The sequence below is a fragment of the Hemiscyllium ocellatum genome, chromosome 1 (assembly GCF_020745735.1).
Source record: "Hemiscyllium ocellatum isolate sHemOce1 chromosome 1, sHemOce1.pat.X.cur, whole genome shotgun sequence".
Lineage (NCBI taxonomy): Eukaryota > Metazoa > Chordata > Chondrichthyes > Orectolobiformes > Hemiscylliidae > Hemiscyllium > Hemiscyllium ocellatum.
The window spans coordinates 47,936,617-48,224,974 of NC_083401.1; the positions used below are offsets into that span (position 1 = coordinate 47,936,617).

At 41.5% G+C, this 288,358-nt stretch overlaps 1 protein-coding gene across 2 annotated transcripts; it reads right to left on the reverse strand.

The window, feature by feature from the left end:
* Positions 1-4,906: 4,906 nt before the first annotated feature.
* Positions 4,907-150,941, reverse strand: atp8b1 (ATPase phospholipid transporting 8B1). Of its 2 annotated transcripts, none has more exons than XM_060852221.1 (28): positions 150,753-150,941; positions 74,421-74,647; positions 71,281-71,372; positions 70,980-71,093; positions 67,700-67,798; positions 64,735-64,796; positions 62,996-63,068; positions 62,838-62,908; positions 60,299-60,381; positions 56,369-56,527; positions 55,724-55,812; positions 55,429-55,625; positions 52,315-52,523; positions 50,204-50,247; positions 47,686-47,842; positions 40,758-40,946; positions 39,246-39,358; positions 31,711-31,875; positions 30,643-30,754; positions 25,833-25,908; positions 21,932-22,061; positions 19,742-20,024; positions 18,694-18,917; positions 17,115-17,198; positions 14,588-14,833; positions 9,845-9,983; positions 7,882-8,012; positions 4,907-5,884 (listed from the first exon to the last, which is right to left on the reverse strand). In XM_060852221.1, the coding sequence occupies exons 2-28, from the start codon at positions 74,599-74,601 to the stop codon at positions 5,654-5,656; spliced, it is 3,753 nt and encodes a 1,250-aa protein (XP_060708204.1). In that variant the 5' UTR covers positions 74,602-74,647; positions 150,753-150,941; the 3' UTR covers positions 4,907-5,653. The 2 variants fall into 2 exon arrangements, with proteins under 2 accessions (XP_060708204.1, XP_060708282.1); XM_060852299.1 differs by lacking the exon at positions 150,753-150,941 and adding an exon at positions 150,648-150,718.
* Positions 150,942-288,358: the final 137,417 nt, after the last annotated feature.

The following is a 288,358-nucleotide window of genomic DNA, read 5'->3' on the forward strand; positions in this document are numbered from 1 at the left end:
ATCCACATGAACCAACGGTTTACCTATGACTTTATAGCAGTGTCACTTCCATTCAATGACAAGAGGTATCACAGCATCAGCCTTTGCTCCATGAGAACACTGTCATGGGGCCACTGTTTAAAATGCAGAGACTTGTGCACATTATGTAAAATGTTATTCCTATCACATTAAGTAATCACATTGGACTCCCAGTCACAGTTATTGCAGCATTGAAAAAAGTCCTTCGGCCCACCTCACCCACGCTGTTCATCAAGCATCTATTATTTTAACCTCTTTATCTAACACATGACCCGTAGCCTTGTTTACTGTGATGTTTCAAATGCTGAAACATTTGCTCCAGTTCTATTTCCACAGATGATGGTGAACCAGCTGAGTTTTGTTTTAACAGCACTTTCATTGTTAATTCAAGTGGGATGAGGATTATTGGAAAGGATATTGTGACACGGTGGCTCAGTGTTTAGTGCTGCTGCCTCACAGTGCAAGGAACGCGGGTTCGATTCTAGCCTCGGACAATTGTCTTTTGGGGAGTTTGCACTTTCTCCCTGTGTCTGTGTGGGTTTCCTTTGGGTGCTCCAGTTTCCTCCTGCAGTCCAAAGATGTGCAGACTAGGTGAATTGGCCATGCAAAATTGCTCATAGTGTTCAGGGATGTGTAGGTTAGGTCCATTAGTCAGGGGTAAATATAGGATAATAGGGGAAGGGAATAGGTTTGGGTGGGTTACTTTTCAGAGGGTTGGTGTGGACTTGTTGGGCCAAAGGGCCTGTTTCCACACTGTAGGGATTGTATGATATAGAAACATCTATCAAGCTAGATGGGAGTAAGTGGTCAGGGGAGGGGAGGTGGAAGTATCAATGCCAGGTTAATTATACTTATGGGGAGAAAGTGAGGACTGCATATGCTGGAGGTCAGTTGAAAGATGTGGTGCTGGGAAAGTATAGCAGGTCAGGGAGCATCTGAGGAGCAGGAGAATTGAAGTTTCAGGCATAAGCCCTCCTCACTGGGAATGTGGGAGAAGGGGGGATGAGAGAATTAGGAGGGGGGTGGTGGTGAGCTGGGGGAATGTAGCTGGGAAGGCCATAGGTGGGTGCAGGTTGGGGTGGGGGGGATGATGGTGATAGGTTGGAGCGGAGGGTGGAGCGGATCAGTGGGAAGGAAGATGGACAGGTGGGAAAGTTCAAGATCGCTGTGCTGAGTTGGAGGGTTGAATCTGGGATGAGGTGGGGGGGCGGGGAATGTAGATGAGGAAATTGGTGAAATTGACATTGATGCTGAGGTTGGAGGGTCCCAAAACGGAAGATAAGGCATTCTTCCTCCAGGTGTTGGGTGGCTTGGACTTGGCGGTGAGGCTCAAGATTTGCATGTCCTTTGTGGGTGGGAGGGGCCGACTTGAAGTGGCCAGCCACAGGGTGGTGGGGTTGTTTGGTGTGCATCTCCCAGAGATATTACCTGAAACATTCCACGAGTCTCCTCAGTGTAGAGAAGACCACATGAGGTGTTTGGATGTTCAGGAAAGTCTCTACTGGATTTGGGGCCTTGGATGGAAAGATGGGCACAGGTTTTACACCTCTTTCAGTGGTAAAGGAAGGTGCCAGGAGTGGAGGGTGGGTTGATGGGGGACGTGGACCTAACAAGGGTGTCGCAGAGGAATGGTCTTTGCAGAACACAGATAGGGATGGAGAGGGAAATATATCTCTGGCGTTGGTGTCTGTTCGTAGGTGGCAGAAATGGCAGACAATAATGTGCTGTACAGAGAAATTGGTGGGGTGGAAGGTCAGAGGGATTCTGTCCTTGTTTTGGCTGGAGGGGTGGGGTTCAAGGGCAGAGGTGCAGGAGGTGGAGGTGGTGCGCTGGAGGGCATTGTTAACCACATGGGACAGGAAATTGCAGTCCTTGAAGTAGAATGTTCTGGAGTGGAATTGATCCTCCTGTGAATAGATACAGTGGAGGCAGAGAAATTAGGACTAAAGGATAGTGTTTTTACATGAGGGTGGGTGGGAGTCACTGGGTTTGAAGTAGATGTTCGTGTTCATGGTTATGGAGGAGGGGGGTATCCTAGATGGTCCAGGTGAACTTGAGGTTAGGGCGCAAGGTGTTTGTGAAGTTGAAGAACTGTTCGACACCTTCATGGGAGCATGGGGTGGTGCTGATACATTCATTGATATAGCAGAGGAAAGGTTAGGGAATTGTGTCAGTTTAACAACAGAAGATGGACTATTCCACATAGCCAATGAAGAGATAGGCATAGCTGGGGTCCATGTGTCCCAATGGCTACCCCTTTGGTCTGAAGGATGTGGGAGGATTCAAAGACGACGTTGTTGAGCGTGAGGACCAATTCGACCAATCAAATGAGTGTGTTGGTGAAGGGGTACTGTTTGGGTCGGCGGGAGAGGAAGAAATGGGGGGCTTGGAGGCTTTTGCAATATCAGATGGACATGTTCAGGTTGTCCACGGTGAAGAGGAGGCATTGGGGGCTGTGGAAACAAAAGTCATGCAGAAGGTGAAGGGCGTGGGTGGTGTCCCGAGTGTATGTAGGGGAATTCCTGGACCAAGGGAGGAAGGACAGTGTCACAATATGAGGAGGTAAGTTCAGTGGGTCAGTAGGTGGAGACAATGGGTTGATTGGGGCAGTCTGGTTTGTGGATTTTGAGCAAGAGGTAGAACCAGGTAGTGTGGGATTCTGGGACTATGAGGTTGGAGGCTGTGGATGGGAGATCCCCGAAGGTGATGAGGTTGTGGATGATCTGAGAGATGATGGTTTGGTGATGGGAGGTGAGGTCATGGTCGAGGGGGCAGTAGGAGGTGGTATCCATGAGTTGGCCCCTGGCTTCAGCGGTGTATACTACTTTCATCATTTGCGACTTTGCTGTGTTTCCACAGATATGAAATACCTTTTGCAGATATTCAGATCCAAGATGGTGGTGGGTAGGACTCCTTAGCCAGAACTTGGCTGCTCAGTCTGTTTCTACGTTTTCTTTTTTTTTTCCTCGTTTCTTCTCAGCGATGTCCTGAACTCCCAGCCTCAGTGCAGACTTGGACTCCTGACCTCAGCACATGGCAGTCTCTCAGTGGCCTGGCATGGCCTCAGTGTGGACTCCTGCCCTCGAGATGGTTCCAGAGTGGTCTCCCAGCCTCAATGTGAAGCCCAGGGTGGTCTGGAGGCAAGGTTCAGTGTGGACTGGGTTGGAAGCACTAACATTCTTAATTTTGTATTTCTTGATTTTCTAATTTATTCCTATGATCTGTAACACTAGACTTTATATTTATTTTTCCACCTACCCCACCCCCCCCCCAAATAATTTGTACTTCAGGTGCCTTTGTACCTAAGATGGAACTGGAAATGTTGACTTATAAACTGGTCACTGTACTCATTTGAATACATGTGACAATAAAACCAATTCTAAGATTCTACCTTGAGGAATAACTTTTTGCAATAATCTTTGTGAATTGCATCTTTAAGTTTTGTTTTTCACAGTGTGCTCAAAGTTTTAATGATCCTAACTGCTTCCAACCACTACCTCTTCAGTCGTGGGTTAGGGTGATGGTGAATTTAGAGGCGATGGTGAATTTAGAGGCTTATAATCAGGCATTTCAGTTATAGAACAGTTATAGTTCACTACCTTATTTGGTTGTTCACCTGAGATTGATGACTAGGACAGAGGTTCCTAAACCTAACATTTTATACTCACTGTCAGGAGTGCCAACTGCTGCTACTGGGGTACAAGTTTCATAATTCCTAATGTCTTTTCCTTAGGGTAGGGAATTTCAAGACTAGGGGGCATATTTTTAATGTGAGAAGAGGAAGATGGAGAAAAGACAGGAGAAGCTTTTTTTTGTTCAAACAGAGTGATGTGTGTGTGGAATGAACTTACAGACGAAGTGGTGGATTGGAGTACAGTTATGACATTTAAAAGACATTTAGATAAGGACATGAATAGGAAATGTTTGGAGGGATATGAGCCTTGTGCAAGCATTTAGGGGCATGGTTAGTTTGGGATTATGGTTGGCATAGACTGATTGGATGAAAGGGTCTGTTTCAGTGGTGTATAACTCTACACGGTGGGCGGCACGGTGGCACAGTGGTTAGCACTGCTGCCTCACAGCACCTGAGACCCGGGTTCAATTCCCGACTCAGGTGACTGACTGTGTGGAGTTTGCACGTTCTCCCCGTGTCTGCGTGGGTTTCCTCCGGGTGCTCCGGTTTCCTCCCACAGTCCAAAGATGTGCGGGTCAGGTGAATTGGCCATGCTAAATTGCCCGTAGTGTTAGGTAAGGGGTAAATGTAGGGGTATGGGTGGGTTTCGCTTCGGCGGGTCGGTGTGGACTTGTTGGGCCGAAGGGCCTGTTTCCACACTGTAAGTCTAATCTAATCTAAACTCTATAACCCTACTAATGATAACATAAACACATTTGACTCTCTGCTACTTTCTCCCCACTCCCACCCCCCTCTCATTTATCTCCACTCTGCAGGCGCCCTGCCTCTATTCCTGATGAAGGTCTTTTGTCTGAAACGTCGATTTCCTGCTCCTCGGATGCTGCCTGACCTGCAGTGCTTTTCCAGCACCGCTCTAATCTTGACATTCAGGACTGAGATGAAGAAATATTTCTTCATCCAGAGAGGACGAGCCTGTGGAAGTTCTTGCCACAGAATGGAGTTAAGGACAAAATATTGAATGTTTTCAATAAGGAGATAGATACTGTTCTTGTGGCTAAAGGAATCAAAAGAGAGAAAGCAGGAATACGGTAATGAGTTGAATGGTAAACCATGATCATATTGAATGGCAGAGCAAACTCAAAAGATAAACAGCCCATTCCTGCTCCTGTTTTCTATGATTCTATTTACACTTCTGGAATAATTAAACACAAATTGATACATTTTAAATGTTTGTTTAATCATCCTCTTATGGTACAGAAAAAAGTTCCTAGAAATATCACTATATACACACATATTCTTTAATTTATGACAAAGGAGAAGTAAGAAATCATTTTTAAAAAGTGAGCAAGAAAATTTAAGCTAATCTCCAATTATTTCTGAAAAAATATATTTAAGAACTTCAGATCTGAACATAAAAATGGCAGTGCAGATTGGTAATGCTCTTTTTTGGAATGTATATTTAAAAGCCCGAATAACAGAGCAGAAAATATAAAAGGGAAAGAATGTTTTCATATCTTGGAAAGTATCAAATAAAAGGAACAAGGATTTCATATTCTCAAAAGTTAATAAAAATTGGTTAATGTAAATCTTCAATGTAAACATTAAAAACACCTCATCTGCTCAGGTATTCACTGCAAGTCAATAAAACAAAATTCAATTTTCTTTATTGCAGTTCTGTGGACAAAGGCCTTAATTGCAGGTCCATAAAATGGAGTCCATTTTGCAGCATAGTAACGGAGGGATGGTGCTGGTGAAGCAAGTCATTCCACCTTCAGGTTTAAAGGTAATGATGGTTGGCCCCTGCAAACCGAACAGTCCTCATCTTAGTTGTGCAAATTGGAAGCAGTCCAAATCTCGCAGTGTACATATGAGGAAACACATTCCAATCTTCCTCCATATTATCCTGAGAATTACGTATTTTTTTTATAAATCACGATTTTTCTGCCAAGTTGTTTATAAATACAAAGTAAGTCTTAAGCAGGTAACTGCACATTGATGGTTTCAGCTTGCATTTGCACCCTCTGTTTCATGTGTCCTACTACTGCTGACACCCGGCTCAGAGTGAATGCCTTTCTTTCTGATACTACGACCTGAAGAAATTAGATCAGCATATCCTTGCTGGTGTGAAAATGCATAGCCTGATCGACGAACAGATGCATTCCGTTGGAAAGACCTTGGTCTACTTCGCTTGGGCCGCAGTTCAATCTCATACTTTTTGCGGTTCATTTGAATCTGTCATGGAAATAAAAGAAATTGTTTAAAGCATTGCAGTCAATTAATAGAAGAGCACGCTGAGAGGTTCTGGTCTGCCAAGCAAACAAACTACAATAGATGTTTGTTGTAAAGTCTGAGTGTTGTCACTGCAGCAATGCAACATAAACAACAGAGACAACTATAGTAACATAGCTTGACACATTACAAGTTTGTTTTCATTTATGTATGGGAATAGGCATCATAGGTTGAGTAAGCATTTATTGCTCATTCCTCAAGGCTCTTGAGGAGGTGACGTTGATATGCTTTTGCCAACTTCTGCAGTCCATATGGTTTAGTTCCACACACAATGCCGGTAGAGAGAGTTCTAGAATTTCTTGATTCTTTTTCTAGTTGTCTCCAGTGTTAATGAGTATAGTAATATTGAGTGGACAAAGTGCACAATGCACTTTGAATGCACAACAAAACCCACCTCCTTGGCCCTTGACATACCTTATATGCCTTGTTACCCTAATTTATTGATTACACAAAAGGCCATCTGATTTGCGTCCACCCTTCATTCCCTCATCCCCAGTAAAACAATTATTTTATCTGGCTACTGCCATGGTCCTAGTATGGCACTCCCATTGTCACTCCCATGAAAGCTGTGACACACTATTAGGTTGGCCACCCATCACTAGATTTGCTGAACCACTTCAATCAGTATCTGGTCCTACTTTTGTTTGCTAAAATTGCTTATGATTTCAAGATTGTCCTTGAATTCAAAGACAACATCCAAATTATTTTCTATACTATAAACAGTTACCTTAAACCCCTATTCTCATGTCCCCTTCACCTTCCCCACCAACAATAAGTTCAAGGGGCAATCAGCTGACTCAGCCATGGCTTGGTGTGACTTCACACTGAACACTGCTGTGAACATGCATCTTTCTCCACTTTTTCCTCTTTATCCCCCCTCATGCCATCTCTCAGCTCACTTTGTGAATGTATTTTTTTCCCATGTCCTATTCCCACCACAGTTCTGACCACCTAACTTTCTGTCCTAGTTCCGTATTATTTTAGTTGAGAGAGTTCTGTCCAGATATTTGTTCCCTCCCCTTTAACTCCACCATCATGATGCACATCTTTGAAAAGCCATCACTTGACACAATTATCCATGAAAACTACCATTCCATTTCTAAATGACTTTCCTTAGTCCTGCAACTTGAAAATTCATGTTTGCTGAAACTACCTTTAAAACCCTCCAAACTTGTTTCTGCCTCTGTTCCAATGTTGAAATTTTCTTCTTCATGTCACAAATAGAAAAACAGAATCCATACAGCGTGGAAACATTTGACCCAACAAGTCCACATCGAACCTCTGATGAGCATCCCATCCAGATCCATTCTCTTACCCTTACCCTGTAACCCTATAAATCCCATGGCTAACACATCTAACCTACACATCTCTGAACAATATGGCCAATCCACAACCTGCACATCTTTGGACTGTGGGAGGAAACCGGAGCACCTGATGGAAACCCACACAGGCAAGGGGAGAACATGCGAACTCTACACAGACAGTTGATCAAGGGTGGATTTGAACCTGGATCCCTGGTGCTGTGAGGCAGCAGTGCTAACCACTGAGCCAGCGTACCTCCCTGCTTGACAGTGAGAAAGGTCAATTTTAAAACCTCATCCTTCTCAGCTTGTCCAAAGCCTTTGATACAATGAACACCATTCTTTCCCAACACCTCTCCACTTATGTCCAGCTGGATGGGATTGCTCTCACCTCGTTCTCGTCTTATCCAACTAATTACTGACGATGCTTTCTCTGGTTCCCCTAACACAGTGTCAACTTAAAAATGTCTATTGCACAAATGAAATCAAGTAGTTACAAACAACTTCTCTGCAAGGAAGTGAAATTGAGGAAAAATAATGAATATCCAAAATGTTACTTTGTGAAAGTGGATTGAAACAAACCTTTCCAAAATGGATTGACAGATTAAACATGATTTTGACAACCAGCTTGTCACTTACTTTGTCAGTCTCTGTGGGGTTGACAACCTGAATCAGAAAACGAACCGCAACAACTGGGAGGAGACTGACTGCCACAGTTAGTATAATGGTCAGCCATAGGTATGGCTGTCGAAGAGCATTGGGAGCAGCTCCTAAGTAAAGAATACAGTGTACATTATTGCACAGTTAAAAGACCAAAGATCAAAACTGAATTTGAAACGGTTTTTCTGACGCTAATTACATTGAATAAATGAAATGATGGACCATTTGGAACACAATTTAACACTACAGATGCAACTGTAAAGTACCATTAGTACCATTCCAAAATGGCTCCAAATACACATTTGCAGATGACATGCTGCAGTTTATTTTGTCAACGTTAGAATACTTTTTACGCATCCCATATCTTTGCAGCAACAAATTTGTTGGCATTCCTGCACGCAGAATCAATGATACATGGCAAAAAAGTAGTTTCTGTTTGATTCTGTGACCAAGTTAATTTCATTCTTACTTTATTTCAGCACTCCTGGGCTAGGGTTGTTGGAGGGGGTAAAAACAAGGACGGCAGATGCTGGAAACCGGAGTCTAGATTAGAGTGGTGCTGGAAAAGCACTGCAGGTCAGGCAGCATTCTGCATAATTCTGCAGGCACCCTGCCTCTATTCCTGAAGGACTTTTGCCCGAAATGTCGATTTTCCTGCTCCTCGGATGCTGCCTGATCTGCTGTGCTTTTCCAGCACCACTCTAATCTAGACTCTTGTTGGAGGGGGTGATATCATACAATGATTTTATTCCTCATGACTGACTGTCATGTGCTCAAGTCTTTGGAGCATAGTGTAAACCCATCACCACCTAGTTCAGCAGGATTAATTCACCATTGAATGGATGCTGAATCCAAGTTATCTTCGTGGATCATTGAATACTTAAAATTTAAGGGTCAAAAATTGTAAACCTTGGTCCACGAGAGACTGTTTTTGATGAAGGAAGCCAACTTCTTCCTGAATATCTTGCATGAACTGGTGTGGTACGTAATGTTTTCACAACTAAAAGCAAAACAGCTCATCAACATTTGGTCGTGATGTTTGCTCCAAATCCAATTATTTAGATGTGATAGATACTGGCCTTAAGTCATTTCAACAAAGGAATGAGCATCAAAAACAATTTGGACCAAGCTGCATAAGTCAAATCACATACAGAAACATCTTTCCTGGACAATAATGTGAAACATACACAACAAGTACTCATTCACATGAAAACATGTTCTCACTTGTTTTTCTCTACAGGCTGAAGTGCAAGGGCACAATTATCAGGAGACAATGACATGGGTCAGTACTTGTTTGGCTCTATATTAAACAACTTTCACCAACATTAAGTTTTGTTAGTCATTTATGTCTCTGAGAATATTTGTGGCTCAAATGATTTATTACACATCAATGTAATAGATGTCAGTGCTGTGAAATGAGCACTTTTTGACATTGACTATTTGTCAGTGCCAGAACACAAACCAACTACTGAATAAAAACCTCTTCAGTCTGTCCAATAATGCATCTAACCTATGCACACAAAAAAAATGCTCCCAATTTTACATTAAGTCTACATTAGTGTGCCATTTCCCACACTAATAACCCACACCTTTGGTCCGTGCATTTTAAAAAATTGATTTGAGCCATCTATCAAGTTGAGCTAAACTTCAGGAGTCAAAATTTAAAATTAATTTAATACCAACAAAACAAACTTTTTCTCATCACTTTGAATAGAAGTTTTGGAAGAGACTTTTCTGGATGAGAAGTGAAGAGCAGCTCTGTATTTCATTGCATCTCATTAACCATTGGTCTTTAAACATTCCGGTTCAATGAACAAATTTAAATGACTGATTTATTTATTCAAACATAGATGGTAGTCAGCTTAAATGAAGTATAAACTAATTAAACTATAGACCCAAGAGACCTATTTCTGAGCTATAAATACATGGCAACATAACTGACCAGTAAAGGTAAAAACCGATGGAAATAGGATGTGGATTCCCGCACTGTGGAGGTCAAACATGATTGCAAAATATAGAACAATACTTCCGAAGACTGAAAACGCATTGACAAACGTCCAGTAGGAGGTGTCTAGAGCAATCTGCAAGAAAAAAAAATTAAGATTGTGAACATAAATATATAACCCTTCTCATTTAAATATCATCAAATTTCTACAAAATGTAGTCAAAAAAATCAGCTTCACATTTGTCCATTTTGTTTTGTCAGTTTTACAACTGAAGAGATAACCATTTGACAGTGACACCACAGATTCACTCTGTAGCTCACTTAATTAAAATCTAGATCAACTACAGGATGAAATTTGCTTAGCTTGCTGGAAAACCAAGACGAGAATTTGAGGCAGAAGTAATGCTCAGGTTATATCAGAACTTGCTGTTATTAATGAGCAACTTGGTTGTTGCACAGAGTTAAATATAACAATCAGGAGGTTGCTATACAGGTTGCTCTCGGAGACAGGGAGGACTGCAGAGGCTGCATCATACTGGTATCTCACCCAGAGACTGCTCTGAAATATATTACATAATGTCAAGTTGCAGTTCTTTTTCAGATAGGACAGAGATTGGGCACTCAGGGGTTAGGTTCACAGAAGTTAATACTACTGCTTTCCTTGACCTATATTAATAACTTGGGTGTTGGGGCATAATTTGAAAAATTGCAGGTGGCACAAAACTTGAAATGGTCAATCTCGAAAAGGGCAGCGATAACTTTTGACAACACTTGACCAGGCTGGTGGAACAGATGGAATAGACGCAGAAGTGTGAAGTGATGCATTTTGGTCGGAAAACCGTAAAACATAGGAATGGAAGTAAGGCTATTCGGCCCATTGAGTCCACTTTGCCATTTAATCATGGCTGGTGGGCATTTCAACTCCACTTACTCACACTCTCCCCGTAGCCCTTAATTCCTTGAATACATTTAACATCCCAGCCTCCACTGCACCCCATGGGCAATGAATTCCACAGGTCCACCACTGTCTAGCTGAAAAAATGTCTCCTCATTTCCATTCCAAATTGACCCCCTCTAATTCTAAGGCTGTGCCAATGGGTCCTGGTCTCCTCGCCTAACGGAAACAACTTTCCTGCGTCCACCCTTTCTAAACCATGCATTATCTTCTAAGTTTCTATTAAATCTCCCCTCAACCTTCTAAATTCTAATGAATACAATTCCAGGACACTCAGCCATTCATCGTATGTTAGGCCTACTGCTCCAGAGATCATCCACGTGAATCTCTGCTGAACACACTCCAGTGCCACTATGACCTTCCTGAGGTGTGGGGCCCAAAATTGGACACAGTCTTCCAAATGGGGCCTAATCAAAGCTTTATAAAGTCTCAGAAGCACATCGCTGCTTTTACATTCCAACCCTCTTGAGATAAATGACAACATTACATTCGCTTTCTTAATCGTGGACTCAACCTGCAAGTTAACCTTTAGAGAATCCTGGACTAGCACACCCAGATCCCTTTGTACTTTAGCTTTATGAATTTTCTCACTGTTTGGAAAATAGCCCATGCCTGTATTTTGTTTGCCAAAGTGCAAGACTTCGCATTTGCTTACGTTGAATTTCATCAGCCATTTCCTGGACCACTCTCTGAAACAATCTAAATCTTTTTGCAGTCTCCCCACCTCCTCAGTACTACCTGCCTGTCCACCTAACTTTGTATCATCAGCAAACTTCACCAGAATGCACCTAATCCCTTCATCCAGATCATTAGTATATAAAGTAAACAGCTGTTGTCCCAACATTGAACCTTGCGGAATATCACTTGTCACCGGCTGCCATTATGAAAAAGAACCTCTTATCCCAACTCTCTGCTTTCTGTCAGACAGCCAATCGTCAATCCATGCCAGTAGCTCACTCGAATACCATGGGTCCTTACCTTACTCAGCAGCATTACGTGAGGCACCTTATCAAAGAAGGTGATAGATAAGTCTAGATAAGGCTAGCTAAATAACATCACTGGGTTTCCCTGGTCTAACCTACTTGTTAGCTCTTCAAAGAATTCTAACAGGTTTGTCAGGCACGACCTCCCCTTACCAAGTCCATGCTGACTTGTTCTAATCTGACCCTGCACTTGCAAGAATTTAGAAATCTCATCCTTAATGATGGATTCAAGAATTTTGCCAATAACCAAGGTTAGGCTAATCAGCCTATAATTGTCCACCTATTGTCGTGATCCTTTCTTGAACAAGGGGGTTATAACAGCAATTTTCCAATCATTTGGGACTTTCCCCGACTCCAGTGCGTTTTGAAAGATCACAATTAATGGCTCCACTATTTTTTCAGCCACCTCCCTCAGAACTCTAGAATGTAGCCCATCGAGGCCAGGAGATTTATCAATTTTTAGACCTTTTAAGTTTTCTAGCACCCTCTCTTTTGTCATGGCTCCCGTACTCAACTCTGCCCCCCAACTCTCCTTAATTGTTGGCATATTACACATGTCTTCCACTGTGAAGACTGACGTAAAGTACTTATTAAGTTCTTCAGCTATTTCCTTGTCTCCCATCACTAACCTTCCAGCAACAATATGAAATGGCCCAATGTATACTTTTGCTTCTTTGTTTCTTATGTATTGAAAGAAACTTTTACCATCATTTCTAATATTACTGGTGAACCTACCTTTATGTTTGATCCTCTCCTTCCTTATTTCTCTCTTGGTTATCCTCCGTTTGTTTTTATAGTTTTCCTAATCTTCTGATGCCCAGTGCTCTTGGCCACTTTATAGGCTCTTTCTTTCTTTTTGATACATTTCCTGACGTCCTTTGTCAGTCATAGCTGTCTAATCAACCCTCTCTCCCCGATGGATAATCTCTCTTTTCTTTGGGATGAACCTCTGTACCGTGGCCTCAATTACACCCATTGTTGCTCTATTGTCTTCCCCACTAGGCTCTACTTCCAGTCGATTTTCATCAGTTCCCCTCTCATGCCCTTGTAATTACCTTTATTTAACTGTAACTCCATTACATCTGATTTTGCCTTCTCTTTTTCAAACTGCAGACTCAACTTTACCATATTATTATCATTGCCTCCTAAGTGTTCCCTTACTTTAAGGTCTTTTACAAAGTCTAGCTCATTATATAGCACTAAGTCCTGAATAGCCTGCTCCTTGTGGACTCAGTGACCTTGCCTTTCTGACATGCCCTATTTCCCGGGACATCCTGACCACTGTTAGGAGGTCTGTACATAACTCCATTATGGTTGTTTTTGCCTTTGTGGTTCCTCAACTCCACCCACATAGACTCCACATCATTTGACCCTATGTCATTCAGTGCCATAGATTTAATTCCATTCTTAACTAACAAGGCCACCCCCTCCTCCCCCCAGGAGAGGTAATAGAAATTGAAGGGCACAACTATAAGTGGGTGAGGGGTTGCCCACAGCAAGCTCCCAAAAACAACAACGTCACAATGATGCTATGACCAAATTCTCTGGTTTTGATAAAGGGATAAATGTTGGCCCGAACACCATGATTACTCCATTTAAAATAGTGTCATGGGATCTTTTACATCCATCTCATCAAGCAGAGGTACACTTATTTAAATGTTTCATCCAAAAGATGGCACATCTCAGACTGCAGCACTTCCTTAGTATTACACTGGAACATTAGCCTTGATTTTTATGCAGTAAGTGGAGCAAAATGTTAAAATAACCCATAGGTCAATGTGCTCTCTGGTGATCCATTGCATAAATTCAAGATCAGGTTACAAGACTATCTCCAGGGATAAAGGAACTTCAGTGACCTGGATTGGAGAAGCTGATATACTTTTTTGAAAAGGTGAAAAATAATCTAAAATCGTGATAGAACATGGAGAAAAATGGTTTCCACCCACAGAGAGATCAAGGATTAGAGGACTCCAGTACAGGTGAATGACAAAATAATCAATGGAAACTTGGACAGTGGTTAAGATTTGGTGTGCATTGCTTAAAAAAAACATGGTGGATTAAGATTCAACAGTCTTCACAAGGGATCAGGATAAGTACCTAAAGAGAAAGAATTTGCAGGACTATCATTAAGGGCATGAGAGGACTAGAGGAGTTGTGGTTGCAAAAAGCAGATATGGAGACCACACATCCTCTCCTGTGTTGTAATTATTTGTATGTTCTACTTACACATGAAATATCCTTAAAAACTCAATCTTGTCTAAATATGATAATTCTTAAGTACTGCTAATCAAACTCTCCAAAACAGAAAAAATAGCATTTTCAGATTTGATTGTAAGTTTTAAAGATTATAATTAGGTTTGGAGAATTAAAAAAGACAGTAAAAGTTAAATAAACCTTATAATGTTACTTTATCTCCTTTCCTCCAATTTGATGTCGCAACAATTTCTCAGTTGATATTTTATACATTGGTTTTAAGGAAACTACACCTTATTCACATGACCTATTACCTTCAGGAAGAAGTGAACATGCATTCGAAGGTCCCTCAATTTTGCTACACTTCTCAGTAAACTACATTTACCATGTATTCCCTTACCTTAGTTACCAATACCTAACCATATGACTTCATACTTGTATGAATAATGCTCCCAGCCTCTAATATGTGGTTGACAAGAAGTGCCAAATTACTTGAGGTAGTGGAGTCCAGTGGTGCATAGATAAAATCTTAAACGAGCAGACGTTCCCATCTTTGGAAGATGAGAAAAATGGAAATAGCATTGGGTAGCCCACAAAACATTTGCTTACCTGAAAATTAACAGTTATGGTGAGAGATGAGGCTGTAGTGACTGCAAACGACTGGTAATCTGTTGGTGCCTCACCATCTTGGCCCATTGTTTGAAGGAATGCTCCGTAAGGTATGAAGAAAATGATTAGGGATACAATAATGCCGTGAAGCAAGCTGAGAAAAAACTTCTTAAAATTGAAGTAAGAACCTTTCTGCCCAGGTATATAAAGCGTTGGAAACCCAAGACTCAGTTTATCAGTGACATCCTATAGACAAAGGAACATAAGAAAGAAATTTTCAACAAAGAGATACGGTGCAACATTACAAAAATACAAAACAAACTATAAGAGCATGACAGGTGTGGCGTATTTTAATCTCCACATTGAAAAAATTGACACTTCAGTCTATTGGTTCGGACAGGGATTTAGTTTAGGTGGTATTATGCAGGAGTCAAAAAAATGTGTTGCTGGAAATGTGCAGCAGGTCAGGCAGCATCCAAGGAGCAGGAGAATAGACGTTTCTTCAGGAAGGGTCCCACAGAAGGAATCGACAGAATTATAGTCCATCAGCTTCAGTAAAGTCGCCATAGTCCCAGAGACCACACGCTGCTCTTTCAGTAGAGAGAGACAACTGATGATAGTTTGACATAAAGATCACCATGCCTTAGATGATCAGTTAGGTTGAGAAAGAGAGGTATTTATGGTAACCTCAGATGGTGTGAGAACTGAATCTATGCCACTGGCATTACTCTGGATTGCAAAGCAGCCATGCAACCAACTGAGTTTATCAGTACCAGTGTAACATTTTCAAACAACCTGGGGAGGAGATTTCGGAGGATGTTGCCTGGGTTAGAGTACTTTACCTATGAAGAGAGGCAGATGTTTTAGATAGATCAGAGAAGGTTGAGCGGGTAACCTAATATAATGTATACGATTGGTGGGGCATGATCAAGGTGCATAGAAAGCAACTGCTCCCCTTAGTTTAAGGGTCAGTAACAAGGGGAGCACCCTTTTCAGATGAAAGGCCGGAGGTTTACAAGAGAGTTGAGGCGAAGGTTTTCAGAGTGGGAATGCAGGTAAAGGCAGGTAACCTCACAACCTTTAAGTATTAGAATTAGCAATTAAAATGGCATGATATTTGAAGTTATGGGCCAAATGTTGCAAGAGCGTAGAGTTAGCATAGCGTTTGATTAGATTACTTACAGTGTGGAAACAGGCCCTTCAGCCCAACAAGTCCACACCGACCCGCCGAAGCGTAAACCACCCAGACCCATACTCCTACATTTACCCCTTCACCTTACACAATGGGCAATTTAGCATGGCCAATTCACCTAACCTGTACATCTTTGGACTGTGGGAGGAAACCGGAGCACCCGGAGGAAACCCACGCAGACACAGGGAGAATGTGCAAACTCCACACAGACAGTCGCCTGAGGCGGGAATTGAACCCGGGTCTCTGGCGCTGCGAGGCAGCAGTGCTAACCACTGTGCTGCCATTGATTTGAAACAATACTGGATAAGCCAAAGGAATTCTTCTATACTGTATAATTCTATGATTCATTTTTATCAAACACAATTCCAACCTCAGGCGACTAACTGTGTAGAGTTTGCACATTCTCTCCGTGTCTGCGTGGGTTTCCTCCGGGTGCTCTGGTTTCCTCCCACAGTCCAAAAATGTGCAGGTTAGGTGAATTGGCCATGCTAAATTGCCCATAGTGTTAGAGACGGGGTAAATGTAGGGGAATGGGTCTGGGTGGGTTGCGCTTCGGCAGGTCGGTGTGGACTTGTTGGGCCAAAGGGCCTGTTTCCACATTAAGTAATCTAATCTAATTTAATCTAAACAATGGAACTTCTCAGCAGAAAGGAACAAGTATGGAGAAGGTATTTCAGAAATTGAGGTCGAGGTAACTGAGGTGGAGTGGATGCAAAGGAGATTAGAATTAGAAACATACATATCAGAGGGTTACAGTCAGTCAGTCAGTCAGTCATTATGGCACAGGAAAAGGTCATTATGGCACAGGAAAAGACCATTATGCCCACCAATGCTATTCCCATTCTCTGTGGAGTCAGCCTATGCCTCTCTGTTATATCCCACAGCTCTTCAGAGCTTCATACTAGACTCAAAACATTAAATTCTATTTTCCTCCATACAGATGCTGCCAGATCTGCTAAGTTTCTACAGCATTCACTGTGTTTGTTTCTGATTTCCAACATTCATAATATTTTGCATTTATTTATATATGATACCATGGTTGTGGATAGACCGGTTCAATTTCAAGATGGATGTCAGGGAGAGGAATTCAGTGGTACATTGGGAAGAAGGTTTGGAACAGTTACTGAGAACAATGGCTTTAATCTTGATCATATTTCAAGATAGCAAAGTTGCAACCATCCAGTACTCGATGCTGAACAAGCATTCAAATAATTTAGTAACTCTAGCAGTATCACGAGAGATGATGGTGAGATTGAGTGGAGTGTGGTTAGCCTCTGGTACATACACATTCACATATTATCTCGCCATTGAACATATGAATAAGTTGAACAATACCTGGTCAAGCACCCCAACGACCAATACTGGAAGGCTGCTGTACAGAACATTGTATAGTGTGATAAACCAATTCTCGTATGCAGTCTGTACACAAAGAGAAACAGCAAGCTTTTTGTTTAATTCTTCAAATCATGATTGGTTCATGAAAATAATGGAATGCATGTTTATCAGGATGGAAACAAACTACTTTAAAATGATAAAACGTAATTGCTACTCAGAAGAGTAATGGAGTAAACTTCAAAACAACTGACATGTAACAAGAAAAGGCAGACAAGACTAATAATCCTGACAAACAGGACATAAAACAAGACAGGTGCTCTGTTCATGACAGCCTTTGAATTTGACAATTAAGTCAATTTATGTTGCCAGTGCCCAATTCCTTGCGACTTGTTATTCCAAATAATTTGAGCATCTTGAATGCCCTCAAAGCATCCTTGAAGTGGTCCAACATATTAAACAGTTCATGGGAGACCCTGGTTTGTGGCCAAGCAAAATGGAGAAGGCACCAAGTACATTTCGGGACTTCATTAGGGACATGTCAAGGTGAAGTCAAACCATGGAGCAGAAAGTGAAACAATGAAACTTTCCAGCAAATTATCTACCCACTTTTTCAAGCATCAATCCTCCCACATGTCAAACAGAACACAACAAACTTGAGTGGAAGAAAGTCATTCTTGACTCTGGGGACAGCTGCCAAAGGAGGATTGGCAAACCTTGGAGCCTATTATCTTTCATGTTGTACCATTCTTCAGTGATACCCAGGTCAGATTCCTTTCTGCAGGTCCACCAGCCACATTGCATCTTCCTTTTAAGACATGCAGATTTCCTTTAAGCATTGCTGTCAAGTGTTAAATGTTAGCCATTCACAACATTCTCTCTCTGTTCAGGAGAGAGATTGCAGGTTAGAAGCTCAAAATATTTTGAGGACAAGTAGCAAGGAATTGTACACAAGCACAGTTTAAAATCATTGACTACGATCTCATGGATGTTTCAAAACAAATTTAGCCCACCTAAAGTTCAGGGTGCCACCACAAGTATAGACAAACAGAAAAATGGCTTCACACAAAATGGTTAAGTCAATATGCATTACTCAAAAATCAAAATTAGGAAACACAATTGAATTGAAGAATTTAAACATATAAAAAAAAATGACTCCAACTCTGTAAAAAGAAAAATCAATATTTCTTTGGGACTAGTAACTTCTGAAATATTTCAATGTAATGGAATTATTATTAACTTGAACTCTAATTCTCCTATTTCTCTATTAATTGCAAATAATTAGCCAATTAAAGTTTAGTAGTAACAAACCTAATTGTCATAACTTAAAGTCTTTGATGCCATATATTCATCAGTAGCAATAATGCAACTTGCTTCTTTCAAAAGCTTAATAAAATTTGTCTTTTATGCCATGCTTTTCTTACTCATTTTGTCCTCTTTTTCATTCTGATGTTCTCCTTCTGTGGAGTGTTATTATTTTAACCACACTATAAAGCAGCATGTTATATATTATTGCTACCATTTGTCATTTACTTATAAGTTATAACATTTACTTTGCATCAGTCTCAATAATTGTCTTTACCTGTGCAGAAAATCCATTGAAAAAGGAGTACCAAAAGTGAACCAGTGTAAAGGCAAAGTTCTTGTAGAAGAAGTATGTTAAAAACTTGCACATTCGGATGTATGACCACCTCCCATGGACCAGGAGTAATCGCTTCAGAAAACGAAACTGCCCAAAAGCATAGTCACTTGACATGACAGCCTGCATGCCTTCCTGACCACTGATTCCCACACCAATATGAGCAGCTGTAGCATGGAGGAGTAAAGACAAGACTGCCGGTCATTAAAGTTAAACACTGGATTTTTCTTCAAAGCAGATTGAGAAGTTCAACTACCATGATTTGACACATTATTTTCACACAAACGCCCTCCTTTGTCCTTGAGTGGGCCTATTCTTTTCCTAGTTACCCTGTTGCTTCTAATATTCATATAAAATGCCTTGGGATTTTCCTTAATTCTACTTGTCAATGACATTTCAATACCCCCCTTTATGCCTCCTGCTTTCTTTATATTCTTCAAGGGCCTTAAGAGTGTACACCATTGCTGCCAACAGTCAGAGACTGAGAGGTCTTACAAATATATCCCAATATCTTCAGATAGTTCGTGAATGCCCAACTCATCAATTTGTCTTTGGCTACGCTTGGAACTTTGATGGTAGCCTGCAGCACAGTACTGATCAACATTGCTTTTTAAAAGAATAACAAAATAAATTTCCTTCTAAAGTAGATCATAATTAGTAGAATCAGTAATGATCATCATGCACTTCAGAATGTCTTGGACAACAGTATTGCTAAAATAAGGATGCAAGTGCAGGACAACATTAAAAGAAAGCATGTGGTTGTGTGTTCCAAACTGCGATTGTTCCTCAAGGAGATTTGTACCAAGCCTTTAAAAGGACCAGTTCAAAGTTGAATTTTTGTTACATAAAACTTCAAAAATTCCTTCTTTTGCAAAAATTCCATCTAACAGTACAGATGGGCCCTGTTTCCTTTCTTCAGAACATAGACACCAAAGGAAAACAGTAATGCAAGAGACTTTATGCTGCCTGTCACTGTTAACCTGCCACTTACTTTTAATCATGTTAACATCATTAGCACCATCTCCAATTGCCAGTGTAATGGCTTTCTTGTATTTTTTTACCAAGTTCACTACCATGGCTTTCTGTTTAGGGGTTACCCGACAGCAGACCACAGCAGTGCACAGGCAGGCTAAATCCACAAAGTCTTTCTGTCGCTTTTCTTTGGCAGCTTCATCTTTCTGATCCTTTTCAATCTGCATCTTCTTCTCATCCTCGGTTTTTGGACGCCGAAACCATTTGTTTTTCCTTCTTTTCTTCTCTCTGAGAATTTCGTTCTGGAAAACAGGTTTACCATTGAAATAAAGGAAATGTTGTAGGTATTTATCCTCTTAAATTGGATCTGCTATTTAATTGGATCATGGCTGATCTGTGATCTAGCTAAAATTCATCTTTGCACTGTTCCCTGTAATATTTCTGGTTAACAAATCTATCAATCTCAGATTTGATCTCAACAATTGACCATTGCCAAGATGACAGACTAAGAGACTTCCAAAAGTCCTACTATTGTATGCATATGTTACCTAACTCCATTCCTGAAATCTACTGATGTGAAGTTCCTTGGTTCTGAACTCCCTAATAAGTACAAGTAGTTTCTCAACATTTACTCCACTTCATTGATATCTGGAAAACTCCAAACAAAATCAATCCTTAGCTTTCTGAACCCCACTGAATAAGTCCACAAAATAAGAACAGAAAATGCTGGAGAAACTCTAAGTTTTGCAATATTTGTGGACAGAGAAACAGACTTAACTATTCTAAAGATAAAAGCACTGAAAAATTGTTGTTTTTATGCTGGTAACAGAGGGAGAGGAGAAGCAAGAGAAACAGATGATGAGGGTGCCCAGAGCGAAAGACTAAGTGCTGATGATGGTAAAGATGAGATGGAGATGTTAAATAGCTATAACAATTAACGGATCAGCTCTGCTTAAACATGATTTATGTGTGTACATGTATGAAATGGAGGACAGGCTGAAGTTGTTGATCCTGAAGGCTGTCATGTGCCAAAGTGGAAAATGAGATGCTGGACCACCAGTTAGCATTGAAGTTTGTTAGAATACTGTAGGCCCAGGATGGAAACATTTGCATGGGTGCATTTTGCTATAATGAAACAGCCAGTACCAGCAAGGTTGGTGTCCACTCTTTCGGACAGAGCAGACATGTTTTACAAAGTGGTCACCTAGACCCTGGCGTTGGATTTGGTTGAAGATACCAAAAAGATAACCAGCAAATGATAAGAGGCCTGACATTGGGCTGCTATGTGAGTGGAATTACACTGAGGTCAAACAGATCTGCTAAGAGTTAAAACTGCAGGAAATCAGGAACTGCCATCTCTACTTGTTATGACATACATTTGGACAAAACATCTGGGATTGCTTGCATGCACTTGGACAAAATGTTCAGGTTAGTCCAGTGCGCATATAATTCCAAATAAGACACATAGCATAAAAAGTCTGAAGAAATCCCTTTGTTCAACAACACTTTGAAGATTAACTTTGTGTTAGAAGGTATCCTACGTCAGGAGATGTGGTGAAGATGTCAAGCAGAACTTTCAGCCTGGCGAGTTGGAAATTCTCCCAGGTAATAAAGTTTGGGTTTAGTTACTGAAATTAGGTAGTGAAAGACAGTGACTGAGATATCTCTAGTAGTTAAAAGTGTGTGTTATTCATTTAAGTACTTAATAAATAAATGGTGGTTTTATAGAGCGCTAAGTGTCTATGTGTTTCTTCATCTGTGTGTGCACTGTTGTCTCTCAGAGATAGACAACACTGGAATAAAACCCTAGTTTGTCTAATCTCAGTTTGTAACTGAGGAATCCTTATATTATTCAGTTTAATCCACCCTCCAAACCCAACAGGCAAAACCAGCTGATTTCTAGAGATAATCTGCTAAATGAGAGAACTCAAGCTTAGTTTAAAGCTTGATCCATTTTCCAGCACCAAGGAAAACACGTCTGGGCAAACTAATCTTGTTGGGCCAAATGGCCTGCTCCCATACTATAGGGATTCTATGTTCTTTGAAGTGTAAAACCAGCACTGCATCTGATCTAGTGAATTTCACACACAGATTTGATTGCTACCGCACCATCCCTCCCATACATGTCAATTTGTGCTAGAAATCAGTTCAGATATATGTTCCATACATTTTGCAATTGCAATTGTTGAGTTTGTAAAATATTACTTACCAGCCAGGAACCGGTGATGACCATTGCAGGTTTTACATCATGAGGAAAAATGGTGTTTGCATTGAGGGTTGTGTTGGTTTTCCCTTCTGCCATGTTTGCCCTGTTTCTTTGCATGGTGTTTAACATATCACTGAAACGTCAATTTAACAAACTTTAAGAACCTCATCACATCTTACATTTGATAGTTAGTCATGCAAAGAAGCAAAACATACAAGATGGTCATGATTTGGAATGCACTTTTTACTAAAAGTAGAACAAAGAACACATCCACTCGGGTATATCTACGATATCAGGCTACCATGGGGAGGGAAACTCAAACTCAAATACTGCATACAGAAAAGGTCTCTAAGACAAATGTCGTTAGTTAACACAAAATTCAGTGGTTAGCACTCTGCCTCATAGAGCCAGAGACCTGGGTTTGACTCCAGCCTCGGGCGACTGACTGTGTGGAGTTTGCACATTCTCCCTGTGTCTGCGTGGGTTTCCTCCAGGTGCTCCAGTTTCCTCTCACAGTCTAAAGATGTGCAAGTTAGGTGAATTGACCATGCTAAATTGTCCATACTGTTCAGTAACATGTAGGTTAAGTGGGAGAGATGACAAATGAGATTCAAAAGGACTGACATGTTGTTGTTGTAATAAAAAAAGAACACACGAAGACTGTTGTGTTCTATACCTTTAAGGGAGCTGAAATTTCTGGTTAGCACAGTGTGCTAAACAAGGTGACAATATAACATTTACTCAAACAGCTGCACGGTGGCACAGTGGTTAGCACTGCTGACTCACAGCGCCAGCGCCTGAGACCCGGGTTCAATTCCCACCTCAGGCGACTGACCGTGTGGAGTTTGCACATTCTCCCCGTGTCTGCGTGGGTTTCCTCGGGAGGGGGGGGGGGGTGCTCCAGTTTCCTTCCACAGTCCTAAAATGTGCAGGTTAGGTGAATTGGCCAAGCTAAATTGCCCGTAGCGTTAGGTGAAGGGGTAAATGTAGGGGAATGGGTCTGGGTGGGTGGCGGATCGGTGTGGACTTGTTGGGCTGAGGGCTTGTTTCCATACTAAATAATCTAGTATCTAGCTAGCTCAGAGCTGTGTTGCTTGGGTACAAAAACAAATTCAAAGTCGGCCAATCATTTAAATTGTGCCCCAAGACACCAAACTCCAATCAAGTTTGAATTTAATATTTTGACAATATTAAAAACAACAAAATGATCAATGCTTTGGGGTATAAATATCATACATTTCAAACAGTTACCCAGAATGGCAAAGAGCACCAATAAAAACAGAACCATGCAGACTGCTCTTTTATAAGGTACCTTTATCTATCAAAGATCTGTGAAGCAGAATCCCTAAGAAGAAAAGACGACAGAGGAAAATCCAAGCTGCCTAGTTTTGAAGTGTGATTGTAAATCGTAATCAGGATTTTTATCCAACCAGTATCGTACAAGGGAAGGTAAAAAATAGGTTTAGAGAATGGAGTGTAAATAGTTGTTTGTTAATTATTCTGTTAGACTGAAAAAAATTTTTTAATTTTTACTTTACGCAGTGACTTATAGTTCTTTCCTCTCAAATTTCAACAGATTACAGCACGGCGTGAATCTTTTCTGTGTTGCTGGTTTAAATTAGCAGCGGGGTTTATCTTGTGATGTAATATGATGAAATGCTGTAAATTGAAAAGCTAATTTGCACAGTTCTCCAAAAATACTGTCCTGAGGAAAACTTACAAGTTGATGAGGATACAGAAAATTATGCAAGTTCTTTCTGAAAGGTTTCCTGAGGCAAGAAAGCTTGTTGTTATTCCTAGAGATGCAGGAAGAGGCCAGCCAAAAGCAACAAGAAGAGTACTATCTTCTGATCTAAGAGGGAGAGACCTTACAAACTATGTAACATGCAAAGTTTTTTTTGCAGTAATTGATTAAAAAGTTAAATGAAAATAAAATAAATCGTTATTTGCAAGCAAGATGAAACTCCAAGAACTTGTGTAACTGAACTCTAAACCTTAAGAGTTGTATACTGTTGGCTTTTACTGGTTAAGCCTTCTATTGTTTCTAAGATGGAATCTTCTGTGGTGAATTATGACAAAAGGGGAAAATGTTGCTCGTCTTGTGTGTATACGTTAGTTGTTAAAACGTTTACAATGTTGAAATTTGATGTCTTTGATAGTGTTCAGGGAAAAAAAAATCAATGCCGTTCTAAGCGGTTTTCATATGAGTGGTGTCATTCTGTGGTCAGTTCTGAGTCACTTCAACTTCCCAGAGCCTATCATCGACAAGGCACAGGTTAGGAATGTGAAGGAATACTTTCTGCTTGCCTCGATGAGTGTAACTCCTACAATATTCAAAAAGGTTGACATCATCCAGGGCAAAGCAACCTGCTTGATTGGTACCTCATTTCACCATCTTGAACATTCATATCTCTTCACCACAAGTAATAGCACAGTGTAATACCTATAAGATGTATTGCAGCAACTTACCAAGGCTCTTCACCAGTATTTGGTGCCTGGAAAGGACAAAGGTAGTAGATGTATGGAAACATCACCTACAGGCTCCCCTCCAAATCACATAATGGATCAACTTGGAACTACATTGCAGCTCCTTCATTCGTGCTTGGTCAAAAACCTGGATCTCTCACTCCAAAAGGGCAGATGAACTCTAGTGGTTCAAGAAAAGGACTCACCAACACAGGGACAATTAGAAATGGGCACTAAGTGTTGGTCTTACTAATAATGCGCAAATCCCAAGACTTAATTCAAAGAAAAGAGCCAATAATTTTCTTTTTCTCGATACCACTGCTTAGGGCGGTTCTTTTGTTCACGTTAATGTTCACACCACGATGTGAACAAACTTGGAACTATCCGAAAAGCTAATATCTTTAGCCATTGCCTGTTTTCTTTTGAACTAGCTCCGCATCATTGGAAAACTGTTGATTAGAAAGCTACAGTACTGGATATCTGCAACTGAATTTCATATAAATCTGCAACCAGAAGATAAATTACATAGTTCAGTGGCCACAGATGCTGGACCGTTAATTCATTTTTTCAAAAATAGTAAGTTACAATTTCCAAAGTAAAGCGGCATAAAATTGAGGAATCTAAAATTGGTCATCGCGAGTTCTGCTTTGAGGTGGAAAGAAGCTATTTTGAAGGTGAATATAAGAGCGTCAATGAGCAGATACTAAATTGAAATTAAGTTTGGACTCAATCCTTCCAAGGTAAATTCAGATTATCTTAGTTTAAAATTTGAAAAATATATTGCTGGAAAAGCACAGCAGGTCAGGCAGCATCCAAGGAGCAAGAGAATCGACATTTCGACATAAGCCCTTCTTCAGCTTATGCCTGAAATGTTAATCCTCCTGCTCCTTGGATGCTGCCTGACCTGCTGCGCTTTTCCAGCAATATATTTTTCAGCTCTGATCTCCAGCATCTGCAGTCCTCACTTTCTCTTAGTTTAAAATTTCCCAAGTTCTTTTTTTCTACATGTTCATTATATAGAAACTAAGGTGACAGCCCTTGCCTCTCAATTAGAAAGTCATTGATGCAAGACCCATTCCAGACAACTGACTAAACAAATGACCTAGGCTGAGACTTCAGCACAGTTCTGAGGGTGCAGCACCATTGCCTGGTCTATCTGAAAGTAGTCACAAAGATCAAGGCTCCTTCTACTTTCTAAAGTGGCTGTAAAATTCTGACTGCATGATTAGAACACCCAAATGGCGGCTATTTATTACTCAAGCAACACTGCAGAGAACCTTGTTGTTTGCAAACTGGTTGCATTGTTTTCTACAATATAATGGTGCCTCCATTTCAAGTGTACATCACAGGATGTAAAGTTCACTGGAGGTAATGAAAGATGCATTAGAATTACACATTCATTAAGTTTTAAGTTTTATTAAGTTTTAAAAATACTCACTTGATAGCCTCTCCACTATAAATAGTCATGTCAGCGGTTAGTAAATTACAGGAATAGCCAATGTTTTCAGCAGTTTCTATTTGAAGATAGAAATACCTTTTATTAGATCAAAGTTAAGAAACCCAAGAACAGTCTTTATTCATAATGTTCACCAAAAGGAATGCAAGTGATGTGAAATTGAACAATTCCTGTGTGTGCTGTCAGTTGTCATTTGTAAACAATCCAGATTTAAATCTAGTGCAGATTCAAGGCAGGAAAACCATCCCCAAAATACTACCCTCAAAAAGGCTCTATTTAAAAATTTAAACGTTGAAGATGACCCATTAAATCATTTCCAAGGGCATTACATGAACTGCGTTTCAATTCCTTCCAGGACAAATTAAAAAATTACGAGGAAATTATGCTCAAATCTGTGTTGTATACAGAGCTAAAATTATACAAACATTTTTCATTGAAACCAAAAGAAGCCAGCCAACAAAGACTTGACATTAGTGTTTATTCAAAGTCCACAGATGAAAGTAATATTCATTTCAATTGTGATGGATTGAATGCAGTGGTAATCAAACCTCACCACTCCACCAGTCACACCACTATCAAGGTTTTAATTCAATTATCAGAACAGCCAATGGTTTTCCCTAATGGTGTTACTATCCCAAATAAAAGAGATTTTCATTAGACTTCATTTGTGAATCTAAAATAATCAATTAATTCCAAAACAAAACTTCCTCTTAAAAACAAGAGGCAAAACTGGTTAACATCTAAATGTAACCCCCACAAGACAAGACAAGACACAAGGACAATGCAGAGAAACTTTATAGTGGGCAAGAGAAGAGCAGCCTTATTGGTCAACAGTTTAAAAACAAAGGATCAAATTTGATGAATTTGCACAGTCCACTAGATTTCTCAAACAAAAATCAAACCACCAAGAGTTGTTGACAAATGGAAGATCTTTGAAAAAAAGGCATCAGATATCCATGTTTTTGGATTGTAGTGACAGATCAGCTTTTCAGTATTTACAAAGTAATCAAAATACTGAGATAAGGAAATTTCATTAGGCTTCCAAGTACTTCTACCAAGGATGGAAGTTGTGCAGCCGCACTATCTCTTCTTTCCTTTCTGCTATGATCCCAGTGATTCATAATGAAAAACAAGTCAAGAAAGGGATGTTAGTCAACCATCAGTACAAGCCATTATTTCTTCCAAAGTAAGCTTTTTCAGCAGTTAAGAGCAATAATTCCATCTCGTATCTTCTTCAAAGTTTTGCTTGCCAATTTGGACAAGTTATTTGACTTATTCTCATCAGTAGGTTCTAGCCCACATTCTACAGTTGACCACATTTCGAACAAACGACAGCAGTTCTCTTCAAACACTTGGTAAAAAAAAATCTAATTCACCAAGTATCCAAACAGTTCAATATCTTCCAATTCTCCATGTTGTCCAGAAACGTAGAGACACATTCTTAACATTTCACTATGTAAATCCCAGAAATAAGCAAATAGCTCATTTTGTGACAGGCCAGTTACCTTTCCTTGTAATCCTTCACAATGTTATCACAAATCAAGAAGACCATCCCACATATCTTTATTCAGTACTTCATAGCACTATTAAAGCCAATTGTTCCCAATTTCTAATAACTGCAGCTTCTAATTGGCTCTTAAATGGTTCTGTGACTGTTTTGAGTACTATTTTGGAGTTCATTCCACGTTTAAATTACTTTGTGGATTAATTGATGAATTTTGTCATTTTCAATTTGAAATGATTTACTCATTTTATTCAGCCACATGGTTACATTGCGACAAGTCATTTGGCACATCTTTAATTTCATTTTGTGATTGCTGAACTGCATTGTGTGCTTGTCAAGCACTGATTCTTACTCCATTGAATGCTTTTCAGTTTTGTCTTTAGCTCATAATATTTTCTTGACTTAATTATTTTATATTCTAAAGGGAAGTCCACTGACCTCTACAACGAGAGATCATAAGTTGTTCGCACAATTTTGTCCCTTTTTAAAAATATTCTTTTGACATTTCTATCAACAAAACACCTGAAAGCAGCATCTTGACAAAGACAACCATTCAGCTTTGTCTTCACCTTTCCCATCTTATGAACATAAAGATGCACTAGCACTTCTCCAAAGCAGCTGTATGACAACTACCACTCCAAGCAGGCTCAATGGGTTACATGATCTGCTGTATTCCTATTTCACACGTAGAGTTTCAGCTGGTTTGTGTATTATTCTGTGATTTCTTTTTGAGAGAAAAGATATATTTCATCAAATTTGGGCTCATTAAGATGAGGATTTCTAGCAGTGGGAAGTAAAATATGATGACTCGTCTCAATATCAAAGATTACCAGATCGAGAACAAACAGATTTCAGAGTAGAATAAAACTTTCTGCACTGAACTGACCAAGTGCCTCAGCCCAACACAGAAGAACACAGGGTAGCATGAAAATTAGTCTGCATTATCAGCAATGGTGATCTGTCTAAATTCAATTGCCAGTTGAGTGAATTATTGCCATGATGAAACATGATAAAGCAGTCAAAAAGAATAGTCACATCAAGATCTTCCAGCCAGGAAGAGAAAATTTAGATTCATTAAATGGAAGCCAATTTTAACCCAGATCCCACAGATAAACTTCACTTCCAAGTCACTTAATCACTCGAGTCCTCCAAAGTTTTAGATCATAATGGAATGCACCAAGGAAGTTATAACTCATGGTTAATCATTTGGCTTTGTTCAAGTTCTAAACCAGTCAGGTTGACTTTGATGGGTGAAGAGTCGAGTGTGTGTTGCTGGAAAAGCACAGCAGGTCAGGCAGCATCCAAGGAGCAGGAAAATCGAAATTTCAGGCAAAAGCCCTTCATCAGGAATGAGGCTGTGAGCCGAGGAGGTGGGCCTTGGGTTGGGGGGGGGGGGGGGGGGGGGGGGGGGGGGGTGGGGGGGGGGGGTGGGTAGCTGAGAGTGCAATAGGTAGATGAAGGTTGGGGTGATGGTGATAAGTTGGAGAGGAGTGTGGAATGAATAGATAGGAAGGATGATGAACAGGTTGAACCAGTCATGAGGGTGGTGCCGAGTTGGAACTGGGAATAAGGTGGAGGAGGGGAAATGAGGAAACTGGTGAAATCCACATTGATGCCCTGGGGTTGAGGCAGAGGAGGAGTCGTTGTTCCTCCAGACATCGATGGTTAGAGAGTGGCGATGGAGGCAGCCCAGGACCTGCATGTCCTTGGCCGTGTGGGAGGGGGAGTTGAAGCGTTCAGCCATGGGGCGGTGGGGCTGGTTGGTATGGGTGTCCCGGAGATGTCCTTGGAAGCGCTGTGCAAATAGGCACCCTGTCTCTCCAATATAGAGGAGACCACATTGGGAGCAATAGATACGGTAAATGACATGTTGGGAACTACAGGTAAAACACTGATGAATGTGGAAAGCTCCTTTGGGGACTTGGACGGAGGTGAGGAGAAGGTGTGGGCGCAAGTCTTGCAATTCCTGCGGTGGCAGGGGAAGGTGCTGAGAGGGGAGGGTGGGTTGGTGGGGGGCGCGTACCTGACAAGGGAGTCACAGAGGGAACTGTCGTTACGGAAAGTGGACAGAGAGGTGGGGAGGGAAATATATCCCTGGTGGTGGGGTCTGTTTGTAGGTGGCTGAAATGGCGAAGGATGATGCAATGTGTCTGCAGGTTGGTGGAGCGGAAGGTGAGGACTGGCTGGGGGGTTCTGTCCCTGTTGCAGTTGGAGGCAGGGGGTTCAAGAGCGGAGATGTGGGAAGTGGATGAGAGGCACTTGAGGGCATCCTCAACCATGTGGGAGGGCAAGTTGAGGCCATCTGGTGTGTTCTGAGGTGGAACTGGTCCTCCTGGGAGCAGATGCGACGGAGGCGGAGGCAGATACAGTGCCCTGAGAAATGAACCCCAGGATGGCTGTCACCTATTTTCTTGATTGAAAGATGTGCAGTGTGTGTAGATACTCTTCCTGTCAGTCTTAGAATATGTGGAAAATGTGGGAATTCCAATATGAAGATTGAGTGCGGGTTGAATCATTGTAGAGAATAGTGAGGAATCCCTTGGCTGATTTCTCAACAAGAAAGGGAGTTCATTTGACTGCTCAGTTTCAAAAGGTGAATTTTAGTGTAAGATGGAACGTGTAAAGAAGTACCTACCCACAACTGTAGATGCAAACCTAACAGATGCATGATCTACATTTTGGAGTATTTACAGGCTAGGATGTCAGGTCTAATTCAATTAAAAACACATTTTTCATTGAACTAAACAAAAAATATTTGCAAGATCTGGGCCTAGCCTGGATTGAATGATAATACCAAATACTTGAGCATATATGCCACTATTAAAACTAAACTCAAGCAGGTAACTTGCTGCATAAGTTCAATGAATTTTGAATCTCAATTTAGATCGCACACAATGAGTGCAAGATGAAAAACTTTGACAAATTGCTTTTTAACAACACAGAAGTGATGCACTAATAAATGATGATTTGGACACCTGGACAACATAGTTGGAATTATCAACTGATTGAGGACAGTCATTATCCAAGTAGGATATTCTCCATGGCAATGCTTCTACCAACCAGAATTCACTTGCCAATTTGCTCTCTCCTCTCATGCCATATAAATGTTCAGTTCTCTTTATATTGATGATTACTCATGAATTGCCTGATGATTGCAAGACAAAGCTTCAACAATTGTTTTTTCAGCAACACGCAATTCTGCAATACCAAACAATAAGCTTAATTTTAAAATTGATATAGAATTCCTTTGAATGGAATTTAGATAAGAAATTAATTAGAATTAGTTACCTTTTTTGTCCCCTGTTAACACCCAGATTTTAATATCGCCTTTTTTAAGGGTTTCAATTGTCTCTGAAACACCGTCCTGCAGTTTATCCTCTATAGCAGTTGCTCCAATAAGCTGGAATAGATAACAAATATGGATGTCATTTTGGAAAAAATAATAAGCAAAAAAAAAGAAACTATGAAATTACAAAACAAGACACCAACAAACATTCTTAAGACACAGTCCATTGATGTTGAAGTTTTCTGATACAATCTGCAAAGTCCTTCCCAGGCTACCTTATTCTATCTTTTTGGAAATATTTTTATTTCTTTGTCCCTTAAGTCACTGAAAGTACATGCTTCAGGCTAAGCAATCTCTGGTTAAAGAAATTTTTCTTCGTGTTATCAAATTTAAGAGCACCTATATAAAAATTGAGGTCCTTACAAAACTTGATGCATTTCTATTTGAAAGCAAAACAACTGTGTTGAGAAAACCCCAATTAAAAATGAGCAAGTTGTCCAGTGATAATGAGAAAGTTTTTAAAAAACTCTTCCACTCCTCGTTTCCTCAGTGAGGAGACTTCGACATACCAAGTACTGTTAACACATCAAGCTGTGGTTTTACTAAGTGACTGTGGAATAAATCAACCATTTACTGGCCTCATTGTTTAGATTTAAGGAGAAAGGTTCTATACATCTGCTAATCTTCAACCCCAAATATCAGAATATCATCCTATTCTACCTACAATACTGCCTAATTTACACCATTAATGGGGCCAATATAATCAGAATAAATCAAGTATCAGCTATTCTCTTCCCTGCCTGAATAACAAGTATTCAAATTATTTTGTGTTAAGCCTTGACAAGTGCAAAAGAAATCCTCTATATATCTAACATTATAGCTTAATCATATAAACTGCCCTTTGCTTCAACTTACTGAAAATGTTTGAAGCAGCAGAACTGGACTGTTAATTGTGAAGCACACTATAACAGACTGAATGTTCTACCTTTCAAATGGACTAATCAAACCATGACAAACCAAAGTGTCAAATAGATAAACAGAACAAATTTTATGAAATAAACTATATGTACCAACAAATTTGTTTCAATTTCTTCATAGACTCGACTAAGTGCTTCATCACGATTGCTTGTGGAAACGCTGGCTGCTTGAAATCTTTTATTCCACACTGCAAACTCTGCTTCACTAATATCCTTGTACGCTAGACACAAAGTTCTAAGTGTTTCATCTGCAAATTCCTGTAAAACAAAGAGATACACATTCATTTCTGTTCATTCTGTTTTACTTTAAACTCCAATGCTGCATCTTCAGGTGTAATGAGAAAGGGAAGAACATTTGCAAACCTTCACAACTAATGTATCCAATCAAGGTGACCAGAGTAGGGTTGCCCTTCCCCAACACTGACTGGTCACAAGACTAAAAGATTGCTTTAACTTTGTAATAGCTCACTCCATCCAAATAGCAGAAACACTGACAAGAAAGAAGTTTACTTTTCCCAATTTTCTTCCCATAACAAGGCTATGGCTTAAGTTAAAGCGCAGTTCACGTGGGTTAGTGGTGTTTGTCAGCTAACAACTCTGAAGAGGAGAGGTTAAATTACAATTCATCACATCCAAGTCAGATACAATTCTTTTCTGACATCTTAGAGTCAGATAGCACAGCAACAGGCCTAAGTCTTTGATCTGTACTGACCACATCTCTTGATGGGGGACTTTCTACAATTATCACCAAAAGCATCTCAATAGTGCTACTGTTGACCAAGCTGACTAAGTGCTTAAGGATGTAGGGACTACTTGACTGACCTGAAGCAGGTGGTGAGGAAACCAACCAGAAGGAGAAATGTAATCCAGAACCAGGGCTCAGTGTAAGAATACGGGATAGGCTATTTATGAATGAGATGAATAAAAACTCTTTCACTCACAGTCGTGAGCCTACGGAATTCTCTGCCACAGTAAGCAGTTGAGACAAAAACATGAAATGTTTTAGGGGGAAGGAGTTAAATATAGTTCTTGGTACTAAAGGGATGAAAAGGTATGGGGACAAAGTGGGACCAGATCACTAAGTTGGATGATCAGCTATGATCACACTGAATTGTGGAGCAGATTTGAAGGGCTGAGTAGCCTATTTCAGCTCCTATTTTACAGATTTCCAAGTAATCAACATCATTGTAACAACTCTTCCTGTAGCACCTGTCATTGGTCTATTAGAAAGAGTAACCTACCAAATGAAACTATACTTGCATATCGAGAATACCCTCTCTACCGTGAAGGATACTGGTCTAAAACAAATGGGTTTGCTACAGTCAACAATAGTTTACTCCAAATGCGGCCGCACAGAGTTTTGTACAGCTGCAGCATGACCTAGTGGCTCCGAAACTTAATCCTTCTACCAACAAAAGGTAACACACCATATGCCTTCTTAACAACCCTGTCAACCTGGATGGCAACTTTCAGGGATCTATGCACATGGACACTGAGATCTCTCTGCTCATCTATAGTACCAAGAATCTTCCCATTAGTCCAGTACTCTGCATTCCTGTTACTCCTTCCAAAGTGAATCACCTCACACTTTTCTGCATTAAACTCCATTTTCCACCTCCCAGCCCAGCTCTGCAGTTTACTTAATGTCGCTCTGTAACCAACACATCCTTCGGCACTATCCACAACTCTGCCTACCTTAGTGTCATCTGCAAATGTACTTACCATCCTTCTATGACCTCATCCATTTATAAAAAAATAAAACAGCAATGGCCCCAAAACAGAACTTTGCAGTAAACCGCTAGTAACTGAACTCTAGGATGATCACTTCCTACTAACCACCACCCTCATCTTCTTTCAGTTAGCTGATTTCTGATCCAAACCATTAAATCACCCTCAATCCCATGCCTCTATATTTTCAGTAATAGTCTACTGTGGGGAACCTTATCAAATGCCTTACTGAAATCCATATACACCACATCAACCACTTTATGCACCGCTTCATGTTTTGTCACCGTCTCAAAGAACTCAATAAAAGTTTGTGAGGCATGACCTACTCTTCACAAAAAACTGTCTTGACTATCCCTAATCAACTTATTCCTTTCTGATTATTATAAATCCTTTCTTTCATAACCTTTTCCAACACTTTACCTACAACTGAAGTAAGGCTTACTAGCCTAGAATTACCAGGGTTGTCTCTACTCCCCTTCTTGAACAAGGGGACAACATTTGTTATCCTCCAGACTTCTGGTTCTATTCCTATAGACAATGATGTCAGTAGGTCAGTATCAGCATCGAAACAAAATTAGCTCCAGAATATAAAACAGGTGAGACTGTGATGTAGTGTGAGCATTACTGGTCAAGTAATCCGGAGTCAGGCTAATCCCACAATGACAGATGGTGAAATTTGAATTCAATTTTAAAAAAAAAGGAATTATAAACTAATCCAATGACAACTATCTAACAATTGTTGAACCAATTGGTTGTTTCACATCCTTCGGGGAAGGAAATCTGCTATCTTTACCTGGTCTAGTCTGCATGCAACTCCAAATCTACAGCAATGTGGTTGACTCCTAATGTTCACAAGAGGTTGTGCCACAGTCATATACAGTCATGAAGAAGCTACCTTGGATGTCCTCAAAATGGACACCATGAAGTTTTCCTCCATTAGGTTAGAAGTGAGAGATTCACTGAAGATTGCACAATGGTCAGCATCATTCATGACTCTTCACTTATAAAGCAGTCCATATCCAAATGCAGTACAGCCTGGACAAAATCCGTGCTTGAGCTGATAAGTGGCAAGAAACATATGTGCTCACATGTGCTAGCCAATGACCAACCCTAATGTCAGAACCTAACGATCACTCTTTGATGTTCACTGCAGTCACTGAATTCCCCACTAACAACATTCTGGGCATTATCATTGACCAAGTAGCGATCCTAGGTAAAAACAATGACTGCAGATGCTGGAAACCAGATTCTGGATCAGTGGTGCTGGAAGAGCACAGCAGTTCAGGCAGCATCCGAGGAGCAGCGAAATCAACGTTTTGGGCAAAAGCCCTTCATCAGGAATAAAGGCAGTGAGCTGGAAGCTTCATGCTTCCAGCTCACTGCCTTTATTCCTGATGAAGGGCTTTTGCCCGAAACATCGATTTCGCTGCTCCTCGGATGCTGCCTGAACTGCTGTGCTCTTCCAGCACCACTGATCAAGTAGCGATCCTGACCATTCATTAGTATATTGAGGCTAAAGAGAGCAGGTGAGAGGCTGGGAACCTGATGGCGAGCAGTTCACCTTCTGAACCTCCAAAGCCTATCTATAAATCTACAAAGCACAAGTTAGGGGAGTGATGGAACACTTGCAACTTTCCTGCATGTACACAACTCCAACATCAATCAAAACGATTGACACGATCTAGGACATAACAGCCCACTTGATCGACATCACACCATCTTCAACATTCACTCCGTTCACCATCGACACACTGTGTTCTACTTACAAGAGTCAGTGCAATAACTCACCAGGACTCTTGACAAATTCCATATCTGTCACCTACAGCAGCTCGATGGACCAGGGCAACAGATACACGAGTACACAACTAACTGAACAATCCCCTTCAAACTACATGACGTTCAGAGTTGTTGCTGTATGTGGGCGGCACGGTGGCACAGTGGTTAGCACTGCTGCCTCACAGCGCCAGCGCCTGAGAACCGGGTTCAATTCCCACCTCAGGCAACTGACTGTGTGGAGTTTGCACGTTCTCCCAGTGTCTGCGTGGGTTTCCTCCAGGTGCTCCGGTTTCCTCCCACAGTCCAAAGATGTGCGGGTCAGGTGAATTGGCCACGCTAAATTTCCCGTAGTGTTAGGTAAGGGCTAAATGTAGGGGTATGGGTGGGTTGCACTTTGGCGGGTCGGTGTGGACTTGTTGGGCCGAAGGGCTTGTTTCCACACTAAGTAATCTAATCTAATCTGTATCATTATTCTTTTAATGTTGCCAATCAAAATTGTGGAACTCCCTCCCTCACAGTATTGTATCTACCAGAAGGACTGCAGCAGTTCAAGTAGGCAGCTCACCATCTCCATAAAAACTGGCCTCAGAGACACCCCCATCATTAACAAATAAAATAGTTAATTGTCTAAGTCCATGTTGCTTCTTCTAACAGAGAGATGATACCGATTGGTATCCTCAATGGATCAGAGCTGGGTCCAGTTCTTTTCAATAAATTACACATAAACTTACAATAAACTACAAAGACTTGAATATTGAAATAATTTCAAATTAATGTTGCCAAAATTGGAAAAGTGGAAGTGTGGATGATTTTAATCAACTAGAACAGAACAAAAAAGGCCAATTGAATGAGCACACAACGGCAGATGGGATTTAATAGAGGGAAATGTGAGGTGATGCATTATGGCAAAGGTGTGTGTTACAGCACAGCGGTGAACCTTTCTGCTAATTAAACCAAACACCCAGAAAAGCTCACCTCGCCTCATAATCTGTTAAAGTACGAGTGGGAGAGAACTCCCAAATGCTACTTTTTAAAGAAAAAATATCAATTTATTCTTTAACTCTAAAAGTGAACATCAAACAACAATTATTTACAACTCTAATAAGCCCCCTTTCTCTTAACTACGCCTGCCTTCAACTCTTTAAACTGTTCCAATAAACACGTATTAAAATTATATCAACTTAATTTCAAAACCACACAGTGGCTGTCATTGTCGGTGTCTGTCTTCCTCTGGCTTAAGATTTCCCTGGGTAGCCTTCTGTCTTTTACTGCAAAATATTTCACATGAAAAAGGTACTTTGGATAGAGGGCGTTTTGAATGGCAGTCTCTCTTTAGACAGCAGTTTGCTCGTAATGGCAGTTACTCTAACTTTCAAAATGCCTGCTTCTTTATCCCCCAAACATCAGATCGTCCCATTGATTAGAGGTTGGTAAAAACAATAAATTCAAACTCAGTTGGGTTTTCATATCCTGGGGCATAACTGAAACTGATTGACAGCAGTTCAAATTTAACCAATGTAGCAACTAAAAGTCAAGGTATCTGTTTCACAGCTAAATGTTACATATTTTCCCTTTTCCAATACACTCAGACTGCTAGCTAGTCATATGACAGATGTTTATAAGCTCTCACTGCAAAACACTATTCCCTCTCAATTAAAAGGTACAGTACACACCTTCATAACACAGAATACAAAATTATTGATACAATGATGAAACTGTATAAGACATCGTTGAGATAGCAACTGGAGTACTGTTTACAGCTCTGGTCACCACATTATAGGAAGGACGAAATCGCTCTGAAGAGATGACAGAGACGATTTACTGGAATGTAATTTACAAGGAGAGATTGAGAGGCTGGGGTTGTTTTCCTCAGAACAGAGACGGCTGAGGGCTGACATGATTAAGGTATACAAAATTGTGAGGGGTACAGATAGAGTAAATGGGAGGTACTTGTTTCCCCTGGCAGACAGTTCAAAAGCAGGGGTCATAGATTCAAGTAAAGTGGCAGAAGGATTAGAGGGGACGAGAGATTTTTTTAAAAAACACAGAGCCTGGTGGGTGTCTGCAATCATTGCTTGATTTGATGATGGAGGCAAAGACCCCAAACATTTGCAAAAAGTATTTGGATCTGCACCCTAGCTGCAGGGCTATGGCCTGTCTGCAGGATGATGGGATTAGTAAGAATATTGGGTGTCTTTGGGTAGGCATGGACAAAATGGGCCAAATGGTCCCCTTATCTGTGTTGTATCATTTCTATGGTTCCTTTGGGTAAGGGATTGGAAATGATACATTTCTAAAAACAGTGCATTCGCAGAGGGACTTTGGTTTCATGCGCATAAACCTTTGCTGAGTACTGTCTCAAGTGCCATCTTCAAAGTATTTGGAACTTTAGACTTCATAAATAGAGGTCTTGAGCACAAAGCAAGGTAACTATTGTGAACCTGTCTAAAGCTCTAGTGAGGTCCCACTTGCAGTTGAGTTCTGATCGCCCTGTTTAATAAGACTTTGAGAGTTCTTGAATGGTATCAAAGAAACTTATCATAAAGGTTCCAAGGACGGGAACTTGGAGAATCTATGGTTCTTCTTCAGGTAACAAAAATTGGTGTGAGATTTGTTAGAGGTGTACCAAATTTTTACAGGGACAGGCAAGGTAGACTATATTCTTCAGCTGCTGAAGATACAAGCACTGGGGGCACAGAGCAAGAAGTGCAGGGAATAGGAGTGAGTATGTCATTCACTGTGTAAAGATAATCACCTGCAACTTGCTGTCCAAGTGGGTGGTATAAGCAGATGATCAAGGATTAGAAAGTAAATTGAAATGACCACTTGAAGGAAATAAATTTGAAAGGCAATGGACATACAGAATGGTAGAATAGAAATGGTTTGACTGTTCAACAGGAGTTAGCATGGACTCAGTGGACCTAAAGCTTCCTGGAGCTCCCTCATCTCGGGGACAAATCACTTGGCAGAGCTATTAATTCATGTCCTCATACCAATGAAGGCATCACATTGCCTGAATATCACCAGTCAGATCAAACAGTGTTTCTGTCTAATTTCAGGGCAGAATGCCTCCTCTGAGTATCTGAAAGGAGATGCTGACCTTTTATGATGCCAACTTGTTAGCAACAGGTTCAATAATTGTGGATGCTTCAGATGAAGTTAGAAGGTATTCCCCAGTGATCAATCCACCGGATTAGTAATCCAGAAATGCAGATTAATATTCTAAAGACATGGGTTTTGGATCCCACCATTGCTGATAATGAAATCTGAATTCTATAAAAATCTGGAATAAAAAAGCTAGTCTGGTGATAACCAGGTTTCCATTACTGATGTAAAAACCCATCTGGTTCACTAATATTCTTTATGGGAGGAAATCTGCCATCCTTACCTGGTCTGGCTTACATGTGACTCCAGACCTATAGCAATGTGTAGGTTAGAGTGGTTGGTGTTGGAAAAGCACAACAGCTGAAAATGTGTTGCTGGTCAAAGCACAGCAGGCCAGGCAGCATCTCAGGAATACAGAATACAATGTTTCAAGCATAAGCCCTTCATCAGGAAAAGCACAACAGGTCAGGCAGCATCCAAGGAGCAGGAAAATCAACGTTTCGGGCAAAAGCCCTTCATCAGGGCTTTACTCTATTCCTGATGAAGGGCTTTTGCCCGAAACGTTGATTTTCCTGCTCCTTGGATGCTGCCTGACCTGCTGTGCTTTTCCAGCACCACTCTAATCTAGACTCGGGTTTCCAGCATCTGCAGTCCTTATTTTTACCTACAGCAATGTGGCTGACTTTTAACTCTAGGCAATTCAGAATAGACAATAAATACTGGTCTGGTCCACAACCCACTCATAAAAACTAAGTAATAACCAAATAGCCTCCTTCACTCCAAAAAATCCATGCAAGACTGCAAGTTTACAAATGAAAAGCAATGTCGCAAAATACAGAATCTTTACATACAAATCCTGAACTAGAAAAAAAAAGAGAAATCAAGGAAATTTCTATAAGATTCATTGGACAACCTTGGAATTTCAAACTTTCAACAGTTAATCAGGGTGGAGAAAAATATCAATGCTCCGTTCATGATCAGCACGCAAAATGACAAAATGACTGAAGTTTCTCTCTTACCGTTAAAGCTTCTTCAGTAACCTCACGATTTAGAGTGTTGGGATCTAATCTCTCATAGATCACAACATCAGCACCTTTACAATAGAGTTTGATTTGACCCTCTGGTGTCCTCACTGTAAACACAAGAAAATGATTGTAGCAATCTGTAGGTTTTAGTTTGCTTAAAAAGGACAAAGTCCAAAATTATAATGCAGTTTTTCAAGCAATTCAACATAATGTAATTAACTTTTCAGTATGAAAATGAATATGATGCTCTAATTGTACTTGCTACTTTAACAAGGAGTTAGGTATCCCGTCTTTTCTCTCCATCTTGAAGTATTTAAAGTCTTCAGTGCAGAGCTCAAATTTTGCTAACTTTACATTTACTTCCTGCAACTCTGACCTTACTGTGTTTGGTAGATAACCACCTCCTTAGTATAATAGAATCCTCTAAATCACAATGAGCAAAACAGCCAGCCTGCTAGTAGAATTTTAAAGCTGACACCAAGTTTACACTTTATTCAAATTGAAACTTCAGATTTACTTCCAGTTAAATTTCAGGAGTTAGTTATAGTTTAGAACACCAGACTCTGAGAATAGCACTACAACAGATCTGCTAACCTAATTTGAAAAGCTAAGAGGAAAAAAAAATATTAAATTTCACAACCTCCTGTTTCACAGAAGGAATTCAATGTTTTCATTGGAAGATTGCCTCAGGAATCACTCTCTTTCTCCTCCACCTCCTGAGGTACCATGCCCAAAAAGGGAATTGAATTTGTTAGCATGCACCTCTGTGGCAAGGTACTGCTTTTGTTTATTGTTACCTTCTGCAAATGACTGAGTAGGTATACGCTGGAAGGACTGATACAACCTGTATGGTCATATTACAAACACACTTTCTTTGGCTATCATATCTGCTCAGAGTTATTGGCTCAATGCAGAGACACGGCGCATTGCACCCATTGCTCAATTCATTAAAATGCTACAAAAACTGGATTCTTCAAAAATAGGTTTTCAATTGTTACACAGGAGAGGTAGTGGGTGGAATTTAATGCACCTCTGTGGCAAGTTTGGAGGTGGAGAGGCATTTCACCAGGGAGGAGTTTATGGGATCCCTCCACTTTTGTGTGGCGTAAAGCACAGGCAGTGGTGGGTACAGATACCATTGATGAGACAGAAGTCATCATATTCTGGTGAGATCTGAGAAACGTTGTTTAAACATTGCTGAAACAAGATATGAAGTTGAAGTCTTTCTTCTTAAACTGTTCAGAACAAGGACACAAGAAACAATTATGAACAGTGGATACAATTTTATGTAGCTTCAGGAAATGATACCATATATGTATGAAATGATGTTCCTTCATTCAAATCTTTCTTATGCCCTAAGTCTGATGACTGGAAGACAAGCTGGAGCTTCAAAAGTCCTTTTTGCAATGTTAAGTTCTATATGGTCAAACAATTATGAAGGTTATGAAGTTCATTGCTGAACAGTTTTCAAATTAAGAACAGTGCCAAATAAATATTTTTACTTACAAATGATGGACATTCGTTTCCGGTCACTGTTGAAGTCTAAAATGGCGAGCACTTCGTAAGTCCTTGTTACACCAAGTTCACTTATTGTGATGGCATTTTGAGTACGTGAAAGAAAGACAAACCCAAAATTCCGGGCTGCAGTAACAAGGGCTCCTTCATCTGGGGAGGCTGCTTGATACACAATTTGCCCTGTTACAAATTTAAAAAGAAAACATGACACAATTACAACACAAATTGTGCAATGACAAACTTCAAAGCTAATTCTCCTCACCAATGCAGATCAAAGTAAACCCAGGCTTGTCAAAATAGTTATCCTTGCTTCAGCAACTGTCAGAAAGCTAATCAAAAGCAAAATAGATCCCAGTGCCAATTTATTTCCTTATAATGCCCCTGCAAGTTTTTTTTTTATTAAACTCACCAATCTAACAGATTATAATAACTGAACATTTCAGAAAGTATTGCTGGCAGGAAAAAAAGAAATGTCATTTAAGCTTTTCAACTTGCATTCATTAAAGATAATTCATAAGAAACACCAATGTAAAAACAAGACAACATTAATATAGTATGGAAAGAGTCTGATTGGTTGGCAAGTTGACACATCTTGGTCAAAGCATTGCAATGTAAAGTGCATCAGCGAGCGAGGACTGACAGCTAACTACCAAGTATTGCTTAAATATTTAACCAAGCAGATTGATTGTGATAGGATAAATCATTGCTTAGTAAGGTGCACAGTTCAAGGGAAATTACTGGTGAATAACAAATGTTGGCTTTGCTTGCAACACCCACAACCTCTGAAAATATAAAGAAAATAAGAAGTGAACCAGAGAATGGCTAATGCTTATTCTGCTGAGGCAGAGGGTTGATCCAACTAAATGGATCTAAGCCATTAAGAGTCAACTTATTTCTGTGGGACTGAATTTATATATAGACCAAACTAGGTACGGTTAGCAGTTTTTCTCCCCTAAACAATATTAGTGAACCAGCGAGGTTATTACAACCATGGTTTCATGATCATCATTAGAACTTAAATTCCAGAATTTTACTGAGTTTGAATTCCACCATGATTCGATCCGCAAAACATTGAGGAAGAGTCGCCGGATCCAAAATGTTAACTGATTTCTCTTCATGGATGCTACCAGACCTGCTGAGCTCTTCCAGCAATTTCTATTTTTGTACCCAAAATATTACCTGGGTCTCTGGATTACTCATCCAGTGACAATACCAATAGGCCATTTCTGACAGAAGTGGGACAATAGCTTCATAAGCAGTAAGTGGGGCCAAGGGTAGCAGCTGCTTCTTAACAAGAAGAGTGGATCTGCATGAGAAGGCCAGCAGCAGTGGTGGCAGATAGTAACTGATACAGGGGAACAGCCCTTCAAAGAGTTCCTCCCATCAGAGCAAAAGTGCAACATCAAAGGAAAACAGGTAGGCAACTGGTGATGAAAGACTTATGCCCAAAACATCGAATTTCCTACTCCTCAGATGCTGCCTGACCTGCTGTGCTTTTCCAGCACCATACTTTCAACTCTGACCTGCAGTCCTCACTTTCGCCTAGGTCACTGGCGGGCCTTCCTTCCATACTCTTTTGATTGAGCAAATAGTTTAAATCAAGAGAAGTTATTCCATTTAAGAGGGCAGTTAGGAATGGAAACATAAAATGCTGGAGAAACTCAGCATGTCTGGTAGAGAGAGTTAATGTTTTGTATCCAGTATGACTTGCCTTCAGAAGTGGTTGAAAATAAGGAAAAGCAAGGCAAAGAAGTCATGGGTGGAGGTCATCTATGGGCTCCCAAAGAAATGCTTCACTGCCAGACAAAGTATAAGTTAGGAAAACAATGGAGGTGCACAGGAAGGGCTTCCCAATTACCCTGGGTGATTTTACCCCGCAGTGACTGGACAAATCAGTTTGCCAACTTATAGTGTTAAAGTTAAAGTTATGTCAAATGTGAATTATGTTAAAGTAAACTAAAGTGTAGTTAAATGAAGTCAGTAAAAGTTGAAATGAAGTTTGATGAAGTAAATGTTACAACAAATGTATGTTTTATATTTATTATTGGTACGTAAAGAGTTGAATCAATACGGGCTTATTTAAGTAAAGTCTGAGTCAGTTTCCTGCCTTTTGTCTGTTAAATGAGAGAAGAACACCAGAGTGAAAGAGTTGAGCGCTCCTTTCAGGAAACATGCCCTTGAGAGAGTCTGGAAACAGAAGGCACAGTATCAGAATAAGGGCTTGCACACTGAAAACGAGGAGGAACTGCTTCTCAGAGAGAGTAATGCAATTCCTTATTCTAAAGGGTTGTTGAGACAGTTTCATTAAGTGCTAAGCTAAACAGATTTTTAAACAATCCAATTTTTAAAGATTTTGTTTCAACCAACATTCATCCCTCGAACAACACCATCTTCAGTAACTGAAGAGGTCATGGTTGTTTATCTATTTCTAAACAATTTGTCACATTCGCTCCCACTGTCACGGAAACGTGAGAGAGAGCAGTGATCTGTCACTGCTGTCCCAAACAGGACATCACATTTTGATAGCATGGATATTGAGCTTTGGGTTGACAATGTTTCAGGTTGGCATTGTGGCTCAGTGGTTAGCACTGCTGCCTCACAGTGCTTGGAACCTGGGTTTAATTTGGGCTTTGGGCAACTGGCTTTGCATATTTTCCCCATGTCTGCTTGGGTTTCCTCCAGACGTTCCAGTTTCTTCCCACAGTCCAAAGATATGGTTAGGTGGATTGGCCATGCTAAATTGCCCATAGTGTCCAGAGATGTACAAACTAGATGGACTGACTATGGGAAATGCAGAGTTACTGGGGGCGGGGCAGTTTGGGCCTGGGTGGGAGGCTCTTAGAGGGTTGGTGTGGACTCGATGGCTCAAATAGGCTGCTTTCACACTTTAGGGCTATGATTCTAAGTTCTATCACCATGATCTACCAGTGGAATCATGGCTTCCTTAACTGCAGTCTGGATTGCGAAATTCTGAGTGAGATTTATTTTTAGAATGTAAACATGACTCTAAAACAGAGATAAAGGATTAGCTACATTAAATTAAACACGGAAAAAAGAATCCAATGGTGAAAGGATCAGCCACAAAGATCAGGATACACAATATGTGCTAATTCTTCCACAAGGAGACGATAGCCAGGGATATTATCTCCAGACTATTAATCCAGAAGCTCAAAAAATATTCTGGGGATCTGGTAGAATTTGAATTCAATGAAAATATCAAGAATTAAGAATCTGCTGATCAAGAAAAGATGATTGGTTGCCAGAAAAACCCACCTGGTTCTGTAATGTCTTTCAGGGAAGAAAACTGGCTATCCTCATGTGGTATGGCTTGTGTGTGACTACACATCTACAGTAATGTGGTTAATTGTTAACAGGCCATTGAAATGGCAATAGCGTGCCATTCAGTTGTATTAATCGTTAAAAAGTCCCAACAAAGAAATAAAACTGGATGGACCATCTTGCATCGACTTAGGTACCAGAAATGACAATGATAGGGCTGTTTTTGCCAACCCTGTGATATCCTCCTTACAAATAAGGACTGTAGTGCCAAAGTTGGGAGAACTGTCTCACAGACGAGTCAAACAACAGCCTGATATAGATATACTCATGGAATCAAACCCCAACCCCCAGACAATGTGCCAAACACCTCCAGCATCATCCTTGGAAATGCCCTGTCACACCAGCAGGACTGATGCAACGGAGGCGGCAATACAGCGGTCTACAGTACGGGGTAATTGCCCTGCGAGTCCTCAACGTTAATTCCAGACCTCGTGAACTCTCATACCATCAAGTTAAATATGAGCAAGGAAACCTCCTAATTACCACAAACCATCCTCCCTTGATGAATCCTCTATGTTGAACAATATTTGATGGAAACACTGACAGTGGAAAGAGCACAAATTGTATTCTGAGGTTTCAAAGTCCACCACCAAGAGTGGCTCAGGAGCAACACTACTGAATGAGCTGGTCTGAAAGGACATAGCTGCTAGATTGGGTCTACGGCAGGTAGTGAGGGAATCAACAAGACAGAAAAATATACATACTCCATCCCTATCGATCTGCCAGCTGCAGATGCATCTGTCCATGGCAGTCTCCATGAGAGTGACCATTGCACAGCCCTTGCGGAGCCAAAGTCCCACCTTCACATTGAGAATGACCTCCAAAATATTGTGTGGCATTATCACACTGCTAAATGGGACAAATTTCAAATAGATCTAGCAACACTAGGCAACGCTGAAGCACTATAGACCATCAACAGTAGCAGAACACGAACTGCAACCTCATGACCTGACATGTCCCACACTCAGCCATTATCACCAGGCCAGGGGATCAAACCTGGTTCAACGGAGAGTGCAGGACAGCATGCAGCAAACCTAAAAATGAAGCGTCAACCTGGTGAAACTACTAAACATATCCGCTTGCATGCCAAACAGGATAAGCAACAAGTGATAGACTGGGCTAGGTGATCCCACAACTAATGGAAAAGATTTAAGCTCTGCAGTCCTGCCACATCCAAACATGAATATGGTTGGACAATTAAACAACTCATTGGAGGAAGAGGATCCACAAATATTGCCTTCCTCAAAATGATAGAAAAACCATCAGTGCAAAAGATGAAGTATTTGCAAATATCTTCAGCCGCAAGTGCTGAGTGGATGATCCATCTCAGCCTTCGCCAGTGGTACCCAACATTATAGAAACCAGTCTTCAGTCAATTTGATTCACTCTACACGATATCAAGAAGTGACCGAAGTCAGTGGATATTGCAAAGACTATGGGCTGTGACAGTATCCCTGGCAATATTATTGGGCACTTTTGCTCCAGAACTTGCTACTCCCTGAGATAAACTGTTCCAGGACAGTTATAACACTGCCATCATCATAACAATGTGGAAAATTGCCCACCTGTATCCTGTTCACACAAAGCAGGACAAATCCAACCCAGCCATTTACCATCCCATCAGTAAAGTGATGGTAGGTGTCATCGACAGTGCTATCAAGCAGCACCTGCTCAGCAATAACTCGCTTATTGACACCCAGATTGGGTTCTGCCAGGACCACTCGGCTTCTGACCTCATTACAGCCTTGGTTCAAACATGGACAAAAGAGCAGAAGTCCCGAAGTAAGGCAAGAATGAGAGTCATTGACATCAAGGCCACATTCGATCATGTGTGACATCAAGAAGCCCTAGCAAAACTGAAATCATTGGATATCAGTGGTCAAACTCTTCACTGATAGAGTCATACTTGACACATAGGAAGGTGACAGTGTTTGCTGCAGGTCAGTCACCTCAGGAGGACATCTGGGCAAGAGCTCCTCAGGATAGTGTCGTAGGCCCCATCTTAAGTTGTTTCATCAATGATCTTTTTTCCATTTTCAGTTCAGAAGTTAGGGTGTTCACTGATGATAATGTTCAACACCATTCACAACTATTTAGATACAAGTCATCAGCTGTAATGCACATTTTGTGAACACAAATTCATGATAACATGATTGACGAATTGGGGACACTGTTTCTAAAGCGCCAAGTTTCAAAGCATGCACCGGTTATAACTCGATTCCAGTCCCATTAGTTTAAATGGTGCTGTATTATACGATTTTTGTACAATACGGGATTGCACGAGAACAAACTACTGCGTTATAGCAGAGCTGAAAATGTGTTGTTTGAAAAGCGCAGCAGGTCAGGCAGCATCCAAGGAACAGGAAATTCGACGTTTCGGGCATAAGCCCTTCTTATGCCCGAAACGTCGAATTTCCTGTTCCTTGGATGCTGCCTGACCTGCTGCGCTTTTCCAGCAACACATTTTCAGCTCTGATCTCCAGCATCTGCAATCCTCACTTTCTCCTGCGTTATAGCAGAACTGACTGTACTGAAGCAGGCAATGTTCAAATATAACAATATCTGGACAATATCAAGGCTTGGGCTGACAAGTGGCAAGTAGCATCTGCACCTTACAAATGCTAAGCAATGATCATAACTCAGAGACAATGCAGCCAATGTCCCTTGACATTTAATGGCATTATCACTGAATCCTGCACTATTAATATTCTGGGAGTTACCATTGACCACAATTTCAACCAGACTCATCATATAAATATAGTAGCCATAAGAACAGTTCAGAGGCTAAGAATACTGCAGTGAGTAACTCTCCTCCTGACTCCCAAAACCTGTCCACCATCCACAAAGCACGAGTGTCATGGATACTCCCTACTTGCCTGGATGAGGGCACCTCCAACAACACTCACGAAGCTTGACACAGGGGAACACCATCAATTGCAAATTCCCCTCCAAGTCACTCAACATCTGACTTGGAAATATATCGCCTTCCTTTCAGCATCGCTGAATCAAAATCCTAGTATTTCCTTCCTAATGTCATCATGGGTCTACCTACTGCACATGGGCTGTAGCAGTTCAGGAAGGCAACTCACCATCACCTCAACAGCAACTAGGGATGAACAATAAATGCTGTCCACCTAGCAACACCCATGACCCACCAATTTGAAAAAATCTTAAAATTATCCTATGTATTTCTTAGTACTGGTAACAAGTTAACATTAAGGGCAGCACAGTGGCTCAGTGGTTAGCACTGCTGCCTCACAGCACCAGGGTCTCAGGTTCGATTCCAGCCTTAGGTGACAGTCTGTGTGGAGTTTGCACATTCCCTCACTGTCTGCGTGGATTTCCTCTAGGTGCTCCAGTTTCCTCCCACAAGTCCAAAGATGTGCAGGTCAGGTGAACTGGCCATGCTAAATTGTCCATAGCGTCAGGTGCATTAACCAGAGGGAAATGGGACTGGATGGGTTACTCTTTGGAGGGTCGGTGTGGACTTGTTAGGTTGAAGGGCCTGTTTCCACACTGTAGGGAATCTAATCTAATCTAATCTAAATGGAAAATGACACTTTTTTATATATATACTTACCACTGTTATCTTCCACCATCACAGTATGACAGAGTGCAAGAATTTTAAAGAATTCTCTTGTTGCAGGATCTTTTCCTGAGCGAATAAGTTGAGGTAAGTAATGGTCATAAAATTTGAGGTTCCCATCAGCATAGCTGTTCCATCTGAAGTCAACAAGCTGCAAAACATAGATTATTTGTCAAGTGAATGAAGCAATGAGAAAAACCCTGTATACAACATTTTTGGTCAGTGCAATCTTTAACCAGTGAAAGTTATAGTCCATCACAAGACAGAACTGATAAAGAGGCTGCAAGATCTGAAGGAAAATTCGAACTTGGGTATTATGCATTCACATTAAAGAACCATCAAAAGATACATGTAACAGAGTCAGGCCATTTGGCCCAACCAGTTGATGTGCCACTTTGTCTAGTCCATGTTGCTGCTCCACTTGAAGCCTCCTTCTAGCTTTCCACACATGAGTATACCATCCTAACCATTCCACTTGTCCAGTTAATAGGGCCCATAGTCAGGTTTAACACTCAGTTTTCACTTCACACTATTTAGTCCAGTTCTTAGATAGGATCCTACAACCTGACTGGATGTAGGCCATTCAGCTCATCAAGTCTGCTCTGCCATTCAGCTCTCAATGAAGAGCTTATGCTCAAAACATCAACACTCCTGCTCCTCGGATGCTGTCTGACCCGCTGTGCTTTTCCAGCACCACACTTTTAGACTCTGAACTCCAGCACCAGCAGTCCTCACTTTCTCCTCCTGATAATCCTCAACTTCATCTTCCTGCCAGCTCTCGATTCCGTTGCTAATTAAAACTTTATCCATCTCAGCTTTGAGTATTCTTACCAACCCAGCTCCAACAGCCCTCTGTGGGAAGGAATTCCACACATTCACTATCCTCAAGAAATTCCTTCTCTGTTTGAAATGTGCAATCACTTATACTGAAAGTCTGGGCATGGACTCTCCCACAAAAAGGAAAAACAATGGCTCAGTTGACCCATGCAGTTTATGGTTTAGAATGATCTTCTAAACTGTTCAGTTCACCCATTTAATAATTATTGCTTATGTTTGTTTTGTTCAAGTTTGTAGACTAAGGATTCTTCCTTTTAGCATCAATCAATCCTGGAATCCTGCCACTTAATTTCTTACCCTTGGACCTTCCACATAGTCTACCCTTTCAAAAGTTGTCTGCCAATGCAGGTTACAACAAAGACTGGGACCATAGCAATATCATGGTCTCCACTGGGATCATAACACCAACCTATGACTCTCCAGCTGACTACATCTCTTGTTGATGCACGCTCTCACTGCCTCTCCAGCTTGCAGCTGTCTACAATTCAAAGTGTCTCTTCCTGTCTCACACTCAACTTCATAAGCTCATGAATAACAAAGCCTCTGGAGTGCAAAGCAGTGAACAGGACTGTCAGAGAATCATGAAGTCAGCAAGCACGAAGAAAGAGAAAAAACACATTTCTTTCATTTCCAAATTTAAAAGTAATTTCATTAATAAATATTAGACTTTTACATTATGAAATATTCCAACTTTCAAGAAGGTAGGTCATATTATACTGGTTTGAATTAGAGATGAAGGAATTTAATGGGTAGTCTTTTTTATTGCTCTTTAATGCTAAAAGAAAGCAAACACATTTTCTCCAAGCTTTTCATCTTGCACCCATAAGAACATTTTGCAAGAAAATAAATTTGAGAGGAAAACCAACAGTTTTACAGCACGAGAGCAGAGTGCTGATTGGTTATCAGTGGACTCTGATTGGTGGAAACCTTGTCATGCTGAGTGAAATCATTAATGCTGATTGACAATTAAGAGTCAGGATACATTTAAATTGTAAACCAGGCAGGTTCACTCTAATTTCTCAGGGCAATGCCCTCAGTTGAAAATTTCTATTTTGTTGAGCTGAAGCAGACTCAGTATGTTCTGTCTACAAAAATCAGGACCTGTGTACTGATAATAACTTCCAGTACATGCAATGCAGCCTGACTGATGATACTAATGAGGTTGTCAGTGTAATTCCTGTTTTTGTCCCAGTCCTTCAGAGCCATTCTTGTATGACTCTATCCTAAAATAGATTATACTTTTTAAGCAGAGGGAAGATGGTTGGACTGCTCTCAATTTTTGGATCGTTTTCAAGTTGGAAAATCAAGTACCTGTTAATTGAGTGCTGATTATAAAAGAGACATGCTGTCAAAATATTGTCCTTTTGTCCTCTTTAGGATACTTAGGTATTGATTGCATTTACTTACACAATATTTATAATGACGTTATTAACCTATTCAAAACAGCTTTAATGCTGCAGAAAGAAAAGGAAATCTCTCACCAGTTGTTAACGGCTCCAGAGAGATATTTCAGGCTTGATGTTACTGCTGTTCAGTAAATATCCTGTACAAGTGCATGTCATCACAAAAGCTAAGAATCAACTTCAAAAGAAGAATACATCAAAGTAGGCTTCAAGTGTTTGCAGCATGATTTCAGCATGTGATTTACTAAAGTTAAGGACGCAATTAGTTTTACCTCTACTCTGTCTGTCTTGTCTCCCACAGCGTTGCACAATTCGCCTGAAGAAGAAATAAAAAGTGATATTTAGAACGGCTTTGAACCTAAAACCTAGTACATTTATGGATTACTGGGCTGGTATGGCAGAATCCCAGTGGTTTAGCATCAGCTGGTGGCATTTAAAATCATTTGACATGTGTTCAGTTGATAAAAAAAATTTCAAATTGAAAATACGTCTTCACTACAATAGCTATGAAACCATTGGTTTTTCACAGCAATCAGCAATCAGGTTCAGATATATATTTTACAGAAAGAAATTTCCATCCTTAGCTGGTCTGACTGACATACATGTCTTCACACCTGCAGCGATGTGGTTTCTGCCCTCTTAAGTGGATGAGCAAGCCATTCCATTTTAATAAAATGCAACATTGTTCAACCAAATCGTGCTTCAAAAACATAGCTCAACAACGTCTCAAGGACAATTAGGGATAGGAAACAAATGCTGGCGTTGTCTGCATTGCCATGTCTTATGAAAGGATTTTAAAAAATGCAAGAAGGTTTCAATTGAGAGAAATAGTGCCAGGATGAGAAAAAGTTGGGAAGAGGTTTGTGTGGAGTATGAACAATGTCATACTTAAATCTAACCATATAAATATCTTGTCACCAGGAGCAGGTCAGAGGCTAATATTCATACAAGTAACCCACCTCCTCACTCACCAAAGCACGTCCAACTATAAGGCCCAAGTCAGAAAGGTGATGGAATGCCCCCCCACTTACACCATGGAGTGCTGCTTCAACACTACACAAGAAGCTGATCTCCATCCACAATAAAGCAGCCCACTTGATTGGCACCACATCCACAGTCACTTACCCTAGACACGAATTCACAGTAACAGCACTTAAGCCAGAATGTATAACATCCATAAATTACACTGCAAAAATTCACTTCAAGATCCTTTGAAACTCATATCCATGATCATCCAGAATGATAAGGGAAGTAGATACATAGAAACACCGTCACCGTCAACTTCTTCTCCAAGCCACCTACCATCCTGACTTGGAACTGTATCACTATTTCTTTAGAGTCACTGAGTCAAAGTCCTGGAATTCATTCCTTAATAGCTAACCTACACCAAATGGAGTGCAGCCATTCAAGTAGGCTTCTCACTACCAACTTCTCGAGGGCAACTCAAGCTAAACAATAAATGCTTGCCTGATCAGTGATGCCTACTTATCATGAATTAATTTTTAAATGACTTATTTGTATATTACAAACATATGCAAAGCCTAAGTCATTAGTCTGTCACTTTAATCATTCTTTCCTTCACTTATCATCAATGAGGCAATTGGGCACTGAGAAAGTTTTACCTGTAGGATGAAGGCTGCAAAGAGCCACATTTTCAGAACCCAACATGCATCAAACTCAGAAACTCAGCTTCTTGCGTTTGCTTCTGTTGCAAAAAGTCAAGGTCTAGGACTGACCTCAGGGCAGAGTGGTGTTAACACATTACAGAAGGTAATATTCACTTTCCTCACATGGATGGTAAATTGAGAGAGCAAATTTCTGGTAAGACGTGAATTAAAGGAAACGATGTGACTTCATGTATATTAATATGTTAAATCTATATTCGGTCCATCTCCTGTTGCCATTCTGCAATATAAGTGCAATATTTGCCAAGAAATGGTCAACATTTAACAAAAATTATGGACATTGCTAGTAACTCCAGCATTTATTGTCAACGTATGAATTAATCGCAGGGGTATATCACTGGGCCCCCTCAGTCTGCTCTGACATCGACTGCTACTTTCCCTTGAGATGATGATGTAGGAACAGTTCTTAAATCACTGCAGTTAATGTGGTGTGGGTACACCTGCTGTGTTGTTCATGTGGAGGAGTTGCAGGAATTCGAATGCAATGAAGAAACAATGATACATTTCGAAATCAGGAGAATTTTTGACCTAGACTGGTACTTGTAGGTGGTACTGTTTCCACACATCTGCTGCTCTCGTTCTTTTAGATGGTAGAAATTGTGTTTACAAAGTGCAGTCAGACAATCCCTGGCATATTTAGGCAAATTTGAGATGAACAGGTTATGATCTAGTTTTCTATCATAAGGAAGCAAACATACCATATGTAGTGCCACTGATGCTGCACTTCTTAAATGCCATGATATTCTGTGTAAGAGTTCCTGTCTTGTCAGAGAAGATGTACTCTATCTGTCCAAGTTGCTCAGTCAGTGTCGTTGTGCGTGCTTTGGCTGGAGTGTCCTTTTCAGCATAATACATTTGGAGATCCCAGTTAATGAAGTAGCTTTGACCCATGCGAATCACTTCCACACTAAAGGGTGAGATGACAGAGACTGTTACGGTAATTAAAGCAAAGGATGGCGGATGCCGGAGATCTGAAATAGAAACATAGATTGCTGGAGGAACTCAGTAGTCTAGTAGCATTTGTGAGGAGCAACTGCTTTCTGCCAAACCAGCTAAGATTCTTCAGCAATTTCTGTTTTTGTTTCTGTTACGGTAATTGTCTCTTTCAACAATCATCAAGAGCACAAGAAACTGATCAAGCCTATTCTTGCTTCAAATGCAATAAATTCAACATTGCAATATGCAATAAGTTTTGATCTGGAGATGCCGGTGTTGGACTGGGATGTACAAAGTTAAAAATCACACAACACCAGGTTATTGTCCAACAGGTTTAATTGGAAGCACACTAGCTTTCAGAACATCACTCCTTCATCAGGTGATAGTGGAGGGCTCAATCCTAACACACAGAATTTATAGCAAACATTTACCGAGTGATGTAACTGAAATTATACATTGAAAAATTAATTGTCTGTTAAGTCTTTCATCTGTTTGAATGCCATGATTGTTTCACTTTTTTCATGTGTAAATCACAAAACTTTTTTTAAAAAGATTGCATTCAGGTTAGCTGTTAACAATGGTGATAGCATAATGGTGACAATATGTTGAAGGTGTTAGCCCCCTGTGTTCTCTGTCTATGCCATGATGTTGAGATTGATTCTAATCTAAAAAGTGAGATAACAGAGTTTTACATAAACTCATGCAGTTTTTGAGCAAGGTACAATGTAACTCTGCAAGTACAAATTCACCCCACAATATATATGTGTGAGTGTGTGAGTGAGTGTGTGAGTGTGTGAGTGTGTGAGTGTGTGAGTGTGTGTGTGAGTGTGTGAGTGTGTGAGTGTGTGAGTGTGTGAGTGTGTGAGAGTGTGTGAGTGTGTGAGTGTGTGAGTGTGTGAGTGTGTGAGTGTGTGAGTGTGTGAGTGTGTGAGTGTGTGAGTGTGTGAGTGAGAAGAGAAGAGAAGAGAGAAGAGAAGAGAAGAGAGGGGAGAGGAGAGGGGAGAGAGAGAGAAGAGAAGAGAGGGGAGAGAGAGAAGAGAAGAGAGGGGAGAGAGAGAAAAGAGAGAGAAAAAAAAGAGAGGAAGGAGGGTCTGTGTGTGTGTGTGTCTGTGTGTGGTGCAATGGTGGTCCCCTGTAATGTGACATGAACCCAAGGTCCCGGTTGAGGCCCTCCCTATGGGTACTGAACTTAGCTATCAGCCTCTGCTCGGCCACTTTTTGCTGCTGCCTGTCCCGAAGTCCACCTTGGAGGATGGTCACCCGAACGTCCGAGGTCGAATGTCCTGGACTGCTGAAGTGTTCCCCAACTGGGAGGAAACACTTCTGTCTGTTGATTGTTGTATGGTGCCCATGACCACACTCGTGGCCCCCAACCCAGACAGACAGACAGACAGACACGTATACATATATTTTGTGGGGTGAATTTGTACTTGCAGCGTTACATTGTACTTTGCTCAAAACTGCATGCATTCATGTAGAACTCCGTTATCTCACTTTTTAGATTAGAATCAACCTGAACATCATGGCATAGACAGAGAACACAGGGGGCTAACACCTTCAACATATTGTCTAGCTATCACTATTGTTAACAGCTAACCTGAGAATGCAACTTTTTAAAAAAGGTTTTGTGATTTACACATGAAAAAAAAGTGAAACAATCATGGCATTCAAACAGATGAAAGACTTAAGAGACAATTAATTTTTCAGTTACATCACACTGTAAATGTTTGCTATAAATTCTGTGTATTATAAATTCTCTCCAGCCCTCCACTATCACCTGATGAAGGAGCGATGCTCCGAAAGCTAGTGTGCTTTCCAATTAAACCTGTTGGACTATAACCTGGTGTTGTGTGATTTTTAACTTTGCAATAAGTTTGGCTTCTTTTCTCCTGAATAGACTGATTTATTATAAAGGTTGTCAGCAGAAAGGAAGGTATGTTTCAAACTTAGGGATCTGCAGAATTAGGCATGACAGCAAAGGAGGTGACTTGGAGGAACTTGAACTCCAGTTGAAAGATCATTTATCCAAGCCTTCGTATTACAAAACTGGTAATATAGCCATTACCCTTCCATTCCTAATTTTGTCATACCAGGTAAGGTTCCATCAGACAACACCTGGTGTTCTGTCTGCAAAAATGACCTTGAACATCTAGCAGCCTCCAAGATGAGCACACACCTGTGTTCCCCAGCCAACATCTGGGTCTCAGGCTTACTGCAGTGCTAACTGGAAAACAAGCACTTGATTTTCCACTTGGGAATTCTCCAGCCTTCTGAAATCAATACCGAGTTAAAGAATTTTAGGGCTTGACGCACCATGTCATTATCCCCACATACCAGGTTTTGTTATCACATGGTCTGCTATCAGACACAACTCATGGTTAGCCAATAATAGTCCCAATTAGTAGCTTTTCATTATCCACTCCTTTGTCTGTCCAACTGTGCTTTTCTCTCCTAGGGCTTGATCTCCACCTATTGTTTACTCCTTCACTCCTTTCACCACCCTAGCTTCTGCATTAAGAAAAAAATTTCCTAGCCACCATCAGTTCTGAAGAAGGGTCATTAGACCCAAAACATGAACTCAGATTTCTTGCCACAGATGTTGCAAAACCTGCTGACCTTTTCTAGCAATTCCTGCTTTTGTTTCAGATTTCCAGCATCCATAGTTCTAATCAGTTTTTAATAAGAAGAACATTTTCATTGTAATGGGAGAGCAAGTCGCTCAATTAAAGACAATTAGGAATGGGCAATAAATACTGACCTCGTCATTCCTTTAAAGAATTTAACCACCAATTTCAGGCACTCAACCCGCGTACTATTGGGATGCCTTACTTTCGTGGAGCCACACAAAACAGGAGAACAGAATGAGATATATTTACCTTACATAAAGTGATATGGGGACCAGTGTGTTCATAACAATGATATAACCCCAAAAGGCAATGAAACCTCTGTAGGAAGGTGGATCGTCTTCTCCGTCATAAAGGTACCAGGATCGGGTGGCATTGCCAATTTCACTTTCCCAGAATGTGTGTCCAATAGCAAGACCAGCTGACAGAAGAATGAGGAACAGAAAGATCTAGAAGGAAGTACAATTGCACATATGGATCACTCATTGCATGAAAATCTAAAAACACAATTGTGTAACTGTCCTGCAGGTGATGGTATTTCTATTACCAGATAAACGATGTAGTTCATGAGTTGGTCAATTTTAGTCCTTTTGAAGTTGGTTTTTCCACCATTCCTCATAATTTTTGTATCAGCACCTGTAAACAGATTATATAGTGTAACAGGAATACCAGTATTCTGGTGGAGTCATTATCCTAATGGCATATTCTATCAAAACAACTTTACCATGTGAAATGCTAAAAATGTACAATCAGGATAAAAGCTCAGATAAAATAATTAGTGCCTTCCTTGAATATTAGAGCACAGGGAGGGAATGGTTTAAAGCAGTCATTATAAGTCATGCACAACTGTATTTTCAAGACGTCAAAAATTTCCAAGGTGGTTTTATGTTCATTGCCAAATAAATAGGTGTATTTGAGATGTTTTATTCAACTTCTCCTGAATATCACAGGATATTAATGAAAGACTTTAAGACGTAGGAGCAGAAGTAGGCCATTCAGCCCATCAATTATGCGCTGCCATTCAATAAGATTATGGATGATTTGATGATCATTAACTCATTATGATAGCTTTAAAAATCCAGACAGACTGTGAGTAAGTGGAGTAATCCCAATTCCCATTCAATTCAAAACTTCTCAAATCATCATATGATGCATTAAGCCAGGATGTGATGAAATAAAATTGGTTGAATACCTGCAAATATGACAATTCCATGGGTAATGTCTGTATTACGGACTGTGCAGCCACGCAGTAAGATATTGTTCACATCGAGAGGATAACTCTGGTTTCTCCAGTACAAGGTCCCGGTAAATTTGTCCAGTCGATTGTTTGGCTCCTCACATTCTACTAAACCTGATGCAACATGTTTGCTTTAGTTCAGTGAAGGACTAAACATCCTCCATAAAGATCATTTTTTTAAAACAATGTTACTCCTTTTGTACAGCAATTTTTTTTTAAAAACTATGCCATTGGTCAATCCAGTACAATGCCTTTTAGATTTTGTAGCAGCTTGGTAGGACTGAATAGTTTTCTGGGCCGTTCATTTATCTCCTACTTCTAATCTTCTTTCTCTCATTTTCTGCACATGAATTAAGTATTCTAACCAATGCTTCCTGGTTTAATTCCTGCAAATCAAATTTTACTGTTGCTTGTCTTTTCACTGCTCAAAATCAGATCTGAAGCAGTGACACATTCCAAATGAAAAACCTGGGGTAAGGCAAAGGTGTAGTGGCAAATTCACTGGATGTGTAATTCAGAGCTCAAGACTAATATTCTGGTGTCACTGGTTCGATTCTCTCCATGGCAAAAGGTAAATTTTGAATTCTAAAAGCTCTGGAACCAAAAGCTTGCCTCACAGTGACTGTGTAACCACTGTCGATTATTGTAAAAACTCTGTTTCACTATTTGACTTTAATGAAGGAAATCTGCCAAACCACACGGCATCAATGTCGATCTTACCAATTTCCTCAACTCCCCTCCCCCTCAACCCACGTCATCCCAGATCCAACCCTCCAATTCGGCACTGCCCTCTTGAACTGTCCCATCTGATGATCTTCCTTCCCACCTATCCACTTCACCTCATCACCACCCCTGCATCTATTGTCTTCCCAGCTTCCTTCCCCAAATCCTACACACCCTCTTTCCTTCCCCCCACCCCCCCAACCCCCACGCTATTTATCTCTCAGCCCCATTCACCACATCCTACAATCCTGAGGGACTTATGCCCAAAATGTAAACACTCCTGCTCCTCGGATGCAGCCTGACCAGCTCTGCTTTTCCAGCGCCACACTTTTCAACACTGATCTGCATATGACTCCAGGCCCACAATAGTGTGGTTGTCTTAACTGCCTTCTTGGCAATTAGGAATTAAATGGCAAATGCTGACTACTAGCCATCAATACCAGCAATTTATGACCAATTTTTTTTAAAAGGCATAAGACAAGGCTAGTGCTGAGCCTTTATTCTTGCCTGCAAACCTGGGCGTTTATTACAAGATCGGTGCTGGGTCCACTGCTTTTTGTCATTTATATAAATGATTTGGATGTGAACATAGGAGATATGGTTAGCAAGTTTGCAGATGACACTGGAATTGGAGGTGAACGGTGAAGGCTACCTCGGAGTACAATGGGATATTGATCAGATGGGCTAACAGGCCAAGGAGGGGCAGATGAAGTTTAATTTAGCCAAGTATGAGCTGCTGCATTTTGGAAAGGCAAATCAGGACAGGACTTATACACCTTAATGATAAGGTCCTGGGGAGTGTAGCTGAACAAAGAGACCTTGCAGTGCAGGTTCATAGCTCCTTGAAAGTGAAGTCACAGGTAAATAGGATAGTGAAGGCAACCTTTTGTATGCTTTCTGTTATCGATCAATGAGTTGAGCATCAGAGTTGCAAGGTCATGCTGTGATTGTACAGGTTAATGGTTAGGCTACTATTGGAATACTGCATGCAAGTCTGGTCTCACTGTTATAGAAAGGACGTTGTGAAACTTGAAAGGGTTCAGAAAAGATTTACAAATATGTTGTCAATGTTAGAGGGTTTGAGCTAGAGGGAGAGGTTGAATAGGCTGGGGTTGTTTTCCCTGGAGCATTGGAGGCTGAAGGGTGACCTTATAGGCGGTTTACAAAATCATGAAGGGGAATAGACAGGGTAAATAGGCAAGGTCTTTTCCTTAGGTTGAGGGTGGGGCGGGGGGTGGGGAGTCCAAAACAAGAGAGAGATTTAGGGTGAGAGGGAAAGATTTAAAAGGGATCCAAGGGGCAACGTTTTTATGCAGAGGGTGGTGTGTGTTTGCAATGAGCTGCCCGAGAAAGTGATGCAGTCTGGTGCAATTACAATATTTAAAAAAGCATCTGGATGGGTATATGAATAGGACGGGTTTAGAGGGATATTAGGCCAAATGCTGGCAAATGGAGCTATGTTAATTTAGAGTATCTGGTTGGCATGGAGTTGGACTGAAAGGTCTGTTTCTGTGCTGGAGATCTCTGTGACGCTATGAATCTATGACAGTAAATGCATTTCTTGGCAGGAGCCCTCCTTTTAAAATCTGAGCTGTGCAAACAGCCAGTCTGACATTTCGAACAGTGTGTTATACATAGTTCTGGAAGGACCTGAAAGGATTAATACTTGAATGAGCTAATAAGTGTCACCTAATACAAACAGGTCATGAGGACTTAGTTGAAGACTAGAGCTAGATCTTCTAGCCTGTAAATAATTGCAAAGATACAATAAACTACATCTTGTTTACTCGACAAGACTCTTCTCATTAGACTATAATCTTCAAGGAGCTCCTCAGGCTCATGTCCTACACCCAAACATATTCAGCTGCTTCATAAATGGCTTTCCCTCTTTCGTAAGGTCAGAAGTGGGGATGTTCACTGATGATTGCACAAGGTTCAGCATTATTCCTGACTCCTCAGACACTGAAGGAGTCCATGCTCAACTGCGACAAGATCTGGGCAATACCGAGACCTGGGTTGACAAGTGGCAAGTAATATTGATGCCACACAAATACCAGCGAACAATAAACCCCAATAAGAGACAATATAACCACAGCACCTTGATATTTAATAGTGTAACTACCACTGAAGCACCACCTCCACCCCCACCCCCCCCCCACCCCCAACACAATCAACATTCTGGGGGTTACCATTGAGCAGAAATTGAACTCGACTAGCCATATAAATAGAGGAACAGAAGAATTGATGTTTCGGGCATAAGCTCTTCATCAGGAATGATGAAGGGCTTATGCCCGAAACTTTGATTCTCCTGCTCCTCAGATGCTTCCTGACCTGCTGTGCTTTTTCAGCACCACAGTCTTGACTCTAATCTCCAGCATGTGTGGTCCTCACTTTCTCCTTACCATATAAATACAGTGGCTACAAGGGACCAAAGGACCTGTTCTTGTGTTGTGCTGTTGTAAAAAGTAGGTGACAGGCTAGGAATACTACATTGAATAACACCTCCCAACTCTCCAAAGCCTGTCCATCAATGACAAGGCACAAGTCAGGAGTGTGATAGAACACTTCCCACTTGCCTGGATAAGGGCAGATCCAACAACATTCATGAAACTTCACAGCTTCCAGGACAAAACAACCTACTTAATTGGCACCAAATCCACAAACATCTACACTCTCCTTATTGACGCTGAGTAATAGCAGTGTTTTCCATCCAAACATGAACTGCAGAAACTCAATCCTTAGACAGTATCTTCCAACCCCATGACCATTTCCATCTGGGAGGACATATGCAGCAGATAAATGAGAACACCGTAACTGGTACGTTCCTCTCCAAACCACTCACCATCCTGACTTAGAAATATATCATCATCCCTTCAATATTGCTGGGACATAATCCTAGAATTTTCTCCCTAATGGCATTGTGGGTCTACTTATATTATGTGAACTGCAGCAATTCATCATCACCTTCACAAGTGCAATTCTGGAAGGACAATGATGCTGGCACAGTGAATGACTGGCAGGCCCCCTCATCCCCGAGTGAAGTTTGTAAAGATAGCTGCCCCCGCAAATCTAATGCCAAGTATTTTAATTCTACAACATGAGCCCAAAAAGAACCTAAACACTTACAAACTATAGATGGCAATAAGGCACACAAAAACTCACCATCAAAAGATTCCAGATCCTTTTCTTTCTTCAGCAGTCTATCTGTAACTTCTAATGACATTTTAAACTTCAGGTTAGTCTCTCTGAAAACACAAATAATTCAGCAGGGTGTTAATTTTCTGTTTTGCAACAACAATTGTTCATGTTTTCTCGTTGTCCATACCTAGCATATGGACAAATTCCCAGGCTTGCACTTGAATCCTTCAGCTAATAGAGACAATATGACTTATAAACTGTTTTGCAAAGATAACAAGCATAATCCATACAAATTTGATACAAAGCAACGCTATATTGGCAATCTGACTAATTAAGAATGTCTACATTTCTTACATAAAGTAAATGCAATACGTTAGTCTGTGGCCTAATGTTTATGTTTTAAAAAGTAGACAGATTAACTGTTGTATTTGCTGAAAGCAGATGCATTCTTGATTTTTTCTAAGAACATTGAAAAGTATCCAGTGTATTTGGAATGACGACCTCAAGAGCCAGCTGAATGTTCAGGTCACATTCAAAATCAGGAAAGCCCCTCATCTCATGCTCAGAAATGCCAAATACAGGATGGAATGTTAAGTGTAAAGATAAAAAGATAAAAGCTCATTAAAGCAGCTTCAAAATATAGTCTCAACTAATTTGGTCTGATCAATCTGAAGAGAGAGAGAGAGAAACATGAAGCTAAAAATAACTACAGTACTTCACAGAATATAAGATCATAAGACATAGGAGTGGAAGTAAGGCCATTCAGCCCATTGAGTCCACTCCGCCATTCAATCATGGCTGATGGGCATTTCAACTCCACTTACCTGCATTCTCCCTGTAGCCCTTAATTCCTTGTGACATCAAGAATTTATCAATCTCTGCCTTGAAGACATTTAGCGTCCCGGCCTCCACTGCACTCTGCGGCAATGAATTCCACAGGCCCACCACTCTCTGGCTCAAGAAATGTCTCCGCAATTCTGTTCTGAATTGACCCCCTTTAATTCTAAGGCTGTGTCCACGGGTCCTAGTCTCCTCGCCTAACGGAAACAATTTCCTAGCGTCCACCCTTTCCAAGCCATGTATTATCTTGTAAGTTTCTATTAAATCTCCCCTTAATCTTCTAAACTCCAATGAATACAATCCCAGGATCCTCAGCCGTTCCTGAGGATATTGTTAAGATTGCAACAAAATTTGATTTGATTCCTCATTAACAGCAAACATTATTCATCTCCAGGTGGTAATCCAGATTGAGAGGCAAAAGTGAAAAATAACACAGAAACCTTCTTTTTCTTTGCCATTCTGAACGAGCTTTCCCGGAATGATTAGCCAGCACTGGGTGCACATCTGAAACAAACAGACCCTCTGTGCACAGGTACAAAGTTAAAAATCACACAACATCAGGCTATAGTCCAACAGGTTTATTTGGAATCACTAGCTTTTGGTGCGCTGTTCTTTCATCAAGTGGTTGCGGAGTATAAGATCGTAAGACACAGAATTTATAGCAAAAGTTTACAGAGTGATGCAAATGAAATGATATATTGAAAGAGATCTGGATTATTTGTTAAGTCTCTCATCTTTTAGAATGACCAAGACTTAACAAACAATCTAGGTTTTTTACAGTATGTAATTTCAGTTATATGACACTAAAACCTTTTGCTATAAATTCTGTGTCTTATGATCTTATATGCCACAACCATCTGATGAAGGAGCAGCGCTCCAAAAGCTAGTGCTTCCAAATAAACCATTGAATAGTAACCTGGTGTTGTGTGATTTTTAACTTTGTATACCCCAGTCCAACACCGGCACTTCCAAATCATGTACACAGGTAGAACAGCTGACAATTTGTGTGTGAAATGCTTCATGCCTTGGAATGCAGAAATACACTAACTCAAAGTATTCACGTATTCAAGAGTCTATCTAGGGTTACTCAGGAAAAAAAAACATTGTAGAAGTGGTAATTGGACAAACATTGCCAAGGTTCATGGTAATAACATGGCAGTTTGTGTGAAACAAAAGCCTTGCTATTGTTCTAGTGATTCGAGCAGAATGGGATAGATCACATGGCATTAGTGCAGGAGAATCAGCAAACTGTTCTGGAATCTTTGACAGTTCTTGTTAAACAATATCACTACAAACAGATTACCCAATCCTTTCATCTTTTTGCTCCTTTGGTCTAATTTTTGTAAATAATTACCATAACTATTACTGCACTTGATTTATCGCATGCAAAAAGATATTTCAGAGAGAACTGTACTAGAACTGTTTTTATTTTTACAAAACTGAAATTACTATAGTACCTCAATCCAGCAAATCCACATCGTATGATCAGTACAGCAATTACGGCAAAAATTAAAATGCAAATGACAAAGCGAAGTAAATATGCCACATTGCTTCCAAAGGTCAGAAGTGGATGATTATGGCACCAATGAAGCAATTTCTTAGAAACCACACTTTAGTTTCATCATGTCTATTGCAGTGCATGCTGTGAAAGAAAGTAACTTCTGTTTGCAAAGAATATTGTCCACCTTGGAGTTAAAAGCTCATTGTAAACGCAAGTTCTTACCCATCAAGTTCAGCTGTTTCCACGTAACAAAGGCTGTTGGGCTCGGAACTGGATAACAGTAGTATATCAGCCTAAATAATTACAAAGAGTATGCACATGTAATCCAAACAACATAAAAAAATTCCCAACTTTTTTTTTAAACCAAAGATGAAACTTACTGGAATAAAATCATCTTTGTGTAGGCGTACAATATCTCCAACTTTTATGTCCTTCCACTTTGCTGTTTGAAACCTAAAAATGGTGAAAATAACATGCGTCAGAGTACAGAAGAGGCCCTTTGGCTCAACGAGTCTGCACCAACAAGAGAGGAAAAAATACAACCAACGACAATGACCTCACTTTCTTGCACTAGGCCCATAGCTGTGAATGTTAAAACATTTCAAATGCTCCTCAACATACTTTTTAAAAGCTTGTGACTCTTCTGCCTCTATCCTCCCGGGGCAGGGACTTCCAAATTTCCACCACTCCTTCGGGGAAAAGATTTTTCCTCAAATCCCCTCTAAACCTCCTACCCTTCATTTTGAAATTATGACCCCTTGTTAATGATTCTACTACTCATGGAAACAGCTACTTTCTTTCCAACCTGTATGCCCCTTATAAACTTACACGCCTCGATTAGGTTTAGAGGTGTTCCGACCTCTGAAATAGGAGGCCAGGATTCATGTGCCACTTGCTCCAGAAGCTGGTAATAGCATTTCTGAATAGATGTCTGTAGTAAAGAACTACACTTCTATTAGGTCCACACATTCACTGCTCCAAAGAAAACAACCTGAACCTGTCCAGCCTTTCTTTGCAGTCAAAATGATCCAACCCAAGCATTGAGTGGGATATCTCCTCTGTACCCCCTGTAGTACAATCACATCCTTCTGGTCAAGTGGCAACATTCTTAACTACCTTATTAACCAATCCGGCTGCCTTAGAGATCTATGGACAAGATCCCTCCCTTGCACTCAGCTTTTTGGTGTCCTGTCATTCACCAAGTACCCCCCTTGGCTTGTTACCTCTTCCAAAGTGCATCATTTTGTACTTAAATGGAGTTAAATTCCAAGAACGGTGGTACAGTGGTTAGCACTGCTGCCTCACAGCACCAGAGACCCGGGTTCAATTCCCGCCTTGGGCAACTGTGTGGAGTTTGCACATTCTTCCTAGGTCTGCGTGGGTTTCCTCCGGATGCTCCGGTTTCCTCCCACAGTCCAAAAATGTGCAGGTTAGGTGAATTGGCCACGCTAAATTGCCCATAGTGTGAGATGAAGGGGTAAATGTAGGGGAATGGGTCTGGATGGGTTGCTCTTCAGAGGATCGGTGTGGACTTGTTGGGCCGAAGGACCTGTTTTCATACTGTAAGTAATCTAGTCTAATCTAATAAACATAAAATGTAGTTATAGTCCGATGTTACTTCAGATTGGAATTTTGATTTGCTATTAAACTGCAAGCTCCATATACATACATGAAACTTGTTCCAAGGTTGTGAAATAACATTGGATGATCAAAATCATTAAAATTAAGACTGATACACATTTATTTCCTCAAGAAAACAATTGGAAGGGACAAATACAAACATGAACTTTAATAACATTTTCTTCCTGCAGAGGCATAAGACATAAGACATAACCACTGGACCAGGTGCTGCTCCTATTTGGCAGCAGAGGGCAGCAAATTGCTCACTTTCATATTTGGTTCAAAATTTAAGACAATATTTGAACTATGGGTGTGTGTGCTCTCACCTCATTGACTGTACTGAATGCGACAAAAAAAACTGTCCTGGGCTGCCACGCCCTCATGATGCAAGAAGCTGGAAACTTTCTAGAGGTTTTCGACAGCAACATTTAAGAGATGATAAGGATGTATTAGCTTGTATTTTAAGACTATGATAAAGATAAAAAAAATCTCATAATACCTGCCATCCTGCAGGGCTTCACATTTCCGATTATTAACAATTCTGTCCATCTTGTGTCTTGCCTGTACAAGACAAAATGGAAATTATTCAATGTCGACGATCATGACTTGATCAATCATGACTTTTATATGCTCTAGCACCATCCAACAGAAATATCTTACCATAAACCTGGTAACTCAGTTAAGGCGTTGCCTGCTATCAAATTAAGCTGTGGGTTCATCATTATTATGTTTTAAATTAGAAGAGCAGACAAATAGCACCTTCAGCTAACAAATGTATTGCTATGTCTACATTCAAATGCACATGTGGCAGATGTCATAAAACTTGCCAATTTTCCATTCTTCTGGCAAGCGTAAAATGTGATCCATAAGTGAGCCCCTGATGGAATGATAACCAACAGAAAATGGAGAAAAGAAGAGAAGAATTAATGACTCCAATTCCATGAAACACAGTAACAAGGTTTTCTTAATTGGTTGGTAAAGTTGCATTCATCAGGCATTTGGAGAGCATTCCATGGACTTGTGCCTTGTTGATGGTAGATAAGCCCTGGGGAGTCAGAAGGTGAGCTACTTGCTACAGTGTTCCTAGCCTCTGACCTGCTCTTGTAGCCACTGTACTCCTATGTCTAGTCCAGTTCAGTTTCTGGTCAGTGGTAAATCAGAGGATATTGATAAGAGGGCATTAAGGTGATGGCAACATCATTGAATGTGAAGGGGTGAAGGCAGATTGTCTCTTATTGGAGATAGTTGACACCTAACCATTTTTCAAAGGATTGTCTTCCTGCCTTTTATTTTAAGGCCTATTTGTAAAGTCCAGAATCCTGTATGCTTCATAATCCACTTTCTCAATTCATCCTGACACCTTCAATACATGCAGACATATCCTCAGATCCCCTATATCAGTTTTCCTAGAGCTACACAGTCTTATCACTTATAATAAATACCGATTCTTGTTAAGTAGTCTTTGCTAGGGTCTGAAAATCAGATAAGTGAAAAATTGTGTATTCATTCTAAAATTATTGTGACAACTCTGGAATGAATGGGACTTCATTCCCACCACATTACCCTAGTGAGTCTTCACATCTGAGCTTAACCTTAAACCTTCAGCTGCCAACTCCTGTTGAATACATTCCTCACAATTTCATCAGATGACCATCCAGCTTCACCTGTCTGGCCTGTTATCATCTCCAAGAACAATACTGTTCAAATAAAATTAAAGAAAAGCACAATCTTTTATTATAGCCCAAAAGTTTTAATTGGTTGCAGAACTATCCAGTTAGTCATTAATTTGTCAAGACTTCAAGGGTCCTTGAGGACCCACCAGCCTTCCATGAATCCAGAGACACTGCATCAGCAAGATCACCTACTTCCATCTTGACTACATTACAATGAGGCTTGCTGCAAGTGAAGGTAGGCCAGAGATGGGTAATCATCTCGTTGTGCAGACTTTACTCTCTCCTGGATATTCTCTTTGTTGACATCATCAAACTCCAGTTCATCTCGCACACTGCAGTTTGTATTCTCTGATAAAATATATATTCCCTAGTCATTGCTTTTCTTGCTAGTTCTTTTCCTCACCAAAGATATTAGACTTAAAATCCTCATCCACTCCATTAGAAGTTGCTCCTTGTCTTGTTTTGAAAATGGTAATCTCAATTATCAGTGAGGGATCCTTTAGAATTTGGCTGGCATCTAAGAAGTGTGTAAACCTTTCAAAGGCAAGGCAGTTGTTAGAGCCATTAGACTTAGCCAAATTAAATTGTAAAATATCCACTATACATAGGCTTCCATTCTGGAATCCATTCTCTTGACAGAACACAATGAAGGACAATGTAAAGCTGCCATTCACCATGGGCCACACCAGGGGCAATACGGTGGCTCAGTGTTTAGCACTACTGCCTCACAGCGCCAGAGACCCAGGTTCAATTCTTGTCTGGGTGAGTTTGCATGTTCTCCCCTTGTCTGTATGTGTTTCCTCCAGGTGTCCTGGTTTCCTCCCACGATCCAAAGATGTGCAGGCCATGATAAATTGTCCATAGTGTTAGGTGCGTTAGTTAGGGGTGAATATAGGGTAGGGGAATGGGTTTGGATGGATTACCCTTTGGAGGGTTGCTGTGGACTTGTTGGGCCAAAGGGCCTGTTTCCACACTGTAGGGAATCTAATCTAAATCATCAGATGGGAAAGGGTTGTATATCAAACCTTTAAAATTACCTGTGCTGCTAACAGTGAGTGTTTATAATTGGGATGTTCATAAATCAGGACTCCATGTACCATATTTTGAAACTGATTCTTCTTTCCCCTATCTACTTCATTTTAAAACTCATTTCACTCCACTCCTCATCTCTACTTGTGCCAAAATGTCAGACCTCCCATCACCTCATGCTAATGCAAACTGTGTGCCAAGAACCCATGTTTCCAACTAAATTATTTAAATATTACATTTCAAGTGTCAAATGAACCCAAATCTACTTCAGGACCACCTGTCTTTGTTCTTTACTCAACTCCAATTTGTCACTCTACTTGGCAACCATTCAGTCCTGGTGGGGACCAAAGAGAATGGCTCGGGTCTTCCCAATATTGACTCGCCTAAATAAGTATGGGCAAGTCTAAGGCCACTATCTTTGGTCCCACCCACCAACATTGCTCTCCATCTCACTTGTTGATGGCCTGAGAGCAAAACTACCGGGTCCCAACCTTCTCTTATCTGACACAGATGAGCTCCTGACGTGATCATGTACTTCCACCTCCATTGCAGAATTGATTACAGAGTCTAGATTCTTGTCCAGCTGAATTCCTCACACATGCCCTTGTGACATAGAGAGTGACCTATTGCAAGTTGAATAGCTTCTCCAACATTGAGAACATATTCATACAGCTTTACTGTGTTCACACAGTAAAGAATGTTCAACATTAGTAGCTCATGTTTTCGATTGTTTGGTAAGACAAAAGTAGAATAAATGCTCACAATATCATCAAAGGCATCCTTGATTGCTGTTATTCCCAGCACCACCACTAAAGGCACGAATGTGGTGTACCATGCCAGGGTTGAGATCTGAGGAATGGCCTAAAAAGAAAAACAACAACAATAATTGCTTATACAAACTGATATTTCATTGAGAAGATAAAATCATTCAATATTCAGGTAGTTCTTGTTGTTATTATTTATATACCACAGAGGTGCAGAGGACTCTCATGGTATTGTAGTACTGACCCTACATCTGAGCTAGGAGATCCACGTTGAAGTCCCATCTACTCAAGAGCTATGTACTAACATCTCTGAACAGCTTAATTAGAAAATACCTATCACATAGGAACACAAATCATTCAAAATGTTAAACAGACAAAAATTTTCCATTGTTGCATCACTGCAACTTGTTGTGGACTAGATTAAACCCCCTCAAAACACATCAAAGACCCCAGACCCGAACATTTATCTTAAAGGTAAGTGTAAAGCACTGCATTCCAGATGTGATTCAATTAGTGAAACTACTACACTTTAAGCAAAACACACACTATTCTGACAGCTTGAAATTGTTCAGGAACGATTTACACTGAAGTTGTCAAGGTTTGAGGATTTGAGCTACAGGGAGAGGCTGAATAGGCCAATGCTGTTTTCGCTGGAGCGCTGGAGGCTGAGGGGTGATCATATAGAGATTTATAAAATCATGTTGGGCATGGATCGGGTAAATAGACAAGCTCTTTTCCCAGAACTAGAGGGCATAGGTTTAGGGTGAAAGGGGAAAAGATATAAAAGGGACCTAAGGGGCAATCTTTTCACACAGAGGGTGGTGGGTGTATGGAATGAGCTGCCAGAGGAAATGGTGGAGGCTAGTACAATGACAACAGGATATTGGCCAAATGCTCACAAATGGGACTAGATTAGGTTAGGACATCTGGTCAGCATGGAAGTTGAACCAAAGGGTCTGTTTTTATGCTATACATCTCTATGTCTCTGTGACCACACAGTTAAAATACAAACTAAAGAATTGGTATAACCTAAACTCAATTGTAATACTTAAAATAATATCTTTTAACTATTACACATCAACGGTTCCAATAAACCAGCATCACAAACACACCCTTGGCAAAGGCAAACTCAGCAAACAGATTTCCCTCTCTTGCAATCTTCTCCAGTCTAGAAGAAGGAACATGACAGAAGCTAGCAGCAGGGAAAGATAAGTTTGCAGCAGCAGAGACACCTGCATTGAGCAGCTTCAACTCTAACAACTGAAAGCCAAACTAACACCCTGGTTCTGTGTGAACTTGACTCCACCCACTCGTGCTTTCTTTTCCTAAAACAAAACTTCTTTCCATGGAGTAGACACCTAGGTACCAGATTTACAACACTCCTCTAAGAGAAACAGGAGGAAACAAAACCCTCTTAAAGGCACATTTCATCACAAGCTAAAAGGCCTCTAATCTAAAGCGACAAATTCAGACCTCCCACAACCTCTATTAAAAATACTCCCTCTTTAAGGAATCAAATGAGAAAGATGCAATGTTCATAAAGCTTATAAAGACAAGTAGAACAACCACCACAGGGATCCCGAAATGCACATGCAATGTCAGTAAGTTGACATTGCCAGATATACACAGCCTCGCAAATCTTCATTGTGCCTGTGAAGGTGTTGTTTAAGTAAACATCTCTCATCGGGACTCTGTTGACAGTCACCTAATTTTCCCTTTCAGGCACTGATGGACGTGTCTGGATTTTCACTTGAAGGTCAATTGCACAGAGACAGAAAAGTTCCTAGTTTTGCAAACTGAGCCATTGAGAACATTTCTCTTTCATTTATCACAGAATGAGGGCTTCATTGGCTATTGTCAATGCCCAATTGTTAAGAGTCAACCACGTTGCCAGACCAGGTGAGGATAGCAGTTGCCTTCCCTAAAGTACATTAATACCAAATAGGTTTTTCCTGACCATAGGCAATGGATTCATGGTCATCATGAGGCTCTTAATTCCAGATGTTCATTCAATTCAATTTCACCATTTACCATAGCGAGATTCAAATCTGGGTCTCCAGAACATTTCCCTGAGTTTCTGGTCTAATAGTCCAATGATAATACCATTGCCACCCCTGTGTGCTTAGTCATCAGATTTATAATCTGCGGCTTCAGGTTGTATTAGAAGTCACGGTGGGCTACCCTTGAGGGATTGAGGCAGCTCCTGGTTGCAGAGGACTATGCAGGATTTAGAAATCAAGAATAAAGCAGAAAACATTGCTCCAGCCTTCACCCTCCCCTCCAGTCCCCAACAACCATCCTTTCCAACCACACCACTTTGTGCCTCCCCATCCATCCAGAATAGTCTCTCATGCTTCCCCCTTCCAAACTATGCCTGCTCAACAATACCAATTGATCCTATGCCAGGTTATCCCCACAGACAATCCTATATCCTCTCATACCTTCCATGCAATAGTACGCCCATCCAACAATTCACCCCATCCCTGGTCCTTTATAGCACAAGTGCAATATTAGTGCCAACTCATCCTAACCCATGCATCCTCATATCTGACTCTTCAAATCTTCTAACTCATTAGTATCCAACAGAGTCAGGCACAATTTTATAGAATTTGAGATGAAATACATGTTTAAGTGTCTATTGCAGATTTCACTTCATTGCAATCAAAAGAAACACTTCCTACAATTACACTCTTTCACTGAAATAAAACCTCATAACAAGAGACATTTAATTCAAATGCATGATCATTTTCAAGACGGAACAAGTGAGTCAACAAATTGCACCTGCCATTGAAACGGGAAATGGTGGGCAACTGCTGTGATAATGGGTGATTGTGAAATCACTAAAGTAGTATTAATCATGTAATGAAAGCCCTTCAAGCTGACCTCAGCTCATTGAAATAGCACATGGTGTTATTTCGGTATAACACTCCAGATATTATTTTCGAAGATTTAGAAGGCAGAACTTTTAAATGCATGGACAATTTTCTTAGCGTTCCCCCTGACAATTTAACAGGGGATTTTTTTCAGCTCTCTGATAGGTCTTCTTGACTATCTAATACTGAATTTTGACAAGTTTGTTGCAGATTCCAATTAGCTTGACAATAATGAGCTTAAGTACTTTTGATACAAAATTGCACTGACTTGAAATTATTCAAAAGAACACCTTAACTTTGCAATAAGTGCACAAATTTAGTTTCTAATGTTACAAAAAGCACCAGAAGGAGAGATTATATAATAAGTTATTTCAAAATGTTCAATATTTTTTCAAAACCACCTACTTGAAGGATGAGAAGAATCAAAAAGTACGCATTGGCTGCTCTTTTAAATTGTTCCATCAGATTCTTTGGTAAAAAAGTTAAAATATTGTACTTATACGTCCGGATTGCATTCCCCTGAAAGTAAAATTGGACAAGCGCTGTTATGGTTCAGAAAATGTTTGAACATACAGAGAGATGAAATGGTGTACCCAGATAACAAACAGAATGCATGATGAAAATAATAGTTTTGGAAAGATTGAACTTTCCAGAGTGCAAAAGTTACTGCTAGGTAGAAAGTAAGTAAAAACAAATTTATACTTACTGAATATTTGCTTGTTTTAATGCAACCATACTTTGTAACTGTGAACTGATTGTTAAAGTTTCTGTCATTTGCTTTGACTTTCCAGGTGTACTCTGGAAACAAAGCAGAGTGAAACATTTTTTAAATCAATAATCTGAACAATAATCAAAGTAAGGAGATGGATTAGAGTGTGGCATTAACACTTTGCTTTTCAAATTAAAACGGTTGGATTATTTAACAACACCAGTTGGACATTCAGTTTTCATGTTTGGACTGGCAACATCTTACTAGAAATGTGACTCACCAAACAGTGTGCTCTTCCAGTTTTACAGCAAGGAACTTTATGGCTTCAATATTTATGTAACAGCCTTAAATTGAAGTAGAAACCTAAAATCCCCAGGTTTCTGATAGAGGGTGGTTAATCAGATTGCCTAGTTGTGACATCAATCTCTACATTAAAACACAGCAAGTAGGAGTACGAGTAGGTTACTTGCTCCCTTGAGTCCACTCCTGCATTAAAACTAAATGGCAGATCCCTACTTCGATGGCATTTTGCTGCTTTCTCCCCAAACCTCTTGATAACTTTAAAACATAATTATTCATTGATCTCATCAGTGAGTTTGCCTCCACAGTCTTCCGTTGAGAATTCTACAGGTTCATTCCCCTTTGAGTGAGGAAAGTTTTCTACATCTTTGTTCTGAATGGTCTACCCCGCACCCTGAATCCATGGCCTCCATTTCTAGATTCCCCAATCTGGGAAAACACCCTCCCGCTCCATTTAATCTGTCCAGCCCTGTCAGAATTTTATACATTTTCAATCAAATCCCCTTTTACCCTTCTCAACTCTTGTGAGTTGAGAACCAGTTAAACCAATCTCACCTCACAGGACAGTCCCAACATCTCACATCAACCTAGACAACTTGTCCTGCATTTATGACAAGTACAGCCTTTCTTAGGCAGAAAGACCAAAAATGTACACAACACCTCAGGATTGTGGTCTCACCAAGGCTATGTATAACTACAGCAAGACATCCCTTCTTCAGAATTCAAATCTTCTTGCAATAAAAGCATTTTTGCCTTTCTAATTGCTTGCTGGACTTGTCTACTTTCATCAACTGGTGTATAAAACCTTTTGTACATCTACATTTCCTAACATGTCAATTTTAAGTAATACTCTACCTTCCTGTTTAGTCACACTAACTGCAACTGCCACGTGTTTTCCCATTTGTCCAACTTTCCTAAATTGCACCCCGGCCAAAGCCTTCTTGCATCCTCCCCTGAACCCCACAAAGTTGTCATCAGCAAACCTGGAAATGTTACAAATGGCCCGGATGCAGGAATAAAATGTATTGATCATGCCTGTGGATTTCAATACGTCAGAGTGGTCGAGGCCAAAACATGATGCATTTCTAGAAGAAACTAGGTTAAAAGGGTCAAGGGATATGGGGCTGGAAGGAAGTTGAGGAGGGGGAGTTGGATATTGTTGCCTTGAGCTCAATGATCAGCCATGATTATAATGAATACTGGAGCACTTTTGAGAGGTCAAAAGGTCTACTCCCATCTTGTATATTTCTTTGAACAGCTAGGGTCCAAGCACCATCCTTGCAGCAGTCCACTAGTCACTACCTGTCACCTGAAGAAAAATACCCATTTATTCTCACTCTTATCTGTCAACCAATTCTCAATCCAACCGATATATTACTCCCATCTATGCACTTAATTTTTTTTCCACTAATGCCATGTATGGAATGCTAAGTAAAGGCTTCCAAATACACCACATCCACTGGCTCTCTCCCTTATCTATTCCATCAGTTAAATCCTCAAAAGAACTTCCATTTTATTGTCATGCCTTTTTAATGTCACATTAGGTTATTTCTAAACTGGTGGCAGGTCTTCCTGCATACTGGGATTTCATCCCTATGATATTCAGCAATATTACTGACTGCATCCCTCTTTTCTAACTGCAAACCTGGTTATACACCCTCTTTCCTCAGAAAACAATTGATTGTTAGCTCTTTCCGATGAAAGAATCTATACATTAGATATTTGGAGTCAGTCTCTTTCATTGGAAAGTTCCTCACCATAATAATGAAATGACTTTTAACAAATGGTGGCTTATACAAATATTTCATTTGTTTGACTATCTAGCCTCTTGTCATTAGCTTAGTAGTGTTTCTCAGCAACATAGCATGAACATATACAAGTGTCTGAACAGCCTGACGTTGCCATGTGCTTTTCACTGCTTCCGGGTTTCATACTTATGCATCTAAATAATCTAAAAACATTAGATCTTTATCTTGCAACACTTTCTTTACTCGATCTATCTTGTACTGATAATCATTTCTTGTTGGTAAACTTTCCTTCAACTATGTCAGACAGCCAATCTAAATGTCAATAGTTTAACTATTTAATCTAACCATTTCCAACAAAACAGAAGCTCAACATTGTCACTTCAAGTTTATTGGCATTAACATTGCTGAAATCAACAGTGTGGGTTACACTGAGCAAAAACTGAACTGGACCAATCTTTGTGGGTATAAGAACAGGTCAGAGACTAGGAATTCTGCAGCAAACTCACGTCCTTGCTCACAAATGCTCATCCAATATTTACAAGATGTCAAGAGTGTGATAAAACATTCTCCATTTATTTAGATGGTCACAGCTCTAACATCATTCAAGAAGCTTGCCACCATCCAGGACAAAGCAAGCTGCTTGACAGTTACCCCATCCAATATTCACTGCACCACCAGACACACACTTAACAGTATGCACCAACCACAAGGTAACTCACCAAGGCTTCTCCGATAGGACTTTTCAAACCTGCATCCTCCATCACCCCCTTAGCAGGGCAAGAGCAGTAGATGCATAGGAACACCTGCAAGTTTTCCTCCAAGCCACTCACCATTCAAATTTGGAAATAGATCACAGCTTCTTCACTGCTACTGTGTCCCTAACAGCACTGTGGGTGTCTCTACATCCGCTAAGGACTCGAGTGGTTCAACAAGGCAGCTCAAGACTATATTTTCTCAAGTAAACAAGGATGGGCAATAAATGCTGGCTGAGCTAGTAACACTCACATCTCAGTAATGAATGAAAATTAATCACAAAGTTCATCAATTGTAACTTGTCGTGCAAAATCAGTGATTGCAAATGAACTTTACCACTTTTTGGTTGCCATCTCTCCTCGGTCTGTTGGTTGACACGGTTTTGCTCTGTATCATCCAACCTTTCAGTGGAACTATCTAATTCATTGTCTGTCTCATCATCACTATATGGCACCACATCATCAAATCTTCTTTCACTGGCATCATCATCAAGGCTAGAGATTCTGTCAGTACTCATCACCTTAGTGGTTCCTGTTACCGACTTCAGGCTCTTTCAAAGAAACCTAAAACAAAATTTGGAAAATGAAGTGAGACATTAAGAAAACTTCAAATTAGAAACATTTACGAGAACATTAATATACCAGTGACACCCTCCAAAGCATTGCAGGATTTCCATTTCTTACATAAAGATATATTGCTGTCGGCTCTGTTTGCCCTCCCCTCCAAATTCACTTATTTCCTGACCTTCTTGAACTTCTCCCTCCTATATAAACTCAAACACACATTCAAGCCAAGATCATGGAATAAAATGGGGCAGTACAGGGCACCAGTTTGTCACTGCTCTCCATACAGAGTCCAACAGAGACAGAACCTGTCACTGCTCAGATTCTCTCCAACACTCAACCTCTTTACAACACTAATTCCACTTCAAATCCCCAATTTGATTTTCATTCAGTTGTGAAAGAAATCTTCACACAAGGATGTTTAAAATGTATCAAAATCCTTACTACCTTACTTTGAGCTACCATTCACGGATCATCTACATGGCAAACGATTGCTCATATTTGCCTTAGATGTTCTCATCTTCAAGGCAATTTTTACCTGCTCCAGAACCAATTGAGCTATCTGATATGATCGGCATATTTGCCTCAATGCAAAAGCTGCATACATAACAGATTAGCTACCACCAGTCTGCCCACACCATTTAAGTGCGGTCAGGTGTTGTATATTCTAACAAAATGGTCCCTTAGTCCAGAAACATGATGAGCAAAAATAATCCTTAGTTTAATTTTCCCATTACAAACTGTCGTGTTAAACCTGCTCTTTTCTGTCACGTTCAAGTTTGGAAATCTCACAGACTACTTTGCAACTATGATTGAGACTATCCATGTAGCTGCAAATGTGTTGCTGGTCAAAGCACAGCAGGTCAGGCAGCATCTCAGGAATAGAGAATTCGACGTTTCGAGCATAAGCCCTCTATTCCTGAGATGCTGCCTGACCTGCTGTGCTTTGACCAGCAACACATTTGCAGCTGTGATCTCCAGCATCTGCAGACCTCATTTTTTACTCGAAGATTACTATCCATGTAGCTGCCAGTGTTGTCCATTTCTATCAAAGTACATATGTACCCTCACTTACACATTAAAGTCACATGATTATCTAGTTTTTTTCATAACTCTCAATGTGTTCTCACTCATCTGTCATCAGGAACCCACTTTCTGCCCCTTAACCCATTAAAAAGGTTTCTGCTTTCTTTCCTTCCCACCCAGCCCTACGTAAGCGGACATTATAAATTTGGTTGGTTGGGATGAACATACCCCCAACACCCTTGACTAATTGTAAGTTTCATCTCAAGCACTTTCACAATCATATCCTGCTCTTTTCATCACCCTTGTTGCTGCTGTCATGCAGCCTTCCTGGACATGAAATGTCAAGCTTCTTCCACAATTTAATCTTTCCTTGGCCTTGTCTATCCCAGTGCAGTATCTCCTCCTCCAACCTTATGTATATGTGTCTCCAACTTTGGCCTCCAGTCCATTTGGGCTTCCCTTTACTATATCAGTAGCTCTGTCTTCAGCTACCTGAGCACTACTGTCTGGAATTCACTTCGGAACTCTGCTTCTCTGTCTCCTCCTTGGCGATCCACTCACTGGACAAAGTTTTGAATTACACATATTATTCTTGGTTTGAGGTGCATCGTTGCCTGATTAAACTTAAGTCAATGGAAATTGTTCTTGCTTCCGTGGACATCATCTAACCATCACAACATCAACAATAACCAAGAGTGATTCCTTGGTCTGGAGTGGCTGCGGCATTGACTGTTTTGTAATTATCCCTGTAGTATGACTGAGCTAGAGAGCTCAGAAATGCCTCGTGCTGAATAGCAAAAGGTATTAAAAAACATAATAAAGGCAGCATTAAAATTGGGCTAACGCAGGGAAAAATAGAGTTGGTCCTTATACAGCAAAGTCAGGAAAAAAGTTTGAGGCTCTGAGAAATTATGTTGTGGTTCTGCAGGATTGGAATCATGTAAACGACATATAGAATTGCTTCAAGTGGGTTAGGAGAGCCAAGTGCAGTGATCAGAGTACCTGACAGTACAGCACAGACACCAGAGTATCAGAATAGTAGGATGAATGTGCCAGAGTGTCACGCTTCAATGTGACAAGGTAAGGAAGTGATACTGTGTAATTCTACCCAGTGTCCTCAGGAGGTACCAGACAGGGTGCAACGGTAAAGTAATGGCCACTAGTGATTTATAGGCTTCGAGGATAATAAGTCCAATGGATATTGTCAAACTGGTAAGACAAGTGAGTCACAATCACCAGAAGAGAAATTTGAGCTCCCAAAGTGGAGTGCCACTCAAAAAATAAAATTTAGTCTGATATCGCATTTAGCTAACCAGACAAAATACCCCAGAGGTTTGTATTCACTTTTGGGATCTCAGTGACAGTGACCTGGCTTGATTTGGTAGTGTAGATGTAATAGTGGGTTTATAGATATTACTGTCCCGGACCTGGGGAAAAAAAAATTATTGCCAAGGATTATATTCGGAATTGTAATTCAGTGCTCATGTTGGAAAGTGTACCCAATACATATAGAAAAGAACTGACAAAAACTGAAATTTTCACAATTATAATACATTGCATGACATAATATGAGTGATTGTCTTGCACAATTGGTTTTTGACAGTTAAGCTTTTGTCAAGATATCATGTGTACAGCAACCATACTTATGTAAATTGATCCTTGCAAGGAGTTATTATTTACTTGGTAATTAATTTGATGATATTTATGAATTATAGTTGCTCCATTCATCAACTTTTAAAATGACTAATTCAACATCAATCCCAAATATGACAGCTGCTAGTTTGTATATTGGAATGCATCCTGGGACTAGAAATGGAAAATGACATCAATTATTTACATGAATGTTCATCACCTATATATTAAAACACAATTGAAACATCCTTTTGTTTGGCATGTATCTATGACAATCAGACACAAGGGTATAATGTTCCAAGTGTTGAAATATTTGGGAACAATTCATGCAGACCTTCTTGCAATACCAGGGACTTAGATTACCACGATCACCCCATGACCACATACACTATGCCAAGAATGAACAGCTAGGTTACAATGGCTTACAACACTGCTCTGAGGACAGAATTCATGAAAACAGCATGAACGGGGGGAGCCAGATGTTCAATTTGGGATTGCAACCTGCAGTTCATTTTTGACTTCTACAGAAAGTCTTTATAAGAATAAAAGAATATTTTGTAAATCCACACACTTAATGCCAAATCGATCCATGTCAGGTGGTAAGGGACATAATGGAAAAGATCAGGGAAGAGTACTCCAGCACACTGCAAAAGACCAGGCTGAAACATTTTCATCCACCGACAGCCAGAAGTGCTGAGTGAGTGATCAATTCTGACCACTCCCTGAGGTCTCCACCATCACAACTGAATTTGAAGCATACCATGCAATATCAAGATAATGATGAAAGCATTGGGGGCTATGTATGCTTTGGGCCCTAATATTGAAGACTTGCACTCCAGAAAAGCATCACATATGCTAAGTAAGGCCCATCTCCAACAAGAGAGAATCTAACCATTGACATGACCATCACTGAACCCCTTTGTATCAACATCCTGGAGGTTACCATGAAGCAGAAACAGAAATGAAAGGCCATACAAACACTGTGGTGACCAAAGCAACTCAGAGATCAGGAATTCTGCAGTGACTAACTCACCTCCTATCTGCCAAATTATGATGTATCATCTACAAGTTAATGGAATATTCCCACACTTGAGAGGAGTACAGCTTAAAAACATTCAAAAAGCTTTGGACCGTCCAGGTAAAAGCAGCCCATTCTACTGGCACCACATTCACCACCTTCAAAGATTTATTCTCTTTACCACCGCACAGTGGCAGCAGTGTGTACTCTCCATGAGATGCAATAACTGAGCAAGGCTCATTCAACAACATCTGTCAAACCCAAGTCCTCTTCGATATAGAGGGACAAGAACAACAGATGCATGGGAACCCCACTAATTGCAAGTTCCCCTCAAATTACCAGCATCTTGACTTGGAACTATTTCATTTTTTTCATGCTGGGTTGAAATCCTGGTTCTGCCTTCCTCTCCCTTACGATGTAGGTGTCCTTACATAAAGGACTGCAGCAGTTCAAGTACACAGCTCAATACCTGCACTGTACCATATGTCGTAAGTACACTTCTGAACTGCACTGCACATACACTGGATGTACTGTGATACTCTAAGAAAGTGAGCCATCATCTTCTCAACAGTAATTAGAGATAAGCTGACAGAACTCTTTGTTGGGGTGGAGTGAGGAAGAGACTTCCAGGTCATTGAAAAGAAAGGCAAATTGTTGTAGCTTTTCATCTTGCATCAGGACAAATTAAAGGATGCAAAATTTCAAAATGCTCACACATTATACTACAGGAGAATAGAGGTCCTCCTTTTCTCTTGGCCAGATGTTCCAACAACCAGCCCAAACTTTCAAAATCCAAAACAAAATCTGTGGCTAGATGCGATTCCATGATTTAGTAACACATGCTGCGCAATCAATAGTTGATTGCACAAGATAACAGTTGAACTCCTATTGTCCCACTCATGCTTGCTAGAAGGAACATGCCGGAGCCTGTTCTGTGCAAAACAAGTTTGTTCAAATGTAATGGATTTTCAATTTATCTGGGGGAATGGGGGTGGGTGGGTGGAGAGCCTGTAGTTCCTTCTAAGTTTCTTCATACCAATGCTTTGAATAATATTGAAGACTTGCACTCCAGGAAAGCACCACATATGCTAAGTAAGGCCCATCTCCAGCAAGAAAGAATCTAACCATTGACATGACCATCACTGAACCTCTGTCAACTGGGCAACTAATAAGTACTCTTTATTTTTGCTGTTCCATATTACAATTGTTTGCAATTTGGTAAGCTTGTATTTGTCCTGATGACTGCAAGATCAAATATTCAATGAGATTGCTCTCCTTTCAGCAATGTACAAAAACCTTGACATCAACCTAAATGTCATCTCAGCTAGCATAAGGGACATGCAAACATTCTATTTTCGGGTCTTGGAGCCAATTACAGGCAATTTCAGCATCTCATATGGGGGCCTACATGTTGGGCAGTGCTTAATTCTGCTGATTTCCAAATGCAGTCAGTCAGTCTGTGGACAGAATTTCATGACAATCAGAGGTCCTCGTGTTCAAATAAAAAAACCTTTCAAATGTACTATTTACAAAAATACACAGTCATCTGCAAAAGAAAAATGTAGCCATGTCCCATACAGAATGAATAGAAGCAATGCAGTTCAGTTGTTCTAATCCAATAGTCAAATAAACCTGCAGCACACTTGGCAAAACCTCCAGATAAGCAAACACCAGAGATTTACTTCAAAAAGAAAGTAACTCTTCCATGTACACTTGAATATTTGAGTGCCTTACATGGTCTTTAAGAATGTGATACTGGCATGTAATAAGGCAGGTTGGCCACACCTGTCCATGATTCCTGCATTCACACACTGTACATTGTTATATTCCTGGCAACGACAGCTCCAGGAAAGCAGCTGTATGGATGGACATTGGGTGTTGCCACCTCTCCCAGTCAGACCTCATACATTAATAGCTGGTTGGCATTCAACACCAGGGATGAATTCAACAACGAAGAGCTACTTAATTGGTCAATGCAAAAACATGCCATTGCTGTACAATATTAGAAATCAGTATCTCTAGATCAATGGGTACAATAACATAACCAAATGCTATCAGATAATTTAAATTAAAAAGATTTTAAATAGAACAAACAAAATCGTAATGTCACTGTACCAGCCATCCAGCACTTAGGTTTTCACAATGATTAGATATTTTATAGTCACCTTTTTTACTCATTCACATCCCAAGTTTGAGTTTAATTTCAACTCCCCAGTTTTGGTAGAATTTAAACTCTGGTTCACCAACACCCTTAGCTGTGACGGGAAGATGCTATCCTTCCACTCCCTGGCTGACGTAATGCCAAACCCAAGCAGAGTTACGAACCTTTAAAAGGTCTTTGGAAGTGCATTGCAGGCCACTAAACTGTAGTTACAAAGGACACTCACCATCAATTTTGAGGGAAAAATATATTGATTTTACCTTTAACATCCACATCCACTGAATAAATACTGAAGTCATTCAAACATGAATGATGGTGGCCGCATCCCCATTACTCAGACTGGCCTCTGAGTGGTTAGCACTGCTGCCTCTCAGCACCAGGGACCCAGGTTCAATTCCAGCCTTGACGACTGTCTGTGTGGAGTTTGCACATTCTCCCCGTGTCCGCGTGGGTTTCCTCAGAGCGCTCTGGTTTCCTCCCACAATCCAAAGATGTGCAAGTCAGGTGAATTGGCCATGCTAAATTGCCCATTGTGTTAGGTGCATTAGTCAGAAGGAAACAGGTCTGGGTGGGTTACTCTTTGGAGGGTCGGTGTGGACTTGTTGGGCCGAAAGGCCTGTTTCCACACTGTAGGGAATCTAATCTAAAGAGCGATGAAATTTCATCTCCTCTAATTACCACAGTTGGATTTGAACTCATGCCTCAGAGCATTTGCCTCATTATTACTAAAGCAGTAACATCTCAACACCACCATCGCTCCATTTTCAAGCAAAGAAATCCACCATGTTTACCCACTCTGGCTTACATACAACTCCAGATTCTCAATAATACCCTGTATAGCTAACTCAAGTGCATTCTGAAATTACCTTGCAAGGCAATGAGTTCAAGGGCAATTAGCATTCGTTGACCATCCGTACCTTTCCCAGTGATGCTCAGGATGAATAAACAAAACGCAAAAAAAGTGGGGAGTGATAAAACTAATTTCTTTAAATTATTAAAGGCGATTGGCTAATGGTGGATGCAGCCAAATCACTGGGCACAAAGCATATCCTGTTACTTCATATGTAGAATTTTAATGAAAAACACTTGTCAAAAATCAGAGAATGACAAGTTCAGAGCTCTCACTAATAAAGGAATTGCTGGAGCATGAACACATCATTGTACTAGTTACTTGTGCACAGATTTCTTCAAGACCCTTCTGTGAACTCACGAGTTGTTGACAACCGGTTTAAAAATTCAAGAATGGCAAACCAACCTTACAACAAGCATTTCGCTTGCAGAAGGCTATTGAGGACAAAGACTCAAACCAAATTCAAGAATGCTGCAACATAAAACATGGCAGCGATGGGTTAGGAAATGTTCAGGCTCTGTGCTTGTCTGCTCCTGCTCTCCTGGCCACATTTTTAATTCTTCGGTTTTTTTTTTGTTTCTTCATTTCACCTTTCCTTCTTTTCTGTGGCTGTAGAGGAGGAAGACGGCTTTGAGGGCTGCACGGGCGGCAACGTGGTGGATCTTCATGGCCAAAGGAGCCACAGCTTTATCGAAGGCTTCATCAGCAATGAGTCTGGTGGTTCATTCCTCATGACTATGGTGGCAATGTGACTGCATCGGGCGACAACTGAAGTGACAGCGACCTGGTGGGTCCAGTCTGCCCTTCTTTGCTATAACAGTAATGCAATGGTTTCAGAGGTGGCAGCAGGGAGGAGATTCACAAGGATGTTGCCTGGGCTGGAAAGTTTTAGTCATGAAGAGAGATTGGGCAGACTGGGGGGTATTTTCCTGAGAGCGGAGCAGAAGAAGAGATTGTGGGGTCAGCTGGCAGGAGAACATGGTTAAGATATACCAAATTGAGGTTGGATAGGAAGAAACTTCTCCATTTGATGGAGGGATCAATGGCCAGGGCATGGATTTATGGTCACCAGCAGAAGGTTGAGGAAATGTGGAGAAAAAAAGCTTCTCACCCACAGCATATTGGGTACCAGGAATTCACTACCTGGGAAGAGGGGTAGAGGTAGAAACCCTCCGAACATTCTAGTATTTAGTTACACACTTTTGGGTACCAAGTTGTCCAAGGCTATGGGCCAAGTGCTGGAAAATAGGGTTACAAGTTAACAATTTGGAAAACATTATCAGTCAGAATCAGAAAATAAATTAAAATCAAATACACACTGACATAATGTGCAGTGATCAAAAACAGGAGGTTTCTTGCCTCAACTACCCTCTCAGATAGTACATTCTAGATTCTCACCAGCCTCTGGATGAAAAAGATTTCCTCAAATCCCCTCTAAATCTTCTGTTTTTCACCTTGAAATTATGCCCATCATTAATGACCCTTCAACTAAGGGAAATAGCTGCTTTCTAGCCATTCTGTCCATGCCCCTCACTATCTTGTACTTGTCTGTCAGGTCCCTCCTCAACCTTCTCAGCTCCAAAGAAAACAGCCTATACTTATCCAGCTTTTCTTCATAGTTAAATTGCTCCATCGCAACATTTTGGTGAATTTTTTTGCACCCAGTAGTGCAAACAGATCATCCCTGTAGTGTAGTGACCAGGTCACACATAATACCCTAGCTGTGGTATAACCAAAGTTCTGTACAGCTCCAACATACCCACCCTGCTCTTATAACCTACGCCTCGACAAATAAAAGTATCTTGTATGTCTGTTTAACTACCATATTAACCGAGCTGCTGCCTTTAGGCTTCTGTGAATAAGCACACCACGATCCCCCTGTTCCTCTGAGCTTCCAAGTGTCCTGCCATCCACTGAGTACTCCTTTGACTTATTACCTATAGCAAAGTGCATCACATCACCTCTTTCAGAGTTAGATTCCACCTACTGCTAATCAGCCCATCTGACCCAGCATCTACATCCTTCTGTAAGCTCAGGACTTTCTTCCGTCAAACTATCCAGTTAATGTTTGCATTATCTGCAAACTTAGCACTCATGCCTCCCCAGCATCAATGTCATAAACAATGAAAGAGACCTAGCACTGATCCTTGCAATGTGCCACTGAACACCAGTTTCCAGTCAGACAAAACCTTCTACCACTCTCTACTTCTTACCACTATATCAATTTTGGATCCATCTTATCATGTTTCCCTGGATTCTACATAGTTTTACCTTCGTTATCAATTCTCCCACGTGGGACCTTGTCAAAGGCTTGATGGAAATCCAATAATTTCCATTCCACTGATGTCAGGCTCACTGGTCTAGAATTTGCTGGTCTACCTCCAACCCATTTCTTGAAAACTGGAACCACATTAACTCTCCTCCAGTTGTCTGACACTTCCTCAGTGGCCAGAACAAAATTAAAAAGTTCAGTCGTATAATAATCTTTTGCATCAACAACAGGGATACAATTCATCAGGATCTAGGGATCTGTACACTTGAAGCCTGCCAAAATCCAACACCTCCTCACTCCTTATGTCAATCTGCTCAGTCTCTCTTCCCAAATTCTGTACCTTCATCTTCCTCCTCTCAAGTGAAGACAGACATGAAGTAATCATTTAACACCCTATCCATGCTCCATGCACAGATTGCCTCCTTGTTCCTCAATTGGCCTTACTCTTTCCCTGGTTATCCTCCTCCCTTCTTGTATTTGTAGAATATCTTTCCTGCTCATGTTCCCCTTTCCTTTCCTCATTGCTTTCTTCGGTTACCCCTGCACTTTCTATACTCCACAAAAGGACTTGGTTGACTTATTTCCTTTATACTTATTAAAAGCCTCTTTTTTTTCCCTTCTTAACCAGTCCTGAATGTTCCTGGATATCTGGGGTTCTCTAGATTTGTTGACCCTACATTTCACCCTTAAGGGTACATGCTCGGCCTGTAGTCTTCCCATTTTCTTTTAGAATGCCCCTACTGTTCTGCTGCCACTTCCCTTGTTTACTTTGGCCATATCCCACCTTAATTTAATGAAATCAGTCTTCCTCCACTCCAAATCCCTTTGGCAGACCATTTTGTTCCTTTTCCAGAAGGCAACTTAAATGCACACTGTTGTAGTCACTGTCAAGAAAATACTCTCCCAATACCACGTTGGTCGTTTAGATTCTCTGACGGATCCTCTATATGCTGCCATAAAGCTCCATCAAATACATTCTACAAAATTAGTTCCCTATAAACCCCATTAGGGTTTATAGGGAACTATAACTATGACTAACCCAATTAATATTGGGAAAGTTGACATTCCCTGAAATAACTACTCGAATATTGTTTTACACACCTCAGTAAATTGTATACATAATCTGCTCCTCTATTGCCTGCTGACAGTTTGGTGGAGGGGGTGCTTTTTAATGCACTACCAGCAGTATGAACTGTTACCATTTTATTCTTAAACTCTACCATAAAGTTTCATTTGAAGATCATCCCTCCTTAGTACAATAACTTATGCCTTAATGCGATACCAGCTTCTCAGTTATGCACACACATCTTGCCCGAAGATCTAGACACCCTGGAGTGTGGAGATGCCAGTCCTGCCACTCCCTTAATTACGTCTGTATCATGGAGATGACCTCAATTCCATGCATCAGTCAATGCCCTTAACCTCATCTGTCTGACGTATAATACTCCTAAGCATTACAGCCATGCTGCCTCACCTTTCTCCCTTTAAACCAACACCTGATCGTATCAGTACCATTGCACAACCCTTGGAGACCAAGTCACCTATTCACATTCTGCCCTTGTGCAGAGTGTCTGAGGAATACAGTCATCATAATAAATATTTTGCAAGATGATGGCCTCATAAAGTCTCTCATTTGGGAGTTGCATTCAGCAACCTCAGCCCATTTGCTCCAAAGCTTTCTCAGGTTTAAATCCTTTATATTGAATTTTCCAATTTAAGTCCAGTATCTTATACATACATGAAGTTTCTCCTCAAAAACACCTGAGAATGGATACTCTTAGATAATAAAACCAGCAACACAAAATGGTGTTTTCACATATATTCCCTGGCTGCTGTCAATAAAAGCAATATTGGTTTGCAAAGTTTTTTTTAAAAAAAAAGACTTGGGAGAAATGAATTTCTGCAAGAATTAAGTGGAGCTGCCTCTCAGGCACATGAACAAGGAGCATGAGTAGGCCATTCAGCCCTTTTGAGTCTGCTCTACCACGGCTGATCTAATTTTAACTTCACGTTTATACTCCTAGATTCTGCATCCACTGTCTTTTATTTAGGAAGGGAATTCCCAAGACATTCAACTCTCCAATTTTATTCGCCCTGTTTTAAATTGGCAATCCCTTATTTTTAAAACGATTATCCCTTGTTCCAGATTCTTCCACAAGATGAGACATCCTTTCCATATTCTCATGGCCAAGTCCCCTCAGGAGCTGCTATGTTTCAATTAAGTCACCTCATTCTTCTCAACTCCAGAGGATACAAGCCTAGCCTTTTTCACCTTTCCTCATAAGGCAAACACTCACGCCGGGTGTCACGCCAGATGTTTCCATCGGAAGAAAAAAAATGGCTGACACTCAGTATCACATTCTAAAGAAGTCTCGCAAAACTTCTCCGAGCAGCTTCTAACGAATTCATATTTTTCTTAAAGTATGGTGACCAATATGGTGTCAAATACTCCAGATTCAGTCTCGGGAACTGGACACCATACCCTCGGAAAATTTCTGCGGGGCAGCGTGAAGATGAAAACAATACAAGAGGATCGGGGATAGATTATGGATGGCTGGAACACATTAGCCATGATCTTGTTGAATCGTGGGGCAGCTTTGATAGACTAAATGACCTCAATGTTCTTACAATTCCAGTTATGGTATGAGGACTGTATGATTACATGCTCATGTCGATGGGATTGGGTTTGAACCAGCCATGTTCTGACAGAGCTCTGGATATTTGGCTTACTCTTTCCATTTAATCTGATGCTGCATACAGAAATTCTCCTAGTGGTAGTAGTTAATTTAGTTTAACTTGAAACAGTGTGAAACATTTTTTTTTCATTACTGTCATCTGTTTGTCAATTGAATTTTATTGAAAAATACATACTTTTATATCAGTGGTCCATGAATTCAAGCTTGAGGTGAACAAGCATGCAGGATATGAATTTACCAGCCTTCCGAGTTCTATTTTATATTCTCTGATATTTATTAGGTATTTTTAATAAGCCTATTTAGATGTGTTATGAACAGACCTCCAAAGCCAGTGGGACTTGAAAACAGGCCTTCTGAAATAGCTCTAGTTGAGTGATGTTTCCATCTGATGAAAAAATTGGCTGACACTCAGTATCACATTCTAAAGCATTGCTTTTCAGGCTCATAATAGTCATGACAATAGTACTCAGTCATCATCTCTCACAATCACAATCTATTCAAATAGAGTTTATTATAGTAAGTAATAGGTTTCTTAGCACTGACAATGGCAATGAATGACTTGGTCAAATTTACTGCAGGACACCAAGTGCATGAACAGTGTGCTATAGTCAGACTGGATAGAGAAACACAAGAAAAGTGCTTCAAATACAGAGCTGTCAGCACCTGACAAGACAAAAGATCAGACTGCATCCTTCAGAATATAATCTCTTACTTTGAGTGTGTTTTAGGTCAGCTGCATGCTTCCAAAATGTATTATAAATGCTTGAAATTAAAACAAAGATAAGAATCTATTTCAAAATAGAAGGGTGAATTTGTTTGTATGCACAATCCTCTTGTGGCTAGCCTCTGTTTTCTGTGCTTATTACTATTCTTTGAAACATTAAAAGCAATATTGATAGATACAAACATGGAAATAGAATGATGCTGTTACTACACAGAAACAGATACCCAAACCAAATCAGCCTATCCCTGTATTCACAACACAGTAAAATTAAAACGTTTAATAGTTACTCCAGTCATAGAGTCATAGAGGTGTACAACATAATATGGTAGAGTTCAGTCTGCAGTTTGAAAGAGAGAAGGCAAAATCGGATGTAATGGTGTTACAGTTAAATAAAAAGGTAATTATGAGGGCATGAGAGAGGAACTGACAAAAATAGACTGGAAGCAGAGCCTAGCGGGGAAGACAGTAGAACAAAAATGGCAGGAGTTTGTGGGTATAATTGAGGACACTGTACAGAGATTCATCCCCAAGGAAATAAAGATTATCCGGGGAGGGATTAGACAGCCATGGCTGACAAAGGCAGTCAGGAAATGTATTAAAGAGAAAGAGAGATCCTATAAAGTGGCCAAGAGCAGTGGGAAATCAGAAGATTGGGAAGGCTACAAAAGCAAACAGAAGATAACAAAGAGAGTAATAAGAAAGGAGAAGATCAAATATGAAGGTAGGCTAGCCAGTAATATTAGAAATGAAAGAAACTTTTACTATCAATACATAAGAAACAAACGACAGCCAAAAGTAGACATTGGGCCACTTCAAACTGATGCTGGAAGATAAGGAAATAGCAGGAGAACTTAACAAATACTTTGCATCAGTCTTCACAGTGGAAGACATGAGTAATATCCCAACAATTAAAGGGAGTCAGGGGGCTGAGTTGAGTATGGTTGCCATTACAAAAGAGAAAGTTGTTAGAAAAGTTAAAAGGTCTTAAAATTGATAAATCTCCTGGCCCCAATGGGATATATCCTAGAGTTCTGAGAGAGGTGGCTGAGGAAATAGCAGAGGCATTGGTTGAGATCTTTCAAAAGTCACTGGAGTCAGGGAAAGTCCCGGATGATTGGAAGATCGTTGTTGTAACCACCTTGTTCAAGAAAGGATCAAGACAAAGATGGAAAATTATAGGCCAATTAGCCTAACCTCGGTTGTTGGTAAAATTCTAGATTCCATCATTAAGGATGAGGTTTCTAAATTCTTGGAACAGCAGAGTCTGATTAGAACAAGTCATGGATTTAGTAAGGGGAGGTCGTGTCTGACAAACCTGTTGGAATTCTTTGAAGGAGGTGACAAGTAGGTTAGACCAGGGAAACCCAGTGGATGTGGTCTATCTAGACTTTCAAAAGGCCTTTGATAAGGTGCCACACGGGAGGCTGCTGAGCAAGGTGAGGGCCCATGGTGTTCGAGGTGAGCTCCTGGTGTGGATTCAGCATTGGCTGTCTGACAGAAAGCAGAGAGTTGGGATAAAAAGGTTCTTTTTCGGAATGGCAGCCGGTGACAAGCGGTGTCCCGCAGGGTTCAGTGTTGGGGCCGCAGCTGTTCACATTATATATTAATGATCTGGATGAAGGGACTGGGGACATTCTAGCGAACTTTGCCAATGATACGAAGTTAGGTGGACAGGCAGGTAGTACTGAGGAAGTGGGGAGGCTGCAGAAGGATCTAGACAGTTTGGGAGAGTGGTCCAGGAAATGGCTAATGGAATTCAACGTGAGCAAATGCGAGGTCTTGCACTTTGGAAAAAAGAATACAAGCGTAGACTACTTTCTAAACGGTGAGAAAATTCGTAAAGCCAAAGTACAAAGGGATCTGGGAGTGCTAGTCGAGGATTCTCTAAAGGTAAACATGCAGATTGAGTCCGTGTTTAAGAAAGCGACTGCAATGTTGTCATTTATCTCAAGAGGGTTGGAATATAAAAGCACCGTTGTGCTACTGAGACTTTATAAAGCTCTGGTTAGGCCCCATAAGGAGTACTGTGTCCAGCTTTGGTTCCCACACCTCAGGAAGGACATACTGGCACTGGAGCGTGTCCAGTGGAGATTCACATGGATGATCCCTGGAATGGTAGGTCTAACATACGAGGAACAGCTAAGGATCCTGGGATTGTATTCATTGGAGTTTAAAAGATTAAGGGGAGATTTAATAGATACTTACAAGGTAATACATGGTTTGGAAAAGTTGGATGCTAGGAAATTGTTTCCGTTAGGCGAGGAGACTAGGACCTGTGGACACAGCCTTAGAATTAGAGGGGATCAATTCAGGACAGAAATGCGGAGACATTTCTTCAGCCAGAGTGGTGGGCCTGTGGAATTCATTGCCGCAGAGTGCAGTGGAGGCCGGGACGCTAAATGTCTTCAAGGCAGAGATTGATAAATTCTTGATGTCACAAGGAATTAAAGGCTACGGGGAGAATGCTGGTAAGTGGAGTTGAAATGCCCATCAGCCATCATTGAATGGCGGAGTGGACTCGATGGGCCGAATGGCCTTACTTCCACTCCTATGTCTTTGGTCTTAAGCAGACCCTTTCGGTCCAACCTGTCCATTCGACCAGATATCCCAACCCAACCTAGTCCCAACTGCCAGCACCCAGCCCATATCCCTCCAAACCCTTCCTATTCATATACCAATCTAATTGCCTCTTAAATGTTGCAATTGTACCAGCCTCCACCACATCCTCTGGCAGCTCATTCCATACCACCCTCTGCGTGAAAAAGTCCCTTAGGTCTCTTTTGTATCTTTCCCCTCTCACCCTAAATCAACACCCTCTCGTTCTGGTCTCCCCGACCCCAGGGAAAAGACTTGGTCTATTTATCCTATCCATGCCCCTCATAAATTTTGTAAACCTCTATAATGTGACCCCTCAGCCCCTGACGCTCCAGGGAAAACGGCCACAGCCTATTCAGTCTCTCCCTATAGCTCAAATCCTCCAACCTTGGCAACATCCTTGTAAATATTTTCTGAACCCTTTCAGGTTTCACAACATCTTTCCAATAGGAAGGAGACCAGACTTGCATGCAATATTCACAAAGTGGCTGAACCAATGTCCTGTACAGCCACAACATGACCTCCCAACTCCTGTAATCAATACTCTGACCAATAAAAGAAAGCATACCAAACGCCTGCTTCACTATCCTATCTACCTCTGACTCCACTTTCAAGGAGCTATGAACCTGCACTCCAAGGTCTCTTTGTTCAGTAACATTCCCTAGGACCTTACCATTAAGTGTGTAAGTCCTGCTAAGATTTGCTTTCCCAAAATGCAGCACCTTGCATTTATCTGAATGAAACTCCATCTGCCACTTCTCAGCCCATTGGCCCATCTGGTCAAGAGCCTGTTGTAATCTGAGGTAACCTTCTTCGCTATCCATGACACCTCCAGTTTTGGTGTCATCTGCAAATTTACTAACTGTACCTCGCATCCAAATCATTTATGTAAATGACAAAAAGTAGAGAACCTAGCACCAGTCCTTGTGGCACTCCACTGGTCACAGGCCTCCAATCTGAAAAACAACCCTCCAACATTATCCTCTGTCTTCTACCTTTGAGCCAGTTCTATATCCAAATGGCCATCTCCAGTCAGATTTTTGAATTACCAGTCACAGAACTGGTTGGACAATTAATTCCAGACACCAATTTTGGATCTCAAAAAACACTGAAGTTATAAGATACACTTCAGCACAAAGAAAATTTAACAAGGTAAAATGATGAATATCTTAGCTTTAAAACTGAAACTTTTTGTTTTTAGCCGCCATTCACACAAATTGCAGACGTACAAAGATGTTTAAGAGATAAATAAACACAATTAACAAAACTTGCCAGATTATTTAAATAGTTTTCACGACAACCGTGAGGAAGGGTTACTTGAGTCTGATTTCTCTCCACAGATACTGCCAGACCTGCTGAGCTTTTCCAGCAATATGTATTTTTGTTTCTGAATAACAGCACATTCGACTCCATGGTGGCTTTTCTGAAACCTGTTCAGGGTCACCTCCTTAGTTCAATCAAGTAATAATCTTTCGAAGTGGGCTTTCTCCGCTCGGGAGTTTTGGAAGCTCGATTACACAGGGAGCTTTCAAATCTTCATGCGGTGGTGTCAGCAATCAAGCTCACCCTTCCTGAAAAGGCAGTTCAATAATATTTCAAACTGTTTCTGCCCCAAGAGACTGTCTGTCCTTCACGGAGGTCACAATTACCACTCAACATCTGATATTTATTTGAGTTTAGGGTCTCTTCCAGAAGTGCTGGAACTAATACCGACCTCATTAACTTCTGCTTAAACATAATGCTCCTCCTGGGGTCATTGTGTCTGTCAGAACACTTTTGATCAAGGCTCAGCCTATGATTAACTTCCACACCCTGCCTCTCCAACACACAAGAAAAAGCTCATTTGGTCTGTCCTTTTCCTTTTGCCAAATGCAGTAGCAGTTTAGATTTTAGGTATTTTTCTACTTATTAGTTCCTCTGTTCTACATAGCTTTTATTTTCCACATTTCTACACATATTTAAAAATACCATGTCCACTAAGCACAACAAAAATGTTCAGAATAATTTTTTTAATGATGGAGACAGCCAGGCAAGGCCTCAAGCAGCCAGATGTAACAACACTAAATTTGAGGACAGGTAGAGAAACAAGATAAAATATATTTTTAATCATTCAAACATGCCAAAGTTCAGATTAAAAATTGCATAAAAATGAACATAAATACTATACATACACCAAATTTGGTGATTTCATGTAGAACGGTGGGTAAAATAGCTTCAAATTTCAGAGGAATGAGACCAAACTTTAGTTTTTAATATTGGATTTATTTCATAAATGTAACCCATACCCAGTTGCTAAAATGCAATGAACTACTTCTTCAATACAGATTAGGTCTAGAACAACTAGCAAGTGGATTTCCCTCCCTACCTGTGGATCCCTACACTTAAAGGATGGTACTGACAAACCCACTACCCGAAGGTCCAGCCTCAGTTTTGTAGCACATATAACAAAAAGAAAGTTCAATTAAGGCTGAAGCTTTATTTCAAAATATTTTCTGAGGAATTGAAATTATCATGAAATAGCCTGCTGGGTGGGCATCTCATTGCATAATGTTTTGATTTTGGAGTCCACAACTATTTGGAATGACTACCTTACAAGTTTGTTAACAGTGGGCAAAGTTAAAGTCACCATCATCATCCTAGCAGACCACAGGCCACGCTCTCATTAGACAGAGGTTACTTGTGGTGGTGTAAATCACCATATCTCAGGCGAGGTACAGGGGTTGAGGTGGTGGGGATTCACCTCAGCCGGTACAGGGATTGAACTTGCACTTTACATCACAAACTGAACCAACTGACTCCCTGTAACAGCAGAAAGTAACAACACAAGCTTTGAAGTCTGGAGTAATGTGAAGTAAACTGGGAAAGTATTTACAGAAAACATGGCTGAAGTGTGAGTGAGTGAGTGAGTGAGTGAGTGAGTGAGTGAGTGAGTGTGTGTGAGAGAGAGAGAGAGAGAGAGTTAAAAATTAGCTAACACACAACAGGAAACACTCAGTGTTCAAAATTCAATGTGGAATCCAAGTATTTTAAGTAAACATTAAAACACAGTTCCCTGAGCAATCCCTCAAAGGAGTGAATGAACCCCTACCATATTTGCACTTAGATTTGTGATAACACAGTAAACAATATTAGCTGAAGTAACAGAGAAATGAAATGGCTACATGATTTAATCTATAGTTCGGGGGGAGCATGTCATTACATTTAAATATTGATTCAGCTATGCTGACTGCAAAATGAATCATAAAGGCACTTACCTTTTTTAATTAAACCAACAGAGGAATAAAATACTGACAACTAAAAGATCTGCTTCAACACCATCTTCCATCTATACACGATGAGGCAACAGCACACCTCAGACTCCACTTAATTCAGTTGGATAGTTTCACTTCCTTTACCCACTCCTGAGAACAAACACACCTTTGTACCTTCTGAAGGTACTTCACTCAAGTGGTTTCATGTACATAAACATAATTCAAAATCCAAACTTTTTTTGATTTTAGTCTCTATAATAATCAGAGCTTTGCTGTCATTTTGCAGTCATAAATACGTGCTTGCCTGACGCAAAAGGTTCATATTCTGACAAAGGTTCCTGGTCAGTCTTGGGCAAGGCAGTATCTTATTGGTTTCTGGTGGCTGCAATGTCCAGTCTCTGGTTAATGAACACATTGAGATAACACTGCCCAACGTCTGCAATTTGTATCAGTCCAAACTAAGTCCCAACATCAGCACACTGTTAAATATATATTCAATCAAGCTGTTCAAAAGCACTTCCGGAGCAGGTGGAATTTAAACGTAGGACTTCAGGACCAGAGATAGAGATACTACCAATGCATAAGCGCTGACTTCCCAGGTAAGACCATAAACCATGCACCTGCCCAATGGATGGAGCAGTACTAAAGCATAACCCGATGCAATTTTTCAGGCCAATTGTCAAAAAGCAGAATTTGAATCCTTGTCTGAAGGTATGCACCAGAAACCTGTTGGTTTGTACTCTAATTCAGAAGGGGTATAAAAGTAATACACTTAGTAAAATACTAGTTATGGATATCAGGACAATTTTCTGTGATAAGTGACTGCAATATTGGAGGTGAAACATTGACCTATTTGTCAGTCAGCTGCGACACATGATTACATTCATTATTGGCAAATGCTAGGTGTTTTCAGTTTCCCTGTGTGCAGAATGGATTTTTTTTAAAGAAAACATTGAATTGTGAACAGTGACATTAAATATCAATCAGTAAAATCAAGTGGTGAATCCAACTGGTAAGACTGCCAGGCACAACTCAGAGCATAACATTTGGCTCATTTCCACAGTGTGCATCCTTAAACAGTTTCTTGGAGAACAGAATTTATATCCTGCAGTACAAGAAATAAATTACTGCAGCATCTTCCTGAAATTACAGTTGAGTTTAACATGAAGGAAAATTCCTCAATCCACCAGCAAGCAGTGGGTTCATACCTTTATGGTGGAGAAAATGAGGACTGCTGATGCTGGAGATCAGAGCTGAAAATGTGTTGCTGGAAAAGCGCAGGTCAGGCAGCATCCAAAGAACAGGAGAATCAACGTTTTAGGCATGAGCCCTGATTCTCCTGCTCCTTGGATGCTGCCTGACCTGCTGCGCTTTTCCAGCAACACATTTTCAGCTCATACCTTTATGGTGCCATGTCCAAGACAGCCTATGATGGACCAGTTGTTTCCACCAGTGGGAATCAGTTTAGCTCAGTTGTCTGGATTGTTGGTTTACAGCGTGGTTTACAGCGATGCCAACAGCGTGGTTCAATTCCCATCACCAGTTTGAGGTTACCACGAAGGACTCCACCTCTCAACCTCTTCCTTCACGTTATATCTGGTGGCCCTCAGGCTAAATCACCACCAGCTGATTCGCTCTAATGAAAGAGCAGCCGCTGTGGTCTGATAAGACTATAGTGACACAATACAATTTCAACAGCAATTTTTCTAAAATCCTTATTTTTTGAAGAAGTTTTAAAAACCAACAAGTCAAACACAACACAAAGCACAAGTTTCAAGAATAATTTTTTTTGCACTTTGTAATCATGTTATCTCAATAATGTGACTCACTTAGAATTCTTTAACAAAATAATAAGCAAAATTGAAAATCAATAGCTGCAAAATTTTCAGATATATCCTGAACCGTGGAATTTTGCAATAACAGCCACTCCCCTAAGTAAATGTTGCATCTTTATAAATCACCTTCACTAGCCAATATCTAAACAAATAAAACCAAGAGGTTGGGAAAAGGAACAAAACGCTTTTGTATAGTTACTGTCAGGTTTATTTTCTCAGGGTGGTGGCAGAGGCTGGGCCATTATTGACAATGTATAAATGAAATGTTCTTCAAAAAAAAAGCTTGTTCCAAACAAGACTTTCATACAAAGGTTCAAATAGAGTATTCACCTGAAAATTCCAAAATAAAGTAAATGAAAGAAAATAAAAAGTCCTGCCCAAATAAAATCTCAAAAGCACAAAGCCCAGAAAATGTTATGGCTCCAAAGATGTTGAAGGAACAGGACCTCATATTTCAGTTAGGGACTTGACAGCTATCCAGGCGCACAGCAACGTATTTTACTGTTGGTCTCGAGGTACCAACATTGTGATAAAGTGAATGCCTGGACTTGCTGGGAACAGAAGCAGCTTACCATTTCTCCCTAGGAGTGGTCTGTCAACTCTGCTGGCCGAGAGGGTAGCTGCTGCAAAGGCAGGTAGGAAAGTGCCCTTAGCACAGTTACATGCGATTGACAATTTGTGCTGGCTGAGGCATAGACCACACCAGAGAGCAAAGCCCTCCAGAAGGTTGCTACAGAAGGTCCCTTCTCTGACAATGACTGTGATAATGAGCCTTAAACATGTGTCTTGCTCCAGGCTGCCAAATAATTGCAGCAACACATTACAGCCACTTCGAATTTATGTGGATCAGCTTCCCACCTCGGTTCATTCAGCTGCTGATCCAGTCTCTAGCGCACCACTGGGATCACACTCCTGCAGCAAGGGAGCCATACCAATGTGGCTTTCTACTACTTCACTAGCCATCCCCACCTCTGTCTCCCTCACCTCAAATTGGGAAAAAAAAATCAACTTTCTTAGTTCAAAACTTGAGGTTTCTTGGAGCGTAGCTACTGATCGTAATCCTGTTTGTTTTCCTTTGTTTACGCGATGAGGAAGTCACTGGCTAGGCCAGCATTTATTGTCCATCCCTACTTGCCCAGAGAATGGTTAAGAGTCACCACATTGCAGTGGGTCTGGAGTCACATTTAGGCTGGAAGGCAGTTTCCTTCCCTAAAGGACATTAGTGAACAAGATGTTTTTTCTGACAATCAACAATGGTTTCGTGGACATCATTGGATTCTTCATTCCAGATATTTATTGAATTCACATTCCACCATCTACCATGGTAAGAATCAAACCCAGGACCCATAATGTTATCCGGGGATCTGGATTAACAGTCCAGTAATAATACGCCTGGGCCACTGCATCCCCATTTTATCCCCATTTACATCCACTCTTATCTTATATTCCTCTGCTCATCCAATTAAAATTAATTGTGCAAGGCTAAAGAAGATTGTGATATCTAACCTCTCCTATCTTCAATCAGATTGCATAATCTCCCTTTGACTCAGCCTCTCAGTTTTTCCATTACTCAACACATGTTCAAAACCTACTAAACTCCTGAAGTTTTCATTGTTCTGATTGAAGATCATGGACCTTCAACATCAAGGGTTTTTCCTCTCCCTTTCGAAATTCCAATACTGTTTGACCCAAATCTTTACAGCATTTGCCCTTTAGCTGAGACTGCATGTCCAGGTCTTTCTACTATAACACAGGGAATTGAGGTTAAGATCTACGAGGTCATCCTGCAGCTCTGTAGAGTCCTGGTCAGACCACACTTGGCATATTGCGTTCAATTCTAGTCGCTTCATTATAGAAAGGATGTGGAACCTTTAGAAAGGATGCAGTGGAGATTTACCAGGATGTTGCCTGGACTGGAGGGCATGTCTTATGAAGAAAGGTTGAGGGAGCTAGGGCTTTTCTCAGTGGAGTGAAGAAAGATGAGTGGTGATTCGATTGAGGTGTACAAGATGTTGAGAGGCATAGATACAGTGGATAGCCAGAGACATTTTACCCAAGGTAGAAATGTCTATTATGAGGGCGCATCATTTTAAGGTGATTGGAAGAAGGTTTGGGGAGATGTCAGAGGTAGGTTCTTTACACAGAGTGGTGGGTGTGTGTGGGAATGCATTGCCAGCAGTGGTAGAACAGTCAGATACATAAAGGGACATTTAAATGACTCTTGGCAAGGCACATGAAGATAGTACAATGAAGGATATGTAGGTTAGTCTGATCTTAAAGTAAGTTAAAGGTGGCACAGAGGGCCAAAAAGCCTATACTGTGCTAAACTGTTCTATGTTCTAACATGCGTTTCATTTAGCGAATTTGCTATGACGCGATTGACAAATTGGGGACACTGTTTCTAAAACTTGAACTTTTCAAATATGTGTTGGCTGTAACATGATTACATTGCCAACTCTTCAAGTGCTGTTTGTAAAAAGTGTGACTTTTCTAGAATATGGGGTTGCATGAGACAAAACCATTGTGTTTCAGAAAAACTACTTGTATTTTGCTTTTCATCAGCTTATGATTTGCCAATCTGCAGTAACTTCGAAGCTCTTCATGCAATCTGCTGTGAAATATCTCATTTCAAATGAAGTAACCCACTTTGTCTGATCAAACTGCAGCACCGTCTTGGGTCTGGGAAATCAGTTCCTCCTGCATTCTAACAAATGATCAGGGACACATGCTTTCAAAGTAAGAAAGACATCCAGGCACAGAGGCGCACAGAAAAGTTGGTACTAATCAGCAAACATTACATGTCACCTTACACGGACCAAGGTTGATCTCCTATCTAGTGGATGTTAAGTGGGGCCATAAGTTTACAGATTATGGTCCAATATATATACACATGGTTGAATTATAGTCTGTCCACAGCACCTCAATGCCCACCTAAGTTACATGATCTATTCACAATTGATCAGTGTGTTAATCAGAACAGTTTCTCCCAATCTACTCAGTCCAGTCACCTCAATTTGAAGCACCCCTCCATCACATCTCCATCAATCTTCTCTTCTCCAAGGGAAACAAACAATCAAAAGCTGTCCAATCTATCAACATAATTGAAGTACTCACCTCAGAACCATCTTAGTGATCTTTCGTTGCATTTTTACAATCAGAATCTGCGGTGCCCAGAATTCGACACAAAATTCCAATGGAGGCTCCACAGGTTTACAACCTTCTCAGTTTTGTAATCTATGATCCCATTTAGAGGGGCCCTTGAATCTCTCATGATTTCTTTTTAAATTGCACAATCAACCAGTTTGTCCACTTCCAATAAATGGTGGTCACTTTGAATAGGTGGTCAATTGGAAGCCATTTTTATTTTATTTACTCATTTGTGGGATGTTGGCCTTACCAGCTGGCCAGCAATTATTGTCCATCCCTAGTTGCTCTTGAGCATTTAATTTACGTGGCTTTGACATTGGGAGGAAGTGAGGACTGCAGATGCTGGAGATAATCTTTGAAGAGGCTTTGACATTGGTACCCCTGGGATAGACAATGGACCACATACTGGTTGACAGCAGCTTTAATTTACATTTCACATGCAGATTTAGCGAAGAGTTGCTCCTCCAATTCTGGCTCTCCCTCTCCCTTGTGCTGCTGCTGCTTAAATCATAGCAAATACAAGGGAGAACCAGCCTGTGACCAGAGGAACCATGGCAGCAACTATGCAGACCAGCTCTGGAAACAAGAGGCCTTCAGCTTTCATTGCAGATCTCTGGCATCAGCAGAAGGGAAGGTTCTTGGCCAAGGATTGGTAGATCTGGTTGAGGGTCAGTTGTGTCAGGTTACTCGTTGCAAATCAGGGCTAAGGAGAAGTTCAGGGGCCTGGAGCAGCTTTGCTGTGCTGGTCAGGCACAGCAGACCAGATCACTGCCAAAGATTGAGCAAATGGACAGGGTCTGCTTCAGGTTGCTATGGGAAGGGACGGAAGCTCCAGCCATACAGTTAAAGCACCAGCCTCAGCCCCACTGAGCCACTGGTTTGGTATCTCTCAGGGATTCCATAGCAGGAAGTCAGACTGGTAGGCCACATTAAAGGTGGATTCAGAGTCCTATGGCAATCCCTCAGCAGAGAGCTAGGGTAGCATTGCATTTTCAACAGCTTTCTGAAGTAGTTTTGCTGCTCATGGCTATTTATTCCCTGGTGAAATTTATTTTCTTCTTTTTTAGATTCCTTATTTTCAAGTATGGAGACTACTTCATGCACAAAGCCTCACGCACTGTTTTCTTCAACGAGAAGGGAGCAGATTAAGACGAAGGATAGGAGTGCGGAGAGAGGGAAGGTGAGAGAAAAAGATGGAAAGAGCTAGAGAGAAAGATGGGGTAAAGCAGGCTGCAAGAGGAGGATACCCCAGACTGAAAGTCAACTCACTTCCGACTCCCACATTCATGAGAGTTCTGGCTTCATTTGGTTCCAGTTGCCTCCTTTGTAGAGAGAAGGAAGAGAGGTGACCTGACAGAGGTGCACAAGGTAATGAGAGGCACGGATAGAGTCAATAGTCAAAGACATTTCCCCAGGCAAGGGATTGACTGGCACGAGGGGTCGTAGTTTTAAGGTGTTAGGAGGAGGATATAGAGGAGACGTCAGATGTAGGTTCTTTATATAGAGAGTTATGAGCACATGGAATGCATTGCCAGCAATAGTGGTGGAAGCAGAGTCATTAGGGACAGTTAAGCAACTGCTAGACATGTACATGGACGGCATTGAATGAGGGGAGCATAGGTTAGGTTATTTTATTTTATATTAGGATTAATCCTCAGCACAACATAGTGGGTCGAATACTATGCTGTATTTTCTAGGTTTTTTATGTTCCCTTGTCTGGTGGATTTGGATTTATGCTTTTTCAGTCTCTTTCTCCTCTTTAAAAAGAAAGGCAAAAGTTGGCAAAGCTTTGACACTGTTTAATGTTTAAATTTACATTTCAATTGATTACTGGTTGAACTAATGATTTATTATTTTTGAATTTTTAATGCAATTCAAGTATATATTGTTTCCCTACCCCAAAGGTTTCATCCTGGAAGATAAATGAACCTGAAAATATCCCCCTGATGATGGTGCCGCATTTAAGTACCACTGCTGTATCCTGCTGCATAGCGGAGTCTTTGGTATCAAGAGAATTAAGATATTTGGTCAAAGAGTAGAGTTGAGGCAAAAGATCATTCATTATCTTAGCTAACCATTGAACAAATTTGAAGGCCATATTTCAACTCTATGGCTCAGAGCTTAGGACTCCCCCTCTGACTTAACAATGTTCTGGCTCCAAGTCCAATTCCAAGACTTCAGCACAAGAATGAATTCTGATTATTCACTGCAGCAAATGGAGTGTGATGCCACTATGGTACACTCTTCAGTAAGATATTGAAACCAAGACCCCAGTTTGCCTTCTGAAGTGGACAAAGGAAGAACATTGAAAATTACAAGAAAAAGACAGGAAAATGAATTTTCTAGTTGAATATGTGGGCAGCATGCGTGCCCAGTGGTTAGCACTGCTGTCTCACCGCACCAGGGACCTTGGTTTGATTCCACCTTCAGATGACTGTCAGGGTGGAGTTTGCACATTTTCCTTGTGTCTGCACGAGCTCCTCTTGGTGCTCCAGTTTTCTCTCTCAGTCCAAAGCTTTGCAGGTTAGGTGGATTAGCCATGCTACATTGCCCATAGTTTCTGGGAATGCATAAAATTCGGTGGGTTGGTCATAGGAAATACAGGGTTACAGGGCTTGGGTCTGGGTGGGATGCTCTTCACAAGGATGGTGTGGACTCAAATGGGCTGCTTCCATACTGTAGGGATTCTATGGTTCTACAGTACCTGCTGACAAGATGGGCTAAATAGCCTCCTTTAGCACCATGATTTGATACAAGATCTCAGAGCAGCATTTTGAAGAACAAAAGTGTTATCTACAATGCCCTGGGTAATATTATTTAACCTTCAAATCAACATGACAAAAGAAACAGATCTATTGCAGTTTGTGAGAAGTTGCATGTAAATCAGTTTCCTCATTTCCTTCATTACAGAAAGGCACCATTGCTCAAATGCACTCCATTGAACATAAGGCACTCTGGGAAATCCAAAAGGTTGTGAAAAGCACAAAACACAAAAGTTTTTGAAAAACAATACTGCATGCATGATAGCTCTGATGTTTCCCCTTTTGTTAACAGACTAAATGATTGCATCACCTATTGCAACATGAACAAAAGGATGAACTAACCATCACACGCTAAAGAATAAATATAACACCAATACCAGATGACAATACACCATTTTTAAAAACAAATATATAGTCACTTCCTCCGATGCACAAGATAATTTCAGCTTGGGTATCTCCCAACGTGGTTATGCAACTCAGACAGAGGAGGAAGCCATGACAGATGATCAAATTCCAAACTTTCGATTCCTGTAGGAAGGGCAGAAAATGCAAATCTGGTGCAAGCCTCATGATTTGTACGGAGAGGTTTTGGGTGACGCAGTTGAAAAATGCTTCTGACTGTATTTACAGAACTTTTTTTGTTTTTTTAAAAAAAAGTTCACATGTGATTAAAGGCATGACATGAGTATAACTTCCAAGGTGAACAGAACATGAACAGAATGGCAAAAAGAACATGTAGGTCTACTAAAGATGAAAGCTCAAGAAACAATCGTGCAGAATCAGGAAATGACAGTTTTCTTTTAACAACATTACTCCATCTGTGAGCTAACACCATCAATTTCCATAACAGACAAATAGAATCCCAGCTTTGACAAAGGGTCAATTGGACTCGAAACGTCAGCTCTTTTCTCTCCTTACAGATGCTGCCAGACCTGCAGAGATTTTTCAGCATTTCCTCTTTTGGTGGGAAATAGAATCCCTTCCGCATACAAGTCAAAAATCGATGGAACGTTGAATTTCATGAAGCAAAGAAAAAGGAAAATAAGGGGACTCAAGATCGGCTAGTATGCAAAACCTGACTATTTCCACACCAGGATATAAGCATAAATAAGGAAAGAAATTTAATCTGTTTATAACTTTGCCCATGTCTCTTGAGCAGTGACTTCAGAATTCAGAAGGGCAGCTGTTGTTATTAAAGAAGGGAGGAATGAACAAGTTACAGACCTATCAGCGAGCATTAATTGTGGACAAGTTGCTAAAATTCAGAGACAGATATGTTTACTCTTGCCCAACTGTTGAATATTTCAAGACAGCAGGCGTTCCTCAAAGATTGAGACCGATAAGATGTGACCAACAGATTGGTGAATCACGATCATCGTGTACAGGAGACCATGTTGTGTATATGAACTTCAAGAAGAAATCTAAGCATGAGGAGCAAACGTCCAAGTGTCCAGCATTGTGACAGAATTTGGTAATGGGAAATAGCCAAGGTCCCCTATTGGCTAGATGGGATTGCTCAAGTTGTGCTGGGACCTCAGTTACATTTCAAAGGCAGATGACACCATTTCAGGAAACTCAAGCAACAGAATCTCAGTAAAACTGTCGAAAAGGACAAGGCGATACATTTTCAATTTACTGACCAAGAGAAATGCAAATCTGGCAGCCACGAGAAAATCATGAGAAATACCTTGTAGATTTGGGAATTTCTGTAGTCCTCAGTGAGGTTATAAACTAAACATCATAGACATTAAATATTGATCACATTATGAGACATGAATAACTGTCCAAAATAAAGGAATATTAGAAACACTGACTTAGTCAGTCAGTCAGTCAGTCAGTCATGGTTACTATATTAGAATTGGTTCTAGCTTCCTCAGTCAGAAACTTGCAACCTGCAGTTTTAAAGCCACATGCAAGGACTCGTGCGGCTCTGAACATTGATCGACTGAACCCATTTTAAATGGATTTACAACACTTCTTAACACACTTGAGAAAATTTCAAACCCTGCTGTGGAGAGTTCCCACCAGAGGTGGTCAACATGGTTTCTCTTTATTCCCCCCACACTGTCAATGATCTTCTTCTCCCATTTTGACCGCATGTGAGACAGATCTAATTTTAAGATAATTCCCAAAATCCCCGGAGAGCTGTCAGAGCTCCTTACGTGCCCCATATCTTCTCCTAGTCATTTCGGAGACCAAGGAAAGACTTCAACTCCATTGTGTTCTTTGGAGTTGTGGACTTCACCTTCTCTTCGATAGGGTATAGTCCGTCCTCATCAACTCTACCTGAGATACATTATCTTGTTTACCTGGAACACAGATTTTTCCCTTTTTAGCTGGGTGACCTTTTCCAAACTCTTCACATGTTCCTTTGCAGTAGCTCCAAAGATTAAAACATCAAAAAGCTTTAGCAGGTAAAATTAAGGAAAACGAAGACATTCTACACTTACATGAAGAATAAGAGGATGATAGGGCTGATCAACGGTAGTGGAGGGAACTTGCACCTGGATTGGGAGGAGGTAGGGGAGGTCCTTAATCAATACATTGGTTAGGTGAATTGGCCATGCTAAATTGCCCATAGTGTTAGGTGAAGGGGTAAATGCAGGAGTATGGGTTTGGGTGGTATACGCTTCGGCGGGTCGGTGTGGACTTGTTGGGCCGAAGAGCCAGTTTCAATACTGGAAGTAATCTAATCTAATCTTTACATTGTCTCAGTATTCACAATTGAGAAGGACCTTGATATTTCGGAGGACAGCATGAAACAAACTGATATGCTAGAACAGCTGGATGTTAGGAAGGAGGACGTGCTGAAAATTTAAAAAAACAAAAAGATAGATAAATCCCTTGGGCCGGACAGGATATACCCTAGGTTACTACAGGAAGCAAGGGAAGAGATTGATGCACCCTTGGCAACGATCTTTGCATCCTCACTGTCTACTGGGGTAGTGCCACATGATTGAAGAGCAGTTCTTCCCTTGTTCAAGAAAGAGACTAGTGATAATCCTGGGAATTATAAACCAGTCAGTCTTAAGAGGGCAATTTATTGGAGAGGATTCGGAGAGACAGGATTTATGAAAACTTAGAAAAATATAGTTTGATTAGAGATAGTCAATATGGCTTTGAGGGGAGGTCATGCTTCACAAGCCTTATTGAATTTTTTGAGGATGTGACAAAATACATTGAAGAAGATAGAGTAGATAATGTGGTGTACATGGATTTTAGCAAGGTGTTTGACAAGGTTCCCCGTGGTAGGCTCATTCAAAAAAGGTAAGGAGGTATGGGATACAGGGAAATCTGGCCGTCTGGTTACAGAATTAGCTGGCCCATAGAAGACAGAGGGTGGTGGTAGATGGAAAGTATTCAGCCTGGAGCTTGGTGACCAGTGATGTTCCACCACGATCGGTTCTGGGACCTCTGCTTTTTGTGATTTTTATACATGACGGATAAGAAAGTGAAACAGTGGGTTAGCAAGTTTGCTGATGACACAAAGGTTGGTGGAATTGTGGATAGTGTTGAGGGATGTTGTAGGTTGCAACAAGACATTGACAAGATGCAGAACTGGGCTGAGAAGTGGCAGATGGAATTCAACCTTGAAAAGTATGAAGTGATTTACATTGTAAGGTTGAATTTAAATACAGAATACATGGTTAAAGACAGGATTCACGATAATGTGGAGGCATAGAGGGATCTTGGGATCCATGTCCATAGATCCCTCCAAGTTGCCACCCAGGTTGATAGGGTTGTTAAGGAGGCATGGGGTGCATTGGCTTTCGTTAGCTGGGGGATTAAGTTTAAGAGCCACAAGGTTATGCTGTAGCTCTATGGAGTCCTTGTGAGACCACACTTGAAATATTGTGTTCAGTTCTGGTCACCACATTATAGGAAGGATGTGGAAGCTTTAGAATGGGTACAGAGGAGATTGACCAGGATGCTGCCTGGACTGGAGGGCATGTCTTATGAAGAATGTTTGAGGGAGCTAGGGCTTTTCTCAGTGGAGCAAAAAAGGATGAGAGGTGATTTGATAGAGGTGTACAAGATGATGAGAGGCACAGATAGAGTGGATAGCCAGAGACTTTTTCCCAGGGTGGAAATATCTATCATGAGGGGGCTTAATTTTAAAAGGTAATTGGAAGAAGATTCTTTACTCAGAGTGTGGCGGGTGGATGGAATATACTGCCAGCATTGGTAGCGGAGTCAGATACATTAGGGACATTTAAGAAACTCTTGGATAGGCACATGGATGATAGTAAAATGTAGATTAGTTTGTTCTTCGAGTACGATAAAAGACCGGCACAACGTAGAGGGCCGAAGGTCCTGTACTGTCCGATGTTTTGAAACAGAGATAAATGGCCACTCTGGGCACTCCTTGGTGGATGTTCTCCATTATCTTTTGAAAGATGGCGCAAGCCAAAAACAACCAGAAACAACCAACTGACTGTGCTCATACACTCCTTTGAGTATGTATTTATTGGTATACTTCCTGGATAACCCCTTAAGCTCCAGTTGGAAGTAGATGTGGTTCATATTCAATTTAGAAAATGTGACCCCTCCAACCAACTCTTCATGCAAGTCTTTGATGCATGTCAACTATCAGTCATCCAATCACTCTTCCTTGGCAACCAGAGGGAACAATGTATTGTCCACTAGGGACTTGGCTCAGCAGTATGGGTTAGCCCAGGGCTGGAGATGGTACTGCTAACTAACACCTGAGTCTTATTTTGCACATTTTCACGGGAAAGGGCCAGTTCCATGGCTTTCTCGAGGTCCAGATTTGGTTCAGTCAGTAGCTTCCTTTGGTTCACAATGTTATTAATTCCACAAACTCCACAATCTCTTATTATTTCCTGAAGCATTAACACATACTTGCCAGTATCTGCAGTCTTGTCAAGAATTCCAGTTTCTCAGGATGTCTATTTGCCATGTTAAATCCCATAGACTCCTGGTCCCAGAGTTAGCAACACTACCACTGCGCCACAAGAGCCAATGGGTCTGCTTTTTTCCTTCTATACCCTGAAGTGCAAATACGCACAATTCATCAAGTTTCCTACCACCAAAAATCACCATGAATTTTCTCTTTTGTATCTTAATAAAAACTACTAACCACCACCAGTTAAAAACATGCATGTAGCTAATTTAGCATTAGTATGGAAAGCCAATTATGTACAACGTAAATCATCAAAACATATTGGGGGGGGGGGGGGGGAATGTAAACATTGGGTTGGCTTAATCTTCTTTTTACTCTAAAAGCCCTCCTGGGTCTGCGATTTTTAAAAAAATAAACCTTCTTTCTAATTAACCTGCTCAACAATGTTATAATACATCTCTGGAGCAGGTGTAACTTGAACCTTGGGCCTCTTGGCTTAGAAGGTAGGGATACCATTGCATCACAACAGCCTTCCTGGGTCTACTTGATTTTTTAGCCCCACCCACACCCCCACCAACTGGACAGGCCATTTCCTGTTACCCATGGAACTCATAACCAAAGAGAGTAATTCGTAATTTCTATGATAACACAAAGGCCGTAGAAAAGACCGACAGGATCCTGGGTACAGGGGAAACAGCCAAGGTTAACCATCTTTTTCAAGCTTTAATTTTAGAACCCTTCTTTGTGAGCAGAGAAAAACAGCTGACATTGACATTCAATGTGGGTGGGGCATTGTTTGCTCAACAATGGTAACAAAATTTCCATTCGCTTTGGTTGGGATGACTGTAGTATTTTAGTGATAATTGAAGTCATTTTATCTCCTAAAACAATGTCCGAAAAATCATAGAATCACAGAAATGCTACAATGCAGGAGGAGGCCAGTTAGCCCATCATACCTGCCCCAGCCATTAAATGAGCATCATAACCTAATGCCCATACCTTTATATCATATCTATCCAAACCCTCTTCAATATCTTAATTGGACCTGTTTCCACCATATTTCCAGGGAAAGCAGTTTATACTCCAAATATTTGCTGAGTGAAAAAAGGTTTTCCCCACTTCATCCCTGCTTCTTTTGCAGATCATTTTAAAAACTTGCTCTCTCATCCTTGCTTCTTTAATGCTTGGGAACAGTTTCTTTCCATCTACCACATCCAGCCCACTCGATTTTGAAAATGAGATCGCCTTCAAAATTCAATTGTTTATCAAGCAACTAAAGCAGCAAAAACTTCAATCTTGGGGGATAATAATGGGTGGAGAGAGAATGTTTATTCCAAACAAAAAAAAACACAAAACGTTGAAGAAAACTCAGTAATTCTTTGTACATCTGTGGTGAGTAAAACAGAGATAAACTCTGTCCAAACATTAGCAGTGTTTCCCTCTCCATAGATGCTGCCAGCCCTGTTGAATTTATCCACCTCTTTTTATTGAGGAGCTCCAGTAATTACATTTATTTGGTTTGCAGGAATATAAATGAAAGCAAGTTGGATAACCAGCCAAGGAGATGAGCATTTACTAGCTTCGGCTTCTTTAATAGAAGTAGAAATAGATGCTAAAACATATATTGGGTAATTTGTACCAATCTCATTGTCTGATTGTTTTCGACTGCGAAATAAAAACAGATTATATAAATTTTACACAACCCACTGTTTGCCTAATTGATTCAAGAGATCAAAGCAGTTCACCAGTATAATACCTGAAAGTCTTGCCCAGAACAAAAGAGATGAGAGTGTGGTGCTGGTAAAGCACAGGTCAGTCAGCATCCATGGTGCAGGAGAATCAACGTTTTAGGCAAAAGCCCTTCATCAGGAATGAGGCTTGTGAGACAAGGGTGAACCATTGATAATAATTGCCATTAGACTCATTTTTAGTCCAGAATTTTATTTAATTCAGATTTTACCATCTCCTTTTGTAGGATTTGAAACCTTGTCCCCAAAACAAATCGATCGGCTGATACGTTGGGTAGAGCAACGGCAGATGGATTTAATTCCAATAAATGTGAAGTGTTCCATTTGGGAGGTCTAATAAGGGAAGGATACATACCATGTAAGGTAGGTCCCCAGGGAGCACTGAGGAACAAGGAGACCTTAATATACAAATCCACAGACCCCTGATTCCTGAAGAAGGGCTTATGCCCGAAACGTCGAATCTCCTGTTCCTTGGATGCTGCCTGACCTGCTGCGCTTTTCCAGCAACACATTTTCAGACCCCTGAAGTTGTCAACATAGATTGACATGGTGGTGAAGGAGCCACATGGGATGCTTACTTTCTTTAGCTGGGGGTGTAGAACCTAGGTTAGAGAAAAAAATATCTGCATATGTTGGAACTCAAAATAGACTGGCAGGAGGCTAGAAGAACACAGCAAGCCAGGCTGCATCAGGAAGTGAAGAAGTCAACTTTTCAACTGTAACCGTTCTTCAGGACTGGGGGTAGGTGTAGGGAGAGTTGCAGATAAAGCGCATGGCGGAGGCAGGGTGGTGAAGTGGGGATGGGTGAAAACAGGTAGAGGATACGACCAGGTTGGTCAATTTGAGGAATGGATCCAGTCAGCCCCTGACTTCCCAGTCACCACCCATTTTAATTCTTCTACCCACTCCCTTTCAGACATGACCATCCTTGGCTTCCTCCAGTGCCACAATGAACCAAACCACAAATTGGAGGAACAATACCTCATCTTCTACCTGGGCAGCCTACAGCCCAGAGGAGAGTTGAAAATGTGTTGCTGGTTAAAGCACAGCAGGTCAGGCAGCATCCAAGGAATAGGAAATTCGACGTTTCGGGCATAAGCCCACAGCCCAGAGGACTCAACACGGAGTTCTCCAATTTCAAATAATCTCCTTTCCTAGCCCATCTCATTCCCTTCCATTATTCCCTCTCACTAATCGGATTCATTCTTTTCATTCACCAACCTAGTTGTACCCTCTACCTGTCTTCGCCTACCTCCACTTCACCATATGGCCCTTGCCATTTATCCCCAGCTCCCCCTACACCTGCACCCAGTTTTGAAGAAGGGTTACACTTCTCCACCTCCTGATGATGCCTGGTTTGCTGTGTACTTCCAGCCTCCAGCCTGCCTACTAGTGTAGATTATAGGAGAAAGGAAGTCTTAATACAACTTTATAAAACATTGGTTAAGTCACAGATGGAATATTGTGTGCACATTATTATAAAGACATGATTGCACTGGAGGTTCTACCCTGCCAGTAATTATGATTTTGTGCATATAAGGTTTGGAAGCATTATAAAGTTTGATCCTGGCCCACTGCCAAATGATACTGCTGAGTAGTTTCAAGCAACCCAAGGTTCTTGAAGTAATCATGTGGTTTGTCTTTAATGCCCAGCTCCACTATCATTCAAAATCTATATAACAATAAAATTAGTTAAAAATTAATCTATCCTTCATCTGTTTCTACTCTGGGATTTACTTCTTAAACACCAGTGGCCCGCCCACCTTTTCCTCTCACAAAAAATACCCTTAATCCTTTCTGACCACATTTCTGTGACCCTCCTAATATTACCTTGCTGCAATACAGTCAGATTTAATCATTGGGATAATTTTCAATGTTAAAACGTGTCAAGGCAAAGGCATTGGTACGACCAAACTGCAGTCTCCAACTTTTGCAGCAAGCAAAACGTTGTTACCCCTGATAAGAGAACTGAAAATCTTTTTGTCGACTATTCGCTGAATTTGTATTTTATCTTTATTGGTTCTATAGTTGGAAACTTCATTGCACACAGTCCCTTCCTGAAAGCAACCCATTTTCAAGTGCCATCTTCTGATAGGGATTATTTTCCGACCTCACTGGGAATATGTTTAGACCACATGGAATGCAGCAATTCAATGACACCATGCCACTACCTTCAAGACAATAAATCTAGGCATAACCAGAGCTGGGGTACTAAGCTTACTGTTCACATATACCTTGTATATTTAATCTTGGAGCAAAACCCATGACCAACTTCTGTTCTTGTATATTGCTTTGCTGTAATTCAGAAGGGTGTGACTTTTAAAAGATTTTGCCTTTCATTGGCATTGAGGGGGAGTTGGAGGTTTGGATTAGGAATTGGCTGGCTGGAAGAAGACAGAGGGTAGTAGTTGATGGTAAAGGTTCATCTTGGAGTGCAGTTACCAGCGGTGTTCCGCAAGAATCTGTTTTGGGACCATTGCTGTTTGTCATTTTTATAAATGACCTGGAGGAGGGGCTAGAAGGTTGGGTGAGCAAGTTTGCGGATGATACGAAAGTTGGTGCAGTTGTTGACAGTGAGGAAGGATGTGGCAGGTTACAGCGGGATATAGATAAGCTGCAGACCTGGGCAGAAAGGTGGCAAATGGAGTTCAATGTCGCTAAGTGTGAAGTGATTCACTTTGGTAAGAGTAACAAGAAGATGGAATACTGGGCTAATGGTCGGATACTTGGTAGTGTGGATGAGCAGAGGGATCTTGGTGTCCATGTACACAGATCTCTGAAAGTGGCCACCCAGGTAAATAGTGCTGAGAAGGCGGCATATGGTGTACTGGCTTTTATTGGTAGAGGGATTGAGTTCCAGAGTCCTGAGGTCATGTTGCAGTTGTACAAGACTCTGGTGCAGCCACATCTTGAGTATTGTGTGCTGTTTTGGTCGCCATACTATAGGAAGGATGTGGAGGCACTGGAATGGGTGCAGAGGAGATTTACCAGGATGTTGCCTGGTATGGTAGGAAGTTTGTATGAGGAAAGGCTGAGACACTTGGGGCTGTTTTCATTGGAGAAAAGGAGGTTTGGGGTGACTTGATAGAGATGTACAAAATGATTAGGGGTTTAGATAGGGTTGACCATGAGAACCTTTTTCCATGTATGGAGTCAGATATTACGAGGGGGCATAGCTTTAAATGAAGGGGTGGTAGGTATAGGACAGATGTTAGGGGTAGATTCTTTACTCAGCGAGTTGTGTGTTCATGGAATGCCCTGCCAGTAACAGTGGTGGACTCTCCCTCTTTATGGGCATTTAAACGGGCATTGGATAGGCATATGGAGGAAAGTGGGCTAGTGTAGGTTAGGTGGACTTGGATCGGCGCAACATTGAGGGCCGAAAGGCCTGTACTGCACTGTATTTTTCTATGTTCTATGTTCTATTTCATGTGATACTTTTTTTAACTAAATTACAGAATATGCATGTCTCATTTGCCACTCTTTTTAGAATTTAAGCAGTTCATTTGTTTTCCACTTGGGTCTCATGCTAATGGTAGAATTATGCAGATTTGGCATGAATGTATTGTGTTCAGAATTATCCAAAAATAAAAATCTCCTTTCATTTTGCTTCTTTTGAAACTGTTGCATGTCTCAGAAGTGTTTCTAATCACCTTTCATTTGTGGATTCCTGGAATTTTAAATTTCTACCTCATTTCTGATTTAGCTTTCTTCTACTGCATTCAGGTTTGCAATTCTAGCACAATTTGTCAGTTACTTGGCCCACATTGTCAAATGCAGACAAAAATCAGCGTTCTCTGCTCATTTCTTTTCTCCCCATAGACAAGCACAAGTCTGGAAGAACACAGCCAGCCAGGCAGCCTCAGGAAGTGGAGAAGTCAATGTTTTGGGTGTAATCCTTCTTCAGGACTGGGGCTGGGTGTTAGGGAGCTGCAGCTCCCCTTACAGCCACTGCCAGTCCTAAAGGGCTACACCTGAAACGTTGACTTCGCCACCTCCTGAGGCTGCCTGTGTTCTTCCAGACTTGTGCTTGTTTACCTGCGATTCCAACATTTGCAGTGTTTTTGGTCAATAACCAAGTTACTTTTCCCACCAGTTACTAGCAATATGACAGCTGCTGAATCGAAAGGTGCAAAAAAAAAGTCTTTTTCTTTCATGATGTGGAGACATCATTGGCAAGATCAACAGCCATTACCAATTCCTAACTGCCTTCAAAACATATGGTGGTGATGTGTTCTTAAAATTACTACACTACATGCAATGTGGTTACACCCACAGTGCTGACAGGAAGGGAGCTCCAGGTTTCTGACCAAGCAGCATGAAGGAATGCCAATGCAATTCCATGTTTGGGGCTTGGAATTGAACCTTTAGCTAATTAATTCCCATGCATTTTCCTTCTGTGCAATAGAGGATATGGACTTGGAAGGTGCTGTCGTTCTTTGATCTATTTTTCCAAGACATCCTGACTGACCTATTTTTAAAAAAAAAGAAATAAAATCAGAAACTGCTGGAGAAATGCAGCAAGTCTGACAGAAACTGAGCAGAGAGAAACAGGAGTCCAATGGTAATCATTGTAAAAATAACAGATGTTGCTTGAGCTACTGAATTGTTTCAGCACTTCCTTTGTATTTCAGGTTTCCATCATTCAATATACTCCGCTCTTCTTTGAAAGCATGTGTCCAGCTTCATAAACTCTTCACTTGGACGCTGCGAGAATGTTAAACCAGCTGGTGATTAATAGCAATGAAGCATTTAAAAAAGGTGGAAGCTGGAGTGCTACATGAAAGAGAAAGGAACAAGAAATTATACTGATGCCCAACTTCATTGAACTGGGTGACGCACAAGTGTTGGTGTCAATCAGTTTGGTAAAGTAGTCCACTTGTGCTGTAAACTGACTTGTTTAATGCTGCCTCTTGTACGGAGGATCTGGACAAATATATCATTTGCATTTACCATTGGCAATTTTGCATATTCACTTTTAACAAGCTTATGATTTTTCAAGAGGCACTCTATCCAATTCATTTCATGCCATTAGTTAATTTCAACTCACAAACAAAATTTTTATTCAACCTCAGGTTTTAGCACTCTTCATACTAGATTCTCAATCAGTAAACTAAAACCTGCAGCAGTCGAGAATGAGTCATGTATCTCAACTTAAGCACAGAGTCTCGTATCATTATACTTCTTTGAAAGACAAGGTTTACACATACCCTAATGGCTTGGCAAGTTTATCCACAAATTCAAAAAATGGTCTTCAGTTTTTATTTTCAATCTTTGTTGAGTGAGCTCCCATGATGGATGGCAAGATTGTCAATATCTTCGAAAAACAGTTTGAGCATTTCTCTCACTGACTCCATCTTGTGTTCCTGATAAGTTTCAAGCTAGACGCTCTTCAAATTAAGCACATCATCAGGGATTACACATTATTGTGTACTTATTGAGTGTAACATAGTCAAAGATCCTACCTTTTGTACTATTTTAAGAGGAGCAGGGAGTTATCCCTAGTGTAACTAAAATTCTTGTACCTACCACAATTAACAGATTTTCACTAAAAGGGAACTGTAAAAGTTGCAGAGATATTTTATAAATAATGACTATTAAGCTCAAATCATTATATGTTTATTGGAGGTGCTGAAATATAAATCAACCCCATCAAATTGGTAGTGAGCAAGATATAACTATTTAACACTATGTTGAAAACAAGAACTCAAATATGCTAAACTATTTCTGACTAAATTAAAAACTGAGTCACACACGATTGGCTGCTATCACATTGCATAAGTGAGAAGCACAATAAGAACAATACTTCCTGTGGAGAGGCACAAGTTTTGTTGAAAGCTTAGCCTCACAATATTACTGATACGTCATCCCCTTCTTTCCTTCTTAAAAATTCATGTTATACCATATTATTAGGGATGATGTTTGAGAACTTGAAAAAAATTGCCCTCCATTCTCCTGTGGTCAGATCTTATCACGTGAAAAACATTGCATAAACGTGGTTTTTTTTGTGAAAAAAAGGAGTTTAACTCTTAAATTAATTGACACATTCAAATTTAACTGCACCATCAGAATGCCTGAGGGAAATGCATATTCATGTATAAATCATTGATTAGTAAATTAAAGGAATAATTTATTCAAGTTAGTGTACTCAGGATTAGCCACACTGAAACAAACACTTGTACAAAGAGAGTGTTTAGACTTGGATAAACAACCAACAGATAAAGCAGAGTTTAGAAAGGTACAACACTTGAAGAGAACAGCTAAAATATAGAAAGGATACAGTAGGGAAAGAGAAGAAAAAGGAGATTGTGGCAACATGAAAGAAACAGTCCCATTTCCCACATAATACTGTGACTCCAATTTAAACTGAGTAAAGTGTTTTAATACCAGAGGTTGAATAAGATGCCAAAGAAACTGAAATCTATCGTCTCTTTCCTAATCCAGAAGGTTAATGGCCAGGGAAGGGATAGAAATATGGGCATTATGGACTGAAATACAGCGATCTCTGAGGTAAAGTCAAGGGCAATGGGATAATTTGCAGAAAGTGAATTTAAACAATATGCTGACTTGGACATGAGGGGGAAGACGCAACTCAATTATTCAATACAGACGTTGTAAAGTGCAGAGGATGTGGAGTGGTTTGTTGGGACGTAAAGGACTTAAGTGCAAAGTGAATGCAGAAAAAGATAATGGAAGAGAAGGGACAATGACCGAATCAGATGACCACAAAAGGAATTGTAAGGATGGGCAGTGATCCAAGTGTCACCTTGGGAAGGAAGATATCCTACAGCAATGGCACGGACTGGATTGTAATGTGTTTAGAAACACTTATCAGGTGTTCAGGAAGTACAGGACATTGGCAAGGCTTCTTCCGGAGTACTGTGTGCAGTTCTGGTCACCCTGTTGTAGAAAGAATATTATTAAACTGGAGAAGCTTCAGGTAAGATTTACCAAGTGGTACTGGGAACAGAAGGTTTGAGTTATTAAAATAGGTGGGGTCCTTTTTCACTGGAGCATAGGAGGTTGAGGGCTAACCTTGTTGAGGCTTATAAAAATCATGAGGGACATAAATAAGGTGAATAGCAAGGGTCTTTTCCTTAGGGTAAGGGTGTTCAAAATTAGGAGGCATAATTTTTAAGGTGAGAGAAGATAGATTAAATAAAGGACAGGAAGGGCAAGTTTTGTACACAGAGTGGTTCATACATGGAATGAACTGCAAGAGGAAGGTGGGTGCAGGTGCAGTTACAACATTGAAAAGATATTTGGATAAGTAAATGTGCAGAAAAAGGTTTGGAGGAATATGGACCAAATGCAGGCAAGTGGGACTGGTTTAGTTTGGGAATATGGTTGGCGTGAACTAGTTGGACTGAAGGGTCTGATTCCTTGCTGTATGACTGTGATTCTATAATTTAAAATACCACAAGTGAAGAAAGCAATAAATAAATCTCATTATATTGACCATACACACAAAGTCAACAGCTTTGACATCAAGTTCATCCCATTTCGTTTCCACAATGATCAGACAGACTGTAGATGGAATAAGCTGTGTGCGGAATACAATTTTGATGCTGCAAAGGTCATGTCATTATGATACAACACCTGAAGGTAAGTGTTAAATTAAGACCCTGAAAGAAGATTTTAATTACACATAATGGTTAATTTAAAATAATCTCCTTGTTCTTGCAGCTGACTCAAGGGGACAAAGCAGCAAGAGCAAGAATGTCCGAGAAGTGCTTCAACAGCTTCTTCTCAAAGGCCTGAGCTTCAGTGGCTTCAAGTCATTCAGTGTAAATGGTAACTTGATTCATGTGTAACATTTCAGATTAGAAAGTCATGTTGACAACCTCCACTCTACAAAACAAAATATGGCCTAACCTGTAGTGCAATACGAAGGGGAGTTTTTGGAGGTATTAAGATCATTTATCTGTTAAACTGGATAATAAAGATCCAAGACACTTCTTGATGCAAGAGCAGAGAGTTCTAATGATTAATAATACTTCCCTACAAATTAGGACCAACAAAAAAAAATGTTATGAATTTTACTTTTTCTTCACAGGATTTTATGCTCGTAGAGGTAGCATTTGGAACTTGAGAAATGATTCTCTGCCTGTGAAACACAGATGTTTTGGCACTGCGAAAGATACTAGACAAATGCAGGTTTTTGCTTCATTAAAGTATTTGATAAAGGAAGGATGTTTTCCGGGGAATTTCCAAGGAATGACTCAATACTGACTAGACATAGTCTGCTACCAACGCTAATGTGATCGCGTTAATTAGTTTCAGATTGAAAACATCCCTTGTGGTTTAGATAAAATAAAAAGCAAAATACTGTGGATGCTGGAGGTCTGAAATAAAAACAGCACTGCAGAAACTCAACAAATCTGGCAGCATCTGTGGAGAGAGCAATAGAGATATGCTTCATGTCCAATATGACTCTTCTTCAGAACTGAAAAGGTCTGGGAAATGATGGTTTTTACAAATGTTAACAAAAGGGATAAACAGTGAGTGGAACAAATGGTAAGAGTGCACAGCATGAGACAAAGGAAGCACTATTGGTCATAAAAGAATATTTGACTAGATGCTGTTAGGAGGTGCAAACAGTTGTAAATCAGCCAGCCTTTTTCTCTCATGCTAACATTTAAATCCAAGGCTGTTGCAGGGTTCCCACAAAGCCCAACACAAGCCGGAGAAACAGCACCGAATATTCTGCTTAGGTACTTTACAAACAGTAACCCACACGGTCAACAGCACAAAACCCATCATCATTTTCTAGAATAGTCACACTGAACTTGAAACACGAACTCTTATTTCTCTCTCAGACACTGAGACTTACAGTCTTTCTGTTTATGATTTGGAGTTTGCAGGACACCTGAAAATTGTAGTCTTTTTTTTATCCTTAATTTTTCACTCTTGCAGCTGTATATAGTTCAAAAGGCATTATTAGCCCTTCAGCAGCTCAGAGATAGATCGTCAAAGGGCTGTTCAACAGTGGGGCAGGCTGCCCGAGGACAAGCTGCTCATTAAAGCAGAGTCCAAAGTGGCCCCTGAAACATGCACTTTCCAACAGCAAGTAATATTTGACTAAATTTCTTTTGACCAGGATGTGGGCAAGTTGCTTTATTTGCAGGCTGGGAAATGTAAAGATAATAAATCTATAATAAAATCTTCCACAACCATTTTATTATTACAATGTTGAAATGATTCACATGTAGAAAATCAGTTACTTGCATGGACTTTTGAAAAAGAATTTTTATTTTTAAAATGTATCTGTAGTGCAAGTTGAAGATCACTGCCATAAGATGGAGAAAGTAAAACTTTTCTCCAACAAGCAACTTCTATACCAAACTGCTTTAATTTTTCTCCTCACAATTCTTTGTTCCTGGAGGAAGTTGCCATAAGTTGGCTTGAAAAGTGGGGAGATGAGTCTGCACAGAGCATTGGAGACTTCTATAAAATAGATAGTTTCACATTATTTTCTCTGCAGGAAGAAAAATGCAATCAAGAGGAAGCTAAGCAAGCAGCAGTGTCAAATTTAACTCCCCCTCCCACTCCACCAAGGACATGCAGGTCCTTGGACTCCTCCATTGCCAGACCATAACAACACGACGGTTGGAGGAAGAGCGCCTCATCTTCCGCCTAGGAACCCTCCAACCACAAGGGATGAACTCAGATTTCTCCAGTTTCCTCATTTCCCCTCCCCCCACCTTGTCTCAGTCAAATCCCTCGAACTCAGCACCGCCTTCCTCACCTGCAATCTTCTTCCTGACCTCTCCGCCCCCACCCCACTACAGCCTATCACCCTCACCTCGACTTCCTTCCACCTATCGCATCTCCATCGCCCTTCCCCCAAGTCCCTCCTCCCTACCTTTTATCTTAGCCTGCTGGACATACTTCCCTCATTCCTGAAGAAGGGCTTATGCCCGAAACGTCGAATCTCCTGTTCCTTGGATGCTGCCTGACCTGCTGCGCTTTTCCAGCAACACATTTTCAGCAATGTATATAGTTCAAAAGGCATTATTAGCCCTTCAGCAGCTCAGAGATAGATCGTCAAAGGGCTGTTCAACAATGGGGCAGGCTGCCAGAGGACAAGCTGCCCACCTCTATGTTATAAATATTGAGGAGAAAAGTTGATTGGCTTGCTAGCTTATTACAGTAGGGACATTTAATTTGATTTTTAGATTAGATTACTTAGTGTGGAAACAGGCCCTTCAGCCCAACAAATCCACACCGACCCGCCGAAGCGCAAACCACCCATACCCCTACATTGACCCCTTACCTAACACTACGGGCAATTTAGCATGGCCAATTCACCTGACCCGCACATCTTTGGACTGTGGGAGGAAACTGGAGCACCCGGAGGAAACCCACGCAGACACGGGGAGAACGTGCAAACTCCACACAGTCAGTCGCCTGAGGCGGGAAGTGAACCCGGGCCTCTGACGCTGTGAGGCAGCAGTGCTAACCACTGTGCCACCGTGCCACCCACTTGGAACTTGGAACAAAGGTACATTGTAACGTGTTTTCACTTCCTTTTCTGTGAGCAGGAAAGTGAAGGATGAAGGTCCAGGGGAAAAGCAGAAAAACAGATGTACTACAAATAGGTTTAGGCAACATTAAGAACATGAATATAATACAGAAATTGTACAATTAGTTTTTTCCTTCCTGATGAAGGGCTTATGCTTGAAACGTCGAATTCCCTATTCCTGAGATGCTGCCTGGCCTGCTGTGCTTTGACCAGCAACACATTTTCAGCAATTAGTTTTTTCCAGCAACATTCACTCAAACCATTCTCAATGCTATATTCCTAATGAAGAGCTTTTGCCCGAAATGTTGATTTTCCTGCTTCTTGGATGCTGCCTGACCTGCTGTGCTTTTCCAGCACCACTCTAATCTAGACTCTGGTTTCCAGCATCTGCAGTCCTTGTTTTTACCTAAATGCTATAACAGCTGGTTCTTTCTTCCATGTTGAATCATTTCACTAAGTAAATCTGACCAAATATTTACCTGCAATCAAATTACACCTCATTATTGGCTAGCTCCTGGACTGAGTTTTCCTATTAAGTCAGCCAACTTAACTAGTGATTGAATTATCACTTTCAAAAAGGTCTCGAGGAGGGTTTCTTAAGGTCAATCTGGTCTCTGAAGAAAGAAATGACCAGAAGTCTAGGGAAAGTCGTGAGAAAGGGAAATTGTAATCAAGCTTCCTCAACAACAGTATAATTGTGTTAAAGCAGAAAGAACAACATTTTCTGGTAAATAAAATAAATTATTCCTTTGCACCATGTCATTGGCCTCCCTTTTGCCCAATTTTGACCCTGGTGAAAGGCAACTTTATTTTGCCCCTAAAGGATGTAAAACTAAAAATGTAGCACAAATAATGGAGCTTAAAATCTGTAAACGGAAATTTAAATGTTCAAAAGTAATCTATTTTTTAAAAAATTGTACATCTCTATGACCCTATACATGGACTAAAGTGATACATTTGAAGATTTTCAACGAGACAAACTTTTCCAAGAACACCAAATGCCTACACTACTCAATTATCTGTTTTTTAAAAAAAACCAAACAATCATTGTTGACAGTATGAAGAGGATTCATTCAGCATACCTCTACTGAGAAATCAAAGAGTTCAAAGAGATGGGCTCCTTTATTTTAGAATTGTCAATATTTGAAGAACTAATTAATTAGACTGAAAAATTATGTAAAGGGATGTGTTAGGTACCTGCTGACAAATTATAGAGGATCAGAGGTTATGTATTTTAATCGTGAGAAAGTAGGTTTAAGCAGCTCTTTAACCAGGAAGAATGGTAAGCCTTTGGAGTACGTTGCCAACTAGCATGGTAAAGGATGACACCCTGAACACCTTCAGCAAGGTAGGAGACTGGCTCCTAGTTAAGGCAGAAGTCATGTCCTATAAACAGCAGGTGAACTAGCAGTTAAATTATGAATGGTTAACATGATCTCCTCAGCTGGCTTCATGCTAGTCATGCTGCCTAGCAGATATTTTCATTGCCTTCCCGCTTTCTGCTCAAAAAGAGTGCAGAAATGGGGAAAGGGCAGCTGAACTGCTCATAAAAATTTGAATATAGATAATTTTTGAAAAATCATTAAGGATTCTATTGTATCAATACTTTCATGCAGTATGAAATACCTCAATAAATGCCTCAATAAAAGTTAGGCAAAACTAAAAAACTTTCCAAGATCCGATCTGATAAATTTCAGCTAAATAAGCGCGAAGCGGTGAAAACAGTGACTCTCTATTTACAAGTTTCAAAATATTTCTTATATACCTTAATTCAAATTTTGCTTTACATTCTCAGCACACAGCAATTGTTGTTCATCAAAAACTCAAATCGAAATATTTGACATAATGTCTCCGATGTTTGAATTCAGATCTCAATCATGGTTTGGGTACCATCATGAATGTAATAACTGGATTTTGTGCAAACATGTGGTGGAAGTGGATAGTACATTTGGGTGGGGCACACACCAGGCAGCTGTTAAATTTTAAATGCAAAGTTTTCATCTGAAAATGGAAGGCCTCTAAAAGATTATTTCCTTTCGGAAAGGGCATAGTTTATCCACATACACTGCAATTATTGAAAAATAATTAACTGTGATCAAGAGATAAAACATTAAAAGGACATGACAGCCGAGTGGTATTATTGCTGGAGACCCAGGTAATGTTCTGGGGACCCGGGTTCAAATCCCACTAGAGCAGATGGTGGAATTTGAACTCAAAAATCTGGAATTATGGGTCCAGAATTGACTATGAAACCATTGCCAGAAAAACCCATCTGGCTCACTAACATCCTTTATGGAGAGACATTGCCATCGTCACCTGGTCTAGTCTACATGTGACTCCAGACACACAGCAGTATGATTGTCCTTAGGGCAGTTAAGAGTCAATTAGGGATGGGCAATAAATGCAGGGCTAGCTAATGACATCCTCATCCTGTGAATGAATGAAAAAAATCCTTTCTCCATTTTTTTAATTAAAGTTAAGTACAAAATATTTCAACTTAAAAAAAATTAAGTTATGGGATCTCAAATAATCCACTGCTTTTGAAGGATTATACACCAATTTTGACCTGGAGAGCTAAGACTGAATATCTGCCAGGTCAGGCAAGGTGCACAGATAATGGCGTCTTCTCTTCAATTCCTGCATGTTCACAGCTTCATTTCACAAACTAATATCCTTTGAATCTCAGCAAGGACAAAGCAGACCCAACATGAACTCAGTAAAGTAGTTTGAAAAGTCACCATTTTAGACTTCTTTGGAGCATGTGTGTTTTAGTCCTGGTGTTAATACATTCTAAATTTGCAATTAAGCATTCATTTTCCTGTTAAGTTTGAATTCAATGTTAGCATGAACATGGTCTTAAAATTGCATGCAAATTAAATAAATAAAGCTGAGATTGTGTTAATGTATAAAATTTATTAAATAAAGAGTAATGTTCTTCGATGCCAGTTAAAAAGCTTGAATTTAACCATTCACAATTCACTCTGGTTTTGCTGGCTGCTTAATTGCCCATTCTTAGTTGCCATTGAGAGGGTGACGGTGAGCTGCTTTCTTGAACCATTGCAGTCCATTTTGTTCAGATATACTCACTGTGTTATTAGGCAGAGTTTTTGAGGATCTTTTCCTAATGACATTGAGGAAATAAGGATGCATTTCCACATCAGGATGGTAACGGCTTGGAGAGAACTTGCAAATGGTGGTGTTCCTCTGGATCTGCTGCCCTTACACTTTTCGGCGGTAGGGTTTGTATGTTTGGAAGTTGCTGTCTGAAGAACCTTTGTGAATGTTTGAGGCGACCCTTTTAACAGGGGTAAATAATTGTTGATTGACACCAATCAAGCAAGCTGCTTACCCTCAATGGTGTCAAGCTTCTTGTTTGCTGAATGTATGGTAGCCAATTTAGATAATTTATTTTTCTTATCAATAGGAAAGAATGTCTGCAATGAAAGACAAGACAGGTTCAGGGAGTGGGGAATAAACTGGCCGATTGAGTATAATGTGCCAAGGTAAGCTTGCCCACTATGTCAGAAGGAATAGAGAAACAGTATATTGTTGAAATGCAGTGAAATTATAGAACTTGGGTGGTCCTCTTGGAGGGTTCTGAGTATCATGACGCCCGAATCACAAAGTTAGTACACAGGGAAGCAAGTGTTTCAGGAGGTAAATAGAATGTTATTGTTTATTGCAAAAGGGAACAGGGTATAATTGTACATAAAAGTTTTACTGCAGCTGTGAAGGGTATAGTCGCCCTAGTCCCATATGACCGTAGAGCTGCTCTCTCCTTGGAGAGAGGCAACTGGTTATGAGTTTAACCTGAGGGTTACAATGCCTGAGGCAAGCAGTTGTACAGTGTTGTTGAGATAAGATGTGGAGTAGAGCTTTGCAGTGAAATCACATCAGACTAGACATTTCAAACATGTATTAAAGAAAGCAAAGTTTTCAAAGACTTTATCACAATCTCACATTTCCATCTCTTTCTACACAATGAAGCCCAGCAAATAAAAACAGAATTCTTTCATTTAAAGGGGAAAGAATTCTATTCAAAACTTTTAACTGCAAGGCAAATCACTATTTGTAAAGCGTATGCATGTGTCACCATCAGATTGTGAGAGATTCAGCCATTTTTAATTTTAAATGCTGTGATCAGTTGGATTACAGACATTTGCTGTCAGATTACTATTAAAGTTAATACACCATGAAAGAACAGTCTGTACCAAAACTAAATTCACACAGTTAGACGTTTTCCCACTCCAGAGATTTTAGCACAATCTCAGTTGGCAATCTACTCTTGTGAAAGGATAAAAAGGGTGGGAAAGTGGTTGTGAATTTACAATCAGATCAGTTGTGATCTTATTAAATGGGGGAACAGGTTTAAGAATGGCCCACTCCTGCTCCTTACCTCCTCGTAGTACTGGAACAAAGATGCTGTCTTTCTGGTATGGTGTAAAACCAGGGTTCAATCTGCTCACTCACCGAGATCTGATGAGATTATTTGAAGGGAATGGAATTTTTCTGCTGTACATTTATCCATCAACCAACATCCAAGGGGAATGATTGAGTCATTTCTTTCATTGCTATTTGTTTTTTTACTGCTGCATCCAAGGTAGTAAATAGCTTTGAGATGTCTTGAAGTTAGGAATGGTTTTGTTAGAAATAAAAAATATTAGTTGTTACAATGAGGTATGGAATAGGAGACTGTGTGCTTAAAAAGTTATAGAATTCCAGGGAAAGGGGAAATCCTCAGACTTCTCACTAGTCAAGATGATGATGATGACGACTTGAGGAGTAAAAGAGATGGTCACCAGTGGATCACTCCTGGCCACCATGTGAATACATGGCTGAGAGAGGATACAGAGACATTTCACAATCTGGCAGAAAATTAATTCTGGCTAAGGACTTTTCAGACCAAATGTTCACAAACATAGATCGATAATATTACATAATATTATAAAGAAAGGTAATCTGCTGTTTAAAATGGACAAAGATCCAAATGTTTGTTTCCACATCAGGAGAAATTCTGGTTCTCTGAAGCACACTTTTAAAATCACCACCCATTCTTTCAGATTTTAGGCTGGATGGGGGTTAGAGCTGGGTACCCCAAGAAGAACAGGGAAGGCAGCCAGCTCCTCACACTATGATCAAAAGTAAAGATTAAAACTAGAAACCATTCATCCTACTCTCTCCTGCTCCATCTGTTCCCAATTTATGCTCATATACCTTCCCCAATTAGCTGTTCCCACTATCCATGGCCTCTCAGAGTCATAGAGATGTATAGCAAGGAAACAGACCCTTCGGTCCAACCCGTCCATGCTGACCAGATATCCCAGCCCAATCTAGTCCCACCTGCCAGCACACAGCCCATATCCCTCCAAACCCTTCCTACTCATACACCCATCCAAATGCCTTTTAAATGCAATTGTAGCAGCCTCCACCACTTCCTCTGGCAGCTCATTCCATACATGTACCAACTTCGGCATGAAAAAGTTGCCCCTTATTTCTCTTTTATATCTTTCCCCGGTCAACCTCAACCTATGCCCTCTAGTTCTGGACTCCCTGACCCCATTTTGTCTATTTATCCTATCCATGCCCCTCAATTTGAAAACCTCTCATATCCCACAAACCTCCCAGTCAGACCCATTGCCCTGATTACCCTTTATACCAATTCAGTGCCAACTCTTATCTTCACCAATTGCCTCCTCTCTCCATGCTCATTATTCGGCATGATCCTGAATTACAAATATCCTGACAGATAATATAGCAGCCATTCTACTGATTACGCATTTTACTTCAATGATCTCATTTTTATTGGACAGGTTGGGTGAGTGGTGTGGGGTGTGGAAGGCTCATGGAGGGGGCAAGACACAAACCATGGAAATTGCTTCACCTCATCCTTGATTAAAAAGAACAAATATTACATGCTTCATCCCTTATGTTAACAAACATTTCCATTCAATGAGCAGTTGCAGCTGCTTATGAACAGCACCTCATTGTGAAAATTGTATTTTAGGAGATCAGTCACAGCATGGTTGTTTTCAAATACATGCGAATATTTCTTCATTCAGTTTTTTTTCAGTTGACAGTTTCTTGACAACTTTGTCATTCCCAGTGAGTTCATGCACTTTCAACCCAAAATGCCTTTTTATAATCCCAAAGGACACCTATTTCCTCCAAAAGGTACCCCAAAATTAGATCCAAAAGAGTGAATTAACTCTCCAAAAATAGGGGAAATTTGAATCATTGCACTTAGTTCTCAATGCTGCTTCACTCTGAAATCAGCATATACAAAATAATGCAGACTTATCTTCCCGAGATGTCCATACCCATATGCCAACTTATTTCTATCCACTCTTGCCTCATTATCCTACCATGCCATTGAATATGCAGAAACTACCAATAAGGGTTGAAATATAAATTACACACACAGTCATTTATTGGGGACCACATTCTGTGAGAAAAGCAGTCATTATTTTTTAAAAAACTCAGACACTTGCTAGCAGGTCTTGGCAAGTTCAAGATTTCCAAGTGCTAAAGCACAGTTTTTGCCCCACTTAACAGTCACAACACCAGAGTGACTCTCATCAAAAGCTCCCTGAACCCATAATTAAGTTGTCCTGGAACCATATCTACAAGGGGTACCTCAGCTCTCCAAAGAGGTGTCCTGGTAATCTAGGCATTACCCTGCCATTAATGGTCTAATCTAAATTAATCTAGTTTAATCTAATAGTATCAAATTATAGACTCCAAGAACTCCAAAATTGGATTCCAATGGAGGCCACTGGTCACTTAAATGGCTAGCTGCTCTGGAAACCATGTGTGAGCAAACTGGATCACCCCCAACTTGTCCCCCTTAAAGCAAGAGAAAAGCTGGATTTGGGGCAGGTCTTCAGACTCTCAGCTCCTTCATCACTTGTCCTTCATCAGAGTAGCAATCAGGGACAAAGAGTTTCACAATTTATAGTCACATCACTTTGCTTCTGGATTCAAAAGTCAAGGGTGGGTGGGCAGTCAGTCTGCATTATCTTTAGAGTCAGTGTTAGTTATAAAGGCTAATTGAAATACTTCAACAATTCCAAGATCACCCATTAAACTTTCAGAAAACATGAAACTGCAAAGCCTCAGTTGGGTCAAAGAGACAGAAGCATCACAAAGATTTCCAGGAAAACCAACAACATCTTGTGGAATAGTAACTTATCAACATTAATGAGGCCAGTTTGTGTGGTAATACAAACATTATGGGAGACATCTGGAACCAGCAACTGCAGGAAGTCAGAGCTATCCAAAGCAAACAAACTGGGGACTGTTGTGTTGAACTGAGCTCCCAAGAGCCAGAGTTTACAATGTTGTTCAATGGCAGCAAGACAGGCTCTACTCACCCCACCAAACCTGTAACACTTAGGCCACCTGCAGGAACAGCCAGCATCTATTTGATGACAAAAGCTAACACAGCCATCAAATCAGACTCTGACCTTTCACCCCTTCGGTTCAGAAATGGAATCTTCTGACAACTCTACAACAGTAGTACACATTAGTCTCATTTTCATCTCCATGCGCTGCTTTTACCCTGATTTACCCTAAACATTTTTGTACCTTTTACTTATTAACTGAACTAATTTCCAATCTACTAACTTTCAGCAATATTGGTATCATGAACTAACCATTCACATTGTAGAAAGCAACAAGTTCATCACTTTTCACTTCACTATACGAACTTATACACATTCCTAGTTCACAAACCACTCTTGGGATCTGCATACTCTGTGCTTGTGACACAATTTTCAATTGTTTCACTAAATGTTACTGAAAAAGCCACTCTTTACAATGCTGGAAGAGGAAAATCATTTGGCCATTCCAGTGACTAAGGCTTTCAACACAAAGTCAAAACCAAAACAGAAAAAAAACTTGCAATCATACTGTGCTTTTTGAACTGGCACATTGTGTTCAAGACCAAACAGCAGTTTGTGAGGGATCTACCCCCACTACCAGCCTGGATCCCTTCTGCTGTCTAGCGGTCACCCATTCCCTCTCTGCCTATACTTCATTAAGATGCAGGGTGACCATGGCCTGACACGTGCACTCCACAAACCTCTCAGCTTCGTGAATCCACCTTAGTGCCTCCACTGTCCCTAAAAATCCTGAAGCTCCAGATGTTCAAGCTGGATGCAGATTGCTAGGAGTATCTCAGATTTTCCACTTGGTGCAAGATTTGGGAATAACTGACCTGAGCTTCCCAGACATGTCTTAACTAAATGGATGTGGACCGGTGCTTTTATTTTATTCTTACAGTTACATAGGATGTATGTGAGAAAAATCTAGTTCTCATTTACATCTAGAATCCAATCCGGGTCTACTACCAGTCTGCCTGCTTCTGGCCGAGGTTCTTCAACTCACCCGCTCCTCTCCTTGAAGGTCAGCATTTCCAACAGTGATATAATCTTGAGCTCAAGCCAAGTCAGGTGAAATTTGAACTCATGGACCTTCAGACCAAGAGAAGCAAGTGCCACAGCTGATGTAACTATCAAACTATTTTGGGACACAATATTTAAATTTCACGCTGATTTGAACAGCAGTTTTAAATTCTCTTGTACAGGAAGATTTCCAAGTTGGAATCGCCAAGTCACCCAAAGATTAAGATGATACCTAGCCAACACAGATTGAACACATGGTTAGAATCTTAAATGTTAATTAAAAAAATAAGCAGCTTGCCTAACTGGATACTCCTGATAACTTCACAGCTGCAATTAACTATTCTTACCAAGAATTGACGACAATATCTGCTAATTGCCGCGTGAAGCTTGGAGGACAATAGCGTGGATAGATTCCAATAATCTACTCTAGTACACTCATTAAACATGCTTCACTAAATCACAGATGAAGTGTACACAGCTCTCAGCCATAAGCTGGTAAAAACAAATTATGTACACGCGGCAGCATTTACCAGGTAAACGGAAAGGAGTCAATTTGGCGGTACTTTTGTAGCGTAACATTACGTAAACACAACATCGCCTTCGAGACACACAACCACACTTTATTATGCGCAAAGGTTAACCGACATGGGTGGTTAATCATTATGAGATTTATGACACTGTTAATTTTGCGTGGTCAGAAAATTATGGCAACAAGGGATAGAAATCTTTGGAGATGCGACCTGATGCAGACGTAACGGGCAATTTGAGATTTCAAGAGACTTTAGAAAAATTTCCAGAGCCCAGGGCTGAAACATCTAGAAATTCTGCCACCAATTTTTATTCAGTTATTTTCATACATCTTTATGACCCTAGAACTGGTCTGATGCAATATAACAAAAGGCAGCTTGCACTATTTCAAACATAGCTAGAGCACACACCACTGAGGCTACAGTGTTATCCTTATGCAAATTAGGCAGGGCACAGCCGGGAGTACATTAGAACGAGGGTGGGGAATAAAGTTTCCTTCATTCTTTTCTTGAGGGTCACTCCTACTCTAACCAGCTCCACATTCAACTGATTCTTTAACGAATTGTATTATTGGTTGTAATGCAGTCATAATGCTTTAAAAGGCAAAGTATTAAAAACAATAAACCAGAATAGTTTAAAAATAAGAATCATTCATTAGAGGAGATGGTCAGGGCTGGCTGGGATATAGTTTATTGCTTGGCCCTAGCTGCCTTTCGAAAGGTGGTGAGCTGTCTGTTTGTGTGACTGCAGTCCATTTGGGGGTGGTAGACTTCCCATGCTATTTGAGAGGCAGTTCCAGGATATGGACACAGTGACAGTACATTTCCAAGTCAGGATGGCGAGTGGCTTGGAGGGAATTTTCATATGGTGGTATTCCCAGATATCTGCTTTCCTAGTCCTTCCAGGTGGTAGTGGGCATAGCTTTAGAAGGTGCTGTCTAAGGAACCTTGGTGAATTTCTGCAGTGCATCGTGTCGATAGTACATAATGTTGCTTACATTCGGTAGTGGAGGGAATGGATGTGGTATCAAATCCCCTAGATTGCTTTGTCCTGGACAGTGTCAAGCTCTTTAGTGTTGTTGAAGCTGAACCCATCCAGGCGGATGGGAAGTATGCAATCATACTCTGACTTGTGCCTTACGGACAGAGGACAGAATTTGTAGTGTCGGGAAATGGATTACTCACTGCAGCATTCCTAGCCTCTCATCTGGTCTTATAGCCACTGCATTTATCTGATGGTTCAGTTCTGTTTGTCAATGTTAACCCCAATGTGGTGGGGAATTCAGTGATTGGAACGCCATTAAATGTTAAGTGGTGATGGTTTGATTCTGTCTTGTAGAACATAGTCATTGCTTATCACTAGTGATGGAATTTCACTTGCCTCTTCTCAGCTCAAACCTGATGCTGCCCATGTCTCTCTGCATTTGGACATGCATTTACTGCTTCAGTATCTGAGGAGTCAAATATATTTCAGCATTTTGCAGTGAACACCCTCAGCTCTAACCTTAATGATGGAGGATACTAATCCATTGCAAACAGTACATAAAAGGAAATTAACGTGATAACAATATAGTCCACTTGCCTTTTTAGGTAAGTTGGGGGAAAAAAAAATGAATGATTCAAGTTAGACTTGAATGTGATACAGAGTTTTAATGGCAAATAAGCTGAATCCCAAAGATTCGTTTGAGAAAGCCTGAAGTTCTTGAACTCCAATATTGCGTAAAGTATAGAAGGAAATCCTTGACCAATCTAAGCATTGAAAATACTCAGATCAATCAGCGACTTTTCAGGTTGCTGAGCTGTCATTAGAACCTGTTAAAATATCCCACAGGTCTGAACTGTTAATAGTATTTCTCTATTCACAGCTGCTGTCAGCTATGCTGAGTATTTCCCATTTCAGTTACCACGGTACTTTGATGTTATATTGAACAATTTTGCATTTGGAGTGGTGAACGTGTGTAACAGAATGATAAGGATGATGAGACATTGTTGAAAGTTGAGGAAACATTAGACATTTCAGGCAGTTATCAGCTGGAATCTTTTCAAAATAAAGTTAAGACTAAAGGAATCTTCTAGTCCACTTATTGTCCTTATAGTGACTTTTGCTGATTATTCATTTCATTGTTGTTCAAGAAATGTTTCAGATACAGAACAGCTTGCATATTTGTCAGGTCAAAAAAAACCCAGTAAATTTACAAAGTAATTAAATTACGCAAAACACAAAAGGCACTTTCATGTAATGTCAAAGACACCACAGAGAAATAGGACAAATTCTCTTTAAAAGTTCTTGCTTTTGAAATACCAGTAACATTTTTCCTCCTGGTGGCCTTAAACACACAATTGATCCACAAGCAACATTATGACAAATCAGAAATCACATTTACACTGAATGAGCAAGCCTTCACTACTGAATTATCATTAATAGCAAGATGCTTAGGTGTTTTGCATCTTGGAATGGACACCCACTGAGTGGCAGTAAATGAAAATGAGGGATGGTGATTCAAGGTGTGCCAGATTGAAATTGTGATGACAAACCTGAGCAGAAGGATTTAGGGATTATGATGGCTAAGAAAACGAATGTTCCTTTACCTGTGCAATCACTATATTTTGTTGCACTGTGTGCGATAATGTAGCACACATGTCCCTCCAACTGTGTGTATTTCTTTTACACTTGACACTGCAGTATAATGTTTTACAGTACTGCAATTATCAAACTATAAAAAAGTCTTTCAGCAGAGTATCTGTGGACAGTTAACCATTCAACGATTTAACAAAGAAACCATCGTTTAATATTTAAATCATTCCCTAAGCATTCTTCAGATTTCACCCCACACTTTACCTCCATCTTTGTCAAAAGGTCTTAAATTATCCTTCATTAAAAATGCAGAATGATCCCAATAGAATGTAACAGGAGAGCAAAGGTCAACACTAGCAATTACATTGGTCTAGATTTAATTGTTCCTTAACTAATTGGTTAAGCATAGAAGCTCTGTAAATGCACAATTTATAACTAAATATAGTAAAGTTCTATCTAAACTTGTGTTGGCTTTTTTTGAACAAGATCTAGGAATCACATTTACAAATACAAAAGTAGTTCTGGCATCTTGATCGGTTGACATTATCAGCAAGGTTCTAAAACACACAATGCAAACTAGTTTTATGGTGAGCAATACAATGCATCCTGGGCCACAAAGGGTAAAAATTAGGCTAGATTCCTTAGGCAATTATCTGCAAAAATCTGCTGACCCCTGCTAAGATATCAGGTATAAGCAAATCACACTTTCTTCTAATAATCTAAAATCAAATGTTCGACTGATATTTACCATCCGGTAGTGAAGGGGGGTCATTTTAATGAGGTAGTGTGGCACGGCTTGCAATTGTGCTGAGTCACTCAGTGTCAAAACCAGTTGTTCCAAAGTAGGAGGGAAAGGGAAAAAAAAGTCAATGGGTCCTCAATCTATTTCTGCCCAACAGATTGACAAGAGAGGCAACATAAGTGATTAATAAATTCCTGATAAAGGCTTTTGCCTGAAACGTCGATTTTCTTGTTCCTCGGATGCTGCCTTCCCTGCTTTTTCTTTCAGCACCACACTAATCTTGACTCTCTTCACCAGCATCTGCACTTCTGCCAACATAAATGATGGCCGAGCCCAATATTAAACAAATAGAAAAATCCACACAATTGAGAGACTGATGCAAAACCACACATTCAATGTTTGATGCTCATTAGAACAGAACAGGATGTTAAATCAGCTGCACGGAGTTTGTGCTTCCTCAACATGTGGTATTGACCTAACAGCAAAGTTGTACAGCTATATTACATTTTACACCCAAGACAGTCAGTTCTTTGCAGGTTGACTGTTTGTTTATTCATGTCCCATGGCAGAAGGGGAATGGTGTGTCTATTGTTAGGTATTGAAATATTGCCAAGTGAAGTCTACTCTCTTTAGGAAAGGCAAACTAATTAAGTTTCTCTGAAGCTATCGAGCAATATCTATTTATTCAGATAAAACACCCGTGACAATCAACGGTTCAAAAACAATTGCACAATTTGTTCTGGTAGAAGACTTCCTAGAAGGTTAACAGTCATGTCACAGAATTATATCTTCAGTCAGGCCAAAAATAGGGGATGTTCACTGACGAGTATACAACATTCACAAGCTCTCAGCTCCTGAGCATTTGCACCATTAACTAATAAACAATGACATTCTCCAACAATCTCACTATTGCTGTTTGATACTTATGGTCAGATTAGAATGTTGTCGTTGCTCCACCCAAACCATCGGAGTATCTTGGTGAGACTGAGTGCCTTCAATCTTTATTTGATAACAGACCAAACCATGTTAATTAAATATGCCTACACACAGGCTTCAGAAGATAGGCTCAATCTTGAATTAGATGTAGATTTGTTACATTTCAAAAAGTATGGAGCTGGAAAAGCATAGCTGGTCAGGCAGCATCTGAGGAGCAGGAGAATCGACATTTCGAGCATAAGCTCTTCATCAGGAATGGGGGGGGGGGGGGGCAAGAGGGCTGAGATATAAATCGGAGGGGCTGGGGCTTGGGGGTGTGGGGGAGGGGAAGTAGCTTGGAAGGTAGATAGGTAAATGATGGAGGGGAGTGGAGGATGGAGCAGAGAGTGTGAGTGTGAGTGTGAGTGAGAGTGTGAGTGGATGAAAGAAAGAAGATGGACAGTTCAAGAGATTGCCAAGTTGGAGGGTTGGATCTGGGATAAAAAAAAAGGTGGATGGAGGGGAACGGAGGAAAATGGTGAAGTCATTGATCCTGTGTAGTTGGAGGGTCCCAAGGCAGAAGAAAAGATGTTCTTCCTCCAAACGTCGGGTGGCTAGGACTTCACAGTGAAGACAGCCCAGGACTTGCATGTCCTTGGTGGAGGGGAGGGGGAGTTGAAGTGGTCAGCCATAGGGTAATGGGATTGATTTGGTCATCCCCATCTGCTACTGTAACATCAACTGCCTCAACCTGTTCACCACTCTCACCCACTCCAACCTCTCACCCTTACAATGCACAGCCTTCCACTCCCACTCCAACCTCACTATCAAACCAGCAGACAAGGGAGGCGCAGTGATAGTTTGGTGCACAACCTCTAAACTGCTGAAGCCAGGTGCCAATTTGTGGACACCTCCTCTTACTGCCCCCTTGACCACGATCTCACCTCCATCATCTCCCAGACCATCCACAACCTCATCAACTCTGAGGATCCCCCATTCACAGCCTCCAACTTCATTGTCCCAGAACCCCGCACCGCCAGGCTCTACCTCTTACACCAAGTTCACAAACGTAACTGCCCCGATCGACCCATCTGCTCCCGCCCCACCAAACTTATCTCCACATACCTTGACACCCTCCTGTCCCTTTTTCTCCAGGATCTCCCTACATACATTTGGAACACCATCCATGCCCTCCATTTGTTTCCCCAGCCCCCAATGCCTCATTTTCACCATGAAAATCCATTCCTTGTACATGCCCAACCACCAAGAGAACGCCCTCCAAGACCTCTGTTTCTTTCTCTCCCGCCGACCCAACCACTACCCTTCAACAGAGACAGAGACACTCATTCGATTTGCTGAACTGGTCCTCACCGTCAACTATTTCTCTTTCGAATCCTCCCACATCTTTCAGAGCAAAGGAGTAGCCATGGTCACCCACATAGGGCCCAGCTATGCCTGCCTCTTCATCAGGTATGTGAGGCAGTCCATTTTCCATAGCTACCAGGCACCATTCCCCACCTTTTCTTCTGCTACATCGAGAAAGTATCGGTGTCACAGGTTCAACAGTTCATCAACTTCATGAACACTTTCTGCCCTGACCTCAAGACCTCAAGACCTCCCTTCCTGGACCTCTCCATCTCCAGTAACTGACTCAACACTGACATCTACTTCAAACGCACCAACTCCACCTCCTCCCACCCCTCCACCTGTAAAAATGCTATCCCTTATTCCCAACTCATCCACCTCCACCGCATCTGCTTCGAAGAGGACCAATTCCATTCCAGAACATCCCAGATGGCCTCCTACTTCAAGTGACACAATTTCCCATCCCACAGGGTCAACAATGTCCTCCAGTGAATCTCCTCCATTTGCCACACCTCTGCCCGTGAACCCCACCAATCTCTGGATACAATGCATCATCCTCTGCCATTTCCACCACCTACAAACAGACCCCACCAGAGATATACTTCCGTCCCTACTCCAATCTGCATTCCACAGAGACCACTCCCTCCATAACTCCCTCGTTAGGTCCACGCCCCCACCTTCCACTCCCGGCACCTTCTCCTGCCATCGCAGGAATTGCAAAACCTGCACCTCCATCCAAGGTCCCTAAGGATCCTTCCACATCCAGCAGCGAGTTCCCTGCACATCCAAAAACCTCATCTACCATATCCGTTGCTCGCAATATGATCTCCTCTACATTGGGAGAAGCTTTGCAGAACTTTATAGAGAACATCTCTGGGACACCAAACCAAAACCAACCCCACTGTCCTGTAGCCGAACACTTCAAATCCCCTTTCCATTCTGCCAAAGTCAAAGTCATTCAAATCCTGCGCTGCCAAATCCTAGCCACCAGACGCCTGGAGGAAGAAGGCCTCACCTTCCGCTTTGGCATGCTCCAACCACACAGGATCAATATCAATTTCACCAGTTTCCTCATCTTCCCCCCCCCCCCCCCCCCCCCCCCACCTTATCCCATATCCAACCTTCCAACTCAGGACTGTTCAAGACAGTGGTGTTATCTGTTTATCTTCCTTCCCACTGATCCACTCCACCCTCCACTCTGACCCATCACTCCCACCCCGCCCCACCTTCACGTACCATCACATTTCTAGCTACTTTTCCACCAGCTCGATCCCCTCCCGTTTATCTCTCAACCTCATTGGCCACCTCCACACACCTCCTCCTCCCCCCCCCAACAAAACAACATTCCTACTGAGTTTATGCTTGAAACGTCGACTATCTTGCTCCTTGGATGCTGCCTGACCAGCTGTGCTTTTCCAGCACCACACCTTTTGACTCTGATTCCCAGCATCTGCGGTCCTCACTTTCTCTTAATAGGTTTGTCACATGTTCCTTAATACTCAAGAGATAGATGATTATCCCCTGTGTGACATCAGGTTCAACCTAAGACTATGTGCACATTACTGCTGCTACACCACCAAGACATGACCAATGGTCTAATACTTGAATGCTGTGTTTCTAGGAAGAAGTAACCAATGCTTTAGATTTTCATCAGTGGAGCTGATCATGTGAAGTCAGTTAACTCCTACTGGTACTATATACAAATACCATTACAAAATTTTCAAAAGTACACTTGGCTCGCCACTATCTGGAAAATGGAGTTGCCACATCAATCTTGTGTCAACAAGAGCAAGCCAACAACAAGGGAGTTCTACAATGATCAACGCCCCTCCCAACTCTCCAAAGCCTGTCCAACATCCACAAGGCACACATCACGAGTGGGAAATGGAGAATGTTCCAAACAATGAAGATCCACCAACATAAGAAGCTTGACACTATCTAGCACCAAACTGTCTGATCAGCACTCAAAAAGACTACTTTAAGCATTAATTCTCTCCACCATCCACACTACTGTAGCAGCAGCATTTACAACTTTAAAAAAAATGCACCAAGTCTCCTTCAATATACATGAACTCTACCACCTGAGGACAAGGGAAGCAGGTTCATGGGACAAGGAAATAGTAGACCGTTCCTTCCTTCCCTGTCACTCATGATTCGGATTTAGAATTAGATCACAATTCCAGCATCATAATTCTGAGGCTCTGCTCAGATTAGCCCTTTGGATGAACCTACACCAGAAAGTGGCTCAAGAAGATGGCTCACCATCACCACCGGCTTTTCAAGCAAAGTGGTACAAATATGCAAAAGATGCTGTCCTTGTCAATAACCACATGCCATGAGAAAGAGATGCATTATACATGCATTCAGGGCTTCTTTTAATTTACTTGAGACTGGATTGACAAGTTATTTTAGCATGGTGGTAAAAGTTAGCTGTCCAAATGAAGAATCAAATCAACGAACAAAGTCTCATTTCTCTTGCTGATGCACCATAAGGATGACTGTGCTGACTGACCAACTGTAGGAAGGTAAAGTCAGGTACTTGGAATGAAGCTACCAAGATGACTATGTCCAACCTTAAGGCAACTGTGAAGCCAATAAAATGTCGACCGTCAGCTAACAAATTTAGGTTCCTCAACTGAAAACGAAAAACGTGCTCTCAACTTCAGCAGTCTGAAGGCTCAAGAAAATATCCATTGCCACACATTTTCTCCCTGATGTAATGACCCCAAAATTGATTTGAAAGAATGAGCACTGTTCCTGCCTGTGATCTGAAAACATAACTGCAAGGAGAGAACTTCATTTGCTTTTGTAAACTTATACGCAAAGCTCTTTCCTGAGCATAAAAATTCATAATGGAGGAAACCAGTACATATAAGGCAACTTGCGGCTAGAACAGATATGATCTCTGGTCAGCAGCTACAATGTAAAAACACAATTATATAAGCAGCATCACTATCTTTCACTTAAAAAGCTATGTGAAAAACTGATCCCAAATAAACCCTCACCTTACCTTGTTTCATTATCCATACATATCATGCATTATCAATTAAAAGATGTTCAGCATCATGTATTTAAATGGGGCATAGAGCACCGTATGAACTTTTTTTAAATGAAGGATTGTCTTAACGTAATAAAAATATGCATTCATATGATGATCGTAACTTTGTAAAACATCCCAAGATACTTCACCTGAGCACTAACTGATGGCCCTAGGAGGAAAGATTTGAATAAACAAGGCAGCGAGAGGTGGAAAAAGGCATAGGCAGGAAATTGCAAAAGAGAGGGCCTTAAAACTGCAAAACATAGAAGAGTAATGTTACACAATTTGGAAATCTGATTGGAAGAATTCAGACGTGGTATTCTGAGAAAAATCGTTGTCATTAATAAACAAGTGGTCATCCAAAACTCCACTTAATTTGCACCAAGTCCTGTCACCACTCACTGAGTGAACTAATGGTTAAATGATACCTCAAAATTAAAACTGTCAACCTAGTTTTCAACTCATCTTTAATCTTCCCAAGTCTTTTAGTTTACTTCAGGTCAGATTTATGTTTACTCAGGTTGTGGCATGAGTAAGAGTCAGGTTCTGTCTTCCTGTATTTATTTTCATAAAAGAGTAGACATTATCCTAACAACAGACAACAGACAACAATCCCATCCATCTACGTTATCAAACAGTGAATTCTATGCAATGACATTTTCAAAGAGAGGAAGAAAGAAAACAATTCTTAGTCAAAATTAGCATCAACTCATCAGAGAACTAATGACCTTCTCCTTCTCTTCAAAGTTCAAAATGTCATCCTTCGAGACTAATTTGGTTTATGTCCCAAGTATGTTGGTAAAACTGTAGCCAGATATATTAGCTGTACAAGATTTTAAGTGCCTTGTCTTTATAACTTAATGTGTTGGTTTTGGTTGAATTAACATCTGAACAATGCAGAGAACAAAATGTATCCATGATATATACAGATTGCTGGTACACACTTAGGGCAAATGTTTGGCGAGGTGACTTTGTGGCATCATGTACTGTTCAGTAAACTGCCATTAAACATAAGTGTCCTAAATCACTGACTTTTCATCCATTAATTTACTGCAGCACAGCCTAACCCACAAAGGACATCACCTGATGAAGGAGCAGTGCTCCGAAAGCTTGGGATTTCAAATAAACCTGTTGGACTATAACCTAGTGTCATGTGAGTTCTGATCAAAAAGGGGAAGTAGAACTTTAAAACTTTCCTGCAACAAGAGTTACAATACAAGAAAGGTATTTAGAGCCACGCTATATTCAAGTGGTTTTTTTTTTGGTAATATTCTTATCTTATCAGCAAAGGGATGAGCCCAGTCCAACTCACCCATGTATCAACTTTATTAACCCAGTTGGCAACACGCAAATCCACATAAATGCAAAGTGTGTCCAAACCTTGTTTCAGCTGTGAGATCCAAGAGATGGAACATGAAAATAAACTTTCCATCTTGGATACCTAGTGGTGGAAGTTAGCGAAGGTTTTAGAGGGAAGAATACTGAACAATGGCAGACCAGATGTCCTGCCCAAACTTGCACTGCTTGTTCAGTTTGTGATAGATTTAATAATTTTCTGTCATTTAAACACCACTTTTGTACCTATATTTGAGGAAGGAGGGGAGGCCTGGTTTGAAATTAAATTTACCTACGAACAAATGTTTGATAAGGCACAATAAGCAAAAGGCCATGCCTGCTAAACATATATTGCTTGATAAAGTATCTTTAACTAAATGTGTTCTTACCATTTTGAAAAGGAATGGTCAGAAAATAGCATACAGCACAGAACAAAATATGAACCAGTGGCAAGTATGGAGTTGTTACTGAGAGTGCAAATTTAGACCATAACCGCGGAATATATTTGCAGAAGCCATGATTGGCTGCCACAATAGGTTTGTAATGGCTACTGCAGTGTAAGTAGTTTTAAAACTTGCAGAGTTTGAAGAGAGTAAATATCACAACTCACCTACTATCACCTTCATTGAATTGCTTTTGTATAGTACCGGGGCACTGGAAATGGTCTGCTCGTTATCAAACAAAAAACAAAATGCAAAAGAACTCAAGTTCTGAAAGCAGAGTCAGGGCCTTAGTTTAGTACTTCTTCTGAAAAGGTGGAACCTCCAATAATGTGGCACTCATTTAGAATTGTATCAAAATCTTTGGATGGCTCACCATCAAAACCTGGTCGGAGGCTCACAGCCATAGATTTTTAACCCAGGCAAGAGAATGCTACCAAGATTAATCTAACTACATGTTTACTTTTTAAAATTGAGGCGGACTGCATGTTTCATTTAACAGCTGTGTATTCACACCCAAAACGAGACACGGAGTCTCCCACACCAGAGTTTTGGTGGTTTCCTTGACTTGAATGCTTGAAGGTTTCAACATTAAAACCAAGGCCAAATCAAACCTAAAATCAGTTTAGTATTATCAACAATGATATATTGTGCTGACACAGTACTGTGGATTCTGTAAAGGTGGGAGAAATAATTTACTTATAGTTTGGCCATCCTATACAGAGAAATCGTTTGCTTCATACACACACAGAGTCCAAAAATTTCCAATTTCTTAATCAAAGAACCTACCATTTACAGCTCTGATCTTAGCAAGATGCAAGGCAAGATCAAAAGTAGTTTCAACGAATTTTCACTAGCAGCAATTTTAAGGATCTGGATTCTGATCCCACTCAGTAGCTCTGCCGGTCATTCAGAAAATAAGTCCGCTCACACTACAAGCTAAATTACAAAATAAAAAACAGAGGATAAAGCTGACCCAGCCACGAAAAAGGTTTTCAATACAAATCGTAAAAACAACCTGCAAATGAGTTTTACATCAAGTAAACATGAGACAGGCTGAACACAATTTGACCGGCATACATACCCTGTGAAAAAGTGAAGTTAAGTTTTTTTTAAGAAAAGGCTCACTTAAAGTTCAAACTGTTGTGTTGCTCATTTGAGGATTTCATGTTCATTAAGTACTTATCTTTGGCATTTCTACTGTTGATCCATTCACATTTCCTCAATAGATGACATTAATGTTGTGGTATAATCTACCTTCTACTCACAGTTGCTGGCTTTTCTTAAATCAATACACAAACATCTAAGTTATTAATGTTATCCATGTTAGCTTTTTTACAAAGTATTTAGTTGGATCTTGGTCTGACACATCTATAATAATGAGCTTTAGCTCTTTCTCAACGTAGATGCCAAAACTCTCCAAGCTCCTCGGCACAACACTGTCAGCCAAAGGGCCTGTTCTTTGCTGTACTTTTCTATGTTCTAACCTTGACATTCCAAGGAACTTCAAAAGTTATTTTTATATGCAAGTCTCCCTCATCTCCTCACAATAGATTTCTGAGGGAGTCAAAGGAGTACTACGTTTTAACATTGAAAGTTCACAGTTTGCTTTCAAGACAACTTCCTTATTTATCAGTGTCTTACTCAATTGTTTGGCCTTCTCTTTCATTGCCACAACCAAGATGACTAAACAAATTACTGAGTGTTTCCATAGCTCCATCATTTACAAGGTCTAAATAAACCTCCAATCAAATCCACTCTTTTGTTTGTTGTTCTTTTGGTGCCTGGTATGTTTTACACTTGGCCATGATATCACCAGTGTCTTTCTTCACTCATTCTTAGATTCCTAATTACATGCATAGCTCTGTTGTGTGCTTTATTTCCTGGTGTTATTGAATCTTCATTTCAGGTATAACGTTTTTTAAAAAATGCTCTATTTAATTGAAATTTAAGAATTCATCTAAGCAACTCTGCATTTTGTTCTATCCAAGATTGCTCCTAAAATCTTTCCTTTTTGCACATCAACTACTTGTGGTCAGTTTTATCTGCCAACTTTTCCCAATTTGTTTCTGTGAGCTCTCTATAGTATTTCAGCTGTGAGCTGATGGGAGTAATCTTCAGAATGAGCAAGTTGGAGTATCAGTTCCTGCTGTAGATACTTCAGTGTGGCAATCCCACGTTGCACTACATTGCAGGAGGTGTCATTTTTCAGAGATGTCGACAAAGCAAGACTCTCTCACACTTGGGCATAATAGATTCCATTGACCTTACAAGAGCAGCAGGAAAACTGTGTCCAATGTTTTCACGAATATTTATTCTCCAGCATGAAAACTAAATGAAAAAAAATTACCCATTCATGGTCTCACTGCTGCTTGTGAGATTTGCTGCATGCAAATTGTTTATATTGTTTCTTATATTGATAAGAATGACCATACTTCAAAGTGTAGGCTCAAGCTGTCAAGCACCAAGATGCAGAGAGACAGATTATGTTTATGATGTCTTTATTAACTGAAAGAAACAGTTTTCAGTCAATTGACCTCAGCTCTGTCATTTTTTACATGTTGCTTTTGAAAGCAAGCAAATTTTATTTGGTAAATTCTAGTAATTCATGCAGATTTTCATAATTTGTCAGAGAAGCTGATTTTGCATTAGTGCTCACAATCATCCTTCCTAAATATTTTACAGAAAGAATGTACAACTCAGTCCTGTCCTACGTCACAATTGATGTTAGATCATTATCATAACCAGTCAGATATGCCTCTAGCTCACTGATGTTCTGAATATTTTGATTATAAATAAACACCTAATTAGAATACCACATTAGAACAAACCAGTGAGGCAGTTTCTGAGTGGTGGGGACATTTGCATGTTAATGGCTCACCTTCCTGCAAACAGGCTATTGGAGGTTAGGTTTATTTCAACAGACTGGAGACTCAAGTTCAAAAAGAACAGCAAACGGGAATAGGAAAATTGCAGGCCCCAAAGCTTGATCATTAAAGGAAACACCAGTGGTTTTCATTTTTTAAACAAGGGAATTAGCTAAAAAAAATTGGAAAGAGCAATTAGCAGATAAAACCATACACTGTAGTTAGAAACATGTTAACAGGGAGTGTCGGGCTGCATACGATAAAACAAAGTGTTCCCCAGATGGGTTGGAAAAATTAAGCTAAATTAGTTTTAAACAAAAATTTCACCCTTGTGAAATCCAGATTGATTTGTACCAGGAAATCTAGTGCACAACAGATAACACAGAGGAAAAGCAAAAGATTAGACAAGTAGCGTAAACAAAGGCTGACAAGTTGGCAATATAAAAGAAAATTGGTCATTAGAGAGAGTGTCCATTAGTGAGTCTGTATGATCACCTTGACAGAGCAGTGAGACTCTTTCAAGATCTACACCAGAAAAGGTAGATACGTCTTTATCAAAGTGGTTGAATTCTTCAATAGCTTTGAAAATGTGTTGCTGGGAAAGCGCAGCAGGTCAGGCAGCATCCAAGGAACAGGAAATTCGACGTTTCGGACATAAGCCCTTCATCAGGGCCATTCCTGATGAAGGGCTTATGCCCGAAACGTCAAATTTCCTGTTCCTTGGATGCTGCCTGACCTGCTGCGCTTTTCCAGCAACACATTTTCAGCTCTGATCTCCAGCATCTGCAGACCTCACTTTCTCCTTCTTCAATAGCTTTGTCAATGTACCAATAGTCAGATCAAAGGGATATCAATCTCATGAAGTCACTGTACTTGTATTCTCCACAGTGAACATTACTGGATAGGACATGTCATTTATATCAGCAGAACAGTTCTGAGGAAAGAGTGTGTCACCAGACCGGAAACATTAACTCTGACTTCCCTCCACAGATGCTGTCCAGACTCGCTGGGCTTTTTCAACAATTTCTGGTTTTGTTTCTGATTTCCACTGTGAGCATTCCTTCGGTTTTTGTCATGACACTTATGTGTTTGACTTCAGACTTCAGTTCAACAGATGCGTCAGGACCTGATTGTGAAAGGAAACTCCAGGAAAAAGAATGCAAAATGTTTTAGGAATGACTTCAAAGCATTCCTGATGAGGTCAAACATTCCTGTCAACTCACAGGAGTCCTTGGCTTGTGACCAAAAAAAAATGAAGGGTTCATTGAGGGAGGCACCAAAAGGCACAGAAGCAAAATCAGACATTGCAAAGAGTGCGAAAACTTCAAAAAGAAGTCATCTACCTGATCTTGTCCCACACATGGCCCACCAATTGCATGACTGAGCTACAGCAAGTCATCCTTGAGGCCAAGAGACTACCTAAGGTCATTTACAACATAGCTGGAAAATCTTTGAATGCATTCCAACTTTCACACTCAACTTCTAAATATTGACAATGTTGGTTAGATTAAACTCCGAATTGTAAATTGAGTCAAAGGTATTACTTGAAAAAAACAACACACGTTTCTCAAGAAAAGCCCAAGCAGATTCATCAAATTTGGTAGACCTAACATTGTTCTATTTTCAGAACCTTGCAATCTCTTTTGCCTATTTAACTGATTTATAATTAATACGCCAAGTACTATGGAACATGCTCAGTATATGTTAGAAAATGAAACACACCTCGGTTTGCTCAGGCACGCACTAAAAAGATTTCTTTCCAAGTGACAATCACCATTTACTGAAACAGGAGAGAAATTCTGCTCCAGATAAGTACGCTCACAAAAAGTCATGATGTGGAGGAGCCGGTGTTGGAGTGTGGTGGACAAGTTAAAAATATAAATCACAACACCAAGTTAGAGTTCAACAGGTTTATTTGGAGGCACTAGCTTTTGAAGTGCTGCTTCTTCATTAGATGGTTGTGGAGCAAAATCATAAAGATATAAAATTTATAGCAACAGGATTATAGTGTCATGGAACGTAATATTTAACAAACAAGTTTAACTTCAGTCTTTCATCTTTTAGAATAACCATATTAGTTTTGGTGCCTTCATATGTAAATCGCAGAATTTCTTTAAAGTAACAGTCACAAGATAACTTTTAATAATAGCTGCCACCTCAGCTCAGATAATGCACTGAAGGTCTTAGGTTAAAGTGTATCCCCAATGTTAGGTCACACTGATTCCATTTCTAAAGTGGAATCTTACATGGATATATACATTTTAATTTGCACAAAAACTGCATTTCTGCAACTTGTGTGTAGGAAGGACAGAGTGAGTGTGTGCACGTGTGTGTGTGTGCGCGCGCGCGCGCGCATGTGTGGGGGGGGGGAAAAGAGGGGAGGTGTGTGAGAGTGTGTGCCTGTATGTGTGTGATTTTAATGGGGTAGAAGCCTGTGAGAGGATGCATGTGTGGACATGTGAGAGAGGGGTCTCGTGCGAAAGAGGGACTTGTCCTCATACACAAGCTCTCTCAAACTCACACAGTTACCCCACACATACACACCCTCTCACAGTCTTGTACCCCATTATACTCACACACATATGCACACTCACCTACACATACTCACTTTGTCTCCCCTGCACACACACACACACGTTTGTGGGGTGAATTTGCACTTGCAGAATTATATTTTATTCTGTTCAAAAACTGCATAAATCCATGTAAGAGTCCATAAGTCTCAGTTTAGAAATAGAATTAGTCTGATCTAACATTGGGACACAGACTGACTTTAACCTTCAATGTATTAACTGAGCTGAGATGGCAGCTTTTGTTAAAAGCGACCTTAAGAATGTCACTTTAAAAAAATTCTGAGATTTACATACGAAGGAACCAAAACTAATACAATCAATCTAAAGATGAAAGATTGAAGCTAAAATTGGTTTAATATTACATTCCATGACACTGAAATCCTGTTGCTTTAAATTCTGTAACTTATGATTTTGTTACACAACCACCTCCAATTAAACCTGTTGGACTATAACCTGCTGTTGTGTGATTTTTAAAATTGTCTTCTTGATTTGCTTGGTAGAGCTGTTCAGCTCAATTTGGAGGCTAAAAGCTAAACTTAAACAGTTCAGTTACTTGGTTTTTCACTTCTAGGTAAAACATACAAGGGAGAAAGTGAGGACTGCAGATGCTGGAGAATCAGAGCTCAAAAAATGTGTTGCTGGAAAAGCGCAGCAGGTCAGGCAGCATCCAAGGAGCTTATGCCCAAAACGTCGATTCTCCTGCTCCTTGGATGCTACCTGACCTACTGCGCTTTTCCAGCAACACATTTTTGAAAACATACAAGGGTCCAAAGCAGATACCAATCCCTCCCTACTGCTTGCATTGATGTTCTAAGTGATGTACCATAAATGTGTAGGATACACACAATTCTGACAATAGATATGTAATCATTTGACAGTCACAGTTAATATTCTGAAATTTCCCAACACTAGCAGAAAGAATGTGGACAACGCAAAGGCTCACCACTCCCTGTCAGTCCTACTTGCGTGCCACAAGCAAATATGTTAAAAATCTAGATTGGACAGCAATGCAGAAAGGAAGGGATGCATCTGTGCTATAAATGCCAAACAGCAAGTAAAACTAGTTCCTGCCTATCTGGCAACTCACATGACAGCCAAGAAATGGGATGGAATTGCTCTTCATACTGTTGTTAGATTTCCCAGATTTCGGTTTTTGGGCTTAATCTTCCCTCCATATAAAAAGGAACTAGAAAGCATCTACAACGAAGACAATTTGCACTTGTTCTATGACCTGTTTCTGAACATGTTAGCAAATCTGCCAAAGGGCTGTAGCCAGTCTTTCCATTGTTCCAAAAAAACAAACATTGCATCTCCAATATTACGCACGTAAGACATTTTGGTAATAAACAACATGACCCCTATCATACTGGGTTGCCATTGGCAACAATACATTTAAGTTAATAAATTGAAGATTCTCACATAAAATTAAAAGTGTTTTGAAGAAACAGGTTTTCAGAGGTATATTATGTTACAAAAATTGAAGAGCAAAAAGATCAGGTGAACGTTCATAAATTGGTACCATCACAAAAGCTGCTGGAATATTTTTTGATCAACTTGTTCAGACATGTTTTGATACAAGTCTGGAGTAGGTGGGATTTGAACCTATGCCTTCTGATCCAGAGGTATGGACACTACCACTACATCAAAAGAGTCCCAAATGTAAATCCCAGAAATAGGTCAGTGGCCTCACTGTGCTGGCATCAATAAAGCAGCTACGATAAAAATGATATTAAAAGGCAAGAAAGTGAACTGATAAATTTGATGTAGGAATATTATGGGCAAAACACCAAAAGCAAGAAAGTTGGGCATCTAAACACAAAGTTGTATTGGAAGTACAGAGAAGTGTTGGTGGTTGCAAGAGGTGGATTGATTGAAGATAGTGAGGGAAAGGGGCTAAGAATTGCTCAAGTGTGCACAGAAGACATTTCTATGATTGAAGAGAATGGGAAAAGATAAAGGGATATCTGAAGTTGGGGATGGTAGCTAGGAGAGATTTTATGTTCAGATGGCAGATGGAACAAAGGGAAAGAGCTAAGGATATTTCAGCACGAAAGCCAGCATGGAAAGAGTTGTGGCAATGATTGAGTCGTGAGCTTGAAGGATGTTGAAGGGTCATGTGCTCAAAACATCTTTTACCTATGGACGAATAGTAAAGACTGTTGCCAGGGTTGGCGGATTTGAGCCACAGGGAGAGGCTGTTTCCCCTGGCGTGTCGGAGGCTGAGGGGTGACCTTATAGAGGTTTATATAAAAGGGCCTCGGGTGGGGGAGTCCAGAACTAGAGAGGGCAGGGGTTCAGGGTGAGAAGGGAAAGATATAAAAGGGAACACTGTGATACATGCATGGATTGAGCTGCCAGAGGAGGCTGATACAATTACAGCATTTAAAAGTCATCTGGATGGGCATATGAATATGAAAGGTTAAAGAGGGATATGGGCAAGGGCTGGCAAATGGGACTAGATTGGGTTGGACATCAGGTCAGCATGGATCCAAGGGTCTATTTCCATGCTGTACACCTCTATGACTGCCAAATATCATAGACAGATCAAAGAGGATGTGGTGTTCTTATCAGATTCACTGCAAAATCATGTTTTTTAAATGAATTTCAAGAAAGACCTTGTCTGCATGAAGATGTTGCCCTTAGAGTCATAGAGATGTACAGCATGGAAACAGACCCTTCGGTCCAACCCGTCCATGCTGACCAGACATCTCAACCCAATCCAGTCCCACCTAACAGCATCTGGCCCATATCCCTCCAAACCCTTCCTATTCATAGACCCTCCAAATGCCTCTTAAATGTTGCAACTGTACCAGTCTCCACCACTTCTTCTGGCAGCTCATTCCATACACATACCACCCTCTGCGTGAAAAAGTTGTCCCTTAGATCTCTTTTATATCTTCCCCCTCTCACCCTAAACTTATGCCCTCTAGTTCTGGACTCCCCGATCCCAGGGAAAAGACATGGTCTATTTATCCTATCCATGCCCCTCATAATTTTATAACCCTCTATAAGGTCACCCCTCAGCCTCTGATGCTCCAGGGAAAACAGCCCCAGCCTGTTCAGCCACTTCCTGTAGCTCAGATCCTCCAACCCTGGCAACATCCTTGTAAATCTTTTCTGAAGCCTTTCAAGTTTCACAACATCTTTCCGATAGGAAAAAGACCAGAATTGCACGCAATATTCCAACAGTAGCCTGACCAATATCCTGTACAGCCGCAACATGACCTTCCAACTCCTATACTCAATACTCTGACCAATAAAGGAAAGCATACATAATGCCTTCTTCACTCTCCTATCTACCTGCGATTCCACTTCCAAGGAGCTATGAACCTGCACTCCAAGGTCTCTTTGTTCAGCAACACTCTCTAGGACCTAACCATTAAGTGTATAAGTCCTGCTAAGATTTGCTTTCCCAAAATGCAGCACCTCGCATTTATCTGAATTAAACTCCATCTGCCACTTCTCAGCCCATTGGCCCATCTGGTCCAGATCCTGTTGTAATCTGAGGCAACCCTCTTCGCTGTCCACTACACCTCCAATTTTGGTGTCATCTGCAAACTTACTAACTGCAAGTCTTATGCTCGCATCAAAATCATTTATGTAAATGACAAAAGGTAGAGGGCCCAACACTGATCCTTGTGGCACTCCACTGGTCACAGGCCTCCAGTCTGAAAAACAACCCTCCATGACCACCCTCTGTCTTCTGCCTTTGAGCCAGTTCTGTATCCAAATGGCTAGTTCTCCCTGTATTCCATGAGATCTAACCTTGCTAATCAGTCTCCCCTGGGGAACCTTGTCAAACACCTTACTGAAGTCCATAGTAGATGTGATCTATGTTATGCCCTCAACAATCTTCTTTGTCACTTCTTCAAAGACCTCAACCAAGTTTGTGAGATATGATTTCCCACGTACAAAGCCATGTTGACTATCCCGAATCAGTCCTTGCCTTTCCAAATACATGTACATCCTGTCCCTCAGGATTCCCTCCAATAACTTGCCCACCACCGAGGTCAGGCTCATTGGTCTATAGTTCTGTGCCTTGTCTTTACCACCCTTCTTAAACAGCGGCACCACATTAGCCAACTTCCTGTCTTCCGGCACCTCGTCTGTGACTATTGATAATACAAATATGTCCGGAAGGGGCCCATGTTAGTCCAACAAAGAAGTATCTTAGATAGACAAAGTCTCTTCCCTGTGGTGGGGAGACCAGAACTAGAGAGCATGGGTTTAGGGCGTTTGGTATGCTTTCCTTTATTGGTCAGAGTATTGAGTTGGGAGGTCATGTTGCGGCTGTACAGGACATTGGTTAGGCCACTGTTGGAATATTGCATGCGATTCTGTTGTGAAACCTGAAAGGGTCATAAAATATTCATAAGGATGTTGCCATGTTTGGAGGATTTGAGCTATAGGGAGAAGTTGAATAGGCTGGGGCTGTTTTCCCTGGAGCGTTGGAGGCTGAGGGGAGGCCTATAAAATTATGAGGGGCATAGAGAGGGTAAATAGATAAAATCTCTTCCCTGGGGTAGGGGAGTCCAGAACTAGAGGGCATAGGTTTAGGGTGGGAGGGGAAAGATATAAAGGGACCTAAGCGTCAACTTTTTCATGCAGAGGGAGGTGCGTGTATGTAATGAGTTGCCAGAGGAAGTTGTGGAGGCTGTTACAATTACAACATTTAAAAGGCATCTGGATGGGTATATGAATAGGAAGGGTTTGGAGGGTTATGGGCCGGGTGCTGGCAGCTGGGACTAGATTGGTTTGGGATATCTGGTCAGCATGGACGAGTTTGACCGAAAGGTCTGTTGCCATGCTGTGCATCTCTCTGATTCTATGACATGTTTTTCTTGTCCCAGTGACATGGATATATCTCAAAAGGTTCCTGTTCCTCTGTTTGCACATCTCTGGGTATTATTCAAAGATTTCTTTTAGATAATTCTTCAGCGACACTCCTATTAGACATACATAGGCAACTTCTTAAAAAGAAAATGCTGTAAATTTTAAACAACTGCTTCAACATCTTATATACCATCTTGTGGATCTCCACAATATCCAACTGTTCAAACTTAACAGCTCAATCATGCCCCATATTAATTAGTATTTGCCCAGTGACTTACAGTCACCCACCCACTCGCACGTATCACATTTAAAGTAGTCCTTACTTCCAAATCTCTCTATAGCCTGTACCCCATTTACCATATAAAACTGATGTGTTCTTAATGCTAGTTACACTCTGACCTTCATAATATACAAACCCCCAACCCACACCCTCTGTCCTAATGTAATTCGGAAAACCTTCAGCTATTTCACCCTGACATTCTAAAACTGAGCTTATCCTTGACATATGAGCAAAATATTGGCAATGCTGGAAGCATAAAACAAAAACAGAATTCTGGAGAATCTCTGCAGGTCTGGCAGCATTAGTGAAGAGACAGAGTTAGTATTAAGTCTATTATGACTTCTTCAGAACTGAAAAGGAGCTGTTTACAGAAAGGACAGGCAAGCAAGTCGAATATATTGAGAGGGTTCCCACAGGAAAAGATAGCAAAGGGAAAATAGAAATGGAAAATGGGTGTAAAAGAAAGCATGAAAAAAGGAGAAGGCTCCACTTGGTCAACAAGATATAAAATAAAGACATGGCAGAGGAAGGTGGGGGAATGTGAGAAAAATGGAATACAGAGGTCATACTCTGAAGAAGTTGTGAAACTTGATAAATATTGAGTCCAAGCGACTGGCAAGTGCAGAAGTAGAAAATGAGGTGAGGTATTTCAACACAAGCCGGACAAGTAATGTTTTGGAACACTATAGCAGGCTCAGGACAGAAATAAAAGCAAGTGAGCAAGGTGGTTTACTGAAACATCAAGGAACTGCAAGATCAGGGTCATTCACATGGACAGAGCAGAGGTGCTGCTCAAAAAGGCTACCCATTTGGTTTTAACTTGCTGCTGTCAAGGAGACTGCATTGTTAGCAGTGAATACAGTAGAGTAGGTTCAAAGTAGTTAAAATGCTGCTTCACCTGGACAGTGGGAAAGTTGGTGGTGAGTGGCCAAATTTCACACCTTCTGCGATTGCATGGGAAGGTACCATGGGAGAATGAAGCAGCGTTAGGTGAAAGGAAAGAATGGACCAAGGTGTTGCAGAGGTAATGGTCAATGTGAGAAGGAAGGAAGGAAGGAAGGAAAGAAAGGAAAGAGGATCAGGTGGAAATGGGAGTGATAGGTCGAACATGGTTAAGGGCTCTGTCAACTGTGGTAGGGGTGGGCAGTAACCTCTGTAGAGGAAAAAAGGAGGATATGAAGCAACTGGAAGAATCATAGAATCCCAACAGCATCTGGAAGTAGGCCATTTGGCCCATCGAATCACACTGACCCTCTGAAGAGGATCCCACCCAGATCCACCACTATTGAATCTCTAACACAGCATTTCCAAAGGCTAATCCACATAACCTGCATATCCTTGGACTCGATGGGCAATTTAGCATGTCCAATCCACTGACCCTACATAGATTGTGAAGAAATTTGGTCAAGGTAACTGTGGGAGTGGTTGGTTTCATAGTGAATATTGGTGGTCAGCTTCTCCCCAGAAACAGAATCAGCCAGACTGAGGAAGGGAAGTGAGAGTCAGATATGGACCAATGCAGCTGATGGAAAATTGGAAGCAAAACCAGGGAAATGTTTTCCAATTCTGGATGAGAGCAGGAAGCAGCACCAATGTTATCGCTGGTGCATCAGTCACAGAGTTGGGTCTCCATATACAATGAGAACAAGGAATTTTTCACATACGGCACAACAAAACATGTGTAACTGGGAACCATTTGGTAGACCCAGCCACACCCTTGCCTTAGAAATGGAAGACAAGTTAAAGGAAACGCTGTTCGAAGTAAGAATAAACTCAGTGAGATAAAGCAGGGTGATGGTGAATAGGGACATTTCAAGGAAGACATGGAGAGCCTTTCAACCATGTGTAATTAGGAGGAATTGTACATACATGGTGACAAGGAAATAGCTCAGGCCTGAACACTGGAAATTGTGGAACTGATACAGTGTCAGAGAATTCATGACCCAAATGGGAAGAGACTGAACAATGGGGGGGGGGGGGGAAATATAAATATAGAAAGGAAGGGCATGAATAGGCTGAATTGGGGATTGTGATTTTATGGATTTTAAGTTTAAGTTTGTTTTTGCAAAATCATTAAAACAAGACTGAAATATTAAACTTTTGATGACTTGTCAATTCTTTTGTAAGGGCTTAAATTTACATTCCATGTCTTAAGATGATGTTAGTTTGTAGTTAACTGCACTATACAAATGCCAGAAAACAGAAACCTGCCTGTACAATTTTCAACAAACAGGAATGTGACAGTAGTACTGTCCCTACCTCTAAACCAAGACACCCAGCTTCATGTCCCACCTGCTCCAGAGGTATGCAATAACATCTCTGAACAAGTAGGTTAGAAAACATCTAAAAGAAGGAATGTAATTATAGGGTTCGCCACCAACTAGTCAAAAAAACCCGAAAAAAGGAGGGAAAAAAGAAACATGCAAAACCGTGAAGTCGTGGGTCCTTCCACAATACCCGAGTATGGCCGGTACCTACAAAGAGCAGCCTTAGACAGGCACAAAGAGACAGGACCCCATGTCTGAGAGAATCAAGAGTTTGGCCGGATTAAGATGCACAAACGCACTTTAACCGTAAAATCAAATTGGTAAACGTACATTAGATGAAGCTGAAATAAGAGTTAAGCATTCAAACACAACACCCCGTCACAAACAAAATGTGTGGAAGCTCTCAGTTCATCCACATTCGACGCAATTTAAAGTATTACACTCTCAGGCAATCTCCAAGCAGGTAACCTTTAATTTGTCGGTCGTTAGAACATCAGGAGGTTTTTGTTCTAAATTACTTTCAAAGCATGATTCAGAAACAAGAAAGCAAAACGCATTGTCTATTGCAAATGTCGCGGATATATTTTAAAACAAAATCCGTCCAATCATCACACAGCGGTTTTAACATTCTTAAAGCAATATTTATTAGATATAGCATACAATTCGTTTGTAAAACTCATAATTAAACAAAAGCAGTTATGGATTTTAAAATCAGGTAAGTAAACAGCAGGTTTACCTTAAATCTTAAAGTCAGCCAACAGTTTTTGTTCCAATACTTTAAACTAACACCATGCCTATCAAAGTAACCTTATGTAAAATCGGTCGATGTAACATGACTTACCAGAGTTCCTAACAAGTTAAATATGTCCTGTGTGCTTGGGTGCTCCAGTTGAAAGATTTGCTTTCAGCAATAATGGCTTCTTTTCATACAAGCACCTTGACAAACAAGTTCTTCAACTTTTTTTTCTCTCTTCTCCCCGCAATTTAAAAGCAAACATTTATGACATCTTTGACCAAGGAAACAGAAGTAACAACACTTCCTACTCCTGTTTCGACTGGGATGGGACTAAAGTCACATGATTCCAGGTGCCGTCAGAAACATCAAACACTTTGTTCTTTCTGTACTCCATTACTGCATCAAGCTTCATTTGTAGGTTCTTGGGTTACACTGAGAATTAATTAGGGGACTTTGTTACAAAATAATAGCGGCGGACCTTTAGCTGTATGAATCTTAGAAGCGGGTCAACATTTTTTTTGACTATTAGGGAAAATGTAGTCATCGATTGTAAGACAACAGAAAACCATAAGACGTGGAACATAAGTTCCGCCCTTTGAATACCTGAACGCAGGTAGTCTGAGGCTAAAGCTGCTCAATACAGGAGAAATGATAAGTAGTTGAATGAGGGAAGAGTGCTGAGATTTCATGGAAAGATACACACGTTTTTTTTCCCTTCATAATGTTACCTTGTGTTTTGTGGTGGGAGCTTGCGAAAAAAATGTTGTTACCAACTAACAAACGACCCCTGTTTACAAGTTGAAGACAGATGGTTTTAGCTGGCTTGCGTGAAGAAAGCAATTATTGACTGAGATTTGGAACTTGAGAAGACAGTAGTTTCCAGGCGAGCCATAAATGAAGTGTTTCTTTATAAAAATCAGAAAAAGAAGATAGTTAATCTCTTTATCACCCTTCCCCCCCCGCTGTGAATTCAAACTTTTTTCCTCTATTGTTGTAGGCAACAAAGGAACATGCATCTATACAGAGCCTTTAATGTAATGAACTGTTTCACGTTGCCTGACAGCAGTGATTATAAAATGAAAGTATGTCACTGAGCCACATCAGGAGATGACCAAAATCTGGATCAAAAAAGGTAGGGTTTAAGCAGCTGAAACAACTAACTTGGTAATGTGCAAGAGGATAGAATTGGAGGAGTGCAGAGAGTTATGGTGTTAGAGGAGATTTTAGAGAGAGAGAGAGAGAAGAAACAATTAAGCACATAGAGGGGTTTGAAACAAGGTTAAGAATTTTAGAACCACATGCTGCTTGACCAGATAGATATAGGGAAGTGGGACTTGAGAATGTCTCAATGCTTTCCTGAGGCATTGAGATACAGGCAGCAGAGTTTTAAAGATGGATGTTACGTTCCCAGAGAGTAGAATGTGGAAGACCAGCCAGGAATGGATTGGAATAATGCAGACTATAGAAAACCAAGACATGAAAGAGATCTTCAGCAGCAGATGAGTTCAGACAGGGACAAAGTTCCATGTTATTGCAGAGATGGAAATAAAGATCTTAGCACTGGTTTAGTTATGAGATCATAAACTCATCTTGGAATTAAATGAGACACCAAGAATGACTTGCTGAAACAGTTGTCATGGAGAGGGATGACATCTGTGGCTAAGGAATAGAGTGGCACTTTAAAAATTGGTTTATCCTTTCAATATTTAATTAGAGGCAACTATTCAACTTGGATAAGTAGACTGACAACTTAGCAACGGAGGAGTCAAGAAATTTGATTTGATTTATTATTGTCACATTCTGAGTTACAGTGAAAATTATTGTTTTGCATGCTAACCAAACAAATCATACATTACCTAAGCACATCTGGGTAATATAGCAGATTGCAGACTATAATATTACATCTGCAAAGACAGTGCAGAGAAAGATCAGCTTTATACATGAGAAGTTCATTCATAAATCTGATAACAGTGGGGATGAAGCTGTTCTTGAAATTGTTGTTTTCAAACCTTTGTATCTTCTGCCCAATGGAAAAGAGTACAAACAGGTTGGGATGGGGTCTTTGATTATGTGAGCTTTTCGCTAATTTTTCCAAGGTAGCGGGAATCATAAACAGAGTCAATGGAAGGAAGGTCAGAGCTGAGTATTATCAGTATACATGTGAAACTTAATGCTTTGTCTTCAGCTGTTGATGTTAGAATCATTAATCTCTTTCACACTGGCTATTTACTCCAATATGGCCCTCATGCCCACTCCCTTAAGTCTAAAACACACAAACTTGAAAGGATTTGGCACTCAACTCATCATTGAGAAATAGGAGGGACTAAAGATCCTTAAGGGCTCAAGACATAATGGTGCCGGAACAAGGAGGGAAGACAGAACATTTTCAGTACAAGGGCTGGGGTGTTAAATAGATTGGAGGGATTCAAATATGGAGTTCCAGGAAAGAAGGCCCTGGATTTTGGAAAACAACAAGTTCAAGGAGTCTGCAGAGAAAAAAAGAAGTAACAGATGGAATGGTTGTTTAGCAGATAAAGGGACCATCTTTAGTGAGATGAGGTATGATAAAGTGTATTTAAAGGAGAGAGGGTTAACACCTGAAGACGGATGATTGTTTGTTAATAGATGCTAACAAGGGGTTAGGAGGGGAAGTTGCATTGTCAACACTTAAGTCAAATATAAAATCATGGAAGGGGAGATGGATCCAATGGACTTGGTGGGCTCAGAGAGGGCATGAAGAGGGGAGAAACTTATGCAAGTTCAGAGGAAGAGCACTGGGGGAAGTTTGGCCAGGTCTGTTGGTAGAAAGAAGGAAAGTTGCAGGGACAGCTGAATGGATTGTTTCAGTCATCATGAAAAAGAAGTTCGTGAGCTCTTTGCACTTGTTATGGGAAGTGAGAGAGGAAGGGCAGGGCAAAGGAGTTTAAGAAGATGGCCTGCAGTATAGAAATGAAGGTGGCAATATCCTTTCATTCCAGATGATTTTGGAATACTGAATGAATAGTTTTAATAGATGAGAGCATGATTGACTAATGCTTTAAGTGGGTCAGCCAGATCCTTCAGTGGGTGGCTAAACCAGTTGAATACTAAATCCTTTCAAGTTTGTGTATCTTAAATTTAAGGGAATGGGTATGAAGGCCATATTGAAGTCAATAGCCAATGTCAATGAGATTAATGGTTTTAACACATAGATAAAGGTGAGGGAAAATATTAGAACATCAGTAAATGCAGAAATGTTGTAGTGAATAAATGGCAAAAGTTCGATAATTTAAATTTTGAAATTGCAGTTTTAAATAAATTTGTGGATAGATTTTTCTGGGTTCTGATGCAGGAGGTAGTATTTTGAGGGTGAAAGGCAGATATGAGTGTAAAGTGATCCAAGGAGGGGTTCCTGACTGTAATTGAAATTATGCAAGTAGTGAGACAAAATGGTATGAAAAGATCAAAGGGGTGGACCTGAACATGGTTTGGGAAGTGTATATGGAGGGAAAGATCCAGGGAAGTGGAGAGCACAGTGAACTCAGAGGAAAGTGTATGAGATGATATGGAAGTTGGAAGCAACAAGGAAGAGCGGTGAAAAACTGAAGGTGAAAAACAATGAAGAAATCCTGATTCTTAGCATTTTTAGCTGGAACAGTGACAGAAAACATAGAAACATGACAACAGTGGGACAAAGTCAGATGCTGAAAAGAGGAGAGAGTGCTGAAGCAGCAGAAGCCCTGATCAATATGTGATCCTGCGATAAATGCCACACCATCACCATAACAGCTTTGACAGGGTGAGTGTTGGAAGATGTGATGGTTGGGTAAACTTCATTGAGGAAAAAGTGGCCATCACAGTTTATTCATGTAAGAAATTAATGGCTATATTTGCTATTGGCCCAAAGCACAGATGAACCTGTGTCCATTGATTGCATGCCACCTTCTTCAGTTTGCCTCCTCATTTCTTTCTTACTTTTTCTGTCATGGATGTGGCCATTGCTGCCTGGCCAGCATTTATTGCTATTCTTTGTTACCCTTAAGAAGGTAGAGGTGAGCTGCCTTCTTGAACTGCTACAGTCCATGTGATGTAGGTTGATCTACAATACCATCAGAGAGGGAATTCCAGGAGTTTGGCTCAACAACAGTGAGTGAACTGTGATATATTTCCAAGTCAGAATGGTGAGTGACTTGGAGGAGAACTTGCAGGTGGTGGTGTCCCCATGTATCTGCTGCCCTTGTCTTTCTAGATAGAGGAGGTTACGGATTTGACAGGAGTCATCTATGGACCTTTGGAGAATTTATGCAATGTTTCTGACAGATTGCACACACTGCTGTTACCGGGTGTCAGTGGCAGAAGGAATGGATGTTTTTGGATGTGATGCCAGAAAAGTAGGCTGTTTTGGCCTGGATGTTGTCAAGCTTCTTGAATGTTATTGGAGCTGAACTCATCCAGGCAAGTGGGGAGCATTCCGTCACACTCGTGACTTGTGCCTTGTAGGTGGCGGACAGACTTTGGGAAGTCAGGAGGTGAATTACTCATTGCAGTATTCCGAGCTTCTGACCTGTTCTTATAACCACTGTATTTATGTGTGGTGAATCCAGTTTGCTTTCTGATCAATGATAATTCTCAGGATGTTGATAATGGGTGATAGTAACTCCACTGAATTTTAAAGGGTGGTGGTTACATTGTCGGGCCTCAGACACTACCCTAAGGAACTTCTGCAGAGATATTCTTGAGCTGAGGTGACTGACCTCCAACAACCACAACTATCTTCCTATGTGCCAGGTATGACTCCAACCACCAGATACTCAACCGGAATTTATCAAGACTGCTTTGATCGTACCTCCTAAGCCTACACCTCTGACATTAAGAAGGACAAGGGTAGCAGACATCATGGAAACTTCGCCATCTGGAAACTCCCCTCTAAATCACACATCAGGTAACTATATACTGCATCACTGTTCAATGTTGCTGAGCCAAGAATTCTGAAACTCCCTTCCTCAGACTATTGCAGTCTTTGGGTGAAGGTATACCACCATGTTGTTAGGAGGGAGTTTGTGAGAAAGTAACAGTGAAGAAATGGTGACATAGCGTCAAGTCAGGCTGACATGTTTTAATTTTGTTTTTTCCCTTCTAAACTCTCTAACTCAATCAGTCATTTTAATAAATGGGTGTTAGAACCTTGCCTGGCATCACATGAAATGTGACTCCATATATGCTTATGATGAAGGGCTGATGTTCCTGATGAAGGGCTTATGCCCGAAACGTCAAATTTCCTGTTCCTTTGATGCTGCCTGGCCTGCTGCGCTTTTCCAGCAACACATTTTCAGCTCCATATATGCTTACCCTTAGTTGTTAGTCTTCATGTGAGAGCTTGAAAACAATACCATCAGGATAATTAATTGTTCATGGGGAAATGGTCATATACCATAATAGTTGAAGAAAATATGTTGTTGTTTCCGATATGCACCACATATGCAGCAAATGAAACTGTATTCATTTTCTTTTAATAATGGAAGGTGTCATGGTGAATTTTTGATTTTCTTTTCAGGATCTTATTAACACCCTCCCCTTGTGGAGGAGCATTAATAAAGGGGGCATGTCTATTTCTGGTAAAACAAAGCAAAATACACTGCTTTGAATAATAGATCTGTCAGTATTTGTGGAGTGGGTGAGTAGGAAGACATTTTGAGCAAAGCCCTCCTTCCATTGTTGAACAAGTTTCAAAAGTGTCAGTCTCCGTACTTTGAGCTTTACCAAACTGATAGGATTAAGATTTCATTGAATATCTTCTCCCATCAGAGGAACTCTGGAACTGATTTGTTGATAAATGAGCACATCACAATATGCATTTTATTGTATCAATTGAGTACAAAAGGTTAAAAAAGGCTGAAGTTAAAAGAAGATAACAATGAGCTCTTTCGGTGAGGAAATTGTACATTGCAATCTCCATGTCTGTTTCTTATCCAAGTTTTTCATTATTTTTGGTGGCTAAAGGGTCAATAATCAAATGGCACAGATATAAAGTAGAGATATAAAGATATAAATGCTCCTGACGCTACATGAGGAAAACCTTTTTAACACAACGCATGCTTTAGATTGAAGTCCGTTGTCTATTTGGGTGTGGATAAAGATTCGACTTTAACTATCAAAGAGGAATTGGATAAGGACTTGAAGGAAAAATAAGATTCAGGGATATAATTTAAAGGGAAAGAATAGGACGACAGACTTACTCTCCAAAAGAACTAGCACAGTTTATTTTTAGCACTAAATTATCTCATTTTGTGCTGTCCTGTTCTTTAATTCTGAGAAACCAAAGGTGGTGGATGCTGTCTTACCATCTGTTGTGGGGAGGTTTATTGATATTTCTGATTGAGGACACACTGACTGAGCAATTAAAGAGATTTAAACTGATTTTATTTTTAGTCAGTAACTAAAATAGTAAATAAGTGAATGTCTGTGAATATTATTTACAGAAATTGGAGGATTGGTTAGCTCAGTTGGCTGGATTTGGCTGAGTTGCCTTGCAGAGTGACACCAACAGTGTGGGTTCGATTTCCACACCAGCTGAGGCTGTCATGAAAGACTCTTCTTCTTAATCTCTCCCTTCACCTGAGGCGGAGTGACCCTTGAATTAAACAATCACCAGTCGTCTCTCTCTAATGAGAGAGCTGCCCCATGTCTTCTCAATTATGGCGACTTCACTTACGATTTACAGAAAGCCTTTCCTACTATCCTGGATATTTGAAATAAAGAATTTTGGTCATATTTTGCAGGTCAGGCAGCATATGAATAGAGAGGAACAGCGGTTACATTTCAGTCAATAACCTGTTTTCAGGATGGTTAGACTACTTCAGCTGCATTGTTTTCAAAGCCACTGCACTTTAGAAAGAATACCATAGTCATCGAAAGGATTGCAAAGTAGATTCACAGCAATATTTTGATGGTATTATGATTAGATTAGATTAGATTAGATTACTTACAGTGTGGAAACAGACCCTTCGGCCCAACAAGTCCACACCGACTCGCCGAAGCGCAAGCCATAATGGTAAAATATGAACTTTACATTTTTGATTTCCATCATCTGATTTTAATACCTAGTATATTCATGAGCAAACACAGAGTTCTTAAAAAAAGACAAAAGTGGCTACATCAATCAGCTGACCAGATTGAGTCAACTGCTGAAACCACCAATAATCAAGACCTAATCTGAGCTGAAACTAATATCTCATTATCAAAAAACATTGAAGTTCAGGTCTTTGTCTCTGGTTTTGATTTATTCTACAATCTTTCTTTCGCTTCATTCATGGTATATGGGTATCATTCTCCAGTTGCTATGGAGAAGGTAGTAGTGACCTGCCTTCTTAAATCCCTGCAGTCGCTGGCATGTAGGGTCCTTGAGCCATTTTAGGAAGAATGTTTCAGGATTTTGACCCAGGGACAGGGACAGTTCCAAATCAGAACTAACACTGGGGCCAAGCATCCATTAACTGTGTTGCAATAATAACCAAATAATCTGGTTTTGTGATATTGATTGAGCATTAAATATTGGCCAGGGAACTCATGAGAACTCAACAGGTCTTCTTCAAGTAGCAGAACAGGATCTGTTAAGTTGACCTTTGAAAGGAAACAAGACCTCATTTTCATATATTATCTCTAAATTATAGCTGTTGCAAGAGTACTGTGACAGAGAGTCTATTATGATGGAAGCTTGTGCTATACTGTTATTATTTTTAAGCATATTTTCTAAATTGGATACTTTGGTTTGAATTTCTATACTGTGTGTTAGGAAGGAGAAACATAATTTTTTATTTTAAATTTTCAGTTTTTTGAGTGGTGCTAATTGTCTGGATTTTTTTGCATGAATATATTTAAATGATGCTTTTAAAAAGCCCTCAGGTAAATACCTCAGTGAAAAAAGGATCAAAGAGAGAAAAAAAGACGGGTTGTTACAATACAATTTGGTGCCCTAAGACAGAGAAAGAGACAGAGACAGAAGCAATTTCTTTTACAACGACAGAACCATCCAGAAACTCAGGAAGTGTGCAGAATTGTGGCAAAGAGCAGAAAAGGTAATTCAGAGACTTTTAAAAAAGATCTGTAACAGCAGTAATGCAGTTGACGACAGTCAGCAGAAGGGAAGAAGTCCTGTGTAGCTTAATGTCAGTGTGAAAAAAGCTTCAGAGACAAGAGGGCTGTGGAAGAGGTCTTGAAGGAACTCACATCAAGAAATAATTCAGCTGTGTTAACAGTTTGTTTCAGGATCTCAGGAAGAAACATTGACCCACAAAAAGCATCGAGTGAATGCAGAAGTTCACTGAAAAGAAGTCACTTACAGCAATGCCAGTGAACAAAAAACTTTGAAATTCGACAGAGGTTTCACTGATTTACATCTGAAAGGTTGCTGTTGAGGGTAATAGGGTTGCATCTTCAGCCAGAAGGGCTCAATAGATGATCCATCTTGACCTGCTTCTAAAATCCTCAACATCATAGATGCCAGTATTTAGCTAATTTGATTCACTTGACAATGTTATCAAGAAATAGCTAAAAACATTGGATACTGCAAAGGCTATTGACCCTTAATATTCTGGGGATAGTCCCATGTCACTTGTAGAAATTGCTGTGCCTCTAAACAAGCTGATCCAGTACAGCTACAACATCTCACCAGTCAATGCGGAAAAAAAGAACAAATCAAACACAGCTAATTACCACCTCATCAGTCTACTTTCAATCATCAGGAAGGTCATGGAAGAGCTGATCAATGGTTCTTCACAATAACGTGCTTAATTTGGGTTTCACCAGGGTGACTCAGCTTCTGACTTCATTACAGCCTTATTTAAACAGAGAAGTAAGATTGAAACTCCAGAGATAAGATCAGAGTGGTTACTCTCCGCATTACGGCAACTTTTGTGGCGAAACTAGGATCAATGGGAATTAGTGGCAAAGCCCTACACTAGAGTCATACCTGACAAAGAGCAAGATGTTTATAGTTGTTGGAGGTCAGTCATCTCAACTCCAGGGCATCTCTGCAGGAATTCCTCAGGGTGGTGTGGGATCGTGTTCAAACAATGACCGAAATCGATGAGTAGCAAAAATAGCCTCTTTATTCAGCAACCACAATAACACAAGTTCAAAGCGGTAATAAAATCCCAAAATGCCATTGTTATAATAGCCTCTTTATACACAGTTGTTACATATATTGAAATTCCATTACATTGTTTTATCTACAGTATATAAAGGTTTAAGGCGCTTCTGTCCTTGGAGACAGGAGATGGGTTGAAACATGTACTATGTGCTGGCTGTTACTCCTGATAGGATTAGGAGTGTCTGACTAATCTGCTTGCATAATTAACAGGTGTTTTGCTTTTTTCTTTTAAGTTAATAAGGAATACTAGGTCTGTATGTTCTAAATAAATTGGAAATTGTACTTAATAAAAGAATAAAGGATATTAAACTGATTACCACAGCTGGGTTGTGAGATTTGTTTCCTATTTGCGGTATGAGTTTCATTCATTCATGCAATTTCACTTAAGTGCAGTTTTGACTGTTAGTTTCTTCAAGGGATAGCGGCCCAGTTAAATGGTATTTAACAAGTACACAGTAATTCAGGAAAATGTTTGGTGTTCTGTAATTTATTCAGGTCTGAGAGAGATGGTTGATAAGGGCTGATTAATATTGTAATCTTCTGTGGAGACATGATAGCGTGGATGGTATTGTTCTCAATATGCTACATTTATTCAGAGGCAAATAGACCTAAACACTGCTTGTAGCAAGGACTGATGAGAATTGAAGATGTGAAAAAGCAGTAAGGGTTGAAAGAGTTGTTTTAATTTGGTCTGTCTTGTAATAGTAAAATATAACTACAGAACCGTGGTTTTATAAATAATTTAAACAGTGTTATAGAAGATAAAGTATTATGAATGAATGAGCCGGAACCCGGTATTAATGAATATAGTGAGCTGGTGTGATGAGTTAGTAAAGATAAACTACAACACAATATCTCACAGTAGTGTCCTAGGTCCAACTATCTTCAGATGCTTCATCACTGACCACATCACTCCATCACAAAGTCAGCAGTGGAGGTGTTTGCTGATGATTGTGCAATGTTCAACAGCATTTACGACTCCACAGATACTGAAGCAATTCCTGTCTAAAAAGAAGCAAATCCTGGACAATATCTTTCCCTGTGCCATGTATGACTGCGACTAGCTGAGAGATTTCCCTCTGATTCCATTGATTTCAGCTTTGCTCAGGATCCTTGATTTCATCCACTGTGAAATGCAGCTTTGATATCAAGGATCATCACTTCCACCTTGCCTCTGACATTTAGCTCTTCTATTCATGTTTTGAGCCAAGGATGTAATGAGGTCAGCAGTTCACTGATTAGATTAGATTAGACTTACAGATTAGACTTACAGTGTGGAAACAAGCCCTTCAGCCCAACAAGTCCACACCGACCCGCCGAAGCGCAACCCACCTATACCCCTACATTTACCCCTAACCTAACACTACGGGCAATTTAGCGTGGCCAATTCACCTGACCCACACATCTTTGGACTGTGGGAGGAAACCGGAGCACCCGGAGGAAACCCACGCAGACACGGGGAGAACGTGCAAACTCCACACAGCCAGTCGCCTGAGTCAGGAATTGAACCCGGGTTCAATGCTAATCACTGTGCCACCGTGCCGCCCATGATCCTAGTGTCATGGACCTGGCCAGACACCCTCAAAACATATCAAGAAGAGAGGCCACACCCTAACTTCGCCAGTTGTTTTGAGGAGCTGCAAAGTGGATATTCAGCTGCTCAAAACCCCTCAGTTTTAAACAAAGCAATTTATTTACAGAGTACTGAATGAAATGCAAACAAAAGAGAACAGAATACAGAATAAAACCTGATCCAAAAACCCAGTAGATTATCCCAACTTAATGATGCTGTTCCAAATTCCTGCAACAATTCCCATAAACACCCCTTGGTTAAAAAAAAAGGTAAGATCAAACACGGTCTTAGAAGACAGAGAGATGTCAGAGAGATTCAGCATGGAATACCTTCCTCCATGTTGCTGTTTGTTTTGGATTCCCAGCTAACAGCTGACCAGCAGCTCTGAACAGCCAGATTGCTCAAAACCAAACTAAACTAGAGAAAAGCTGAGCTGAGAGAACTGACCACTCCCCTTTCATTGTACAAGTGTTTTTTTTAAACTTAAAAGCTGCATCAAGTAGATAAACACAGACAGAATAGAATCCCTGTCTTTATAACCCCTCTGAAAAAAAAACAGAGGCCAGCCTAACATTGTGAAAGAAGAAGCATCATCACACCTTCGTCCTTAAAGAAAACTTCAATATTCAAAGATGACTTCATTTTAAATCCCCTTATTCTTACACTGTCTGTAAACTACAACATATCTACACGTTACATTGACAATATAATTACAAATATGCACACTAAATTCTATTTTACTCCCACTCCCAAACACCTCCGTTTCTCATCCAAGTTTCAACAATGCATCAGCAATCACATTTTCTCACCCTGCCATATGCACAATTTTCAAATTGAATGCCTGTAGCAACATGTTTCATCTAAATGGTCTGGAATTTTAATCCTTAAATCTCTCACAAACGTCAATGGGTTATGATCATATATATATGATTGTCTCAGATACATTACAGATAACATTTACCTTGAAATGTAACGCCAACACCAAGCTCAAAGTCTCCTTCTCAACTGTTGAATATTTCTGCTGATGAATGTTCAATTTCCTGGTGAAATACCTGATAGGACAGTGGTAACACAGCTTTCAGGCTGTCAAATGCCTTTTGACACTTCACTGTCCATTTAAACTTCTTGCCTTTCTGGAGTAAAACAGGAGTGGAGGAGCCACACTGCTAAAATATAGTAAAAATTTTCAATAAAATCCTCTCAATCCCAAGAACTGTAATACTACTCTTGTCGATGGTTTGGGAAACTCTCCACTTACTTTTGCTTTTGCATTTTGTGGGGCCATTTGGCCATGTCCAATAACATAGCCGAGGAAGGTGACGTGGGCTTTGGCAAATTCACTTTTAGCCCAGTTTATCACCAAGCCTATCTCCTGAAGTTGATCAAACAATTCTGATAAATGTTGCAAATGTTCTTTCCATGTGTGATTAAAAATCACTAAGTCAGCTATATATATGACACAGTTGGGTAATCTGGAAATGAACTTATTGGTAATCTCTGAAATGTGGCGGGTGCATTTTTCATACCAAATAGCATCAGTTTAAGTTGATATAGTCTATTCAGCATTACAAAAGCTGAAATTCTCTTAGCTCTTTCAGACAAAAGTACCTGCCAATATCCTTTGAGCAAGTCCAACTTAGAAATATAAGTTGCTTGTCCCACCTATTCAATATAGCTTATAAATCACGGTATCGGATATGCATACGTCTTTTTAACTGCATTGACTTTGCGATAGTCTACACTTAACCATTAGGTACCATTTGTTTTTGGCACCATTACTATGGGTGAGCTCCAGTCTCTGTAACTCAGTTTGATTACATCGTCTTGGAGCATGCATTCAACATCCTTTTGAACCTGTGCAACTTTAGAGGGTTATGCCTATAGGATGTTGCTTAATCGGAACAGCATCTCCTATATCTACATCATGCATAATTAGGATAGTCTTCCCCAGCTTACTTCCACATATCTCCCCATGTGATAGTAATAACTGTTACAAGTTATTTTGATTTTCCTCTGGAAATTCAATCATTTATCCCAGTTTTTGACAACTTCCTCATTGTCCAATTTAATTTGAGAAATGCCCAATTCAGAATCCTCTGAACTTGGTTCTTCCCTCTGCCTCCTTTGGTTTTCCTTCCCTGTCAAAATAGCTTTTGAGCATATTCACATGAAAGACTCTGTGAGATTTCTTTCTGTCTGGAGTCCATATCATCACTCAATTTCTTTTTGACTTGATAAGGTCCACTAAACCTTGCTTTTAAAGGTTCACTTATTACTGGAAGTAACCTTATCCCTGATAGTAACATTGTGAGTTTTTGATTTCTTGTCTGCTTCCTGTTTCATTACATGCTGTGATACTTTTAAATGCTGTCAAGCCAACTCCCCGGCACTATTTAATCGCTCCCTAAAATCTGACACATAGTCCAAATATGTGGTCTTTGAATCCTGATTTATCATTTTCTCCTCAACCATTTTAATGGTCCTCTCACTTCATGTCCAAAAACTAATTCAAATGGACTGAATTTGGTTGCTTCATTTGGTGCATCTCTGACCCTAATCATCTGGATAATCTTCAACAACAAGCCCTCAACATGGTCTTCACTGTCTGACACCACCTTGCTACTACTCCCTCTGACTCTGGATGATATGCAGCAGATTTTAATAGTTTTATTCCGAAGCTGTCCATAACTTTCTTGAGTAATTTTGATGTAAAGTTTGACCCTTGATCTGATTGTATTTTTGTGGGTAGTCCATATCTCGTGAAAAATTTGAACAATCCCTCTCTAATCCTTTTAGTTATGATATTGCATAATGGAAATCTAGTCGACACATCCATCATTGTTCACAAATACTGATTCCCACTTTTAGTCTTAGGTAGGAGTCCTATGCAATCAGTTACGACTCTTGTAAAAGGTCCCTGAAATGCAGAAATGGGTATTAAAGGTATGGGTTTTATTACTGCCTGTGGTTTTTCAGTTACCTGACACATATGAAATTGTTGAAGAGTCTGGTGCTGGAAAAGCACAGCTGGTCAGGCAGAATCCGAGGAGCATGAGAGTCGATATTTCGAGCATAAGCTCTTCATCAGGAATAGGGGGTGGCCCAGTGGGGCTGAGAAATAAATGGGGGTGGGGGGGTGATGCTGGGGGAAGGTAGCTGAGAATGCAATAGGTAGATGAAGGTGGGGGTGAAGCTGATAGGTTGGAGAGGAGGGTGGAGCAGATAGGTGGGAAGGAAGATGGACAGGTAGGACAGATCAAGAGGGCGTTGCCAAGTTGGAAGGTTGGATCTGGGATAAAGTAGGGGGGGGATCTGAGGAAACTGGTGAAATTGACATAGATCCCATGTGGTTGGAGGGTCTGCTAATTCCACTTCAACATTCTTATCTGTGCTCTTTGATCTCTCTTGTTTCCTGGTGACTTTGTGACCTCAATACCACACAGATGGGAAAAATCCCAGGATATGTGGTTTTTAATATTTCAATTGCCTGAGTTTCCACTGGCCTTCCAACCACAGTGGGCAGCACTCCTACCTGTGAACCAGCTGTTTCATTAACAAGGACAAATTGCATTGCTGGAACTGACAGTTTGTCCAGTGCTCCTACCATGACTTCTTCACTCTTCACTGGACAGTCTACTCTCACTTTACATAATTGAGCACTTTTTGTCTCGCTGTGAATTCCCATTACTGGCACCTTTTCTGGCAATAGTCCTTCAGAGGTACATATCTCCTCGTCTTTCAACATCAAAGATTGAGAGGATCCTGTATCTCTTAATATTGTAACCTCTTTACCTGCTGCTCTCGGCCTCTGTGAGTAAACTTTAGCTTTGCAGGTATGTGGTTTAAGAAGATCTGGCACTTCCTCCTTAACCAACCTCCAACCAGGTTGTACATTTTGGTGCAGCTTTTTAGCTTCCACCGTGCTTTCTGTTTCCACTTGAACCAAATTTCCTGGCTTATCCTGTTTTCCTACATCTGGCTTCCCAGTGCCTTTCCTAACCCACCAACACTGTGATTTCACATGACCTACTTCATTGCAGTGAAAACACTGGAGCTTTTTAACTTCTCTTTCCTCTTCAAGGGTTTCCTTGTTACCCTGTGGTAAGTTATCCTTATGATCTTCACCGAGATCCTTCCATGTAAGGATTTCTCTTTTCCCCAATTTTTATCCCTCATGGATTGAAATTAATATTGGAAGCCAAACTTTGATTTATGGATCAACTCATAATCATCAGCCATTTCAGCTGCTAATCTTGCCATTTTAACTCTCTGCTCTTCCACATGAGTTCTCACTACCTCAGGAAGTGAATTTTTGAACTCCTTCAAAATAATCATCTCTCAAAGAGCATCATAGGTTTGCTGTATTTTTAATGTTCTACTTTTTTTGATCCTTTCAAACTGAATATGGGTATGACCAGAGTCCCTTCTTAGATTCCTGAAATGTTACTTGTGGGCTTCTGGCACAAGCTCATATGCACTTAAGATGGCTTTCTTCAACCCCTTCACATGATCCAGATAATGTTGCGAATACCTTACTAGCTCTACCTACTAGATCAACCTAACTCACATGGTCACTGGTCACTTCACATTTTTAATCACCTTCTCAGAAGAGACAAAAAAGGCTTCTACATCTTTCTCATCAAATTTAGACAATGCTTGAATATATTTAAACAGATTCTCACCAGACCTTTAACCACCATGGGTTTGCTCATTCTCACTCTCCTTCTCACTAAGGTTTCCATCAGCCTTCATCTCCATCCTTTGAAGCTGACATTCCTAAGCACCAATTTCTGAAGTTCAAACTCCCTCTCTTTCTTCCTTTCCTGTCACGACTTTTTTCTCCATCTCACTCTCTTTTTACTTTTGTTTTCTCTTTCCTCTGCTTTTAATTGTCATTCAGACAGTTTCATTTCTTTTGCCCTTGTTTTTTATTGCTTCATTCTTGATTGTATTTTAGCCATTACCAAAAATTCCAATTGCGTTTCCAGCAAATCTAAATGCTGAGCTATTACTGTAAATATCTCAGCTTCCCTCTGGAAGAAGGAAGCTCCAACTTCAGCTTTTCTGCAAAGTCCAGCTGCTTGGCCTTATCCACCTTTTCTAAGGCCCCCAAAGTCACTTCTTCCACTCCCCAGAAAAGTCTTGGTGACTGAAAGAGCCACTACTACACCAAGCACTATTTCAACCAACTGAATTCAACTCCCTGAACGAAAGACTCTAACACTGACCACTCACTGCCTTCGAGTCCAGCAACCCTAAACCCAAATTGGAACTATAGAACAAATCCCACAAAGAGCTCCCGATCTATTATGGACCAGGCCAGACCCCCTCAAAACATTTGAAGACGATAGCCCAGACCCTAACTTTTCTCGTTGTTTTGAACAGGCATAGGTGGATACTCAAGGAGTGATGCAGCTGGTCAAATCCCCTCAGTTTTAAACAAAACAGAATTTATTTACAGAGTACCGAATGACACACAAACAAAAGAGAACAGAATACAAAATAACTTAGGAGATAGTGAAGACTGCAGGTGCTGGCGATCAGAGTGTGGTGCTGGAAAAGCACAGCAGGTCAGACAGCATCCGAGGAGCAAGAGAATCAAGGTTTCGGGCATAAGCTTTTCATCAGGAATGAGGCTTGTAGGCCCAGGATTGACAGATAAATGGGAGAGGGCTGAGGCTAGGGGAAGGTAGCTGAGAATGCGATGGGCAGATGAAGGTGAGAGCGAAAGTGATAGGTCGGAGAGGAAGGTGGAGCAGATAGATGGGAAAAGTGATGGACAGGTCCGGAGGGCAGTGCCGAGTTGGTGGTTTGGACTGGGATAATGTGGAGAGAGGAGAAATGAGGAAACTGGTGAAATCCACATCGAACCTTTGCAGTTGCACAGCCCCAAGGCGGAATATGAGGTGTTCTTCCTCCAGGCACCGGGTGGTAAGAGTTTGGTGATGGAAGAGGCCCAGGACCTGGATGTCCTTGATGGAGTTGGAGGGGGAGTTGAAGTGTTCAGCCACTGAGCGGTGGAGTTGGTTGGCGCGGATGTCCCAGAGATGTTCTCTGAAACGATCTGCAAGGAGGCATCCTGTCTCCCCGATGTAGAGGACACAATATCTGGTGCAACGGATACAGTAGATGACATTAGTGGAGGTACAGGTAAATTTTTGTCAGATGTGGATGGATCCCTTGGTGCCTTGGTCAGAGGAGAGGGGAGTGGTGTGGGCACAGGTTTTGCACTTCTTCCGGTGGCAGGGAAAAATGCCAGGAGTGCAGTGTGGTCTGGTGGGGAGGGGCGTGGATCTGATGGAGTCACGGAGGGAATGGTCTCTCTGGAACACTGGTAGGAGTGGGGAAGGAAAAATATATCTGATGGCAGGGCCTGTTTGGAAGTGGCAGAGGATGATGTATTATATGCGGAGGTTGGTGGGGTGGAAGGTGAGGACCGGGGCGTTCTGCCCTTGTTGCTTTGGGAAGGATATGGTTCAAGGGCGGAGGTGCGGGAAGTGGAGGACAGCATCATCAACCACATGAGAAGGGAAATTGCAATCATGGAAGAGGGAGGCCATCTGGGATTTTCTAAAGTGGAATTGGTCATCCTGGGAACAGATGCAGCAGAGGCAGAGGAATTAGGAGTAAGGGATGGCATTCTTACAGGAGGTAGGTTGGGAGGAGGTGTAGTCTAGGTTTGTAGTAGATCTCCGTGGTTAGTCGATCTCTGGAGATGGAGATGGGAAGGTTCAGGAAGGGGAGAGAGGTGTCCAAGATAGTCCAGGTGAATTTGAGGTCGGGGTGAAAGGTGTTGGTGAAGTTGATGAACTGTTCAACCCCCTCATCGCCGATACAATCATTGATATAGCGGAGGAACAGGTGGGGGGTGGTGCTGGTATAAGTGTGGAAGATGGACTGTTCCATGTACCTGACAAAGAAGCAGGCATAGCTGGACCCCATGCTGGTGCCAATGGCTACCCCTTTGGTTTGGAGGAAGTGGGAGGATTAGAAGGAGAAGTTGTTGAAGGCGAGGACCAGTTCAGCCAGGCGGATGAGGATGTCAGGGGAGGGGTACTGGTTGGGACAGTATGAGAGGAAGATATGAGGGCTTGAAGGACTACGTTGTGACGGATGGAAGTGTACAGGGGTTGGATCTCCATAGTGAAGATGAAGTATTGGGAGCTGGGGAAACGAAAATCTCGGAGGAGCTGAAGGGCGTGGGTAGTGTCCTGACCGCAGGTGGTGAGTTCCAGGTTAAATAAAGGGAGAACTAGCAACTTGGATACAGAATTTGCTCAAAGACTGGAGGCCTGTGACCTGTGGAGTGCCACAACGATCGGTGCTGGGCCCTCTACCTTTTGTCATTTATATAAATGATTTGGGTGCGAGCATAAGAAGAACAGTTAGTAAGTTTGCAGATGACACCAAAATTGGAGGTGTAGTGGACAGCAAAGAGGGTTACCTCAGATTACAACAGGATCTGAACCAGATGGGCCAATGGGCTGAGAAGTGGCAGATGGAGTTTAATTCAGATAAAAGCGAGATGCTACATTTTGGGAAAGCAAATCTTAGCAGGACTTATACACTTAATGGTAAGGTCCTAGGGAGTGTTGCTGAACAAAGAGACCTTGGAGTGCAGGTTCATAGCTCCTTGAAAGTGGAGTCACAGATGGATAAGATAGTGAAGAAGGCATTGGTATGCTTTCCTTTATTGGTCAGAGTATTGAGTATAGGAGTTGGGAGGTCATGAGGCAGCTGTACAGGACATTGGTTAGGCCACTGTTGGAATATTGCATGCAATTCTGGTCTCCTTCTTATCGGAAAGATGTTGTGAAACTTGAAAGGGTTCAGAAAGGATTTACAAGGATTTTACGAGGGTTGGAGGATTTGAGCTACAGGGAGAGGCTGAACAGGCTGGGGCTGTTTTCTCTGGAACGTCAGAGGCTGAGGGGTGACCTTATAGAGGTTTACAAAATTATGAGGGGCATGGATAGGATAAATAGACAATGTCTTTTCCCTGGGGTTGGGGAGTCCAGAACTAGAGGGCGTAGGTTTAGGGTGAGAGGGGAAAGATATAAAAGAGACCTAAGGGGCAACTTTTTCTCGCAGAGGGTGGTACGTGTATGGAATGAGCTGCCAGAGGATGTGGTGGAGGCTGGTAAAAATGTAACATTTAAGAGGAATTTGGATGGTATATGAATAGGAAGGGTTTGGAGGGATATGGGCCGTGTCCTGGCAGGTGGGACTAGATTGGGTTGGGATATCTGGTCAACATGGACAGGTTGGACCGAAGGGTCTGTTTCCATGCTGTACATCTCTATGACTCAAGGTGGGACAGGACGGTGTTGAGGTAGGAAGAGATGAGTTCAGTGAGACAGGAGCAGGCTGAGACAATGAGTCAACCAGGGCAGTCAGGTTTGTGAATCTTCGGTCAGATGTAGAATTGGGCAGTGCGGGGTTCACGGACAATGAGGTTGGAGGCTGTGGATGGGAGATCACCAGAGGTGATGAGGATTGTCTGGAAAATGATAGTTTGGTGATGAGAGGTGAGGTCATGGTCGAGGTGTCAGTAGGAGGAAGAGCCTCAACACATATGGCGATGTCCCATCCCCTTATAGCCCAGGGTCTCAAAGAAATGCCCAATGATAGCAGGAAGGCAATCCAACAGATACCATGACCTGCCACTGTCAGGGGAGTGAGAAAGGTCTTGGGGCTATTCAACTACAATCGGAGTTTTATACCCGAGTTCGCAAAATTGGAACCGATCCAGAGATTAATTAAAAGAAACCCAGCTGAGGCAATTCGAGACATAGGGGAACCACACAACTGTGGGGATATAGATGGGGATGAGGATAGGGGACGAATAAAAGATACCCCCCAGACACAGCCGAGGAAACCCTCTTCGTGGATGGGTCACGACAATACGTAGCAGGGTGGCCCTGAACAGGATGGGCTGTGATAAGTGGTAAGTTGGAAAGTTATGTCCGGAAAGATTGATGGAAGTCAGTCTACGCAGGTGGCAGAACTGGTAGCACTCACCAAACCACTGGAACTAGCAAAAGGAAAAACCGTGAATACATATATACAGACAGTCAATCTGCCTTCGGTGTAGTCCATGACTACTGGGTGGCATGGGCAGAAGAGGGTTCACTACCACGGGAGGAACCCCTATCAGACACCAATTAAGAATTCAGGCACTATTGCGTGCCAGTGAACAGCCAAAAGAGGCTGCAGTAACAAAAATAAAAGCCAATCAAAAGGAGCCAGTAAAAGAGAGTCCAAGTTGGCTAAAATTCAAAGGAAACCGGGCAGCAGACTGAGCAGCTCAGAAAGCCCGACAGCAAGAAGCCATTAACGAGACTGCAATAGCCACGATTGAATGAGTGAAAAACCCTATCCAAATTCAGCAGCTACAGGAGGACACCCTGCAGGAAGAGGGAGAGAGCAATAGGAACTGCAGGGGGCATTCAAAGGGGAGATGCTGTCTGGAGGTGAGCAGATAAGGTGGTAGCACCAGTGTGTATACAGAACATATTGCTTGAGCTACACCACGGGCTTTCCCATACAGGTAGAAAAGCCATGATAGCAAGCCTAGGGAGAGAGTGGTGGTGGAAGGGAAGAGCTGGGGCCAAGTACTGCTGCAGGTGTATGGTTTGCACATAACATAACCCAGGGAAACCCATAAAAGTTAAGATGGGACATCAACCTCGACCTAGGGGAAAGTGAAGACTGCAGATGCTGGAGATCAGAGCTGAAAATGTGTTGCTGGAAAAGCGCAGCAGGTCAGGCAGCATCCAAGGAGCAGGAGAATCGACGTTTCGGGCATGAGCCCTTCTTCAGGAATGAGGAGCGTGTGCCAAGCAGGCTAAGATAAAAGGTAGGGAGGAGGGACTCGGGGAGGGACGTTGGAAATTCGATAGGTGGAAGGAGGTTAAGGTGAGGGTGATAGGCTGGAGTGGGGGTGGGGGCGGAGAGGTCAGGAAGAAGATTGCAGGTTAGGAAGGTGGTGCTGAGTTTGAGGGTTGGGACTGAGACAAGTTGGGGGAGGGGAAATGAGGAAACTGGAGAAATCTGAGTTCATCCCTTGTGGTTGGAGGGTTCCTAGGCAGAAGACGAGGCACTCTTCCTCCAGCTGTCATGTTGCTATGGTCTGGCGATGGAGGGGTCCAAGGACCTGCATGTCCTTGGCAGAGTGGGAGGGGAGTTGAAATGTTTAGCCACAGGGTGGTTGGGTTGGTTGGTCTAGGTGTCCCAGAGGTGTTCTCTGAAACGTTCCGCAAGTAGGGTACCCTGGGAACACCTTCAGGTGGATTTTACAGGGCCACTACCACCTTCCTGTGGGAAAATGTACTGCATGGTCATCATAGACCAATTCACCTTGTGGGTAGGAGCATTCTCGACCAAAAGCTGCACTGCAACTACTGTGGCCAGAATATTAGTGGCGGAGGTAATCCTGAGGTTGCGGGGGGGGGGGCGTATCCTTCCAGATCGACTCCTACCAAGGGACACATTTTCAGGCAAAGTCATAATGACTGTCTGTCAATGATTTGGCATTAGACAAAAATTTTACATTCCCTATCACCCCCAGAGCTCAGGGATGGTAGAGAGAATTAATAGAATGCTTAACGATACTTTAGCTAAGGCTATGCAAACCTCAGGCAGAAAATGGACTAAAATGTTGCCAGCCATACTCGTGAGATTAAGAGCCACAATGAATCAGGTAACCGGGCTAACACCATATGAATTAATGGCCAGGCGAGTGATATAATTGCCAGAGACAATAATCACAAGTGGCACCGATGTGAGCCCACTAAAAGATAAAATTCAGTGACATGTCACAGAATTAAGGCCCGCTTGAAAAGGATGTGGAAATCTGTAATTGATGAACAGGACAAAAGGGCAAGGCAGGAGAACTCAGTCTTCCCTGTGCTCCCAGCAGCAGGAAGCTGTGTCTGAGTCCGAGCACTGCCCAACAAACCAGGCTTTGCCCCAAAATAGAATGGACCATATGACCTGGTAATAAATGGGGACACCTGTACCTGTGTAGGTATTAAAGGGAAAGGCACATGGAAGCACTGGATCTAACTAAAATCATTTAAAGACTCCTGTGACCTAACTAATGTCATTGACCATTCCCCAGATGCAGACAGGAACAGCGGACAAGATGGTCATCCCAGGGGGAGTACCAAAACACAACAGAACAAACCACACAGAAGCACAACTGCGCCTCCTGACGAAAACAAAGACTTTGACTGATAACTTTATTTTTACTGCAAAATGTACATATCTGTATGTACTTCACTGTGTTTAAGTGCTGTGACTGTTGGGAGCATGCCAGGATTCATAATGTGGCCTGACTATCTTAGGCAATAGTGCCTCAAATGCTCTGGGAGTAATTAACACAGAGCTGGCTGAACTCAGAGTCTACACACAGCAGGCACCTTACACTGTGGATTATCAATTAACGCAGCAACGGGGAGTTTGTACAATTATTGGTGACAATTGTATCACCCACTTTATTGATGCCTGTCATAACATTACAGAAGCCATCAAGAATATCTGAGACCAGCTAGATAATCTTTGACAGGGAGTCACAATCACAGACAGCTGGTTGATAGGTAAATCTTGGGGACCCTGTTTGGCACACAGGATAGTTCTCCTCATTGCACTCATGCTGGCATGCTGTGTGGACCTTGGGTGTTTAAAGCTCTGCCAGCAGTGAGTGTCACCACGGAAAAGCCCCCAATGAAATTGGCACTCCATGATACCGGTCGGGAGGAGGGGCTCTTAAAGATGACCTACCTCTACATGTTAATTGGGTGGTCTGCGGGAGATCTCGAAATTGCCTCCTTGACCACAAAGTGGGGAGTGAAGTGGAAGATGGCATGAGGCAGGGTGACACTAGGCACACGGACACCCAAGATGGCTGCTGAGCCATCAGTTGATCACTTGACACATAAGAGGGCCGTTGGACCACAATATGGAGAGAGACAGCAGAGCAAATACAGACACTGCCCGAGGCCACCAGAATGCCAGTACAATGCACTCACAACCTAATTGATTAGTTTAAGGTGAGTGGGGGAGAGAATACACATGAGTAATGAACACTGCCCACCGAAGTGTCTGGGTCCAGCCAACACTTTTGATAGAAATGCTAACAGTGTGATACGAACTCAATACAAAGTTATAATAGCCAGGGCTAAGATAATCATCCTTCTCAGCCAGAGCGATTAGAGCCCATTACTACAGCAATGGACTTCCACACAGACATTGAAACTGTATGTATAGAAGTGAAAATGTACAGAAGTGTCTTGACATGTGCTCCAGGCTGAGAGAAGACTCGCAACTGACCACGGTGCTATTGGTGTCTTCCTTTTCCCAAAGCTCTGGTATTTCCTTATACAATAAACTCTGTCATTGAACCCCGATTCCGACTCCGAGACGAATGATTTTCCCCATTACACTAGGGATGTAGTAAAGAGCCAAAGACATAGGTGGCAGCCAGTTTGACTCAATCTATGTTTTTATTGTAATTTATGATCGATGTAACTCAGCTTCCTAGAGAATGGAAGGACACAAAAGAAATGTTTTAATACATGAGAAAATAGAATCTGTAAATGTTACTCCAGATAATTGAAATAAAACAACTTAGATAAATTTTACTGCAACTGTTGAGTGAGTACTTAAGTAAATTTTGTTGAGAAGTTTTGGAATCGAACGATTTTAATTCAGCCGGAGGTGTACTCTTTGGGAAAGGCATTATACTTTTTTTTCATAACCTGACAGAATTTGCTCTAGGCGTCGGCTTTGCTATTCTCAAGGTAGATTACTTTTCAAAACAAAGATGGGAAAAGGCAGAATTACGAAATAGGTCAGACAACTAGATTGTTCATTAGAGCAATAACACCAGGAAAAGAGAAGAAAGGCATTGTACTGGACTCATGGAATCCAAATGAACAACAAAGAGCAGTGAAGAGTAGGATATGCCCAGAATAACTGATGAGTTTCAGTTTAAAATTCATTGTTTTCATTTATATGAGATTCTCAACTGCTTCAGTCTTAAGATCAGATCACCTTAATGTGGTCTTTTGGGAGCTTTCAGTTCCATTTAATTATTATGTATAAAATTACCTTCGTTGGCAGTCCCACAGGAAATTCCTTGTCAGAAAGTCATTGAGCCATTAAATATATTCAGCAATACATAAATCAGGACTGTATCGCGCTCTCAGACATGAGAAAAATGATTTCAGAAATTACGCAGTTTATTCTCTTGTCAGTTATTCGTGTGACTGCGGTTAGTGGATTGCCTGCCAGAATAGAGTTGTTGACTGACACCGAGAGAATTTGATCTCCAAGTGATCCAGTAATTATCGTTTAGCAGAACTGAACATAATTGAAACAGGTCAATTTTAACAATCGTGATGGTGTTGCTCAGGCAACTGTGTACACAGCAAGAAAGCTCCTAATATTGATTTATCAGCATGTTCCATTGGTGATAAGGGGAAATTTCCTCATATGCTTGAACCTGGAATTAACCTGGAATTATACTAGTCATAATTATAGAGCCATACAGCATAAGAACAGACCCTTCAGTCCAACCTCTCTGCAGTGACCAAGTTTCCCAATCTAAACTAGGCCCATTTGCCTGCATTTGGCCTTTGTCTCTCTAAGTTTAGATCGAAGTGGTGCTGGAAAAACACAGCAGGTCAGGCAGCATCCGAGGAGCAGGAAAATCGACGTTTTTGGGCAAAGCCGTTCATCAAGAATAGAGGCCTACTTTTGCCTTATCTCTCCAAACCTTTCCTATTCATTTACCTGTCCAAATATCTTTTAAATGTTGTAACTGTACCTGCATCTACCACTTCTCTAGCAGTTTTTTCCACATACAAACCACCGTCTGTGTGAAAAAGCTTCTACACTCAACAACAGCAACAAGTTGTATTTGCATCACACCTTCAATGTAGTAAAACATCCCATGGCCCTTTACAGGAGCAATCGTCAAACAAAATGTGAAACTGATGAGACAGTTGGACATGTGAACAATATGAATTTTGCTAAATATAAATTTTGCTATGAATCAGCTAAACAATATGAATTTTAAAAGGAATCTTAGAAGAAGAAAGAGAGTTTAAGAAGCTGAGAGGCAAGAATGTTTAGGAAACGAATTCCAGCTGAAGAAATCTTGGAAGTTTGAGCAAAAAATAAGAAAATCTGCTTATTTTCATATGCTCCTGAAAACAGTAAGGTTTATATGAAAGGTATATACAAAGGTATATATGAAAGCAAAGCAACCCTAATTTCCTTTGTGCTGGCCAACAATGCCAGAGATACATGTACCTATCTCTGGTAGTGAGTACATCTGGATTAAAACTAACGTCTGGGGAAGGAAGAACAGTGTTTGCATTTCAGGTAATAACCTTTCATTAGAACTTGTTGGGCTGAAGGGCCTGTTTCCACATTGTAAGTAATCTAATCTAATCGAAAAGCAAAACAATAAAGGTGAACCATGTAGAAAGGATGAATGGGAATCCCATCAGAAGGAAAAGCTGAATTTATTTGAGGGTATCTTAGAAGGAACGTGGCAGTGAACTAAATATCAGTGTTAGGATATGTTTTTGAACCCATCTCCCATTTCTCATCTACATCTTATTGCTCGGCAAAACAAAGGAACAATGTTGGCAATTCCTAGTCCTCTGGGACCTCTCCTGTGACTAAATAGGATACAAAGATTTCACACACGGCCCCAACAATTTCCTCACCTGTGTCCCTCAGCATTCTGGGATAGATACAGGCACTGGGGACTTGTCTACCTGAATGCCCAACACTTCCTCCTTTTGTTATATTGACATGTCCTAGAATATCCATGTACCCATCCCGAGACTCACCATCCACCATGTCCTTCTTCTTTATGAATACTGATGCAAAGTATATGTTGCAGACTTCACTGGTATCAAATGCCTTGGTATTTTTCATAATCCTGTTTGCCAAAGATATTTCATGACCCCTTTTTGCCTTCTTAATTCCTTGTTTGAGTTCTTTCCTGCTATCTTTGTATTCTTCAAGGTCTCTCCCTGTCTTCAGTTTCCTAAACCTTATGTATGCCTCCTTTTCCTGTTTGACTAAGCTTTCAATTTCTCTTGTCATTGCAATTCCCAAATCTTGCCACCTTAATCCTTTCTTTTACACAGGAACATGGTGGTCCTGAACTCTAATCAAATAACTCTTAAAAGATTCCCACATGCAAATTTGGATTTGCCTCCTAACAGCTGCCTCCAATCTTCATTCCCTGGTTCCTGCCTATATTGTGATTGTGAGTATCCCCCTGAGTTCAGTACTTTCACTTGAGGACTACTCTTATCCTTTATGACAGAAACTTATGGAATCATGGTTACTGCTTCCAAAATACTTCTCCACTGAGACCTTGATCACCTGACGGACTCATTCCCCAATACCAAGTTAGTATAGCCCCTTCCTCAGTTGGACTACTTACATATTGTTTAAAAAAAAACCATCCTGGACACACCTAACAAACTCCCTCTGAGCCCGTAGCCCCATAAAAGCCCCTGGAACTAAGCAAGTCCCAATCAATGTGGGGAAGTTAAAAATCACCAACCAGAACACTCCTGTTTTCACATCTTTCCAAAATCTGTCCACATATTGGTTCCTCTATCACACATGGGTGATTGGGAGGCCTGTAGTACACTCCCATCAGTGATTGCATCCTTTCTAATCTCAAGCCCTTCCAGTTTAAGTACAACCCAGTCTTTCTTATACAGCTCCTACCTATTCCGGAAGACATTCGAATGATCCACATACCTGTAACCCTCCCTCTATCACCAGCTATTTGGCCATGTATTTAACTGTATTATCTTCCTATTCCTAGCCTCACTGGCATGTGGCACAGAAAGTAGCCTTAAGTTGAGGATTTATCAGATCATCCATATTCACAATGAATGACAGAGCAGACTTAATGGTTTGAATGGCCTATTTCTTCTCCTGTACCTTCAGGTCTTAATGCTTAATACTCTCCACTAGCCTGAATGACTGCAGCTCCAATAATATTCAAGAAACTTGACATTGTTCAGGACAAAGCAGCCAAACTGTTTGCCATCACATGTGCAAATCTCCACTCCCTCCAGCTAGGGTTGGGTAATAAATGCTGGCCAGCCAGCAATGCTAACATCCGCAAAAGAATGTTAAAAAACATCATTTCAGAACAAGACCAGATTCCACCAGTATACTGATGACATCAAGAATCACTCCATTTGCTGACTGCCTTGCTATGATTTGAAACACTGTTTGATTGACATTAGATGAACATAAATTTTCTCCATGTAAGTATGTGGAAGACCAAAACTCTTGTTTTCAAATTCTGCCACCATCTCCAACTAGGCGTCCCTGACTGAATGAGTAGTGCTGTAGTTCTTGACCTGAACTTACAATCTCAAATTCACTCTAACATCTGTACCACAAGTTCATATTCCATAACACCACCCTGATCAGCCCTGTTGATTTGTTGAATCTCATCCAAACTTCATTATTCAAATACTAATAGGGAAATACTGCAGTAGCTGGTCATCAGAAATACAAATGCAAGAGGATTTGTAGCATCTGTGAAAAGAGAAAAGTGGAGTTAACAAAACTGAATATTATTTGGACTGATTTTCAGAGGAGATTAATTTCTGTTCCATTTTAATTCCAGGACAGCTCTGTATTGCTTGTAAGACAACACTGCCTTGAGTAATGCAGTGCCTTTAACACAAAAAAGGTCTTCCCTGGTATATCGTCACTTTGCAGCAATCATATTGCAAAGACAATTATACTGAATGTTATCCTTAAATTACATATTGACAAGGCTTTTATTCTCAACATGACCTGTTCCAATGATTAATCAGGGTGAGTTTGCAATTTGTATCTTTCAAATTGGCCACACCTACAGTTTTTCTACATTTCTTAATACCAGATTTGCCTGAAGGTTCAGAGCATATTGTATTTTAAAAATAGCACTTGTTCTTCCAATCATATATTTTAGTTCATTCGTTAGCTCAGCAAGCATTTATGTATGGGGCATGAGCCACGTGTCGGCCAGAACAGTTTCCTTTCGTAAAGACAATAGTGAACCAGATGAGTTTTTCCCAGCGTTGAAAATGGATTCATGGTCATCTTTAAACATCCAATTTCAGATTTTTTTGTGAATGCAAATTCCACCTCATGCCATGGTAGGATTTGAGTTCTTGAGTTCTTGCTGATGATACAAAGGGTGAAATGTGATGAGGATGTTAGGAGATTACAGGGTGACCTGGACAAGTTAGGTGAGTGTGCAGATGCATGGCAGATGCAGTTTAATGTAGATAAATGTATGGTTATCCACTTTGGTGGCAAGAACAGAAAGGCAGATTACTACCTCAATGGAATCAATTTAGGTAAAGGGGCAGTACAAAGAGATCTGGGTGTTCTTGTACACCAGTCAATGAAGGCAAGCATGCAGGTACAGCAGGTAGTGAAGAAGGCTAATAGCATGCTGGCCTTCATAACAAGAGGAATTGAATATAGAAGCAAAGAGGTGCTTCTGCAACTGTACAGGGCCCTGGTGAGACCACACCTGGAGTATCTATGTTCAGTTCTGGTCTCCAAATTTGAGGAAAGACATTCTGGCTATCGAGGGAGTGCAGCGTAGGTTCACGAGGTCAATTCCTGGAATGGCGAGATTACTTTACACTGAAAGACTGAAGCGACTGGGCTTGTATACCCTTGAGTTTAGAAGACTGAGAGGGGATCTGATTGAGACATATAAGATTATGAAAGGATTGGACACTCTTGCAGCAGGAAACATGTTTCCGCTGATGGGTGAGTTCCGAACCAGAGGACACAGCTTAAAAATATGGGGTAGTCCATTTAGGACAGAGACGAGGAGAAACTTCTTCACCCAGAGAGTGGTGGCTGTGTGGAATGCTCTGCCCCAGAGGGCAGTGGAGGCCCAGTCTCTGGATTCATTTAAGAAAAGGTTGGATAGAGCTCTCAAAGATAGTGGAATCAAGGGTTATGGAGATAAGGCAGGAAGAGGATACTGATTAGGAATGATCAGCCATGGTCATATTGAATGGCGCTGCAGGCTCGAAGGGCTGAATGGCATACTCCTGCACGTATTGTCTATTGTCTATTGTCCCCAGCTCATTACTTGGGCCTCTCAATTAATAGGAAGATGTGAGGACAGCAAATGCTGGAAATCAGAGTCGAAAAGCACAGTAGGTCAGGCAGCATCCAAGGAGCAGGAGAGTCAATGATTCAGGCATAAGCCATTCATCAGGAAAGTGTGGGTGGGAAGGGGGGCACTGAGAGATAAATGGAAGGGCAGTGGTGCGGTGAAGGTAGCTGGGAAGGCAATAGGTAATGGTCATAGATCGGAGGAGAGGATGGGTGGATTGGTGGGAAGGAAGATGGACAGGTAGGACAGGTCAAGTGGGTGGTGCCAAGTTGGAGGGTTGGATCTGCGATGAAGTGGGGGGGGGGAAGGGAGATTTGGAAACTAGTGAAGTCAATGTTGACGCCATGTGGCTGAAGGATCCTAAGGCAGAAGATGAGGCATTCTTCCTCTAGTCGTTGGGTGGCTTGGGTTTGGCGGTGGAGAAGGCCCAGGACTTGCATGTATTGGGGGAGTGGGAGGGGAGTTGAAGGGGTCAGCCACAGGGCGGTGGGGTTGTTTGGTGAATGGGTCCCAGAGATGTTTTCTGACAAGTTTTGCGAGTTGGCATCCTGTCTTCCTGATGTAAAAGAGATCACATCAAGAGCAATGGACACAGTAGATGAGTGGGTGGATGTGCAGGAAAATCTTTGCCGGATGTGGAAGGATCCTTTGGGGCCTTGGACGGAGGTGAGGGGGAGCTGCGGGTGCAGATTTTACACCTGTTGTGGTGGCAAGGGAAGGTGCCAGCAATGGAGGGTGAGGACCTAATGAAGGAGTCATGGAGGGAATGGGCTCCGTGGAATGCAGATAGGGAATACATCTCTGGTGGTGAGGTCCGATTATAGGTGGTGGAAATAGCATATAATAACGCACTGTATCTGGCGATTAGTGGGATTGATGGTTCTATCTTTGTTGCAGTTGGAAGGATGGGATTCAAGTGCAGAGGTGCAGGAAGTGGAGGAGATACATTGGAGGACATTGTTGATCACATGGGAGGAAAAATTGTGGTCCTTGAAGTAGGATGCCATTTGAGATGTCCTGGAGTGGAATTGCTCCTCCTTGGAGCAGATACAGCAGAGGTGAAGGAGTTGGGGGGGGGGATGGTGGGCATGTGGTCCAGAAAGCTGAGGGAGTTGGTGTGTTTGCAATAGATGTCCTGGTTGAGTTGGTCATCAGAGGTGGAGATGAAGAGGCCCAGGAAGAGGAGGGAGGTATCCAAGATGGCCCATGTGAACTTAAGGTCAGGGTGGAAGGTGTTAGCGAAGTTGATGAACTGTTCCACCTCCTCGAGGCAAGACGAGGTGGTGCTGATACAGTCAGCAACATAACAGAGGAAAAGATTGAGAATGGTGCTGGTGTAACTGTGGAAGATGGACAATTCCACGTACCCGACAAAGAGGCAGGCATAGCTGGGGCCCATGTGGGTGCCCATGACTACCCCTTTGGTCTGAAGGATGTGGGAGGATTCAAAAGCGACGTTGTTGAGGGTGAGGACCAGTTCTGCCAATTGAACGAGTGTGTTGATAGAGGGGTACTGGTTGGGTCAGCGGGAGAAGAAGAAACAGAGGGCTTGGAGGCCTTTGCCATGGCGGATGGACGTGTATAGGGACTGGATGTCCATGGTGAAGAGGAGGCATTGGGGGCCGGGGAAATGAAAGTCATGGAGAAGGATGTACATACGTTCGGGACTGTCCAGGATCAAGTGGATAGGATGGTATCAGGATATGAGTAGATAAGTTCAGTGGGGCAGAAGCAGGCTGAGACGTTAACTCGACTGAGACAGTCAGGTTTGTGGATTTTGGCTAAGAGCTAGAACCAGGCAGTGTGGGGATTCTACTACACCCTGATCTTAAGTTTGCCTGGACCATCGTAGACACCTCCCTCCCCTTTCTGGACCTCTCCATCTCCAGCGATTGACTCAACACAGGCATATATTTCATATCCACTGACTCCCACAGCTACCTGGACTATGCCTCCCCCCACCCTTTACCCCTCCCAACCCCTTCAAAAGACAAATCCTCACTCCCAATTCTTATGCCTACCAGAAGGAGCAAATCCACTCCGGGCCATCCCAGATGATCTCCGACTTCAAAGACTGCAATTTCCCCTCCCAGGTGATCAACAATGCCCTCCAGTGCATCTCCTCCACTTCCCACACCTCCACTCTTGAACCCCACCCCTCCAACTGCAACAAGGGTAGAACCCCCGGTCCTCACCTTCCACCCCACAAACCTCTGGATAAAGCGTATCATCCTCCACATTTCTGCTAACTACAAACAGACCCCACCACCAGAAATATATTTCCCTCACAACCCCATTTGAGATCCACAGAGACCATTGCCTCCATGAATCCCTCATTAGGTTCACATCCCTCACCAACATACCTTCCATTCCTGGCACCTTCCCATGCCACCGCAAGGGGTACAAAACCTGCTCCCATACTTCCCCTTCACTTCTGTCCAAGGCCACAGAGGGGCCTCTGTCACATCTGACAGAGATTTTCCTGCACCTTGAAACACCTCATCTACTCTGTCCGTTGCTCTCAATGTGGTCTCCTCTACACTGGGGAGATAGGATGCCAACTCACGGAATGTTTCAGGGAACATCTCTGAGACACAGCAACAACCCCACCATCTTGTGGCCAACCACTTCATCTCCCCCTCCCACTCTGCCAAGGATGTGCAAGTCCTAGGCCTTCTCCACCGCCAAATTCTAGCCACCCAATGACTGGATGAAGAACGCCTCATCTTCCACCTTGGGACTCTTCAACCACACAGCATCAACATTGACTTCACCTGTTTCCAAATCTCCCCACCACCCCCCCACCTCATCCCAGATCCAACCATCCAACTCAGCACTGCTCTCTTGACCTGACCTACCTTCCTTCCCACCTATCCACTCCACCCTCCCCACTGACCTATCACAATCATCCACTACCTATCTACCTATCGCCTTCCCACCTCCTCCCCCAGCTCCACCCCACCTTCCTATTGTTCTCTCAGTCCCTTTCACCCCCACATTCCTGATGTAGGTCTTACACCCAAAACATCGATTCTTCTGCTCCTCGGATGCTGCCTGACCTGCTGTGTTTTTTCAGCACTTCACTTTTCAACTCTCTCAATTAATAGTCAGGTGATAATAGCATGAGGCCTTTGCTCACTCAAAGGGACGAGGATATCATTGTCATACTGCCAGTCATGTAGCAGAGCTTAAGTTATATATCTTGGTATCAAAACCTATGGGCGTCACATCATTGACAGTGCCACCAAAGGTGCACCACAACTGAGTGAAGAAGCAATCAGTATTTTTTATTCCATTTGTGAGAGATTGCAGGCCATACTTGATAAAGCATTTTCAGGCCCCCACTTCTTTATTTCACTTATTCTGTAATGGGTTCCACACATCAAAGTGGCAATTGACTCTTTTTACAATTAATTGCAACTGAAATGTGGCTTCTTGGAACTGATAGAAATCCCTTTACAGCCACTACACTTACAGTGCATTTGCACAGAACATAATTCAAATTCTGGGGGAGTTCGCGATCCTTGAAACCTTGATCCCAAGATGATTTTTTAAAAATTCATTCAAAGGAGGGCAGAGGCCAGTGAAGAGTCAACCATATTGCTCTGGGTCTGGAGTCAAATGTAGGCCAGACCAGGTAAGGATAGCAGTTTCCTTCCCTGAAGATCCTTAATGAACTAGATGGGTCTTTCCCAACAATCAGCAGTGATTCATGTCCTTCACGAGACTCTTAATTTCAGAATTTTTAAACAAATGAATTCAAATGTAGGTAAGTGTGAAGTGATTCACTTTGGTAAGAGTGACAAGAAGATGGGGTACTGGGCTAATGGTAGGCTACTTGGTAGTGTGGATGAGCAGAGGGATCTTGGTGTCCATGTACACAGATCTCTGAAAGTTGCCACCCAGGTAAATAGTGCTGTGAAGAAGGCATATGGCGTACTGGCTTTTATTGTTAGAGGAATTGAGTTCTGGAGTCCTGAGGTCATGTTGCAGTTGTATAAGACTCTAGTGCGGCCGCATCTGGAGTATTGTGTGCAGTTTTGGTTGCCATACTATAGGAAGGATGTGGAGGCACTGGAACGGGTGCAGAGGAGGTTTACCAGGATGTTGCCTGGTATGGTAGGAAGATCGTATGAGGAAAGGCTGAGGCACTTGGGACTGTTTTCATTGGAGAAAAGAAGGTTTAGGGGTGACTTGATAGAGGTGTACAAGATGATTAGGGGTGGAGTCAGCTATTACGAGGGGGCATAGCTTTAAATGAAGGGGTGGTAGGTATAGGACAGATGTTAGGGGTAGATTCTTTACTCAGCAAGTCGTGAGTTCATGGAATGCCCTGCCAGTAGCAGTGGTGGACTCTTTCTCTTTATGGGCATTTAAACGGGCATTGGATAGACATATGGAGGATAGTGGGCTAGTGTAGGTTAGGTGGGCTTGGATCGGCGCAACATCGAGGGCCAAAGGGCCTGTACTGCGCTGTATTTTTCTATGTTCTATGTTCTAAATTTCACTATCTACCATGGCGGGATTCGAACCCCGGTCCCAGAACATAACTTGGGTGTCTGGATTAGCAGTCCAGTGGTTAACCATAGGCTATCATCTCCCCCTAATGTCCAGATGGATGACCTGAAATGGAATCTGTGTTCTTATTTAAATGACCTCAGTGGTTACCAAAAAAATTCATTGTGCGAAACTCCCCTTGCCTTTATTTTGAGATCTGTCAGAATTAAGGTTGCCTTGAATTGTAATGCTCTTTCAAATCTTTGTATTGATAGCAATATTGCTTTGAAGGTCACATATTAGCTGACACACAAATATGATTACATATTTGTAGGTTGAGTCCGTGATTAAGAAAGCGAATGCAATGTTGTCACTTATCTCAAGAGGGTTTGATTATAAAAGCATCGTTGTGCTACTGAGACTTTATAAAGCTCTGGTTAGGCCCCATTTGGAGTACTGTGTCCAGTTTTGGTCCTCACACCTCAGGAAGGACATACTGGCACTGGAACGTGTCCAGCGGAGATTCATACGGATGATCCCTGGAATGGTTGGTCTAACATACGAGGAGCAGCTGAAGATCCTGGGATTGTATTCATTGGAGTTTAGAAGATTCAGGGGAGACTTAATAGAAGCTTACAAGATAATACACGGTTTGGAAAGGATGGACGCTAGGAAATTTTTTCCGTTAGGTGAGGAGACTAGGACCTGTGGACACAGCCTTAAAATTAGAGGGGGTCAATTCAGAACAGAAATGCGGTGACATTTCTTCAGCCAGAGAGTGGCAGGCCTGTGGAATTCATTGCCGCAGAGTGCAGTGGAGGCCAGGACGCTAAATATCTTCAAGGCAGAGATTGATAGATTCTTGATGTCTCGAGGAATTAAGGGCTACGGGGAGAATGCGGGTAAGTGGAGTTAAAATGCCCATCAGCTGTGATTAAATGGCGGAGTGGACTCGATGGGCCGAACGGCCTTACTTCCACTCCTATGTCTTATGGTCTTATGGTCTTATGATTACGATTCTTAACTTGTTCGTTAACAGGTTCTGTCGTGATTGTAAAGAGGTCAGCTAGGTAGACCACATAGAATATGCATTCCCTGCTTGGAGCTATTAAGCTGGACCAATCAGGGAGCCTTGGCTGACAGATATTCACAAAAGTCTTGGATATCTTGTTCACTCTGAGAAAGCTGAATCAATTTCAAGGACTTTCCACATGTAAATAAAGGGTGGCTTGGTGATGGGGTACTGGCCTCTGTGGAGATTTTCCATGTTCGCCTGTTTTATTGGCTCTATATCAGAAGGTTGTTGCTTCATGTCACATCCTAGAGACTTGAGCTGACACCACAGTCTGGTTATAGTGATTGTTGTATTGTCAACATTGCTATCCTCCAGGAAATATGTTAAACCAAGGCCAGATGCACTGAAAGTGATATAAAAGGTACCCATATACAACACTGTTTTGAATAAATACTTGAGATCATGGAGTCTTGGTCAATATTTATTCATCTGTCAATATAAAATTTGGTTGGTCGATCATTATCACATTACTGATGGCACAACATTGTTTTTTCTAAATTTGTTGCTATATTTCCTCTGTTGTAACAGTGATTCTACATAAAAGAAGAACTTAATCATCTCTAAAATGGTTTGAAACGTCTTGAGTTCTTGTAAATCTTCATTCCTGTTTTCTTCAACATCTCTGAGCTGCTCTATTTTCTTATCCGTAAGATGGAAATAACAGATACTTTCCTCAGTAATCCTGCCTTCTCAAAATTTCTAGTGGATAACAGGGGGTTGTACATGCAAGCTGGCTTGTATGGTACTTGCACATACCATTTAAAAGACGTCACTATTACCATTCTCAAGTGTGGAAATTGCCCACTCACTTTGTGGAATAAATCAAAGTGCAAGGAGACCAAAAATGTTCGGAAGAAAATAAATTAGGAATTGAAAAAAAAAGAAATGTAATGCTGATAATTGCTGGAAAAACTCAGTAGTTAGAACATAGAACATAGAGAACATAGAACAGTACAGCACAGAACAGGCCCTTCAGCCCACGTTGTTCTGCTGATCATTGATCCTCATGTATACACCCGCAAATGTCTGTGACCATATGCATGTCTAGCAGTCTCTTAAATGTCCGCAATGACCTTGCTTCCACAACTGCTGCTGGCAACGCATTCCGTGTTCTCACAACTCTCTGTGTAAAAAAACCCACCTCTGACATCCCCTCTATACTTGCCTCCAACCAGCTTAAAACTTAATGACCCCTGTTAGCCATTTCTGCCCTGGGAAATAGTCTCTGGCTATCGACTCTATCTATGTCTCTCATTATCTTGCATACCTCAATTAGGTCCCCTCTTCTCCTCCTTTTCTCCAATGAAAAAAGTCTGAGCTCAGTCAACCTCTCTTCATAAGATAAGCTCTCCAGTCCAGGCAGCATCCTGGTAAACCGCCTCTGAACCCTCTCCAAAGCATCCACATCTTTCCTATAATAGGGTGACCAGAACTGGACACGGTATTCCAAGTGCAGTCTAACCAAAGTTTTATAGAGCTGCAACAAGATCTCACGACTCGTAAACTCAATCCCTCTATACAGAAAGCCAAAACACCATATGCTTTCTTAACAACCCTGTCCACTTGAGTAGCAATTTTAAGGGATCTATGTACCTGCACACCAAGATCCCTCTTATCCTCCACACTACCTATCCTTAATCCTGTACTCAGTTTTCAAATTCGACCTTCCAAAATGCATTGCCTCACATTTATCCAGGTTGAACTCCATCTGCCACCTCTCAGCCCATCTCTGCATCTTGTCAATGTCCCGCTGCAGCCTACAATAGACCTCTATACTGTCAACGACACCTCCAATCTTTGTGTCGTCTGCAAACTTGCTGACCAATCCTTCAATCCCCTCATCCAAGTCATGAATAAAAACTACAAACAGTAGAGGCCCAAGGATAGAGCCCTGTGGAACACCACTCACCACTGACTTCCAGGCAGAATATTTTCCTTCTACTACCACTTGCTACCTTCTGTTGGACAGCCAATTCTGTATCCAGACAGCTAAATTCCCCTGTATCCCATTCCTCCTGACCTTCTGAATGAGCCTACCATGGGGAACCTTATCAAATGCCTTGCTGAAGTCCATACACACCACATCAGTGCAGCACTGATGAAAGAACTCGAGGACCTTGGGCTCATCCGAAAGAATGAGATCTTTCTGGACAAGACCTTCAGTGAGGTTATTACACCGACATACCAGAAGAGAGCAGAGGATGAGGAAGGCAGAGAGGAGACAGGTGCAAGAGACCCCGGGGGAAGTACCTGTCAGGAACAAGTTGAATCTTTTGGAAACAGTAGAGATGGATGACACTGCCAGTCCGCGAGGCGGCCAGGTCTGTCAATCAAAAGTTGGTGTGGAGACAGAGCGGAAGAGTCGGACATCGCATAGAGCCGTGGTAATAGGGAACTCCATAGTGAGAGGAACTGACCGGGGTTTTTGCGGCAGCAGACGGGACTTAAGGATGGTGTGTTGCCTTCCTGGTGCCAGGGTTAAAGACATCACAGACAGAGTGCAGGAAATCCTCAAGGACGAAGGTGAAGAGCCAGAGGTGGTAGTACATGTCGGCACAAATGATGTCGGGATGAAGAGGAGGAACATATTACAGCGGGACTTCGGAGAACTAGGAAGAAGGCTGAAAAGCAGGACGTCCAGGGTGGTTATCTCCGGTTTGCTTCCAGTTCCTCGGGCTGGTGAGGCCAGAAACAGGGAGATAATGGACTTGAACATGTGGTTGGGGAACTGGTGCAGGAAGCAAGGATTTAAGTTCTTGGATCATTGGGGTATGTTTTGTGGTAAGCATAAATTATACAAGAGAGACAGTTTGCACCTTAATAGGTTAGAGACCAGCATTCTGGCAGGCAGGTTTGCTACTGCAACACAGCTACGTTTAAACTAAGTAGCGGGGGGAGGGGACAAACTGGATGTTTAAGAAGGAAATTGAAGGGAAAGTTAGAACAAGGGAAGTCAAGAAAGACAACTGTATCAATGAGGCAGAATACTCAGAAAGGGATCATGCTGTAAGGTTGAATGAAATAGGAGTTGATGGGAAGGGTGAAGGCAGTAACAAATTAAAAATACTATATATGAACGCACGAAGCATTAGAAATAAGATGGATGAGCTTGAGGCTTTTTTGGAAATTGGCAAATACGATATTGTGGGGATAACTGAGACATGGCTTCAAGTGGACTGGACCTGGGAAATGAATATTCAAGGCTACACGTGCTATTGTAAGGACAGACTGATGGGCAGAGGGGGTGGGGTGACCATGTTGGTAAGAGATGATATTCAGTCCCTTGCGCGGGGGGACCTAGAATCAGAGGATGCAGAGTCAGTATGGATAGAGCTGAGACATTCTCAGGGTAAAAAGACCCTCTTGGGAGTTATCTACAGGGCACCAAACAGTAGTCTGGATGTCGGATGTAAGTTGAATCAGGAGCTGAAATCGGCCTGTTGCAAAGATGTTACTACAGTTGTTATGGGGGCTTTCAACATGCAGGTAGACTGGGAGAATCAGGATGGTATTGGACCTCAAGAAAAAGACTTTGTGGAGTGCCTCCGAGATGGATTCTTAGAACAGCTAGTGCTGGAGCCTACCAGGGAGAAGGCAATTCTGGATCTAGTATTGTGCAATGAACCAGAATTGATCAGGGACCTCGAAGTGAAGGAGTCATCGGGAAGTAGTGACCATAATACAATAAGCTTCAATCTGCAATTTGAGAGGGAGAGGGTACAATCGGAAGTGACAATATTTCTGTTGAATAAAGGGAACTAGGGAGCTGTGAGGGAGGAGCTGGCCAAAGTTCAATGGTGCAATACCTTAGCAGGGATGACAGTGGAGGAACAATGGCAGATATTTCTGTGTATAATGCAGAAGATGCAGGATCAGTTCATTCCAAATAGGAAGAAAGATCCTATGAGGAGGCATGGGTGGCCGTAACTGATTAGGAAAGTTAAGAAACAGATAAAGTTAAAAGAGAAAAAGTATAACATAGCAAAAATAAGTGGGAAAACAGAGGACTGGGAAGCTTTTAAAGAACAACAGAGGATTACTAAGAAGGAAATACGCAGAGAAAAAATTAGGTACGAAGGTAAACTGGCCAAAAATATAAAGGAGGATAGTAAAAGCTTTTTTATATGTGAAAGGCAAAAATATGGTTAAGACTAAAATTGGGCCCTTGAAGACAGAAACTGGGGAATATATTACTAGGAACAAAGAAATGGCAGAAGAATTGAATTGGTACTTCAGATCTGTGTTCACTGGGGAAGACATAAGCAATCTCCCAGAGGTAACAGTGGCTGAAGGACCTGAACTGTAGGGAATGTATATTTGCCAGGAATTGCCAGTTGGAGAGACTGTTAGGTCTGAAGGTTGATAAGTCCCTGGGGCCTGATGGTCTATATCCCAGGGTACTGAAGGAGGTGGCTTGAGAAATCGTGGATGCGTTGGTGATTATTTTCCAGAGTTCGATAGATTCGGGATCAGTTCCCGCGGATTGGAGGGTGGCTAATGTTGTACCACTTTTTAAGAAAGGTGGGAGAGAGAAAGCATGAAATTATAGACCAGTTAGTCTGACCTCAGTGGTGGGAAAGATGCTGGAGTCTATTATAAAGGATGAAATTACTACATATCTGGATAGTAGTAACAGGATAGGTCAGAGTCAGCATGGATTCATGAAGGGGAAATCATGCTTGACTAATCTTCTGGAATTTTTTGAGGATGTAACTCTGAAGATGGACAAGGGAGATCCAGTAAATGTAGTGTACCTGGACTTTCAGAAAGCTTTTGATAAAGTCCCACATAGGAGGTTAGTGAGCAAAATTAGGGCGCATGGTATTGGGGGCAAAGTACTAACTTGGATTGAAAGTTGGTTGGCTGATAGAAAACAAAGAGTAGTGATAAACAGCTCCATTTCGGAATGGCAGGCAGTGACCAGTGGGGCACCGCAGGGATCAGTGCTGGGACCGCAGCTTTTTACAATATATACTAATGATATAGAAGGTGGTATTAGTAATAACATTAGCAAATTTGCTGATGATACTAAGCTGGGTGGCAGGGTGAAATGTGAGGAGGATGTTAGGAGATTACAGGGTGACCTGGACAAGTTAGGTGAGTGGTCAGATGCATGGCAGATGCAGTTTAATGTGGATAAGAACAGGAAGGCAGATTACTACCTAAATGGAATCAATTTAGGTAAAGGGGCAGTACAAAGAGATCTGGGTATTCTTGTACACCAGTCAATGAAGGTAAGCATGCAGGTACAGCAGGTAGTGAAGAAGGCTAATAGCATGCTGGCCTTCATGTCAAAAGGGATTGAGTATAGAAACAGATAGGTTCTTCTGCAGCTGTACAGGGCCCTGGTGAGACCACACATGGAGTATTGTGTGCAGTTCTGGTCTCCAAATTTGAGGAAAGACATTCTGGCTATTGAGAGAGTGCAGCGTAGGTTCACGAGGTCAATTCCTGGAATGGCAGGACTACCTTACGCTGAAAGACTGGAGAGACTGGGCTTGTATACCCTTGAGTTTAGAAGACTGAGAGGGGATCTGATTGAGACATACAAGATTATTGAAGGATTGGACTCTCTGGAGGCAGGAAACATGTTTCTGCTGATGGGTGAGTGCCGAACCAGAGGACACAGCTTAAAAATACGGGGTAGACCATTTCGGACAGAGATGAGAGAAACTTCTTCACCCAGAGAGTGGTGGCTGTGTGGAATGCTCTGCCCGAGAGGGCAGTGGAGGCCCAGTCTCTGGATTCATTTAAGAAAGAGTTAAATTGATCTCTCAAAGATAGTGGAATCAAGGGGTATGGAGATAAGGCAGGAACAGGATACTGATTAAGGATGATCAGCCATGATCATATTGAATGGTGGTGCAGGCTTGAAGGGCAGAATGGCCTACTCCTGCACCTATTGTCTATTGTCTCTTGTCTATTATCCACAGCTCGACCCTCAACAACTTTTCTAGTCACATCCTCAAAGAACTCGATAAGGTTTGTGAGGCATGACCTGCCCCTCACAAAACCGTGTTGACTGCATTTAATCAAACCATGCTCTTCCAGATGGTCATAAATCTTATCCCTCAGAATCCTTTCTAACACCTTGCAGACGACAGACGTGAGATTTACTGATCTGTAATTGCCAGGGATTTCCCTATTTACATTCTTGAAGAGAGGAATTACATTTGCTCTCTCCAGTCCTCAGGTACGACTCCAGTGGAGAGCGAGGATGCAAAGATCTTCGCAAGTGGCGAAGCAATTACATTTCTCATTTCCCAAAGCAGCCGAGGACAAATCTGGTCCGGGCCTGGCGACTTGTCAATCTTAATGTTTGACAAAATTTTCAGCACATCAGCTTCCTCAATCTCTATCCATTCCAGCAAGCACACCTGCTCTTCAAAGGTTTCATTCACTACAAAGTTCATTTCTTTTGTAAAGACAGAAGCAAAAAAACTCACATAGGGCATCCCCAACCTCCTCAGACTCCACACACAAGTTCCCTATGCTATCCCTGATCAGCCCTACTCTTTCTTTGACCATTCTCTTATTCCTCACATAAGTGTAAAATGCCTTTGCGTCCTCCCTAATCCGTTCTGCCAAGCCTTTCTCGTGCCCCCTCCTGGCTCTCCTCAGACCATTTTTGAGCTCCTTCCTCGCCTGCCTGTAATCCTCTAGAGCTGAGCTTGACCCTAGCTTCCTCCACCTTATGTAAGCTACCTTCTTCCTTTTGATGAGAACCTCCACCGCTCTCGTCATCCAAGGTTCCTTTATCTTACCCTTTCTTGCCTGTCTCAGAGGGACATATTTATTCATCACTCACAACTGTTCCTTCAACAGTCTCCACATGTCTATAGTGTCTTTACCATGGAACAATTGCTCCCAGCCCATGCTTCCTAATTCATGTCTCATTGCATTATAGTTTCCTCTTCCCCAATTAAATATCCTCCCATTTTGCCTAATCCTCTCCTTCTCCATAGCTATGTAGAATGTGAGGCAGTTGTGGTCACTATCATCAAAATGCTCTCCCACCACAAGATCTGATATCTGCCCTGGCTCGTTTCTGAGCACCAAGTCTAGAATGGCCTCTCCCCTCGTCGGCTTGTCAACATATTGAGTTAGGAAACCCTCCTGAACATATTTTACAAAAACAGCTCCATTCACTGGCAGCATTGGTGGAGAGAAAGCAGAGTTAACATTTCAGCTCCAATGACCCTTCTTCAGAATTAGGAATGACTGGAGAGCATAAAATGTGCTTAATTGAAAACTGGACCTGAGCTATACTCCACACTCTTAAAACCTGGAGCAAATTTCCCGACTCGTCATCAGATCATATCCATAAAATCTGAAGCAGCATGAATAACAACACTGAGATTATCTTGGACTATAGGAAGTGGTTAGGAGTATAATCAGGGTATCATGCCCAAGTTACTCTGCTGTTCATTACATCATGACTAATTATCCACCTCAGTGCCAAAATCCCATCTATTTTCATATTCCTTGATATCATTAGCCCTCAGAAACCTACCAAATTCTGTCTTCAACACTGTCAATGACTGAACTTCCATAGCCTCTGGGCTCGAGAATTCCAAAGATTCACTGCACTCCAAATGAAGAAATCCATCTTCACTGCAGTTGTAAATGGCTTACCCCTTTTAATAAGATTGTCTTTTGGTCCTCAACTCACCTGCCAGGTGAAAGATCACATTACATGCCCCCGTCACAAATTGTAAGAATTTTGATTTCTTACAACTTTCCGGAATACAGGCCCAGTTTTCCCATTTTTTCTTGACATGTCCAAGACTAAGTAAAACCTTCATTTCATTCTATTCAGGATTTACATTTTCACCTAATCTTTTGATATCAGCAAACTTGTAAAACATTATACCTGGGTCCCATATCCAAATCATTTCTAATGATTGTGAAGATCTGTGGTAGTAGATCACTAGTAACAGCCTGCAATCCTGTGAATGAGTCATTTAGCCTTACAGTATGCTTTTTTAAAGATTAGATTCCCTACAGTGTGGAAACAGGCCCTTCAGCCCAACCAGTCCACACTGACCCTCCGAAGAGCAACCCACTCAGATCCATTTCCCTCTGACTAATGCACCAGCACTATAGACAATTTAGCATGGCCAATTCACCTGACGTGCACATCTTTGGACTGTGGGAGGAAACCCACGCAGTCACGGGGAGAACGTGCAAACTCCACACAGACAGTCACCCAAGGCTGGAATTGAACTTGGGACCTTGGTGCTGTGAGGCAACAGTGCTAAGCACTGAGCCACCATGCCACCCCATCATTTTTCAATGCAAGTCACCTTCAAACACATGCACTGTTTACTGTCCTCCTATGTGGGAACTTACCAAAAACCTTCTCCAAATCCAAAATACATCAAGAATGCTGCTCTCCTTTACATATTAGATTACTTACAGTGTGGAAATAGGCCCTTCGGCCCAACAAGTCCACACCGACCCGCCGAAGCGCAACCCACCCATACCCCTAACCTAACACTACAGGCAATTTAGCATGGCCAATTCACCTGACCCGGACATCTTTGGACTGTGGGAGGAAACCAGAGCACCCAGAGGAAACCCGCACAGACATAGGGAGAACGTGCAAACTCCACACCGTCAGTTGCCTGAGTCAGGAATTGAACCCGGGTCTCAGGCGCTGTGAGGCAGCAGTGCTAACCACTGTGCCACCGTGCTGCCCACAACTGCTACAAGTAACATCCTTAAAAAGGTTTCTCAAGTGTGATTTCCCTTTCATAAATATATGTTGATTCAGCCCAATATTAACATTATTTTCCAAGTGTCAATTTTTCACAATCTTTCTGATAGATTCTCATATTTCTCCTTGTCTCCTGTAAAATTAACAGGTTTTTGGTTCTTTATACTCCCTATCCCTCATTTCTTCAATAATGTGGCTACATTTGCTACTTTCCGGTCTGTCTGAATTTTCCAGAATCTGTAGAATTTTGAAAGTGAACAAGTCATAGAGTCATAGAGATGTACAGCATGGAAACAGACCCTTCAGTCCAACCCATCCATGCCAACCAGATATCCCAACCCAATCTAGTCCCACCTGCCAGCACCCAGCCCATATCCCTCCAAACCCTTCCTATTCATATACCCATCCAATGCCTCTTAAATGTTGCAATTGTACCAGCCTCCACCACATCCTCTGGCAGCTTATTTCATACACGTACCACCCTCTGCATGAAAAAGTTGCCCCTTAGGTTTCTTTTATATCTTTCCCCTCTCACCCTAAACCTATGCCCTCTAGTTCTGAACTCCCTGACCCCAGGGAAAAGACTTTGTCTATTTATCCATGCCCCTCATAATTTTGTAAACCTCTATAAGGTCAACCCTCAGCCTCCGACGCTCCAGGGAAAACAGCCCCAGCCTGTTCAGCCTCTCCCTGGAGCTCAGATCCTCCAACCCTGGCAACATCCTTGTAAATCCTTTCTGAACCCTTTCAAGTTTCACAACATCTTTCCGATAGGAAGGAGACCAGAATTGCAAGCAATATTCCAACAATGGCTAACCAATGTCCTGTACAGCCGCACCATGACCTCCCAACTCCTGTACTCAAAACTCTGACCAATAAAGGAAAGCATACCAAACACCTTCTTCACTATCCTATCTACCTGAGACTCCATTTTCAAGGAGCTATGAACCTGCACTCTTTGGTCCCTTTGTTCAGCAACACTCCCTAGGACCTTACCACTAAGTGTATAAATCCTGCTAAGATTTGCTTTCCCAAAATTCAGCACCTCGCATTTACCTGAATTAAACTCCATCTGCCACTTCTCAGCCCATTGGCCCATCTGGTTCAGATTCTGTTGTAATCTGAGGTAACCCCCTTCGCTGTCCATGACACCTCCAATTTTGGTGTCATCTGCAAGCTTACTAACTGTACCCCTTATGCTCAAGTTATCATAGAAGAAGAATACCCACAGTGAGGGAACAGGCCATTTGGCCCAACAAATCCATACCAACCCTCCAAAGAGTAGCCCACCCAGACCCATTCCCCTACACTGTTACTCTACATTTACTCCTGACTAATGGCCCTAATCTACACATCACTGAACACTATGGGCAATTTAACACAGCCAATTCAACTAACCTGTGCATCTTTGGATCGTGAGAGGAAACCAGAGCACCTGGAGGAAACCCACACAGACACAGGGAGAATGTGCAAACTCCACACACTGACTCCACTCTCACTCCACACTCTATAACCCATGTAGACATGGGGAGAATGTGCAAACTCCACACACTCACTTCACTCTCATTCCACACTCTATAACCCATGTAGACACAGGGAGAATGTGCAAACTCCACACACTGACTCCACATCCTATAACCCACGTTGACATGGGGAGAATGTGGAAACTCCACACACTCACTTCACTCTCATTCCGCACTCTATAACCGATGTAGACACGGGGAGAATGTGCAAACTCCACACACTCACTCCACTCTCACTCTACACTCTATTTCACATTTCTTCTACAGTTTGGCCAGGAGAATAGTCAACTCTTAATTCAGTCAATTTTTCAAGGTCGAAATGCTAATTTCTGTCAAGTTCTTTATATTACAAGTCACTTGGTTGCCTTGAATTTATGGGAGAATATCTGTATCTTCTTCTGTGAAGATGTACACAAAATTGTTTATTTTCTCCATTATTTCCCTGTCTACCACCATAAATTTTTCTGTCTCCAACTGTAATGGGCCCAGATTGGTTCCAGTTGTTATGGGCCCATTACAATTTTGTTTCATTTTATGCAGAATCATAAGTGTTTTGAGCCCTAGCTATGTGTACCTAAATATTATATCCAAATGTTCATTCACCACAGTTCTTGCACTGTTCTTGTCCTTCACAGTCATATTCCTGCATGGTCTGTTTTCCACATACATTTGAATATCCATTTGCTAGGTTACAGTGCAGCATGTTTAATGTTTATACTGAGGTTTAATTCTGTCAGGCCCGCTCTTTACCTGCTATGCAAGACTAGAACCTGACACCAGCATATTTATTCAGGTATGTACGCAAATTCAATGACAACAACTTCAGTCATTGAACAACGCTATCATTTATCTTTAGTTTTTGCATGGGATGGTTGTTTCATGGTCTTCATTAATGAGAATTGTTTTCAATTCCATAACTATACAGCTGATGTATTTTATTTATGTTCTCGGGAGGTTTTCTACATATATTTTTTCATATAAAGCAGCTTTTGTAAATCCCATATTTATTTGTCATAGGTCTGGGTCAACATTAAATATGTTTTGGTGTGAATTATGGCAGTTACTCAATCACTAATGGGTGACACACCTAAAAGAATCAAGATTTTCAGAAGGGAGATCTGACTTTCACAAAAATGAGAGAGATGGGAAAGTAGAAAATCAACAAATGTGAATAAAGTGACAAACCCGATTCAAAATTTACAAGTAATTTACACTTTTGCTAAACATAAAAATTTCAGATTTATTTTGCCAGTTCTGACCCTTGACTGTTTCTGAAGCTGATTTCTGCTGTCTCAATTGTGGTAATTCTCCATGTGCTAGCATAAGCAGGATGACTGTTTAATCAAGAATCAAATTACAACACTTGCTCAGACCTGTTTTATTTCTGCGTTCACATGAAACATATTTTTGACATGTATCTCTGATAAGTATCAGATTTCTTCATTGGTTCAGGCTTGTTGGAACTGCCTAAAACCTGAAATAGGTCAAACTTTAGGCTTGGGGCCTAATTTAGACAAATTCCTGTGATAGGATTGTCAAAAAGTAGGGATTACAGTAAGAACTGGTATACGTATGAGCTTTGTAAAAGGTTGAAAAAGCATCATTCAGTGTAAACCTAATTATTATGATAATGAAGGCCCCAGGTTTAGTTCCCTGTATTCTGCTTCTAACCTCAGCTGGTATTTTGCAGGGAGCCATACAATTGCATTCACCTATCTGCTATACATTGTTCAATGTCATTTTGCTGTATTGTTCGCACAGTCAATGTGGACATGAACTGAGGACAGCAAGCACCAGGCTTCACCATTAATTGGAGCCGGGTTCAAATCCCGTCGCTATAGATGGTGGAAATTGAATTCCATAAAAGTAAAGAGTCAAATGATGACCATGAATCCACCATTGATTGCTGGAAAAACCCATCTGGTTCACTAATGTCCTTTATGGAAGGAAACTGCCATCCTTACCTGGTCTGGCCTACATGTGACTTCAGACCCACAGTAATGTGGTTGACTCTTAACTGCCCCCTGGGCCATTAGCGATGGGTAATAAATGCTGCCAAGCCAGCGACTCCCTCATCTCCTGGAGGAATAAAAAAAATGTGTAGGTGCAGGCAATTTAGCTCTTCAAGGCTTTCCTACCATTCAATGAGATTAAACCTGATCTGATGTCTAACTTTATATATTGAACTTTGCCCCGTTTTCTGAATAACTATGGTACCAAAATATATATCAGATATAAAATTAACAACAGGAGTAGCATCAAAATCTGACAGGACCTTTTGAAACACGTGAAGAGATATTTCCTAGTTTGAGTCCAGATTGGTCTGTCTCTTTTTTTGGCTAAATTCCAGACTTTAACTCCCCAAATACTGATATATTTCTCCCAATCTACATAATTACTCCCCTTAATCTCTTTAAATCATCCCTTCAGATTGTCTCTTCTCCTTCTAAATAACGGAGAATATGATCCCAATGTTGCTTAAACTCTCTTCATGATTTAACTTTTGAAGTCCAGATATCATTGCAGTACAACCTTACTCCATTGAAGACCAAGATACCCTTCCTGAGGTATGATGCCTAGAGCATGATTCCAGATACAGAATCCAATGCTTTGATGTATGTTGAAGTATGACTTCTGTCCTGCTGCATTTTGTTCCTCTACAAATGTGAAGGTCAGCAATTCATTTTAAACAAAAACAGAAATTGCTGAAGAAGCTCAGCAGATCTAGCAGCATCTGTGCAGAGAAATGGAGTCAATGTTTTGTTAAGAAGTTCAGAACCATTCTGAAGAAAGGACACTGGATCTGAACTGTTAACTCTGTTTTATTTCCACAGTTGCTGCCAGACATGCTGAGTTTCTGTAGCAACTTCTGTTTTTGTTTCAGAATTCCAGCAGCCAACAGATGACACAAAGATAGATGGAGAGACATGTAGTGTTGAGGAAATTAGGAGAGACTTGGACTGGCTAGGAGAATTGATAAAGAAATGGCAGATGGATATAGTGTAACAAAGTGTGAGGTTGTGCACTTTGGTAGGTAGATTAGAATCATGGAATCCCTACAATATATAAGCAGGCCATTCCATCCATTGAGTCCACATTGACCTTTTGAAGAGCATCCCATCCAGACCCATACCCCAACTGGGTCCCTGTAACCTGCATTTCTGATGGTTAGTCCGCCTAGCCTGTACTTCCCTGGACACTATGGGCCAATCCACCAAACCTGCACATCTTTGGACTATAGGAGGAAGCTGAAGCACATGGATGAAACCCACATAGAAATGGGAAGAGTATTTAAACTCCACACAGACTGTTCTCCAAGGGTGGAATCAGACCCAGTTTTGTGGGGGAAGGCTTCGTGAATCTGAAACACAAAGGGATGTAGGGGTGCTAAAACAGAATTCTCTTCAGATTAATAAGGAGGTGTAATCAGCGATTTGTAAGACAAATGCAATATTAATTTTCATTTCAACAGGGCTAGAATACAAGAGCAGAGATAGAACATAGAACAAAGAACAGTACAGCACAGAACAGGCCCTTCAGCCCACGATGTTGTGCCACCCATTGATCCTCATGTATGCACCCTCAAATCGCTGTGACCATATGCATATCCAGCAGTCTCTTAAATGTCCCCGATGACCTTGCTTCCACAACTGCTGCTGGCAATGCATTCCATGCTCTCACAACTCTCTGTGTAAAGAACCCGCCTCTGACATCCCCTCCAAACTTTCCTCCAACCAGCTTAAAACTATGACCCCTCATGTTAGCCACTTCTGTCCTGGGAAATAGTCTCTGGCTATCGACTCTATCTATGCCTCTCATTATTTTGATACATCCCATCATCAAACTCACCATGGACAACTCTCGATTATCTGTCTCATTCTTGGATACATGCATCTCCATCAAGGATGGACACCTCAGCACCACACACTTACTGCAAACCCACAGACAACCTCACAATGCTATACTTCTCCAGCTTCTATTCAAAACATATTAAAACAGTCATTCCCTATAGACAAGCCCTATGTATACACTGGATCTGCTCAGATGAGGGGAAACGTGACAGACATCTGGAAGTACTCAAGAATGCCCTCACAAGAACGGGGTATGATGCTTACCTCATCGACCGCCAATTCTGACGTGCCACAACAAGGAACCGTAATGACCTCCTCAGGAGACAGACATGTGCTGCAACTGACAGGGTACCCATCGTTGTTCAGTACTTCCCAGGAGCTGAAAAATTACGCCATGTTCTTTGTGACCTGCAACACATTATCAATGAGGATGAGCACGTCACCAAGACCTACCCCACACCTCCACTACTTGCCTTTAAACAACCGCCAAACCTCAAATAGATCATTGTTCGTAGCAAACTGCCCGGCTCTTGGGACAACTCCATACAACCCTGTCATGGTGGACGCTGCAAGACATGTCAGATTGTGGACATAGATACCACCATTACACGTGGGAACACCTCCCACCTTGTACGTGGCAGGTACTCATGTGACTCAGCCAACGTTGTCTATCTTATACATTGCAGGCAAGGATGCCCGGAGGCATGGTACATTGGGGAAACCAGCAAAGACTACGACAACGGATGAATGGGCACCGCACAACAATCAACAGACAGGAGGGTTCCCTCCCAGTTGGAGAACACTTCAGTGGTCCAGGACATTCAGCCTCGGATCTTCGGGTGACCATCCTCCAAGGTGGGCTTCGGGACAGGCTGCAGAGAAAAGTGGCCGAGCAGAGGCTGATAGCTAAGTTTGGTACACATAGGGAGGGCCTCAACCGGGACCTTGGGTTCATGTCACATTACAGGTGATCACCATTGCACTACACACACACAGATATTCCTATACACACACACTCTCACATACACACAGATACAGGGACACAGACGCGCGCACAGACATCCACACACACCCTTATAGACACACACACTCCCACACTCTCACATGCACCACACACACACACACACACACACACACACACACACACACACACACACACACACACACATTCTCACACTCACAACCCCCACCCCAGACAGACACACACACACAGACAGACAAAGACCCACATGCACACTTATATTTTGTGGGGTGAATTTGTACTTGCAGAGTTACATTATACTTTGCTCAAAAACTGAATGCATTCATGTAGAACTCTGAGCTTAAAAACTGCATGAATTTATGTAAAACTCTGTTATCTCACTTTTTAGATTAGAATCAATCTAAACATCAGGTCATAGACAGAGAACACAGGGGGCTAACACCTTCAACATATTGTCTAGCTATCACCATTGTTAACAGCTAACCCGAGAATGCAACTTTTAAAAAAAGGTTTTGTGATTTACACATGAAAGAAGTGAAACTATCACTCTATTCTAACAGATGAAAGGCTTAACAGACAATCAATTTTTCAATGTATAATTTGAGTTACATCACACTGTAAATTTTTGCTATAAATTCTGTGTTACGATCACCTATCACCTGATGAAGGAGCATCGCTCCAAAAACTAGTGTGCTTCCAATTAAACCTGTTGGACTATAACCTGATGTTGTGTGATTTTTAATCTCATTATCTTGTATACCTCAATTAGGTCCTCTCTCCTCCTCCTTTTCTCCAATGAAAAAAGTCCGTGCTCAGTCAACCTTTCTTCATAAGATAAGCCCTCCAGTCCAGGCAGCATCCTGGTAAACCTCCTCTGAACCCTCTCCAAAGCATCCACATCTTTCCTATAATAGGGCGACCAGAACTGGACGCAGTATTCCAAGTACGGTCTGACCAAAGTTTTATCAAGCTGCACGACTCTTAAACTCAATCCCCCTGTTAATGAAAGCCAAAATACCATATGCTTTCTTAACAACCCTGTCCGCTTGGGTGGCCATTTTGAGGGATCTATGTACCTACACACCAAGATCCCTCTGTTCCTCCACACTGCCAAGAATCCTATTCTTAAACCTTACAAATGCATCACCTTGCATTTGTCCAGTTGAACTCCATCTGCCACCTCTCAGCCCATCTCTGCATCTTGTCAATGTCCCCTTGAAGCCTACAATAACCCTCTATACTGTCAACAACACCTCCAACCTTTGTGTCATCTGCAAACTTGCTGACCAATCCTTCAATTCCCTCATCCAAGTCATTAATAAAAATTACAAACAGTAGAGGCCCAAGGACAGAGCCCTGTGGAACACCACTCACCACTGACTTCCAGGCAGAATATTTTCCTTTTCATACCACTCGCTGTCTTCTGCTGGCCAGCCAATTCTGTATCCAGACAGCTAAGTTCCCCTGTATCCCATTCCTCCTGACCTTCTGAATGAGCCTACTATGGGGAACCTTATCAGCCTTCCTGAAGAAGGGGTCATGCCCGAAACGTTGATTCTCCTGCTCCTTGGCTGCTGCCTGACCTGCTGCGCTTTTCCAGCAACACATTTTCAGCTCTGATCTCCAGCATCTGCAGTCCTCACTTTTGCCTAGAACCTTATCAAATGCCTTGCTGAAGTCCATATACACCACATCCACAGCTCGACCCTCATCAACTTTTCTAGTCACATCCTCAAAGAACTCGATAAGGTTTGTGAGGCATGACCTGCCCCTCACAAAGCGTGTTGACTGCATTTAATCAAGCCATGCTCTTCCAGATGGTCATAAATCCTATCACTCAGAATCCTTTCTAACGCCTTGCAGACGACAGACGTGAGACTTACTGATCTGTAATTTCCAGGGATTTCCCTATTTCCTTTCTTGAAGAGAGGAATTACATTTGCCTCTCTCCAGTCCTCAGGTATGACTCCAGTGGAGAGCGAGGGTGCAAAGATCTTCGCAAGCGGCGAAGCAGTCACATTTCTCATTTCCCAAAGCAGCCGAGGACAAATCTGGTCCAGGCATGGCGACTTGTCAATCTTAATGTTTGACAACATTTTCAGCACATCAGCTTCCTCTATCTCTATCCATTCCAGCATGCACACCTGCTCTTCAAAGGTTTCATTCACTACAAAGTTCATTTCTTTCGTAAAGACAGAAGCAAAAAACTCACATAGGGCTTCCCCTACCTCCTCAGACTCCACACACAAGTTCAGTATGCTATCTCTGATCGGCCCTACTCTTTATTTGACCATTCTCTTATTCCTCACATAAGTGTAAAATGCTTTTGTGTTCTCCCTAATCCGTTCTGCCAAGCCTTTCTCGTGCCCCCTCCTGGCTCTCCTCAGACCATTTTTGAGCTCCTTTCTCATCTGCCTGTAATCCTCTAGAGCTGAGCTTGACCCTAGCTTCCTCCACCTTCTTCCTTCTGACGAGAAGCTCCACCGCTCTCGTCATCCAAGGTTCCTTTATCTTATCCCTTCTAGATGTACTACCAAGCCTGTATAAGACTCTGATCAAACCATATTAGGAATATTGTGAGATGATTTGGGCCCTTTACCTGAAGTAGGATATGATGGTATTGGAGGGTATCCAGACAAGCTTTACAAAAATTATCCCAGGGCTGAAGGGCTTGTCATATGAGGACCAGTTGAGGACTTTAGAACTGTACTGGATGAGGAGCCATCTGATTGAAACTTACAGAATATTGAGAGCCATGATAGAGTGGGTGCGAAAAAGATGTTTCTATTAGTAGAAAAGACTAGGAGCCAAGGGCACAGTCTCTGAGTGAAGGAACAATCCTTTGGAACTGTCACGAAGAGGAATTTCTTCAGCCACAGGGTGGTTAATTTGTGGAACTCATTGCTGTAGAAGGCTGTGGAGGCCAAGTCATTGAGTTCATTTAAGACAGATAAATAGGTTCTTGATTAAGAAATGGATCAATGATTACATAGAAAAGGCAGGAAAATAGGGTTGAGAAACATGTCAGCCATGATTGAATAGTGGAGCAGACTCGATAGGTCAAATTGCCTCATGCTGCACCTATATCTTATGGTCTGTCCACAGTTCTTTGTTTCGTGTTAGCATTTCATTTGCCTCTTTGATGGTTTCTCTGCCTGTTTGTGATGTTTTAATGACTTATGTACCTAGACTCCCAACTGTCTTGGAACTCCTATTTTTATTTTAATATTTTGCCATTTTATAAGATATCTAATTCTACCCTTTTCAGGTCCAAAGTGAATTACCGCACATTGGCCTACTTTGAAATCAACTTCCTCAGTTGACCTATTTCCAAGCTTCCATCATATACCCTCCCCGGACAAAACTCAGCAAACAATCTTTGGATCAAGCAACAGGAAACATAAGAAATCACAAACATGTTTCTTGGGCCAAACCTTACCTGCTGAAGAGCAAGCTTTGAACAAACATCGTGAAGGTGACCATTGATAAGCAACCCAGCGTTCCTGCACACCCAACTTTCATCTCAGGCTTATGGATTTGTTGAGCAACACATACGAATATCCACATTAGCAAGCAATACCTTTTCTACAGACAAATCACCTTCAAATCAACAAATGGGTAGATGATCACTTGGCTGTGGGGATTTGCATCCCATATGAAAAATACAACGTGGTCTATCAATGTGTCATCAGAAAATTTAGTTATGTGGCTTTGAATTCCATTGTCCATTTCTGTTAATGAGCAATCAAGTCTTTGTAAGACATCAATCATGACCTCCTCCCAATTAGAATGCCTTCCCATTGTTAGTATTGTCTGTCTCCTTCTGGTCATTCACCATCCTAATCAAATCACCAATCTGCTTTCAATTCCATGATCTTGAATTTAAACTAATAGTCTCTTATGAGGATTTTTTAAAAAATCAAATATCTTTTGAAAGTCCATATAAATAACATTCATAAAGTACAATCCTCTCCTCATGACTTTAACCACCTTTTCAAAAACTCAATCAAATTCATCAGGAATTACTTACCTTTTACAAATTTATGCTGACTCAGATAAACTGAAAATGTTCGAAGTGTTCAGTCACACTGACTTTAACAATGGACTAGTAATTTACTCACAATAGCTCTTTGACAAAACTTGTGCTTCAATTCCCTGGTTTTCCTCTTTCACCTTTCATAAATAGCTGAGTGACCGCAACTTTCTAATCTAAAGAACTCAGATGTGAAGAATGAATCCTTATGGCATGCAATTGTAGAACAATAAAACGAACTTTACAGTATAGCAAGAAACCATTCAACTCTGTGTGCACAGGGTCCTTGTGAAAGGAACACAAAGCTTGTCTCAGAACCTGATGGTTTTTTGGATAGTCCTTTATTTTTCTCTATTTATCAAGCTTTTTGTATAAATGATATAATTTTATTGTCACAACAAGTTCCAATAAACCTGGCATTCATCAACAATGACAATTCCTGTCTTCACTTACAATGCTGAAGGTGCCAGGACTTGTGGAAGCATGTGGAAGTGTGACTCAATATTTTTATTTGAGAAACGGGCAATATTGGAAGAGGAAACCATATTGTAAAGGTTCATGAACACACTGAAAACAGCCATGACATTTCACTTTCATTCCGACACTTTAAAATTAATTTAATGAGAGACGAATTGAAGTACAAGTTTTGACGAAGAGCTATTGGGAGTAAATTACTAATCCACAGTTAAAATCAGGATGACTGAACACTTTCAGTCTTTGGAGGAAACTGGAGCATATTATAGAAGCCTAAGCAGACACAGAGAGACCACACAAACTCCACACAGTCACCCAAAGCTGGAATTGAACTGGGTCCCTGGTAGTCTGAGGCAGCACTAAGCCACCATTATTGGACTGAAGCTCCTTCACCCTTTCACAGCTAATGGGGAATAAATTAAATATCATTCTCTCTGATATAAGCCATTACTTTTTATGTAAGGTGACAAGGATGGTCCCACCCTGAGGGATTTGCATTCCATTGCCTTCAATGTGAATTTAATTGATTGCCAAGGCAGTGAGATGAAATATAGGAGAATTAATTTATTCATTGACCAAGAAGTAGTGTCATTGTGAGTAGCTGCTATAAAACTCTGAATTTATGAATTTTCCCACAGTGCACTATGCCACCATGATGATGAATCCTACACTTGTACATGCTCAATGAACAAGCAAAGAGCCACCATGTAATGTCACTGTAAAATCACCGTGGTCTTACCAGACCATTGGGCTGCTCTCAATTCCATGACTCCATTGAGAGCAATGTGATGCCTCCATGACAACTAATTCTGCTCACCTTTAAAGGCAGTGCTATGAACACTGCTGAGCATAACCACTGCCAGTTCCCAGGACGCGTGCACAGACTGTGGCTGAGCTTTAACTAATTCATTGGAGATGGGCTGGGAGGCATGAAGACAGAAGTCTACCATCTTCTGTACTCACTCATAGGATGTAGCTGGGCTGGAATGTTTTGTCCATTCCTAGTTGCCCTTGAGAAGGTGGTGGTGAGCTGTCTTCTTGAATCGCTTTTGGTGTCCATTTGGTGCAGGTAGAACCACAATAATGTTCAGGAGGGATCTCTAGGACCTTTACTCAGCAACACTGAGTAAACAGTGATCTACTTCCAAGTCTTACTGCTGAGTGAGTTGGAGGGAGATTTGCAGGTGGCAATATTCCCACATATCTACTAACCTTTCCCCTCTGGATAGAAGTAGTCACGGGTTTGGAAGTGGTATAGAGTCTAAGGAGTCTTGGTGAATTTCTGCATTGCATCTTGTACAACGAATGCCACGCTGCTATTGAGCAATTAGATTGGAGACAGAGAATGTTTGTGGTTCTGCTGTAAATCAAGAGGGCTGCTTGGTTCTGATTGGTGTCAAGGATCTTGAGTGTTGTTAAAGTTTCACCCATCCAGGCAAGTGGGGAATATTCTTTTTTTAAATAGATATTTTTATTGAAAATGTAACATGTTTTTACAACCTAAGGGAAATATCCTTGACTTATGCCTTGTAGAAGGTGGACAGGCTTTGGGGAGCCAGGAGGTGAGTTATTTCCTGCAGGAGTCATAACTTCTGACCTGCTGTTGTAGCCACAATTCTTTCAAGATGAGTCCAGTTTCAGTTTCTTATCAATGTTACCCCCGCCCCCCCCACCCTTCTTCCTACTTCCACAGATATTACAAAAGATCAGAAAGGCAGTAGCTTAGCCACCTGCCCAGTGGATGTGGTGTCTAATAAATTGTTTTTTTTAAACTAGGCTTTACTGGCACCAGAACGATACTCAATACCACCTTGTCCCACAGAAGGGCTTCCTATAGGATTAACTGCCCCGACAACACCAGAGCTGATGCTGGAGCGAGTGTTGAGAAGATTTGTAGCTCAGGTTGCGGTTTTGGATGTAACTTTGCTCACTGAGCTTGCATGTTCATTTCCAGATGTTTCATTACCTTACTAGGTAACATCTTCAGTGGGCCTCATGCGAAGCAATGCTGAAAATGCCTGCTTTCTATTTATATGTTTGGGTTTCTTTTGGTTGGTGATGTAATTTCTTGTGGTGATCTTATTTCCTGTGGTGTAGTCACTTCCTGTTCTTTTTCTCGGGGGGGGTAGATGAGGTCGAGCTCGATGTGTTTATTGATAGAGTTCCAGTTGGAATGCCACGCTTCTCGGAATTCTCGTGCATGTCTTCGTTTGGCTTGTCCTAGGATGGATGTGTTCCCAGTCGAAGTGATGTCCTTCCTCATCCATATGTGAGGATACTGGTGAGAGAGGGTCATGTCTTTTTGTGGCTACTTGGTGTTCATGTATCCTGGTGGCTAGTTTTCTGCCTGTTTGTCCGATGTAGTGTTTGTTACAGTCCTTGCACGGTATTTTGTAAATGACGTCAGTTTTGCTCATTGTCTGTATAGGGTCTTTCAAGTTCATTAGCTGCTGTTTTAATATGTTGGTGAGTTTGTGGGCTACCATGACGCCAAGGGGTCTGAGTAGTCTGGCAGTCAATTCTGAGATGTCTTTGATGTAGGGGAGAGTGGCTAGGGTTTCTGGATGTGTTTTGTCTGCTTGTGTGAGTTTGTTGCTGAGAAATCAGTGGACTGTGTTCATTGGGTACCCATTCTTTTACCCAATAAATGATGGTGTGAGGCACAAGCTGTCTATGATTAATTGGTGAGCATTAGTTCAAGAGATGATGGTAGATTGGTAATAGCAAACATTGAAATATGGAGGAACTGCAGCAATTATTCATTCCTGTCTGGCACAACAATAAAATTGGAGAGGTGGCCCAATCAAAGCTGACAAGAAAATTAGAGAGAAGAAGTAGATCAAAGGAAGAGGCCAAAAGAAACTGGACAAAAAGAAACATAGACTTGAGGATCAGAAGCAGTTAAAGTTTCTGATTTTCTGATTCCAGTGTCCACAATATCTTGCCTCTAATCATGTGTTCAATTGATTACCACTTCTCCTCCAGCTATGCCCGCCTTCAAGAAATTCTGATGTTTCCTCTGACAGGATTATGGCTTTATTTTTCATGACCCTTTGAGTGTTGGATGAAGTCTTTGCTAAAACTTACTTTCACAGTCTTCTTCAGTGACCGTGTCCGGTCCTACCTTCTCCCATATGGATTCCGCCTCAAGTTCTATCCTTCTTGTTTTGAACTTAATCAGGTATTTCCAAGGCACACAACACCCCTCAGACAGCAGCTGCTGCTGTCAAATCCTGAGACTCACACTGAGTGCTTTGTGCTGACATATGCACACTCTCAACCTTCCTCTCCACACTGCTTCATATTATCTTAAAACTGCGCCAATCTCCAGTTTCATTTCATTCTTAACCTCATGTAATGCATTAATGACAGCCTTTTTCCCTTGCTTTTTGATGTTAAGGAAAAGAGCAGTTCTGAAGATCAGTCATACCAGGCAAAAAAAATCATTAATTCTGTTTCTATTTCAATAGATGCTGCCAGACGTGCTGAGTTTCTCTAGCATTCTCTATGTTTGATTTTGAGCCTTAACGTCAGTTTTAGGTCGGGTTCTACGGTCTCAATAATGGATCTCTTGATTTTCCTTTCGATTTTGACTGAAATGTAGGCAGCATAATTAAAAGTTTTGTAGATGACACAAAAAAATTGTCTATAGCTATTAATGAAGAGAACATAGGAAAGTATCGATGATTGATCAGGTGGACAGATAAGGACAAATGGAATTTAGTCAATGAGGAATGTAAGGGAATGAATTAGAAGATTGCAGAAAAGACAAGGGACTACACAATAAATGGTTGAATACTGAGTATGCTTTCATTTCACACTTGGTATGATTCAGAAAGCAAATGCTGGGGGATTGCTGATTGTAGTTTTGAAAATGAATCTGAACAACACTTCAAAATCACACAATTCATCAAAAGTCTTGCTAATGACTGAGTCAGTAGATACAACCATGAAAATACTAATGGTTCTATTTCTCAGCACCATCAGGCCAGCAACGTTACCTCTGAGAATGATATTGTGCTGAAGCATGACATTCCTGATGAAGGGTTTTTGCACGAAACGTTGATTTTACTGCTCCTCAGATGCTGCCTGAACTGCTGTAATCAATAAAAGTGCCAAGAACCAAGTTCCCAAAGGACTTTGTCAAAATAATATGATTCCAATGTGGTTTTCACTTCACTTTAGCACTTGAACCATATCAATGAAGTTTTGTCTGCCGAAAGAGCAAGACAGCATCTGTTTATTGCTTGACAATAAACCAGTTGCAGGTAATAACAGAACTCATTTTCTGATACTATTAGTTGTGGATGATTTGCCATGGAACTTAAGATGCTTTTGTCACTGCTGTTTGGTTGCATAATGCTAATGACTTAAATTGCAAAGAGGTACAGTTAGTAAGTTTGCAGATGACACCAAAATTGGAGGTGTAGTGGACAGCAAAGAGGGTTACCTCAGATTACAACAGGATCTGGACCAGATGGGCCAATGGGCTGAGAAGTGGCAGATGGAGTTTAATTCAGATAAAAGCAAGGTGCTGCATTTTGGGAAAGCAAATCTTAGCAGGGCTTATACACTTTATGGTAAGGTCTTAGGGAGTGTTACTGAACAAAGAGACTTTGGAGTGCAGGTTCATAGCTCCTTGAAAGTAGTCGCAGGTAGATAGGATAGTGAAGAAGGCATTTGGTATGCTTTCCTTTATTGGTCAGAGTATTGAGTACAGGAGTTGGGAGGTCATGTTGCGGCTGTACAAGACATTGGTTAGGCCTCTGTTGGAATATTGCATGCAATTCTGGTCTCCTTCCTATCGGAAAGGTGTTGCGAAACTTGAAAGAATTCAGAAAAGATTTACAAGGATGTTGCCAGGGTTGGAGGATTTGAGCTACAGGGAGAGGCTGAACAGGCTGGGGCTGTTTTCCCTGGAGCGCCGGAGGCTGAGGGGTGACATTATAGAGGTTTACAAAATTATGAGAGGCATGGATAGGATAAATAGACAAAGTCTTTTCCCTGGGGTTGGGGAGTCCAGAACTAGAGGGCATAGGTTTAAGGTGAGAGGGGAAAGATATAAAAGAGACCTAAGAGGCAACTTTTTCACGCAGAGGGTGGTACATGAATGTAATGAGCTGCCAGAGGATGTGGTGGAGGCTGATATAATTGCAACATTTAAGAGGCATCTGGATGGGTATATGAATAGGAAGGGTTTGGAGAGATATGGGCCAGGTGCTGGCAGGTGGGACTAGATTAGATTAGATTACTTACAGTGTGGAAACAGGCCCTTCGGCCCAACAAGTGCACACCGACCCGCCGAAGCACAACCCACCCATACCCCTACATTTGCCCCTTACCTAACACTATGGGCAATTTAGCATGGCCAATTCACCTGACCCGCACATCTTTGGACTGTGGGAGGAAACCGGACACGGAGAGAATATGCAAACTCCACACAGTCAGTCGCCTGAGCCGGGAATTGAACCCGGGTCTCTGGCGCTGTGAGGCAGCAGTGCTAACCACTGTGCCACCATGCCACCCACAGATTGGTTGGGATATCTGGTCGGCATGGACGGGTTGGACCGAAGGGTCTGTTTCCATGCTGTATATCTCTATGACTCTATGACTCATGCTTAACTTGAACTTACCTTTACTATTAAAGATGCACTAAACTTTATTTGCTGTAGACAGCAACAAAATTGAGGAAAAATCCCATTCTCTTAGTGGTGTTTCTTGGGTATACATATTGGGAAGCAGCCTGTCTATCCATCCATTGACTGAAAATCACAGGCTATGTTTCTTCAGTTTTCTGTGATCCATTTGGAACATTTCATTAACATAAGGAAAGCAAGATCTCTAATGATGATTCAATAAAATGAAGTTGACACCCTTGCAAGTGAGCATTAACAGGCTTTATTAAACATAACTATATACAAGGGATGCTGAGGGGATATCCTCTGGGGCCTGACAGAGTCTGGTGGCACTGCTGCTTATTCACATGCTCTCTCACTATTCTTTGACAAAAGGTATTATTAATCCTTTACACTTCAGTGCTCCGCAAGTTCTTTTAAGTCCAACAAAGAAGTCGTTCTGACCAAGCAGCGAGTTGAATTCACCAGGTATGTGGTTCGTTATCCCATTTTCCTGCTGCCTTGTTTGCTTTGTAAGAGAACCTGAACAAAAGAAGCGAGTTGTGCTACTAACATTTAATAAGCATTAATTCCCATCCAGTTACCACCTTACCACTACCTAGTCTAGAATCTCGCCACACCACTTGTAAAAAACAGGAAAGACTAACTGGGTTGATCTCGATGCTGAAATAGACCTTTAAAATGAAATAGAACGGAATATCCTTTATAGTCAATCGTTATTGACTAATTAAAGTCAGCAATTATTAGAGAGTTTTACGCTGAGGGTTGATTAATATATTTTGTTTGGAAAAAAACATGGAATATTGTGTTATGAGAATATGGATAGCATTATTTTTCTTTAATTGTTTTGTAATTATTCATACATGTGGAAAATGATTTTTTTAAGCATGGAGAATATGGGATTTCTTAATGGTTGGTTTTATTTTAATATGTGATATGGAATAAAAAAAATCTTTGATTAGTTTTCGAAAGATTGCAGTCAAAACTTTGACTTTGAAGAAAAGTGTTGCTACCCGGTGATTCAAATTGTTACATTCATTATTATATTTCTTGTAAGTTAAGAAGGAACTAGTCGCGGCTACTAAATGTGGCTAAATCATGGATATGTTGGGAACACTTGTAACACTGGGTTGGGAATGAGAAGGATGAGACTGAGGAAGTCAATAGATTCTCTCCACAAAATCAAAGATATACATGCCTTTATTTTACTCTCTCCAACTGGCTTGAAATGTTTTCATTCTAGTCTGGCTTTTCATTGAGGCCTGAAGCAATACGATACCTGTTACACCATTGGTGCTGTTGGATTTAATATGTATCCTGATGAGGTCCCTCTGGTTTTCCAAAGGGCCTCATACAGACAAGGCTTTTCTATTATTGGTGTATTTGTTGTGTCAGCTACGAAAACTGAAATACATTTTTCTTTCCTATGTTTAGTCAGTTTTTACCAAGGCTTTTCCTTTCCACAAAATTATGCAATCTCCTCCCTTGTGCAGTTATCCAATTCTGTAACCTTCTAAGCTGAAGGAATTACTCATGATGGCTGATTCATCTTTTCCTGAGGTTGCCATGTCCTCTGCTGTGTTTCTCCCAAGCTTCTCCATTTTATGCATGCTTTCCCTCTCCATGTTTCAGTACTTAGATGGGTCTTGAGGTTTGTTGCTCTTTGCTTTCTGTAGCTTCTGACTTTCCCTTGACTTTCCCTTCAGATTTTTCTTCCACATATAAGGTTGGATTTCTCAGCTGGTCTCATTCATCGCCCACAGCACTTTGCTGTCTCTGGACTTCACTCCCACTGTCCCTTGCTGCTTGCCTCCAGCTCTGTGATCTGCCACCATGTTATAACGAGGGGGGTCCACACTTGTTTCTGAAAATAAACAAGTTTTATTAACTATAACTACAAATAAGGGATGATGGGAGAAAGCATTTCTGGAACTCTCCAGACTCAGGCTCCAGTACCATGTGAATTGATGTCACTAAGACATAGATTGTTTTGTTTATGCACAGGAGCTATTCTTAAAAATGAATGTACATTTGACCGTTTATTCCACAATGATAAAACAAAGTAAATCTGAGAATTTCACAGATCACCTGTCGATCATACAGTTTTTACTTTATGCCTATAGTGAAAATTCATGTTTTTTGAATATATTTTTCTGGTGTCAATGCAAAATATTTACAACTATTTATCATCTCCCAGAAAAAAGTCATTCCTATTTACTTGCACAGACATTCAGGCATTTAAATCCAAATGAATACTTTCACTTAAAGTACACTTTAAATACTGAGATTATCAGATTTTTATCACTACCTGCACATTTTTCAACCATCAAAATATATCAGCTTCACCATTTGAAAAAACTTTAAGGCTTTTAGAAACTTTGTTCATATCAGAGTATGAAATTCTGCAACTTAATATGTTCTTTCCAAGCAGACCTGAGAGACTGCAGTTTCTTTGTGTGTGATGTTTGTGTTGGATCTGGAGCAGGTAACCTTACACCATGGAAAACTCACACTCATCCTTAATTTCTGTCAAGTGAAGTTCTTAAATTTAAAGATTACACTTCTGAAGAAAACTCAAGTCACAGCAGTGACAAAACTGGGTGAAGTATTTTCCAGTTAGCCAATGCATGTGGGAAAGATTCCACTTTGGACTGCTGGTTTGTGCTGAGTTGCCTATGTTTTACTCACTCAAGGGATATGAGCATCGCCAGCATCTTTCCTCATTCCAAATAGATTTGAGAAGGTGATGCCTTCTGGACCCCCTGCAGTCCATTAGCTGTAGGAACACCCTCAAGATAGTGAGGGAATCCCAGGAATTTGACCCAGTGACACTGAGAGAACAGTGATACATTTCAAGATTAGGATGGCAAGTGGCTAGTAGAGAACTTCTAGGTGGTGATATTCCTATTTACCCATTGTCCTTATCCTTCTAAATTGAAAAGATCATGGGTCTGGTGTGCTGTAAAAATAGCCTTGGTCAATTTCAGCATTGCATCTTGTAGATAGCGCATCTTGCTGCTCCTGAGGAGATGGTGGGAGTGGATGTTTGTGGATGTGGTGCCAATCAAGTGAGCTACTTTATCCTAGATAGTGTCAAGCATCTTGAATGTTGCTGGAGCTGCACTCATCCAGGCAACTGGGTAGTGTTTCATCACGCTCCTGACATTTTCCCTGTAGCTGGTGAACAGGCTTTGGGTAGTCAAGAGGTGAGTTACTCATTGCAGCATTCCTAGCCATTGACCTGTTCTTGTCACAATAGTATTTATATAACGCATCCAATTCAGTTTCTGGTCAATGGAGGCCTCCAATGGATATTGGGGGATTCAGCATTAGTAATGCCATCGAATGTCAAGAGGTGATGGTTAGATTCTCTCTTGATGCAGATGGTTATTGCCTGTTACTTATGGGGCAAACCTGACTACTGCTGTTGGTCTTGGTTTGCTTCAGTATCTGAGAAGTCCCAAATGAATGTTGTATTATTATCAACAAACTTTCCAATTCTTATAATGAAAGGAAAGTCATGAAGCAGCTGAAAATGCAGCTGAGGAACTCCTAAAGACATGTGCTGGAGCTGAGATAGCTGATTTCAATAACCACAACCTTTTTCATTGGTGTTGGTTGGGATTTCAACCAGTGGAATTCACCCCCCCCGATTCCCATTGACTCTGGTTTTGCTAAGAATCCTTGATACCACACTTAGAAAATGCAGTCTGAATGTCAAGTGCAGTTATTCTTATCTCATCTCTGGGAATCGGTTGGTTTGTTCATGCTTGAACAAAAGATGTAGTAAGGATGGGAGCTTTGTGGACCTGGCATTGGTGAGTAGTTTGTTGCAGAGCAGATGCTACTAGATCGCGTTGTTGAAGATATCCTCTATCACTTTACTGATGATGGCGAGGAGACTGATGGGATTGTTATCCAGTTCCGAGTATTTTGAGGACCCTGAGCACTCACTCGACCAAAACACGTGAAATAATTTTACCCAAATACTTCTGAGAATAACAGACAAAAAGGATTAAATAGATGAGCTGGCAGTCGGTCAAATAGTTGCAAATTTGTTTGAAGACAGCAAAGGTAATAATTAAACTTTACAATTTTAACTTTAATAACTCTACTCTGAATCGCATGATTTTTTTAGAAACTTAAACACTCCCTACATACTCATAACTTGCATTTGAATTCTTTGGTCTGTTCCTTTCTTCCTCTCTTTCTTCACGGGTTGATTTTCTCTCTCTCCCTTCGGTCAGAGAGTGGGCTGCTCTAATAAAAAACCAAAAGAGAAAATGCTGTAAAATTTCAGCAGGTCTGGCAGCATCTGTAAGGAGAGGAAAGAGCTGACGTTTCGAGTCTAACTGACTCTTTGTCAAAGTGCAGAGCTGTGTCCAGACAGACGTTTAGATTGGCTGGAGAGTGGGCTCAGGATGATCTCTCGATCTCCGCCAGAGCTGGGCTCTAATACCTTTCTGGCGACCTTCTTGCATTTTCCAAGTATATGACCAATCAGGGGCATTGAGTTAAAAACGGAAACAGCTGGAAAAACTCAGCACGTCTGGCAGCATCTTTGGAGAGAAATCAGAGTTAATGTTTCAGGTCGAGTGACCCTTAGAACACTCAGGACTCAGACATTGAGTTAATTGGTTTTTATCATCTTGAAACATTGTTAATAGTTCTTGATGGCTTGCTAACGGTGAACACTTTGTATGTGTCTGATTTGGTGCCAGGGAGTCTGGTTTTGGTCCAGAATATGCACCTGGTATTTTGTTTTACTGAGGCACGTCTGACCCATGCTTCTGGTGGTGATTTTTTGTTAAAAAATGTCAAACTGCCCTTTTACACTTGCTAATGTGTTCTGGTGAATCGCTAGTTTTTAATTGTTCGACATTAGATATTGCAAAAGCTTATTTCTAGGTGGAATTGTGTCTGTGTGTCTTGGACTGAGGTACTCCCAGCTCACCTTGCTTTTTGGCAGTTTCTCTGGTCTATCTTTATTTCAGCTGATCAGCTTATACTTTTGGCTTTGTGGTTGTTCTAGTTGGTTCCTTTATAATGGTTCTATTTTACTCAAGCAGTCACAGGCTGCGACAGGTAATTGGCCAGGTTGAATTGGTCCTGCTGTTTGAGCACAGGACATACCTGAGCATATCTGTACACAATGTCAGAGAGGTGCCACTGTTGTAGCTGTACTGGAACAGCACAAGTCTTCAGTACTATCGCTGTAATGTTGTCAGGGGCCATAGCCTTTGTAGTATCCAGTGCCTCCACCCTTTTCTTGATAACACATGGAATGAATCAATTTGGCTGAAGAATAGCAGCTGTGATGCTGGGAACATCTGGATGAAGCTGAAACGGATCATTCACTCAGTACTTCTGGCTGATGTTCCCTGCAAGTGTTCCAGCCTTATCTTCTGCACTGATGTGCTGTGAGTTCCTATCATTGAGGCTCAGGTTGTTGGCAACACTTCCTTCTCCAGTGAGTTATTTAATAACCGCCCAATTCAGTCTTTGTTGAACAAAAGGTGATGGAAATAGTAGAGTGGGAAATATGTCAGGCCATGAAGTTATAGACAGTCTTTGAGTACAATTTTTGAGTGCAGCAGTTGTTGGCTCACACCACTTATGGATGCCCAGTCTTTAGTTGCTAGATCTGCCTGATTTAGTACAGTGGTAGTGACACACAGCCTAATGGAGAGTGAATATGGGGTTTCATTTCCACAAGAGCTATACAGTGGTCATTTGTACCAATAATATTGTTACAGATGCACTACGGTTTCTCTCTTAGTGGTTCCCTCAACAATGGCTGCCGACCCAGACTAGCAGCTATGTTCTTAAGGACTCAAACAGCTCACTTAGTAATGGTGCTGCCGAGCCACTCTTGGTGATGGACATTGAGGCCCCACTGAAGGAGCTTTCATTGATCTATTGGACCTAACGCCATGAGACTTCATGATATTTAGAGTGAATATTGAGGACTCTCAGGGCAACTCCCACCCATCTGTCTAACACTGTGCCTCCATCTCTGCTGAGTCTGTTCTGTCTGTGGGAAAGGGCATACACAGGAGATAGGAAAAGAGTTGACACAGTGTGATGTTGAGGCATTGTCAGTAAGTAATGATCCTGCGAATATAACAATGTCAGGGGTTTGCAGGGCTCCCCTGTGGGACAGCTGTCCCAATTCGCCTTCATTGTGGGAGGGAGTACTTTGCAGGGTTGTCAGGACTGACTTTTCCATTGTCACTTCCTTGCCTTGACACTTTACTGCCTGATTGTCCAGTTTCATTCCTTTTTGGAGACTCTCTCATGTTTGATACCACTGAAAGGTTCACTGGGCCATTTCAGATGGTAGCTGAAAATGTGTTGATGGAGAAACGCAGCAGGTCAGACAGCATCCAAGGAGCAGGAGAATCGACGTTTTGGGCATGAGCCCTTCTTCAGGAATGAGGAGAGTGTGCCAAGCAGGGTAAGATAAAAGGTAGAGAGGAGGGACTTGGGGGAGGGGCGTTGGAAGTGCGATAGGTGGAAGGAGGTTAAGGTGAGGGTGATAGGCCGGAGTGGGGTGGGGGCGGAGAGGTCAGGAAGAAGATTGCAGGTTAGGAAGGTGGTGCTGAGTTCGAGGATTGAGACTGAGACAATTTGGGGGGAGGGGAAATGAGGAAACTGGAGAAATCTGAGTTCATCCCTTGTGGTTGGAGGGTTCCTAGGCGGAAGATGAGGCGCTCTTCCTCCAGCCGTCGTGTTGCTATGGTCTGGCGATGGAGGAGTCCAAGGACCTGCATGTCCTTGGTGGAGTGGGAGGGGGAGTTGAAGTGTTGAGCCGTGGGGTGGTTGGGTTGGTTGGTCCGGGTGTCCCAGAAGTGTTCTCTGAAAAGTTCCACAAGTAGGCGGCCTGTCTCTCCAATATAGAGGATGCCACATCGAGTGCAGCGGATGCAGTAAATGAGGATGCAGTAAATGAGGAGCCTTTCCAATGCTCCTCCCCCAAGACCCTCTTCCCTACCTTTTATCTTAGCCTGCTTGGCACATTCTCCTCATTCCTGAAGAAGGGCTCATGCCCAAAACGTCAATTCTCCTGCTCCTTGGATGCTGCCTGACCTGCTGCGCTTTTCCAGCAACACATTTTCAGCTCTGATCTCCAGCATCTGCAGTCCTCACTTTCTCCATTTCAGATGGTAGTTAAGAGTCAGCTATGTAAGTTCTTTGTATAGGTTCTTGGATGTGGGCATCACTGGCTAGGCCAGTATTTATTGCCCATCACACAGAGGGTAGTTAATCTGAATTAGATGGGCTTTTACAACAACTGTCAATTGTTTTGTGGTTATCATTAAATGTTTGGTTCCAGGTATTTATAGAGTTCAAATTCCAAAATCTGCTGTATTATGATTTAAACCTATGACCCCAGAAGGTCATCATCTGCAATAGCAGGACATAATAACATTTCCAGAGAATTTTGAATGTTCATCAGGGGAAAAAAAATCAGCTAGAGATGCATCATCTGATCCCTAAGAGACCTCTGCTGGAAAGAGCGTGCTGTGAAAAGAAGCTGAGAGGCAGGACTGGGTCCACAGCACGGGCTTGTAGAACAGCAGCCACTTGTGTTACTCATGAAATAATCAGTGGGGAATATAATTCAAAAATATTCAGAAGACTTAATTATTATTTCGAGCTGAATTTGCTCGTCTAAGAATAAAGTCTGACTGACTTTTAAAATCTTAAGTATTTATTTTTCTGCTGAAGACTCCACTTGCTACCCAATGCTGAATATAATTGCACGAGTGTTCATCGCCTCCAGACCCTTACCTGAGAGACTTTGTTGTGTTCCTTGGTAAAGGATGCCCCATGAGGATTGGATTTTGCCAAGGCAAATGGAGACAAAAGATGGCCACTAAGCAATGCAGGCAGAGGTTCCAGTTCTGTTTCTAGCTCCAGTCATTTTCAACTCTGCAGGAAAGGGCACAGATTAGGAACACACCCACGTCTATCCTGAATGCAATTAAACTTGTTAAGGCCCAGCTTTTGACTCTACTTAAACTTTGCAGGCAACAAACTGGGATTCAGGAGTCTTCAATGAAAATACCCAGTAAGAGAAGGCAAGTTTGAAGGCAGGGCAACTTGATCAAAGCTGAGTGAAAATCTTCCAACTGGTTCACTTGCATGAACTGAGAAATTATAGCAGTTCATCAAAGGAGTTCTCTGTTCAGAAGATCTTCCTCCTGGCCTGCAAGGTGAGGAGAAGCATTTTTCATCCAACAAATGGCTCAGAGCTGGGATGCTCTGCCTAGAAGGTGGTGGTGGCAGTTTCAAGAAGGCATTGGATGATTACTTAAATAGAAACAATGTGTATGGGTATGGGGAAAACTCTGAGCAAACATGCTGGGGCAAAAGAATTCTGTGATTCTATATTTCTGTTTTACATCATTTTCACTGTATTGCTAGCTCGAGGTTTCAGTTTTCTTTTCTGCATCATCAATATTGTTTGATACACATTGAAGAATATCATGTTAAAAGAAAACAAGTGATAGATGACTTTGAAATCTTGTTAATGTTTGATTGCAAGCTCTTGGTTTGATCCTACAATGACAAGTTGTATTCTCCAGTAAAAGGTGGACTAAATGAGTCACTTGTCAGTTAATATTTTCAAAAAGGACAAGAAACAGATTGCACTTGATCAAGAATTAGGTGCCACCTATACCATGTACGCTGGTGTAAGATTGCACTCAGTGAGGTGTTTTAATTCAGTTGCAAAATGTGTTAAATTAACTGGATGATATTTACTTATTGTGCAATTTGAGATATTTCTTGAAAAGGTCGTTAGGAATATCATATACGTCACCAGGTGAAACCTTGTGTAATAATGTTTCCTATTGAGACACTCCTGACTCTTAAGAATCATTGCAGGGTGTGGTTGACAATAAATGGGAGGTAAAATCTGCTTCTCACTCCTGAACACTCCCTGGAGTCCTCAGTCAACCTAAAGTGTTCACAGTGCCCCTGTGTTAGCAGGAAGCATAAAGGAGACTGGGAACTTGAATGTTTGTTGTGTCAGCTTCTTTAGCTCGCCAAATTCCATTCAATAAAGTTTGATTCAACAGCATGGTCCCAAGAGAAATAGTGTTGAAGGGGAGACCATCTTAAACATGGAGAAAATAATTTAGGCACTTTATCCCTCATGGAGAAAATGAGATGCTGGAAAGCAGAGTCGAGATTGTACTGCTGGAAAAGCACAGCTGGTCAGGCAGCATCCGAGGAGCAGGAGAATTGATGTTTCGAGCGTAAGTGGGTTGATGGGGGGTGTGGACCTGACAAGAGAGTCACAAAGGGAATGGTCTTTACAGAATGTAGAATATAGAATACGGGTGGGGACAGAAATATAACTCTGGTGGTGGGGTCTGTTTGTTGGTGGCGGACATGGCGGAGGATGATGCAATCTGTCTGGAGATTGGTGGGTGGAAGGTGAGGACCTTGTTGTGGTTGAAGGGGTGGGTTTTGGGGTGCAGGAAGTGGGTGAGTGTACTGGAGGGAAACATCGATCACATGGGAGGGGAAATTGTGGTCTATGAAGATGGAGTCCATCTGGTATGTTCCGTGGTGGAATTGGTCCTTCTGGGAGTAGATGTGGTGAAGGTTGAGGAATTGGGAATAAGGGACTGTGTTTTTACAGGAGGCAGGGTGGGAGGAAGTGTAGTGCAGATAGCTATGGGAGTTAGTGGGCTTGTAGTAGATGTCTGTGGTGAGTGGGTCAGTGTTAATGGAGATGGAAAAGTCCAGGAAGGGGAGGGAGGTGTCTGAGATGGTCCTGATGAACTTAAGGTCAGGGTGGAAGGTGTTAGTGAAGTTGATGAACTGTTCAACCTCTTCATGGGACCACAAGGTGGTGCCGATAGTAATGGATTGATCGATGTAGTGGAGGAAAAGGTGGGGAATGACGCTGATGTAGCCACGGAAGACGTACTGTTCCACCTACCCAACAAAGAGACAGGCATAGCTGGGACCCATGCAGATGCCCAAGGCTGCCCTTTTGGTTTGGAGGAAATGGGAGGATTCAAAGGAGAAATTATTGAGGGTGAGGACCAGTTAGCCAAATGAATGAGAATGTCAGTGGAAGGGTACTGGTGGGGATAACAGAAGAGGAAGAAACGGAGGGCTTGAAGGCCTTTGTCATGGAGGATAAATATGTATAGGGACTGGATGTCCATGATGACGATGAAGCAATGGGTCCAGGGAAATGAAAGTCATGGAGGAGGTGGAGTGCATCGGTAGAGTCCCGGATGTAAGTGGGGAGTTCCTGGGCCAAGGTGATAGGACGGTGTCAATGTGTGTGGTCCATGGTGAAGATGAGCCCAATTTGTGGACACCTCCTCCTATCGCCCCCTTGATCATTACTTCACCAGGGCGGCATGGTGGCTCAGTGGTTAGCACTGCTGCTTCACAGTGCCAGGGACCCGGGTTCAATTCCTGCCTTGGGTGACTGTGTGAAGTTTGCACATTCTCCCCATATGGGTTTCTTCCAGGTGCTCCGGTTTCCTCACACAATCCAAATTCGTGCAGCTTAGGTGAATTGGCCATGCTAAATTGCCCATAGTCAGGGGTAATATAGGGTAGGTGAATGGGTCTAGGTGGGATACTCTTCGGATGGTTGGTGTGGACTTGTTGGGCCGAAGGGCCTGTTTCCATACTGTAGGGAATCTAATCTAATCTAATCTCCCATTACCAAAACATCATTTCCTGGACCATACACAACTCATCACCTCTGCGGATTTCCCACCCACAGCCTCCAACCTCAGTCTGGAAACCCCGCACTGCCCAGTTCTACTCCTACCCATAATTCACAAACCTGACTACCCTGCTCAACCTACTGTCCTGGCCTGCTCCTGCCCCACCGAACTCACATGTCTACATACCTTGACAGTGTCACTATGGTCAATTTCTATTCTGAACTCGAGACCAGGAATATAACCTGCATAATTCTCACAATCTCATTTCATTGACTTTAGCTTCACCTTCCCCAAAACTCATTTCCAACCTCTGAGACCTGGGACTCTGCTCCCCCTCTGCAACTGGATCCTTGACTTTCTGACTCACAGACTGCAATCAGTAAGCTTAGACAACAATACTTCCTCCACAATAATCCTCAACACTGCTGCCCTGCAAGATTACGTACTCAGCCCCTTACATTCCTCCTTACAGATTCACAACTGTGTGGCCAAATTCAGCTGTAACTCCATTTACAAATTTGCTGATGATGCCCCCACAGTCAGTTGGATCCCAAACAACAACGAGGCAGAATATAGGAAGGAGATAGAGAGCTTCATGGCAAGGTGTAATCTCTCCTTCAATGTCAATAAATGAAGTAGCCAGTCATCGCCTTGAGGAAGTGGAGTGGAGTCTTATCAATGGTGCTGAGGTCGAGGTGGTCAAGAGCTTCAAATTCCTAGAAGTAAATATCACCAACAGTCCACCCTGGTCATCCATGCCAATGCTACGTTGAAGAAAGCACACCAATGCCTGTACTTCCTCAGAAGGCTCAGGAAATTTGGCATGTGCAAAATGGCACTTACCAATTTTAATAGATGCATCATAGAAACCCTTCTGCCTGGATGCATCAGAACTTGGCAGGGCAACTGCTGTGCCCAAGACAACAAGAAGTTAAAGAGAGTTGTGACTGCCACCCAGTCCATCACAAAGCCAGCCTTCCTTCCATTGACTCTGTCTATGCTTCCTGCTGCCTCGGGAAAGCAGCCAACATCATCAGAGACCCCTCCCATGCTGTTATGTTCTCTTCCATCCTCTTCCTTTGGGCAGAAGATACAAATATTTGAATTCATTCACTCAGATTACAATAGGATCTCGATCAGATGGGCTGAGAAGTGGCAGATGGAGTTTAATTCAGGTAAATGCGAGGTGCTGCATTTTGTGAAAGCAAACCTTAGCAGGACTTATACATTTAATGGTAAGGTCCTAGGGAGTGTTGCTGAACAAAGAGACCAAAGAGTGCAGGTTCATAGCTCCTTGAAAGTGGAGTCCCAGGTAGATAGGATAGTGAAGAAGGCATTTGGTATGCTTTCCTTTATTGGTCAGAGTATTGAGTTGGGAGGTCATGTTGCGGCTGTACAGGACATTGGTTAGGCCACTGTTGGAATATTGCGTGCAATTCTGGTCTCCTTCCTATTGGAAAGGTGTTGTGAAACTTGAAAGGGTTCAGAAAAGATTTACAACGATGTTGCTTGGGTTGGAGGATCTGAGCTACAGGGAGAAGCTGACAGGCTGGGGCTGTTTTCCCTAGAGCGTCGGAGGCTGAGGGGTGACCTTATAGAGGGTTACAAAATTATGAGGGGCATGGATAGGATAGATAGGCAAAAGTCTTTTCCCTGGGGTTAGGGAGTCCAGAACTAGAGGGCATAGATTTAGAGTGAGAGGGAGAAGATATAAAAGAGACCTAAGGGACAACTTTTTCACACAGAGTGTGGAATGAGCTGCCAGAGGATGTGGTGGAGGCTGGTACAATTGCAACATTTAAGAGGCATTTGGATGTGTATATGAATAGGAAGGGTTTGGAGGGATATGGGCTGAGTGCTGGCAAGTGGGACTAGATTGGGTTGGGATATCTGGTAGGCATGGACGGGTTGGACCGAAGGGTCTTTTCCATGCTGTACGTCTCTATGATCTATGACTTTAAAAGGTTCAAGAACAGCTTCTTCCCTGCTATTATCTGACTTTGGAACAGACCTGTCTTATATTAGAGCTGATCTTTCTCTGTAGTTGTAATACTATATTTTGCATGCTGTTTCTATTATCCTGATGTACTTATGTAAGGTATGATTTGTCTGTTTAGCACACAAAATAATACTTTTCACTCTATTGCAGTATATGTGATAATAATAAAGTCAAATCAAATCTCACGAATGGAGTAATGAAGGTTGGAACTTTAGGCATAATTACCAAAAAGCACAAATTCCATCTAGCTTTATTCATTGAGCTAAACTCAGGCTCAGATGATGCAGGATAAACTTTCTACTCAAATGTTTTGTTTAGCTATGTAAGGTCTATGTGAATTGTGATAGGTCAGTTGATTTTGGAAACAGAATCATCTCTGAGCTGGTTTGTTCTGACAGAGGGACAGCAAAGAGCCAATTTCCAATTTTGCTTTTGGCAAGAGTTGACAAGGAACTTTTCTGGGTGTAAACAGGCTTTACTTCAGTGTGAATATACATATACTGTCTTCAACTTTCCGAATGCGGTGAACAGCTGTGGGAATTCAGCTCTGAAGTATGAGGGTTGATGTTGTCTGCCTTTCAGTTCCTCTTTTCTGCAAATCAGTATGGTCTTTCATGACTCCGATTTTGAGTCATATTAGCATTTCCATGATTCGTTTCTCTTAATATTGGAAGGTTGCTTTCAGTTCTCCAACGACCTGAGTTCTATCTCTCCCAGTCTGTACAGATTTTGTATGATGGCTGACAGCTGGTCTGCAATCACAATTCACATGAAAAACAGCCCAAACTGCTACATCTATGTCTAACCTGAAGTGCATCTTGTTTCCTTTGTAACTTCTGCTTTGTTCAGGGATATTTCCGAGGAAAGGCATCTCAGTATCATAGATATCATACACTTTGTGAATTTTGCCACAATTAAATTACCTCCCTTTGCAAAGTTTTTGTGTAGGCTTCTTTCTATAGCACCAAGTCAGAAGTGGCCCATCTTTTTGATTAAATGGCTCTCAAACTCTTTGGCAGAACCATTACCTGTCTGTATTTATCCCTGCCACACTGACAACAGCTGAGCTCCTTCACTTTGTCTGTCTTCCTTTTTCATGACAGCTTTTCTATTTTAATTTGGCATGTTGTTCTGAGATAGTTACGTTTTGAGTCATCTTGAATTACAAATTAGATTTGCTTCCTGACCTCAGCTTACCGTCCCAGACAACAATAAGGGAGCATCTACATGTCCTCAAGAGAACTGAGAATGCTGTTGGAGATTATTACCTCAAGAGTGGGGCTTTTTTGGTTGGTGGGGGTGAATAAAGAGGTAAGTATTTGTTGTTAGATGTTGATGATTTAATGGGATACTGTGAAAGGACTTGAGCTAAGATATGAATCAAAGAATTAATTACACCTTTACTCTAAGGAGAGTTATTGATTATGTGTGCAAGGAGCTATGCCACAGTAATATCTGATCCAATGGAACTGAAGCCTGATTATGGAATAGTGTTCCAGAAGGTGTTCTGCATTAGCATGCTTTATAAATAGTACTGAGACTAGTTTAGTGACATCAGCACAAGACCACAAAGAGAGAATCAATGATCAGGCTTAAAGTATCAGATCCATTTTATCAGGTGTACTTCAATCACGAGTATTGTGTCAAAGTTTTACACAGTTGTTCAGTGGATTTACCACTTGTCAAGGTGCCTTGTACTCCAGTGAAGCATCTTTGGGTCTCTTTCTGACTACATTAGAAACCTTTGTCTTCTTGTTTTTGCAAGAAGCTGAGTTGTTTAGCATCACTACATGTTGCAGATATTGCACACTGGGAGGAAGTGATAGATACAGGTACAGTTACAACTTTAAAAAGTTATTTGGACAGATACATGAAAAGGAAAGATGAGAGGAAAATGGACTAAATGCAGGCAAATGGGACTAGTTTAGTGTCCGGGAAACCTGGTCAGAATGGATGAAAGGGTTTGTTTTCTGTAAGACTCGATGAGTCTATGACCTTAATGTGAAAGGTAGAGGGAGAAGCTGGAACACACGCTTGACATCACCCCGCAGTATTGTGAGAATGAACAATTATATTCAAGATCTTGGTGAAAGGTTCAGCTTCTTATTGGCACTCTTGGCATATTGGCAAGGTTTGATTAGACAGAATGTGCTGTCTCCAGCTCATTGACAGACTCTAATGTATATATGTGCAGGGTCCATTGAGGTATTGGTGCACTATATTGAGTTTAAAGATTAGATAGTCATGTCTGTGGCTATGTTGATGGCACTGACATTTAGGATATGATGCTGGTTTTCTCACTTGTAGCAAATTGCAATTCCCTGAAGAAGTGTAGCTTTCATTTTCAAACTTTGTCATGTGAAACTGCTCAGTGGGAACTGCCTGGTGTAATAAGTAACATTTCAAGAGCCTTGGTGAATCTGCTTTAAATCAATGGGCTTCTGGTGATGAGACACCCCTGTAAATAATGAGCAATGGCTTCATGGACGTGTTCCTCAGTTGGTCTCACTTTTTTCTCCGTGTGAGATCCTCCTTCTCTTGATCTTCATCTCCTCATTGTCCTCCTCCTCCTTCAGTTATAACTACAGGCCTGTCTTTGCCCATAAGACCATAAGACATTGGAGCAGAAATTAGCCCATCAAGTCTACTCCACCATTCAATCATAGCTGATAGGTTTTTCAACCCCATTTTCCCATAACCTTTGATCCCCTTGGTAATCAAGAACTTATCTCTCTGTTTCAAATATATTTCTGACCCCTCTGGTTGTAGCACCCTTCACTGCACCATCTTGCATGCAGCAATGCACTAGACAATGTACGTTCTGTAGGGTAGAGCTCCTCCAGAATAGTCAATATAAGTAAAAAACATCTTCAAGCTGCCAAACTCCTGCCATATTATACTATGTCTCAGCATGTGGCTGTTCTGCCCTTTGGACTCAAGTTGTTTTGTAGTTGCTTAAAGATGTCATTAGGCTCTTCCTTAAGTAATCCCCAGATGCCATTTGCAGATCTCTTTTGGTGTTTGAAAGAGTGTCTGAAGCAGTTACAAATTCTACAGAATAAATGGCAATTTCCAGTGTAAGTGCGCGTTGGGAGTGGCCATATGCCACTTGCACATTCAGAGACTGAAAGGCTTTCCTGTTTATGAAGGTACCAAGAAGAATGACTTGATGCCTTTACGATGACATGAGTGCTGTTGATATTTCAGGAAAGCCTTCTTATTTCAGGGAAGCCTGCCAAACCATGAAGCTTCTTGGACTTCTGCATCTTTGGCGTCATATCTATTGATGAGATAACGTGCATGTCAGACCTGAACAAAGAGGGCAAATGCCTGTTTTAATGTAGCTATGTTGTGAGATTCCACAGAGGCCACCAGCTGAGCCATAGAATCAGAGAGTCATACAGCACAGAAACAAACCCTTGGGTCCATGCCAACTAAGTTTCCCAAATTAAACTAGCCCCACTTCCCTGCATTTAGCCCACATTCCCTCGAACCTTTCCTGTTCATGTATCTATCCAAATGTCCTTTAGATGTAATTAGACATGCATCTACCCCATCATCTGGCAGTTCATTCCACATATGAACCACTCTCTGTGTGAAAAAGTTGCCCTTTAGGTCCCTTTTTCTCCTCTCACATTAAAAAATATGTCCCCTAGTTTTGAACTCACTCACCCTAGGGAAAAGACCTTTGCTATTCATCATAACTATGCCCTACTGATTTTATAAGCCTCTATAAGGTCACTCCTTAACCTGCTGTGTGAAAAAAGTCCCAGCCTATCCTTATAACTCAAACACTCTAGACTTGGCAACATCCTGGTAAATGTTTTCTGAACCCTCTTCAAGTTAATAATATCCTTCCAATAGCAGAACAACCAGAATTGTGCACAATACTTCAAAAGTGGGTCTCCAACCTCCTGAGTTTTATGAACTCAGATTTCACCATCTATTTGAGTGGGATTTGAAACCAGATCCCCAGAATATTACTTCTAGTTGTGGATTATTATTCCAATGATGTTATCACAATGCTACCATCTCTTGTTATCTTATGTCAGTGACCAATTCCCAGGCTAACCTGAACTACCTTCTGCACTGGCTTTCCACTGAATCCAGACACAATCTCCACATCGGTCAACCCTTACCTTAGGGTACAACTGGTTGCCCTCCTCCTACTGTCTGATGCATGTTACGCTTTCTCTAATTCTGCCCCTTCCCTCGGTGGCCAGTTACCTCTGCTCATATGCCCCAAGCTCAAATGTACAAAAGTGCTGCCTCCAACCTGAAGCTTTTTTTGCCACAATGTGCATTTTTCCCTTTTCTGACAAGGTTTCCTTCCTTCCTTCTTGGTAGTCGAGTAATCAGAGGCAAAATAGATGTCGACCCTTCTAAGGTCACAGGCTCCAATTTCCTTGATTGTCAGCTACATATAGGGGAAGGTGATGGTATTTTTGCCACATTGATAATCCAGAAACCCAGACAATGTTCTGAGATCGAGGTTTGAATCCTGCCATGCCTGATGGTGGTATTTGAATTTAATAAAAAGTCTTGAATTAACAGTCTAATGATAACCATGTAAAAAAAAACTGTGTTTGAATTTCTGAAAGTTCAGTGGCATTTTGTAAATATTTTAAAGCTCACCTAAAGGGTACCTGACACCTCCTAAGAACTCAGGTAGTTTTACATTTTTTTGTCAAACTGGTAAATCCCAAGAATCATGTTGCTAAAAACCTTAGAGATGAAAATTATTCTGAGTGAAGGCAATTGAACTTTTCAGTGTGGTAACTGGACACCTTTAGGGAACATCTCTGGGACATGTGCACCATTTCCTCATTTCCCCTCCCCCCACCTTACCCCAGTTCCAAACTTCCAGCTCAGCACCATCCTCATGACCTGTCCTACCTGCCAATCTCCCTTCCCACCTATCCGCACCATCCTCCTCTCTAACCTATCACCTTCACCCCCACCCCCATCCAGCCATCGTACTCTTTGCTGCCTTCCCCCACCCTTCTCTCTGACCTATCACCTTCATCCCCACCCCCATCCACCTATTGTACTCTTTGCTACCTTCTCCCTAGCCCCACCCCACTCCAATTTATCTCCCCACCCTCGAGGCTCCCAGCTTCCATTCCTGATGAAGGGCTTTTGCCCAAAAGGTCGATTTTCCTGCTTCTTGGATGCTGCCTGACCTGCTGTGCTTTTCCAGCACCACTCTAATCTAGACTTTGGTTTCCATCATCTGCAGTCCTCACTTTTACCTGAAAAATACATCCATATCTCTCTCCATCCCTGTGCTCCCATCCAAAAAAATAGTGGGTACCAAAATGGTTGCAGGACTTTCAAATTCAGAACTCCAGGCCACCTTGGCTAACATATGAAGCTGTTCTATATTAGCAAAAGTTCAGGTCAAAGACTCTTCAGATGAATATAGATGGATTAAATGAGTTCACAGAAAAATTGCAGGTGACACATTATGTGGGAAAATGTGAAGTTGTCCACTTTGGTAGAAAGAATAGAAAAGTGGAATATTATAATAATAAAGAAAACTTAAAGAATGCTATGTTACAGAATTACCAAATGTGAGCATGCAAATACAACAAGTAATTAACAGGACAAATAGCACATTGGCCTTTATTGTATGGGGATATCGTGTAAAAGTAAGAAAGCATACTTACAACTGAGACCTCACCTGAACAGTTTTGGTTTCTTATTAAAGGAGAAATATACTTGTGTTAGAGGTAGCTCAGAGAAAATTTGCTCAGCTGATCCCTGGGATCATTGTCTTCTGAAGAAATAAGTTGGGCCATTCTCCACTGGAATTTAGAAGAATGAAAAGGAATCTTTTTAAATCATAAAATATTCTGAAAGGGCTTAACAGGATAAATGCTGAGAAGACGTTTCCCTGGTTGAAGAATTATTTGCATCAATTTGTATTTGATCCGCCTGTTCACAGCTCTGCTTAATCCAACCCTGTTCAGTAAGCATCTGGAATAGGACGTCTTGCAGATAAGTGATAAGTGAATCAGGAGCCCAGGTTTGAGGTGTGTAATAATCTGGTACAGAGGTGTGTAATAACGTCTCTGGACAGGTTAATTAAAAATGCTGAAACATGTGCAAAGCACATGATGTTGTGTACCGGTTACTTTTAAGTAAGTTGCATACATTATGAGTAGAAATAATGACACAGGTGGCAGCCCAGAAGCCGAATATTCACAGGGAAGGATTGAAAGAAGCACTAAGAAAAAACTTTCAGCTGTGCCTCATTGGTTACATTCTCATCTCTGAGACAGAATGATTTTAGAAAATTCTTTCATGGGATTTGAATATTACTGATAATGCCAATGTTATTGTCCATCCCCTAATTGCCCTAGAGAAGGTGGTGGTGAGCTGCCTTCTTGATCTGCTGCTGTCCATTGGTTCATGTACACTCGCAATGCTGTTTGGAAGGGATTTCTATGATTTTGACCAATGAATGGAGTGATGGTGAAAGACCAACAGCATATTTACAAATCAAGATGGTGTGTGGCTTGGACAGGAACTAGCAGATGGTGGTGTTCCCATATTTCTGCCACCCTGATCCTTCTAAGTATTGGGTTTGAAAGGTGTCAATGAAGAAGACTTGGAGAATTGCTGCAGTACAGTTTGTAGTCATGATTTGGAGATCCCAGTGTTGGACTGGTGTGGACAAAGTTAAAAATCATACAACACCAGGTTATATTCCAACAGGTTTAATTGGAAGCACAGTAGCTTTCGGAGTGTCGCTCCTTCATCAGGTGGTAGTGGAGGGCTCAATCCTAACACACAGAATTTATAGCAAAAATTTACAGTGTGATGTAACTGAAATTATACATTGAAAAATTGATTGTCTGTTAAGCCTTTCATCTGTTAGAATACAGTGATAGTTTCACTTCTTTCATGTGTAAATCACAAAAACCTTTTCTTAAAAAGTTGCATTCTCGGGTTAGCTGTTAACAATGGTGATAGCTAGACAATATGTGAACGTGTTCGCCCCCTGTGTTCTCTGTCTATGCCATGATGTTTAGATTGACTCTAATTTAAAAAGTGAGATAACAGAGTTTTGTATGAAGTCATGCAGTTTTTGAGCTCAGAGTTTTACATGAATGCATGCAGTTTTTGAGCAAAGTACAATGTAATCCAGCAAGTACTAATTCACCCCACAAAATATATGTGTGCATGTAGGTCTTTGTGTGTGTGTGTGTGTCTGTCTGTCTGGGTTAGAGGTTGTGAGTGTGAGAAAGTGTATGTGTGTGTAGTGAGTGCAGAGTGTCTTAAGTCTGTGAGGGGGTGCATGTGTGAGTGTGGGAGTGTGTGTGTCTGTAAGGGCATGTGTGGGTGTCTCGTGTGCGTGTCTGTGTATGTGTGTGTCCATGTGTATGTGTGTATAGGACTGTCTGTGTGTGTGAGAGAGTGTGTGTGTATAGGAGTATCTGTGTGTGTGTGTATAGTGCAATGGTGGTCACCTGTAATGTGACATGAACCCAAGGTTCCGGTTGATGCCCTCCCTATGGGTACCGAACTTAGCTATCAGCCTCTGCTCGGCCACGTTTTGATGTTGCCTGTCCCGAAGTCCGCCTTGGAGGATGGTCACTTGAAGGTCCAAGGTCAAATATCCTGGACCAATAAAGTGTTCCCCAACTGGGAGGGAACCCTCCTGTCTTGTTGATTGTTGTGTGGTGCCCATTCATCCGTTGTCGTAGCCTTTGCTCTGTTTCCCCAATGTACCATGCCTCCGGGCATCCTTGCCTGCAACGTATAAGATAGGCACCCACACACACCCTTACAGACACACACACTCCCACACTCACACATGCACCCCCTCACAGACTTAAGACACCCTGCACTCACTACACACACACATACACTTTCTCACACTCACAACCCCTAACCCAGACAGACAGACAAAGACCTACATGCACACATATATTTTGTGGGGTGAATTAGTACTTGCTGGATTACATTGTACTTTGCTCAAAAACTGCATGCATTCATGTAGAACTCTGAGCTTAAAAACTGCATGACTTCATGTAAAACTCCGTTATCTCACTTTTTAGATTAGAATCAATCTAAACATCATGGCATAGACAGAGAACACAGGGGGCCAACACCTTCAACATATTGTCTAGCTATCACCATTGTTAACAGCTAACCTGAGAATGCAACTTTTAAAAAAAGGTTTTGTGATTTATACATGAAAGAAGTGAAACTATCACTGTATTCTAACAATTGAAAGGCTTAACAGACAATCAATTTTTCAATGTATAATTTCAGTTACATCATACTGTAAATTCCTGCTATAACTTCTGTGTGTTAGGATTAAGCCCTCCACTATTACCTGATGAAGGAGCGATGCTCCGAAAGCAAGTGTGCTTCCAATTAAACCTGTTGGACTATATAACCTGGTGTTGTGTGATTTTTAACTTTGTACATTTGTAGATAGTACACATTGCTGCCACTGTGTGTCAGTAGTGGCATGAGTAAATCCATAAAGTGGTGACTGGGAAGTTGATCGAACTGAATATTTTGCCTTGGATTGGGTTGAACTTCCTGAATATTGTTGGAACTGTGCCCATCCAAATACGTGGAGGAAGGCCTGAGCACTAAAATCCCGACATGTGTTCTGTGCAGCATACTGACTGATATGACATCTTTTTGTATTCAACTGAGCCTTCATCTGTCATCACAGATGCATGTGATATTCCACAGCACGCTTGCAAGAAGAGCAGAGGAGTTTTCCTGGCCAATATTAATTATTAATCACCATTGTTAAAACACATTATCTGATCATCATCTCATTACTGTTTTTGGAAATTACCTGTGTGCATTTGGCTGTTGGATTTTCTCTATTTCAACAGTGACTACATTTCAAAGCAACTACTTGGCTGTAAAATGTTTTAGATATCCTGAGATTTTGGAACGTCATATATTAATCCTTCACAATATTTCTTGAAAAGAAGTAGGAATTTCAACTAAAGGCAGTCAAAGATAGGTTGAAGTAAATAAAAACAAGACCCTCATTCAGGATGAATGACACACATTGTTACTTGACAATATTACTGGTCACATGCTTGCCAATACCTTCAGGGCATCATGGTAAAAAAAATGCCTAAGAATTGGAAAGCGATTTTAAAAAACCCATTCTCCCCTCTTAAAAAGAAATTCAGATTGATCTAGCAAGCCACAGATCATGAAGCCTGTTGTGTCCTAGCAGATTGAGTGGAAAGGCAATCTATCTGCTCCTGACATCCATGTTGCTAGGGGACTTGACAGAGTTTCCAAATTTAAAATGTCAGTTTTCCTACTGTTATTAGTTACTCGGTGCCAAATTCAAAATCAGACTTATTTACTTCATATGGCACAGCAAACCAATGTGCAGATCCATGCAGGAGTAAAGGAATGTGTAGCTGCGCAAAATTAAACTTAAAAGAGAATTGGATAGATGTTTGTGGGAATAGATGTTGGGAGATGTCAATTTTTGAAACTGATCAGACAGATTGCATGGTCTTTCCTGGTTTGGCAAGTTTCCATATTCCATGCAAATCAGACACAAACCAAATGATATGGGCAGATAGGGAAATTGTCAAACCTCCAAGGCACAATTCATCCAGTGCTCCGTATAAGAAAAGATAATCCACTTTAACATTCCACATAATCTTTCTGTTATCTATTCATGATATATAGTTTTGTTTCAAATTAGATTGCCTACAGTGTGGAAACAGGCCCTTCAGCTCAACCAGTCCACACCAACCCTCTGAAGAGTAACCAACCCAGACCCATTTCCCTCTGACTAATGCAATTAACACTATGGGCAATTTAGCAAGGCCAAACTACCTGACCTGCACATCTTTGGACTGTGGGAGGAAACCAGAGCACCTGGAGGAAACCCATGCAGACACAGGGAGAATGTGCAAACTCCACACAGTCACCCAAGGCTGGAATCAAACCTGGGACCTTGGTGCTGTGAGGCAACAGTGCTAACCACTGAGCCACCGTGCCGCACAAATTATTTACAAGTCATCACACCATTTTATTAGTAACTTATATACAATGAAGAAGGTTCCTGTAGCAGTGATATGATCCAATGATTATGCATTTGGCTGATTTGGTTTCTCATATTGGGCTCAGCATCATTTTTAATAAGGCTTATAACATTATCAACCATCAGAAGCAACATATGGTGTTTTGACATCATGTTTCTGGTGTTTGGCTTGCTCGTGCAGATCTAACAATAATTTCAACCAGAGCGTGAAAACTTATTGTTGTGCCATTCCCTTCATGAAAATGTGAAAAATTGGAGTGAAAATATGTTGGTGTGAGAGCATTTTTGATAATTTCTGGGTCTGTTTGGATCCAATCCAGCAAGTAAGGCAGTGTGAAAAGTTCATTCCTCTTTCTTTAGGATCACAATGTGTTATATTCATTTTAATTTCCATTTCAGACTTGTATTATTTTGCTGCAATCCTGGCTCTTTATCTCATATTTTTAATATGGACAGAAATAACTGAAGGTTTTACCAATAAAGTAGATAGAACTCAACTACTTATGTTTCTCTGGATTAGTGGTGCTGGAAGAGCACAGCAGTTCAGGCAGCATCTGAGGAGCAGTAAAATCGACATTTCGGGCAAAAGCCCTTCATCAGGAATTGGGGCTTTTGCCCAAAACGTCGATTTTACTGCTCCTCAGATGCTGCCTGAACTGCTGTGCTTTTCCAGCACCACTAATCCAGAATCTGGTTTCCAGCATCGGCAGTGATTGTTTTTACTTATGTTTCTCTCCCTTCCTATCAAGGAGTGTCTGATTTTTAATTTGTTGATAACGCAGCACAGGTCTCAATGGGTTTAATTTTTAATTTGTTACTATTGCACTAGTGGGAGACAGTGCAGGGAAACAGTGCTTGCCTGAAGCAATGTAGAACTCTGATCCAATTCACATCTCTGCCTGTTAAACACAGCAGAATATAACACTTTCAAATAATTTATTTTGAAGCTTCCAATAGATACCCATTAGACAAGAGTAATTTGCCATAACTATGTTTTGTTTTCCCTTTTACCCCTGGCAACTCCATCCAACTTAAAGAGAGACTTTATGTGGTCTTTATTTGGAGAGAGACTTTAATGATCAAAAGATGCCCCTAGCAAAAGTGATAAAAGGTTGTCAGATTCTATTGTGAGCAATACAGCAGCCAGTTTTCATACAACAAGCTTCTATAAAAAAAAGGGAAATTGTGGTGTTGATGAAAGGTCATCTATTGGTCAAGATACTTGAAATAATTCTGCGGCATTTATACGACGTGGAGGTGCTGGTGTTGGATTGGGATAGACAATGTCAAAAGTCACATGACACCAGGTTATAGTCCAACTGACTTATTTGAAATCAAAAGCTTTCTGATCATAACACCTTCATCAGGTGAAGTGAGAGAGAAGCATACAGACACTGAATTTTTCAGCAGAGAGATCAAAAGGTCATACAAATGGTGTGAGTGGAATGTCGAATAATAAGTCTTTGCAGGTGATCACAAGTGTCAGACAGTGTAAGTAAAGTGTTAACAGCTGTATAACATGTGAAGGGATGACCTATAATCCATTTAAGTAAGGCAGAGAGAAATATATTACAAAACATTTTTAAAAAGGTAGTGCTGGAGACAAACCAAATGACTGGAATAACATTTTAGGTATAAGAGTCACATGACAAGAGTCTACCCACAGTAATAAGTAATCCAAAACTGTACAAACTAATTAAGGTAGAGAGATCTTAACAATTTATCAAGGTGATGGTGTCAAAACAGCCAAACATGAAATCCTGACTCCTGTACTCAATATTTGATCAATGAAGCCAAATGCCTTCTTCACCACCCTGTCTACCTGTAATGCTACTTTCAAGGAACTATGTACCTACACCCCTAGGTCTCTCTGTTCGAAAACACTCTCCAGGGCTCTACCATTAACTATATACATCCCACATTGGTTTGTCTTACCAAAATAAAACACCACATATTTACCTAAATTAAACTCCATCTGCCAATCCTCAGCCACTGGCCCAATTGATCAAGATCCTGTGTACTCTTAGATTACCTTTTTCACTGTTCACTATACAACTGTAGATTTATAGGGTCAAAGAGATGTACAACACGGAAACAAACCCATGGAACCAACTTGTCCTTGCTGACCAGGTATCCTAGGTAAACCTAGTCCCATTTGCCAGCATTTGGCCCATATCTCTCTGAACCCTTCCTATTCCTATACCCATTCAAATGCCTTTAAATGTTAGTATTGTACTAGCCTCCACCACTTCCTCTGGCAGCTCATACCATACACGCACCACCCTCTGTGTGAAAAAGTTGTCTCTTAGGACTCTTTTAAATCTTTCTCCTCTCACCTTAAACTTATGCCCTCTAGTATTGGATTCCGCCACCCCGGGTAAAAACCTTATCTATTTACCCCATTCATGCCCACTATAAACCACTATAAGATTAGCTTCAGTCTTTGACTCTCTAGTTTTGTTATTATCTTCAAACTTTCCAACCATACCTCTTATATTCTCATCCAAATTGTTTATATAAATGATGAACAATAGTGGACCTAGCACCAATTGTTGTGGTACACTGATCACAGGCCTTTGATCTGAACAACAACTCTCTCCCAGCATCCTCAGTCTCCTACTATCATGTCAATTTTGAATCCAAATTGCTAGCTGTCCCTGGATCCCATGTGATCTAACCTCGATAACCAGTTGACCATGTATAAACTTGTTGAAAGCCTTGCTAAAGTCTCTGTAGACAATGTATGCTGCCTTCATCTGTCTTCTTGGTTATGCCTTTTAACAATTCAATCAAGTTATTGAGACATGATTTCCAAAGCACAAAACCATGCTGACTATCCTAGATCAGTCCTTACCTTTCCAAATGCATGTAGATCTTGTCTCTCAGCATTCCTCCAACAACATACCCACCACTGACAAAAAGCTCACAGATCTTAGGTCCCTGGTGTTTGCTTGCAGCCTTTCTTAAATAAGAGCACAACACTAGCCACCCTCTAGTCTTCTGACACCAGTACTGATGAAGGGCTTTTGCCCGAAATGTCGATTTCCCTGCTCCTCAGATGCTGCCTGACCTGCTGTGCTTTTCCAGTACCACTCCAATCTAGACCCTGTAATTTCTTCCCTAACTCCCCACAATGTCTTGGGATATACTTAATCAGGTCCCAGGCTCTGAGGTTAACTATAAAAATATGTAAGGACCACAGACAAAGTATTCTTCCAGGCTGCAGATTGTCACTCTTCATTAGCTTGCCTGCATGGAATTCTTTGATACAGATTACACAGGAGAAGAACGAGTTGACAGATCTTGGTTAAGAATATTAGGGTGAATTCAAAAAGATTCTTCAAGTATTTTAAAGGAAAAAGGAAAACCAGAGAGAGAATAGGAGCCGGGCAGCTTGGTGGCTCAATGGTTAGTGCTGCTGCCTCACAGTGCCAGGAAGCTGGGTTTGATTCCAGCCTTGGGTGACTGACTGTGTGGAGTTTGTACATTCTCCCTTTGTCTGTGTGGGTTTCTTCCCACAATCCAAAAATGTGCAGGTTCGGTAAATTGGTCATGCGAAATTGCCCATGGTGTTCAAGGATATGTAGGTTAGGTGCAATAATGAGGGGTAGATATAGGATAATAGGGGAGGGAAATGTGCCTGGGTGGGTTACTCTTTGCAGAGTCAGAATGGACATGTTGGGCTGAATAGCCTGTTTCTATACTGTAGAGATTCTATGATTCTATCCCAAGGCCTGCAACCAAATGAGAGTTTATGATTTAATTTGATCATTTTTCACACCTGTATGTACTGACTCACTCATTGAAACACATCTATAAATAGACATCAACACATTGAGAGCCGTCACACAGAATGTGATTTATTGAAAACAATTGAACAGAAGCAAATAGTAAGAACAGCTATTTGTAAGAATCTGATCCTTCACAGGATGCGGGGATTTCCAGCTAGGCCAATTATAGCCCATCTCAGACTGCTCTTGAGGAAGTGAGCTGCCTTCTTGCACTGCTGTGCTCTTGCTGTTTAGAAGGAAGTTCCAGGAATTTAACTGAGAGATAGCGAAGAAACAGTGATAAAATTATAAATCAAGATATTGTGTCACTTGAAAGGAAACTGCAGGTGATGGTGCTCCTAGTTAAAGTTAAAAATGACACAACACCAGGTTGTAATCCAATACGTGTCGTTGGAAGTACAAGCTTTCGGAGCACTGTTCCTTCAAAGAACAAAGAACAAAAAAAATTACAGCACAGGAACAGGCCATTTGGCCTTCGCCGAGCCAGACCCTCTATCTAAACCTGTCGTCTATTTTCTAAGCATCTGTATCCCTCTGCTCTCTGCCCATCCTTGTATTTGTATAGATATATCTTAAATGATGCTATCATGCCCGCTCTACCATCTCCACTGGCAACGTGTTCCAGCTACCCACCACCCTCTGCATAAAGAACTTACCATGCATATCTCCCTTAAACTTTTCTCCTCTCACCTTGAACTTGTAACCCCTGGTAACGGAATCCCCCACTCTGGGAAAAAGCTGCTTGCTATCCACCCTGTCTTTACATCTCATGATTTTGTAGACCTCAATCAGGTCCCCTGTCAACCCCCATCTTTCTAATGAAAATAATTCTCATCTATTCAACCTCTCTTCATAGCTAGCACCCTCCATACCAGGCGGACCTCCTCTGCACCATCTCCAAAGCTTACACACCCTTTGGTAATGTGGCGATCAGAGATCTTTCGTCAGGTAGCTAGTGGAGAAGGATTATAGGACACAGCATTTATAGCAAAAGCTCATAGTGTCATACAACTGATGCAATATATTGAACAAAACTTAGATTGCTGTGAAGTCTTTCATCTTTTAAATGGGGTTTCAGGTATTGATTCATTAATATGTAAATCCCAGAGCTTCTTTCAAGTCACATTCCCAAGATAAATTAAGGTTTTAGAAAAAAAGATACATCTCAACACAGACAATGCATTAAAGGTGTAAAGTTAGAGTCTGTATGTATTCCAATCTTGTGTCAGAATAATTCTATTTCCAAAGTAGGAATTTATAAAATATTACACGGATTCACTGCCTGCAAATTGTGTGCTTTTTGAGCAAAATAGAATGTATCTGCAAATACAATACTGTAAATGCAAATTCACCCCATTGACTTACGTGTGTGTGTGTGCATGTGAGGGGGCGAGAGGGAGAGAGCGAGTGTGTGTGTGTGTGTGTGTGTGTGTGAGAGAGAGAGTGTGTGTGTGCACAAGTGTGATGGAAAATACGCTCACAGACTCTCCTCTCTCACACCCACACCCACCCACACACACACACACATATAAGTCTATGGAGTTAATTTGCATTTACAGAATTGCATTTGCTGATACATTTTATTTTTTCAAAAAGCACACAATCTGTAGGTAGTCAATCCATTTGATATTTTATAAATTCCTTCTTTGGAAATAGATCCAGTCTGATTGAAGATTTGAATACATACAGACTCTAACCTTACACCTTTAATGCATTGTCTGAGCTGAGATGTCACCTTGTTTTAAATAAAACCTTAAGTTATCATAGTATCCCTACAGTGTGGAAACAGGCCATTTGGCTCAATAAGTCTGAAGAGTATCCCACCCAGACCCATTCCCCTCCCCTATTGTGCTGCATTTCCCCTGAATAATGTACATAACCTACACATCCCTGAACATTATGGCAATTTAGCACTGCCAAGACACCTAATCTGCACATCTATGGACTATAGGAAGAAAGCAGAGCACCCAGAGAAAGCCCACATTGATGTGGGGAGAATGTGTAAATACTATATAGGCAGTTGCCCAAGCTGGAATCAAACCCGGGTCCCTGGGGCTGTGAGGCAGCAATGCTAGCCACCAAGTCACCATACTTTGAAAGAAGCTCTGGGATTTACATATTAATGAATCAAAACTTGCAACCCAATTTAAAAGATGGAAGACTTAATAGCAATCTAAGTTTGTTCAATATATCACATCAGTTGCATGATACTTTGATCTTTTGCTATACATTCTGTGCTCTCTATTCCTGCTCCATTAGCTACCTGATAAAGGAGCAGTGCTCCAAAAGCTTGAACTTCCAAATAAAACTGTTGGACTATAATCTGGTGTTGTGTGATTTTTAACTTTGTCCACCTCAGTCCAACATCACCACCTCCACACCCTTCTAGATAGTACAGTCAGGGTTCAGATTGTGCTGTCAAGTAACAGTTCTGTTATTATCCTGAAGTAAAGTTATACTGGACTCAAAACCATATCTCTTTTGCTCTGCCAAGTGCGTCCAGACCTGCTGGGTTTCTCTGGCATTCTCTGTCTCTATATCAGATTTCCAGTCCTCACATTTGGCCTTTATATAGATATTTTGTTATAGTGCATTTTATGGATCACACGCTCTGCTGCTGCTGTTCATCAATGGTAAAATGCATGAATGTTGAAGATAGATGATGTGGTTCCAGTAAAACATACTGATTTGTCCAAGATGGTGTCATGCTTCTTGACTGCTGTCGGACTTGCACACTCCAGGCAAATACAGTATATTCCATCATAACTGTGTCTTGTCCCTTGTTGCTGATGGACAGGCTTTGAGGAGTCGAGGGTGAGCTACTTGTTGCAGAGTACCAAGCTTTAGACCTGTTTTGGGAGCTTATGTATTTATCTGGCTAGTTCAGATTAGTTTCTGATAAATAGTGATCCCCAGGATGCTGTTAGTGAGGCGATCAGTGACAGTGATACCATTGAATGTCAGGGAGAGAATGGTAGGAGAAATCCTTGTTGGAGAAATTATTGCCTGGTAATTAAGTGGTGCAAATGTAACTTGGCATTTATCAACCCAAGCCTGGAGTTTGTCTAGGTCATGATGCATTTGAACACAGGCTGCTTCAAGATCTGAGAAGTTACAAAGAGTGCGGAGCAATGTGCAGTCATCAGTGAACATCCCCATTATTGACCTTATTCTAGAGGTAAGGTCATTCATGAAGCTGGAGATTGTTAGGCCTAGCGCACCACTCTGAGGAACTCATGCAGAGATGTCTTGGAGCTAAAATGACTGACATTCAGCATCCACAACCATCTTCCTTTGTGCTAGGTATGACTCCAACCAGCCAACAGTATGCCACCTGACTCTCATCGACTTCACTGACTGAAGTCAGTGCAGGGGTGATTTACCAGAATATTGCCTGAGCTACGGAGTTTTAGTTATGAAGAGACATTGGACAGATTGAGGTTGCTTTCCTTAGGGGGGCCATTTTTGAGACAAAACAGTCCATCATTCAGTAACAGAAAAACATGAAAAATTCACTTTTTAGCTATTTCATCATACTCGTCACTGGAATGCTTCACTAATGAGTCAGACCTCAAAATCCTGTCTTAGGCTCAATTCTTCCTTTGTGCTCAAGTAAATAGTCTGAGTCAAAACGATAGTCACTGTGTTATGTATGGCCTTGGTGTCTTTCACATTGAAATGGGGAAAGGATGCTTGGCAACAACTCTTGGTTTTCATCACCAAGAAGAAGGGCTTATGCTCGAAACGTCGATTCTCCTGTTCCTTGGATGCTGCCTGACCTGCTGCGCTTTTCCAGCAACACATTTTCATCACCATCAAGTCACTCTGGTTAGAAAGAGCATGTGAGCTGGTGACTCTCACTATCCAGAAAATAATGAATAATGATTGGCCTCATGAGTGGGGATGGGATAGGCTCACTTAGAACCACATCAACATCCATCAAAATAGAGTAACTGCTTGTTTATTTGATTGCTGTTTATAGCTCTGTGCTTCCCAATAAAACACCTGTAACTGCAATTCACAAGTGTGGCAATAATTGTGAATTATTTAGCTGCCTCTTGAAAGGCAACTGATAAATCCAATATTTTCATTTGAATCTGTTGGAAACCTGAGTGAAATCCCCTAGACACTTTTGGACAATACTTCCAATAATCTCAAAACCATCCGCCTTCTAAATCTGTACTGTTGAGGTTTAGATAGGCAGTAATGGCGCAGTAATGGTCCAATAATCCAATAATTCTGGAGTTAAAAACTAGTCTAATGGTGCCAGCAGAACTTTTGTCGATTGTCATAGAAACCCAATTGGTTAACTAAAGCTATTTGGGGAGGGAAACCTGCCATCTTTCCCTGGTTGGCCTACCTGGTTGACTTTAAACTGCCTTTGAAATCAGCTTAGGAAACACTCTGTTATATTAAAACTGCTCCAAAGTCCAAAGCAACAAAAGAAACTGAATTTAAAAACCTGCCATTGAAATAGGTGTTCAGGAAATGGGAAAACACATCTGTCAACTCTGCAAATTCTTCCTTGCTTACCCCCTTGTGGCCTTCTTCAGCATCTCCAGATGTGTTCTGTCCCACCAGAAGTTACTGACCCAGCAGAGGATGATTCACAGTACAATACAATTGGGAGGAATCCTCAACATTGACTAGAATGAAGACTCTTGGAAGCAGGTCAAATACAGACAAAGAAATCTCCTGCTGTTTACCTCCCCCCCCCCACCCCCCCACCCCCTCCAAAAGCTCTCCAAGCCACAATGTGGCTAATGAATCCCTCCTTCTCATGTTGAAGATTGTTTAGAAGAAACATTGACAGTGGCAAGGGCACACAATGTACTCCGGGTGGAAGAAATCAATGTTCATCATTAAGCAGACCTACCTGATTGAGTGCTGAAGGGTTGGATTGGATCTGTGGCAGATAGTGAGGGAACCAAAAAGAGGGAAAAACATACTGGATTTCAACCTCCCCTATCTCCCTGGGGTAGGCGTGGGGAGGCGATGACATTTTTGTATTTTTGCTGGACTGTTAAACCAGAGATCCAGGTAATGTTCTGGGAGAGTTGGGTTTGAATTCTGCTACAGCAGATGGTGGAATTTGAATTCAGTCTGGATCTAAGTGTCTAATGATGTCCATAAATCCTAATATCTTTTAGGGAATGAAACTGCCAACTTTATCTGGTCTGGTGTACATGTGACTTCAGACCAACAACAAAGTAGTTGATTCTTAACTACCATCTGGGCATTAAGGGATGGCCAATAAAAGCTGGCCTAGCCAGATATGCCACATCACAAGAATGAATAAATAAAACCTTTGTATCATGGATGCCTTTGTCAATGACAGTGTTGATAAGAGTGATTGGGAGTCCTTGAGGAGATAAAATCCCATCCTCACAATGACATACCTTCCATCTTGTCGTGTGGCAAATGGGATTTGGAATAGATTAAGTGATTCAAATCTGGGCATCCATTAGGCTCTGTGGGCCATCAGCAGTGGCATTGCATTCCTCCACAATCTGTACCTCATGGGCTGGAACTTCCCCTACTCTACCATTACTGTGGAGCAAAGCACCAACCATGGTTCAATGAAAAGTCCATGAAGGTATACCATGAGGATGTGCTGTCAGAAGGAACAGTCCATAAGAAACCATGGTAGGACCAAATGTTCTTAAATAATCCTAATCAGCAAGGCTAACAGAATGTTGACCCATATTTCAAAGGGCTTGGAGTAAAGTCATAGAGTAATACGCTTATGCAGCAAAGAACTAGACCCTTCAGTCCAACTCATTGATGCCAACCAGATATCCTAAACTATACAAGGCGGTGATGAGGCCAAATCAGGAGTAAAGTGAGCAGTTTTAATCCTCATTTAAGGAAATGTGTGGTTTAATTGGAGGCAGTTCAGAGAAGGGTCATGAAAAGGAACTCTGGTGTGGGAGGATTGTCTAATGAGCAAAGGCTCGTTGAAGTTTAGAAGAATGAGTGGTGATGTCATTGAAACATATAGGATTCTTAAGGGGCTTGACAGGGCAAATACTAAGAGGATGTTTCCACTTATGGGAAATTCTAGAACTTGAGGGTGATGTCTCAGAATAAAGGGGTGTCAATTTACGACTGAGATCAGGAGGGATTTCTTCTCTCAGAGGATTGTGAGTCTTTGGAATGAATTGCCACAGAGAGCTGTGAGAGGACAGACCTTGTGTATATTTAAGGCTGAGATCAGTAGGGGAAATTAAGGTTACACAGAAAGTCAGGAAAGTGTGAAGAATATTGGATCAGCCAGGATTCTACTGAGTGGCAGATAAGGCTCGAGGCACCTGTTCCTATTTCTCATGGTCTTATCCCTGAACCTTATAGATACATTCAGTCTGAAAAATCCTGAGAGAAGCAGAGAGGTAGAGCAGAGAAAAATATAGATGGCATTTAATTAAAAATTGAGGGTGGGTTTGCCAAGAGGAGCACTAGCCATACCTCAAAACGAGCTGTCACCTGGTGAAGCAACAATGCAGGACTACATGCATGCCAAGTAAAATAAACAGCACACCATAGACAGAATTAAGTGATCCACAACCAGCATATCAAATCTTAGTTCTGCAATCTTGTGACATCAAGTTGTGAATGGTGTTGGACAATTAGAAACTAACTGGAAGTGAAGGCTCCACAAATATTCTGATCCTCAATGATGCACTAGCTCAACAAATCTGTGCAAAAAGACAAATCAGAAACATTTGCATTGATCTATAGGTAGAAGTGCCAATTATCTATGTTCGAACTAGCCAAATGCATGCTGTTGCTACAAGAGCAGATCAGAGTCTAAGAATTCTGATGAAGTGTCATCTAGGTTCGAAATGTTAGCTTGTTTTCTCTGTTGTGAGCATTTGTTGTTTTCAGTACAGGTTCTAGCATCTGCAGTAATTTGTTTCTATGCTGAGAATTCTGTAGTGAATAGCATATTGCCTAATTCTCCACCATCTACAAGCCATAAGCTAAAAGTGTGATGGAATAATTTCCACTTGCTTGGATGAGTTCCACTCCTTGACACTGTCCAGGACAAAATATCCTGCTTGATTTGCATCCCATCTACCACCTTCACCACTCATTCCATTCATCATCACACACTGTGGCAAAACTGCACACTATCTACAAGATGCACAGCAGTAACTCGCCAATTCGCTTCCAACAACACCTTCCAGATCCTCTACTACAGGGCTTCCCAAGTATGAAATTCTAGTGTTATGGGCTCTGATGTAGTAATGGCCTCTCTGGAACTTTGACTAAGTTATAACAGCTGACTAAGTTAAAACGGCTGTCCTCTTATTCTGACAGTTTTCACTGAACTTGTCATGATGATTTTCAAGCCTCAAAATAGAGTCCCAGAGGGAAAAAGCTTATGAAGGACTGATGTATTTCCCAGAAGAATATGTACAGCACACATTGGAATGCCAGCACCTGCAAATCGCGCCTCCCCTGTCCGCGCAAACACCATGTTCCTCTTAGTTTGATAATTGAGGTTGAATCTTTAAAAGCTGAAATCTTGCCTTCCAGTCAGCCACTGGAATTTTTGTTTTGTTGTTATCCATTCATGGGATTTGTGCATCAGTGGCTGGGCTAGCATTTCTTAACCACCCCCCATTATCTTTGTGGTGAGCTGCCTTCTTGGACCATTGCTGTCCATTTGCTGCAGGTAGACCCACAGAGTTATAGGATCTGTTTAAAATGTATTAGTCGCCTGAAGGAATATTAAGTATATTGACATCAGGTTCTATTCGCAGGTGAAGCACCATGGGATATTATATTATATTAAGAACCTAAAAATGCAGTCTTGTTTTGGTGACAGGCTTGGTTAATTGTTGCAGGAAAAGGTACAGGAAAAATGTTCGGGACAAATAATCCGTGGTCAGGTGAGATAAAACTGAGTCCATACTTCTAAGAACGTAAAAATCTTTTTTTTAAAAAAGCCAAAAAAAAGTTAGAAAATCTTAGCAGTTCAGGGGCATCTGTGGGGAAACATAGAGTTAATGTTTCTGGTCAACTTACATCCAGAGAAATAGAAATGTAAGCATTTTTAAGCCAGTGGAAAGAAAAAGAAATAACAAAGGTGATACAGTCAAGCCAAGAGGGTTCAAATAACAAAAGATTTCATGTGCAACAGTCAAAATCAAGTGGTCACGAGAAATTGAATAAACAAAGCTTTTGCTCAAGTGTGTCATGAATTGTTACACAAAAAAAATCTGAATGCAATATGAAAGAGAAATGATGAAGATGAACCAAGCAAAATCAAAGAAGAAAGAAAGAAAATTAGAACAAGAGGTTATAATCCAAAATTGTTCAGCTTAATATTGATTCCAGAAAGCTGTAGAGAGCCTAATTGAGAGATAAGGGTGGTTGTGATTAACACTGCTGCCTCACAGCCCTAGAGACCTGGGCTTGGTTCCAGACGTAAATAACTGTCTGTGTGGTTTTCCACCAGGTGTTCCTGTTTCCTCCCACAGCCCAAAGATGTGCAGGTTAGGTGTATCGGCAATGCTAAATTGCCCTGTAGTGTCCAGGGGTATAAAGGCTAGATATATTACCACCTCAATAGTAAATGTTAGGGTCTGGCTCTGGGTAGGATGCTCTTTGGAAGGTCGGTGCAGACTCAGCTTTCCACACTGTAGGAATTCGATGATCAGTTATTATTCCTCAAACTTGCATAAAGCTCCAATGAACACTATAGCAGGCCATGGATGGAAGTGTCAGAATGGAAAAAGGGTGGAGAATTGAAATGACAAGCAACTGGAAATTTGGGTTCAGGCATTTTCTGAAAAGCAATTCTGTATGTGATGTTCCCATTGCAAAGAAGACAGCTTCTCTAGTCTTCACCTGATCTTTGAACTCCATTATTCTTCCTATGCCTTCCCCTAAACTTACTTAAAAACTGACATTTCTGTTTCCCTTCAGTTCTGATGAAAGATACTGACCTAAAAAGTTAATTCTGTTTATCTACACAGCCTCCTTATCTCTCAATTAGGCACTCTATAGCTTTCTGTCTGACCTGCTGACCTTTCCATTTCTTCTTGTTGTACACAGAGCCAGTTTGTTGATATGCCTGAGAATCAGTGTCACTCACCTCCCACTGTAGTCTGGCAAAGTTCGCACCTTCAGGAGAGGAGGAGAAAAAACTGGAAAGAAGAAGAGGCTGGATGAAAAAAAGTGTGTGGGTGATAATTAGTGTGAATTAATTTCCTTCCATTTTGTCATGCAGACATTCTGTTGAAACACCAATTCATGCAATAACTGCACCACTGCAAACTTGTCATTATTTATACTCTCATTTTTATTAAATATCAATGACATTTCTATTTAACTCTTTGTCGATAAATTGTTTAGAGATAATCTGGTTTCCCTAACATTTCTCCCCACATATAGGTAAACCCATGCAAGTCACAATATTTCCAATAACCATTCCTCCTGCAGGAGTGTGGATAGGGAGTACACATGCTAATTGTTGCATCAGGTTTTGGCAGAAATTAATGGGAATCTGACCTATTCCCATCCCTCTGTGCAAAAATATTGAAATCAATTGTAGCATCACAACTATTCTTTCTCAGAATGATCTGTACGGTGAAGTGCTGGACTCCCAAGTGGCTCATAAGGGGCACAAGACTGTGTTTGTCAACATAGATGATACACATTTTTCATCCAAAATCGAACTGGAACTTTGAGGATCCCTGCAATACTAAATATTTTAAGAAGTGAAATTTGATGTGCACTCAAACCAGGCTTTGCAGTCAGTGATAATTAACAACTGTAGCAGCTTGCATTGAGCTAAGTTGAGCCTAAGTCAGGATCAGGCATGATTTGAATAGTAGTGTCAGACAGACTCTTTGACTGAACCAATGAACAGGCAGATGGAGGGGGAGGACAGCAGGCAGAAGGGAAATGACAAAGAGCTTGATAATTCTGTTGCCAACAGAGCTCTGCATTGTCAAAATATGTGCACAGCCAAGATAAAAAGGTGAGTTGTACATTTCGATAATTGAAATAATTGATTGGACAGCTAGTTTGAGGAGGTGAAGAAGTCAAATAATTCAATTTTGGTGCATTCAAGTGGAAGTTGAAATCATTAAAAGTTAGCCTCACTGCAGAAATTGAAGGGAGATTGAAGGAAGGAGGAAGGGCCATCAATAATGTAAGAACATAGACATTCAAGATAATCTTCAATAGCAGGAAAGGATAGGTGGGAAAAGATGAGGAACTCAGCTTTGCACAACAGAGAAAGAAGATGCAAGTGTTATTTGAAACTGAATGCTATGTTACCATTTTTGTATTGTGTCGGATATAGTGATTCTTAAAATGTCACTGGGCTGAGTCTTATGCTGTTTTGGCGAAGTGCCAGTTGCATTAAGTTTTTTGGAGGCAGTCTCACCATGAGACCCAGTAAGAATTCTTACCATATCTTATTAAACTCACCTCAGTAACTATGTTCCCCATCCCTATTGCCTCCTTCACTGAGAACGCATTATTCCTGGTATAACTCGGCAGTACACCACCGCCGTCACAGACTTTATCAGCAAGTGTGTGGAGAACTGTGTGGAAAATATGTTTGCGAAAAATATAAATGTTGTTTCTACAGAAAAATTGTGGTAAAACAGTCTAGCTACCACCTGGAATTTGTCACAAACAAAGAATTGGATAGTCCAAATAAGGCAAGAAACAAACAAGAGTAAGGGGCGACAGGCTTAGAGTAATGGGAGAAGTAAACAGAGGAGGAGTGAAGTGAGTAGCTTATGATAGATTTCACGCTTTGTATGCTAAGCCAATAAGGTAAAAGAGGAGTACCGAGAGACTCAGCTGAACTGTATAACTTGTGATATAACCTTTTGATCGGGTGCCTACTTGTCGGACACCCATTCTTATAAGAATGCTTCAATAAATACCTGCTTCGGAATTTGACTCAGACTGAAATTATTGAAGAGTGAGTGGCATTTCTCACAACTGCATACCGAGGAAATCAATCCAGGTGTTCCCCAACAGGAAACCCTGGATGAATCAGGACATACAGAACCTGCTAAAAACCAGGTGTGAGGCCTTCAGATCAGGAGACACACTCACACAAAAGGAATCCAAGTATGACCTTTGCAGAGCCGTGAAGACAGCCAAGGACCAATACCATTCCAAACTAGAGACCCAGACAGACACCCAGCAACTATGGCCAGTACTGAATGACATCACAGGTTCTAAAAAGGGACAGTGCAGGATAGCAGACAATAACCAGATCGTCTCAGTGCCTTCTATGCTCACTTTGAGCAGAATTTCTGCAGACAAATCCTGATGATCCTATCCCAACAGTCACTGCATCAGAGGTCAGATCAGTTTTCCTTAGTGTGAATCCAAGGAAAACAATGGGACCAGATGGAGTATCAGATTGTGCACTCAGGGCATGTGCAGATCAACTGGCAGAGGTTTTCTCAGACATCTTCAACCTCTTCCTGCAGCAGGCCACTGTGCCTGCCTGTTTCAAGAGGGCCAACATCATCGCTATGCCTAAGAAGGCTCATGCAGTATGTCTCAATGACTACCACCCAGTGGCCTTAACTTTGGTGATCATGAAGTGCTTTGAAAGACTGGTCATGGTATTAATCAACTCCAGCCTCCCCACTACTCTTGACCCACTCCAATTTGCCTATGGCACCAACAGATCCTTGGCAGATACCATATCACTTGCCCTTTGCTCCTCCCTAGAACATCTTAACAACAAGAAAACTACATAAGCATCCTACTCGTTGACTACAGTTCAGCCTTTAACACTATTATCCCCTCGAGACTGATTACTAAACTTAGTGATCTCAGACTAAGCCCCACTCTCTGCAACTGGATCCTCAGTTTCCTGAACCACAGGCTACCATCAGTGAAGATTGCGAACAATATTTCATCCTCACTAACACTCAACACTGCAGGCAACACCCCCCCCCCAGGGGTGCGCACTCAGCCTGTACTCAGTGTATACCCATGACTGCATTGCCAAACACCAGACTAATGTCATTTACTTCGTTGATGGCACCACCATACTTGGTCAAATCTCAGATGGCAACAAAATAGACTACAGATGGGAGATGGAAGGCCTGGAAAAATGTTGCACTGAGAACAATCTAACTCTCAATGCCAGCAAAATCAAGGAACTCATTATTGATTTTTGGTGGGATGGTTCTCATGCCTACCTGCACATCAGCAACACAGAGGTGGAATGAATGGAGATTGTAAGGCAGAAAGCACCAGCCTAGGTAATAGGCTGCCCAACACTTGCATCCTCAGCACTTACAAAGGAACAACCTTTCTTGTAGTGGGACAAGACCAGGGTCTGCTCCAGTGGCGATGATGAGGTATTAATGTCCTGCCAACTGAGTAAGGACCACTCTTCATCCCACTGCAACTCTCAGAGTAATCCTGCTGCCCATGCATTCATTGGACAGCACTTCTAATCATTGCTGTAATCTCTCTGTTGTCTTGCAATTCAGCCAGTATGTCCAGCACCTCCACACTAAAATAACTGACTATCCCAGCAGCCACTTCCTCGAGCTCGGATGTCGAGACAACAGAGGCATTAAGGGCTACCTCTTGCACTCCCCACCAAAACATTCTGATGCCCCCACATTACCCTTAGAAAGTTTGAGGGCACTATCTTGTGAGCACCTTTAGAAGAATGAGGGAGAATCTTACAGAAGCATGCAAGATGGGAATGGATACAATAGATCCACTGGCAGGTGAAACTAGGACAAGCAGGCATAGCTTCAAACTTATGGGGAGCAGATTAAGGACTGAATTGAGAAGGAACTTCTTCACCCAGAGGTTGCAAATCTGTGGAACTCCCTGTCCAGTAAAGTAGTTGACGTTACTTCTGTAAATGTTTTTACAGCTAAGGTAGATTTCTTTTGAACAAAAAAGGAATTAAGAGTTATGGTGAGAGAGTGGGTAAGTGGAGCTGAGGCCATGAAAAGATCAGCCATGATCTTATTGAATGCGGAGGGAACTCGAAGGGCAGGATGGCCTACTCTTGCTCCTAGTTCTTATGTTCTTATATTCTGATGTTATGTTCACCTCACTGTGACAGCCCTCCGGCTGGCCAGAAAAGAAGCCCCCCAGATTGTTGGTACTTGGAGGATTGCCAGAGATCAGGCACTTGCTTAGAACCAGGCAGGAAAGGATCCTGTGGCAAACAAGGGACTTCCCCCACATGCACAGAGAGGAACAAGAGAGTCAGACTGTGTGGGAGAGAATGGCCTCATTGCCCAGAAGCGAGTGATGTATTGTCTGTCTGTCTCCCTGGACAGCTCAGTGGTTGTCACAGGGAGCCAGTCCCAGCATTCTTAGGGTCTGCCGGAGAGGTGTATACACCCTATACTTCACAAGCCCAGGCATTGATCCTCAGGACTGGAGGCAAGGAGACAGGGGCACATGAATGCATTTCTTCACAAAGACACTGGGCAGTGCTAGAAGGCACCTAGCCAGAGGAGGAAGTACATGCAGGCCCGTCAGAAACCTCCTCTCAGGATACTCCAGCGGTGCTGATCCATCCACCTCCACACCAGCTCCAATCCTTGGAACTTTAAGTTGAGGAGGGTCCACTTATTTCTGAGAAGAAGACCCTTGGCATGTCTGGCCTGTCTAGGTAAAGCATTCCAGAGTTGGCTGAACAAACATTCAGGGGCAGTACGTGCCACCGCTGAGTAAACTCTCTCCAGTCTAGCTGCTGAACCAGGGAGTACACTGAGACACAGTGGCAGGGAGAGGGGGACAAAAACACATGAACATGATTTGGTGGCATGAATGACAATGCAATGTACATTATTTAGTATGTTTCTATAAATGGCATTGTTTAGACATGACTTGTCTATCCAAGTAGCCTAATTGTAACTGTGCCAGTTTGATGCCTAATGTCATGATCAAACAGGATATGCCACAGATCAAAGTCAGTGCAGGAAGCCTGCTACAGCCTCGAAGCAAAATGAACAAGGCATATAGAGGACAATAGATCCTGCTGACATTATCGTCCCTAATCCCACCGCATCCCTATTATTTCCCTTGTTATAATGTCCAAAAGTGTGGATATGAATGAGTTGGTCAGCAATGTCTGAGGCTGGGAGGTGGGCAACACACAGAGATCCAATGCATTTTGATGGCCAAGGATTAGGGACCCCACAGGTCTATGTCCTGTACACTGCAAGACATTCTTGATGATGACCTTGTGCTCGAAACATCGACTCTCTTGCTCCTCAGATGCTGCCTGACCGGCTGTGCTTTTCCACTGCCATACATTTTGACACAGGATTTTGTCTAATGTTGTTTCCTTTTAAAGGGTTTCACAACTCCCTCCCTTACAGTTCAAGATGCTTATCCTGCCCATTTTAAGTATGTAAGTAGCCATTTTGCTTCCGATTCCACATTATCAATTTTCAATAAGGTAGATGGTGACAGTGAGCTTTCTTTGGCCAGTGACTTGCAGCTTCTGCCTCTTTATGTAAATATGCCAGATCCTATTCCTGGTAGCTCTCACTGATAACCCCATAGGTTTCATACAACTCCAGATCCCCACCTAAAACTGTCAACCTTACCCACCCCCAGACACTGGTTTCTGAGATGACCGTGCCAGGTGTTGTCAAACACTATGCCACCCTGTCTCTTCACCTCCTTGAAACCAGGATACTCTTGATCATGGACAAATCCCTTCCAGTGTGACTATTCTTTGCCATAATCCCCCCTTGAACATAGTGTTGCCTTCTTCAGAACTATCATCTCCCCCAGCCTGCCTCACCCAGTCCTGAAGTATAGGTCACCAGTTATTCTCCTGCAGCAATGCCCCCTACTCCACCTCCTCCAGCCTCCTTTCTCCTTAGATTCTGTGGACAGACCCGGTGAACAGTGCTCCTCCTTCACTGAGTACAGCTGACAGGAAAGGCATACGGCCTTGTTGTGTGACTGTACTAATTTGCAAGGTAAGGCAGGGATGGTATGAGTATGCAGATATGCAGGTTTGAGTCAGCAAACATCATGGAAGCAAGAGAGCAGCCCAGATAAGTAGCCTGGTTTGATCCATGGGCTGGGTGCCTTTCCTTTTGTATCCTTACTGTAGCCATTCAATGCTCGTTGCCAGTCTATTTTATATCTTGGGCCTTCATAAGAGTTCTTAGAGCTAAAGAGTATGTGGGGAAAGTGGGAAGAGATATTGAGTTGGACGATCAACCATAATCATATTGAATGGCAGAGTAAGGTCAAAGGGTTACATCACTTAGTTCTGCTCCATTTTCCTGTGTATTCTTCATATTTATTGAATTCAACTTTCACCATTCACTATGATGCAATTCAAACTCATGTCTTCAGATGTTTGGTTAAAAATCACAAAACACTCCAAACTCAGAAATTTGGCCTAGTCCAATGACATTATTATGAAAAAATGTTTTTTTAAATGTTGTAAAATGCTTCATATTCACAATGATAAAAGTTATTGTTTCTCATGTTTGGCAAAGTTAAAATATAGTATCTGAAGCAATACTAAATATTGTTACAGCCTGTGTTGGTCTGTACAGATTTTTCAAAATACTATTATTGCTTCAAACTTTAACACCACAACATCACTCATTATTCTAAAACTTTGATCAGAATAATATTTTCTCATATTTTGTGGAAAACTGGAAGAACATTGTTTTTCTCTATCCAGCTTTTCTCATTCTCTATTCTAAAAGTATTGATTTACTCCAGAGTTAGTCCATAGCCTCTGGCCACACTCATGCACCAAAAAAAAATGGAATCTTTCCTGTGCAAGTCAGTACACATAGACTGGCAGGCTATTTGACTGCTAGGGGCATTACAGCTGAGCTTGTACCTCACTTCCCATGCTTGGCATATTTCCCTATACGAGTCATTTGTCATTATCCAACAGGTAAAACTGTGATTGATTTTTTTCCTCTTTAGCCTAGAGTTATCCTAGATTAGATTACTTACAGTGTGGAAACAGGCCTTTTGGCCCAACAAGTCCATACTGACCTTCCGAAGACCAATCCACCCAGACCCATTCCCCTACATTTACCCCTTCACCTAACACTACGGGCAATTTAGCGCGGCCAATTCACCTAACCTGCACATTTTTGGATTGTGGGAGAAAACTGGAGCACCCAGAGGAAACCCACACAGACACGGGGAGAATGTGCAAACTCCATGCAGACAGTTACCTGAGACGGGAATTGAACCCAGGTCTCTGGCGCTGTGAGGCAGCAGTGCTAACCGCTGTGAGGCAGCAGTGCCAACCACTGTGCCACCGTGCCACCCTTTTTTTTAAACAGACTCATTGGTCCAACTCATCACTAACAACCAGATATTCTAAATCAATTTAGTTTCAGTTACCAGCATTCGGTCCATATTCTTCTAAACTATTTCTTTTCATGAACCCATCCAGATATCTTTTAAATGATGCAATTGTAATTATGAAATCAATTGCTAAAAATCTCAAAGCAATTCTAGCAGTCTCTGCACTGTTTTGAGATCAAACCTGGGAACATTTGTGAACTTATTTGCAATCACTGAAGAAATATTAGTTGAGTATTTTTAATTGTATTTTTCATACTGTGACTCAAAAGCTTTTCTCAATGACACACCTGAAACGAGCAACAGCGGGGACGGGAGAATTACTTATCATGACAAAACCATTTGTCCTACGTGGAAATTCTTTGTTGCGTTTTTGCAATTTCCTTCATAGTACACAGAACCTTGCAAATCCGTGACCACTTCCATCTAGAAGGACAAGGGCAGCAGATACACAAGAACATCACCACGTGCAAATTCCCCTCCAAACCACTCACCATCCTGACGTGGAAATATATCAGATGTTCCTTCACAGTCTTTGTGTCAAAATTCTGGAATTCTCTCCCTAATGGCATTGTGGGTTAACCTATAGCACATTAATTGAGAGCTTCAAGAAGGCAGCTCACCACCACCTTCTCAAAGGCAACTAGTGATGGATAATAAATGCTAGGCCAGCCAGCGACACCCGGGTCTCATGAGTGAATAAAAAAGCATACGTCCCCTCCCTCAGACACAACACACAACATTAAATAATAGCTCAATTCCGAAGAGATTAAAAACTACTCATCTTGATCACTTAGTAGTATTATTACAGATATGAAGTCAGCAAATTAGTAGAAAATACATAGCCACATCCCACAGTCATCAATGCAATAAATAACTTGTATTTTTCTGGACGCAGGTAATAAGGAATAAATGTTGATCAAAACATCAGAAGTACTCACATGAAATCAATACTGGATATCACAGCAGGTCAGACAGCATCCATGGAAAGAGAGCAAGCTAATATTTTGAGTCTAGATCTTCATCTAGACTCAAAACATTAGCTTGCTCTCTCTCCATAAATGCTGCCTGACCTGCTTTGATCTCCAGCACATTTTAATTTCAGTACAGATTCCAGCATCTGCAGTAATTTGCTCCTTGAAATATTCATGAGTTTTTCTTCTGTACAAGAATGTGAGTAGGCAAACATGGGCCTGTATTTAGCATCTCATTCAAAGACAGCATCTTCAATGATACAGAAGTCCCCAGTGACTGTTTTCAAAAGTTGTTTTAGAATATATTATTTATGTAATATGTCTATAGCTTTAAGAGTAAGCCTTCAATACAGTCCAGTTGAAAGCTTTTAATCAACGTTCCTTTTCGTGAGAATGTCTATTCAAAACATAATTTCTCTTTAGAGACCAATACATGAAGTAGATTATCTGATCAATAGCTTATTTGCTCAATGGGAAATATTGGATAAATGCTGTAACAGATTTTGAATCTTGATTGTTGTGCTGGAGGAATGACAAATGAAAGAAATAGATAATAAGACCAGCAGTCACACTTACAAATCAGTATATAATCTAATCTTTTTTAAAATTACAGATTGGAATGTCTCTGGCCAAGTCACCTCTTGAGAAAGCAGAAATGAGCTGCCTTTCTTGAACCATGTGACATAAGATACAGTCACAATGCTCTTAAGAAGGGAGTTCCATTAGTTTGACATGATGACAATGAAGGAATGACAATATGGCTCCAAATTAGGATGCTGTGTAGCATGGAGGGTGACCGAGAGATGGTGGTAGTCTCATGCATCACCTGCCCTTGTTCCGCTGGGCAACAGACACTTCTGGTTTGGAATTTGCTGTAGATGGAGTGAGCTGTTACAGAGTATCTTCCACTGGCGACAAAATAATTTAATTGCCTATGTCTTCAGGTGAAAAATATTGCAAACATAGCTCTAGTGAATGTAAAGGCATGAAAGACAATCAAGGATTAATTCTCTGATTGGTTCCATTAATAGCCTGATAGGTAATAAGGGAAGGAAAACAAAACAATCATTGTCTTCTTTGAGGCTTTGGAAATTATTTACCTCAATTCCAAATATCTTGTGAAGCTATTTTCAGCATCTTCTTTAGGAATGCAGTGATGTTGTTAAATCAGACACCAGAGAAGAACAGGAAAATAATTTTATTTAAGGTTGTTACTTCTGCAGCTCTGAAGTTTGTTTCCTGCAATCATCAGTTCTGAACCATCTTTTCAATGTTTTCCAATGCATAGGTTTCCAGTTTAATTTGCAGATATTTGCATCTTGGAAATTTTTGATTTCTGACTTGTGGACAGCTACATTTTGAGTCGCTGTTATTTACATAATATTATGTATACTTGTACGTAACTTGCATATACTTTCCAATCTTCTTAGATGATGAGAAAGATCTGATGAACAAAATAAAAGAAATAGTTTTATATGTGATATTGATTGATTAAACCTTTTTTATTCAATCGTTGTTGTTTACGAAGTAAAATGTAACAGTTAAGACACATCAGCCAGAGTGTAACATCAATGCTCATGCTAATGCTTTTCCATTGAAAAGAGCACAGAACTTGTCTTTCTCTTCATGGTGCTTCACATCTAATATCATTTGGAGGACTCATGATTTGAAGGGTTGTGAAATAATTTTGTTTTAAAAATTGTGTACAAAGCTGCAGTTTGTTCTTTAAATAGATCATTGAAGCTTACTGTAGATAGATTAGATTCCCTACACTATGGAAACAGGCCCTTCAGCACAACAAGTCTACACTGACTCTCTGAAGATTAACCCACCCAGACCCATTTCCCCCTGACTAATGTACCCAATCTACACATCCTGAATACTGGGGGCAGTTTAGCATGGCCAATTCACCTAAACTGCACATCTTTGGATTGTGGGATAAAACCAGAGCACCCAGAGGAAACTCCACAGACACAGGGAGAATATGCAAACTCCACACAGTCACCCGAAGCTGGAATTGAACCCAGGTCCCTGGCGCTGCGAGGCAGCAGTGCTAACCACTGAGCCACCATGCTGCCCTCTGATTTTTTTTTCAAGGAGACAACCTTCATCCTGGTGCCAAAGCAAAGTCATGCAGTGTGTCTCAATGACTACTGCCTGGTGGCTTTGACCTCCATAATAATAAATTGCTTCAAGAGATTATTCATGGCTCACAGCAACTTCAGCCCACCAGATTACCTTGATAATTTGCAGTTTACCTATTGATGCAACAGTTCCAAAGCAAGTGCCATCTCTCTGGCTGTTTAGTCATCCCTGGAATAACAAGGATACCTATGTCAGGATCCTAATTATTGACTGTAATTCCACCTTCAACATTTAATTCTAAACAAATTCACCTTCAAACTCCGAGACCTAGGTTTTGGCTACCCCCTCTTAACTGGATCTGAACTCCCTTCACCCATTGATAACAATTGATGTTCCACAGGAAAGCTATCTACAACTTTGCTGATGACACCACTGTGATATCAGAGAATGATGAGTCAGAATACGGGAAGGAGATAGAGTGCTTGGTGTCATGGTGTAATGATAATAGCCTCTCTCTCAATGTCCGCAAAACAAAAGAACTGATCATTGACTTCAGGAAGGAAGGAGGACATGCCTCTGTCTAAATCAACAGAATTGAGCTGGTAAGGTGGAGAGTGTCAAGTTCCCGATAACACCATTGACAATCTGTCCTGGACCTTCCACATAGATGCGACAGTCAAGAAGGCACAGCAACTCCTATTCTTCTTCAGGTGGCTCAGGAAATTTGGCATGTCCATAAGAACCCTCACTAAGGTCTACAGATGCACCTTAGAAAGCATTCTATCTGGGTGCATAATGGCCTGGTATGGTAACTGCTCTACCCAGGGCCGTAAGAAACTACAGAAACTTGTGTGTAACATTTCAGAAGCCAACCTCCTATCCATAGTCTCCAACTATGCTTCTCGTTGCTGTAGAAAGGCTGCCACATCATCAAAGACCCCTCCCACCCTGGTAATGCTCTCTTCCAACCTCTTTCATCAGGCAGAAGATACGGAAGCTTGAACACACATACCAACAGGTTCAAGAACATCGTATTCCCTGCTGTTGTGAGACTGCTGAATGGACCTCTGTAACTTCAAATAATGTTGATCTGACTAACGTTGATCTTGCTTTGTGCATCTTGTGTGCAGCCATAACCTTGTATGCTTTGCTCTGTCTAAGCACCCTTTCAACTGTATGCCCTTGTTTGTTGTGATCTGCCTGTACTGCTTGCAAAACAAAGCTTTTCACTATACCCAGATACATGCGACTACAATAAATTAACTCAATTCAAATCAGTAAGAATAGGCAACAACTCCTCCAGCATCACCCTCAACACTGTTGCCCTGCATGGCTGCATACTCAGACCCCTACTATACTCCTTATACACTGGGCGGCTAAATTCTGCCCCAACTCCACTTACAAGTTTGCTGACAACACCACATTATAGGTTGGATTTCAAGCAACGATAAGACAGAGTGCATGTTGTAAAGACAACAATCCCCCCATTAACATCAGCAAATGAAAGAGCTGGTCATTGACTTCAGGAAGCAGGGAGGAGGGCACACCCTGTTTGCATCAATGGAGCTGAGCTAGAGATGGTTGAGAATGTCAAGTTCCTGAAAGTGATGATCACCAACAAATCTGTTGTTGTCCACCCATGTCCATGCGATGGTCAAGAAGCACAACAAAGCCTCTACCTCCTCTGGAGGCTAAGGAAATTCAGCATTTCTGCAAAGAGTCTGATCATTTTTAACACATGCACCATAGAAAACATGCTATCTGGATGCATCACAGTCTGTGATATGGCAACTGCTTTTCCTAAGACTGTAAAAAACTTGAAAGAATCGTGAACAGAGCCCAGTCCATCAAACAAACCAGTCTCCCATCCGTTGACTCCACCTATACGTCCTGCTGCCTTGGGAAAGAAATCAAAATAATCAAAAACCTGTACCCTAGCCCAGTTATACTCTCTTCCACCTCAGGCAGAAGATATAAAAGTTTGAATACACCTACAAACAGATTCAAGATGGTGTTGAAAGCAGAGCTTTTATCAGGGTGAAACTTACTTGTTCTCCTGAAAACTGATTGAAATAACATATAAAGATTATATTTCTTCAGCAAGCAATTGTTGCAAGATTTGAAAGATAACCTTGCATGATTGGTCAAATGTGCCAGTGCTTCAAATTCTTGAACATAAGGGCCTTATCCTTTTATCTTCAAGAATTGGCCAAATTGTCTTTTTCTTCAGAAAGTGAATCTTTGCAGATAAATCTATTCTTTCTCTTTTTTCCTGAAAAGAAGACAGCATCTCTGGATCTCTGAGTGTCTGTTTGGCCGATGCTTAGAGAGATAAGCATTTGCATTGACCAGAATTTCGGCGGAGAGGTAACATCTATTCCGACAAGTCCTGACGAACCTATCCCAACAGTCACTGCATCAAAGGTCAGATCAGTTTTCCTTCGTGTGAATCCAAGGAATGCGATGGGATCAGATGGAATACCAGGCCATGCACTCAGAGCATATGTAGATGAACTGGCAGAGGTCTTCTCAGACATCTTCAACCTCTTCCTGCAGCAGGCCACTGGCCCTGCCTGTTTCAAGAGGGCAAACATCATCCCTGTGACTAAGAAGGCTCATGCAGCATGTCTCAATGACTACCGCCCAGTGGTCCCTTACTTCAGTGGTTATGAAATCCAGCCTACCCACTACTCTTGACCCATTCCAATTTGCCTATGGGACCAACAGATCCACGACAGATGCCATATCACTTGCCCTTCACTCCTCCTTAGAATATCTTGACACCAAGGACAGCTACGTAAGAATCCTACTCATTGACTACAGTTCAGCCTTCAACACTATTATCCCCTTGAGACTGATTACTAAATTTAGTGATCTTGGAGTAGGCTCCACACTCTGCCAATAGATCCTCAGTTTCCTGACCAACACACCACAATCAGTCAACACTGGGGACAGTATTTCATCCTCACTAACACTCAACACTGGAGCCCCCCGGGGGGGCTGCATACTCATCTCCCTACTATACTCACTGTATACCAATGACTGTGTTGCCAAATACCAGACAAATGCCATTTACAAGTTCGCTGTTGACACCACCATAGTCGGTTGAATCTCAGATGGCAATGAAACAGACTACAGAAGATGGAAGGCCTGGAAAAATGGTGCACTGAGAACAACCTAGCTCTCAATGCTTGCAAAACCAAGGAAGTCACTATTGACTTTCAGCGGGATGTTACTCGTGACCCCCTACACATTAGTGGCACAGAGGTGGAATGAGTAGAGATTGTCTAGCTCCTGGATGTGGTCATCCACAACAAGCTTTCTTGGACTCTTCATGTGGATGCATTGATTACAAAGGCCCAATGGCATCTATTCTTCCTCAGGCAGCTGAGGAAATTTGGCATAATGGTAGATACCGTTGCCAACTTTTATAGGTGTGCCGTCGAGAGTATTCTGTCTGGATGTATCACTACCTGGTATGGCGACTGTACCATTGGCGATGGTTACAGAATGGTGAGCTTGGCCCAGACAATCACAAAGGCCAACCTCCCATCTATAGAATCCATCTACTAGGCCCGTTGTCAAGGAAAGGCCGCCAGCATTCTCAGAGATCCATCCCACCCTGGCAATGTTTTCTACAACCTCTACCACTGGGGAGAAGTTACAGAACTGAAAATGTGTTGCTGGTTAAAGCACAGCAGGTCAGGCAGTATCCAAGGAACAGGAAATTCAACGTTTCGGGCCAGAGCCCTTCATCAGGAATCTACTACGAGAAGTTACAGAAGCCTGAACACACGCACCAGTCAGTTTCAGAACAGTCTCTATCCTACTGTTGTTAGAATATGAATGGGCTCACAAACTCTTAACATTCACCTGAACTGTGTTTTGGTTTTTGCCACTGTTTACCTATTATTTATTATCTATGCCACTTAACTCTGTGATCTGCCTGCATTGCTCGCAAGACAAAGCTTTTTGTTGTGTCTTGATACATGTGACAATAAATTCAATTCATTCATTCATTAGCACCTCCCCTTCAACATTAAAAGCAAGATATTGTGGATGCAGGAAATCCCAGAAACAAACACTGAAAACCTTGCAGGAACTCAGCAGGTTTGGGATTATCTGTGGAGAGAGGATAGACAATAGACAATAGGTGCAGGAATAGACCATTCGAGGCAACACCACCATTCATTATGATCATGGCTGATCATCCTCAATCAGTATCCTGTTCCTGTCTTATTCCCATAACCCTTGATTCCACTATCCTTAAGATAGTGGAACAGAGTTACAGTTTTGAGTCCAACATGACTTCTGAGTAGGAGCAAACGACTGCAGATGCTAGAATCTGTACTGAAAACAACAAATGTTGGAGATCTGAACAAGTCAGGCAGCATCCATGGAGAGATAACAAGCTAATGTTTCCAGTCTAGGTGACTCTTCATCAGAGCTGGAGTGAAGTGTGGAGGGGGCAGCATTTATGCTGTAGTTGGGGGTGGTGTGGCAGTGGTGGGTATAGAGAGCTGGTGGAGAAAAGATGTTGACAGTTCAGATTAAGTGATTGGAATGTGACAATGGCAAAACAATGGTGCATCTAACTACCAAACTTGAAAGAGAAGGCAGGCCCACTGGGGTCGGAAGAGGGGAGAGAGGACATGGTGACAGAGAATGTAACAAATGAAGCTAAAAGAAAGTGAAGAGATGGGAGTTGGTTCACAGTTTGAAGGTGCTGAACTCAAGAATCAGTCCAGAAGGCTGGAAAGTGCCTGGTCTGATGATGAGATGTTGTTCCTCCAGTTTGCGCTGTGATTCGCTGGAACACTGCACCATGCTAAGGATAGACATGTGGGCTTGCAATCAGGATGATGTGTTGAAATGACCAACTACAGGAGGGTCAGGGTCCTGCCTGCACACAGACTGGAGGAGTTTGACAAAACGGTTCCCCAGTCTATGTTTGGATTCTCCAATGTAGAGTATGCCACATGAGGCGCAGTGAATACAGAACAACCTCAGTCATCTGAACATTGATTATCCGAAATTCAGATTATCTGAACAAGATCCCAAGGTCCCGATTCTTGGGTAAACTATGTTCCCGAATATTTGATTATCTGAACAAACTAATCTCTGCCTGTGTCGTTTGGATAATTGAGGTTGCCCTGTACAACAATATTGGGTGAGGTACAGGTGAAATACTGCTTCACCTGGAAAGACTGGTTAGGTCCTTGGATGGTGAGCAGGGACGAGGTGAAGGGGCAGGTGTTACACCTTCATCTGTTGTGATGGATGGAAAGGGGCAGTAGGGGTGATAGGTTGGATGTAGTTGAGGGCCCTGTCCTTCGTGGGTGGGAAACCATGGTCATGGTAGAAGCAAGCCATGTCAGCAGCGCTGTTTTGGAAGATGGCAACATCCGAACAGATGTGACGTAGTGAACAAGCTGGGAGAATGGGATGGAGGAGAAAGTGAGGACTGCAGATGCTGGAGATCAGAGTCAAAAAGTGTGACACTTGAAAAGCGCAGCAGTCAGGCAGCATCCGAGGAGCAGGAGTGCAATGTTTCGAGCATAAGCCGTTAATCAGGAATGGGATGGAATCCTTGCAGGACATGGATTGAGCTGAGCTGCAGTGAAGGTAGCTATGGGAGTCAGTGGCTTTAGAATGGACAGTTTATTCCCTGAAATGGAGACAGAGGTGTCAAGGAAAGGAAGGGAAGTGTTCAACATGGATGGTGTGAAAGTTATAAAGGGGTGGAAATTGGAGGCAAAAATGAAAGAAATTTTGAAGGTCTTGGTGGGAGCTTGAAGGAGGACGAAAGCAGTCATCGCTGTTTCAGGAAAAGAATTGTGGGAAGGAGGCCAGTTAGGACTGGAACGGGGATTGTTCCACATACCACATAAAGGGGCAGGCATAACTGGGACCCATGCAGGTGCCCATAGCTACTCCTTTGACTTTGCAGAAGTGAGATGAATTAAAAGAGAAATCGTTCAATGAGAGAATAAATTCAGCCAGGTGGAGGAGAGTGGTGGTGGATGGGCAGTGTTCAGCTCTCTGGTCAAGGAAGAACCTGAGAGCTCGCAGACTGTTTGGTAGGCGATGGAGGTATAGAGGGATTGGGCATCTATGGTGAACAGGAGGCACTTAGGGCCATGGAACTGGTGGAGGACATTGAAGGAATTGCAGATGTAGGTGGGCAGGGTCTGGACAAATGGAGAGAGAGGATGGAGTTAAAGTTGGAAGAAATGAGCTCAGTGGGGCAAGAACAGGCTGATACGATGGCCCTAGTGGAACAGTCTGGTTTGTGGATTTTGGGAAGGAGGCCAAAGCGGGCTGTGATTGGGGGCAATGGGAAGAAGATCTCTGGAGATAATGACATCGGTGACAGTCCTGGCAACAATGGCTTGATGTTCAGATGTGGGATCATGGTTCAGAGGAGATAGGAAGAAGTATCTGAGAGTTGGCGTTGAGCCTCCACAAGGTAAAGGTCAGTGCGCCAGGCCACAACACTCCAACTTTGTCAGTGGGTTTAGTAACAAAGTTAGGGTTGGACCTGAGAGAGTGAAGTGGGGCAATTTTAGAAGGGGCGATTTAGAGTGGGTGAGAGGACTGAGCTGTTCTAAAGAAGACTTTGAGAGGACTTGAAATATTAACTCTTTTGCTTTCTGTACAGCTGCTTGTGTTCTCTGTGTTTATTACATGTCAATATTACGACATCTATTTATTTTAACAAAATAATGAACTTCAAAGGAATGACACTTCTGATAATAAATGCATAAATCTTTCTAAAAATATGGTCAATAGCCTTTATTTTGCTTAAAACCTGGTAAAAACAAGATAGTTAATTGGCCATCTTGGTAACTGGGAAAAAAGCATTTTGTTTTATTTTGCAATCCTTGGAACAGCAGAACTAGAACAACAATACTCTCCTCCAACCACAAATCTAATACTACCATTATGATTATGTCTTTAAAATTTTATGTTGCTGCATCCTTTCAAGTAACAGAAGGGCATATATGACAGATTTCTCAATTAGCAATGCACCGATGATCATTACTGGTGAGATATTACTTGTTTGCTATATCAAACTGCTTCATCACTTTCTCACAGAGTGCAACCAAAGCAACTGGACAACGTTATTTAGTTTCAATGTGTCTTTTTTTTGTAAATGTATTGTCATTTTGATGAGATGCGTTGTACCAATTGCCCCTCGCTGCCGATCTTGCATCCATCACAAGCAACATTTATGCATTAATTTATGCATATGAATAACTGCAAATCTGGCAGCAGTTGTGAGACCTTCATTTCTTGTCAATTTATCGTGCAACCATTATTTTAAATAGACACGAAGACAATACAGTGGAAATTTTAAGAGAAACATTATTTTATTCTAGACTTATAACTTTCTCGATACAGTTACTAAAGCTGTACAGTAATATACTGAGGCTCTCATGTTCACTAGAACCATGAGAGAACATATCAATTTAATGTTAAAGTAGTGACAATAAGTTCCAAAGTCATCACCCTCTGGTTTGGTGAATAAATTGTTTTGGTAATATTTAGTTCTTAAAAATCCATATGTGATGGAAGCTGGAAAGAGTTAGAAGTATTTGGCAAATTCTGGGTTGACTAGGGTTTACCATGTGACTTCTTGGAACTAATAAGTAAAAGTCAAGTCATGTTGTGGTTCACCTAATATTTGCAAAACGTCATATGAGTTTGGGGAAAGAGGGCAAGGAAAGTTTTTAAGAGAGATAGGGAATAGATTTTGTGGTTTTAATTGTTTGACGAATAGGTTTGGCAGAGGTCCTGTGCTGAAGATTTTCTAGCAACATTGTTATTTTCCTGTATATGTGTGTGACTTCAGGAAGTTTGCAGCAGAAAGTTAGACTTTCCATCTGTCATATAGAGGAGCTGGCGTTGGACTGGGGTGGACAAAGTTAAAAATCACACAACACCAGGTTATTTCCAACAGGTTTATTTGGAAGCAGTAGCTTTCGGAGCGTGGCTCCTTCATCAGGCAGTTGTGGAGCCATCAGACCATAAGACACAGAATTTATAGCAAAAGATTACAGTGTCATGCAACTGAAATGATATATTGAACAGACCTTGATTATTGTTAAGTCTTTCATATTTTAGAATGGGTTGCAGCAAATTATTATGTAAGTTAATAAGTAAATCCCAGAATTTCTTTTGAGTCACCTTCTCAAGATAACTTAAGGTTTTATAACAAAAGGTGACATCTCAGCTCAGACAATGCATTAAAAGGTGTGAGGTTACAGTCTGTCTTTATCCTAATCTTGAGTCAGACTGGTTCTATTTCCAAAGTAGGAATTTATAAAATAGTACATGGATTGACTGCCTGCAGTTTGTGCATTTTTTGAGCAAAATAAGGTATATTTGCAAATATAATCTGCAAATGCAAATTCACCCCAAAGACTTTTAATGTGTGTGTGTGTGTGTGTGTGTGTGTGTGTGTGCATGAGAGAGTGTGTGTGAATGTGTGAGTGTGAGTGCATGTGAGAGGTTGTGAGTTTGCATGTGTGCAAGCTTGATAAAATGTGTGTGATTGTAGTGCGGGGGTGTGAATGTGGGTGACGTGTGTAAGAGAAAGAGCGTGTGCATGAGGGAAGGTCTGCTTGAGTGTGTGAGTGTGTGAGTGTGTGTGTGTGTGTGTGTGTGTGTGTGTGTGTGTGTGTGTGTGTGTGTGTGTGTGTGTGTGTGTGTGTGTGTGTAAAATGGAGAATGAATGTATAGTGTAGTGGGGTCACCTGTAGTGTCGCATGAACCCACGGTCCCGGTTGAGGCTGAACTTGGTTGTCAGCCTCTGCTCAGTCGTTTTGCGTTGTTGCCTATCCCGAAAAGAAGATACATAACGCACGTCATGAAAATATTTCTCTCTCTAGACTGAGCACCTGAGAAGTTCCAGCATCACTGACCTCAAATTCTGAAAGCTGAACTGTTATTTCTATTCAAGACTAAAGCCGAACTGACTTTCCATTTAAGCTAAAGATTTCCCATCATCCTATGGTGGACAGCCAATAGGCATCACAGGAAAGTATAAGAAATTGTTCCATTTTATCCTTTGAGTTTGGACTGTTGGTAATGATTCCCTTTTTGCCTTTTTTTCTAAAAGCATAGCTGCAGAACTGTATATAACTCATTCATATGTATTTAAAAAATCAAAAAGGTCATTTAGCGTGATGTGCCCTTAACATGGCCCGACAAACAGTGCAGTTCTGCAGATATTTCAATTTTCCAACAAAATAAGCCACAGTTATTTCAGAAGTTGGAAGTTAGTTTGGCACTGAGTTTGATAGCAGCACTGCAGGTGACAGCTGTGCTTACCTTCAATGCCTGTGGATTACTTCAAATCCATGGATTGGTACGACAAAATGTAGCTGAACTGTTTATGTCAGACGGCATATGCTTTTGCTTAAAGTGTCAAATTACGATAGTTATTATTCTGACACAATGGAGTAACAACAGTAAGCAGAAATAATTTTCATGGCAAAACTAAATTTCACAGAGCCCTCAGGATATTAACCTCTTCCAAACATCATCACTTTATCATCAACATCACTATATTATCACCGTGTAAACTTAATAATACTGCAATGCATTGATGTCATCTCAAATATTACTTCATATACAGATTACAGTAAATATCACCATACAGCACCTGCTACCTGGGACCATAGTCTACAAAGTTCTTTATCTATGCCATCTCTGTCTTGTTTCCTCGGCTCATTTTCATCACAAACAGCACATGATCACATAAAAAGAATTAAAAAGATTAAGGGAATATTGCCATTTATCTCAAGGGAGGGCTGGGATAGAGACATTGGGCTATATTTGAGTTAAATAAAGCTCTGATTAAGTCCATCTATTTCGTCCAGTTCTAGGCACCATTCTGCAGGAACAGCATTTTGTCCTTGAAAGGGTACAATGCGGACTCACCAGAATGATACTGGGTGTAAATGGTTAAATATTTGTATTTATGAGTAACATTCACAGATACTGCACATCTCAATAAAGTACTTCTTAACTATTTTAGAAAGACAGATCTGCTGATGGGAAGATATTGTTTCAGGTCCAAATATTCTTAACTTGACCTGACCCACCAATCCCACCCATATCCCTGAGTCCACTCCTCAGACAGGATTGACCCTGACAATCCTTCTCCTGCCCAACATTAACCTGACTGAGCTACTCGAGGGATTCATCCGCCTACTTGGCATTCATATCCCCGTCACCTGCCACTGCAATCCCATTACTCATTTGAAAGCCTTACCCCCACCCACTTGGCACCCTACCTTTCATGTAAGACACACTCATCTTCTCTCACTGACTGTGAAAGTTGTACAATGAGTTTAGATACTGAAAAATGACAGGAATGGAAAGAAGGGCATGGTCTCTTCGTCAGTCCATTCTGCTACTTGCTGCATGGACTCCTGAACAAGACAACTTTGGCTGAGTAGGCTCCCGACCCAGAGGTTCTCATTGAGAGCTCCTCTAATGATAAATATGCATTTTATTGTCTGATCCAGATTGAGATAGGAAGACCTAGGCTACTATCTCTGTTGTGATGTGGGAGACATGGCAATCAATTTGCACACAGCAAGCTCCCATGAACAGCAATGTGATAGTTTAATAAGTCCTTTCTATAGTCTGGGTTGGGAGATAAATATTGGGCTAGGCAAAACACCCCTTCCTTGTGTGAATCGTGTCACGGAACCTTTTATATCTGTTTGAGAGGACAGATGAATCACTCAGTCCAGGTTATAATCAATACCTTTTAAAATGAGGTACTAATTGAATAGCAGACTTTGAATGCTATCTGGAACACCACATGAAAACATCAAAACAGGATGAAGTATTGTGAACAGAGCTTAATCATGATCTTGTCCAGACACAATTAAAATCATAGAATGTGAACAGCATAATGCTGCTTATTGTTTCATTGCTAGATAATCTTACCTGTATCCCATAATCCTCCATTCGTTTCTCCTATCATTTCTTCAGCTAGTGGTCGAGGGACTCAAAAACAACAATAAAAACTTGCATTTATGTTTCACCTTTAACATAGGAAAATGCTGCAAAGTATTTCAGAGAAGTGAAATCAGATAAAAATTGATCTCAACATAAAGAAGAACATTTTAAGCAGTGACTGAAAACGTGATAAATGAGGCAATGTTTCAGGAGTAAAGGAGTGGAAAGACAGAGTAGTTTAAAAGGAGACTCCAGGAGTTTAGGTGCAACTGCCAATGCAGGGTAACTTTAAACAGCTGAAGTTGGAGAAACAGAGCTGGCAGAAATTACAGAGATAGGGAGAGAGTAGCCACAAGCTGATTTGTATATTAAGATACAGGTAAAAAATATTAAACAATTGATGTGAGCTGCTTAATGTTGGCACAAGTGTCAGAAAAGTAAGACAAGAGATTAATTTAAGACGTGCACCACTATTAGAACAATTTTCACTATAGCAGCACTATAGGACCCAGCACCTAGCAGGATCAGTGCTGGGCCCTCTACTTTTTGTCATTTGCATAAATGATTTGGGTGTGAGCATAAGAGGTACAGTTAGTAAGTTTGCAGATGACACCAAAATTGGAGGTGTAGTGGACAGCGAAGGGGGTTACCCCAGATTACAACAGGATCTGGACCAGATGGACCAATGAGCTGAGAAGTGGCAGATGGAGTTTAATTTATATAAATGCGAGGTGCTGCATTGTGGGAAAGCAAATATTAGCAGGACTTATACACTTAATATTGAGTACAGGAGTTGGGAGGTCATGTTGCGGCTATACAGGACATCGGATAGGCCACTGTTGGAATATTACATGCAGTTCTGGTCTCCTTCCTATCGGAAAGATGTTGTGAAACTTGAAAGGGCTCAGAAAAGATTTACGAGGTTATTACCAGGGTTGGAGGATTTGAGCTACAGGGAGAGGTTGAACAGGCTGGGGCTGTTTTCCCTGGAACCTTATAGAGGTTTACAATATTATGAAGGGCATGGATAGGATAAATAGACAAAGTTTTTTCTCTGGGGTGGGGGAGTCCAGAACTAGAGGGCACAGGTTTAGGGTGAGAGGGGAAAGATATAAAAAAGACCTAAGAGGCAACTTTTTCACGCAGAGGGTGGTGCTTGTATGGAATGAACTGCCAGAGGAAGTGGTGAAGGCTGGTACAATTGCAACATTTAAGAGACATTTGGATGGGTATGTGAATAGGAAGAGTTTGGAGGGATATGGGCCGGGTGCTGGCAGGTGGGATTAGATTGGGTTGGGATATCTAGTCCGGTTGGACCGAAGGGTCTGTTTCCATGCTGTACAACTCTATGACTCTATGACTCACTGAACATTATTCTCACAGAACATACATTCTGAATGCAGCATAGTAACTATATTCTATTGTCCATATATGGCCATTTATGTCCATGTATCTGTTCCATTATCCTTATCATTTTCAAGACTATCATCAACACCAGACTGTACCTATTTTCTCATGCACCTCATTGTTCAATGGCCTCTTTCATGAACAGGAGTGGGGATGTGATAGATAAGTCAATCTATAGGTTCCTGCTATTCTTCCCAGAGAGCGCAAACCATCTACAATACCCCCGGCAGAATCTCCTTTGATCTTCTTCTCTGTATTTGTCTTTCAAATAATAAAAACTCTGTTCTGCACTTTGTACCTGTCTATTTAGAGGTCAGATCACTAGAGGCGTTTCATGTGGAAAATAACCAGTTATGGATCAGCTATGCCAACAACTCGTTTCTGTGTGCGCGTTCAATGAATTCACAATGTCTTAAAGTGCATCTTACAAATTAAGCCACATGATGGAGAGGACAAAGAGGGGATCAGAATGTTCATAAGCATCCACTCAAAGCACACTAGACCTGTTGTCCACAATGAGCTGGAGCAATATGAGATCGTTGAATCGGATCTTAATCTAGAGAGGAAATAACTATATTAGTTTACTGCTTTATTGACCAATGTCTGGATAGAAGGTTGAATCTTCTCAACTTGATGGCCCAAAGAATGGTTACTTACCTGGTACTAAGTCAATCTTTTCTTCTTTGGTCTTTTGCAAGTCTTTAATCCGGCTTCAAGAGGAAAGAAATCAGGCCTTGTAAGTGTCTCACACCATGCAGGAACCATCTAAGGAATTGGCATGCTGCCAATACAACAGGATCAGTTAGAGGTGTCTGTGCTGCGAGATACAGCACACACAATAGCGGCAAGGGCAAAAGGATGGATCAGGTCCCATCTTGCAACAGGACAGACTTGCGAGCTAACATTGTTACATAGTCATGGATAATTAATTCTGGGGTCAAGACTTTAAAGTGGAACTGAGATCTGTTAATAAGGAATTATTTAGTGCATTGGATGGGCTATCAGAGGGTCCGCAAATCCTGACAAACAGTCTGGAAGAGCTCTCATTGTCTTCTCTGGATTCACTGTTCGTAGATTCAGTTTCAATTGAAGTCACCACTACTTAAAATCGGAGTTCCACGAACTCCATAAGTTTCCATACTTTGCGTGAAAGCAAGGCTACTGACCTTGGCATTGTCACAATCCTACTATTCTTCTACAGATTAGTGTGAGTGCTGAGGCAGAGTGCCACGGGAAAGACTCTCAGGATAGCTCTTTGTCAGTTTCCCTGCTGAGCAGAGAAGCAAAATTAATTCTAATGCCAGGAAGCCAGCTGGGCCAGGTTTTCTCCAGTTTCAGCTGACTCACCTGAGTAACTGGATGTCGCTGCCAGCACAGATTTTATGCTATAAAGGTGTGTCCACCTTCCACCACAGGGCAGTGTCCTGCTCTAACTTTTTTTAACAGTAGCTTCTAACATTATAATAGCATTTTAAAAATTAAATTGCCTGAAGTTTTCTGCTTTTTGTTTCTTTTTATTTTTGAATAAACAAATGCATTCAATGTCTTCCAATCTAAAGCGGCCTTCAGAATCAAGGAGTTTGGAAAATTAAAATGAATGCTTCAAATATCTCACTTGCCACTTTTTTTAAAGTGGGATAAAATGCATCACAAACCTGGCATGTATCGGCCGGCAGCTCCAATAATTTACTTGGTCCTACTTCTCTGATATTTGTGTGATCTTTATGAGTTCCTTCCATCTCCTAATTTATTGCTGCTTCTGGGATGTTACTTGTCTCATCTATAATGAAGAATGCTACAAATGCCTGTTCGATTCATCTGTCATCTCCGTATTTGCCATGATCAATTCTCCAGTCTCACTCACTACAGAACCAACACGCACTTTTTTCTTTTAGTTTAACACTATTTTAAATTTTTCCAATTAATCAGAGGTGATGGATTAGTCCATTGGAATTTTTTCTTTCTCATTGGAATGATATTCTGAAAGATTCCCTTAAATGCCTGCCTATGCGTCTGGATTGACTCTTACAACCTAGTTTACCAATTCTCTTCAGCCAGTTCTGCTAACAAAGCCTTCATAATTACCATTGTTTAACTTTTAAAAATTAGCCTTAAGACTACGCTTCCTCAAGCTGAATGGAAAATTCAATCATATTGTGATCACTGCAATTCTCTGTGCAATTCTGGTCTCCTTCCTATTGGAAGGATGTTGTGAAAATTGAAAGGGTTCAGAAAAGATTTACAAGGATGTTGCCAGGGTTGGAGGATTTGAGCTATAGGGAAAGACTGAATAGGCTGGGGCTGTTTTCCCTGGAACGTCAGAGAGTGAGGGGTGACCTTATAGAGGTTTATAAAATCATGAGGGGCATGGACAGGATAAATAGACAAGGTCTTTTCCCTTAGGTGGGGGAGTCCAGAACCTGAGGACATAGATTTAGGGTGAGAGGGGAAAGATATAAAGAGACCTAACGGGCAACTTTTTCACACAGTGGGTGGTGCATGTATGGAATGACCTGCCAGAGGAAGTGGTGGAGGCTGGTACAATTACAATATTTAAAAGACATTTGGATGGCTACATGAATAGGAAGGGTTCGAAAGGATATGGGACAAGTGCTGGCAAATGGAACTAGATTGGGTTAGGATATCTAGTTGGCATGGATGAGTTTGATTGAAGGATCTGTTTCCGTGCTGTATACCACTGTGATTCTATGACTCATTGATTGCAACCAAGAGATGACATCACTCAGAGATCATTCAGTAATTCTATCTAGTTGCTGAATGCCAGACTTAGGATAAACTGTTTCCTGGTTGGTTCCAAAATGCGCTGTTCTAAGAACCAGCACTGAAAACATTCTATGAACCCCTTATTGAGGCTACCTTTGCCTATCTGAAGCTTCCAGTCAATTCGCTAATTAAAATCTTCCATGATTATCACAATGCTTTTCTGACAAAATCTCATCGTATCTTCCACTGTACTTCACCCTTGTGAGTGGTTCCTGTTGGGCTCTGTATATCACCGCCAAAAGTGACTTCTTGCCTTCATCATTTCTCGTCTTGACCCAAACTGTTGCTGCATACTGGTATCCTGAATTTAGAGCTTCCATCTCTATTGTGCCAATACCATCATTAATTCACAAAGCTATCCCTCCACCTTTTCATAGATTCCTGTCAGTCCCAAATGTTCTGTACCCCTAAATATTCAGGTGCCATCCAAGTTATCTTGTGGAGCTTTATTTGGAGGTTTTGTGGTGAGTTGCTGAATTTGACAGGGAGTGCCACTGCATCCACAAAGGGAGGACACAGGACTTTATAACTGGCCCACACTCAGGCTGCAACACGAGTATGTGTTAGCAGTGACAGTGGGACTATAGTATGGCAGGAAGGTGGAGCAGAGTCTGTGGATGGAGCATGTTCTTTGCAGTACCCTCTGTCTACATGGAGCCACACTCCATTCCATCTTACAGTAACAGAAGATTGCTTGGGAGGTCAGCATGCATCCAGTATCTTGGGTGAGTGACCATCAATGCTCTCCTCCTAGAGACTTGATTGAGATGATCATTTGAGTCCTCTGCAACAGAGCTCATCTCTGAACTCATTCTCAGGTTACTTGGCCTCAGCCTACTCCTGCCTGGTGACTCTTTTTTTGTTGATCTGAACTTGATAATTATGCTTATGAAACTGTATTGCCAATAGTGGCTGCAAATGTCAGAATAAAGGCCAGGATCACTTTATGAGTGCTGTTGCTCTCTCTTCCTACTTGGCAGTTGGGAATGTTTGCATATTTGAAAGCAAGGAATCAGGAGGGGATAAAGACAGGAAGTGCTGGTTGGAGGGAAGGGGTTGTGGCTGGAAAGAAGAAGTTTGTGGTCACAACTGCAGCACAGTGCATTCTTCATGCCAAATAAACCAAAGGTCTGTGCTAGCAATGAAGTCATGTCTCCACAAGGGGGTCAGGGAAGTGAATTATGAATTCAGCAACTCGCAATTGAAATGGTAGTCTCATACATCACAGTAATGAAATGTTCATGGATTGTTGCAAAAACCCATCTGGTTTGCTATTATTTTTCAGACTGAAAATGTTACCCAGACAAAAATGAGGATTGCAGATGCTGGAAACCAGAGTTTACATTAGAGTGGTGCTGGAAAAGCACAGTAGGTCAGGCAGCATCCGAGGAGCAGGAAAATCGACATTTCAGGCACGTTTATCTCTCCACCCTGGAGGTTCCCTGCCTCCATTCCTGATGAAGGGCTTTTGCCCTAAATGTTGATTTTCCTGCTCCTTGGATGCTGCCTGACCTGTTGTGCTTTTCCAGCACCACTCTAATTTGAGAATGTTACCCACCTATCCAGATTGACCAACACACACCCACAATCTCAGCAATGTGGTGTGACGATACTGTGGCTTTAAGAGGTTATTTTGTCCTGGGTGTTTTTTGAAGAGAGATTTTAAGGCAGGAGTGTTTTTTAAGTTTAGATTGTGCAGAGCAGGTTAGCAGAACCACCAGAGGCCTTGGCTTTTTTTAATGTTGGAAAAATAGAAGCAGTCTGAGTGGGTAGGGTCAAGCTCCCTCAGAACAGAGGTTTTTGGTTTAGCTTTCAGCAGTTAATGTTGGGCTCTTGAAGAAGTGAAAACTATTCTTCTCCCTCTCTCTCTCTCTCTCTCTCTCTCTGTTACAATCAAAAACTGGGGGTTTTCTGCCTGTTCCAGGCATTGCATGTGAAAGAATCTGAATCTGCCTTCTGCCAAGGGTGTGTTTATGGGATGTTACTATATTAGAACAATTAATTAGTAAGGGTTACTGTATGTATTATGCCATTAAATTTTCCAGCTAGTGAGAGAAAATGAGGACTGCAGATGCTGGAGATCAGAGTCAAAAAGTGTGGTGCTGGAAAAGCACAGCAGGTCAGGCAGCATCCGAGGAGCTGGAGAGTTGATGTTTCAGGCATAAGCCCTTCATCAGAAGGGCACATTCCTGATTAAGGACTTGTGCCTGAAACGTCGATTCTCCTGCTCCTCGGATGCTGCCTGACCTGTCATGCTTTTCCAGTTCCACACTTTTCAACTGTTAACTTTTCCAATCGAGTTAAATTAGTCCAATTCCTTCTTTCTTTCACTATAGAAGATGCTTTGCTTTAAATCTAGTAGTTTGACCAATTAAATTACAGGTGGAATGCAATACCTGACATTTACTTTTAAAATAAGAAAATTTTAAGGTCTTGACAATCTTCTGAATATTTTCAGGAGGTTTGGTCTGGTCCATCACAATGGCTATCCGCCCACTCAAGTAACCTTGCCAGCTATTCTGTCATATCAAACCACGACACAAAATAAAACACTGTGCATGTACCTGTGTGTCAAAATGATGACTCACTTCTGCATTGTCAAGCTAATTAAAGGTGGAAAGTAAATGTTGGCCTTGTCAGCGATGCACACATTGCAAGAATAAATTATTTTAAAAAGACCTCCATGTCCTCTGTCACAGCTGCCTTTATGACACTGAGACACAACTCCTCCTTTCGTCTCAGGCGATAGAGTCATAGAGACGTACAGCATGGAAACAGATCCTTTGGTCCAACCCATCCATGCCGATCAGATATCCCAACCCAATCTAGTCCCACCTGTCAGCACCCGGCCCATATCCCTCCAAATCCTTCCTGTTCATGTACCCATCCAAATGCCTTTTAAATGTTGCAATTGTACCAACCTCTACCACATCCTCTGGCAGCTCATTCCATACACGTACCACCCTCGGTGTGAAAGATTTGCCACTTAAGTCTCTTTTATATCTTTCCCCTCTCACTCTAAACCTATGCCCTCTAGTTCTGGACTCCCCGACCACAGGGAAAAGACTTTGCCTATTTATCCTATCCATGCCCCTCATAATTTTGTAAACCTCTATAAGGTCACCCCTCAGCCTCCGACGCTCCAGGGAAAACAGCCCCAACCTGTTCAGCCTCTCCCAGTAGCTCAGATCCTCCAATCCTGGTAACATCCTTGTAAATCTTTTCTGAACCCTTTCAAGTTTCACAACATCTTTCCGATAGGAAGGAGACCAGAATTGCATGCAATATTCTAACAGTGGCCTAACCAATGTCCTGCACAGCTGCAACATGACCTCCCAATTCCTGTACTCAATACTCTTGACCAATAAAGGAAAGTGTACCAAATGCCGTCTTCACTATCCTATCTACCTCTGACTCCACTTTCAAGGAGCTATGAACCTGCACTCCAAGGTCTCTTTGTTCAGTAACATTCCCTAGGACCTTACCATTAAGTGTATAAGTCCTGCTAAGATTTGCTTTCCCAAAATGCAGCACCTCGCATTTAGCTGAATTAAACTCCATCTGCCACTTCTCAGCCCATTGGCCCATCTGATCAAGATCCTGTTGTAATCTGAGGTAACCCTCTTCGCTGTCCACTGCACCTCCAATTTTGGTGTCATCTGCAAACTTACTAACTGTACCTCTTATGCTCGCATCCAAATCATTTATATAAATGACAAAAAGTAGCGGACCCAGCACCGATCCTTGTGGCACTCCACTGGTCACAGACCTCCAGTCTGAAAAACAACCCTCCACTACCACCCTCTGTCTTCTACCTTTGAGCCAGTTCTGTGTCCAAATGGCTAGTTCTCCCTGTATTCCATGAGATCTAACCTTGCTAATCAGTCTCCCATGGGGAACCTTGTCGAACACCTTACTGAAGTCCATATAGATCACATCTACTGCTCTGCCCTCACCATTCTTCTTTGTTACTTCATCAAAAAATTCAATCACGTTTGTGAGACATGATTTCCCACACATAAAGCTATGCTGACTATCCCGAATCAGTATTTGCCTTTTCAAATACATGTACATCCTGTTCCTCAGGATTCCCTCCAACAACTTGCCCACCACCGAGGTCAGGCTCACTGGTCTATAGTTCCCTGGCTTGTCCTTACCACCCTTTTTAACCAGTGGCACCATGTTTGCCAACCTCCAGTCTTCCGACACCTCACCTGTGACTATCGATGATATAAATATCTCAGCAAGAGGCCCAGCAATCACTTCTCTAGCTTCCCACAGAGTTCTCGGGTACACCTGATCAGGTCCTGGGCATTTATCCACTTTTAACCGTTTCAAGACATCCAGCACTTCCTCCTCTGTAATCTGGACATTTTGCAAGATGTCACCATCTATTTCCTTACAGTCTATATCTTCCATATCCTTTTCCACAGTAAATACTGATGCAAAATATTTATTTAGTATCTCCCCCATTTTCTGTGGCTCCACAAAAAAGGCCGCTTTGCTGATCTTTGAGGGGCCCTATTCTCTCCCTAGTTACCCTTTTGTCCTTAATATTTTTGTAAAAACCCTTTGGATTCTCCTTAATTCTTTTTGCCAAAGCTATCTCATGTCCCCTATTTGCCCTCCTGATTTTCCTCTTAAGTATACTCCTACTTTCTTTGTACTCTTCGAAGGATCACTCGATCTATCCTGTCGATATCTGACATGTGCTTCGTTCTTTTTCTTAACCAAACCCTCAAATTTCTTTAGTCATCCAGTATTCCCTATACCTACCAGCCTTCCCTTTCACCCTGACAGGAATGTACTTTCTCTGGATTCTTGTTATCTCATTTCTGAAGACTTCCCATTTTCCAGCCGTCCCTTTACCTGCGAACATCTGCCTCCAATCAGCTTTCGAATGTTCTTGCCTAAAACTGTCAAAATTGGCCTTTCTCCAATTTAGAACTTCAACTTTTAGGCCTGGCCTATCCTTTTCCATCACTATTTTAAAACGAATAGAATTATGGTTGCTGGCCCCAAAGTGCTCCCCCCACTGACACCTCAGTCACCTGCCCTGCCTTGTTTCCCAAGAGTAGGTCAAGTTTGGCACCTTCTCTAGTAGGTACATCCACATACTGAATCAGAAAATTGTCTTGTACACACTTAAGAAATTGCTTTCCATCTAAACCTTTACATAATTACTTCTGTTCTGCTCCCAGGTGCCATTTTGCACTGCTGGAGAGAAGACAGAGTATCAATATTTATGGCATTTGAATGATAAAATAGTAATTTATTGTCATGTGTATTTTTACAAAAAAAATACAACCAAACATTTTATAAGTTGCCATACCATGGCATCTAATTTAATGAAAGAGTTCAGAAGAAAGAAAAATTAAAAAAGTAAAAGTTTATCACAGATCAATTCATATCTCATGGATTCTGGGTAGACTGGAAACCCAGGCTGAAAATGCAACACAGGGCTGGGCCTGGCCGAGACTGCTCTGCCCCACCAAGATGAGGCCTCCTCGCTGGGCCACTGAAAAACTCAGAAACCGTCTCTGAAGTAAGAAAGTGATTTCTGCACACAGAGTAGACTTTCAAATTGGACAGTTGGAATGCCTGGAAGCTGCCAAAATAGTCCTCCACAATAGGGTGAAGCCTCCACACCGGGACAAGAAAGCCACTCCAGGCCAAGGCCACCACACAGGGAGATAGCCCCACTGGGTGACGGCCAGACCTGGAGACCGCCCCAACGGGAGACCGTCACACAGGAATATAGCCACGCTGGGATACAGCCACACAGAGAGTCAGCCACAGTGGGAGACAGGGAGACAGCCACACAGGGACACAGTCCCATTAGGAGACGGCCACACAGGGAGACAGCCGCACAGGGAGACAGCTCCACTGGGAGGCAGCCTCACTGGGAGGCAGCCCCACTGGGAGACAGACAGACAAGGAGACAGCCACACCAGGAGAGAGCTGCACTGGGAGATGGCCAGACCTGGAGACTGTCCCATTGGGAGACAGCCACACAGGGAGATGGCTACACAGGGAAACGGCCACACTGGGAGATGGCCACACAGGGAGATGGCCACACAGGGAGACGGCTACACAGGGAGACGGCCACACAGGGAGATACGGCCACACTGGGAGACACCTACACTTGGAGACAGCCACACTGGGAGATAGCCGCGATGGGAGATAGCCGCACTGGGAGACCACGCGACTGGGTGATGGCATACCAGAACACCATGCCACTAGGAGACAGCCACATAGGGAGAAGGCCACACAGAAGAGATGGCCACACTGGGAGACACCTACACTGGGAGATGGCCACATTGGGATATGGCCACACTGGGATACGGCCACACTGGGTGATGGCTATATAGGGAGACAGTCACAGTTGGAGACAGCCACACTGGGAGATAGCCGCACTGGGAGATAGCCGCACTGGGAGACCACACGACTGGGTGATGGCATACCAGAACACCACACCACTAGGAGACAGCCACATAGGGAGAAGGCCACACAGAAGAGATGGCCACACTGGGAGAAGACCAGACCTGGAGACCGGCCAGCCAAGTCCGTACCACAATTACGGGCTGCTAGAATCTACTTCATCACTGGGCCTTGGCCTGAAGAAGAAGCCTTCCATCGAAGTACCACAATAAATGGACACATAACAGAAAAAAGCAAAAAAAGAGAAAAACAAGTAAAGCAAATGGAGGAACCCTGACCTGAGGAGCCGCCGCCATCTCGAAAAAGTCTGAATAGTGGAAGCTATGGGGAAGCAGTGAGACATGTGAATGTTAGGCTAACGTGTGGGTGGGCAAGGTGAATGAAGCTGATCTTAGGTACAAAGCCTCAGTATCAGGAAATGCTGACAGTAAGTGCTAGGGGTGAAGTGCAGTGAACAGTGTGACATGGATAAGATGGATTGTGTGAAGATTCATGCACTGATTTTGACCAACTTCTCTTCTCTGGTTGGGGGCTGTGGGGTTCCTGGTCACCTGTGGGACCTTGGCTTCACTCCACCTCAGCCAAATGTTCCAGTGCTCCTTCCTTCAGCCTGGAATCCTACCCCAATTCTGCCACTCCATTTTCCATGTTTTACATTCTAGAAGCACCTTTTGGTGCAGTGTGCCTTTAAGACAGGTAACATAAATTAGGAAGGGCTGATGGTAACTTTTATGCACTCAGCTCAGTAATTTGCTTCTCTGCTGAACACAGGGGCAGCTGACAACACAAAGAGGAGCTGAAAATGTGTTGCTGGAAAAGCGCAGCAGGTCAGGCAGCATCCAAGGAGCAGGAGAATCGACGTTTTGGACATGAGCCCTTCTTCAGGAATGGGGCTAAGATAAAAGATAGAGAGGAGGGACTTGCGGGAGGGGCGTTAGAAGTGCGATAGGTGGAAGGAGGTTAAGGTGAGGGCGATAGGCCGGCGTGGGGGTGGGGGCGGAGAGGTCAGGAAGAAGATTGCAGGTTAGGAAGGTGGTGCTGAGTTCGAGGGTTGGGATTGAGACAAGGTAGGGAGAGGGGAAATGAGGAAACTAGAGAAATCTGAGTTCATCCATTGTGTTTGGCGGGTTCCTAGGTGGAAGATGAGGCGCTCTTCCTTCAGCCATCGTGTTGTTATGGTCTGGCGATGGAGGAATCCTAGGACCTGCATGTCCTTGGTGGAGTGGGAGGGGGAGTTGAAGTGTTAAGCACGGGGTGGTTGGGTTGGTTTATCTGGGTGTCCCAGAGGTGTTTTCTGAAATGTTCCCCAAGTAGGCGGCTTGTCTCCCCAATATAGAGGAGGCCACATCGGATGCAGCGGATGCAGTAAATGATGTGTGTGGAGGTGCAGGTGAATTTGTGGTGGATATGGAAGGATCCCTTGGGGCCTTGGAGGGAAGTAAGGGAGGGAGGTATGGGCGCAAGTTTTGCATTTCTTGCGGTTGCAGGCGAAGGTACCGGGAGTGGAGGTTGGGTTGGTGGGGGGTGTGGACCTGACGAGGGAGTCACGGAGGGAGTGGATCCCACAAAGAGGATCCCAGCATTGAGGAAACTGCTCACCCCAGGCTACAATCAAGATGATGAGGTATGAACACTAAATCTACGTGCAGCCCATCATAATTGAACCAACATGTAGTGGTATTGAATCATGACCTCATTCCTTAAGTAACAAGCCCACTCATCTTGAGTAAAGCAGCTCCAGTTCTGCAGAAGTATCCATTTTTACTAGTTTTCTCCATTCCCAAATCTGAATCGCACAATTAAAAGATTTTGGCACAAGACCAATCTTACATAATTAATTTAAGATAACAAAGAGGTGCTTCACCCAAGTGAAGCTGAGTTACTTTATTTCACAGAACCCACAAACACTTCAGCAACTGCAAATGTGTTGCTGGTCAAAGCACAGCAGGCCAGGCAGCACCTCAGGAATAGGGAATTCGACGTTTCGAGCATAAGCCCTTCATCAGGAATAAGAGAGAGTAGCCAAGCAGGCTAAGATAAAAGGTAGGGAGGAGGGACTAGGGGGAGGGGCGATGGAGGTGGGATAGGTGGAAGGAGGTCAAGGTGAGGGTGATAGGCCGGAGTGGGGTGGGGGCGGAGAGGTCAGGAAGAGGATTGCAGGTTAGGAGGGCGGTGCTGAGTTGAGGGAACCGACTGAGACAAGGTGGGGGGAGGGGAAATGAGGAAGCTGGAGAAATCTGAATTCATACCTTGTGGTTGGAGGGTTCCCAGGCGGAAGATGAGGCGCTCCTCCTCCAGCCGTCGTGTTGTTATGTTCTGCCGGTGGAGGAGTCCAAGGACCTGCATGTCCTCGGTGGAGTGGGAGGGAGACAGGTGAGACAGGCCGCTTACTTGCGGAACGCTTCAGAGAACACCTCCGGGCCGCCCGAACCAACCAACCCAATCACCCCGTGGCTCAACACTTTAACTCTCCCTCCCACTCCACCGAGGACATGCAGGTCCTTGGACTCCTTCATCGGCAGAACATAACAACACGACAGCTGGAGGAGGGGCGCCTCATCTTCCGCCTGGGAACCCTCCAACCACAAGGAATGAATTCAGATTTCTCCAGTTTCCTCATTTCCCCTCCCCCCACCTTGTCTCAGTCGGTTCCCTCAACTCAGCACCGCCCTCCTAACCTGCAATCCTCTTCCTGACCTCTCCGCCCCCACCCCACTCCGGCCTATCACCCTCACCTTGACCTCCTTCCACCTATCCCACCTCCATCGCCCCTCCCCCTAGTCCCTCCTCCCTACCTTTTATCTTAGCCTGCTTGGCTACTCTCTCTCATTCCTGATGAAGGGCTTATGCTCGAAACGTCGAATTCCCTATTCCTGAGATGCTGCCTGGCCTGCTGTGCTTTAACCAGCAACACATTTGCAGCTGTGATCTCCAGCATCTGCAGACCTCATTTTTTACCCACAAACACTTCACTCTGTTACAACCATTTCTGCAGTCTACAATATAATCAGTTTTGAACACTAGGTCCTGAAATCTCAATGTAATATGACTGAAGCTATTTAAGACTTTGGCTAGGCCACATGTACGAGTATTGATTTCAATTCTAGTTGCCACCTTACAAGAGGGGTGTGGAGGCTTTGGAAAAGGTGCAGAACTGGTTTCATAGCATCCTTAGAGTGTGGAAGCAGGCCATTTGACCCATCGAGTCCACAACAACTTTCCAAAGAACATCCCACCCTAGTCCCGTAGCTGTGCACTCCCCATGGCTAGCACATCTAGCCTGTACATCCCTAGAGATTATGGGGCAATTTAGCATGGCCAACACAAGTAACGTGTACATCTATGGATTGTTGGAGGAAACCTGAGCACTTGGAGGGAACCCACACAGACAGAGATAAAATGTGCAAACTCCGCACAGGTATTCACCCGAGGGTGGAATTGAACCCAATTCCCTGGCACTGTGAGGCAACAGTGCCAGCCACTGAGCTACCAGGTTTACCAGGATGGTACCTGGATCAGAGGGTCTGAACTATAAGGAGAAGCTAGAAAAACTCAGATTGTTTTCTCAGAAGCGACAGAGGCTGAGAGGAGACTTGATAGAAGTCTATAAAATTACGAGATGCAGTGAAAGGGTAGGCAGTCGGAATCCTCTTCCCAGAGTTGAAATATCTAAAATTAGGGGGCATGTGAGAGGGGTAAGTTCAAGGGAAATTTGAGGGGCAAGATTTTTACGCAGAGAATGGTAGGAGTCTGGAACGTGCTGCCAGGGGAAGTGGTGGAGGCAGATATTAAAAGGGCTCTTAAGGAACTTTTAGATAAGCACACAAATATGCCAAGAAGTGGAGGGATATGGACCAAGGGCAGGCAGAAGGGATTAGTTTAATTTGGTGTCATGTTTGGCACAACATCATGGGCCGAAGGGCAAATTCCTGTGCTGTACTGTTCTAATTCTGAACACAAAGTCTTAAAATCTCAATGTAACGTGACTGAAGTTCTGCCTCCCAGCCTGCAATCATCCTCCTCAAAGCTTTTTGACCAAAATACCATCTCTCACTGTTTTCCATTCCTGGGTGGGAATGCCAAGAAAAATCGCCTGAAGATTTTAAATGAATAAGTCTGAATGTTTCAATTGAAGGTCTGAACAAAATCCATTTACTTGAACTGAAGTGCTGTGCGTGAAGTATCTTTCCACAAATGATTTCATCTAATATAACTCTTACAGCAATTCATGCTCTGAAAACTCATTCCCTGGATAGCTCAACTCAATACTGTGTAGGTTTCATTAAAACTAGAGAAAGTTCTTCCATAGAAAAATAGTCAGATTTCCTGAAGTGTGACACAGAAATATATTTCTTTAATGAAAATCATATCAACATAATTACATTTACTAAAAATTGGAATTGTAGACTATCAGTTACCTGTATGGGTTTGATTTACATTCCAGAGAATTGATTACATAATCCAAGTTGACATTCCAAGGTGTACTGAAAGTGTGCTATACCATAGGAGGTGCAATTGTTTGGATGAAACATTAAATCAAGACCCTCGTCTGACCTTGTCTGCAAAAGTTTCCATGGCATATCCTAAGAACATGGAGTTCACCCAATGACCCTGAGGAATATTTATCCTATAATCAACATCAGAGTATAAAACAAATGTAATCTTGTGAAAAGCTACATGAACTAAATACTAGTCAGAGTGTTCCTGGAATACTGTGAACGGGTTTCTGAGTCCCTTATCCAAAGAATGATAAACTGGCATTGGAGGCAGTCCAGAGAACATTCATTGGGTTGATCCTGGATATGGAGGGATATTCTTATGAGAAGACGTTGAGTAGGTTGGGCCTGTAATCATTGCAGTTTAGTAAAATGAGAGGAGATCTTACTGAAACATACAAAAATTTTAGGGACTTGACAGAGTAGGTGCAGAAAGGTCATTTCTCCTTGTGTGGAGTCAAGGACCAACAGGCATTAGGGACTGCTCATTTAAGACAAAAATGAGGAGCAATTTCTTCTCTCAGAGGCTAGTGAATTTGCGAAATTCTTCATCACAGAGGGCAGTCAAAGCCAAGCCACTAAGCGCGCCCAAGACTGAGACTGACATTGAATCAGTAAGAGATTTCATGGTTGTGGGGAAGAAGTAGGAAGGTGGAGATGAGGATTATCAGATCAGAGATGATCTCATTGAATGACGATGCAGACTCGATGGGCTGAATGATCTACACTGGTTCCTTTAACTGGTAGCTTGATGGTGTTATGATTTTCACATCAGTGCTATTGGTTAAAAATAATAAACAATCTGATCATTGTCACATTGCAGCTTGTGGCAGCTTGCTGTGCACAAATGGTTCCTTACAGCGGTGACTGCACTGCAGAGTAATTGACTGGGAACTAATTTAGTAAAGTGTAAGGTTGTGAAAGGCATGCCATTTTGTTAAGAAATTAGAGGATTGTCAACAAAAAAATGTCCTGAGTACAGGATAAGTGCAACAGAACAATTTTAACAATGGTTAAGAATCGAAACATCTAATTTTAGCCTCCAGAGAGAAGGCATAAATGGAATGTATGCACTTCCTCTATGTTTTGAATGTAAAGCTACAACTGTACAGCAATTCAACATATTGCACAGTGTGCAATCTTTGATTAACAAAGTAAAAAATTACAACCAGTTTTGTGTTTATAATTTGTTCTTGCAAATCACCATGATACCAAGAATCATAGCAGGAGTTCCTGTCATAACATCTGTGGAATTCAAATTCAACACTACATTAATTTGAATGTGCAATTTGATAGTACAGTATTTCAATTTGGGAGCTCATGAAATAAGCTGCTTTCAGAATATGAATTATAGTCAGTAATCATTAGCTTCCATGTGAATACATGAAATAAAAACAATGTCATAATCTGTTTCCACGCTGTACAAGTCCACGACTCTGTGACTTATTTTGCCTTTCATGACCCAATGTTTTTCACCACCAATTCAATGCCTTTAAGCTGTAGCCTGTTGTAACAAAGTGAACTACAACAGCCAATTTACATACAAGATCCTGCAAACAGAACTGAGATAAATGACTAGATAATTAAATGTTTTCTGGTCAATTATCTCTCAACTAACGCAAAGACGGAAGGAGAAGCCTCTGCAAAGACACTTGGGTGCAAATTAAATCACAAAAAAAATGACTATCTCCCATGGTGCATGCAAATCCTGGACCTCTCTACTACACCTAGTCACAGATCTGCCCACAGTATCCTCTGTCATGCCAGTTCTGCTCTACTTCTATGTATCATGGACCAGACCAAACCCCCTCAAAACATATTAAAAAGATAGTCTAGACTTTATCTTAACTTTATTTTTTTTTAAAGGCAAGTGGAAGGCATTGTGTTTCAGATGCAACTTGATGGTTCAAACTACCAGGCTTGAAACAAAACACACTTTATTTATACACTATAATTAAATACAGACAAAATAAAAATAGACCATAAGACATAGGAGTGGAAGTAAGGCCATTCGGCCCATCGAGTCCACTCCAAAAGAATTGGCTATACTGTAACTCTATCAAAATTCTTAGTGAAATAATATATATACTAACTGCTACTAATTAATTGTTTCAATATGTAACATCCCATAAACACACCCTTGGCAAAGGCAAATTCAGTGAAATAGATTTCCTCACATGCAATTCTAGCAGCAGAAAGAGAACCCCAGCTTTTAGCTGTGACAAAGAGAGGAATAAAAGCTTCTACATCCAGCTCAAGATTCTATCAACTGCTACTGAAAGCTAAGACTAAAAAACTGTGGAAATTTGATCCCACCCATTCAGGCTGCTTCTATTGTTCCAACTTTAAAAAACCCAAGGCCTCACAAGCTGTTTCTTTTATCAGCTTAAATGCAGATTGTTCATCACTTCTGTCCCAAACTATCTTCATAAAAAAAGGATCCCATAAAGCTAGAACATCGTCACAGATCTGACTAAGAACAGAATCACTGAGTCAAAGTGCCACCAAACCAGTTCCTTCTAAATTCTTTACTATCTCATTTTTTCATCTATAAATATTTCCTCAACTTTTGTCCCTTTCCAGGTGAGATTTAAATCCGTCTGTGTATATGTGTGTACTTGTGTATGTGTGTATAGGAGTCTGTCTGTGTGTGTGTGTGTGTGTGTGTGTGTGTGTGTGTGTATATATAGTGCAATGGTGGTCACCTGTAATGAGAAATGAATCCAAGGTGACCATCGTCCAAGGCGGACTTTGGGGCAGGCAGCAGCGAAATGTGGCCGAGCAGAGGCTGATAGCTAAGTTTGGTACCCATAGGGAGAGCCTCAACTGGGACCTTGGGTTTATGTCACATTACAGGTGACCACCATTGCACTATACACACACACAGACACTCCTATATACATACACTCACACATATATACACATGGACACACATATACACAGACGCAGACACAGACACGCACACACACACGCACACACACACCCTTACAGACACACACACTCCCACACTCACACTCACCTCACAGACTTAAGACACTCTGCACTCACTACACATAAACACATACACTTTCTCACACTCACAAGCCCCAAACCAGACAGACAGACACACACACACACAGACAAAGACCCTCATGCACACATATATTTTGTGGGGTGAATTTGTACTTGCAGGGTTATATTGTACTTTTGCTGAAAAACTGCATGCATTCATGTAGAACTCCGTCATCTCACTTTTTAGATTAGAGTTCAAAAACTGCATGAATTCATGTAAAATCTGTTATCTCATTTTTTAGATTAGAATTAATCTAAACATCGTGGCATAGACAGAGAACACAGGGGCTAACACCTTCAACATATTGTCTAGCTATCACCATTGTTAACAGCTAACCCGAGAATACAACTTTTTTTAACAAAGGTTTTGTGATTTACACATGAAAGAAGTGAAACTATCATGGTATTCAAACAGATGAAAGACTTAACAGACAACCAATTTTCCAATGTATAATTTGAGTTACATCACACTGTAAATTTTTGCTATAAATTCTGTGTGTTAGGATTGAGCTCTTCACTATCACCTGATGAAGGAGCGAAGCTCCAAAAGCTAGTGTGCTTCCAATTAAATTGTTGGACTATAACCTGGTGTTGTGTGATTTTTAACTTTGTACACCCCAGTCCAACACTGGATACCTGCCTTTCTTTTTTTCCATAACTTGTTTCGGTGGAAGTCTGGAGAATATCCCCAGAAAAGTAATTGCCCCATTTCTATTTTAAAGTTCTATCCAAATGGCCGTTATGAGGAAACTTTGAAGATATCATCCCTCAACACTGCAGTAATTGACTCCTTGATCTGTTTTGTAACACTGCCTCCTCTGTTGTTAGTTTCATCTCCACCCCACCCCCACCCATGCCACCCATTTTGCCTTAAGATTCCACAGCCTGAAATATTGAGCTCGTGGTCCTGTTCTTCCTTGAACTGTGTCTCTGTGATAGCAATAATATCACAACCCCATACATTTATCAACACCCTCAACTCATCTGCCTCACTTGTAAGGCTCCTTGTATTAAAACAAATGTCATCTAACTTTCCCATAATTTCTTTTACCTTAACTATCATTTATTTTTGATTTTTGATTTTTGAACTTGTGGCATTTGGATTTTGTGTAAGTCTGAAAGTGTTTAATGATTAACTTGTAAGTAGCTCTGTTACTATGTGATTGCTTTTAAAAAAACAGTGTGAGAGAAATACTTCCTGGAAAATAACGATTTCTGTTTACACTGGGAGAGTTTACATGTGAACAATAAGCTTGCATTAAACTTTCAGTTAGAGGATTCTTTGGGGACGGAATGGTGCTAAAGGGAAAGACCCATAGTTTGGAGAATTTGCTTTTTAATTTAAGTTTGGGCAGTTCGGCAGGTTCTTAGTTGATGTTGGATGTGTAAAGCAGTTGCTCCAGAGAAAGGAAGAAAATAGTTTAGAATTATTATAAGTAGGTTACATTTCCATCAGGAGTTCAGTGAAGGTTCCAGACCATAAATGGTTGGTTCAAACCCTAAAGAGATTATTTGAAGCTAAGAGATTTTGAGCTCAGTTATATGATGAATCAAAGAAGAGGCTATCAGATTCTCATTACTGGGAAATGAAGCCACAGATAAATCTTGCCTACTGCAAGGGGTGTTGTTGGAATTAATGGGATTGTATTATAAAATGCATGTTATATGTAAATAGTTTGGCTTATTCAATGTTATCTTAATTTGTTTTGTGTAATAAACTTCTGTTTTATTGTTAAAACCAAACCTATAACTTATGTTTTAATGGAAGATCGCCTCATGAAATGCAGAATAAAGCATCAAGCCAGATTTCAGTATGGGATCTGACTTGTCCGCTAATGATATAAGCTGGGTTCATAACATAATGTTCTTTGGGCAAATAGATCCTTTATTACCTTCACTGCCAGGTCAGATGATCTGAAATTACTAAGCACATTGTTCAGAGGGACCAAGGCATCCGTTTTAAACTGGGAAGAGCATAACACCAAGGTAAGGCAAAAGCTGGGCATGTAGGAGCACTGCTCCCTCTCCATTGCAAGTAAAGATGTAGTCATTAGGTTTAATGTGCTTTCAGTGGTGCAGGTCTGGCCCATTTCCTGAGTCAAAGATGGATTGTATTTCCAGGAACTTCATGTGCAAAACCCTAGATAGACAGGAGAAGAATATACTCAACTCACCCTTATCTTGAAGGCTACTTTGGTGTGCAGCTGCATCAAGCCATGCATAGACCTCAGTACCCAAACACATGCTGAAGTTCTACCTGTCCCTGGTGTAGTGAAGGATACGTCTGTCCATATTACTGCAGAATGTTCCACGTAGCTGAATCATTCTGTATCACCTGTCTCTCATGGACAATCTTGTACAAAAATACACCTTGGATCAAACGTCCACCAGGCAGTGCCAACGTGTATGTCCTTGCAGCTCTGAGGAAAAAGAAGATGGTTGAATCTGTTGGCTATTCCCTGAATTGACTGTCAAAGTCACATCTGCAGTCCTCACTTTTTCATTTAGTGTGTGGCAATGCAGATTCAACGTTCAACAATGAAGGCTTGAACTGTTGCAAAGATGATCGGGAGTGAAATGCAATGGTTTTTGATGAGGTTTGTTCTGAGCAACTCCATGATGCAGGTTTCTATAATCTATAAAATGTACACCAGGATGCACATTGAGCCAACTGCCTTCTAAGCAAAGATGTACTGCCCTTGGAGGCAGTCCAGAGAAGCTGCACTAGGCTGACACCAGGTATAGAGAGACTGCCTTATGAGGAGAGGTTGGAGTAGGTTGGGCTGTTTGGAATTTAGAAGAATGAGAGGTGACCACATTGAAACATCCAAGATTCTGAGGGGAATTGACAGGGTAGGTGAGGAACGGTTGTTACCCTTTTTGTGGCAGAGTTTGTGGGCATAATCTTGGAATAAGCGGTTGTCATTTAATACA

Coding starts and splice junctions, on each gene's coding strand:
- atp8b1 (XM_060852221.1), bottom strand. CDS start 74,601: ATGAGTACTGACAGAATCTCTAGCCTTGATGATGATGCCAGTGAAAGA. Junction 40,947..47,685: donor GATGGTGGAAGATAACAGTG/GTAAGTATATAT, acceptor AATTTGTAACAG/GGCAAATTGTGTATCAAGCA. Junction 25,909..30,642: donor GTTAACAGGGGACAAAAAAG/GTAACTAATTCT, acceptor ATCTTCAAATAG/AAACTGCTGAAAACATTGGC.